The sequence below is a fragment of the Chroicocephalus ridibundus genome, chromosome 1 (genome assembly GCF_963924245.1).
Source record: "Chroicocephalus ridibundus chromosome 1, bChrRid1.1, whole genome shotgun sequence".
Taxonomy (NCBI): Eukaryota; Metazoa; Chordata; class Aves; order Charadriiformes; family Laridae; genus Chroicocephalus; species Chroicocephalus ridibundus.
The window spans coordinates 34,251,684-34,540,041 of NC_086284.1; the positions used below are offsets into that span (position 1 = coordinate 34,251,684).

Here is a 288,358-nt window from a genome sequence, read left to right on the forward strand (position 1 = left end):
CCAGGGAAAGAAAACCATAAGCCTAAACAAATAGCATTTATATCTCCACCTCTCCTCGGGGCTCCCATAAATAAGGCAAGACCTGATGTTCTACTAAATTATTTATTGGCTGAAATGGAATTTAAATTTGTTCTTTGGTGTTCTTTAAGTCACACCTTAACTATTACATTACTGTCAGCCAATATCTTGGCTGCAATTATACCTTGAATTTTACTTGGATATCTGAATTCAAAATACCAGCTTCAAAGGCTTGGTAAATCCAACATGAGGAATTTAAAACTGTATGTGGAAAAATTTCTCAAACAAGCAGAGTCTTTGTAAGTTCAAAATTAATCTGTACTAGAAAGAAATAGAAAACAAAATACATAATACAAATAAGTGCAGTCAATTTATTATAAAAAAGCATATTTAATTGTAAAGCATTAAGAGGAAACTACTTTCTATCAGAATTATCAGACACATGTACCTCACTGGATTTGGTATCAGTTGTAACACATGCTTAATTTTGCATTTTCCTGAAATGATAAGAAAATATTACTAATATTTCTTATTCACAATACTGTAATAAAAAAGCATGTTTGTTTTTTTCCCATGGAAAAGTTTTCAGTGCTTTAATTACTCTGGAGACAAAGATTTTTTTTTCAAAAAACGCTACCTTTTTCTAATCTCTTATCATAAATGCCTTATTTCGGCAACTGCAAATCTTCTGTGTATAAACTTCCCGCAGTCTCTCCGCAAAGAGGATTCATGAATGTGCCCGACCTCATAGCAGCTCAGAGCTATTGAGGCCGTTCCAGATCATAAGTGCAGTGCTGCAGAAACACCAATACAAGATATGGATGGCCAAATTAAAGAGAAGCCGGGGGAGCCATACTGATAATCAGAATGATGAAAGACAACTGGTGATCTGGAAATCATCTCTGGGCGCAAAAGAGATTGTGTAACTTGACCAAAGACAAATTCACAAAGCTTCTCAGGGAAATTTTTCCATTTGCTAATCTGTTTAATCAAATTAGGTTCTTATTACAGACTGGATATTTTTTCCTATAGAATTAAAAAAACCTGTAAAGAACACAAAAAGAGGAGACAGCTAGCATTGACAACACTGCGACTTGCTTTCCAGTGCAACCAAGACCAAAGGACAATACTGTTTCCCAAAAGGACCTACAGACTCAAATGACACCCTAAGTCTCTAACAAACAAAAAGGAAATAATGAAAGCAAAAAATGGAGTAAAGAACAAAAAAACTCAATGCAGGCAGATAAAATAAGTGAGAGTGTGTAGTCTCCAGCCTCTGCCATTGGTTTTGTTGGCTAAGAAGCACCTTGGGCAAGTTGCAGAAAAAGTAAAGAACTGCCTTGAAGGGATAGCAGCTAATGACATGACAAGTTGCACCCAGGTGAAATCTTGACAGTATGGAAGGAAAGAAAAGAAACTTTGGAAGATCTAACTTCCATCTGAGACAAAAGGTAAGATAGATGGATGTGGTAAAGAAGGGGAAATAGAAAAATAAATCAATAACAATGAAGTGGCAGAAAATTCTCCTTCTTCCTGTGTAAAGCTTCGCCCTTGAAAAGCTAAAGACTTGAAGCAGATTGTGCCAATACAGTCAGCATGAAATATACTGAGGGATAATAATGTTACCAGCCGTATATGTTGCTTGGAAATGACCAATAGCATGGTATAAGACAATTTAAGACAATTTAGACAAATATGACATTAGAATCATAAATGACTAAATCATGAACAATTACTGTAAAGAACACTGGAAAAGTTGTTTACAGAAAAGAATGACATACAAATAATCTCCTGGCAAAGTAGACACTGAAGTGTGAATTCAGTGCTCTGAATAACCAAAGTGAAGATGAGATCACATATAAAAAGTTGAGAAAAAATTACTGAAAAGCACTAGTTATTAGGTAAAAGAGGTTAGCAACTACCATCCTTAACGTAGATTACCACCATAAAAACATTGGAAAAGCATGTACCCAGGTACACAGCTGAGGGAAGGACTGTACTTACTGAAAAGAAACCGGGAAAGGAAGAATTTGGTACTCTAAGCTTAAGACATACAGGTTGCTTGCCTACAACGTGAAAGTTTCTTGCTGGAAGCTTTACAGCAAATGTGTTTCAGTGGGTTGAAGCTAACGGTATGTTTCCGCAAGTACAGAAAGGCTGCTGAAAATGTGCTGAAAAGGCAAAAACCCTTCTGACAGAATACAGAGCCATCCTTATAAATGCCAGAAGAAATGTTAGATAGATGATCTGAAATTGTATCCCACCACTGGATTTGATCTGTGGTAAAGTGGTTGAAAGTAGTGTCTGTGTAAGGTGAACGTACAGAGAATATGTTGGAGAAGTATGTATGGTACTTGGAGTACAATGATAAAATAATAGGTAAGGCAACAGTACATAAGCCTTGAGATTTTCCAAAGTCAGTACCTACCATTCTTTTCTTTTTAATATCCTCGTTTCTACTGTTTGCCATGCTGCACCATATAAGGAGAAGCCACTTAATGACGACGGACAGGAAGCCCTTTGCACATCTGTTTTTTTACAGATAATCTGAAATGATATGGTGAATGATACCAAAATGAATTCACTGGTGACAGCTGTGGACACTGTGTCAAAGGATACAGAAATGGCAGTATGGCTAAACAAATGTGCATAACCAAAGGTACTAAAAATATCCATACCACAGCACAGAAAAGACTGCACCAGCTCGGCTCCCTCTACCTTACACTGTCCTCAACACTGTCCTGGCATGTTTTCCTCTTCACACGTTCTTAAACACAACACACAAAGTGTTGTGCCATGAGAACAGCTGCAACACAGCTCCCACATTATTTACCTATGCATTTGCTTCAGTCATTTTTGACTGAAAAGACATACAAAATAATGCTTTTATTTTGATGTTGTGGAGATGTGAGGAGAACAGGTAAACTCATCAGCAGGCTGCCAGCTGGATCCTTCTGAATACGTCATTCTGAAATGGGAGCAAATTGGACAGAGGTTATCCAGGAGAGTTGGAAAGGAAGCCCAGGCTGTGTACTGACAAGAGAAATAGCTAAAAACAATTGCAGATACCATGAAAACTGAGATGTGCGTAATGACAGCTGACCATATATACAAGAAAGAAAACAGACTGGATACAGTTTAGATCAAATAACAAACTAACCAGGCAATATCTTGCTAGGGAGGGTAGGACATTAAGAGCGCTACAAAACGCACACAGAGATGGAAGGAACAACCTGAAGAGTGTTTGAAAAATACTAGTGTAGAAACACACTTTAATTTCACAGAATCACAGAATCATAGAATCATAGAATGGTTTGGTTTGGAAGGGACCTTAAAGATCATCTAGTTCCAACCCCCCTGCCATGGGCAGGGACACCTCCCACTAGACCAGGCTGCTCAAAGCCCCATCCAGCCTGGCCTTGAACACTTCCAGGGATGGGGCATCCACAACTTCCCTGGGCAACCTGTTCCAGTGCCTCACCACCTTCACAGTAAAGAATTTCTTCCCAATATCTAATCTAAACCTACCCTCTTTCAGTTTAAAACTGTTACCCCTCCTCCTATTGCTCCACTCCCTGATAAAGAGTCCCTCCCCATCTCTCCTGTAGGCCCCCTTTAGCTACTGGAAGGTTGCAGTAAATTCTCCCTGGAGCCTGCTCTTCTCCGGGCTGTGGAACTCCAGATCTCAGCCTGTCCATTTGCTTAATGGCAAATTAAACCTTCCAAAAGAAAAACCGAGAGAAGAAAGTTTAAACCGCTCAGAGACAGACTATTTGTACCAGCTACATCCAAGTAGAGAGACAGGATAGGGAAAGCAGCTCTGGAAGGCAGGATGGGTGGCCCAGGTCCAGGGTCCAGCAGCTGCAGTCCAAATGGATCTGCTGGTGAAGGGTAGGAAGTAGCAGAGGGCAAAGTTGTTGGTACTGCGCCTTGTAGCATTAGGGATTAAAAATAGAAACAAATTATTGTCACACCGGCAAAGTAACAAATGATCAGACTGCAAAATGTTATGGCCAAAAATAGTTACTACTAATGCAGTACATGCTATGAGACTAAAAAGAGGGAGAGAGCTTTGCTGAGGACACTTTTTTGGCAACTGATGTGCATGTTAAATTGCAAATTAAAAAAAAAAAAAAAGAGAACCCTTTAACAGCAGGAAGTGAGAAGAACTTGGGTTATGAATAAGATGAAAGCCCTGCCAAGTATCTTCTTTCCTTTGTGATCTCGCAAGTGTTATGATAAAAAACACCTGAACTAGAATTTGGTTTTACTATAAAATCAGAAGTCCATCAGGCGACAGCTGCTATGAAGAACGCTGAAATGCAGAGGCGAGGTAAAACATTTAAAATTTAATGACGCGGCTGTCCAAGTTCGGGCTGCTTCAGCCTTTTTCCCCCTTGAGGGCTTGGTGGTGGAGGGAAAATTAACAGAAATGCTTGCTGCTTTGAATAGTTCGCTATTATCAGATTCTCTGAATTAACCTTTTATGTCTTTCTTCACTTTACAGTTCAAGATTTTCTCCTTCAGAAGAGGGAAGACGGCCCCTGTGGCACCAGGGCACGAAGGTGCCCAGGCCACATGCAGCTGCTCCCCTCTGGCCCTGAGTGGGAGAGCTGGTGAAGCACCTGAGGTGGAGGAGGTGGAGGAAGAAGAGAGCAGCCCCCACAGACACAACAATCCCCACCATCCCACCCCCGGGGACATGCATTCGAGCCCGACGGAAGCCGCGGCCTAGCAGGCGCCATGGCGGGCTGGAAGCCGCCGCCTGAGGGCCCCGCCGCGGGCGGGGCTGGGGGAGGCCGCGCCCGCCGAGGGGCCGCCCCTCGCCCGCGCCGTCCGCCGCTTCGGCCCCGGCGCTCCTCCGCGGTAAGGCAGCGGGGGGAAGGGGTGACGCCGAGCCGGCGCCGAGGCGGGGAGCGCGGCCGGGCCGGGGCCTCGCTGCGGGGAGAGCGGGGTGGCGGCAGGCCGGTGCGGGTCCTCGGGCCCAGCCGGCCGGCGGCTGAGGGGGAGGGATGGCCGCCTTGCGGGTATGCCCTAGGGCGGGAATGGAGGTGCAGGAGAGCGCTTTGGTGCGGCGGGCGGGAGTGATTGCGTGGAAATTTAGTGCAGGGACGGAAATGGGAGCGAAGCCGAGGTGGGGCCGGGTCCGGGTCCGGGGGTGGGCGGCCGGCCGGCGGGCCCTGCCTGCTGCTCGGCGGGCCCTGGCTTGGTGCTGCCGCCGGAGTGGGCCTAACGCGCTTCTGAGTGGCCGCCCCTCGGCTCCAGCCCCGCGGGGGTGGTGGAAGGCAACGAGCAGGCCCTGAGGGCTGTCAGTGGTGCGTGGTTTTTTGTTGCCCGATGCACCAGAGGAGAGCACAGGTATGAGGGAGGGAACGTTTGCATTTTGACATGTGTTACCCTGCTCTGGTATTGCCTGGTTTCTCTTCAGAGTTTGGTTCTGTGCGGACCCTTCAGGCTTCTTCCCCTTTCACCTGCCTAGTTGGCCTTAGTCTCCGTGAAAACTGACAGCAGCTCTATTTGTGTCAGCTTTCCCAGTTTTCTTAGCAAGTTTGCTACAAGTGTGCTACCGGCTGTTTTAAAACTCCCATGACTGTTGTATTTTTGATACTGTTTCTTTCCCACGGAAGGAAGCCTCCTGCTTCTCTGTGAGGCCCGTGTTTCTAAAGTCCCCCAGACTTTTAGAACACGGTAGTTAATTTCCATCAAGGCTGATTACAGTCAGCAGTATTGTGGTGATTAGTGGCTGGATGCTGGCGCACACGGCGAAGGGAAGGTTTCTTTCCTGCACTAACATTGTGGAGGAATCAGCCTGGCCACTCATCACGGGCAGCTCCAGGCTAACCACAGCACGTGAGATTTCTTGTCCGGTAGCAGCATTGGTAGACAAAGAGCAAGCTATGGTTACTGCAGAGGTAAAGGTGATTGGAGATGTGGGTCTGTAGGAAGGCTTTGTCAGCCCTGCTTACTAGAGTTCAGCTCCCCCTCCTCTCCATTTCTGTGGGGAAATAGAAAGTTAATGAATGATCAGAAAGTGTTTCCAGGAGATTCTTTCTTCTGAAAAACTGTGACATGAAACAAAGAAGCTTTGAGTTGTATTCAACTCTTCTGTTGTCATAATTCACTATAAGTCCAGGAATGTTTTACTTTCAAATTTAACTTGCTTCTTTTTTATGCAGGTAAAGCCATGTCACTGAAACAGGTTTCCAGCAACAAATGCTTTGACGGTTTCCAGAAGGTGTTTGAACATGACAGGTAAACACTACAAAAGCAACCTAGATGTTTAGCATGAAGCAGTGAATCCATACTATCCATACTATCATTGCTGTCAGTGTTCTCAGTCTGCAGGAAGATAGCGTGTTCTCACTAATATCCGTATTTCAGTAAGGAATACTGTCTACAGCTGCTTTGTCTGTGTTCTTGTATTTCTGTGTTAATGTTTAACATGCCTAGTATACTTAGTGCTGCGGATCAGAGGTGGGAAGCCAGTATTTTTACCTTTGAAAATGAAGCTCTGTTACTTTGGGTTGTCCCGTTTGCAGCACAGAGAACTGCTGTGTTTACAGTCCACTCTACTGGATATTTCACTTCCGTGCACTCTTAAAAAATGCTGTGAGGAGACAGACACAGTAGGTTCGTGTTTGATGAAGGTGAACAGAAAAACATTCAGGTTTTTTTCATTTCTGGTCCAAAGAAAAAAATCATTAGTTATGCTTAGATAAGCTTTTATTGACAATTGCATTCTTTAGTATTAATTGGGCAATCTGTTAGTTTGTAGATTTAGCAGATTGAAAGCCTCTCTTGCTGGAGCAAGCAGTGCAGTTCATGTTCTGCAAGTCATGTGGATATGTTCTTCAGTAAAAATACTTTCCAATTTAATAGACAAAGCTCAAGTTAAATATTGCTGGGGTTCAAAATTCAATTTTCAAACTGTTCCCGGTTAGCTGTGTTTTCCCACTGCAAAAATGTGGCTTATTTGTAAGTCTCTGTTGTAAGTATATTCAGAACAAGGTAGGAGGGTTAGCTGTTGTCAATACAAGAGGCTGAGGCTGGGTTTTAAAATTGCTTTTCACTTTATTTAACTTAGTTGTTATAATTCACTGACCAAATCTCTCTTTGAACAAAATGCATGGATACAACTTTATTTTTTTAATGTTAGTGACCTTGTTAATTAAGTAGTGGTAATAACAAGAGGTATTTTATTCATATAGTGCAGAGCTAAAATGCAAAATGAAATTTGGAATCTACTTGCCTCCAAAAGCAGAAACTGGAAAGTGTCCTGTGCTGTATTGGCTCTCGGGTAAGTAACATGAATTTTAGTAACTTAAAAAAGATAAGCATGTTTAAGCTAGTGTGCTACAGTTACTGTAAACCCTGAAAATCTGATGTAGAGGTACTACAGTGGCAGCTCTTGCATTCTATGAAAGATTGTCTTCTGGAACATGCGTTTACTTTGAGTGTATTGTGATAAAGTTGGATGTAGCCAGCCTTAGCCAGCCTAACAGGTTGTTTTCTAAAATGCTCAGTGTGAAAAATGTTCTACACTTTTGTTCTGAAATGTACATGCTTTTTGTTCTAAAACATACATATTTAAAGGTTCTTCTCAAAGGCCTTCCTGTTGGGACACCTCCTGCCTCTTTTTTCTATGACAGACTGCTTCAGCTAACAGGACAGGGGGCAAAATCTAGTCCATGGGAGCCAGCAAATTTGTCGTCTGTATCCCACCTTATTCTGAGTGCTATTATGCAGGGAACAACTGGTGAACTTGGAAAGGGAGGTGCTGCTAGCTGCCTTAGCGCCAGCACATCTAGAGTGAGGTAACACTGAGGGATCAGAAAGGGCCAGGGGCTGAAGAAGGCTGTGTGGCCAGAGTGAAGTTGCATCATCCACAGCATTGTTTCTTCATCTCTCCAGCTCCTGCCGTCTCCTATCCAGCTGCTGTCTTGCTGGATGTAAGGCAAGCTGGGATGTGACTGTATGGACAAACACGTGCTCCCCATTATCCTGACTTTGTTCCTCTGCCCTGTTCCTGTCATCTCCCACAGACCTGGGTCTTGCACCAAAAGTACATAAATAATGTTAAGGCATTGCTTTCAAAATTTATGTTGGTGATGGCTCTAGGATTAATTAATTACATCTTTCCTTTTTTTCCTGTTATTTGAAATGAAAAGCAGAAGCTCTGTCTGTTCTGTAATTTTAGGTATTGCTTTATTGACGCTTGTGTTTAGAAAGTTATATTTCATGTATGTATTCATTTCACAAAATAGCTAGTAGGTCTGATTTGTAGAATCACACAGTGGACTGTGTAAAAATGTTTACCCTTGAAATTGGAAGCATCAAAATTGTCTGAAGAGCTTCAAGTCATGCAGCACGTTTCTTTTTTGAATCTAAACCATGCTGTCTTGGCTGGTATATCAGTCAAATTAGGTTATTTGCAACTTGTCCTCAGAGAAAACTAGAATCATTAACGCCTCTCAAAAGGCACAGTAAAGAGAAATTGAAATACTGGTGTGCAGTATTATTTATTTGTAATTGGACTTCAGTTAGTAATTGGACTCCAGTTGGCCTGCTGCAGTGCAAAAAGCACGGATTGCTGTGGGGTTTGGAGCCGGGGTGCTTATGGGCCTTTATCCTGCCTAAAAGATAAAGGATGTGTCAGACCACTTGCAGAATTATGTAATGCAAACAGCTGAAATGGCAGTGGAGGGAAAAATGTAGTTGCAGGGTTAGATGTCAGAAGTTAATGTTAACCTTAGCAACAGTGTCTGTAGTCAATGGATTTAAATACACAGTACTTGACGAAACTGTATGTACCATACGAGTAGGCGCTCATAAAGTGTACACATTGGCCTGTTTTTGATCAAATATTAGTGTGACTAGATGTGAAAGTGCAACTGTGTCTGTTTCTGTGGATTACTAAGTGTTGTTGAATCTAGTGAAAAGACTTTTGCATGTTTGTGGAGACAGGAATTGCTCTTATTTTTCGAAACCTTTTCTGTCACAAAGGTTTTTGAAACTGGTATGCTCTGAGCAATGTGTAACCAATGATATTTTTATTTCTCTAGGGTTAACTTGCACAGAACAGAATTTTATAACGAAAGCTGGTTTTCATCAAGCTGCAGCTGAACATGGCCTTATTGTAGTTGCACCAGACACAAGCCCACGTAAGTTTTAACAAGAGATGTGAAAAGTCATCTTTATCCTCACAGAATGGAGTGCTGCAGTTTGCTGCAAAGCGTGTTGCCCACCTGAGTCAGGATATGACCTCATGTCTATATCTTGCATTGTTTGCTAGATTATATTGTCTATATTCTTAATAACATGGTAGTGAAGGCTTGATATTTGAAACTCTTTTATTGTCATGGCACTAAAACTAGAACAAAGGAACCATTGAGTTCAGCACAAAGGAGGAGAGGGAAGAAAAGGAAAACGAGAGGCATGTGCTATCAGAGACATTTGCCTGCACTTTGTGTCTTACTGAGACTTTAAAAAATCTGCAGAACTGTGTTGTCACGCAAAGATGTAATGTTTACTCTTTATTGTGTTCAGTCGTCTAAAGCCTATCATGTCTCCAGAGGATTCCAATACTTAGAAAAACAAATCAGAAACCCTTCCCCCCTGCAGCTGCAGTAAACTGATGAATGGCTTTTTAAAAATGATATGCTTTTATTTGTGTGAGGCTGAACTTATGTCTAGTATGGGAAACTTGAAAATGGTAGATATGCAGTTACTGGAAATACAGTCTTTTGGGGTTTCAGTGTATTTTGTTGAGTATTTGCTGGGTTCTGCTAAAGTCTCATGAATGCTGTGTACAAAGGTAGCAGTCTTCTAATATTTCCCGGGCTTTAGTGGGTCAAATCTAAACACAGGTAACAGGGGAATGAAGTTATGTTCTTTCCAGAAAATATTTTTCACATCTAGGTTTTGAAGTTGTGTCAGGTCAAAGAACAGAAATGCGTGTTTCTAATGAACAAGAGGGACAGAAGAGCAAGACTTGTTGCTGTCTGCTGCAGACTAGAGATGGGCAACTCGCCCATCACATTCACAACGTTCACATTATGTGAGGATTAGACTTACTCTTGGGTAATTTTACTGGCACTGGCTTTTAGTGTTGTCTGTGTAAGTTGTCGATCAATGTGAAACCGCGTTTGGCTAGTTCACTGCTTTGGCCATTTTCTTTTAAAACCCTCTTTGCAGCCTTTTAGTCCAATAACTGATCGGGATTGCTTCGCTCTTTAGATGAATTTCAGTACATGTTACACTCTTAGATTTTTAGCTCAGAGACCCCAAATGTTCTTAAATCTTTTTTGAGCTGTCTGGAGAAACAAGTGAAGAGCAGTTCAAATGTAATCATAAATTAAGAGGTCTGAGGTTATGTAGAGAAAAGGCTAATATGTGCTTTTTAACTGTGTTGTTACGACTACGTGAGAATTACCTTCCAGGAGCTAGGAGATGTATCTTGATGGGGAAAAAGACTGCATGAAAACCTGAAATATCTGTCATTACAGACCCTCTGTCAGGCCCTGATAGACTTTAGTTTTCCTTATTTGTAGGGGTTTACTTTTCCAGAGGGGTGTGTTGAGCAGCATTTTGCAGGTTGCTTTTCAAATTTCTTCTTTCAGGGTTTTCCTCAAGTTTCTTTTAGCAGAATCAGTGTTGCCTTCATTGCTTGGCAGCACTTTCTGAGTTTTTGTCCATCTCTGAGGGACAGAAGACAGCAGACTTTTTATACCCAACATGTTGTGTAAGCGCCCCTGTGCCTGTGACTGCTGGACTGTTAAGTTACAAAATCATTTGGTGTTCAAGGGCATGTCACTGGAGCAAACTCAACTTTGATCCTTGTAAAAATCTGATTTTACACTGTGCGGGGTGGCAGGTATCTCTGCACAAATGGTCAGGGATTGTCAAGTTGCATATAGGTTTGCAGTGTAATCTGACGGTGGTGCAAGCCCATGTAATTTTGGATTGCAGAAACTAGGAACATTTTGGAGAAAGGGAGGCCATTATACCTTGAAAGATATAGCTTGAAACGTTACAATCTGTTCTGCAAACCAGGCTGGTAAATCACAGGCTAATCAAAGGGAGAGTAAGAGAGGACTGGGAGGGATGTATTGACTTTCACGGAGACGTCTGCAAATTTTAGTTTGAAAGCGTAGCCTTGGAAAAGGCGATACGACCCTGCAGGTATTCACAGAAGAAATTACTTAAGTTTTATGGGGAGTTATAGGTGGGAGCAGTGAAATGAATTACAGAAAAGGTAGAGTTACATACTTTAAAAATGATAGGGACAGCAAGGTTTTATTATGGTGTTGAATAATAAAAGGGACTGTAGCAGACATTATTTGAAGCACATAAACTGGTCTGGACACACCATTTGGTGATACATGGTTCTGTCCTTCTAGGGAAAAGAAAATTTACTACAGGTTCTGTTTCTCACGTAATTTCTTGTACTTGATAGGATGAGGTCTAATAACTGAAATAAGCTGGTAGCAGCAATTAACAAGTGCCAGCTTTTGCATAAGTCCCTGGGTAAATTGGATGAAGCTTTACAGTATTATTTTAGGAGAGATCTGTATGATACGTTCATTGATGAAGGGATACTAAAACAAGTTAGAAGTCGGATGCATCTGTAGGTAATACGTAAGTGGCATTTTGAAAGTGTTGTTGAAATAACACTTGAAAACACTGTACTAAGGAATGAAAATCTGAATTGTATTATAGTTGGAAGCGTAGAGACATGTTGATTGAAAAACTTGTGTCCCAAGTCTCTGATTTGTATGGTAGGTTTTCCAATTCTGAACCTCTAGTAAAGGAAACACAGTAACTATAGGAAGGATTTTCGTGGTAGGTGGCTGCAATATTGAAGGAGAAGATGAAAGCTGGGATTTTGGCACCGGTGCTGGTTTTTATGTGGATGCCACTGAAGATCCATGGAAAACAAACTATAGGATGTATTCCTACATAAAGGATGAGGTAACTTTGCTGCTGGGTTCTCCTGGAGGGGGTGTGGTTCACTCATGCTCTTTGTTCCTAGCACCAAAGCTTGCTTGATAGCCTGTGCGTGGTTGGTTGTTTTCTTGCTCTCTCTTTTATAAAAATTATAATTACTTATAAAAATAACATCTGTCTGGGCCTGAGCAGGAGCTCCTTCAATCTGCTTTCCTACTGGAGATGCCACAGGGTTGACTTGTGCTTCTAATCTTGATTCATTAGTTGTTCAATCTCTGCTCTTATAAAATCTCTGCTCTGCTGCTTCTGGAGCAACCCACCGCATTTTGCTGCACCAGCACTTCAGTTGTATTGCTCATTTAGACTGTTTTCACCGTCTGTCTTGGGACAGTGGGGTAGTGATTTTGTTTGTTGGTTGGTTGCTTTTTTCCTTAACTGGGTGTAAAAGGAAATCCTCGAAATATATATCAGAAAGGTCAGTGTCCAATTTGCCATTCTGGTTGCTCACGGGAGCAGGTATTTATGTATCTATTAAAATGAGACTGTGTATTTGTTCCCAGATCTTATGTTACAGGGTTATGATAGATTTTTATAGAGATACTTTGAGTTACTTATTGTCAGATTGTTTCCGTGTGCTTTTACAGTCCTGTTCAGGTTGCTTTCTGGTTGCCCCCCCCCCTTCCCTTTTTTACCTACTCCCCCTGAGATTTGCATGTCAGCTTTCCTAAAGATTGATTTTTGGAGTATTCGAGGTACCTGAAGTTGTGTTCATTTGTATTCTACTTGAACCTAAATCAAGTTCAGGTCATGATTTCAAATGTCAGGCTAGAACCAAAGATATGCCTTTGGTTTCAGTGCCTTCGTGGCATTAAAACACACTCGTTATTTATGTCCTTCTTTGTCTAAACATACTCAAGTTGGTTTAATGTTTTTATTCCACTGTTGTTCCTTTACAGCTGCCTAAACTAATAAATGCCAATTTTCCAACTGATCCTGAACGAATGTCTATTTTTGGGCATTCCATGGGAGGCCATGGAGCTCTTATTCTTGCTCTGAAGAATCCTGGAAAGTACAAAGTAAGATATAATTTAGCTTATATGAGGTATACTAAGACTTATACAGATTTCTATAGAAGTGAAGAAAGAAAACACAATACCGAGTTCTGTTACAGCATTAAATATGTAAGTCGTTTTAGTTGTAGCGGTACATTGATACCTAGTATTAGAACATGGAAAACTGCCAGAAACAACACTGTGGAATGTGAGTATCACTGAAATTAAAAAATGTGTGAATTTTAAAAGTTAAGAAAAGTTTAGTTTCTTTTGGATGATGCTACAGCTCTTCCAAACCTATTGTTATATTTACATGTTAACAGGGTCCTTCTAGCTCTGGAATTGTGTGATTTTTCTGTATCTTTTCAAATCTTGTCTTGTTCATTTTGGAGCTTTTATTACCAGCAAACATCTTTGTCACCATTCTATTTGTGTTTGCTTACAATTTGCTATGGAGTCTATTACACTGATAGCAAGTGTAACTGTAAGAACCTGAACTTCATACAAATAGTATCTGGAGAACTTCTCCCACCCTCCCCCCCGTTCCCTTTTTTACCTGCTCCTCCTGAGATCTGCATGTCAGCTTTCCTAAAGATTGATTTTTGGAGTATTCGAGATACCTGAAGTTGTGTTCATTTGTATTCTACTTGAACCTAAATCAAACATGCTGGAACTGGTTTGCCTGTCCTTTATACTCATGAGGGCTGAGAGAGATTTCGTTATTCTCTTTGGAGATAGACTTGTGTAAAATGCCTTTCTGAGGCAGAATCAGGCATTGGTGTTTGAGAGGTGAGGGGCTCTGCCTTTGTGGATCAGTCCTTTCGTGGGCTCTCCTGGCCCTGCACTTTGTGGTCAGGTGCTGCAAAAGTGGAACTGCATTTATGAAAATAGCAGACCATTTGCTCAGTGTCATTAGCTTGGCGTTACAAGAGAGCTGAATGTAAGATAAAGCTTTATTTTTATCTCTCTTTTTTATCTTTTGGAGCCAGTAGTTCAGAACTTTCCGTTTTCACTGTTGGCGCTTACCTGTTACTTGTATTATCTAAAAGAATTAAACATTAAATTGAAAATGCCAAAATCCAGGGGAACTGGCAGTAGCTCAGATGGTATGTTGCTATTTCTGCAAGGCATAAGAGCGGTAATGTTGATGTCCCAAGGCCAAATCCAAAAGAAGAATGTAAGAATAGGACTTGGACTTCTGACACCAGTACCTGGAGTTGTGATCTGAAATGCGCTTTTCTTGACCCCTAACCCTGTACGTACCTGAATTCATGAAACACTGTTGCATGCTTAGACTGGCTGAGCAGCCCCGTGCCTTTGTTATGCTCTGCCAAAATCCAGTGGGAGGTGAAGTGGTCCCACACTCTGACCATGCTGGCCCAACAGCAGACTGGAAATCCTTCTCTGCTGCTTAAGGGAATTCAAACCAACATCTGCCAACAGGGAAAGGAATGGAGTATCTATCCCTTCCTTTTGCAGCTTGGCTGATGTGCGAAAAGGAAAGCAAAACTGTGGGGCTAGAGAGAACAAATAAGAGGGAAGCAGGATAACTGTTAGGGCACCTAGCTCAGAGTTTTGGTGCAAGAGTCATGGGTTCTGGCAATAACTTCAATACACTTTTTGAAAAGGCTTTTAGTTTGCTTGTTAGTTAGCAGAAATCACTTTTCTTAATTCATACTTTTTTTTTTTTTTCCACTTTCTTTCTGAACAGTCTGTGTCGGCATTCGCTCCTATCTGCAACCCTATTCAGTGTCAGTGGGGGAAGAAAGCCCTTGGTGGATATCTGGGATCAGATGTAAGCAAATGGGAGGTACGTGTTGCAACTCGCAGTCCTTTAATAACGCATGAATGAGTGATCTGTAGATATATCGCAGCAGGAGTCTGGAACAAAAGCCTGGGGTTCCCCTGAGCTCTGTTTTACTGCATCCCTAATTGTGGATAAGCCTATGTTCCTGGTGGGTATGACTTGCCATTGCCTGGTGGTTCTTACAACAAATGTAATGAGATAGAAGGCTCTCATCAAATTGACTAAATTCCTCCCTGTTTTATGAAGATCTTAAAATCTGGGCTAAGAAGAATTACGAGTCTGAGACTTTCTCTAACACATGAAAGCAGCAAGGAATTTAGAAGAGAGTTAGGCTATGGCCTGTCTCTCAAAAACTCGCATCTCAGTAGACAAAACAGCTTTTTTTTTTTTTTATAGTAGCCTGGCAAGAGAGACTGCTACAAACTGTTCAGAGACTGATGAGCATCTGCAGGGGCAGGCTGTTGGAGGCAGCTAGCAGAGGAGCCCCACTGGATACTTGGAAATTGGTATCCTCTAAAACAGGATTAAACCAGACAAAGTTAGGTTTTAGCTCCAGGGCCCTAATTTTGAAATATAAGTAGTCATTTATGAACGGCTAAGATACAAAAATGTTTGTGTGCATGTTGCTGTGTTGTTTGGGCAGTCCTTCAGTATTTTTATCTCACCATACACATTGCACTGTATCCCTAGAATTAAGTTAGAAGGGATCGTCGTGACCAGGTACTCTTATTTCCTTGTAAATAAACACAAGCTGCAGTTAAATCCCTTGTAAATTGGATTAAAGTATCTCTTAGGAAGACATCCAGGTCTGATTAAAACATTACAGGAATGGAAAGCGCTAGCTGCTTTCACATTTTTTAATAGAGTAGTTTGTATATTTAACAATCACCAACTAAATTTGCTTACACTTAATGTAATAAATTTATTTTGCGGAAAAAAAAATCAAGTATGTTTTCTGGCCCCCTAACTTGCTTTGGAGCTCTTCCGTAAACCCAGTCCAGTAGACCACCGGCAGGCATCAGGAATAGACTTAGGCCTGCCTTTGGCACAGATTTCACCAGCGATGTTCCTCAGGGTTCAGTCCTAGGGCCAGTCAATGTCTTTATCAACGATCTGGATGCAGGAGTTGAATGTGCCATTAGCAAATATGGGAGGTGCTGTTGACTTCCTTGAGGGACAAGAGGCCTTGCAGAGGGTTTAGATAGATGGGAGCATTGGGTTATGATTGAGGGGATGAAATTCAACAAATCGAAATGCCAGATTCTGCACCTGGGATGGAGTAATGTTAGGCACAAGTACAAGTTGGGAAACAAGTGGCTGGAGAGGAGCCCTGCAGAAACGGGTCTGGGGGTGCTGGTTGACATCAGGCTCAACAGGAGTCAGCAGTGGGCCCTGGCAGCCAAGAGGGCAAACTGCATCCTGGGGTGCATCAAACACAGCATAACCAGCTGGTCCAAAAGAGGTGATTACCTGCTGTATTCAGCATTGGTGCAGCCTCACCTTGAATACTGTGTGCTCTTCTGGGCCCCATGATTTAAGAAGGATGTGAAGGTCCTTGAATGCATCCAGAGAAGGGCAACAAAGCTGGTGAAAGGGCTGGAAGGAATGCCCTGTGGGGAGCAGCTATGGAATTTGGGCTTGTCTGGTTTAGAGAAAAGGAGGATGAGGGGCAACCTCGCTCTCTGCAGCTTCCTGAGGAGGGGAAGTGGAGAAGGGACATGCTGATCTCTTCTCCCTAGGTGATAGGGACACATCGGAATGGTTCAAGGCTGCACCATAGGACGTTTAGACTGGACATTAAGAAGCATTTCTTTACTGAGAGCATGGTCAAACACTGGAACAGGCTTCCTGGAGAGGTGGTCAATGCCCCAAGCCTGTCAGTGTTTAAGGGACAATTGGACAATGCCGTTAACAACATGCTTTAACTTTTGGTCAGCCCTGAATTGCTCAGGCAGTTGGCCTAGATGATCACTGTAGGTCCCTTCCAACTGCAATAGTCTGTTCTATTCTGTATACAATGCCTTATCTCCATATTTCTGCTTAAAATTGCCGTGTGTGACACCGGTGTTTTGACTTCTAGCTGCCAAAATAGTTACATCAAGATACCAAATTATTTTGGCAGGGTCTAGTTTCTGTACGAGCATGTGAATCGGTACTAGATTATGCTGCTGTTCTTCAACTCTGTATGAATTTAGCCCTGGGCTGGATGTTCCGTTTGGTCCAGAAATGATATCAAAGGCCAACTTGGTAATTACTTAGATCGTACCATTTGCCCTTTTTAAAAGACGGGTATAACTTGTCAGTTGTATGGAAATTCCACAGTTTTTTGTTTTTCCAAGGTGCAGTTTGGTGTCCTCATTAGTATCACCCAGTACTCTATATATGCCATTCTTTGGAAAATTTGGCAAATTTGACCCAGTCTAACGTATGTAGCTGAATGTTGTTTCTCTTTTATTCCTGCAGGCGTATGATGCTACACAACTTGTGAAGTCCTATCCAGACTCTCACCTGGACATCTTGATTGATCAAGGCAAAGATGACCAGTTCCTGTCAGCGGGCCAGTTATTGCCTGATAACTTCATCGCTGCCTGCACGGAGCGGAAAATCCCAGTGGTCTTTAGGCTGCAGCAGGCAAGTTGCTTCTACGATCTTTTATTGTTGGGTTGTTGCTTTGTGATTTTTTGGGTCTATGTGGCAGGTAGTGAAGAGAGTGTGTCTTAATGGGGCGTGCTCTCACTTACCTGTCCCTGGCCAAGTGAGGAAGAGGATGAGAAGCGACGTTTTCCTTGATGTCAGCCGTCAAGGAGTGCAATATCCATCAGATTCAGCTGCATTTCACCACTAGGTGGGGTCATTATTTCAGTTTCAACAAGCTGACGAGTTGATGGTAACTCGAGCTGCCAGCGGTCGGCTGAAGAAGCCTTTAAAGACGCAGGTGGAAGGATTGCTCTTTTCTTTAGTGCAGTGACCCAGCACAGCGCTGTCCTGAGAGTGCTGGAGTCTTTGTGAGCGACTGACAACTTCACGCCAGACCCAGTGAGGGGCCCGGCCATGGAGAATGAGGGATTGTCCTCTCTGATTCATTATAAGCCCTGCACCAGAAGTTAGTGCTGACAAAGTGGAGTAGCTCAGAGGTTTCCATGGCATTTTAGCGTAGTGCTGGAGCACTAATTCAGACCTGGGCTGTGCTCTCCTTACACCTGTGTTTTACCAGTAGGGCAACACCAGTAAGGTGAACTGGTCTCTCAAATCGCATCTCGCTCTGCAGCTGACGCTTGTTGTTGTCCATCTCTAATTTACATGCCCAGATTAGGGCAGGTTAAGGTATATTGTTTGTTTAGCTTCCTAGAGTTCATATATACTTAACCGGTTAGGTATCCTTCACAGTTTTTATATGTAATACAGGTATTTTTGATTTCTTAAAACAGATCAAACCAGAAGAGTCCTTAACTTTCCTAGAAGAGAGCTTAGCGTGATTGCTTTATCGGGAGTTATGTGTGTTTGCTGATTTCTTTGTTGTTGTTCTTTTCCAGGGTTACGATCACAGCTATTTTTTCATTGCTACATTTATTAACGACCACATCAAACACCATGCAAAATACCTCAACGCTTGAACCGTTTGGATGGGAGCGTTGTCTGTCCGGTATGAATCAAGGGGTAGAGGCAAACTAAACAGAAATCATTTGCTGAAGTAGCGTCTGTAAAATGGAGCTCTTCTGATCGTACTGCTAAGAAAAATAAAAGTGCCACTTAATTTCATGTGTGTGCATTAGAGTAAGTATTTTGAATGTTTTTGCGTGCTTCAAGAACTCTCTCAGCACGATAAACACCACGCTGCGTTCTGGGTCATAATGACAATCAGCAGATGAGTTAGTATCAGACTATGACCGTGGGTACGTACTTCGGCCCTCGAGACAGTTTCTAGCCCAACTACACAGGGACTATGAATAACAACAGCGTGCCTCTTCAGCTAATTAAATAGAGGGCTCACTTCATCACTTAATGCTGAAGGAAGGAAGTTGTTAGCGGCACAACCAATCAAGCTACTTAATTAATCTGAAGTGGTTGGTGCGTTTTTCCTTAGCTTGTCTAAATGCATTCCAAGGACAGTCTGGTGGAGAATACAGACAGAAGCGTGCTATGGGGAGTGCTTTACTGTCCTGTGCGTTATTAACAGCAAACAAATCATCTGAAGAGTATTTCATGGGTGATACTTAAAGAAAAGGCCTCTTACAAACCACGTGAAGGAAGCAGTCTGTAGTAAAGGAGGTTTTTTGGTTTTTTTCCTCTGCTTGCCTTTGATTGTCGCTGAGTGTGAAAGGCTTATGCTGTGTTTATGGGTTTCTTAGCTGTGACAGGACTGATGGGAAACAGATAAATAGACCTGAAGAAAGTAGTAACTATCTATAAATGATCTGATATCTCATCGTTGAAGAGGAGTGTGCTTGTTTTACAGAAGGTGGCAGAATTTAAGCCTGATTGATAGCTATAGGGCTAAAGTAGTTCCCAGTGGTATAATTCTGCCCGCTACCTTGTGTGGGGCAAGAACACAGGTCGTTCCAGTGAGCTGCTCGTCTTGTGTTCAAGCAGTCACTCCTAACCTCTGCCTTCCCGTGGGTCGGCTGAACCTGCAGCATTGCGCAAACTGTGACTCGCTCTTGCCAGAGGAAATATTGGGGTAGACGTAGGGAGTGGTTTGCTTTTCTAAGCAATGCTGAATGCTCTCTGGTTTCTCAGGCCCCTGCTAGATTCTGGATTGCAGGGAGGCCGATGCTGGGAATTTACGTTTCTGTTGGTGGTGACTGGGCTTAAATTATGTATTGATTTTTATCAGTCTTGCATCTACAACTGTGCGCATCGCAAGAGTTCTCTGAAATGCTGACCATAAGTAACAGGCGATAGGACAAGAAGAAATGGCCGCAAGTTGCACCAGGGGAGGTTTAGACTGGATATTAGGAAATATTTTTACCCTGAAAGGGTTATTAAGTGTTGGAACAGGCTGCCCAGGGGCATGGTTGAGGCACCATCCCTGGTATTTCAAAGACGGGTAGACATAGTGTTAGAGATAGATATGGTTTAGTGATGGTTTTCGTCAGTGTCAGGTTGATGGTTGGACTCGATGATCTGGAAGGTCCCTTCCAACCCAGGCAATTCCATGATTCTGTAAGTTTTCCACACTGTGGATTTACGACAGACACTATCTCCTCCTTTCTTATAAAGCAGGACACTGACATAAAAAAATAACTGATTTTTAAGCCAGAAGTCCTAAATGCTTAGATTTTTTTTTTTTCCTGCTCACACAACAGCAGAATTGGCTCAAAGGCTTGTTTAATATCTAGCAGCATCTTCTAGTTGTTCCTCCTCCCCCAGCAGCCAGGCACCTGCTCTCCCGTAGCCAGCAAAGGAATTACTGGGTTCTGTCGGATACTGGACTGGAGCAGCAGCGTGATCTGCCAAAGCTAATATTTTTTGCCTAATGCATTCTGATAATTGTATTTAAGGAAAAAGGGGATGCCAATTTTTTTATTTTTTTTTCATTCCCTAACTGCACCGTGTGCACCTGCATGTTCTATTAGAGGAGATTAAAAAGCAGGTTTAACCTTGTAATTGACTCTTAAGTGGTTTTAAACCACCATTTTAAAGCGGCTGAGTTAATGGTAGGAAACAGCTTGCCCTGTGTGGGGCGGGAAAAGCCCTCTTTCATACTTGATAAATTTATATGGCATAATTCTAAGTTTCCCATCATACTCTGGATAGTTGTAGGGAGCTTTATTTCTTATAGCCTTAATTTACAGTTCAGCAGGAGATCAATTACCATATCAGCTTCCCCAAAGAGCTACAGTTCTGGAGCTGAAAATACCTGTCATATTTTCCGCGTGGCGCCCCTAATAATTGACTGTGTCCCGCACTGTTTGCTTTCTCGATAAAAGGGAGCGTTTATGTATGTGCGCTGCTGCCTCCCTCCTTGAGAGGGACTTCCAGGTGCCTCCTCGCTTGTGAGCAGGAGCAGATTCAGGTAAGCGTCCCGTGCACTCCTGTGAGCCCAGGAGAACTTGCTTGGGAAGCCAGTCACCTCAAGGCTTTATAGAAACTGCCCTGAGCTCTTTCAGAACTGGTGCGAGAGGGCTGACGAGGCAGGGTCCTCAAACTGCCCTCGGCCGCAGGCTGCAAGTCCAGGACAGTGCAAACCTGTGAGACTCTTACAATCACAGAATGTTTTGGGTTGGAAAGGACCTTAAAGATCATCCAGTTCCAACCCCCCTGCCATGGGCAGGGACACCTCCCACTAGACCAGGCTGCTCAAAGCCCCATCCAGCCTGGCCTTGAACACTTCCAGGGATGGGGCAGCCACAGCTTCTCTGGGCAACCTGTTCCAGTGCCTCACCACCCTCACAGTAAAGAATTTCTTCCTAATGTCTAATCTAAACCTACCCTCTATTCAGTTTAAAACTGTTACCCCTTGTCCTATCACTACACTCCCTGATAAAGAGTCCCTCCCCATCTCTCCTGTAGCCCCCTTTAGGTACTGGAAGGCTGCTATAAGGTCTCCCTGGAGCCTTCTCTTCTCCAGGCTGAACAGCCCCAACTCTCTCAGCCTGTCCTCACAGGAGAGGTGCTCCAGCCCTCGGATCACCTTTGTGACACTCCTCTGGACCAGCTCCAACAGCTCCACATCCTGCTTGTGCTGAGGGCTCCAGAGCTGGACACAGTGCTCCAGGTGGGGTGTCTCGCCAGAGCAGCGCAGAGGGGCAGAATCCCCTCCCTCCACCTGCTGGCCACACCGCTTTCCATGGGGCCCAGGATACAGTTGGCCTTCTGGCTGTGAGTGCACAGTGTTGGCTCATGGTGAAGCTCATTTGCAGGAATCAACACCAAACCAAGACCCCAACAGTTACGGGCTGGATCCTATCCCTCGTTTAGCTGCAAAATTCCCGTACTTGAGTCACATCACCACCTTTCTCCATCCCCAAACCCTCATCCACCACCCCCAGCGTTAAACTCCGCAAACGCCATCTCTTCCACAGGAAACTCGTCAGGCAGAGGGGTAGTCATTAAAGGATTTCTACAAATAATATAGTTTAATTGTAACTACAGTAAAGATTTTCTATATACATTATGTTCACTGCTTAGGGTATTATAGATTTGCCATGCATGTTTTATTGCACATATAAATAGTATACAAAGAGTCATGAAGATTCTCTTTTTAGGCGTACAGGTTAAGACCGCATAAAAAAAGCTGTATTACAAAATATTTAGAGCTATTTATTTACAGCCAACTTCAAGCAAATACTGAAAGACACTATCGGGAGAAAAAACAAAATTTTAATTATGAAAAAAACCCAAGATTTGTCAAAATAATAATTACAAAGCTTCATGTTGCCATATATACATTGTAAAAAAATACTCAGGAAACCTGCATTTTATCCCTCAAGATGCAGAAATCAATATTCCTATTTTTATACTCGATCTTTGAATGCTTTTAAAATTTGATAAACTCTGACTTGAAAACTTACTTTCTTTACATTGCTCGTGCTTTTTTTGACAAAACAGATATTTGTGCAGCTCTGTAAAATATTAAAATACATTTTAATTTAGTGTTAAAGTGCACAGTACATTTTATAGGAAACGATATGCTAGCTGCCAATCAAAATTACAATTTAAGTCAATGTTCCCTCTAGAAAATAAACGCTTTTGCTTTGGTTGAAGTCACTGGCTATTCCATGCAAACCCTACGTCTCCCTGTCTGCGAGTCCACTTGCCTCCTCCTCACACGCTGCTGCTGTCGGTACGTACCGGCACCTTGGCAATTCGTGGTATTAAAATGTGTAGTCTGCATCCAAATACTGCATTTACCGTTAAAAATCTGCTGTTGGAATACCGGTGGGTTTAAACGCAGTGTCTGTGTGAGCGTGCGTGTAACCGTGCCTGGACACAGCGATGAGTATGCATCGTTCTTCCAAAAAAACCCTTTATTCCAATAGTCCTCTCCCCTTTTTCTCTTGCTTCGGTATTTCCTCCTCCCGCCCCACCTCGCCTCTTTTTTTGTCATTGTGCATTTCCAACTACCTGCCTGTGCGCGCCACCGACCCCTCCCAGCGAGCCTTTTCCCCACATGCGGCTTTTCCCATCCCGCTTGCCCAAGTTCCCACCACCAGCTTCTCCTAGGAAAGAAAAACGGATGTTCCAGGTACTGTGAGAATCGCTGTGCCGGAACTTTAAAACGTGCGATGTTTTAATAATAAATTCTGCTTTTAAAAAAAAAAATAATAAAAAAATCTAGTAGCGATAAGAAAAAAGAATTTATTCGTATTGCTGACGTGGGATTTCTGATCCCGCAAAGGTTCACTACAGAACGTTGTGCTTAATTCTGCGGGAAAAGGATGGCGACTCCAAGGGGAAGCACCGCACCCAGCAGGTCGTAGCAGGAGGATCAGGTCTTTGAGCCCACCTTTGGCCTAAAAGTTGTAATAATTTTTCTCTCCCCTGGAAGGAATCATTGAAGCAAACAATTAAAAATTAGTTGGCTACCTGGTAAATCTGCTCGCCGATGTTCTTGTGCTATTTGGTAATTATTTTTGTTCCGTAGTGCTGTAGTCTTTAGAAGAAATCAAGTTACAGTGCAAAATTATAGTTCAAGACACATGATCCTAATGCACATCATTCGTTTTGTTGTGGCAAAAGTTAAATGTCTTGTGCATAGTAAAATAAGCCATCAAAAATATTTGTTCACATTTATTTTTCAAGTTTACATCTTTCCTTTTTTTGATTTTTTTTTTCCTTTTTTCCTTTTTAAACATCTATATACAAATAAAACGGGTGTGCTCTCAGTTTCAGCCAATTTAGTCTATCGGGGGGAAAAGTGCTACTGGAATGTTGGAAACTCAATGGAATGCAGACAAATTCTTACCAATGTTCCACAAATTCAAGAAATAAAGAATGCCATTCCAGCTAGCTGTTCTTTTAATAAAAGCACCTATTTTGTTTGCTTTTTATCTTACATATTAGAAAATACAATTTACGGAGATCTAGCCCTACTGCACACCAAGTAGAATAAAAAATAACTAAATATTTATATTAAAATAAAGTGTTTAACCACAAAAAAGCAGTAATAAAATACAGTTTCCTAATTTACAGTTTGCATCCAAAGGATGAATAACAACTCACTAATAAATAATATTTATATAAATACTTTATGTCTGGATATTTTTTTTTTTAAAAGGCAATAGCCTGAAGCAACTGCAGAAAAACCTAACGTGGCAAAAATCTGATTTACTCTCCCTCCCCCCCCCCATGATTACAATGATTCTTAGTTTAATAATAGGAAGGTATAAGGTATCTTGCTGCAAGACAGCTGGGTACTCCACACGGTTTTAAGTGGCAGAGAGGTGGCTGTTTTCGTTACGTACTGTACAAAGTGAGCTATAAAAGCCGTGAAGCGCCGCTTTGCTCTAGAAAAACGTTTCTCCGTGGTTTCTGCTTTTGTAGGTCGCCGCACGCGTACGATCTGAAAGACGATTTTAAAATCGGAAGTATAAGAATACTCTCGGAGCACTGTGGTTTTGTTTGTTGTGGGTTTTTTTTTGTTTGTTTGTTTTTTTTTCAAAGCAGTTTGAAAAGCTGGGCAGTATTTTGATTCTTTGATGGCACAGTGGAGCTGGTAACAGCAGAGAGAGGAGGTTCACGTGAATAAAGCTTGTTTCACTGTGGTTACATCTAGCAATGCTTGAACTGTTATGCTCACTTTTACCAAGCCCTTTTCTTCTAGGATGTGATGTGGTAGGCAGAGCTTCTCCTAGAAAAAGACAAACAAAGGAGGAAAGATTAGGATATTCAATACCCACTGCAAAACCTTGCTTGAACACAAAGCCCAACAAGCAGGAACCGTTTCCTCTTTTTTTAATTAAAAAGAACTTCCTGTCATTTTGACAGAAAGTCTCTGATTTTGCTCTCATTATACCTATGAATTAGTGAGAGATCCATTAATATTCTGGGCCTGAGAAACCAACCTGTTCTGTGGTCATTCCAGTACGTAAACATCTCAACTAAGAGCGAGGGCCAGCAAGTACACGCTGAACTTTCACCTCCCAAGTGAGATAACGGGGCATTTGCCCATGATTACGTATGAGTGAATTTGGGGAGAGAAGGCTGGTTTTATCAATCAAAAGAAGTTCTACCACTGAGCTCTAGACAGGAAGGTCTTGGTCCCAGGATACGCACCTTCAAAGCCACCCATTAGCATTTACAGAAAAGCGTGTGTAATTTCGTGCATTCAACGGGCGAAGCGTTTCGTTCTGAATAATCGGCAGCTTATTTTGAAATATCCAGGAATCAACTTTATTCACCATAAGGGAACAGCAGTCGTGGCCAGGATGAAACCTACTGGCTGTCCACAGAGGCTGTTACACCAGAAATCAGGCAAACAATAAATACTGAATCTACTACAGGTAACAAAGAACCCCCCCCAACGAATAATTAAAGCCTTCTTAAGAGAGGCAGCCTCGTGTCATGATTTGCTCTCTCTTTAAAAATAAGTTTTTCTTAATGTAACTTGGTATTCCTATTTATGAAATCCATGAAATGATGAAATCAGGCAGCAGGTTTATAATAAATAAATGGAAAGGCTGGACTGCATCACGTCAACCATAATTACAACTGTGAGACTCGTTGCCACAACACGGAAGCCAAAAGTGTAAGCGGGATGACAAAAATATACAGATAGAAAAAACCCCAAACAACTCTATTAAACACAAACACGTGGATACATTGTCTGGCTCATGAAGTCCTTCAGCTGTGCACGTCAGATTGCTTAAAAGTTTGAAAAGGCACCATCTACGTGATCTAACCTTCTGTTCTTTCCCTAAGCGTCCGTACACGACCATCAGCAGACACGGGACACCGATTTGTTTTAGAAAGAGCAGGTTGTTTTGATGTTCTCAGTATTGAATCTCTTGGCTGTTCAATAAACTTTTAGCCTCTAAAACTACTGATGCATTTGAGATTACGTTTTAATTAATTGCCTGTCTTCTACTGAATATTCTTGCTTCTGTTATGTCAACTAAGGGTCTCTTATTTTAACTTCAGGCAATCCATGGTCCTTTGTCACGTCTCCTCATATTCATATTGATTATGTCTCTGCTTTAAACATCACTAATCTCTTCAACCTCTCTTCTCATGGTACGTTTTGTTCAGCTCTACTCCCTTCCCTGACCCCCCTGAGCCCTTAAAACTAAATATAATATTCAGGATGCTGGAACTGGAGCTGGTACATACAAGAACAATTAATACAGTTTCTATCATGTCATGCACCTCCGTTTAATTGCTTTCATCTGCTTCCACAGTTGTCCACTCTTTGCTCAGAAAATCTCCTCCAGTGGGCCACCGCTCCAGCAGAACAGAATCATAGAATCCTTTATGTTGGAAAAGACCCTTGGGACCATCGAGTCCAACCATCAACTCCACTCTACAAAGTTCTCCCTTACACCACATCCGCCAACACCACATCTAAACGACTCTTAAACACATTCAGGGATGGTGGCTCCACCACCTCCCTGGGCAGCCTATTCCAGTGTCTGACCACTCTTTCCGTGAAGAATTTTTTCCTAATGTCCAGCCTAAACCTACCCTGCTGCAGCTTGAACCCATTCCCTCTTGTTCTATCGCTAATTACCTGTGAGAAGAGACCAGCACCAACCTCTCTACAGTGTCCTTTCAAGTAGTTGTAGAGAGTGATGAGGTCTCCCCTCAGCCTCCTCTTCCTCAAACTAAACAGTCCCAGCTCCTTCAATCGCTCCTCATAAGATTTATTCTCCAGGCCCTTCACCAGCTTCGTTGCCCTCCTCTGCACTCACTCCAGCACCTTGAGATCTCTCTCATATTGAGGTGCCCAGAACTGGACACAATACTCAAGGTGTGGCCTCACCAGTGCTGAGTACAGGGGGACAATCACCTCCCTCCTTCTGCTGGTCCAGTATTAAACAGCTGCTCTGCTGCTTCGGATGTTTATGACTTCCTTTTGTTACTGAGGATTTCCTTTATGCGCAACCAAGAGTCAGCTTGCTTAAACTTTTTGTGAAGTTCCTCACACCCCACTCCAGCCTCAATGAGAGAAAACCTGCCAAACGTACCTATTATTAACTACCGCAGCTAAAAAGTGAGAGCCAAACTTTAGTCACAATTATGGCCTCCGCTACTGATAATTCTAATTTATCTATATTTTATGTTTACATTTTATATTTACTATTTGAGCTGTTTTAATATTTATTATTTTATGTTTAAAAGTTGTTTTTAAAAACTTAATTTGTAATTATTTTTTTTAAGGTTCGGGGTCATAGCCCAGAGCACCAAACAAATCCTGTGGATTCCTTTGGCGCATATAGACCCAAGAAACAATTCCGGAGAGGTCACTTTCAAGGAGCTTGGCTGAGCAGATCTTCGATAGGTGGACAACAGACATTTCTCCCCAGGGAAGATGCGGCAACATTCTGGCGACCTGCTAACGCCGGGTTCCCACTTCCATTGAGCTTGTGGATTCTGATTCACATTTGACCAAAGAGCTGCGACAACTGCATCCCATCCCTGCCCGCTGCTGTTCCCCTCTCCGCTGGAGCCATTTGCCCAGTCAGCACAGAGGAATATCCCCATCTTGCACCATTCCAGTTCATCACCCAGGTTTCCACTCCAAACCTACCCTGAATTGGTCATTTAAGTTAAGACTCGGGGTTCTGTGGTTCATTCTTGTTTGTTCTTCTGACTGAGATGCTGACCTGCAAGCTGTCAGAGACTGTTCTCCCCAACTTTTCTTCCTCTGGAAAAAAGTGTATTTTCCAGACAAATATATAAATATATTTTACAAAGCAAACCCCTAAACTGATACCTGATTAGCAGCGGAGTAGCTACAAAAGAAGGTAGAGAGAGTGATAGCAAATAAAAGGAGAAAAAAAAAACCAACCCAAACCATTTCTACTTCAAATGTATGATTTTTACAAAAAAATTTTGCCAGCCTAATGTCTTGGGACATGGTTCATATAAAAATCTACAGTACTCTGATTCCGATAATTTATTTTAAAAAAACGACATTGCAAATCAGACATCCAAAGTGAAATGCTATTTGCGCCACTCTCCCCTACTTCTTTCCAGCGCCCTTGCACAGTAGGCTCTCGTTTCACAGATTTGGTGGCCCACAACATGCCAATATTTCATTAGTCTTCCATGCTAGACAAAAGGAATTAAATAATAATGCTTCCTGAATCAATATCTGAAAACTAAGTGATTAATGTGATTAAGGGGTAAGGACTGAATCCAAAAACCCAGCCTCAAAACAACCTCCCTTGTTAGATATTTATGTTTGAGAAGATTCTGAATTTTTCTATTGAAGCCAAATTTGCTGGAAAAGCCACAGCTAAGGATCTTTCCTTTAGAAAAAACTTAAAATCTAAACTTATCGTTTTTGTGGCACCTTAGAGCATTCAGAGAACTATTCTGTCATGCTTTCTTCCTTGGAATTTTGCAATTGTTTATAAGCACATTTTTGCTAAAAGCATAACGGAGCGCGTGCCCCATTTCATATAAAACCCCCATCTAACATAACTTTTCTCCTTTTAAAGAGAATGCACTATCTAATTCTTTTAAATCCAGTACAGTAATCCAGTTTGTATAAAACCACCTCTCTCTCCCCCCGCTGTATTTAAAAGATGCATACTCAAATAAGGAAAGCTATTTAAGGAGGTCTACAAAAAAAAAATAGGACTGGACAACTGTGTTCTAGAAGTTTCACAGCATGGTACTTCTTTTTATGTTATACATCATTCTTTATTAATTCTTGAAACATATACAATTGACAGCCTTCTCTTACTAAGCAGAAGGTGGAACTTGGTTAATATTTTGCAATTTTGCAGTTAAACATGTGGCTACGATGAACTGTCCAAAACAGACGACGAGACCTACGTCACCATCTTCCAAAAATGGCAATGTTTATCTTCATGTGTCACGAATCAATTCTCTTATCAAAACCCTAATCACTATTTTAAAAGCTTTGGAAATGTCTTTCATCAACCCTGCCTCACATACTTCTCAAATCACAGCTTTATAATTATTATATTTATAACATTATAGTGTATATTTAACATTTCTCAGAATAAGAAAAAAGCAAATCCTGCCAAGGATGGAATCCAGAGCACGCTGATAACCAACTCGGCTTTCTGCAAAGCAGGAGTTACCTTGGGCCAAGACCCCAGGTGTCTCAGCCCTTAGGTCCAGCCGCTGTCCCCACAGCACAGTCCATTCTCCATGCTCCGCCTCACCCTCTGATCCACTACAACCGCTATCTGGAAACCACTGACAGTGGAGCTGTAAAGCTGCAAACCATCAAGATTTCAAAACTTTTCTTAAATCCTGGCATTTTGAAGCCATGTGCCTGACCAACTGAGACAAGAACGCACCCATGACTCTGAGGAGACTCATCGCTCACTTCTCCCCACCTTTGATAAGATTTCTGTCCCTTTTATGTTAGCATCCAACCCGTAACATTTCAGTATAGTAGCGTGAATCACCTCTCCAAAAATACACTCCTGTTGAAACCATCACTGAACAAAACCCAGACAGACAGAAGAACTGGCTACTAATTCTCAAGACCAGCCCACAAATCTTTAAAAACAATTATGGAGGGAAGAGCTGCCACTCCACTCATGGCAGCAGGAATCTCTCTTGTCTTGTCTACTACAGAAATGAAGGTCTCCATTTTTAATGTAGTTCTTCTCCCTAAGAACACAGAGGAACTTAATTACCTGTTGCAAGCAAACCATTTGCTACAGACACATAGCCATTTGGAATGGATAAAGATGTTTCCAAACTCAACCCGAAGCAAAAGAACAAACTCCTTTTGATGGGAAAAATAAAAAAGGCACAAAAAGGAGGCAGCAGCCAAGAGGCTGAGTCACAAAACAAGACAAAAAGACAGTACAGGAGGTGTACCCACAAACGTACACGTGTGCATGTGCTCGCCAGAGCAAGTTTCTAATCCTGGAACAAAACCATCCGATTTAGGTGGTGTAAAAGAAAACAGGAAGAGGCAAGGACAGTAATCCCACAAGGATACGTGACACGCTACACATACACATCTAGTTTCTTTGACATCAGATGACTTCAAAGTCAAGATAACGGTTTGAATTGGTTTATGCTGGGGCAAACAGCTTGACAATTCACATACAGTAATTCATTATCAAAACGTAATCGTTGCCATTATATCATATGGGCAAGCAGCGAAATGACCACATCATGGCATCAGGAGCCAACTACCTTCGTTACCAAAAATACAGAGAAACGGAATTCTGCAATTTGGCAAGAGCCTTTCTCTTTTTCCCTTGTATTTGTAGAATATGGGATTTTAGATCTACGAGGGGGAAAAACATTCAGAAAACAATGAAATACTGGAATGTATAGTTTCTCAAATTACAAATTAAAAAAAAAAAGAAGTCCATGTAATGGCCATGATTTAATTTTTGGAGCCAAGTACTCTGAAATGGAAAGTCACTAAAACACCAGGGCCTTACGTTGAAGCAGACTTACGTCAAATACATAAAACCTTGACATTTTCTTAGGTCAGGGCCAGGTTCTTTCTTACGAGACGAACAAACTATAGCAAATATTTATTGTTTCATATATTAAAGGCAATTTGAAATTATGTCTTTTTATATATATTTTTTCCTTATCCACTATTACCAATCATGCCTGTATGTGTCCAAATGCCTTGAATTTACCATCTGAAGTACAAAAGAAAAGAGCAGAAGATCAAAAAGCACAGGAATTCAGGCTATACGTATATTTCAGCTTTTTTTTTTCTTTTAATTTACAAGGAAAGAGTAGTATGTTTTGCGAAGTATACACTTATGGTCAGATTTGATAAAGCAAAAAAAGCCCCCAGTACCTCAATACTGCAGCTGCAATTCTGTATTGGGAATTATAGCCAGCTGGATATCTAAATATGTGCATCTTCAGAATATGTAATAAATTGCAAATATTTACAAAGCTGTATTTGCAGATGGTGGGCTTTGGAGCCCTTTACAGATTCTGGCCTTGAACCACAAAATTTTTCAAGTAGACCATGTATTTTGCCAAAACATCTCACAGTTTCATCCTAACATGCTACAGAAAACAGTGACCTGAAACTGGAGGGAACAGACAACTTAATGAAGACAGACACACACCGAACACTAAGAGAAAATGTATACTTACACTTGAAATATCAGTTATACCATAACCTTGTACATTAAATTCTGAGACATAAAATGAAGGAATGAGAGGGTTCTGTATCAAAGTAGAATGGGTCATTACTTTTTTTTTTTTTTAATACTGCTTTTTCTGCATAATGCAGCTAAAAATGAAGGAAATGGCCATGGTCCACAAAACCTTCTCTACCATTTTTTCTAAACCTGCATGTATGACTGCTTTTGGTTTTTTTTGCAACAGGAGTAAAATGCCAAGAATGCTTCTTTTTGTGAAAAACAATTACATGGCAATAACTTGGAAGCTTATTAATGTCTATAGAGTAGAAAACCGGACTGAATATTTGCTCAGGTCTAATTCAATCCTCATTCACAGTAAGTGCAGTCTTTCAGAAAACTTACTAGGAACACAATGGGATCCTTATACAGCTTTCAGTTGTAAAAGTTTTTAATATACATTTGAAGAAAGAGGCATTTGAAGGACGACTACACTGCACTACTCTGCATTTGAAAAATACGTATCAGTTTTCTGGCTCAAACAAAAAAGAAACCAAATCCTCACATCCGAATGCCCCTTGTAATCCAGTGCAAACACATTTTACCTCCGTGCATATTAAATTAATTAATCACAGTTTGTATTTATTACTTTAGTGCAGTGGGGATGACAGGACCTCCCCAGTACAGATTGGAGTAGACCGATTTATGAAGAAATCACAGTTTGGAAATCTCTGGTGACCATTGCAATGGAAAAAAAAAAATGAATGGAGAAACAAATGGTGGAGCAAATATAATATTATCAATGAGTATGTGGGTGAACTACAGCACACATTGCTTTTAAACCCAAGGTCATCAAATCAATCACTAGCTGTGAACACTTAAGTACCAACTGTATATAACTGAACATCTCAATATTGGGATCTCCTCAGAGCTGATGAAACACCAGTTGAGTTGAACCGTTGGTTTCCCATGTACAGGGAACAGCAGCACAGAAACAGGACTCTGAGTTTAGTAAAGAACCCATTACAGTAGATTAATGAGCTACATATATGTTTTAATTCCCACCTCCCCATTTAGTGGGAGAATTACTGGCTTCAGGGATGGGCAGACAGGTATTTTTCACATTTGCACTATGTTTGAAATATATTTTGAGAAACATTACTATATTCACACTTAGAGAAATGTAAGAGTATATTTTATTATTCCTTTCCCTGTAGAATTTATGTATATCTGAAGTGTTATCAGTAACAACCTGAGAAAATACAAAACTGGATAAGCTTCATGTATGGTAGTAGGGCTGTGCCTTGCCATGAAGCAAGTATGTTCGTCTTTCAGAGTCCGGTTCAAGATGGCTGCAACTCCCTAACTACGAGGAAGCGGCTGCAATGTTTCGTTTTAATTACTGTATATTGTCACAGTTGAGACTAGTGAGAAAATGTACTCTAATTAACTAAAAGACCACTCTGTTTGCATGGTAAGCATATGTAAAGTTCAAACTTTGGACAAGTTGGAGAGTTACATGTCATTATGACTGGGATGCGTTCAGTTGGTCTACATTGGCTCAACTCTAGCTCAGATTCTAACTCAGCATCTAGTCTGATAAACATTTAAAAACACTGACGACATGAACTTCCATTTCTGCACACCAGAAACGCAAACCACACTGATCTACTACTTCTCTTATCTCCCTCCCAAAGCTATTGGATACAGTGGATAATCAGACATAATACCAGACAAGGAGACAGACGCGTACTATAGGATGGTAGCAACAACTTTCACCATCTGATATTCTAATTTCAAAAAATGTTAATTAAAATATACACATACATGTAGATTGGTACTATATGAGGAGAGCACAATACACAGCATTGACAGGAAACCTGCTTAACACTTACAGGAGCAGGAGTGTAGTCCCAGCCCTAGAGAAGACATCACTTTTGTCTCAAATACCAACACTGGATTATAAAGAATCCTACAATTAATAGATTCTGAACTGACTCAAGCTTTATGTCACTCTCTCAGCTTCACTAGAAAAGCAACGTTGTTAAAACAAGACAACCAAAAATCAAGACAATGATCTGCTGAAAGCTGAAGCTTAAATGTCAAGCTCTGACCCCGAGTAAGTAAATGTCTAGTGTTGGAATCACTAAAATTAGGCACACACTTAGGAGACAGGCCTGTGCAGGATGAGGCCACAAGTCTACAGCTACACACCCAAATAACATTTTCCCCAAGTATAAAGAACCTAGAAGCACTCAGCGAACTCATGCCTGGTCACAGAAGCCGCTCTTTACAACAGAGTTGTTATATGTATACAATGGAAGCTGCTAGACACTAAACCCTCTAAAAAAACCTGGATTTATCCATCGTCTGAAATTAATTTTTCCATCTTAAAATATATACCTAATTATACATTTCATCCTTTTTATAAATGTATGTATTCAAGCCATGGAAACGAGGAATAGAACTGCATTTATAAGATTTTTAATAAAATTTCACAAGTATCTATGGAATGGGGATATTTATAGTATAGCACTAAATCATAACCATATGGCCAGAATAATCGGTAACGTACAAGTTCCTATGCTAGTTATCTTCTAAATTCTATAGGTAACTTTTTTAAATACTAGGCCATGAGAAATGAATGTATTTATTTCACAGCCCTGAAACTGAGGTCCTTTGGTTAGCTAGTCTCAGACTGAACTACAAATTTAAGTCAACAGCACCTAGGCCAATATTGCAACGTCAATTTGTGGGTTTATATTTTTCAATCAATTTTCATTTGTATATTTCATGTAGATAAGGGGTAAAGCAAAAAAAAAAAACAAACGTTATCTTATTCACGTTTTACAATAGATGAACGGAAGACAGAACCGGAAGGGGGATGGAGGTCATCAGTCCAGTGCACTAACCACAGGCAGACTTCAAATATACCAAAATGCCTCCTGGCTAACATTTGTCTGACCTGTTTTGTAAAGCTTCATAGGATGGAAGATCTAGAGTCTTCCTAGATTATCTATTTTCCTAGCTACATTGTCTTTGTTACAGTTGTCACACACACACACAAACAAACGTGACCTGCATTTTCACAGGTGATGAAACAGAGACAAGATAGTGACGTGACTTGCTTGACACATGCCGCACATAAGAATGGTGGATACAGGAATCCAACAGCTTATTCTCAGTCTATCCTACTGTACCACACTACTCCATGGTCTTCATCCTGAAACATTCTGAAGTTCATGGCATATACCCACTAACAATTTACAGTCACCTTTAGGGTGTAACATAGCAAGTGTTTAAAAGCAGTTCAACGCTGCTTTGTGCGACAGAAGAAAAAGAGTATTCTACGGAATCTGGAGGAAACCAAAATCTAAGTAGGAAAACAAAACTACTCCAGTACGGAATTTAATTGTAACAGTAGAGATGACCAACAATCTTTAAAGTTACAGTACTCTTGTTGAACTAAAAGATTAAAAAATAACAGTAATTTGAAATAAATTTCTGTAAGTGCTCTTAACACAATATATGTTGAGATAATTGGCACCAACTCAGAAAATACTATCACCTGTTGAAGTGCTACCTCAGTTGCTTCAATATCTGCAGCATTCTTGGATTTTCACAAAAAGTAAAAGGCTCAGTTCTGTTTAGCTTGTGATACACATCCAGCCTACACCCAAAAGTGGGATAAGAGCAGCTTCACTGCTTTAACACGTTTAGTGTGTAGTGTAGGCAACATAAAAGAAAACAAACTATAAATAAAGAGGCACATAAGTTCTTAAACTAGAGCTGGAGGGGGGAAAAGAGATGGGACTCGTCTTCAAGATGCTACTCCCCCTCTCCCCTATTGCAAGAGATTAATAAAGATATTACAAGGAAGGGAAGCGAGGGAAAGGGAGAAGTTTGTAAGACAAAGGAAGGAAATAAGTACCTGTAATTTGTCAGAGACAAAGCAGAAAGTTTGTGTGCACATGCGAACAGGTTATGCTGTTAGCACATTCCAGTGATAAGTTATATACATCAAGACTATAAAAAGTATGTGGAAAAGACAAAAGCCTATTAGATCCCAGGAGCGAAAGGTAGAAGTTGATTGTGGGGGTTTCTCCCCGAGGGCGAGCAGAGTGTCAACAGTCTTTCGAATGTGACGAATATCCGACTGCAGGATGTCATACGGAGAGCAGAGGTCAGCCTATCCCGAAGGGCAGCCATTAGAACAGAAAAAAACAGTGCATAAAATTAAAAATACAAAAATAGAAATATATTGATAAATAAATTATCACAATATTCTAGCATAAACATGTAGGAATAGTTTCTTCCTAGTATTGCCTTAGTCACTAGCACCCCAGCTTGCTTTATTTCCTCTAAATACTGAAGCTATCTTATAATATCAGAATATTAAGATAAAAGAACTCAGGCCTTCAAATCCTTCCAAAATTATGCCCAGATTCACAAGGGTGAGGACGTGCATGTGATCCACTTATTCCAATAAGATCTGCGCACCTTTGTCCATCTGGGCCTTACTCAAATGCTTCAGTGGAACCAGTTGTAAAATCTAACTTATATAATAGCAAACAGCGGGTTAGAAAGCTGTTAAAAGCACAAGCAGCAGCAATATAAAGTCTCAAGAAAAAGTACTTAAAGAAATTTTTATAAGTATGCAAAATTCTCTAACATAATAATGTAAAACATGGTATTCAAATATAATCTTAAATGATACCCTGGGACTGAAACGTAAAGTCAATGTAGCACTAACTATATGTAATTTTAATAAAGCTTCTACAGTGAAGAATTTGACACTGAATTCCTTAGGTAGCATTTTAAAAGTTATTAGCAAATTAGATTCCCATACTTTTTTTGGAAAGTATCAGTGACTTCATGTAGCAATTCACTCTAGACTAGCTATACAAAATGAAGTGTAATAGGCAATAATATCAATACGCATACACAATATTTAACATTAAAATCAAACCCAGCAACAACTAGTACTTTCAAAATGCAAATGGAGATATACCATTTTACACTGCAAATGAGGCCTTACTATCAACAAAAATGGTAAATACTTATGGAATAAAATTATAGGAAGTAGGAAAATGATCCCCAGTTTTAGATAAACACTGTGTTTCTTTAGTAGTTTTTCAGTTTCACTTGCTTAAAGAACTGACAGCGCACCCAATAAATGAAGACATGGAAGTTCAGATGTCTCTTTTCTGTCAGTGTAAAGTTTCAAGGTATAGTTGGCAATAAATTAAACTTTAATATATTTAAAAGGCCCTTCTGTCCTGAAAAGGGACTAGTGAAACTAGAAGTCAGAACTGTCATTCATACACAAAGAAAAAAATGACACACTTCATTTTTTTTTTTCCTTCCTTTTTCTTTTTTCCTTTTTGCTTGCCATGCCTGGTTCTAGCTTCAACAGGAGTCAAATGCTGCAAAATTTTAATTTTGTTGCTTAGGCCAGCAGATATACAGAGTAGGAAAAAAACCCTGCCTAGCAACAACATTGCCATTTTTACAGTCATTTTTTGGATTTTTTCAACTCAAAATTCTAGTGCAGTAATAAACTTCAATGCCATTTTATTTGGCTTTTTCTAAAGGATGAAAGCTCACAGACAGAACAAAATATGCTGTTCTTGTTTAAAAATGGGACTAGTACTGCATTCAGGAACATCTACATCCACAAGCTGCTTACAGAGAGCCTAATTTTAGGGCAAAGAAACATCACGACTATCAACTATACAATATATTGCACTTTTACCAATGACACCAATAAACCCAGCAAATGCTGGATTAATTTTAAAATAGCATACAAGACTCAATTCCTACTTGTTGCAAATATATCCCAAAAATAAATATCTGAGATACACTGAACTTAAATTTATATTAAAAAAAAAAAGGGATAGAACTTTAAAACAAGGACTTTTTAAAAAGATTTTTGGCCAACCCCCCCCCCACCTAACAGTCCCTACTGCAGCCAAACGGAGAAGGAAGCAATTCCAGAGTTAAGAGAATGAGAGCTGGTAATTGGTTGAATTTTTACAGAGACTGAAGAACTTGCTAACCAGAGATTAAGATACTAAACAGTGTACAGGAGAAGCCAAAGCGTACAAAAACAGCCAACACATGCAGAAGAAACTTCCTATGGGAACCACCATGCTGTGCTTTATTGAAATTCAGTGAAACCTGGGGAAACCTAAGAAATGTCTGATCGCTTTGCTTATTTTTGTGTCTTCTGTGACAGTAGATAATTTGGTGTTACATGCACACCTTATTAAGTAAAATGTTTATATTGTATGCGTTTTAAACTCCTGTAATGTAACTTTTCAGTAACGGTGAATGTATTTCCACTTAAGTTACCAGCATTTTACAGCAGCTGTGAAATGAAAATACCAAACTAAAACATGACATCGTGAAATAGTAAAAAGTATACGACCTTCACCCAAAGCCTCAAAGACAACCACCCATCCACCCATCACCAGCACTGCCCTTCTCATTTAGGAGACTGAAATTATTAACTAGTAAGAACTAGAGAGATACACATAGGTAAGCATTCCATTCATGGACTGATTTGTTGTATCTATGAAGCTACACGATTAAATCATACAGCTGCCAAAATCATGCACGCAGAATACACACGGTAAGACAGAAGTGGAAGGACAGAAGCACAACCAGCTCTTTGTGTGCACAAACCACCCTCATTTGACATGCTCCTGCAGTGACTGTGAGAGCAGAGAGCATTTCACAACCAACCTCCTCAAATTTTGACCCTGGCAAAAAAAAAGGCAAGGGTCAGTTTGCAGAAGTGCATTAAAGAATGACTATGCCCAAAACACAAACGAAAGGAATCTCAGAATTATGCTTTCAGCACTCTAATTGGCAACGCACTGAAGCGCTTAACTCCATACTGTAGGCCACATCGTGTCCATTACCAAGCACAGAGCAAAAGTGAGGGGAAAGGAGTCATACCTGATAAAACTTACTGCAACTTCATGGATGTCTCATGATGAAACTATGGAGAAGTAACTGATTACGTGAACTGATCAGAAAACAAGTGTAAGTGGCAATGAAAATATACCTTGCATTAAACTGAGAAACATGATTACCCATTGAACAACTGGGTGGACAGAAGATAAAGCACTTGACATTCTCTGCTTGGTTGCTTCTTTTACTTTGCTCTGTCAGGTTGAGCACACAAAAGCCTCCAGTTTTTTTCTGTTTGTTTTACTTAATTAGCAATTCCTATACTAACACAAATCATACTGATTTTTAGAATAATTTTGGCTGATGTTGCAACATAGTGGAATTAGTTTACAAAAGGAGGAGACAAGATGCAGTAACAGCTCCCCGTTTGCAGGACTCAGAAGTCACAGGAAGGGCCACATTTTGTAATCCGAATCTTGATATGATGACTTGAGATCAAAAAAGCCACTTCTTAGAATCACTCCTGTCTGTCCAGTATGTGTACACCAAGTAGCTGACTGAAAATCTGAGAGACACGGCCGAAGTCTTTCATTCCCACCTGAGAAATAACTTGTCCCACTAAACCCTGCTGCACCACTCCTGACATGCTGGAACACAGAAGCTCCGTAAACCTGCTGCAACAACTGGCTGTGAGAGATTTCATTTTATCACTATCTTATATCAACAGAAATTACCACTCTAGTATTAATTATGATAAATTACGTCTATCTTTTTTTCAAGCTATATGAAGATTGTGAAGGTCTATCTGTGTATGTGGGGAAAGTATTTCTTTCCTTTTTTAAAATAACTCTATACAATTTCTCTGACCTGAAGAGGCCCCATAAAGGGCCAAAAGATGCTCAAGTGTCCAAACTGTTAAGATACTATACTAGTGTAAGTTGCAGATTATACAAACTAATTTGTGTCTTTGTAAAAATAGAACTTCTGCATTTTGGCTCACAAACATTGAAAATACTTTGTTGAATTTCTTTTTTGACAAAATGCTTAGAAGGTCCTACTTCCAATGTGTCATATTTGTTCATAATTGAGAACTAGAAGAAACGCAGACCAAAACTTGGAACTTTTGCCTTTCACATAACACATTGCACTCATTTTGCTTTGTTTTGGTCTAAATCTCACGATGAAGTATCATTCGACCCACCACAAATCAGTTTCACAGGAATATTTGTTAACATTACTGAACGTGCATAAGAAAAAAAATGCGCTGTAATACGAATTAGTAAGAGTAACAACTACCAAGAATGAAAGCTAAAGTTTTAAGTTATTGATTTGCAGATTAAAATAGCAAAGTCGTCTACTTTGTTGCTAGTATGAATACTGATTCATGTGGTAACTGACAAGTTGAACAAATGTAGTGAATATTTTTGTTTTTATTTACATGTATTGTTACTGGTTTCATGAAAGACCAGTTGAAACCAAAATACTTCCATAACTTTACATACATACTCATGTGATAATAAATCAGACTCTCCTGATCATTTTTAACACCTCTGGGATGAGATGCCAATAAGAAGAGTAAAACTCCGTTAGAACTGGTACATTTGACACTTTGGAGGCCACACAAACACAAAGAGAAATAAATCCAAACAATATCTTTATGTTTTTAAACTCAGAAAGTGTGAAAGGGCGGGTGTGCTATAGGTGGACAAGCATTACAGGTGGCGTCGGTAGTGGCTTCATGTGACATTAACGATCTACTCCAGTGAATGGCACCACTGAAGTACTTCGCGTAATTCTGAAAAAATGCAGTAGGACAGGCATCTCCTACTTATCACAGATCTACTGCCACTTGCTTACTCAATCTGTATCAGCCAAAAATTAGGAGTGTTTGTCATTCTATAGCTTTTAGAGAGGAGATCAGGCAATCTGACAATTTTTAGTTAACAGCATAAAATAAAGTCATCTTTTGTACTTTTCTAGGAGACAAAGATTTTACGTTTTCTGTCATCTATCTCCTGAGGGGCACAACAAAGACATTTTCTGAATTGTCAGGCTTTCAGATGCTTACCCTGCCACCATCCCTTTCTCACGCCAAACAAAAATTTAGTTTTGTCTAAAAAAAAAAAAAAAGTGTCATTTACAAAGATCTCTGATACCTTGTAATAAAAAAAGGCTCTACAGGAAAAGTTAGCGGCAAAACTGGACACAAGTTGTTTGTCTGACAATCCTCACACTTTTGATAGCCTCCCGGTGCAATGAGAGCCTTGCTATTTAGTTTCTCATTTAAGGGTCAGAACTACACACTTAAAACATCCCTTCTGCACATGATCAAGAGCATCATATGGCCATTAAAAGAAAATTATTTCAACATGGCACCCATTGTACTGGAATTCTTATCTGGCAGGTAACGGATTTCTGACGTCAAGAGGCACGCAATTCCAGAATCATCTACGTACCAGGTCATTCTAAAGAGATGCTCATGTTCCTGAATTTTCTATTTGCGATTCTTTGGTCAAGGCACCAACTCCTGATGCTTATCGTGACACATTTGGATATGGATACCAACTGCATTTTTCTACACTTGGATGAAGTTTCCCAGGATCATTCTGGGGAAAGCAAATTTGACTGAAGAACTGAATGCTGAAAGCCACAGAAGTAAGAGACCCTGCACATCAGCACAACACAGTAATTACTTAGCTATTTTCTTGTTTTCATTTTACATGATTTGACAGGATATTATTCTAAACCTCTGGAGCTCAGGGAGTAGCATGTACTCTATTCTATTCCATAAATAACTGAAACCAAACCTATGGGAACTATGACAATTTAAAAATCCTTAAAAAAAACCCCATGCAGCAGAATTTCAAGTTAATTCTCAAGAACTAAACATGGACATAAGTATCACAGAAAAGCCTAATACTTGTGGGTATTAGGATCCATAAGTGTAACCTATCACTTACCCATGAAACGCTTGTTTTAAAAAAAGGAAATAATTCACTGTATTTATTTTACTGGTTTGTCCAGAGGTGGTTGGGTAATGTACAACTCATCAACCTGAAGCAGCATTAAACACACCATCTGTAGTTCTTTAAAAACTTTGACAGTTAACTGTCATACTTGCTATCATACAACTTTGTATTCTTAATACACATCCCTCCGACGTGCAGCAAAGTTCTATTATAGTTCTGCAACACAATGGATTTTCACAATATATAGCAAATATATACATTTGCAAATTACCGGCAGCTAACCAAAAGAATATCCTCAGAGTACTTAAAGTTATCATAAATTTACAATTGGAAGCCATTCATTTAGTGTTTAAGTGAATAAGCTTTTCCCCCCTCAAGAGAAGTTAACACTTATTTATGTTCATAAGGATGGTTAGTTTATAAATCAGACTGGTAAAATCTGGCCTTGTGGTTGATGCTCTGTGCAACTCTGCAACAAATATACTCTAATAAAATTTTTAAAAAGCATAAAAAAAACTTAGAAAGAGTCTACGCTAATTTCAGTGGAAGCATTAAAGAATAAATATAATAATAATAAATATGTAAAAACATCTATTCCTAGAAAACAAAAAGGTATTCTTACAGAAATCCAAAATAAAAAAAACCCTCAGAGCAAAGGCTTAGCTTACCCATCTGTAATATGGCACTGCACGGATCTTTGTAAATTTTTCTCGTTTATTTCCATTTCTGAAAGATCTCTTGACAACAATGAAAAAAGCTCTTGGCCTTTCCTTTCCCAATAGGCCACATCCAGAAAAACCTGACTTGCATTCTAATTCACTGCATAATTTATGATGCATCAGAAGACAATGAATTTTGGGGCAGCCTAAGAAACACCCCATGTCTACAAGCCCACAGCACTGAGATTTTGCTCTTCTCTGAAGTGAAATGTTACCTTTAATATGAAATCATTCTAACATAATAAACCACATAATTACAAGAACTAAATCAAGCATTACAACTTAGAGGCCCAGCCCATAACACTAAATTCTCAAATTACATTTACGATTGGAGTTGTAAGGTAAGTGTCTCCCCCTCAAAATTCCTACAAGTAGCAAAAATGAACTGTTACTTTTGCTGTCCTCCAAATCAAGTCCTAAAATGTAGATAAAATATAAAGAATTCAAACTGGAATTCTTTCCCAGTGTGAAATCTTAGCATTACCATCAGCTTCCCAAGGGGGTGGTGAGGGAAATACACACAAAACATCCTCTTGTTTCAGCATTCTTGAAACACATACTAAAAAGAACTCAAGTCTTAATTATATTGTCATATGTAGGCAACAACACAGGGAAAGTACATCGTGCAATTTTCATGTCAGGTTAAAAAGACCTTGTATAACATTTTTACCTTCTTTTGAGGGTCATGCATTTGAAATGAACTTTCTCTGAATAGGTACTTCTAGACCCTAAGGGAGTCTTTGAAATATTCCCAATGAAGGTCCAGAATTCATTACATTAGTTATAAAGATATTTTTCCACATTAATACGAGAATAAATTACATGATGAGTGCTGCCATTCTTAAATGAGAAACAGGAAACACCAAGCACTGCAATTTCCCTATTTCCAACTGCTGAAACACTTACATCTACATTATAGAACAACTTCACTCATATGTACATTCCATACTTTACGCACGATGGTTTTCTTCACATCACAGCAGAAGTGTTCCAGTACAAGAGATGAGCGTGTTATTATTCATTTTTATAATGCATACTATAGAGTACTTAATATTGTATAAAAAGGAAAATTAATAATTACAAAGAATGACGTCCATATTCTTAAAGCACTAGGTAAAAATTCAGTTATGTTATATAACAAAAAACCTGCAAACTTTTGCTCAATTACGTATTACCTAATTACCATATTCCTTATTTATTTTCCACGGCAAAGATAAGGAGGTATTGAGAATAATAACGAATTACTAATTTAAGACAAAAGTTGCAATTCTTAAGTGTTATGACTTAAATGCACTAAAGCAGTACTAAATAACATCATTTAAATAATTTTTTTTAATGATATCTCCTTATAGCTGAAAAACTGTAGTTCATAAAGTCATCCTTCAGCTTTCAAGTAATTAATGTGTTTTGCATTTCTGATCATCTCTAAATGACAGACTTAATTAAATTACCTCTGGTATCCCCAGTTTTCTACATGCATCCAGAAAGTTTTCCACGTTTCTCCTGCACTTGGCCATGCTAAGTTTAGGCTGTAGAAACAAGAAAAAAATAGTTTATGGCAAAAGAAGTCAATAACATTAATTCAGTTAATAAATTCAGCTACTGCATTGTTCTTGTACTGATGCACTATTTCCATATTTCTCCTGAAAACAATGCATAAAGTTCTGCTCAAATTCTTTTCCTACCGCTCTAAAAACATCATGCCTACAAACACGACCCGAGTATCTAAGTTGTGGATGCCATGTGCTTTTACTTAGTTATTAAGGTCAACACCACATTTAGATCTCTACTTGCTCAAATCCAGCTCATGAGGTACTAAAACCTGCCTCTTCCAAATGATTCATGATAGACAACATTGATTTTCTGGACAGCAAGTAAATTGATGAAGGATTTCAACATACATCCTGGGGAACAGACTTAACTGTAATTAACAGGCCCTTACTTTTTAAATATTTTATGTACTTACAAATGTATAGCAACTACACACAATTTCAATGTCTCTGAAGAAGCAATTTCCTATTACTGTAGAATTTCAAATACTTCCACTATTTGTCTCACTCAGGACTATTCCCCAAATAGTTACAAAAACATCATCTTATAAAAAAGCCCCCAACAACTCACTATTTTACTTTTTCAATGCAAGATTTGAAACAATGGTAATTCCTGAATATCCACCTAAACCAAGAATTCACTATAGTAGCAGGGACTTTAAAGAAATAATTTTCTAGGCTAAAGTAATTTGAAGGCTGTTTCAAGTGAGAGAACATCATAAATATAAAGTTGAAACAAAATGAAAATCGATTTTAAATATTTGCTTTCTGTTATAGAAAACACCATAAGACTTCTACCCTTTTAAACAAAAACCCACAAAACAACAAAACAGGACAGCAATGTCATATTTTTACCAAAGACAGAAGAAATTTAAAACCAAGCAACTGTAAAATAAACTCCACTAGACCATCTGAGAAATTGTCTTTTTCTTAATACCTGTCGTCTTGGAATTTTTTATAGGTTGGTTCTGAAATCCACGTGCTATTCTCAGAACCAAGTATCAGGCTGTACGTGGAAAATATTTACCAATACGGACATTACAGTAACAACAACAAAAAAAAGGCAGAATCTAAAACCATACAAAACCACTTCAGAACCAGCAGACTGGTATCAAAAATCTGGAACAAAGATCTGATCAAGAAAAGGACATCAATTAATAGAGAAAATATTAAGAAAATTATGATTCAAGAAGTGCACACATGCAAGTTACATAGATTTTATGTCCCAAAGTCTTCAGGTCCTTAGGTTCAGCAAGCCAATATCAAACCACTACAGTGCACGTTTTTATTCCACTCTGTCTGCAGGTAAAAGGAATAATTTCTACATTTAACCCAACAAGAAGAATATGCTAATCAGCGCTGCAAGTGCTTTAGTGACATGACATCTGCTAAGCCAGACATTGCTAAAGTTAACCTCATATTTCTTCAACCAACAAACAAGGGGCTAATTTTCTTTTCAAAAGGGTCTCCTACAATAACATCTTGTAAACATATTATTTCATAGCGTACTGAATAAAAAGGCCACTATGAAAAATATTTGATCTTTTGCTAGATCAGAGGAGGAGGATAATTATATATATATACACACACACAAATATACACTATATATATATTACATAGAAATTAGTGATCATTTGAATTTATAATAATGTAAATGTTGCCCCTGACAGCAAAGAACATTAATTGAACAGCAACCTGGCTGATGTAACCAAATATCATTTGGCAATAAACCAGTAATTTTTTAAACCTTTCCTTTAACATTATACATTTTAACATTATAACATGATACATTTTAAACATTTCCTTAACATTTTCCTTTTTAACATTCCCTGCCACCCCAACGTAGCAAGAAACATTCAACTTACTACTGCTGGTGAAGGTACATGAATACTTCCTACAGACCGAGGACGAACGTGATTTACTAAATGGCAGAGAACCACACCATCCATCAGAGCAGATCCCAAGTCTTCAGGCAAGCAAATCTTTAGTCTTGTTTCAATGTTCTGCAAATGAAGAACACATACACACTTTAACATGGAAATGGATGAAGGGGAAAAGAAGGGAATATATATCCTCATCTTCTCCCATGTTGTAGACACAGCCAGTTTTGGAGTTCTGTTTTATCAAGAAACATGCTACCTTTATACAACTAATTCTTTAAAAACTAAAACCGAACCCACTCTACTCTATGTTGGTCACTGAATTATGTAAACTCCTTTAAAAGAACTCAACACTTCAAATGCTGCTGTCATAATACACATTTATTTTTATATATACACATAAAACCACATATGCATGCAATTAGCCATGGGATAGCACTACATGTGGCTCCTTCTTTTCACCATTCCCTCAAGTCTTCAACTTGCACATCTCAAATTTTCTTTATCATCAGCACTTTGAATCAGAGCCACATTGTGTTAATAACTGTACAAGTGGACAATAAAAGGCAATCTTTCTTTAGTAGCCTAAAAATTACTTAGGAAGTATTAGAGCGATCAGAAAGGCATGGCAAAACATTGAGATTTAGAAGAGAATTTTTGCATACTTGTAAAGTAAAATCAAAGTCTCACTGAAAAGAATTTGATATTGCAAAATAAAATACTTTGAAAACATTTGAGAATTTTCCAGAAAAAAACTCCTACAATAAAATTGTTGCATATGATGAGTTTCCTAAATTGTGCTCCAATCTTGAAAACATTCCGACACTATACTTTGAGATAACTCTTAGATTAACCCTCAGAGATTATTTCCATTACCTTAAAATAGATATTTCCTATTCCTAGGTGAAGCTCCTTAAAGTCATTATTCTCTATTAATACATTACCTCAATCTATGCTGGGTGTTCTAGATGAAAATAGGTTATTCTCTTTAGAATCAAAGGAGAGTGTAAGTTGGAAGGGATTTCTAAAGGTCACCTCGTCTAACAAATTTGAAATGAGATCAGAGCCTTGGTTAGTTAAGCTCTGGATATCTGCAAGGAAGGAGATCCCAGGCAACCTTGTTCAGTGTTTCACTATCCTTATTACAAAGAATTTTCTCCGTATAGCTACTTCAAATGTCTTTCTCTGCAATTTGTGCCATGTCCCCTTGTTCTTTATGCATCTTTAAAAAGCCTGGCTTCATCTTCTCTATTACCACCCTCCAGGCAGCTGAGGACAGTCACGTGGTATTCTCAGCACTCTTCTCCAAGCAAAAGAAATCCAGCTCTTAGCTGCTTCTTCATACAACCTTTGTTTGGGTGCCCTCACCATGAAATATCTTCCACTGAACTCACTCTGGGGTTTCATTATATTTCCCCCGTTTTCCTTCTCCTAGACATGCTACTTTAGTACTCACATGTACGGTCCCACAAGTGCCAAACAGGGAGTGCATCATGCGTACTAATGTTTTGCTTTCACCTTGGATTAATTCATACATTAGAAAACATTTTTGGTATATGAGATATGTACAGAAAGTTATACGTTAAGAATACATTTGAGACTTTTTTCCAAATCTGTTACAAACAGGTTTATATACGTTAATGAATTAAAAATTCCTTCTCCTATGATTTGCCTGTTGGGAGACTACTCAGTATAGATCGGGGTGCTTTTTATTTTTTATGAGCACAGCACACCTACAACACTATTTCAATGTCAGTTCATGGTTTGAGACTCGATTTAATTAAAACTGAAGACTTCAAGAAGTGTATAAATTCTCTGTCAATGCTGTCGCCATTGAAGAACTACTCACTTTTTCAAAATCACCCATACTAGAGCAGCAGACAATTTGTTCCACTTAGCATGTCAAAACTATTGAATATTTAGCCCTTGAGTGGCAAAAATCAATCGGTATTTCTTGCTAGACTCTGTAGCTCAAAAGTAAGCAGCGAATCACTCTCGAAATGACAACTGTCTGAAGCAACCATGGATGTATACAAAATCAAATGGCCCACATGGAGGAAAAAAAGTGTATCTTTGAAGAAAAAGTTTTAAGAAATGGAACAATTGCTGTAAAAACACACCATTCTAAAGAGAACGGGGGAATGTATGGAAGAAACACCAATGTTCTCACAATACATGGTCCAGGTGAAGTGGTTGAACTATAAGTAACTGTGCATTTAGATTTCTAAATATGGAACTTTAATAGTTGTTCCTTGCTGTTTAGTGCCCAACTTGATTAGAGCTTCAGGTTCTGTGGAGTCTCACTAAATTCTAACATACCATGAAACAATTAAAAAGCAAAATATACTAACAGATATGTTTATTCAGTAAGCATGAACTTAATGACCTATATGTTCTGGGCTATTTTCTTGTACGGTACATAATGAGATGGTCTGGAGGTTGCTTCTCTCACTAAAGGACACCGTATACCAGAGTAAACTTTACTAATTCAAAAAAAATCTCACTATGAGCTTACAAACGGGGCCAGTCTTCCAGCTTCTGTCACCACTCTTTGGCTTGTAATCAAACTTCTCGCAAGAGACAACAGAACTTTCATTACAAGACACAATGCTTCAGGGTGAGGGCAAAGATAGTGCATGGAGCTGAAGGTCAATAACATATTAAACCAGTATTACTGGTAATACCTAATAATAATACAGCGTAGGGGGAGCCTCACTAAGTCTCCTTGCCTGATATGGTGAGTAACCTTGTTCTACTTTTCACTGTGAGAATTAGCTGAAATAATGCACAAGGCACAAACCTTGAGGACATTATTTTTATGAACAATTACTTGGGGACTTGCTACATACTTGTGGCAACTCTTAAAAGAAACATAAAAAGCTGCATCGATGCTGCTGACTAGACTATGCTCAGAAGAACTACATTCTACTGCAGTTTATGACTGCTAATTCTGGTTTTTTTTCCTCTATTACCAATAAGTCTATCTCATCTAATTCCTGCATCTTATCCTTTTGGCACCACCCAAATTTAGAATTGGTAGTATACAACATTCAATCAACTACACTGAATCTTCAACAAGATCTGTTCTGTTCAGAAATTCAGCAAGACAAAGTAAGATTTATCCAGACTTAAAGCAGGTGAGGGCCTAAGGTAAGAGAATGAAGATGTAAAAGTCCTCATAGTTCTACATTAAACAACCCGCCTTTTAAACACTACTTGGTAAGGAGAAAAAAAGTGAATCCTCTTGCTTTAAAATTAAATATTAAAAGACACGTTATTTAAAATAAATGAATAATTTTGGCATTAGTCATTCCATGAAGCTAATGACATAAGAACAAATGATCTTGTAATTCAGTTGTGGTATCAGAGTCACTTACCACACTTCCAGGACTTTCACTGCATTTAGGAGTGCAACGATACCATCCCTTCTGTTGGTAACACAATATAACTGGAAACCTTGACAGGTTCAGGCTCACAACATTCCTTGCAGCAAAGGCTGTCATCTTTTTTTTTTTTTTTTGACACAAATAGGTGTCACACAAATAGCACTACCTAGGTATTAGATGTGTGACACAGACACTATGCAACCACGTGCAGCAATTTTTGCATCAGGCTCTACCTTCTATATTCAAGACAATATACAAGGACACCATTTTGTATATTCAGATCTTCAAGTGATGAAATACTCACTTCATCTCTAAGAAAGTTGTTTCAAGCATTAGTTATCTGCTTTTAAAAAAAAATTTCTAACTTCAGCTTTAACTAATTGATTTCATTATGCCTTTTACTTGCTAGACTGAAGTCTTCTCCAGCTGTAAAGTAATAGTTTCTAAACCTCTCTACCTCTTAAGCGATCACTTCATCCTTTCTGATGAAATTAAAGAAATTCTTAATTCCACCGGTGCAAGGCATGTTGCTTAACTGTATGTCAATTCAGGTAACGCCCATTAAAACTTTTTCTGAAGTACAGGCATCTGACCGTGATAAAGCACTTCAGGAATAGTCTCATCAATGCAATTTGCAGAAGTAATATTGCCTCATTTAACCTTTTTAATATTCTCCTACTTAGACAACTTTCCCAAAGAAAAGTGAAAAAGTACATTCCAGCAGCACAAGTCAATTCTACTAACACATACCTCACGCAGCTGTTCCACAAGCTCTCTCTCTTCTCTCATCTGCTCCATTTTCCTTCGAATTGTGAATTGTGGGTCTATGGACTCCAGATTTCTTTGTGGTCTTAAGAACACTATGATTTTAAAAAAGACAGATTTTAGTTTAAAAAAGAACACCTTGATTTATTAATTTCTAAATGAAGCTAAATCCTTAGGCACTGCTTCCAGCAAAAACTATTAGAAAATTTCTCTGTCCTCAGGTGGACAGAAAAAACATGGATCTTGGATTACAATCACAAATGGATATTTTCTGGATATTGCTCTGAACAGCATCATGTGCCATCAGTGGAGTGCATAATTTTTCAACCAAATCCTAATCTCAACAGGCAAGGTTTCTCTGATTATTAAGCATCGACAATGTCCCTTAGAGACTCTGATCTGTATAAAACTTTGCATCTAAACTGTCAGGAAACACTTCTTATTCCTTTACGTAGAACCCTCTCCTAAAAGATGCTGAATTGTGTAACAAGCTGTGACAAGCATCTTCCTACACAGGACAAACTGCTTACGAGATAAGGTTATACTGAAAAAAAACAACCACCCACCAAACAAAGACCAACGTAGGCAGACTTAGCCATTCAATAAGTCTGCCTACATTAAAGTCGTGTTGCAAATGCAGCATTGCACAAACTCTTTGCAGTACTCCTGCCCACCAACCCTAGTTCTGTCGACTGGATCACTTTGCCCACATACAGTTCCCTGAAATAATTACATGAAATCTCTGCATATATGCACCTCTACGCTTCCTTTTTTTTGTGATCAATGACTGTTGTGACTGGTTCTGAAGAACAAGAAGGTGTACGCTCAAAACACAACCGTCACCTCTTTGCCACTCAAATGATGGGCCAACTTGATTATTATGGAAAATGATACTGCTTAAAAGAAAGAAGCATTTTTTATTATTATTTTCCCGCCTTTCTCCTTCTGAATGCAACATGACACCCTCAGTCTCAATCAACTGGGTGGAAAGTACAAAGCCTAGAAACCTCAGTTTTTACATAGAGCTATGCTCAGTGTCAATTTTGTTAATTTAAGGCCATTAAAGAAAGAGAGATTAATTTCTGGGTCGATAAGTAACAGTACAGGAAGAGGAGAAAATCTGAAGCATATGAATTGCCAATAGCACCTCCAGAGGAGTGAAAAATGTTGAATTATTCTTATAAACTTAGAAAGGTACGTATGGGTGTTATCATAGTAATTCTGACGTTCCATTAAAAATTGTGGCACGTCAGTCATTTTATTTTTGTTGGGTATTTTTGTTGGGTAATGATTTGGGTAACAGGCTGAACTTTAAAAATCTGTCCTCAAAATATGTAACAAAAAATTGAACTCCTGGTAGAATGAAATTTCATCTACATTCTGACTAAAAGTAAACTGTTTAATGAAGCCCTCAAATCAGTTCAGGGCCAACATACAAAATTGTACCCTATGACACCTAGGGCTCAGATAAACAAGACAAAGGCTTTGTAGGAGAAATACTTTGAAATATCAGACAAATCTAGTCACCAGGAATCTCACCTAACTGTACGCAGGTTGGTTAAGTAGCAAAATTAATAATCTAAGCTACTTCTCTATCCAAAGGGACAGACAGACCACCACCTAAAGCAGTTCGGCCAACAGGCAGCAGTTCTTTCCCTTATTTACTAAAAAAGGAGCTTAAGGCAACAAATTTCTTACATATCCTTAGGTTACTTATCTGAGGCATCAAGACAGAACAAACCATGGCCAGTTACTAAGCTTGCTTCCTTCCACTACTTGACTCACGTAGTCATAGTTTTAACTTTTCACAGGCAACTGAAATTTGCTACACTCCTGTTAAATCAGTAGTATTGGGAAATGCCATATTAAAGGCTATTTGTTAAACAAAATTGATTTTAAATAGAACAGCTAAGTATTACAGTTTTCAGTTAGCAAACTTTATCCTTTTTAATGTCATCAGAAATCCCACTGGCAGACTGGGACAGTGTCCCGGAGAGAACACGCAGGACAACAAAAAAAGCTTTTATAAATACATCAACAAAAAGAAAGCCAGGGAGAATCTCCATCCCTTACTGGATGCAGGGGGGAAAGTTGCAACCAATGATGAGGAGAAGGCTGAGATACTTAATGCCGCCTTTGCCTCCGTCTTCAATAGTCAGACCAGCTATCCCCAGGGTGCTCAGCCTCCTGAGCTGGAAGATAAGGCTGGAGAGCAGAACAACCCACCCATAATCCAGGAGGAAGTAGTCAATGATCTGCTTCTGCACCTAGACACACATAAGTCTATGGGGCTGGATGGGATTCACCCAAGAGTACTCAGGGAGCTGGCGGGAGAGCTCACCAAGCCTCTCTCCATCATTTGTCAACAATCCTGGTCAACAGGGCAGGTGCCAGATGACTGGAGGGTGGCTAATGTGACACCCACCTACAAGAAGGGTCAGAAGGAGGATCCAGGGAACTACAGGCCTGTCAGCCTGACCTCGGTACCAGGAAAGATCATGGAGAGGATCATCTTGAGTGAGCTCTCACGGCAAGTGCAGGGCAGCCAAGGGATCAGGGCCAGCCAGCATGGGTTTAGGAAGGGGAGGTCCTGCTTAACCAACCTGATCTCTTTCTGTGACCATGTGACACGCCTTCTGGATGCAGGGAAGGCTGTGGACGTTGTCTATGTGGACTTTGGTAAGGCCTTTGACACCGTCCCCCACAGCATTCTCCTGGAGAAGCTGGCAAATCATGGCATAGACAAGTGCACTCTTCACTGGGTTAAAAACTGGCTGGATGGCCATGCCCAGAGAGTTGTGATTAATGGGGTGAAATCCTCTTGTAGGCCCGTCACCAGTGGTGTCCCTCAGGGCTCAGTTTTGGGGCCAGTTTTGTTTTAATATCTTTATCAATGATCTGGATGAGGGGATTGAGCGCACCCTCAGTAAATTTGCAGATGACACCAAACTAGGGGGGAGTGTTGATCTGCTTGAGGGTAGGAAGGCTCTACAGAGGGACCTGGACAGGCTGGATCGATGGGCCAAGGCCAACTCTATGAGGTTTAATAAGGCCAAGTGCCGGGTCCTGCATTTCAGTCACAACAACCCCAAGCAATGCTTCAGGCTTGGGGAAGAGTGGCTGGAAAGCTGCCCAGCAGAAAAGGACCTGGGGGTGCTGGTGGCCAGCCAGCTTAACATGAGCCAGCAGTGTGCCCAGGTGGCCAGGAAGGCCAACAGCATCCTGGCTTGTATCAGGAATAGTGTGGCCAGCGGGAGCAGGGAAGTGATGGTGTCTCTGTACTCAGCACTGGGGAGGCCTCACCTCGAGTCCTGTGTTCAGTTCTGGGCCCCTCTGTACAAGAGGGACATTGAGGTGCTGGCGCGTGGCCAGAGGAGAGCTACCAGGCTGGTGAGGGGTCTGGAGACCAGGTCATATGAGGAGAGGCTGAGGGAGCTGGGCGTGTTTAGCTTGCAGAAGAGGAGGCTGAGGGGAGACCTCATTGCCCTCTACAACTACCTGAAAGGAGGTTGGAGAGAGGTGGGTGTTGGCCTCTTCTCCCAAGTGAATAATGACAGGACCAGAGGAAATGGTCTGAAGTTGCGGCAGGGGAGGTTTAGATTAGATATTAGGACGAATTACTTTACTGAAAGCGTGGTCAGGCACTGGAACAGCCTGCCCAGGGAGGTGGTTGAGTCACCATCCCTAGAGGTATTTAAGAAATGTCTAGATGTGGCACTTCAGGGCATGCTCTAGTGGCAGAGATTGTAGGTTGTTTGGTTGGACTCTATGATCTCAAAGGTCCCTTCCAACCATGAAGATTCTATGATTCTATGACAGAAGTACAGATACCAACTGCAGCTCAGTTCCCTTCTCCAGGCAGACTTCATAGCTTCGCTGGTGTCACCATTCAGAAGGATCAACACAGAGGTGCACACATCGTAACTAAAAACATTCATTATGCTGACCTCCCACACTTAACATAAGAGTAGCAGAGCCATGCCTTCAGATGCACAGTTGTATTGACATTTAATCTTTGCCTTTGTAGAAGACAAACTGCAAGCTAGGAACAGAACTCTATTTCGAGAGCACGGCGTATCAGTAGATATGTGCTTCTTAATATTTTGTAGAGAGGAATATGTATAAATATGACTGCACATAACCAAACACACAAAGGCTGTTAACAGCTGTAACTACTGTTGTTATGAAGTGTTACAATCCATATAACTGATTTAACTACGCCATTTCAAAAGCATTATCTACTGATACAGATAATTTAAAATTACTTCATACATTGGTAAATTTCTGATGAAAGCACTTATATATGGTGAAAATTAAACAATCATAAATATCTAAAACATTATTTAATAAATCATATAATTTAGGACAGCTACAATAATAACAAAATCAACTCCCAAGTTTTCAAAGTGCAGAAACTCTTACCCAGGACTTCTATTACAATTGTACTGCTTTAAAATTTCTGCATTAGCAACTCTGTAACAATTTATTGGAGACTGCTCCTAAAGTTTTAAGAGGTGAAATAAAAATCTCTTATCACATTTCTTAAAAACAGTAGTTGCGATTTCTAAGATTTTTATTTTAGAAATAGTTCACTGTACAACTCTAACAATTGAGCTTTGCTGCCTCTCACAGCTGAAACACATAGTAAAACCATGTTTGAAGAGTAATACCATATTTAAATGGTATTTAAATGCTACTGGAGCTTTATTAGTAGCAGCAACATTTCAAAAATTTCTCTACGGAAGCATTAGCTCATATTTATGTTCAATTTTGCAAGTATCAGCGTATTCTCATGGACTTCATTCAGTTTGGCCACAGCTATCTTTGTTTAGGCCTTTGCTAAGTCAATATGAACGTCCCAAGCACGCCTTCTTCCAATTTCAGACTATCAACATCTGTTAATGAAAAGTAAATATCAACATTACGGATTCAATTCTATTCACGAGGCATATTCCACCATGAGGAAAAAGGCAGGCTAATCTCAAGGCAGTGGGAAACTACAATTAAAAGTTTCTAAATAAAATACGTTTAATTGCTTAAACTAACAAAACAAAAAAACCCCACACACTCAGAAGCATTAGTTATAAAAGCTTCAGTTATATACTGAGTTTAAAGAAAAATGTTCTAATACAGAAAGTTTTGCCAGTCCCATGTATTGCTTGCTTCTCTGCATTACACATGTTTTCCAGCAAGGGGAGCCCACACCTCACACACACCTGAAGGTCTGGTTTTCACTCTTTCCAATAGTGAGTTCCTGCTTTCTGAACCCATGGCTGAAGTTATTAGGTAATGCTTGTTCCAATAGTTTGTTTTTTGTTTGGTTGTTTGGTTTTGTTTTTTTTTTAATGGTACTTTGTACACTTCTCAACAAGTTAAATGGCTAATAGTTAATAACAGGATATGTATTCAACATACCACAGTCAAGGACAAACTTCCTTGTGAAAATTTTCATTTTTGTACTGAGTTACAATGCACACAGGTGCAGTATTTATAGCACATCAAGGTATTTAGTGCCCCAAGTACTTATTTTGACAACATTATCCCTCAGCTAAACAACAAAATTATTTAACCTGACTCTAAAAACAATAGACAAAGAGAAGGTTGGACTAATGACAGGGAAAGATGAAGTCAGGCTAGAAGTTTATAATTAGATTTCTCTTTGATTGATTTATTCAGTCCAAATTTAAGTAACAGTGAAGTTATTTGCTAAACCAAAGCCTCCATAATGGCATGGCCATTGGTCTTGGGAGACCTGTCTGTTCCAAGCCTTATAACATCCCATAAATTCTGGACTTAGCCTCCTCTATTACAGAGCTGTTGCCACATAATTGCATTAAAGATGATATGAAATATTAACATATTACATTGATGCATGACATTTCTATATCAAAGGTGACACCTATACCAGCAAACTACACAGGACTGGTGCATGGATCCTAAGCACTGGCCAGAACACGTCGATTCTGTTAACGTTGTGGCTTCCTGGTAAAATTTTGGTCTGTGCAAACCCATCTCTCTTCTATACAATGTCTTGGTATAGCTCAAGGAATAGCACAGGCAAATGATATTCCCCAAAGGCAGCTTAAATGCAGCCATCCAGTTTTGGAAAGTAAGAGTGCTTATGTATAGATTTGGATGATGCTGTGCCAACTAACCTCAGTGACAGAGAATGGTCTCTGCTTTGCTTCTTAGCATAGGACGATAAACCTTAGATAAACTCTAAACATAAAGGCAACAGTCGTGATTTAAAAAAAAAATAGTTGTAAAAGCAGTTTTCTATTGTTACAGCCCAAGGTAACAAACACTAATATGTGCATTTGCCTTAAGCTCTAATGACATGAGACATCTGTTCCAAATGCAGAAGCACAGGCCAGTCTACACTGCTCATTTCATTTAGAAGACTAAAACACCAACAAATCTAGATTAACAGACATCAAATTTGGCACTGCTAGAAGTACCTCTAGCTTTCCCTTTCCTCTGTTAGAATATTCATCAGTGAAATGTCAAGCTAGTTTCATACCATCATGAACTAAATACAGTTTTTCAACTTACCGTTATCACAATTCTTACATTCCATACTCATATCCTTTATGGAGCTGATTTCTTACATATGCTGTTTTCTATGGTTTTATAATCAAGAAGACGGTAGCAATAGCGAGTATTGTCAACTAATGACCTGAACTAAGAATGTAGGCATTCTAAACTAAATGTTGGCATTTATCAAATACACAAGATTTTTGGTCTTGGTTTCAATCTGATGCTTTTGACAGTTTCATTGCCTTCCAGTACTTAAACATCCTTCTAATATAGGGCATCTGGAAGAACAACATCCTATTTTAGTCCTACTGCCTATCAAATATTTTGTTTAATTGTCTAGGTTGTGTTTCTTCCATCTGACATTTAACTATTAAGACAGTAGATGACTCTGATAGCCCAACCACGGCCGGCTTTGCATATTAGTGCCAAGACTCAATGTACTACGACAGTAACACCCTGGAGAAAAACCAAACAAAAGAAGCAGTAACAACATCTACTAATGCACCCGACCTTCACTATGCACAGAGAAGTTCGACAGCTTAATAACAGTTTCTGTTGGACAGAAATCACTGTTTTTGCTTAGCTGATTGTTTCAGCTTTGTTTCTTCATGGATTCCTCTTCTAATTAAGTTAGTTATGCACCTGCATCAATAACTGCAGATTGGAGGGTATTTTTATTAACAGTCAGTGTCTATCAAAAAATATAATAAACAAAAAATGCAGAAAAGATAGCAGCAAAATTAATTTCTGTTGGAGTACAACTTTTATAAACCCTTGAAAGTAAAGCAAGTAAATAAACCTATGTTGGAAACAGTTCCTGGAGTGGATATCATGGGAAAAGCTGTTTTGCCAGACTTGAAAACAGTGACACTCTTCACTCATTTACTTTTGATAGCACATATTCTACAGTAAATTACTGTGCACCCTCTGAGGTATTTAGTCTTCTAAACATCCCCTCAAGAGTACTGTTTTCATCCTTAGCCACAAGGGGCATTTGCCATATATTCAAGGTTTCTGAAAACACAAAATTAAGTAAATTATATATGGAACACCTACCATTGTCACTGTCTCCTTCAGATGGGATACTGTAGCTAAAGTTGTCCCATGTTTGTGCCTGTGTAAGTGTGTTGAAGGAGATAGGAGGAAGACTGAGGGATGGGTCTGCTGGAGGGGAGTGACAGCCAGTCCAACCACGGTGGTGTAAGGACCAGCGAGGGGATAAAAGGGGGCAGCAGCAGTTCAGATATGGCATTAGGATTGTATGGTAATGACAAAGATGTAATTCAAAGGTGATTAATACAAAATGTGTAATTTTTGAAAAAAGAATGAAAGATGGCGCAGAATAAAAAGAACGAGAAGTTATATGTTAGTACTTGCATATCACACATTATATGCGCAGTTAAGGCTGTTAAGCTTAGCAAGATCATTGTAACCATAGCACTTCACACAACTTGTTTACAATCAAGTTTTAAGAAAAAGTACCCATAGATTTCATATTATAGCCTGATGAGTACCTTGAGCCTCTGTGAATCAGAAGGTAATATCAGTTGTGAAGCTTCAGCAAGGAAAAGTTCAGAGAATAAGCATTTTGGTATTTTTTGTAACTACGTAATAAGAACACCTTCTCCCCCAAAGAAAATTTACACACCCATATAAAAACAGTATTACATTACAACTTCCTAACTGATTTTGTTAAGTAGCAACTACATTAATCCCTTGGATTCTCATTCTGTTGAAATGCGTTCTGTATGTACTACAGATGTTTTCCCTTTGTTTTAATTCACTCAATAGTACATGCAGCACTGCTTTTATTTCTTGTTGACTTCCCCCCCCCCCAGCAATAAGTCCAAACCTACAATGGGGCCACCACCCTAGGAAAGTTTTGGTTCTCCACAACTTTTACAGACTTTCCAGGGACAAGAACAGACATACAATACCTCTACAGGGTGATCCTGAGTCTGCACCACAGGCCTTGGCAAACCTGCACTGTAGACAGTCTTCTAATAGGCATAAATTCAGTAATGATCCAACTGGGCTCCCTAAAGCATGCAAAATTGCAAATGTCTACAGAAGCTGCAACAGAGCGTGGAGACTGTTCACCAGATGACTGTAAAAAGCATGTCACGCATACAGTTCATGACCACCCATCAATTCACTACAGAGCTAAACTTGGACAGCAATACAGTCCCTGTTTTCCAACCATTCTGCCTTCTCTCCTTCAAGTAGTCATGACAACACCTCTTATTTGTTCCTCAAATCCTTCAGCAGACTTTTTTATTCCTTCTTCACCACATCTACTCTGCACTTCTGTCTCCTGTCGAGTGTGGCAAGGCTTTCCGCCCAAGCTTTCCTCAAACCTCCATTCTGCAGTGTTTCAGAACTGGACACTGACATCCTTAAAATATCTCCTCCTTGCTTCTCTTCAGCATGTCATCCCTCCTTTCAAAGCTTCCCACTGGTTTCCTATTTTCTGACACAAAATTTAAATCTCTCCTTCTCTGCCCTTCACAATGATGTCACTAATTAATGAGTTTTTCCTGTATCTCATCACAATGTTCCTTACCACTTCTGATGCAACAATTACGAACTCACTCATTTCTCGGTTTTCTACATATATTTCCGTGTTTTAACTACTGAATCCAACACACAAGCAACATTCATGAACCTCAAACTAAGCTGGAGATTATAAACTCTACTCTAAATGCTATACCATAACCCTAAATCAATTTAAAATTACTATGTAGATCAAAAAGCAGCTAAAACCATTTAATATTAGAAGAAAGTCAAAGGTAAAGTTTCAGTAAGCACAGAAAGTCCCTATTTTATACCACTCCAAATAAATAATCATAAGGAACTTTATCACATAGACTTCCTCCTTCCCACAATTCTGGAATCTGTATTAACATGATGATAATTCAGACAGTGTCATATAAAACTTCACCTTAAACTTTTCTCTACACTCAACCATTCAAGAGCTCGCTCCCTTTAGTCATGTCTTTTTCCAAAGCCAGTTTACTGCTTCTGGCTGTTGGGCCACCAGATCGGCTGAACCTGAGAGTCAGCACAACTTAAGTTCCAAGCAGAGTCAACACTGGGTAAGAGAACGTAGATTTATGGCAAATGGTAAACAGTCTTTAATTATGCTGGCAATTAGGATTCTCATCATTTTCCAAAGAAAACAGATAGTGCTGTTAGGTAAGAACACAAATGGAAATAATAAATATCCAGAGATCAGAAAAACAGTAAGTAGCACTCAAAGGAGGGAAAAATGTCAGGTTCTAATGATCATTATGTGTTTCAACAAACTTGAAAGACGGTGAGGCGAGCACGTCTACAGATACTAATGCTGGGCTTCAAATCAGAACCATAGAATGGGTTGGGTTGGAAGGGACCTTAAAGATAGATCATCTAGTTCCAACCCCCTGCCATGGGCAGGGACACCTCCCACTAGACCAGGTTGCTCAAAGCCCCATCCAACCTGGCCTTGAACACTTCCAGGTAGCGGAAATCCTCTACAAGTTATTGAAATAAATACACTGGATTCACAAGTAAGATATGCTATGTAAACACCTGCGTAAGGGAACAACTCTTCACAAGACAAACTGTTTTGTGATTGAGATTTGTCAGTGCTTCTTTTAGCTTCTGAAGGTACAATTTATTTTTTTTTTACCTTGTTCAGCAGAAACTATGAAACACAGTGACCTCAAAATGTCACAGAACAAAAGCAAAAAATATTCTTGAGTACTGCAAGATGTATTAGTGGATGCTCAGGTTTCAAGGTTTGGCACATTAAAGATACTGTGGCAAGAAACTGCAAGAAACACTCAGTTTCAACAATTAGCACCACTCTGAACATTTTAATCAATTCATGATCAAAGAGTTTAAATTTATTAACTACTTTGACTGATCCCTTTTACGAGATAAAAAGCACCTCCCAAGAGCAAAACTATGGTTCTAAGAAAACTTGTAACTGTTGGGTTTTTTCGATGGTAATATTGTAAAGTTTTCAAAATTAATGTGAATTTGAGAAGCCCATACTCTATGAAAGTATTTAAAATACAGGAGGAAATATTCTGAAAAATTAAAAAAACCCTCTGTCTTTTTACCTCCTATGTAGCATCTGACCCTTGAAAAGAATCTGTCAAGAAGTCAAAACACGTTCATTACCTTTCAAAACATTTTCTTTGGGTACCATGTCAGCCATCAGATATGAATTTTCCCAATGTTTTGCCTAGCTTTAAAATGAAAGAATAAAAGGACCTTCAGTCCTGAACATATATCAGTATGTACTAACACAGAAGTTTAAGCCACTGCGGTTTATCCTCTGGAAGCACTTCCATTTGTGCATGTACTTCAAAAAACTGGAATCCTTACCAGAAGTCTAGAACAGTTTACTTTCACCTTTCCAAGAGACATAAATCATTATGAAACAATGAGGGGGAAAAACAGTCAAATAGAAAGCAACATTCATTTAAAATAGATGAAAATAAACACAGTGAAAATAAACTCTCAAATTTCAGAAAAGTACGTTTGCACATATTTTCCTTGAAAATTTGCCACTATGTTTTCCACAGAGAACGATGTACACATTTCAGTTAGGACATTTTAATATTCTCTTAATCTTGCACTCAGATTTAAAAGATTTATAGAAGCAAGTAATTCAAATGTAAGCTCTAATAAAGTTAAATAGCTAAAACTCATTTCTAATGAGTTTTAAGGTTTCCCCTAAGGTCATGAAGAACTTAAATGTAAAAAGCTATTAAAATAAACTACAAACTGAGCTGAAAAAACTTTCCCGGATCACAGAATTGCTAGACCCCTAGACTAGCTCAGCGCTAGGACAATAAGGCAGTATATAATTAACAAACACAAATTCAAACAGTGATAGGATGGGTCAAACTCATACAAAACTTGCACAGAGTTTTAAAGGAAATACACTGAAGAAACTAGAGACATGGCAAGGTAACCAGCTTTAATGGGAGAAACATGCCAGTATTTTCAGTCATCTGCTACTTCTATCTGTAAATTATTCTTATGTGTTAGCATAAGTTCTAGGGTGGGAGCAGGAGAGGAAACAATATGCAGCTTCCCTACTCTTTGCAGGGTTGCATTTTGTTACATTGTGCTAGGCAGCTAATATACTTTCTTTTTATCTGAAGTTGGACCTAAAGTTTTACTATTGCCAAATGCCCCTGTCTTCCCATGGCATAAATTCCCACGACTGAAACTGGATGTGATGAGGTGAAAGACTGTGCAGTAATGGCTCTCGGTTGGTGACTCTGTAGTGTATGATCTGGCAAGGAAAACTACATCAGGTTATCAAGTTTTCTGCAACTCATAGCTGTGACCAAAAGACACTATAGCATCGGCATACTCAAAGTGATTCAAATATATTAATTTGAATTTGTACAGTGCAGAAAATCAACAGATTAGAACCAACAGACTTTGGTATTTAATGAGGCTGTACACAGCTGCAATATAGACGGGGGAAGAACTGTAGGAGCTGTGCACATCTGGTCTTCCATCATGCGACTTGAAGGATTTGTTGCAAAGGACTGCAACCATTGCAATCCAGTCTTCCTAGAAACCCTCTAAAAAATGATTCACTGGGCTATTTTGCTCTGACCTATTACAGTCATTAAGTACAGGATGTCTTGGCACACTGATACACCAAGATTCACAGGCGTACGTTAAACTAACCCTCAAACAAAAAGTTCGAGAACTACTCAGAACTAAGAAATGCAACTGAACGGGTCCGTCAAACTGCATATCATAACTAACACACATGAGAAATTTAAAGTATCATCTTTATGAAACAATGTTGGTTCAATACCATTTTCTTTGCTTTTTAAACCTTTTTTTTTTTTTTTTAGAAAAAACCACAAATCTATGGGTACAATTTCTAAAACATGCAAATGTGAAACTGCTGCCATTATTGCCAAGATATTTTGTTATGGAAACTACAAGCTTGTAGTGGTTTACCAGCACTTGATTAAAAGCATCTATGGTGAATGTGAGAAACCAGGATTAGTCTTAGGATGCTGAAACATACTGAAAAAACTACAGTTATTCTGTAGAGGTGATGTGAGATGACTTAACAACATGACTACCTCAGCACAGAGAAGATAAAAACTGAGTTTAATCCTGTAGCTAATCCTGTTTTTAAAGGAAGCTGTTATCCAAGCCCTCGAATGCATCAATGGTTTGGGGGTTGGGTTTTTTCTTTCTGTTTTGTTTGTTTTCATAAATTGTTGCTTGTTAAAGGATTGACGATTATGCAGATTTAGTGCATTTCAAATTCATTAAACTCAGCGCTGGCTGAAGTAAACATCTAATCTTCCTATAATGCTTGATCCTTACACAAGCATAACTACTGAAAGACTCATTACAATGAGCAATTTTCAGAGCAAAGCGTTTTCCAAACAAGCCTAACTATTCACATATATTATTCAGCCAAATCTAAACTGTATCACTACATGCCAATTAAGCAAAAATCATATTTCACTGATTATGCTAGCACAGATTATATATATGTATACATGTATAAAATGTGTATTTATATAAACACACATATATTTTTAAAACATATATATAATTTGATAAAACACCTGATTTACTAGGAAGGGATGAAAATTTGATCCATATATAATGCGCCAAATACATATTTGTTACAAATTCAATCTTGATTCAAACCTATAACCTTAAAGTGTTCTAATCTTATTCTAACTGTTGTATAGAAAATGTTTCATCACTGCCTTCTTAAGGGAAAAAAAGTACAGACAACTATTAATAACACAGACGTGAAAAAAGAAAAAAAAAGTACCCACAAATTGGTTAATTTTCTTTCCCACAGTACCTGATCGTGGCTTCAGGCCAAAAGGGATTGTAGTGTTTGTCGTAGGAGACATTGTCGGACTTTTATCTTTGTTCTGTGTAATTAAAGAACATATATGTAAGTCAGAGTAACATCCAGAATATCTCAGCACAACTGATTCTATAAAACGCAAAAGTTAATGCTGCGCACTGCAACTATTCCACCATAATCTGATGACAACGTAGCCTCCCTTTTTTATTCCGTCCTATTCCTTTGCTGGAAAAGATGAGTTTCTGACCAAAGACTTGAAGATATTCCTCCTAGCTATAAGCGAGCTCGATTATTTCTCAGTTTTTTCTCATGTAATCACTTGGTTCCATCCAACATAGATTTTTGTGTCTTAGTACATTTAGAAAAACAAAGAAAAACCACTTTTTTTTTTTCTTACATACATTTGTTTCTTTCACAGAAAGAAACCATTCTGCACGGTATTTTCTACGCAACACAATTTCTGTATAAAAAGCAGAAAAGAGGAAGTTATGCATACACCTCAGAGCACGACTGTGCTTGACCTTGAACTATGCGAACAGTTGCAGCAGGAAGAATGGAGTAGCAGGGTACAGGAGGTGAGGTATAATCATCATAACACCAATGGTAATATAGAAAGAGTTCTATAACCAAACTCTGTAATGGGAATCCTATTTAAAAAGTGATTCCTCAGGGAGCCAGGAACTATAGGAGTCCCCTCACCAACACTGGTGGAAAGTGTTGGTGGTCCTCATGAATTGAGGGTTGGGTCCTCATGAATTTTCAAGATGCTCATATACACTGCAACGCAGAGGGAGAAGCCCTGTTTCTGCACAGAAAAAAGGAAGGGGAAAAAATCTCCATCAGGAGCTCCCTACTGTTTCCCTTTTTGACTTTCTGCTGAGATTCGCACTGTGAAAGTGATAAGATCAATAAAAATCAGACTCTTCTCTGAAAATTAACCAAGGACATGACAACTGTGCAAAAACAAATTGCAGTGAAATCAATAGAAACTCTTGTGGAACAAGAACAGTCAAAAAAAGAAAATCTAGCAGAATGAACAAAATGTAAAAAAAAAAATATGTTTTATACTAAACTACATAACTCACTCAAACAGCCTTATCAGAAAGTATATTTTTATACCCTAGTAAATCCTTATGACGACAAGAATAAACCACAGGCCAAATAAGCCACATAGCCATTACTAATGAACTCAGTCATATTTTCTGTGATATTCAATTACATGTTTCATTTAGGTGTCCTGGTTTGAGGTAAAACAGAACCAATTTTCTGTTTTGTAATTTTACTTTTTAGCTGGGCCTCTTCTAACTGACTAAACTCTGAAATTAACAGCACATTGTTCAGAAGCTGTTCACTCTCAGAGTGATAAGACCTGGTTATACCGAGGAACGGTATGCACAGAGGCTCTTGCTTATACTTATTGCTGTAACAACCAAGGTCAGCTAACCTCGCTCTTTGCCCCGTTAGAGGGTCAGAAGTGGAAAAGCATTGAGGGGTCCCACCTGCAGGGAGGAGCAGACAGGACAGGTGACCCAAAACTAACCAACAGGGTATTCCATCCCATCTGCATCACACTCAGCTGAGGGATCAAAAGGTCAAGTCTCTTTCTTTAATGGCCAACGTCCAAGGAGGACCCTGTCTGTTTGTCTGCCTTTTGATCCCAATCCAAGCATTCCTAACTCCAGATCCGGAATTCAGCTCCTGTCTGTCGCTGACTCCAGTCTGGGACTTTCCCTGTGCCTGCTGGTGACTCAATCGTCATCCTGGGAGCTGGATACGGTTTTGTACATATTGTGTATTTTTTTTAATTATTATTTATTATTTCTTTATTTATTATTTCTTTATTTATTATTATTTTCATTAAAGTACTTTAGTTCTTTTTCTAAACTCATAAATCTCTTTCTCTCTTCCTCTCCTCTCTTTGAAGGGGGGGCGGGGAGGGCCATCTGTCATTCTGATTGGCCAATCCGGCCAAAACCACAACATTAGTATACGAACCATTCATATAAAACATATAAGAGACAAACAAATGGCACTAGCATCTTACCTCATTGTGAGAGGCTTGCCCACTTGTATTCCAAACAATTAGATCATTCTGCGTGTTTGGAAAAAAAGAAAAGATCATTTCATCAACTACATTAGTGATACACCACAACAGGATATTTTACTCGTGATACTCAGATACACATTGATACGTAATTCATTTTTTTCACTGAAACAATTAATTTTCATGAATACTTGTATTGCTAGTTGAACGTCATTGAAAAAACCTTGTGGAAATTATTTGCACAGATTTGTCATACATTTTTTAGTTTCAATCCTAAGTGATTACAACTGCATTTATAAGCTTTTAATATTTGTTAGTTCAAATGCAGTATCCAATTTTGCCTTACAGATTCTGTAATTAAACTGTCACCAAGAGTTTAACCTGAAAATATAGATTTTTAATATAGATTTGAAGATAAGTATTCTGTAACCAACTAATTTTATAATTGCAATATAACATACCTTTTGTTACCACTTCTGCAATAGTTAAATTGGAAACATGTAAGCCATGTTAATAAATATGAAATGCAACCAATAATTCTGCATCAGTAACAACTCAGTCAGCAGAGACACAGCTGGCATAACTAAAACCACATTATAATTCAATTCAAAAATCATTTCCGTAGGGCCAATTCTTTTTTTTTTTTTTAATAAATAAAAAACGGGAGAAAAAAAAAAAGACAGAAGTTGGAACACTTGGTCCCAACAGTCACAGAGCTTTCCAAAAGCTAGCAAGATGGGAAAGAAGATCACACACCCATCTTCATGATCTTTCATGGCTACTTTCGAAGCCTAAAAAAAATAAATTCTTCAACTTTAGACATCTTTCAGAATATTACCGCAACCACTGTATTAGCTAGAATAAACACAAAGAAATCTTACTCATCTGGTCCCAGCCAGTTCTCCCCGTGACTCGCACACGTGGGCACTCCTGTGCTCAGGGACTACGTGCTTGCCACAGGCCCGCTAGTTATGCCTACGTTGCAGGTCTAATCTCTCTCACAGCATGCAGGTCACTAGTCAGAATTCTGAATTTATGCTAAATTGAATTAATTTAGTAACACAGGTAGTAACATAAGCCCTTAGTGTACTACACAGAATGCAGCACGATTAAATACTTGCTTCTGAAAAATGTGTTTCCATTTCATGGAACGTGTCTAGTGCTTTCAGCTGCATAACACAGTCCAGGTCAGGCCCCCTACAAGTGCTTAGGAAGATTTACTTCTTCTTTTTAAAAGGTTCTTAAAAGTGAATCAGCAGCATCCTTGTTATACAGAGACCACAGACATTTTGACACTGAATTAACCGTATCTGTTCATCTCAGCAACATAGTAAGAACTGTTCCAAATAAAGCGTGGTAACCCCAACATACAACCATATAACAAGAGAGATGAACCAACTCTTTTTTTTTTTTTTTAAATGAGATATTTTGAAGAAAAAAAGACAAATTTAAGACTAACAAAATCACAAGGATATCATAGGAATATTTGACATTAATGATGATTATACATGAGTATGTGAAGAGCATCAAGATAAACCAGATTCAATCTATGTCTGGATAAGACAGACCGTAACATATAATATATCTCATATATATAATCTATATTTTTATATATTATATAAAAATATTTTAAAATATATACTTTTGTATATCATGTAATATATAAAAATATGTAATATGTAATATTTTAGAATATATATATATTTTTGTATATATACCAATATATACAGAACATTATGTAATTATGTTTGCAGAATCTTCTTGCAAAAGCAGTCACAAAAATCCCTACACAAACAAGTTCTGAAGTAGTAACGTGTGCACCAAATATTTAAATTAATTTTTTCCATAGTTTTTCATTTCTGGATCATTGCAACGTACACAAAACTTAAAATACTTCTGAAACTTTAAAACAATTACCTCAATCTGTTTGTAATGTTAAACAGTCTGTTTGTAATATAAACAAATTAAAAATACTGCTGTTAATAAAAACTTAGTAGCTACAAGAGTATTTGGGGTGACAGGGAAGAGGAATCAGGTGTTTCATTTTATTGAAGATCTAACTTCAAGCGACTTACTTTTTCCAGGGAAAAGCAACCACTGCAACTACTACAGTGTTTACTGGAAGAAAAGGCTTCTATTAATTTAATTACATCCTTCTTTTAAGGTCTTAATCAACTTCCCATTCACAGCCAAATCTTCAGATTCATGCTAAGGCAAAAAAAAAAAACCCACCAAAACCAACCAAAACAAACAACAGGCCTAAACCCACTATTATCTCTACACAGAAAGTGACAGAATGCAACAATCCATTCCAAATGTTTCTGCATTTATTGCATCCAGACACCTCCATACCTGACTCAATGACCATTTTTCACCCTGTTCACATGTTCTCACTTCAGGCTTTGCTTTCTCCATAATCAATTCCCTCCTCCTCTGAAATTCTAGTTCCTCTTCAGCATTTTCTCTCTGTAAGATTAAAAATTCTTTAGACCGCCTATCACTGGAAATAGAACTGTATCTTTTTTTTGCATAAAATTACATCAGAAGTATTTATTACAGATACCGCATCCTTGCAGTTCCAGTGCTAAAAGGTAGATCATTTAAATCTAACCAAAGTACGTCATAGAGAACACGGGTTCACCAGTCAGGCTACAGATCAAATAACAAGCAGCACATATCACACCGTACAACTCCAAATCACACTTTATATACTGTCTGTAACTATGGTGACAGTGCTCTGGCAAAACACTAATTTTTAGTTAAAGTATTTTTAGGGTTATCCTTAGTGAATGTACTGTTTTCCTATACCAGAACAGGCAGATAGGGGGGGTGGGATGGTAGACAAGTATGCACAGCTGAGCTATGAACTGCCATACATCAAAGCTGCACATGGGGCGGGGGGGGAAGGTGGGGGAACCTAAGATGAAAAACTAACTGAAAAACTCAGAAAAATTTTAAGTATACACATGCAAAAAAATAAAAGCAATTCCATAAAAATGTTAAAGAAGAACTAGTTTTGTCCTCCATCCTACTAAATTTTTTCCTTCCCTACTTGGTAGATTAATAGTTGATGAAGTTGTTGGCCCATTTCCTGTCTTCCCCCCCCAAACATTTTGTCATAATACACTCATAAACGTACCTGACCAAGGGAAGACATCTCCATCTGCATTTGACCACTATGTATAAAGATAAACAAATGCAAATATGTAATTCATTGTGTAGAAACTTGAATATGGTTAATCTAGCAAATGCATTATTTTTATCTAAAAAAGGTAGATAAACACACTTTACTGTAGACTCCTGAAATTCTAAAGCTGTTGCTGGTTCCATGGGATACAGATTCACAGCACTGCTCTCTGAAATATCCATGCTTAATCTGCAAGGTTTGAAATAAAAACATTGCACTGGGGTATAGCTTTGGTAACCATTCTGTTCAGTATTTAATTTCAAACAAATGGATATACGAAATACCTCTGTAGTCATGGTTTTAACCTGCTCAGTGTTCTCTCAACTTTTTGAAATGCCTCCTGATGCTTCACTGTCACCAGTTCAATCATTATTCTATTTATTTTATTGTTTTGTTTATTATTAAATATTTTTATTCATTATTGATCACCAGATTAATCATTATTAATCATGAATTAATGTTAATGCTTTCATCTGCAAAACGTCACCCTGAGCAATGGCTTGTATCAAAACAAAAGGACCTGTTTACTATCAAAAACCATGCCATTATCTAGAAGATGGTAGATTTCTATATCCAACCTCTAGCGCCCTGTGTTCAAATAGAAGCCACAGTCCCGATTAGATATTAAAATTTAATTTACAGCGTATGAAAATAAAGCAGCACAACAATAAATTCACAACAGACGACGATCCGAAAGAAAGCAGTGAATACAAGAATCTGAAGCAAACATCTGGAAATACTGAAAAAGGTTGAGTCTGAAATCTTTTTCCTTTCCAGAACTGAAATGCTGCTTCTGCAGGTTTGAAACTCTGCAGAACACGAGGACAACAATAACTGGACAGGAGTTTTACAAGTTTAATAGTCATATCCATGAATGAAAATATCTCCAATTGCTGTGCTCTACACACTGAACTCTAGTCAGTGCACGTTAGGCACGTCAGCATCACCTACTGTTTCAGCCCCTACAGGGATTTCCCATTCTAACTCCTAAACTGCCTTCAGCGTGAGATAAGGATAATTCTGGCTAGAGCTAGTTATTTCAACTAGGTTACCCTGACTAGGTGATTAGAGTTATACTGATGCACAAAGGAAACATCTTTGGGGAAAGTTATAATTTTTGACATGCTCTAGGTTTACATTAAAAGTACGTGGAAGCTTTTGTGCATCTTAAACTAAGGAGCAATGGAAGCATTTAAATTCCTTTGTGGATCTGGATAAAGACACAAAAACTATTCAGTATGAAAACCAAAGTTTTCTCACACTGCTTTATGTGATGCAAGTATATAACAAACTACCATGTAATCCAGTAATTATAAAAGAAATTATGAGGAACGCATGGCCCAGAGGATTGAAAGTCTGCAGCATCATTCGGCAAATATTAAGTACCCCGGTGTATCTTGCTGGGTAAGCCTGGACGTTCACATACAGGAGACATATATTGAAACACCTATATAATGCTCAGTAAATTAAAAAGAAATACTCATAGTTTAAGGTTAGAAAAAGAAAGAGCAGCCACAGAAAAGCCTAAACCCACTATGTAAAAAACTAGAAGAAAAATACAGACATGCATGACACCATTAGCTATTTTTAAAAGCCCCATTTCAAATTTCCTATAGTGTTACTAACGAAAGCACATCTGAATATGCATAGAGAAACAGATTCATTTTCGGTATTTTCTTGTCATTTTTAATTTAACAAGAAAAGCTAAGTATGTAGGAATTATTCGGGCAATATTTGACAAAACGCAAAATGACAAAGTAATAAGCCCCATACGAGGTGCAGGAGCAATGGTATACTATCACACACAAACCACAGGAACTAAAAAGCTTTCCTAATTTGTATGACTTTTTATGAAGCAAAAATACTTGTGATTCAAGTATTTAGTATATTATTCCAGAATTCAAGTATTCCCTATATGATTCAAAATAATCCAGATGATTGTCACTAGAAATACTAACAGGAGTGCATTTCTGTCGTAAAAAGTAGGAAGGTCTGCTAGGTGAAAAAATGGTATCAACGTAGGCATTTAAACTAAAGAACAGTGTAGTCACAAGAACAAACAGCCAAGGGAAGAAGGAGAAACAAGGATACTTTAGGCTGGAAGCGACAAGGAGGTTTCTAGTCTTCAGACAAATAAAGCTCTAAACCAGCTACCTCATAGAATAGAAGTAGTGAAGAAAAATGAGTTACCTTGTTTTGAAGTGAACTTAATCAAATTTTGAAGAAAAGCAATAGCAAGCATCTGGACAGAACTACCTACATCGCTCTTTTCAGTAGGACAGGTGTTTATTTTCTTGTAAATACTTATTCCTTTGTTTATTCACAGTTCCAGAGTCATTCCACCTGACTTTAGCCACTTGAAATAAGCACCTAAATTATAAAACCTCGCCTTCTTGTAGTCAGGGAAAATCTAAATAACTTTCTCTAGCTGCCTCTTCCTCTTTCCCCTTTTGATTTCAGAGGAAAGCTACAGAAACTTCACCACTAATTCAGGCACCTCCTTTATATGCTCCATTGAGGTAGGATGAAGCTGGGCCAGAAAACCTTCTCCAATCTCCATAAAATACACCAAGCATGATTAAGTAGAGGAGAGTTTATAGTCCCCTAGAAGAAATGTAACTATCCTAGACAAAACTTCAGAAAATCACAGTAGTGTACACGAGATGAATGGTTAAGATGTGTCTCCACCTCTAAATTTAGGTTTCTTTTATACCTGAAATCCTTCTTAATTTAATGGTAATCTTGTCTAGATACTCAGAGCACATTTCCTGCTTAATTGTCTAAGCGTCCCCTGAAAAACATTGATATGCTAAAAAAGCACTTCATAACTCCAAAGAACTTTCAATTATCAGTTCAAAAAGAACTCTAAAGTCATTCACAAAAATTGTAAATACATTACATGAACACAGCAGCTATTGTAAGCGTACCTGTTGGGATCTTGTAATAAATCTACTGCTTCTCTTAGTTGTTCTATCATTGCTATATCAATAGTTTGTTCTTCTGATAAATTTATTCTATAACAGAAAACAAAAGCATTCTAAAAAAGAGGTACAACAGCAATTATCAAGGGTAGTCTGAATTTTAGTTTGTGAGCTGTATCTTCCAACTGGCATGCAAACTCTACAGAGGAGAAAAAACAGCCTCTGTACACACAGTATGTGCACAGTATGTCCTGAATTTATGGAAAGAGTTTCTTTTGAAAAAATTCTCCAGCACCTTGTCTTTAACAAAGCCCCCGACCCAATACATACACAAACAAATGCAATGAACTAAAACTTTTAGCATTCAATTAAACAGACTGACTTCTAAAATTGAAAAGTTTTTTACCAATATTTGACTCTTATCAACTGCCCTCACCACACGTATTGTTTTAACATAAGTTCTAAATACAATGACTCTTTTAATGGACCAGCATGCTTTCTTTTGCTTTTCAAGATCAGTAATTCTTTTTGGGGTTAGACACACAAACACCTGATAGTTCTGCCAATAAGGCTCTTTCAGAAAGTACTTATTCTTCCCTTCCTTCAGTTTTTGGTTTTAAATCATATAGGACTCCACTGTTCTACTTAGTGACAACTTCACTGTCATGCTAAAGACCCTCTTCTTATGCGCTCTCCTCAGCAATTGATGTTCACTTGCTCTGTTCTTGAATTGATGTCTATGAATTAATGATTGCTTTAGGGTTAAAATTATGACAAAAGACGAAAAAAGACTGAGGGATTTTTTCCAATTAAATTACTTTTTTTTAAATGTACATTAAATTTAGATCTTATAAGTTTTGATAAAATCTTTTTTTTAACAGTGCCATTAACAGACTAAATATCAAAATACCTGGTTAAAAAGCTTGCATTCTACATAGGTAAAAATACTGCAGCATTATTGGTGCATACAAATTAGTTGTCATATAACATTCACTCTATTCGGCAAGAATGTGTAAAACATTGAGCACACACAAAATGCAAGGCTGTGCTTCTGTCATGCCTCCAAGTCTACAAAATGATTAACTGATAAGGAAATGCCAGTTCCGGTCAATCTAATGAAATGAGACAGCTAATTACTAATAGATAACATTAAAAATACTTACATTTCGTCTGTTTGCCATTGTGTGTCCTCTTCTATTCTCAATAATTCATCACACTCAGCTGCTCTGCTCTGTAAGCAGACAAAGCGATATTGAGAACTGAACTTTGCAATTAAGTAGGCAGATAAATTTTGCTTTTAGACTCAGCCCTGACCTAATTTATACAACAGTTTAAGGTGGCTAGTTGAAGCAATCCAACCCTGCTGCTCCACTCCTCACTCTACCCCCTTTTAAGATACCGATTACAAGATCTTCTATTCACTATGCAGATTTTATTGAGGTCAACAGCCCTTACCCTCCTTTAACTGTAGAAAGAAAGTCAAGCAGCATGAGAATTCTTCACTCTATGTCCCAGATTTCATTTGTGCCTTTCTGGTGTATGCAAACAATGCTTCCATTAAGCACAATCCTAACTCTCCTCTTACTTGCTCTCCTTCTGCAGCTAGATTTGTTTACAGAGCAAGGAAACTCCAAATATGCAAACAGTAGCAATTATGCACTTCATCCATGATTATTAACAGGATTCTTACTCGACAGTTTTAACAGTCACGAATGCATTTTTTTAAAAAACAAATCAGAACAAAACCTGCACGAAACAATTCATATCAGTCAGCCAGTTGTTTTGGGTTCAGTGTAGGCACAAATTAGAGCCCCCACTGTCCTACCTATAACTATGAAGCGCTGCTTCATAGAAAATATGACTTTCTTTTATGCTTCTATTCGGTGCTTTGCAAGTTTCTTTTCTCTTTCATCTCAGATGGGCAGGAACACCGAAGTAGTTCAGCTGCCAGTAAAGACAGAAGCTTTCTGAATGGATGTGCATTTGTACTAGCAGGGAATGAACAACAGAAAACAGAGAGGCTTATCCTCTTTTGTGTCATGTTTGGCACATCAGTCGCATCACCCTGTACCAATAAACGCTATCCAACTCTGCCAGATGTGTCACTGAAGAGTATACCAGCTTCTCTAACATTCCCCAAAGATGGCCTATTCCCCAGTAGAATAAATAAAGCCATTGTTTTTTCTTTTTCTTCTCCTCACAGGAATGAAGTACGTGATGTTTCCCGTAAAAAGGACACATATCGTAAGATGAAAAAAATGCAGTACTTATTCTAGAAGGTGATCCTCAGTCTCTGGGCATAATTATAAAGATAAGGTAAATAAAGCCATATAAATTAGGACTAAAATTTGAAAAACTACAAAATCCTCCAAGCCTAATCTCCTCTTTTGCACTGCAAGTTGTACTGATTTTACGTATTGTTTGGTTAACCAGTATCTCAACTTTAGAAGGCCCCCACTGTCCCAAAAGCATTCTAGTACATGGCTAAACATAAACCAAAGAACACAGACTCAGAAATCCACGCAAGAAGAAAAATGCCCTGAGTTCAAAATCCTCAGAATAAAATGCATGTACTACCTGTCCAAGTCACCAACCTGCCAATCTCAAAAATCATGATGTTAAGAAGATATCAAAATTAAAAAGAAATGAAATGGCTCACTCTATTGAATTTCAATTTAAGAATATCGCTAAAGTAACCTGCATTTTACCGAAGCACTGTCTGCAACACATTTTTTCAGATAATACTATCTCATTATGATAGAAGACATTCCCAATGGAACAGTCTTCAAGTGGTACACTACTGAAAATCAAGATGATGAAGTGAAAAGAATAAGGAAAGGAAATACAAACTATATATATATATATAATATAATGTACAGTCAACTTCAGATGCGTTTACCCGTTTGTCAGGAGAAGACGAAAGTATTCTATGCTGTTCTATCTAGTCCATTCACCTCAAATGTGTGCACATTCTGAAAATCTGTATGCAGGAAACCTGTGATCATTTAACATTTTAATTACCTAAACCCACTACTTCTACTAACTTTTTAACTATCTAAAAAAGAAAAAAATAATCCCTCAATCTTTTTTTAGTATAAAAGTCGCAAAAGAACAAGCCAATATAAGATAAAGTTGGTTGGTTGGGGTTTCCCCCCCCCAACACTTTGTTTTTAAATGCTAGTCTGCTGTAGCTGCCACTTCAGATTCTGCAGCTAGCTGCAGAAGATCTGCAAGAGTTTTGTTACCCGAAAAAAACCAAAAAAGGTTGCTCAAAGAGATGTTTCACAGAACCAGCACTCTGTTTACAAGAAACTGGAAGGCCACATCCTTTCTCTTTCCACTATTATTTCCCAGAACATCCTATAAGGGATGGAAGATGGAAGTGAAACATTGCCTCTTTGAACCTCTTAAGACTTTCCAAAGAAGAAAAAAATTAGTCTAAAAATATGCATACTAGATAATCCCTTCTGGCCTGTAAATTAAGAAGAGAGATCACATCCACAGAAACACTACAAACCCCTACTATTTCTCAAATATCTTTCCATTACAAAGGATCTAGCAAAAGTATCCAGCAAATAAATTTTCACAGAAAAATACCCACTTGCTCAAAATTTCCCTAGAATCTTTCAAAAGCCCCTCAGTCTACCTAACTACATATAATTTATAAATTCATCAGGCAGTTCTTGCTATATAATATAGCAAGTGAATTTCATGAGTTGCCACACAACACCAACCACTAATGATTCATAATACATTTCTATGGATTCTCTTGCAGCTTTCTCAAGACGCGTATGTCCAGACATATTCCACTAAACCTAATGCCACAAATGGAAAAAAATGAGTAAATCACAATACGAATTGTGAAAATACAGCTTAAAACAGACAAAAAGGCACAACAGAACAATTTCTAAGAGGTCATTCATTATGAAAAACAGTTCAAAAAGAAAACACGTTTGGTAGTTCCCCGACAACAAGCCATATGCCAGTAAGATGCCACATGACTGATAAGCAAGTACTCATTAACCATGACAGAAAGACAAGAGTAATACTTTCAAAAGGATTAAGCAACTACCTATGACGTGTAACTAGCAATGCAGAGCACCACTGTTCAGTAATGAACATCTTAAGGAAACTACAGTGGCACCCTCACATACAAAAGAGACTGATGGGTATAATCTCAAAGTTTCTTGTGGATAACCTGTGTTTTCTTACATCCTTTATTATAAACACACACACGCATTTTGTTATATGCACAAAGATACACACAATTATTCAAATGCACTTTCCTATCATCTATAGCACCTAAAATGTTCATAACGGGGTCAGAGTATACTCCCAAAATGTATCAAGAAAGGAAGATGCCAAATTTTGTAAGAGGTAGATTCCTAGAATAACAGATTTTATTTTAGATTTGATATAATTTGTCTTTATAGATCTCTCAATTTCTCCTATAATTTTAAAATATTTAAGAATATATATTTTACTACCGTAACATTATTTCATAACTTTAGCCACCACAGCTAACACTGAAAGTCGTCTTGCATTTTACTAACGTAACAAATGCAAAAATTGCTCAATTCAAAATATAAAGCAAATCATACAGAACATACTTGCCACTTTTTCTTAAAGCCTTAAACATAGCTAAAGGATAACCCTCATGTATACTAGAGAGTTATGGATAAACTGACCTCCTGCATTAATTATAATCACTTTAAACCTACCTGCTTAATTTTGCATTCTGTATGTTTTATGACAATGAATATCAATTGCAGTCTCTCATTCACTAAGATGTCTACAGTTTGTCATTCCTTTTTGATCTACACTTATGAAAGTAGTGAAGATATTTCCCCCCATTGAAAACTGTCACAAGCTTACCTTAATGTAACTCATAAATTCAGTAGTAAGAGTATCCGATTCATCAAACTGGTTTCCTGTTTCTCTTGACTTATCATTGACAATCAAGTGAGAAGATCCCTGATGGAATTCCACTAATAACAACAAAAAGAGATTGAAGAATGATTTCTGATTCAGCTCAACATTTGTTACGCAACATAATTTAAGTGCATTAAATTATAGAGCTCAAAAGCAAACCAAGTTTAAATTTGAAGCATATTAAAAACTTCCAAATAAGTTAAGACTTTTGCATTTTAATGAATTATGCCAATGCATTTCAAAGATCTAATAAACCAATAACCTGGGCTCACACAGCTGTAGATCAGAAGCATCACAGCAGACATTGATGGAGTCAGTTTTGAACTACAGCAAGTATGTCTTGCCAGTACTGGTACAAGAATACAGCTAGACAGCTGCAGAGTATTTAAGACACTCAGGCATCTCAGTCAGTGACTTGCAGTTTAATGCAACTTCAGAGTTTCTATGCTGCAACAAACACTCAAACTCTTAGCAGAATTTACAAAAATAAAATGATTCAGAGCCTTCAGAGCCTATGTCAGTCCCCTGCTTACATATAATACTTCCAGGGGTATGAGGCAGTAATAATTTTCTCTGTTTAAAGTGGTCTGATCCTATAACATACCTGCTCCAGTGTACTAATAAACACTATAGGATGTAATGTTCTTACTATCTCACTTCATATTCTACTAAATTCTGATGAGTATCTCAACTGAAGTTCATTTAATCTAGTATGTAACACTGGGGAAAGGCTGATCTCCTATTTATGTGGCTTCCATATGCAACTCACTGACTCCATCCTGCCACTTATCATTAGTATGTGCAGACCTTGGAGACACACTGTTTATCAGTATGTAGATATAATTTAAAAACATACAAGTTACTTTAATAACATTTAAATAAAATTACACCATCTCGCAAAATCTGAAGAGGCTTACTTCTTTCCAGAGGTAATTCTAACTTTGATTAACAAAGCTTTATATACGCATTAAGTGCAACTACAGAAATGGACTCTGCTTTGTACATTACTAACTCAGAATCTGAGTTAGCATTTGATAAAAGTTATTACACATTGATATTACTGGTTGGGAAGCATGGTTTAAACCAAGTCTCACTTTTCTGCCCCAGTCAGAACCAGAATTTATTAACTCTTGAGACAGGATGGAAGAAGGTTGTTGGAATTGCTACAGAAAATTACTATAAGGACCTCAATTCAGTATAATTAAAAATGATCTAAATAGCACGCTTTTTTTTTTTCTTTATTACATGACTGCATATGTATGCTCAAAGCCTTTTGGGTACGTAGGCAGGCATTTATTACAAAAAATTAAAATGCACAGGGTAGTGAAAATACCTATTGTTCAACTACAGTATAAGCAAGAAAAATCAATTTAATAAGGCATTTATCCAGTGCAAAATTAAAAACTGAAAATTCCAAGGAAAATCAGCAGTAAATAAAATGTATCTAATTTAAAGATGATGTTTGTAGACTCTTGAAAGATTGATGCTTGTTGGGCCATGACTTTTGCAAACAGAATTTACAGTCTTATACAGAGAATTATCAACAGAATATCCTTGTATTTAACTTCCACTTTTTTTACATTCCAACCTTTTCTTGAATTAGCGTGGTGACCTGAGTCTTCCTTTATAACCTGGTCTTCTTCCACGATGTCCGACATTGGAACATTAAAGCTGACAGTATCTTCATCAGATGGCTAAGAAGAAATAAGAGAACCACTGGTTTCAGCTTAAACTAAGACTGATAAAAATGTACTATTAAGAAGCATGGTCACTAGAGACTGGGAAACTACTAAGGGAGAGGATAGCAGAGCATCTAGAATGACTAAATCGTGTTGTAGGAAGCTGTAGTCATGCTGAATGCATCCTCACAGCAGGCTTTCCAAGCAGCACAATTCATCTGTCCTCTTTTCCTATCGTCCTCACTGCACTAGTCCTCTCCTTCCAGTGACACCGTTGCACTGCGCTTTCCCGGGACAACTGAAAATAGGGGCTCCTTGTAGCCACCAAAGCTTGCAGAAAAGCTGAGCCTGACATCACATTTCTTTCTTCTTTCCCTCCAAGACACTTCTCCCCCGCACTACCATGCAGCTTGTTAGTTTAGTGCCTAAAGCAAGCAAGATGAACTTTGTAGGCTGAGGCAGTATCTTTTATTAGATTAACCGGTACAGCTGAAACAAAAAAAGCATATCAAGTATACTAGTTTTTCTTCATGGACTTAAAAGCTTATTCATTTTTTTCAGCTATATTAGTTAGTATACTAAAACATATCGCTTTTATCTACAAGCTTATCCTGTCTATGACTTTACAGATAGCGGCTACACAACGAAGCGCTGACACACTAGCCTTCATCTCTGTCCCATGCCACTACCGCTCCGCTATTCCCCCAGGACCAGCAGTGACCTGCTCACAGTGGGACCTGCTCACATTCTCTCCTGAGGTGAACCACAGCAAAAAACACAGTGTGCAGAAGAGGCCAAGTTTTTATTCTTGCTCTCTTAAGATAGAGAGCTTACCATTACAGTAGCCTCTCAGAGCTTTGCGAGTGTATTTCCCAACAAACCCACTGGCATTGCTTATCCTTTAGGTGCTTTGTTTCGCTAACTCACTACCCCGTGCACATACATTCCATACATGTAATTCTGTAATTAAAACTGCTATAATACACGTATAGTAGTTTGTTACATATCTTTTAAGAATATATATAATTTAAGGAAATGGTATTTCCCCGTTTATCAGTTCAGCCCATTGTAACACAAGATCTGCAATGGAATGACAGATTGTTACATACAACCAGTTATTCAGTTGCACCATTGCTAGCTTCTACAAGAATTACGCCATTCCTAGTACCTTTATATGTTCACATTCCATGTAGGAAACATTTTTTTAAATCCTGAAGCTAAGACTTTTGATAAGGGATGAAGCAAACCACTTTCCTCTTAAAATACTGTATCAAAGATACATGTGGTTATTCCTATTTGCCAAGAATACCCTGGCCTGAACACATTTTGTAAATGTGGACCAACATAACTCTTCTTTATGAATAAACTGCATGTTACTAACTCTGAATTCACTGGCTGCATTCTTCTGCTTAAAGAGAAAAAATTCAAAGGATGTTCAAGGACTTGAAAAAGCCTTATCAAAAGGATGAAGCTTTACAATGAAGTGAACTAACATTGCAGTACTGTTCCTATTTGTCAACTTTAAAAATAAGTTTTAAATTTAAAAGAAAATATTTTAAAATAAAACAAATCAGTATCTCAAATGGAAAATAAACTAATCACACTCCAAGTATTCTAAGCACAAAAGTCACTAGTTCTTTTAGACCTGAAACAATAAACAAATAGCTTTTTTAAAAAAAAAAAAAAAACAACAAGAGACATGCACAGTATAAATTCATTCAGACAACCAAGGTTACAGTGAAGTTCCTTCTCTTTCTTTCAGGCTGTATCTCATGTGACATTTAAGCACTAAATCTAGTTATTCTAGACCAAAGATTCATGATTTGTTAATTTCACAACTATCATTTGAAAATATTATAGTAAAGCGTTATTATATGCATTATTCAAAGTTCTGATTACTAAAACAGGCAAGATTTTTTTCTCAGCAGAGTAACACATACAGCTTTTAGAAAAATATTTTGGAGCACTGGTGTAAAAAAAGCTACAGGTCATTCAATTTGGAAACAGAAAATCATTCCTTTAACAGGCTATGTCTCTTTCAGGGCCTACGGAATTCTGCAACTGATTTTCCAGGTGCTTCCTGCCAGTGTACTACAAAACAGAAACTATCCAAAGTAGCTTGCAATAATACAAAAGTATTGCTCTTTCATAGGTGAGACACTGTATGTCACTTCCTTTGTCCACAGTTTTATTTTTATTCAGCTAGCAAGAGAAGACAACAATAGAAATACAAGAAACAAAAACAAAGGATGAGGAGTCCAATTTTCATCTTAAATACCTAATATTATTCCAACACTGAATTCAGATCATGCATTTTGAAAGAATCTTCATATACATTCTTGCTGGTTCTAAAGCGTCTCTCTTATGGGTAACAAAGCAGGGATACCACCTGGATCTTAAAAAGTACCCTGTTCTAATGAATTTTCACTAAGGAAAAAAAAAAAAGGTCAAAGGGAGGTAGAAAATGAATGCAAATGCTACACTGTTCCTAAAAGAGGAGGTACATGAGTGCACTACCTTAAAGCAGAAAACGCCTTCAAGTTGCCATGATAAGTTTTACAGCAACATTACAAGATATCTTTCACTTAAAATGCCCAAGATGACTATAGCTCTGAAGAATTGACCCTGTAATGACCCTACCAACAAGCCAGACAAATACGTAAAATGTTCATTTTGTCAAGCACTCCCTCCTAAGTGTATGGATCCAAAGCTAATTAGCAAGCTTCCTAAAAAATGCATTAGTATTCAAACAAGTGATGCATTTAAGTTACTATTTTCAGGTTACACAAATGCAAAATGACTTTGTAGTGTTTTCTGTAAAAGAGATGAAACTCAAGAGCCACTAGCCTTCAGACTAAACTGTAGCTTGCCTTATATACCTGTTGTATTTATAAAAACCCTCCAAAAAATGTGTTTTAATGATCACTTTATGACTGGTCATTTAATGTTTATCTCATGTTTGGTATGTAGATTTGTGATTGAAATTAACAATGTCCATCAATCTGTATTTGCAACATGCTACTATTTCTTGCACAATTCTCATGTATTAAAGTACACAAGTATTAAAGATTGCCTCAGAAGGAAAAGTGAGTGGTGAATTTACTATCAAACACATTTTGGATTACTGATCTCAGCATCTATTTTGTCCGTAACAGTAGAGCAGTAGTCAGGTGGGGATGGAATGAGTACATAGTTCTCATATACAAAGTCTTTGTGCTAATAAAAATGTATTGGTTTTCTGTTGGTTGTCTTTAAAATAATTTTTTGCTTTACAATTGCTATGTTTTGATTAGAGGAAAGATGATCTATTTTTCTAAAGGTGTTATTTATAGCTAAAGAGGAAATTCCAGAATAACAGTTTCATTAACAAGCTAACTCAGCTTCAGGAAGTGTAAGAATGACAAAACAGTTTGTAAGCCGCTCTGAATGGACCGCATGCTCTAAGAACTAGAGGTAAACCATTAGAAGTCTGTCTAGAATTCATGATTAATTCTGCTTCATTTCCATCTAGCAAGAAACTTGCCCAAATACTTGGAAAGCCTTGCCAGTTTTCTTAAGTGCTTTTGTATTTAAAAGACCAATCAGTGTGTAAGTGGACTCATTTTCAATTTGCTTTTTAGCAACTACAAATTCAGTACCTAAGCTTGGTTCTTCATACATTTGTTTAAAAAGCAACAGAATCTCTTTTCCTCAAAGGAGGAGAGAAGCACTAAAGAATCAGAGTAAAATTATTTTAAGTAGCAAGGAGCTACTTAATTCACATTGTTACGCAAAATATAGTCAGAATACGGGTGCAGAGGGAAAGTGAGCAGGACACAAAATGCAGGCAACTTACCTCTGTTGCTGACAAACGTTTATCTCCATTATCACTACCAACACCTGAATCTGAGTCCTTTTTACTTGGGTAGATGTCATCAATGCTACATGTGAATAAAAATAGAAATAACTTAAAAACCCAAACAATAAAATTTGTCATAGCATTTACCATTAGAATTCTGTCCTGGACTTAAATCAAAGCAAAATTTCAGTCTTAATGGAAGAGGGCGAAATAGCATAGTATGGTTAAAAATACATTTGAAATCTGTTGACAGTAAAATAGATCAGGTGGGACAGCTGGTTAGTCTAATGATTAACGAAAGTAACAGAAATAATCTGCTGTAAAGCTTGCTTTTGCCTATGCACTAGGTTAAAACACTTAGTTACTAGCTAAGTAGCACAGGAGTCCAACTGAAGTCATTTAGCCATGAGATCAGCAACTAAACTAGTTGAACTCAAACCGGAGTCAACGGATTTAATTGTAACCATTGATGCATTAAAAACGAACTGATATTTCCCTGCGGCTTGAAGTAATTATTAACACAGAAACCTCCTTTTGGTGCTCTAAAATAGACTTTGAAATTTAGGTTTATTAAGAAAACGACCATAATAATGGCAACTGCTCTCTCTTCTGGTTTCATTACCTGGTATGACCTCTACTCACTTTAAAGTACACTATTAGATGCAATACACTCGTCGACTAACTTTTTTTTTTAAATATGCTTTATTATCCTATCATTTGCAAACCTGAAAGCAGTAATCCTGAATTCAGATTGACACAGCAATTTAAAAAATAACTTTATCAGGCTTCACATGAATAAGGCATCTGATTAATGCTAATATTAAATTATGTCCTATCAGTAAACACTAAGGACTTCGTGCAGAAAATGCATAAGGAAATCCTAGCCAGGTTATGTTTTTTTCTTTAGAAGTGTGAAATTATTCTCTAAAATGAAAATTTGGTAATTATTATTTGATAGAGCATTAGGCTCTTAGTTGGCAACTGGTACCTACTCTGTACTGTCCCCTTACCCTACCCTGTATGCTCCTGTATGAGCAAAATGTCACACAGGACATCAGATATTCCTGTCAATTTTCTTGTACACTAAAAGGGCAAAACAGAAAACCAACCACCAGGTGTTTCCTAAATGGAAACTCTTTATACTGTATTCTTCCCACCTTTGGCATTTATCTGACAGAAATCCACAAAGGTGCCTCCAAACCTACATGGAGGAAAGGAATTTGCTTGAAACCTTATCTAGATGACTAACAGTTCTTTTTTTTTTTCCCAGGAGGTTAGCAGCAACATGTCTGTTTTTATTTACATGAAGACTTTGTATTTATGGAGTACTTCTCTCCAAAAATAAGGCATGATCGTACTTTCTCTGATTGGTTATATTATACGTCCCACAGTAGCGAAGAAAGAGCTGGCTAAAAGCTGGTTTCCAATTAGCTATGGAGATTCTCATAAAAAGGAGCTGCTTTGTATCTAGTTCCCATCCTTAAACCACCATACAAGATGACATTTCCTAGAAGTTTGATAGAAGACATTAAAGATTTTGTCTTTCATTTTGCTAACAATTATCACATTTCATTTAAAAGGGTCTCAGTACTCTTTGCTGGATGAATTAAAAAAAGCTTAAAACAACTATGCAATGAATTTATAACAACATGTAAATCACAAAACAACACAAGAAATTGAAACTTATTTTATGTGTTGATAGATTTACAAGACAGTTCCAACAGTTAATGATACTACCACATCAATTATTTTCAATATATTCCAGTAATCTACTAGTAAGAGGTTAGATTTAAATTAAGGTTCACTTCTAAGCTATTTCCTAACATGCTGCTAACTTTAATCAGAACTGATTATTAAAAATATTTTGTTCTAAACTCTTACAGGGATTTCAGTAGAATAAAATATATTAAAGTAAAACAAACCTCTGTTCAAAAGAGTACACTGTAAATAGTGTCTAAACAAAAGAAACTCTGGAAGCTAAAGATATGAAGTGAAATAAATATAAGTGTCACATAAAAAAAACTAAGTGAGATTTTCACACATACCTCTCTTCCACAGGTTGTGGCAAATGCTGTTGTTCTATGGCATTAAGATACAGTGAGTCTGCTGTTTTAATCTGACAGGCCTGTACAGTCAGATATTTGAATATATGCACCTTACCCTTTGTACAAATCTGTTAGACAAGATAAGATGTTAGCTTTATAAATAGAATGAAAGAAATGATTTATTCAAAATGTCACTTAGCATAAAGCTCCCTGAAAACCAACTATCGTCACAATAGATATCACAAAGGAAAATGGATTTTATTAACTTTTAAAAAAATTACTACGAACTTCTTCAATTACCCAAGCAATTATTTGTGTGTACTAGTATAAAATATCTTCAGAGTAAGACAGAAAACAAGAAAAGAATGTATCCTACTTAAAAAAAATTGAAGTGAGCTTTTTACTCAAAAAGAATTACGATAAAATATACCATATGGTCTATTACTAACCATAAATTGAATTTCCAATATTAATCAATACTGACATTTAATTAATCAGCACGCCCTTTGTACTCTTAGTCACACTGTTCTTATTAGTGTCCAAGCATCTTTACGATGCATTTCATCTCCATTCTAGAATTTTTTTCTTTGACTTTACACTTCTAGCTCAAGTGCTTGCTGAAACTTGTTCTGTATTTTTTTGAGTGTAGTAACAGCATCACCATTGGGTATGAAAAACATTTCTCTGGTGTAATAAAATCTCTCAAGTATTTCAGCAGCTGTTGTTCTAGAACGATTGTAGCTTTCAGAGAGGTAGTTTGAACCTACTGTCCACTAAGTCAACAACAAAGTTGTCCTCAAGCAGCAAGCACGGGTTCTATTCATTTATTGTCATCATTTCTCAGCATGGCCTACAGTTCACAACAGGAGTTTGATTTCTTGGTGTATCACAATCTATAAATTTACACTATAAAGTAAAATAAATTTCACATGGATTACATTCTAGATCGTGTTCCTATTTTTTAAGTTAATAGTAAATCACTGTAGAACCTTCTAGAACTGGGCTCGTATTAACAGAGAGAAAATTCATCCAGGAAGTTTCTCAATTCTCTTTTTCAAAATTATATACATATTCCAACATTAAGTTTCATATGCATATAGAATGACAAAAATAAACAGGCAGCTAACAGAATGGAAATCTTCTAGACTCATTTTGGTTCAAGGAGTGCACAGACTCATACACTCAACTTAGGATATTTTCTATGTCTTATTTATATATCAACAACTAATGTCTGTGATGACTGAAGTCTGGAAGGTGACATTTTATAGGCTATAATTTGTTATCATCCACCCAATATTAAGGCACAATTTAAGTTACAGACGTTACTTACTTGTGCTGGTGGAGACTGCAAAGGATTATTCTCAAGCAGTAATACTTGTAACTGCACCATCTTTCGAAAACAAATTGGAATCACAAGCACTTTATTGCAGGAAAAGTCGAACTTTACCAAGGGAAGCTGTACTAGTTCTAAAAGTAACAAAAAAAAGAGAGAAGGTGTTATATCTGTATTTCATTTTGCCATAAAATTATCAAATATTTATGAATAAACTATCTGTTGCATTCAAGAAAAATACAAAAGTGAGGCAGGAATACAATCAACATTTACTCCATTCTATAGTGGGAAATGAACAGTGTTATTGTTATACAAGTGACAAATTTTAAAATAAATACTTTGAAATTTTTTTTTCCTGAAACTCGGATGACAGTTCCCATACTGCATTCACAGGAAAGCATTTGTGCAACTTAAAAGATGCATAGAATCATAAAGACAATTTTCATTTTAAAAACCTCACACTGTTATTTAGTGAGTACCACCAAATGTTCTATTCTGCAAGCTCAAACGGAATAAATTCAAACACAAGGTAATTACTTGATTTAAAAAAATACTGTCAAAATGCTAATAAAAAGCGCTACCATAAAGGTGTTTTACCTTGGGGTAAAACTTCGAGGTAATTTCTTCTGACATTCAGTTCTTTTAAAGATTTCAGCTGGCCTATCTGCTGTGGCAATGCTGTGATTTCATTACAGCTGACATCCTACAGCAAAAGTTAACAGAAACAATGAACTTTCATCTCCTAAATATTAAATAAACCAGATGTGAAATTGTAGCTAATTTGCTATTACTGTTGTAACATTTTATTAGCCTGAAAACATGCAAACATGTTCTGTCTACACAGTGCAAAACTAGATACATGGTAAAACGTTTACACATTACTTAAAACCCAGAGCAAATACTTACTTGGCGAACAATTTAATTTTGAAAGTTAATTTAATTTCTACAGAACACTGAAAACCATTTGCTTATGATGTTCTAACTTTTCACTCTTAACTTTTGTTCATACAAAGAACTCAGTACCATGACTATATAACCAATATGTTTGGGTGAAGTGTAAAACTGCTACTATGTGGATCTGATTTTTTTAAAAGGTTCTGTTCTTCTTGAGGGAATATGTAAGCAGGAGTGTTTTAAAAAGAAAAAACAACAGCAACAAAAAAACGCCACGCAACGAAAAAAACCCACCCAACCAAAACACACCAAAACACAACTAAAACCAAAACCCACATCAAATAAAGACAGGACTTGCTTAGTATTTTATACATATTCAACATATTGTTGTAAAAGGTACTCCTTAAGAGCCTACACCAGTTCTAAGCAAGTCTGATTTTGATGGCTAAATTCAACTGGTGTTATAATCTGGATGAAATTGGAAACCATCCTCATTTCAGCATTCCCAAAACAGTGTAACTGCTGTAAAGCTGAGTTGAAAGCACACAGTCTGCCTATACCGAGCATAATTTCAAGCAACAAGTTTATATACAGTAGTATTACTGTAATAAATATTTAACATTCTTGCTACATGAAACTGCTACAAAGGGGTACTAAAGATCAACTTCTTGAATTAAGTCAGTCTAAAACGAGATATTTTTCAGACACTAGCTATCATTTTTGCTGCCAAACGATCTATGCTCAATGTGAAACCAAAAGGACATTGTAGACAGCAAATTATCCATGAGCCAGCAGTGTGCCCTTGTCGCCAAGAAGGCCAATGGCATCCTGGGCTGCACAGGGAAGACTGTGGCCAGTAGGTCGAGGGAGGTCATTCTCCCCCTCTACTCTGCACTGGTGAGGCCACAACTGGAGTACTGTGTCCAGTTTTGGGCTCCCCAGTTCAAGAGGGACAGGGAACTACTGGAGCGAGTCCAGCGACGGGCAACCAAGATGATTATGGGACTGGAGCACCTCCCTTATGAGGAAAGGCTGAGAGAGCTGGGACTCTTTAGCCTGGAGAAGAGAAGGTTGAGGGGGGACCTGATTAATGTTTACAAGTATCTAAAGGGTGGGTTTAAGGAGGACGGAGCCAGGCTCTTTTCAATGGTTCCCAGCGACAGGACAAGGGGCAATGGGCACAAGCTAGAACATAGGAAGTTCCGTTCAAATACACGGAAAAACTTCTTTACGGTGAGGGTGACAGAGCACTGGAACAGGCTGCCCAGGGAGGTTGTGGAGTCCCCTTCTCTGGAGACTTTCAAGACCCGCCTGAATGCAGCCCTGAGGGATGTGCTTTAGGCAATCCTGCTCTAGCAGGGGAGTTGGACAAGATGATCTCTAGAGGTCCCTTCCAACTCTGAAGATTCCGTGATTCCGTGAAATCTCTGCTTACATCCCAGGCAACCTGTAAATCTGAGTCATGTCCTGATTATGCTTCCATTTCTGCATTATAAAAAGGAAATGGTATTTCATAGTATGAGCGCTAAGTGTGGTAATGCCAAATTTTCCTGAGTAATGAACGGAATACTTTCAGGACATTCACTCCTACCCTCTTGATTGTTTCAAAATGAATTTATACAGTATCTGGGAGCCCTTAGACTACAAAATTTCTAAAGTCAGTCAGATTTCCGAGTCATCTCTTTGAAGATAGTTGCTGTAATACTAGTCAAAAGCACTACATTAATTCTCTGTCTTCAAGTCTAAAAACTAGTTAAGAAAAAATGACAGTAAAAGCAAAATGTGATCTGGCAATGCGGCTCACTGTTTCAGACAAGTTTCTTCTCATAACAGAATCTCACTGCTGCCAAAGCTTCCTTCCCTTGTCAAAACAGAGTCAGGAAATCATTTTAGCTTTTAGATGAGGAAATTAAAAATCCCAGTTAGTGAGTGCATCTTTTGCCCAAGTTGCCACAAAGTATTGTTAATTGCACTGTTCCCAGACCATTTATTTTTAAAGCTTTACTGTCCTATTTTTAATTTACAGACTTTAAACAACTTCATAATTGGATACTCATTTTTTAGAGCACAGAATTTAAATTTAAAGTCACCTTGTGGTAGCGAAACTCTAAACCAAGTGTACTTATGCACACGCATCAGAACAAGTCAGAGAGAGAATTTTAAAGGGAAGTGGGGGAAAAAATAAAAAAAGCCTGGCAGCGTGTAGCCTCAAAAACAAAGTTCACTTACAAGCTTTCAAAACATCCTCAATAAGACCGATCTGTTATGACAGCATGTCAGCATTCACGAGATCTCCAGAGACAGTAGTATCCTTTATCCTACTAAACACTGTAATCCAACTTTTTTTTTTTTATTACTTTGTTTGACTGGCTGTGGAAAACAAAGACCTATAGAACTATTTCTAGTTAATACTTATGCTCTTGACTATTACTCACACCATGAGGGTGGTGAGGCACGGGAGCAGGTTGCCCAGAGAAGCTGTGGATGCCCCATCCCTGGAAGTGTTCAAGGCCAGGCTGGATGGGGCTTTGAGCAGCCTGGTCTAGTGGGAGGTGTCCCTGCCCATGGCAGGGGGGTTGGAACTAGATGATCTTTAAGGTCCCTTCCAACCCGAACCATTCTATGATTCTATGATTATTAGACTTCATGAGCGTGTATGTGACAAACACAGTGTTTCTCTTTCCCATTACTTCAGTAGTAATGGAAGAAATACTATCAAAGTCAAATGTCTACTGTTTTCAGGCTAATAACTTTTTAAAGGAACTAGATAACCAGCAGTTTGGAACTACACTTCATGGATACCTGCAGACAACTGACATGAAGGTCAAACACCTACTCAAGTTCCAGGGGCTAGCATTTGCTGAAGGTCAGACTGTTTCCATTAATTCTATTTCATCCTGCCACGACAACACAGAGGCAATTTCTCAAGACTAGAGAAATGTAAGGCGCATTTAAATTTAACATTAATTTCTGTAGCATGAAGCTCAATGGCGTGAAAACAAGTAAAAACCTTCAACATTTTTCTTTTGTTTATGGTAAAGTTTAAATGGTCTTAAACCAATAAAATTCAGCTTAATATAAACATAAATGCAAATACAGTACTCTGGCTCCATATTAACGTATTTATTGACACACATAAGTTTATCCAAACCATCCAAATTAAGGTAAAATTCCTCCTTACATCCATTTTAAAACTTGCGAATCCTGACTAAGCTGCTGTTCGTAAAGGGGCCTGGATTCTGTCAGAGCTTGCAACATACAAGCTGTACTGAATGCTAAAAAAGTTACACCGTGCACGAGCAGAGGGATCCTTAGGTAAACAGAAGAGAGGAGCTCCCACTTGGTCAGGCTGCTGGCCCAGATTAGATGAACGAGGTGAAGGACCTAAATCCCTGCTCAGAGATTTAAAGACTTCCAACATGAGACAGGAGTGTCCCAGAGATGGAGAAAGCTATTCTCTGGAGAAGGCAGAAGTGCAATACTGCCTGATAGGATGAAGAACAGAATTTTACTGTATATCTGATAGTTTTGGGTACAATTGAGTCATCTCTGCCCAGTTACTTTTCTTTGATAGAAGATGGCCCAGTTCTGGGCTCCCCAGTTCAAGACAGACAAGGAACTACTGCAGAGAGTCCAACAGAGGGCTACAAAGATGATCAAGGAACTGGAGCACCTCTTTTAGGAGGAAAGGCTGAGAGACCTGGTTCTGTTCAGCCTGGAGAAGAGAAGATGGAGAGGGGAACTCATCAATGCTTATCAATATCTAAAGGGCGGGTGTCAAGAGGATGGGGCCAGATTCTTCTCAGTGGTGCCCAGTGACAGGACAAGGGGCAACGGGCACTAACTGGAACACAGGAAGTTCCATCTCAACATGAGGAAAACCTTCTTTACTTTGAGGGTGGCAGAGCACTGGAACAGGCTGCCCAGAGAGGTTGTGGAGTCTTCTTCTCTGGAGATATTCAAACCCTGCCTAGATGCGTTCCTGTCCAACCTGCTCTAGGTGACCCTGCTCTGGCAGCGGGGTTGAGGTGACCCTGCTCTGTCAGGGGGGTTGGACTAGATGATCTCCAAAGATCTCTTCCAACCCCTACCATCTGTGATTCTGTGAAAGTAAGGTTCAGATTATCTTCACAACAGTTTTGCACTTGTCCTCCTGGCTGACAGTAGAGGTATGATCGAGCTATGCAGCTGCAAATAAAAAGTAAGTTTCCCAATGATATTTTGCAAATAATTTTAATATATCCTACAGGGAGAGTAATTTATATATTATTTTGATACTTCTAAGACAGCTGTCAGATCCATATAACCCAGATCCCTAAAATATATAGGAATGCCTGAAAATGTACTGCATGTAATATATAAGCCATTCTATGTCACAGGTATGACATTTATATAAATATATACATGCAAAAGAAAAAGAATTGCCTACCCCATTTTGGAGGAGAGAGGGGGGGAAAAAAGTAGTTAGTTGGAAAGATCTGACCTCATTTGCAGCAGCTATGCTTGTATCATTCAAGAGTGACTATAGAGGTAAAGTTTGTTTCAAAAAGTTAGGTAACAACCAAAAAAAAAAATAAAATCCATTTCCTACGTACACATAGATTTTACTGCCTGCAGACTGTGAAAAGCTGTAAAACACTTGTGTTTGGCAAAGTCCTAGTAAGACAAGAACTAAATGCAGTCAAGGTGGCATCTGTCACTTCTCTGGACCTATTCCCCGGGCCAGCTCAGCACCAGCACTGTCACTTCTCAGGACCAATTCCCTGGGATCAGCACCAGCATTGTGTATGTCCCAGAACAAGTGTGCCCTGTCAGAGGGCTGGGTGGTGGTGTTGCTTGAAGGCCACATGCTGTTCAGGCTGCTCTCACACAGCTGAATGTTTTGTGCAACAACTGCAGCATGACTTAATTTTTTTATTTTTTTTTTTTTACTTGTTTTAGAACAATGATCACCTTATTATCTAAACTGTATGATATTATGTATGCCAATACAGATAATGCCTCTCAATCCTACCACTATTTGCTTCTCCCAATACATCACAGTTTAGTCATTTCAAGTTAAATAATGCAGCTCATTTCACTGGAAATGTACCAAACACTTATGGTGGCATCAAGCTAAGTAAACAGGTCCATGCCGAATTTAACAAAAACTTGTTATTCACTTACCCTCCTCCTTCTAATCACAAAGAACTAGCATCAGACCTTCTTCAGCTTTCATAATGCTTCTAGGCTACCAAAATTACATGTTGCTATAGCCTCTCATTTGAACTATTTTTAGAGCAGGAATGGTTGTGTCCTTCATGACAAAGAGTAACACTGAAATTATACTGTAACTGGAAACCAGTATGAAAAATCTAGTATTCCAGAAGTTAAACATATGATTTGTTTAAAAAAAACAAACAAACAAACCCTATCTCCTTTGAGCATAACCTACTTTGATATTCAAACTTTTTGGTTTTAACTTTTCAAAATTCTAAAATAAGAATAATAAATAGCTGTTAAGCTACGTACAAACTCTTACTAAGAAATTAAACACTTCCAGCATCAGCAATGCTAGTTCACCTTACTAGGAGGGTTCAGACTTGAAATTGAGGGAAAATCAGATATGAAAGCACTTCAGCAGCTCTTTACCGAAGATATTATCACAGATCTCAGTTAATACAAATAAAATGGGTGATTATGACCAGAGAGAATCAGGCCAAGTCTTTCAGTTATTTCACATGAGCCCCACCACCACTCAGCTAGGCTACATTTAAAGTAGAAGCAATCAGGAGCTAACAGGTTCCAATTTTTGTTTATTATCTATTCAGTCACCCTATCCCCTAAATCAGGATGTGTTTAATACTGTTCAACTTCAGTTATATATAAAACTGGAACCATAATCTTTTACTGAATCTATTTTAAGCACAAATGAAACAATGCTATAGCCTAAGACTTTTTTTTTCGAAGATTAATGAAATCAAAACCTTTTCAGTAACCTAGTCAAACCAATCACATACACAAAAAAAACCCCAAACATATTTGATAAGATAAATTAAGAATGCTCAAACAAAACAAAACAAACCTGGTAGTCTTTAGCTCACGTATAACCCAGAAGGGAAAAGGTAACTAGCCCTAATCCTCACCAACAGCCAGATCAGTTGTAATAAATAATGGAAGCCTGACACAACAGGATGTTGTAAAAAAGAAGACTAGAAAGAAAAAAGCCCCACAGTTGCAATTTTGCTCCACAAATGAAGCACCAGTAGGAAGACAGGGGCCTAATGCAAGGTGAGCTCAATTTCTGTAACATAATTTAATAGAGAAACTACTGTTATAAAATAATAATATGACAAGTAGTCATTTTCAGATACCGAAAAGATGTGCCATATAAATGCAGTCTATCAAGATGTCAGCAGTTGGAAAAAAGTTAAAATATCATTGTTTTACTATGCAAAAATTAGCAGTGTCAGAATGTAGTTTATTTGTCAATTTGTATCTTAAGAGGTCAAGGTGAACAGAAATAACCAGAAGACATAACACTATGCCATAGAGAATTGCCACAGTCTCAGCCTACAATACACAAAAGAGGAAGATAAAGGGAAGCATTCTCTTATATACATTTTCCACATACAAACTTTAAAAAAAAAAACGTGCAATTAAATTCATTTTAAGTTAAGGTACCAAACAATTTTTGCCTTTTCAGATTCTCATTTATTAGACAATATATTACAGATTCTGCTTGCAGAAACAGTAGTCATGTGGACAGCTTTGAAAACAAAAGGAATATAATCATTTTGTAAATCTGTTTAGATGGATGTTCCAGGAAAGGAAGGTTGCATGACAAAAATAGTGAAATAACATGAAAACAGATTGAAAAGAACACTATCACTAGTGGAATGCAATGTGGTAAGCGGATAGTAATAACAGAGAGAAAGACAGAAGAAGGAGAAGGTGCTACAGCAGGGGATAAAGTTTTGTAGAACCTGAAGCCAGAACTAGTGACTGAAGACAGCAAAAGACGGATCCAGTGCAGGCAGTGAGCAAAACTGGTAAAGATGATGAACTTCAAAGCTGAGTTTTGAATGAACCATGGGCAGTGGTGTTGTTTAGAAAATGTCTGAAGAACATGAAGGAAACCTATTATTGTGTTACTACCCAACGCAGTTGAGAAGTTCAAAAGTTAATTTTTTAACCTGCATTATAGTATTAGGCATTTGTTCAAATGTATTTGCAAAGTGAATTTTACTGTTTCTAGTTAAATACAAAGTCAAAATAAAAAATAAAAAGAGATCAGTAACATACCAGCTCCATTAACTGTTTTAGCTGACCTATTTCTTCTGGAAGGGTACCTAGCTTATTGTTACTTGCAATTAAGACTTTTAGAGGAAGACCACACAGGCAAGCTGGCAAAGAAGAAAGCTGATTTCGACTGCAACAAAACAAAACAAAAAAAAAAAAACAACAATTAAAAACACCAGTGATGTTCTACTGTATACTCACATAAAGTCTGAGTTGTAAAATTCCTTCATTTTGATGGGTCAGATTTTATGCAGATAAAATTTAAATTTTCCAATGGCAATCATTAAGAAAACACTTGCACATCAAAAATATTGCATTACTGACTACACAGTATTGTGGAATGCTCTGGAAAAAAGGCATTATATCAGTTTAATGATACTGTAACAGGTCTAGTTGTCACCTAGAGCAGCTGTTTCCCTTCCTAATGAATACAAGAAAGTCAACTGAGACAGTATTTTGCAAGTATTTAAACATTCCTATGGTTTTACATGGCAGTATAGCAGATGTCTTTTGTTCCAACTGAATGACAAATAAATAAATTACAGGTAAAATGGCTGTTTTCCTAATTACTTTAAAGCACACTTATAGTTGAAGATTATTTGGTACTTGTTGTTATATGATTCTATAATACTAATCCAGGTAAACACAGCAAAAAAAAAAAAATCTGTGATCATCAATGGTTCATTTCTTTTCAAGACTCATATTGAGCCATTTTATCTCTGCATCTTACTTTTTCCTAAAATTGATAAAACAATTTAAGTAACTGACATGTGCCATTTTATTCTTCATACCATATTTCTCGAAAAAAAAAAAACAAAACAAAACAAAGGCCAAAAAAAGTGAGAACACTTTAATGAAGAGGAGTTGCAAGGAAAGGCAAAATTCGGTAAAGAACTTCTGCAAGACTAGGTTCTCATTCTAGTACGAATTATTCAAGAAGCTAGAACTTAAAGATGACAAATGCCATGACCCCTTGTGATCTCAGGATGATTAAAAACATTAATTTGTTGTGATCTGTGCATCAATTCCCAGAAGAAACTTTAAGCTCAGAGTAACATATTAACTACTGTCTTTCCTAGAATATTTGAAGGTTTTCTTAAAATATAACTTTTTCATGGATATTAACCTGTAGAAAACCACGAACAGTAACTTAAAAGCGGCATCCCCATAAGATAACTATGTTAGTAGGCTTCTGCACAACTGTTAAGGCTCCAGAGAACAAATATGCATGGCTGAACTCTGAAAACAGATGGCAAAAATTGTCCTGTGTGGTTTCAGTAAGAGTTGCAACATTGTTTTGAAACAAAAGGAAATAAAAATCAAAATTCCACAAGTCTCAAAACTTTTCTTCTTCAACTGACAATCCAGTGGTCTGCTGCAAAACTGAATATAAAGATGTATATTCATGCTCCACGTAACAGTCTCAAAATGTTTTACAAAGCAAACTACCATCATATCTCTGTTATCCAGGCTGGAAGACAAGCAGGTATTAGATATCAAATGCAAGGACATTAAAAAAAAAAGAGAAATCCAACTCCTAAACAGCAGTAGCTGAAAAAAAAAGAATCGGTGCTTATTGTGGAATCACAATTCTTAATTCTAATGTCTTTACAGAAGACCAAGACATAACTTATTCTAAAAAGTAAGTAGAAATAATTTTTTAAATTCTAAAGAAGTCAAATCAGGGAAGCCTAGAATCTAAAAAAGTTACACTACGCAGCAGATCAGACACCAAAAAAAATTAAGTAAAAATCATTTTTAAGTTCTATAGAACTCAGAAGCAACCCACTAAAAGACAAGCAACAGCACATAACCAGGGCAAGTGAGTAATAAATCATCATTAGTGTAAAAGGAATTTCTTTAAATAAAACATGAACAGTATCCACCAAGGCCCAAAGGCTACGTATATCTCTTGGCTTTACTTTCTAATTCTATTTAGCATATGGACTCTGCTAGTAACAGGCAGGAAAATATTAATCTTAAATCTATAATATTTTTCTTGCCAAGAAGCAACATGGTTAGCTAGTCAAGGATATCTTTCCTTCTTCTACAGGCTGCTTACTATGTTCCACTAACATGGGGGAAGGGCACATTCAAGTGAAGAGGAGATTTTAAACTGAGGGAAATGACCTTATTTAGTAAAACTTGAAAATTTTCCTTTTGTTTTGATTGTCTAATTTATGTAATATACGATATTAACTCCGTAACTATTCTGGGTTTGTTATGATTCACACAAATTCCATCACTATATTGAGTTCTAATTCACTATATCTACACTGAGTTCTGATGGAGTTCATTCTAATTCCTAAATTTACTAAGATGTTTTAGGTAAATTTAATAATTTCATCCAGTCTTAATTTCTTTACTTATCTCTACCAAACACTATTGCAAAATTTCAAGTCCTATTCCTCACATGTGTGCAGACATTCAGGGCACGTTATTCTGTTTCAATTTTTAGAGCCCAAATTAGTGTTCCACAGTGGCCAAATGCAGTACGCTAACAGCACAGGAGGGCTTGAGAAACATCTTCAAGTGCTTACAAAACTCGTGATCGATCCTTCATATCTAGAATTTAAAAGCCCAAGAGCCACTCTGCCCCCAGCCTAAACTTTATTCTCACAACGACTGGATTATTATATCATCACTATTACAGTTTTTACATACTCAACTGCAAATAAACCTCCACACCTTGTCCCAACTGGAAAAGCGCTGACATTCCCCCTCTCAAAAGCAAACATGCATTCATCTGCACTTTAACCAGTAGCAATTCTCTATACTGATTAGTATTCACACACATTTTTCACGGCAAAGAGACAAAAGTGCCTCATTCTTTGCCCCTTCATCCTAAAAAAGGCAGTAACTGTACTTCTGCATAGTAAGAAATAGTAGTGAAAAAGTATCATGCCTTTCCTCTCCAATCCCCATGAAAAAAAAACCACCACACATTAATCCTCTGTCTCTGTCCCTCCAGCTTTTTAACTACAAAAAGTAAGTCAAGTTTCACAAAATTTATCATCAGAAGGGAATTAGAAGAATTAAAAGCATTTTGAATTTGCTAGAGGAATAAGGCAAAGAAAGGGATTAATATTACTTGGTCTTTAAATAATTAGTTTTACGTTTTGGCCTTTACAATGCCTTCATACAGAGCTGTATCTACAGCCAATGAGTTTTTGCATTACAGCTTCCAATAAAATGAAAAATGTACCCAGTTGTTCCAGAAACACATAAAGTGCAGACAAAAAAAGCTTTACACATTTGCAAATAAACAAAAAATGTGGCAAAGTTAAACTTACCTCAAATTTAAGTAAGTTAGCATTTGCAAGTTTACTATGGCATCTGGTATAATTTTAATACAATTGTGGTATAGATTTAGTGTTTCCAGTGACACAAAATGGCACAATTCCGTAGGAACCTCAGTTAATCTGTTCTTGGATAAATCTGAGAAGAGAAAAAGAAAAGGTACATTTTTTTGAATGATCAGAAATATATACTTTGAACACCTATGCTTCTTTTATTGAAATAAATTAATTAATGTAATCCTACAGTGAGACAGCAAATTAAGCCAATATTTTTATTATGCAAAATAAAACTAGTGCTAACCTTCACATTGTTGAAATGGAACAGACTGCATATAAAAGAGCAAACATCCAATTAAAATTTACTCGGTCTAATAAAAAGTAATTATTTGCAGGACTCAATATGCTGAAGAAATACTTGCAAACAGAACCAAGTATAGATTCCAAACCTCATATAATACACCCAAAGATCTAGCCGATACACAGCTAGACATCTGCAAATAATAAAAATGTTTAGAGAAAACACAAAAGGATTACATCTTTAATTTCTTTAAATTAAAAAAAAAAAAAATTCTTTGGGTAACTCTTCAAACTGACCTGTATTTCCTAGATCTCATCAATTATAAAAGAATGTTTCCCATAAAAATGGTGAAGTGCTTCAGGAATGAATTTATTCTATGGTATAAGTACATACAAGACAACACTGATGGATTCCAATCCCCCCAGGTGAGCGCTTGTACCAGCAGAACAAAAGCTTTTGATTTTTGACCAGTTATTCATTCTTTGTGTCTCCTTTTAAGAACACAGACACAAGAGAAAATCAGTAGGAAGAACTGTTACTGAGCTTTGTTCCTTAACTACCACCGTATGAAAAATGAGGTACCATAATAAAAATGAGGTACCAGGTTCCTGCTTTAGCAGGGCAGTTGGACTAGATTATCTCTAGAGGTCCCTTCCAACTCTGAAAAAATTCCGTGATAATACTGATGTGAGCTCAAGTCATAAAATAATAATGCATGTCAGTGTCCAATTGAATTAATTGGTTTCAAAGAAATGTTTAGACAGTGTTGCAGAGCAAACATCTCTTATCATCAGAAACCATACAAATGCTACCTACCCATACCACCAGATGGGTAACCTGGCCTGAAGAATGGTCTAATGGGAAGGAAACAAGGAAAAAAAAAAAAATAATGGAACTTAATGATCCCCTCACTTCTTCCCTGCTGCTATTTTAAGCCTCCTCCCCTGATCCTACAAAGCATATTTCGAAGCTTACTTCCTCAAACTACGTAAAGGGAAAAGCAGCTGAAGGATAGCAGAAACAATTCCAGCATGCTGATGATCTGACTCCTGTCGTTAGGGCCATAAAGCAATTTCTTGCTTTTGTGAACAAACAGGCAGAAGCCTGAAGATCTTTTTGAATTCCCTTGCAGTGCCAGACTCATCAGTTTGCTGCACAGAGGCACAGCTTGAGTTCAAAACTATCGTCAGTAGGAAGGTTTTATCATTTTTATTTTTGTTCCTGTCTCCTGCAACGCAAACTGAAATTCAGTACACTCTATTCCCCTTGTCAGATTCCACTTTGCCTCACTTCATTGCTTCCAACAAAAAGTTGGTTTCATTATTCCGCCCTCTACCAAGACAGCAGCAATGGCCTACGAGGGCAGTAACTGAGAGTAGCCTCGCTGACCCAAATGGCCGGGTGGTTGAATTGAGCACCTCAACCAAAATTATTCACTTTTAAGTTACTATACAACAACATCGCTTGAACTGCTCTGCTGTGTCTTACCAGGCTTTGATGGCAGTTAGCGCAGCATTACGGCAGCTTGTCCTTTCCTTCACTTCTGCCATCAAATGAAAACATTCCCTATTTGAGTGAATATTATTACTGTTTCCAAGGGGAAGAAAGCTCTTCAGTGTTCCTCTGTTTTAGTGCTTTAATCCTCTACTGTTTTCTGTTTGTCATGAGAGTACTTGTTTACACTGGTTCCCTCTCCTGCTGCGTCCCTAGCTACATCTATTATCAGATATTAACAGAGGACTGCCATGCTGTAACTTTTTGAATCATGCAGGGGATTTTCACATGTTACAACTGGATTTCAAAGAAAACCCTCCCCCTTTTTTTTTTGAATCACACTTTTCTGCAGTGACATTGCCCTGTATATATTGCTCGTTTCCTCCTTTAAAGGGGACGGAGCAGTAAGATCCAAAAGAATGAACTGAACTTTAGGCCTAGGCTGAAGAGAACCTGCACGACACCGGATGGTCATGAAGAGTGACCTCTCAACCTTCATCTGATCCTTCTCAAGGAAAACATGGGTCAAAAACTGCAAACATAAAAATGTTACTTCTTCTCAGGTTACTAAAACTGCAGCCTACTACCCTAAACCCCACCTTCACGGCTGTTACCATTTACCTTCAAATGTTGCCACAATGCTTGATTTACCCTTGAAAAATTCTAGTAACACAAAAAAGTGGAACAGCTGCTAGATTGAGCCTGCTCCTATAATAGACATAACCATGACACTAAAATGCTTTTTCTTTTTCATTTTATTACTATCCTTTGTTCTCAAGGGCTTTAACTCTGTTAATCTGAAGAAGGTCAAAACAAAAACCTTACAGATAACAAATTCCTTCCTGTCATCCTCAGGACCATGGGTGATAGGACACGCTACATACACAACACAGGAATTCAAGAATTAACTTACAACAAAGGAAGTCCAGTATTTGTTATTGTCTAGTTATCGCAGGTTAAGATTAAGATAATTTCAACACTTGTATCTATTGTTGCTTCCTAAATAATAAAAACTCAGTTCTATTCACAGCATAAGGAAGAAGAATAAAACCCATAAATTTCATTTAATACCGTTGTAATGTAACAGAAAAAGCAGAAGTTTGCCACTATAATTTACTGATAAGAACTATCATTAATACCAAATCTGAATGTCTTTGAGAAACAGAGTACTGGAATGGAATCTGACATACAGAATGCTTATCACGTTTTTGAACTACTTGCAATAATTTTTGCCAAAAACCCAGAATTCCCTGATCAAATGGAAGCAAAAGAGGAGAAGAGATTGATTTTATTCAATCCTAGAATGAATGTGAGCCTCTGAATATGATGCAGCTGTGAAGAAAGCCTAGCAGCTTTCAGATATCTCTGAAAATGCCATACAGAAAATCGTATGTCTTCAGAAATGAAAGCAGGCTGCGTTAACAGTTTTATGCTGTACCTTAAAAGCATACGTAAACATGTACAGAAACCTCTGAAATTTACATAATTATTTTGCTATTACTTTATACAAAGGTACTTTTTCCCTCAAATTACTGCATCTTGTAATTTGTATATATTTCAGATTTACTCTGATATTTAATTCTAGAATAAAATACACTGGTTAAGCCTTAACGAAACTGCAGAACCTTTTGAATATACTGAGAAAAACAGTCTACATGTTATCTTGTTTGTGTCACAATTAATAAACTTTCTGAAAAATACTTTGCAAGGGCTTTCTTGGGTTCATTGTTTATGGAAAAAAAAGAATGCAGAAACTAAAATATTAAACAACATCTGAAAATATTTTTAAAATACAGAAACATTTAGTTGGCAGACCTTTACTTTCTTACTGCTTCCCAAATCACTAAGCTACACATCCCCCTTGCTTCACTAATTTCAAGAATAATGCTTCAGGGTAATTAAAAATAATGAAGTTACTGTACAGCCTAGCTTTTGCTATAGAAATGAAAATGAACAGAGGGATGTAATTTGCCAGTGTTGAAAGGAATTTTGATTAATTTGCTTATACTATATACTATACAAAAGAGACCTAACAAATTAATGAAGCTATGATGGCAGAAGTACATTTCATGGTTGCCAAGACAGTATGGGTAGGTTTGACCTGAGGTCACTATTTCCTGTAACTTCCATTATGAAGTAGGTGACACAAAAATAAACAAATATGGGGAGGGAGGCTATGCACTGGACTGAGCTTTTTGTTTTAAATGAAATACACTATTCATTCATTATTTGTGACATCAAGACGTTTTCAAACTACATCTGGCTTCACTTCATCTTTTCCTGCCAAGAACAAGTTTTGGAGTTGTTAAAACTCCAAAATAAAGTAACAGAACACAAAAAAATAAGCAAGCCAGTTTAGAAAAATATTAGATGGAATACTGATCTTTAAACAAGTCAACACAATTCTGGCGCAATGACATGGCTTTTGCATGGGAAATGTTACTATGTTGGAAGCAAGACAGGAACTACACAAAATAAGCACTTCCTTAGCTGGCAGCGAACAATAAAAAGCAAGAATTTCAGCCTGGTAAATAAGCATTTAACAGAAGACTCCAAGCCTTGTTTGGTGACTGGCACCCTGCACGGTCAGGGTCCGTGCTGCCATCGCACCAGTGATAACCAACCCCATCCTCGGGGCAAAACCTTTCAATGCCTGTAGCTCTGAATACATCTACCACAATGAAGTACCACCACTGACTAGGACCTCTCTGACTTCATGCTTTACAGGCAGATTACCAACTGCCACTACACATATGTAAGTGGTATAAAACACTGCCACTGCAGAAACCAAAATGGCATTGTCAAAATAACCAGAATAATACTAGAAGTCACATAGTTACATTTCTATCAGTAAGGTTACCAAAGTGCTGCAATTTTCCTACCTTCCAGTAAGCAATACATTATTAAATAACTGTTATTAATACATCAATAAATAAAAATTGCAGACTATTCATGTGAGAGCTAAACAATTTAAGCCTTTAAAGTCAGAACAGCAATTCATTAAGTAAATACGCACATGCATTACTACATCACAAATCTTAGCCAAAAATTTTAATGAAAGCAGTATTATCAAAAAGCAGTGATTTTACATTTTCAGATTATAGAAAAATTCACTATAAATTTATACTTCTAACAAACAAACCTACAATAAACAAAAGTTGGAATTATGCAAGTAAGCACCTATCCACCACTGAGCAGGAAATTTTTGAGATAGCTACAGAGAGAATGATCTGAAACAGAAGAAATATCTGCATTTCATACGGAGATTTGAAATCAAGAAATTGCAAGGTAAAAGAGTCACCCAAACAACCTAAACTCCAGCCCACCAAGTTCCTATTTTTGTACTCTTCAGCATTCACTGAATAAAAGGCAGGAATTATTTTGCAGAATGTATTTGCATTTGTACTAAGACACCATTCAAGGTATTCAAATGAGATGTCTGAATTGGATTTAATGGAATTCAAGCAAATCACTGTAAGAGCCTAAAAGAAATGAGTTCAATCCAAATTTCATGGCAAAATTATGCAAATAAGAATGCTCGGAAATACAGAAAGAAGTCTGTATATGATATGACACAACTGTATGGAGCTTCACCTTTTACACCATAAGTTACCTGTATCTTTATTAAGCTTTTCGGAAGCCTGTATTTCCATATTAGTTACCTATACCTTCATTGATAATTGAAGCCACAAATTGATGGCACTGTATCTCAGACAACTTTTGAAATATCTGCTTAATATCTGCTTAACTGCACTTCAGACCTTCAGCAACACTGCATCCCACCCATACTTGGCTTGGCAAAGGTGGCAAGTGATTATCACTGTAATTGTGCTTATCAAATAGTCAATTTGATAGTCAAGCAATAGTCAAATTGCTTCATTCTAGCTTTTCCCCCTAAATGGTAGAAAAATGCATTAACCCGTAGAGAAATGCTACACACTAGCCACAAAACCACCGTAACACAACTATAAAATGCTATCTAGTTCTAAGACATGCCCTACAACTTGTCATTATCCAACCTAGTGGCATACCTTGACTCAACTACTCGCCATCTCTATCTGCCAGTAAGCATCAATGAATAATGTCCTGGGTGTACAGTCAGCTTTCACTGTAGTTGGCAACTTCTACAGACAGTGATGCTACATGAACAAAAAAAAGAGGCAGCAAAGACCTCCACTGACTCTGGCCTCTAATGCATTCTGGTTTTCCACAACAATTATGCCACAAAGAATGCATGGCATTTCTTCACTAAGGAACATTTCTATTTAAGTTATTTAACAGAGAGAAGAACAAATAACAGAAGACAAAGGCTGCCCAACACAGTAAAAACAATTCTGCTTCCCATGTAAGAAAAAAATATACAGTAGTACATGGACGCAAAATTTTCCATTCTGAAATTACAACTTGTAAAAGATTGAGAAAAAAGTGCCAATTCCTGAGAAAGCCATTGTTACTGATGCAATAACATATAACAGTGACATTTAGACACCGCTTAACACCACTGAGTCTAGATGCATGACTGCTGGCTCAAAACATGTAGAAAGTGTCTCTATCCCAGGCAATTGGATGTAAAAGTGTAGAGACATTGCAAAAAATATATTTCGAACGGTTCGGAAGTTACTCTGCTGTTTCACACACACTTCCTAAGCACTACTTTTTGGAGCACTGTCACCACATTTTTCTTTTCCACCTCTCTCCCACTGTTAATTTAAGGATTAACATTGTAAATTTCCACCTCAAAGCCACAGACAAATTAAGATTACACTACAGGTGTAGCAAATTTCAGCTAACACTAGTGATACACAACACAGCACTGTTTTCAGTGTCACTGATGGTCAGAATGACCTCAATTTATTACTTGTCAAAGTAACAACTGCAGGAGTAATTTACCACAGATATCACAGGGGATCTAAATGGGGGGTTTAGAGGGAGAAAAAAAAAATCTTGACTGAAGGAAACCAAGACTCAGAGAAGGCGTCTCGTACAGTCTAGCAGAGGTGTCACCACTAGAGGGGGTTCTGAGCTCACAGACTTGGACAACACCCTGTAACGAGGTTTCTCAAGTGATTCCTTCTTTTAGAGTCCATCCACACCATATGACAAGGACAGAAATAGGAAGGCACACCTTACAGACCTCTCCCCATCACTCCTATGAACCTATTGCCCACTACAGTTTTCAATGTATGACAAATGAGGCCACTCATTTGCAATCATTACTGCAGGAAACAAATATATAAATGGATTTCTACTGAAGTCAAGCCCTTACAAAAAAAAAGGCTATTCTGAAATAGTCACATTCAAGTGTTTTTCCCCAACCTTCCCTCAGGTGATGCAAGAATCTGAGGTATCATTGAGCTCTCTGTAGTTATAGCAACATTTGGCCTATATTTCAGACACAAGTGGCATTAAAAGTTAGAATATACATTTGACAAAGACCCTGCTTACAAACTTACTCCTCCTCGATGACCCTCATCTACCATTCTGCTCTATTTCATCCACCATTCCATTATGAAATATATATCTTGCTTTTCCACAGTGCCCTGTAACCCCCCAGTAAAGCACATCCAAGTATAAGAAACATGGATCCTACATTTCATCTCAGGCAGTGTGCTAACTAGCCTTGAAGCAATCAAACAATATAAGCTCTCTCTCCCAGACACCAAAACTTTGACCAAACGTCACTTCAGGGTCTTCTGCTTCCTCTGCGTGAAAGAACGGTGGGGGTAAGGCGGGAGCAAAAGGGTAGCAATAACCAAGTAAATTGAAGTATATTCTTATTATTAGCTCCGTGGTATGCTCCAATTCCAAAGAGACAAAGGAAATTTCTCTGCAAGAAACATGCTCAAACCCGTATCACAAGCCTGGAAGAATAAAGAGAAGGTTAATACAGCAATCTGACTCATTATTGCATCTGCCTTTAGGTGGCAAAATAAAACATTTAAATTTGTCCTTTATCTTCTATTTCTTCCTCTTTAGGACAACTGTTCAGCGTTAAGATTGGCACATAAAATGGTTCCTGAGGGGACTCTGTTTACATATTGAAGACAAACCTGGTGTGTAAGTGCATAAGACTCCCTAAAAACATACTGTAAAACAACTGGATTCTTCCTGCAGATGTCCATGTAGGTATGAACAGCTATAGGACCGTGATGGGTTGATCTTGGCTACACACCAGGTGCCCACTCAACCCCTCTATCACTCCCGCTCCTCAGCGGAACAGGGGAAGAAAACGCAATGAAAAAGCTCATGGGTCAAGGTAAGGACAGGGGATCCCTCGCCAATTACTGTCACAGGCAATACAGACTCAACTTGGGGAAATTAATTAATTGCCGATTAATAACAGAGTAGGATAGTGAGAAATAATAACAAAACTAAAACCATCTTCCCTTCATCCCCCTTTTCCCAGGCTCAACGTCACTCATGACTCTCCTACTTCCTCCTCTTGGCCCCCGCCTCCCCCAGTGGCGCCGGGGGATGGGGAATGGGAGTTGTGGTCAGTCTATAAACATTTCATCTCTGCTACTCCTTCCTCCTCACACTCTTCCCCTGCTCCAACATGGGTCACTCCCACGGGTTACAGTCCTTCTTGAACTTCACCAACATGGGTCCAGTTTTTGCAGTCCTTTCTCACACAGCTGCCATGCGAGAAAGCAGTCTTACCTTTTCTTAGCTATGTTATTACAGAGGTGTGACCAGCATTGCTGATGGGCTCAGCTCTGGCCAGCAGCAGCTCTGTCTCGGAGACAGCTGGAACTGGCTCTTTCTTACATGGGGGCAGCTTCTGGTGTCTTCTCACAGAAGGCACCCCTGCAGTCCCCCTGTTACTAAAATCTTGCCACGTAAACCGAGCACTTGTATCATGAGATGGAAAAAAACACCAGACAGCAAACACCCTCCATCAACAGAATGACCTTTAATAACATGTGGTATGAAACCCAGTTCATGGGCCATGAAGCATTCCTCCTTCTCCCATGCCTTCCGTACAAGAGGAGGATACAAGTCATTAATTTTCACTCCTTAATAACCAACCAACCCTAAGAAGGATCAGTGGATTGTATCATTCCAGTATTGTACTAGTCAGCCTCAGCAGGACTTAAATATTTCAGGTGTTTTCTCAAACACAGTAGCAGTAAGAAGAAATGTTCACTCAACTCTAAAATCTTTAAAAACTGTTCTTCATCATTTTCAGCCCTTACAGTAGGTTGATGGAGAGTACTGGGGGAACAAAAACTGAAGTGTCCACGTCATACACTACCCAGCAGAACATCTTTACTGCATCAAACTATATTTCAGTCATCTGCCTGAACTGTTCATATTGGCACATTAAAGTAAATTTGATAGTGAACACCCACCCGTATGAAAAGACGACCTTTCCTGGCTCCTCTGTGGAAACAAAAACTAAAAGTATACCTTGATACTGAAAAGTCCTCAAGATTAGCTTCAGTCTTCACAGACACACTTTAATTATTAGGAGGGAATGCTGTGAGATCAGGCAAACTGTGGGCTGTAAGGGGACTTCCAGGTATTCCAGAGACTTCTCACAGGACTAAGACTTGGACGGATTATGAAATTCTTTTTTGAAAGAAGAATAGTGACCACAGCTCTCACCAAATTCAAAACAAGAGTTCAAAAATGTAAATTGCGTACATATGTATATAAACACACAGGCACACAACCTTATTTCAGTCAAGCAACTTACTTCCACCTATTGGAGAACAGGGAAAGATGTGAAACAAAAATGTGAATTACATTCTGTCCCAAAGATGGTGGTGGATCCCTGCATGGACATACTCTAGCATCTTCTATTGTGAATCTCTTGTTTTGGCCACAGAGATCTCCCTTCTTGAAGCTGTCTACTTTTGAAACCAACACCTTCCACTTCCACAAGAGAATTCCACACGACATGCTCAAAACCAGCAGGATGTAATCTAGTGATCTAAAACCTTTTGCAGCCCACAAACAGTACTACTGGAAGGAACAAGCTGAATGCAATGCTAAGTTTTGTTTTTCACTTCATTCTCTATTTTAATGGCTATTATTATTATTATTTTTCCTCAGGCTGCCAAGAGAGGACACTATTTATGCTATGCATTATCTGCCTCAGTGACCTGCTCAAAGAGAAGTTACCTCACATTTACCATCTGGTAGAAATAGCACATAAACCCATTTCTGTGAAGTAGCTCACTTGCCTGCAACTCTGAAGATGATTATTTTTCACACCTGACAGACTAACATACTAGATTTGTTTAGTTTAAATTCATTTTTACACATGAACTGTCTCACATTCTCTAAGAAAATTTGCTATGAACCGGGTAATAACAAAAGTCATTTGATCTTTGGGTATATCAAAGGCATGTGGGCAAAGACATGAAAAAGCTACCTGATGCTAATCTACAGTGACATGGAAAGCAGAGTATTGCTCATCTAATCACGTCCCTTTCTGCCTGCCCAACTCACACAGATGCCAGGGTTAATCTACCTTATCTACATTATTCATGTACTTCTCCCGCAATGGTTCTTGAAGTCAGCAGAACATAATTGTAACAGTTTATCAACACAAATCTGCTTTGTACCATAAAAGCTGGCTTAGACTATTGAGCACATCCTTAAACAATGAACTAATTATATGGCTATTACACAGGAAAAATGTGGAAAGAATTATTTGAAATTATATTTGAAATTATTATTAAATTTGAAAGAAATGGCTAAGAAATACTTCAGACTCCTAAACAAAATATGAACTTGTGAAAACATTACCAGAGGTACCAAGAAAGAAAATCCTGGAATAAGCAAATAAATTAATTGCAATAAATAACCAAAAATCAGATTGCTGTTTCTAGATAAGGCGGGGGGGGAGAGGGAGTGGAGCAGAGAAAATAGAAATATTTCCTTGAACTGAACTGAAAGCAAAATAAGCACAGTTTATACTGTCTCTATCCTTAAAAAACCCAAACAATCTAAAAACCACCTAGCTGGAACCACTAGAACTACAGACATGTAAAATTTACATCAAGATCTCTTTCCTATACAACTGTTCCCATGGCTCTTTTTTAAGTCTAAGACCATGTTTCTCAACCTTCTAATTTTTCTTTCCTTCAGAATCAAAGAACCTTGCCGCCTTTGTGGGAAACAAAACCAAAAACAGCTATCTCATCCAGCACGCTGCTGTCGGTCAGGGGAGGAGCTGGCATTGATGGATAACACATGCAACTTTTCCCCTCCCCGCCCCCCACTTGTTTTAACAAGTCATAGTTTACATCAGGATTTTAATCTAACATGAGAGAGATCAGATAAATAGACTGCAAAAAGACTGTGGGGAGGAAGTAAAACACACACACCCCCTGTACTTATAAGCAATCCAGCGCCAGTGACTGGGGAGACAGAAACCTCTTACGTTTGCCATAATACTTTCTGGGGGACACAGGTGGGAATAAGGCAGCAGGCATTGATGGCACTTGAGGGTCAGTCTGCAACCACAAGTTATCATCAGTGCTGTTGGTATGTAAAAAGTGCACCGCAATGTGCATTTTGAAGGGACAAAATAATGTTTCCTTCTGGTTTATTTCCTTCATATTGGTTTGGTTGCTGTGGTTTTTTCGGGCCAGGGGAGGATCACTTCAGAATCTTCTGGAACACACAAAATGACTAATCATAGAATGGTTCGGGTTGGAAGGGACCTTAAAGATCATCCAGTTCCAACCCCCCTGCCATGGGCAGGGACACCTCCCACTAGACCAGGCTGCTCAAAGCCCCATCCAGCCTGGCCTTGAACACTTCCAGGGATGGGGCATCCACAGCTTCTCTGGGCAACCTGTTCCAGTGCCTCACCACCCTCACAGTAAAGCATTTCTTCCCAATATCTAATGTAAATCTACCCTCTTTCAGTTAAAACAATTGCCCCTCATCCTATCATTACACTCCCTGATAAAGAGCCCCTCCCCATCTCTCCTGTAGCCCCCTTTAGGTACTGGAAGGCCGCTATAAGGTCTCCCTGGAGCCTTCTCTTCTCCAGGCTGAACAGCCCCAACTCTCTCAGCCTGTCCTCATAGGAGAGGTGCTCCAGCCCCCTGATCATCTTCGTGTCCCTCCTCTGGACCTGTTCCAACAGGTCCATGTCCTTCTTGTGCTGAGGACTCCAAAGCTGGATACAGTATACTCCAAGTAGGGTCTCATGAGAGCAGAGGGGCAGAATTACCTCCCTCAACCTATATGCTCACCTATGTAGCCTACTGAGCCTGGCCTACAATTTCTGCTTCTGGTGCATATTCATTTCTACTTCCCTATTTATTTTCTTTCCAAAATACCTTTCAGGAGATCCAATTTCCATCTTACATGCTAAGCATCACAGTGATATTTTTTTCTATAAGAATCACTTTGGACTGAGTTCTCTTTCTGAAGGAATTCTGGTCTGCTTTTATGTGCATCTTACCTTGCATCTTGGCTAATGTGTTCTCAGTGTAATAACAATGGGTTATCACAGACATAGAACAGGCTGCATATAAAGTAGGAAAGGGACAGGAAAGCATTAATTCACTATGCCCTCCTAATGGACAATTAAAACAAAATGTAAAAAAATAGCTACTCTGAGGTCTAATCCTGAAGAGGCTACAACAGCTAGTTTATTCAGGCCCAAGTGGGAGACCTACAGGTGGATAAACAAGAAGTCCTGTAAAGAGCAGATGGACAGCATTATTTCCCTTTCGTTATCATAGCATGATGGGTTGAAGGAAGTAAGTGCAGTGTACACTATTGTTATATTTAAAAAAAATAAAAAAAATTTACTCAATCTGCTGATATCCTGCTGATAAAATTCAATAATGCTTTAACAAAACAGTTGTTAAATTATCATGGTCAAGAGGAAGAGAAAGTCTCTGCTGCACAAGCTGCAAACCTGCTCAAATCAGTGACAAATAACTGCTTGATAGACATGCTGCTGCAACCCGGGTCAGGTTTTCCGAAAAGAGGAATCAAGGACTAGAACCTGGGGATTTGGGCAGTTCACCTTCAACCATGTCAGCAGAAACTCCAAAAGATTTTATAAAGCACTTAACTTCTTGGCTTGGTTTGCTTATCCAGCATATATATTTCAAAGTTTTTACTATGAGATGAACTGTTCATTTTCAACAGTTTTCAACCAGTGGGGATGCTGAACCTGCTAATCTTACACTACCACTATTACTCAGTGGCTAAACTTCCACCGATACTGTGAACTCCAAGTCTGCAATTTAAAGTCACTTCAATTTTGAAGTCATTAATGCACTGCAAAACTCACTGATTCAATAACTGATGCTTTTAATGGTACACCCTAAATGTTATGACACACTAACTGATATTTTTTAACTGTACCCTCAACAAGTTCATTAATATACAGGTAAAGCGATCGATTGGTGATTTAGCCCATTTTATCACCTTTCAGACACTATTAAAATTCCTCCTAGCAGGACTTTGACTCTTACCAAATGCATTCTCATGACTCAGTATTTGAGTGTCAAGTAGCAGTAAGGTTATTCTTAATGAGAGAACTGTGGTTTTAATCGAAAAACTGCATGGCATTCTGCTCAGATTACAATTTATTTTCTGCATAAGAAAAGCAACAGTCTGGCATTCTTATCTAACTCACTCTCAAATTCAGCCTCTTTTTACTCAAAAAAAAATGCCCAGGAGTTCGCAAGAACCTCTAAAATTTTCATGTGGACTTCTTCCAAAACTGGGTACTCTTTGTGACTCACACATATACTTCTCAGTTCTCATCTCTTCTCTCTCCCCCTGCCTTTTCAAAAATTTGGATAGAAAATTCATTCTTTTGAGAAGAACTCTAAAGAGATACACTAATAAATATACAATTATAAATACATTTTACTTCTGAAAAAAAAAAGTGAAAAAAGAAAAAAGAGCTCCGATTATCCAGAAATGATGAATCATTTCAACCAGCAATTCTCTGATGGCGTTACCACATATCCCCATGTGTTTCCTATGCTTACTTAATGAAAGTCTCATCTCTGAAGTTTGTTTATTCAAGATTGACACAGATAACAGAAAATCAACTCTAACACAAAAAGCTTCTAATGTGGCTCGTGCTGAGCTCTCTGCCAGCACACCTGCAGATACACTGAAGGTGTTATTCAAAAGACTACATTATCACAAAGTTACATACACTGTGCAGGATACTACACAACTGTTGTGCTATAAATTATCTGTTGATCTGTTTTCCATATACTACAGTATTTGATTTCACAGAAAGCTAATTTTAACTCTTGACTGAGAACAGAAATACCTATTATATACCATGCTCTTCTACCAAATGAAAAGGTTGAAAGGTGGGTAAAACTTTGTTGAAAGGTTATTTTATGCTTTTAAATCAAGCATCTCAAGAACTTAAAATGCAAGCAAGCTTAAGATATATTCTATCTAGCTATATATCATCTTGAAGTCTTTTGCCAGAAACATTTGTAGATAACAAATTCTCCTATATCTCTCTCCAATGCCTTACACGCAAGAGGGTTTTTTTCTTACTCTGCAGCCCACCTTCTATATAACCAACCACATAAATATGTAAGGCTAAGGACCAAGGTCGTGCTTTTAATAGTTCTTCCTCCCACCTTTTTTCCTGTGATCTATTCGTGAGAACAACATCTTCTCCCTGTCATTCTTCTGCAAGGCTAATAAACTAGATTCTTCTAGTTTCTTCTTGTGACAGTTTTCCTGACCATCCAAGTAGACCTCTTCTGCACCTGTTCCAGTCTCAAGTCATCTTCCTTGAACACAAATGGGACATAATCCTCCATAGGAGGATCACATTACACCACTGCCATGTGTAACGTTATTAAGAATTCCTAATCCCTATTGAAATACATCTTCTAATACAGCCTCAGGACAAAATCAGGTGTTTAAGATTTGTCATACTGGCAGCTTGTGACCACCTTTACAAGTGTCATATCCAGGTCTTCTTCCTTCATGAATTACAAGTGCTGAACTCATGACTTACATCAGACACTTCACTTATTCACACTTTAAATTTTCAGCTTCCTGTCTTCTGGACCATTCTTCACAGAGGAATGAATATTTCCAATGCTAAAAATACCCTGACTGTTATCATAACCCTGTGTTCTCACCATAAAGAAATAAGAGTGCTTAAGAAACAACATTGAGTGAAAAAAAACTGACACTAGAAAATACTTTGTTTCTAAAACTGTTTCCCGTCTCAGAAATTAATTTCAACTGAAGTAGATAACTTAAGAAAAAATTAGAAAAACAATACTAACCACCAAAAAAATTTCAAGTTTTTGCTCACAAACAAAACTGTAAGCCACAGCAATTTCTATTATAGGTTCGTAACACTAAAATGTCACACAAGCTTAAGCGTATCTGGCATTACAACTCTCAATTGTAATTCCAAAGATAAAAGCGATGATGCATTAGTAAATTAAGCCAATAGCCAGACCACCTTTACCAATGGATTATTTGGAAACCTATGCTTATGGCCATTTACCAAGTTTTCCAAGGTCTGCTTTTGCCAAGTATCTAAAGAGAATCTTGCCCACACCCTTCCTTCCCACTAACGCACCAGTTATATCTTAAGCACAAACATAAAAAGCAGTTCTGCACATTTTCCACTAGCAAAGCTCTTCTTAGAGGTTAAATAAACCTCTAAAAAGAGAGGTCATTTAGGCTTATTTTAACGTTTATTTTAGAGGTTAAAAAACCTGTAAAAGAACAGTTTAATTTAAATCGCTTTTACACCGTAAAAACTCTTGAGCCAAGTATGGACACGTTAAACTCGCATTAATAAAATATGTGGGCGCTACACTTGTGGGACAATCTTCTGATGTGAAGTGACATCAGTCATTTGTCAACATATCCCAGTCAATGTCAACAACTCAGGGGTACACGCTAACATTTCTATCTCGTGTTGTGCCTTTCACAATGCAACAGAAGCCATGCATACAACTTCAGCAACTTCCATCAGAGAAGACTCATTTGCTATCCCACTATTTGTTTTTCACTAAGGGACAAAAAAAAAAAAAAAAAACCAAACCACTGCAAGGAGGCAAGGAAAGTTACAAGTCTGAACATTGTAGCCAAGCTCCAAGAACATTATTTCTTAACAATATATAGAGACTGGATTTATATGCAAATATTTTTCAAAGAGGGGAACAAATACAAGCATGCACAGAGGAAGAAGAGAACTTTGTCTTTCCTTAAGACATGATGAGTGGAGCCACTTTAGAGACTGTGGCAGAGAAACTAGGCAATGTGGGCAAGCTAGAGATTCACTGAACATACTGACTGTCAAAGAGGACATCGGTAGGAGCAGAAAAAGGTGGACACAGACCTGACCAGCATCCCCTTCATCATGCAGCTCCAGGACTTATGGGGTTTCTTCTAACCATTTTAATTATTATACTTCTTCTAAACATTACCGTAGTCTAAATGCACCCAAACGGCTTTAGTTTTCTTTAAAAGAAAGTAAATTTCAATTCAGATATTACATGACTGTTACAAAAACAGTTCTTCACTAACCAGAAGAAGAAAACAGAGGGGAGGAAATCTCAATCCTTGCATATGCTATGCTTATAAACAAACATGGGTAAAAAATTCTTCTCAAAAGCACCAGTGTCACTAACATACTAATTCTTTAGACTATAATATTCTAAATATTATTATTACACATGTAATATTATATCTAAGTGATCGTATAAAAAAAAATCTCCTTAAACACAGAAATAATTACTTGAAGTCTCTGGTTATAGATTTAATTTCTTTTGGCATATGAACACAAAGCAACTGATAAAAAGCATATCACTGAGTTGCCTCAAGCTGCTTCTAGTTGTAGACAAGGGAATTTATTGCCAGCAGGAGCAGTCTACATTTTTTAAATTGTTTCTGCATTCTTTGTATACAGATTGTGGAATTATTTGCATGTGGTAGACTCATGTCATTTCCACCTGCTCTTTGGTCCTTACTGTTTTGCACCAACATATAACAACTTTCAGTATAGCTTACTGAAACTTGGCCATTGAGCAACAGTATCTTACAAAACCACAACTAAATAAGCAAAACCACTCTCCTCGTCATTAGAAGGTATAACAAATAACAAATATAGCTTTTCTTTGACAGCCAATGAAGCAAACTGCTCAGTAGCTTTCATTGACTGTTCTTCAGCAGCTGTCACAGCCCAATTCTGACAGGCTAAAAGTCTCTTGTAAGCCTTTAAGTTCACTTAAAACAAATTAAGCAGTACTGCAAACTGTCCTTTGTATATTTTAAGCAAGTCATATACTGATTTTAAAAACTTGTAACTGATAAATGAACTCCAATGCCTAAAATTTCTATGCATAAGACTGCATTACAAAGGCAGCTGGTGAAAAGTCTGAGAGATCCCTTCAAAATTTATTTCCAGATGTTAATGTAAACTTTTTAGGTGTTTCTATACACTTTCTGGTCTTTAGTACTTCCAAGAAAATCCACCTGAACAAGGAACTACATCCTTTGCTTTCACATGGGTTTCCAACATTGATTTTGCACCGTGACTAATCTTGCACTGAATTGTGAAAATGGTGTTCAAGTAACTTAAATATTGATTACAAATCATAAATATAACTTTCAGTGTCCAAAGTTTAGTGAACTATAAAGTTCCCTGACTTCACTGTAATGCTCAGCGAACTGGAAAGTTCACTAAAAAATTAACCAAATCACTATCTGGGTAACATGAACATGAAAAGGATCACACAGATTGACAGGTAACCTACACAGTACTCAAATCAAGAGTTCAATCAAAAAAACTTGTGAAACAAGGGGAAAAATACTCCTGATTTTTGACTGGGCTCTAAATTATTACTCTTTTTGCACGATATGGATAAGGTGGTGGTTATCCTCTTTGCAGGATATGGATGAGGTAGAAAACATTTTTATTAGCAATCTAGAACACTTTTCATAAGTCAGAAGAAGTGCTGTGACTTCACATTGCATTTCAGAATTAAAAAAGGTTTCTTCTCTAATTCAGTCCACAGCATCTGCTCCTCCAAATTTCTACACAAATCCTCTTCAGTTTGCTTTGGCTGGATTCCTTGGCTGCACCCTCTTGACCGAGGTTATGTGATCCCTAGTACTATCCCCGCCATAGCAACTTCCCAAATATGCCAAACCAGAAACTTTTGTTCCCTAGGTTCTCCTACCAGCCACCTGAACTGTTATTAATACAGTGAATTAATTCTATTTTAAATTTTTCACAATGAGAACAATCAGCCATTGGAATAATCTCCCCAGGGAAGTGATGGATTCCCCAATATTGGGCACTTTTAAGATTCAGCTGCCAGGGTGCTGGGCCATCCTGACTGTGCTTTTGCCAAGAAAGGCTGAACCAGGTGAGGTCCTTTCCAACCTGGTATTCTGTGTTTCTATGAATTCCCATACAACTTTTGGCCTATTTTCTACTGAGAGAGAATTAGCCCTCTTACCAGTAATGAAAGTAGTATTTTAAAGTTTTGCTTTATTGAATTTAAGATTTAGAAGAATTATTTATTTTTTAATTTCTTAACAGGAGTTTTAGACATGTGCATTAACTAAAAGAAACGCAAATGACTAAAGCAGTTTGGAAAGGCCAGGGAATTGTAGATTAATGTATCTTCTCCAAGCCCAATGTGTAGGGCTCACAGGATTTACTTTTCATACTTACTTTGTAATTTGTCCTGGAACTCTGATATCCCCCTGTCATGCAGGGACACACATGCCAGGGCAAGAGGTCAAAGAACTTTCATTCCACTCTTGGCCTAAGCCAAGTCTGCATTTTGATATATACGTGACTACAGATTACATCGCTCTGTTTTCTGTTTCATACCAGCACTATACTGACCGATTCTTCTCCAAGACAATATTCTAACTCACCAGTGAATATGCAAACATTTTCAAAAGAGCAACATGGTCCATTAATATTTTCCTAGAACATCACAATAATCTAAGTCTGAAGACCAGAGAAGTTGCCTAAAATTTTTAAAAAAATAAGTTAATTCAGACTTTTTTCTTCTACCTTTTATCAGTAAAAATAAAATTTCAAAAACATGCTATTTTATGGCTATGAGAACACTAAATCGTATGCAGATGAAAGTGACTGCCTATACGAACACAATGTACAAAGTTTGGAAGGAGTTTAAATGCCTTCACTTTAGCTCACAATCAGTAGGTGATCTGCAAGATTAAAAACAAGACTGTTGTGATACAAGAGTTTTCAACTATAGAACTTCTGAACTTCAAAGTGGTGAGTTTATGAGGGAAAAATGTTAACTGTGCTATTATTAGTAATATTGTAAATACATTTGTTCACAGACCATTGCTTTTGCCAAGAAAGGTTGGACCAGATGATCCTTGAAGTCTCTTCCAACCCGGTATTCTATGATTCTATGAATTGAACTGTCTCAGCTGTTGCTTTGAATGCTTAAGCACATAATCTATGCCAAACACCTACAGCAAATCAACAACTCAAGAGAAGCAAAGAAGATAGAAGTTCTTGATACTGCTTAAATTCAGTACAGGCAAAGTAATAACAAAACAAGACATCTGGAACTTAATAATATGCAACAGAAGTTTAGCTTTACTTTTATACCAGTTTCCACAGTACTGCAATATCATTTAGTAAAGTTTACTGTGTATATCCAAAATATACTGCTTTTTATTTTACACTGAATGAGTAACTTCATAACTAAAAACTGTAATGTACTACTTATTCCCTATAGAAAACAAACTTTGGTGTCCCTATCCTTGCTGGCAGAAGGTGTGAAGCTGTTTAGACATAGTCCCTATTACAGCTGAACCCAGCAGAATGAATTCAAACTATATTGGCATCAAATGTGCCCAACCATCTAAACTGCTTCAACTGGGCATCCCAAAAAGAATGTTTGGGTTACTGTATTGCCTATGTAAAACTGAAATTTTACTTACACAGTACCAAAATTAAAAATAATATCACAGAAATCTGATCAAATTGTTCTGCAGAGGTTTAAGAATCTAAATTAAGGAATAAAACAAACTTTAAAAAGTTATGAGAAGAAACTCCACAATATATTGCCTCTTCGTATCATTCCAGCTCAGCCTAATCTTACATTTGCACCTACATTGTTTCCAGCAATGTTTTTACCAACTATATTAAAAAGAGTTTTGATTTATCCACCATGAATATAGTTCCAAAACAGTGAAAGACTGCCTCAACATTCCCCTTATCTGAAATCGTTCAAATTGGTGAGAGGATTTTGTGTGTGCATGCATGAAAGTCAATAAAAGAGCAGATCACTAGGCCTCCGGCTTTATTCATCTGGAACTACAAGATGGAAAAAAAGACTTTAGTTTAATGAGAAGAAGGTATCAAAGTTATCAGGGTCAGATTAGAAAACTTTTAGAAGCTTTTATCTTTCTAAATGAGCTCAGCTTTTACTGTTTCTTTTGCAAGCTGTAAAGTAATTCTACTCCAATCAAAGGGAGAACTTAAGAACAGCTGTTCAACCATACATACACACACACAAATAAATATATATATATATATTTTCTTGGTAAGTCAATACTGCTGTTTGCATTCTTTAAGTCAAATAGGGGCCTGATAGATCGTGACCTAGTTAAGCATTACAACTCCACAGTTGTAAATACTACACTTCTCGCGGCTGTAAAGACAAAGGCCATTTAAAGTGTTGTCAAACAACTTTATGACACTGAGCAACCAGTGCTACACAGGAAAATAAATTAAGCATAAAAATTGATGCATATGGTGGGTGAGAATCTAATTTAACATATCAAATAGTGGGTTTTAAGGCATGGGAATATAAAACCCTCACCCAACAATGCAGGATATAATAGTGGAATATAAAGTTCCCGGAAGAATGGAAAGTATTATTAGAATGTTTGCACTGTTTGCAGTATGCTTAATGCTTTTATGCACTGTAAAGAGGCATTCAGTAAGCAAAGTTAGATTACATTTTTTCCTCCCTTCTTCTGAACTGTATGTCACTTCAGAGGATAGAGATTTTGAGTTATAATTGGTTTATGAAAGAGCAGCACATTGCTCAGTATCGATTGTAAAAGTAACTGAAAAATACTCAGAAGAGCAAGCAAGGAAGGAAGCATAAACAAACTAAATAGCAAACAGCAATTCCACCACGTTTATCCATGAAACGTTCTATTTTGAAGAGTGCACGTGGTTCTAGTGGCTCTTTTATCAAAAGAATATGGCCAGAACTAAAAATGCTAAAGAAGAGTGAAAAATAATAATAAACGCTTTGGAACAATTTCCATAAAAAGCAAGACTGAGTTGTTAAGGATTATTCAGGTTGGAGATAAGCTGCTGGAAGAGATATGAGAGTCAAAGTCTGGACTGGAACCAATATAGTAAGTAGCAAACGATAATTCAACTGTCCCCATAATACATGGAAAACAAACAAACAAAAAAAATGACCATGGAACTCCTTACAAGAGTATTTTTGCCATTTCACTGTGCCATCTGCACAGCAATCATGGTACACAGCACTTTTTAATTCAACATCAAAATTATTTTAAGGTTAAAGTAGACATTTAATATGCCTCGATATACTTCATGACTTTTAACACAGTAAGTTTTGTATGAATGACAGCTTGATATTTTAAGATGACAGATAAATGAAAAGAAATAGAACTTCTAATGGAAAATGGTGGCAGCCACTCTATCAACGTAATGATAGCTTTTAGCTTGAATGGAATATATATGCAGTCCCCTAAAAATAGGCTGGAAAAAGAGCTTCTTCATATTCCAGCAATATGCTCATTTAATAAGATAATAAACAGTATTGCTTTAGGGCTACATCAGTATAAAAAAACTACATCTACTTACAGAAGAATTGTTAACTTTATATGAGTAACTAACGTGTTACACAAAGAAAAAAATAATCTCTTCTCTGAAAAGTTCTTAAATCTAGAGGTAGACAATTACACATAGCAGATGTGTAACATGCAGAAGTTCAGGGGCTCAGTTCTCTAGCAGACCTTTCTAAATTCTACATGATCAATGGTTTTCAATAATAAGTCATCATCATCATCTACTGATCCATTCAGAGTCTCATTAAGTTACAAAATATTGGATTTACAAGCAGACAACTAGAAACGCACCAGAAGGAGAAAATGCAACCCACCTGCCTTTCCTTACAAAGCTGGCAGATCCCAGTTAGAAATATTTTTTTCGCCAGATAACGAAGGGCAGGCAACAAAAAGTGCTAAATAAGACACCTTTCTGACAGGACTTCTGTTCAAAACATCTGACAATATATGAAGTCATATGCTAAAACTCCCAGTTTTGTGGGATTTCAGCATAGGACTGCAGTTCAGACATCGCTTGAACCTCTGGCTGAGCAGCTGAGGTGCTTTCTTCAAAATTCTCCTTAAATTATATATGCTAAATAAAAACCACTTTTAATTCAATTAATCCAGAAATCGCACCTATGAAGAGGATGAATCTGCATATAACACCTTGGGGGGGCACTCTTTTTCAAGCACAAACGCTGACAGTGAATTTAACAGACGAAATCTGAGCTCCTATGAAGGAAAGGTGCATTGATTTCATTATGTCTGAGATTTGACTCTCAATGACTATATTTCACTGCAACCACTTTAGTAGATATATTCACCATTCTGCAAACATGAGAGCTCTCAAGTGTAACTACTGCCATTTGCTTCCTCCTTTGGCTTGAACTTTATAATTACTCACACGATGCTCTTCTGTCTGAGGGAATCATGACCTAGATAGAAGAAATTGCTTTGACAGAAGACTACTTGCTTGGTAATTTTGGGCATAGTCAATCAATCCCCTGCAGTAATTTTTTCAGCAACAAGTGACAAAAACATAAACTCCACAATAGCCCTACGAAGGTTGATGAATTTTTTTTTAAAGCTTTTCAAGAGAAAGGCGTTGGTAAAAATTTAAAGCATTAAAGTCAGGAACTGTTTTCAGCAAGGTCACCTACTGACAAGCTCTGAAATCATTTAAATGCAATTGTTGCCAAATCTATTTTTAGGTAAAATGTTACTGTGTATCTATATTTATTTTTATATATAATGACTTCATTGCAGATTGACAGAAGAAAACGCTTTAACAGAGTAAAACTAAGTCTACCTGGCATGCAACTTGAACAATCTGGAAAAAATAATTCCAAACCAGATGTCAATTGTCTTTTTATTCACAAAACACATGGTGTTGCCTAAGAGATGTAAAAAGAAAGTATATCACATATAAAGACCACATGAATAAAGTGTTTTATAGAAGTAAGTAAACCATGAGTTTAGGTGAAATACAGCATTTTCAAACCCACTTACAAATGTGGCATGATATTAAACAAAGACAGGATTTCGTATCTATTACACCCATGTGTTGCACAAAATCAGTAATCAATTTAGATTGGAAAGGACCTCTGGAGTCACTTGGTCCAACCTCCAACTTAAAGCAAGACCAACTGTATCATATTGTACAGGGGAATTACAAAGGGGCTTTTCAAACAAAGGAAGAGTCAGCCTGAAAGGAAGGACAAACATCACGCTTCATTTATAATGGAGGAGAGGAACCTCATAACAGCAACAGAGCAATCACCAAAGCCTGACCACAGACAACTGAGAAACCACCCCACCGGCACCACAGCCTCCTCCATGCCTTGAGGAACAGCCTCCCCACTGGGTGACAGGGGCAGCCATGCTCCCACCAGCCCAGTGCCAATTCGGGGTGCAGCAGGTGCAGGGGGGTAGTCCACGGCTCAGGTGGGCTATATGACTCAGTGGGGGGGACTCTGCCTCTGGCGTGCAGGTTGGAAGATTGTAGGGAGTGGCCCTGGTATAAAGGTGGAACACCCACATCTCCAGGAAGAGGTGTGTGCGATTAGGTGAACTCACAGCCCTGAAAGAGCAAGCGCTGCTTGGAGCACACACTGCCCATGGAGCTTGTGTGTCAGTGACTGTGTGTGGGGGAAGAAGGGAATTAGAACTTTTCATGACTAGTTATGAAAAGTCTTTAGATATTTGTAGGCTTTTACTAACGCTTTTAATTCTCTGACTCTGTTTTTTCTGCTGTATTGCTGGTATCGATCCTAAGTATACGATTCCCCAATTGCTGCTTAATTACATCACGTTAATAAATGGATTTCTTTTTGTGGTATAAAACTACATGATCTGAGCAACAGTCAAAAATATATCAATCTTTACATTAATTTCTAATGTTCCTTAGCAGTTGTGCATACGTAATAAAGAACAAACATGATTTGCAGGGGGGGATAAAAAGCATTTTCTTGGAGAAGATTCAGATTCAGTATTCAGCTGCATCCAGTTAACTCAAAACATACACCTTTTAGATAAGTAGAACCCTAAAGAGGCTCCAGTACCTGTATGAACTTTCTAAATTCCTTCACCTCTGATCAAAGTGGGACTCTCCATCATTTAAGTCGTTTAAAATTTATGCTAGCCTGCTTCCAGCGTTCTGACATTATATCCAGCATAATTAGAAATCCCACACATACGCATGTTAATTAAAAACAGACCTAAGAGAAAGGAAAAAATACATTGAAAATTACTAGACAACAGCCATGTATTTTTTGCTTCACACTGCAGAATAGCAGCTCGTAGATACAAATGAAGAAACAGGCAAGGTTAAAGACAGTTGCATTTTAACAAGTTAGTTCCAAGCTGGATTTACAATTGCAAGTTTTCAGGTTTGCTTGGCACTGCCGAGTAAGATAAAAAATTTTTTACCTCTAGGGAAACTAAACATAAGGTCAGTCTCAGAGATACAGGTCTTGCCTCAGCAAGCCTACCTCAGCAAAACAGAAATACCTTGCCCTCACTATTTTGCCAGCGCTGCCCACGCACAGTTACCATGGTTTAAAAAAATGCAAACCCGTGCCACTCCCGCTACTATTTTTCTCTTTAATTGTGAAAACAAAGCCTCAGTCTGGCCAGATGGCTTCAGGTCTCCTGACTCAAAACGTCTCTCCCCTGAAGAACTACTTCATTATACACATAATATCAGATGAGAATTAAGCATGACAAAATTTCAATTATGTAGAAGAATGATATATGATCCCTAACATCACCTTTACCCATTTAGCACCTTCATAAATGGAAAGTTGGCAATGCGAGCAAGGCAGACTGTTGCACAATCCACACCTCCCAGATCACACAAGGCTTTGTTTCTCACAGTCACCTACCTCAGAAGTGTCTGGCAGTAACAGAGACAGTTCAGAATTATACCAAAGTTATATGCAAAAAAAAAATCATGGCTCACACACAGGAAGTAAAAGTCATCTGAAGAAAGAGATAGCAGGTGACCATGTTATTACAGAAGTTGTCAATATTCTCTGCACTTCATACTGTGTGATCCATCTTAAAAACAAAACTAAAGCAGCAGAAGAATAAATAAGCCCAGGTTTACTCTTGGCTTTGTATCTTCTGGTTCCAGTACAGTGCTCAACCCCGCCTCATATTCCTATCATGGCAGCGTCTTTAATACAGAAAATTTTTTCTAAACTCAGAGTCAAAAGCCATACTCCCATTAACAAGAAGCTCTCTAACCATTTCCCCCGTGCCAAAATTTTAAATGCATGAGACTTGAGTAACAGCCCAGCTCCCTTCTGAAATCCTTCTTAGTGCTTCTAATGTTACAATCCTACAAGCTCAGCTGTTTCAAAATCCTTTCAGAAAAGGCTATACCTGAATGTCTAACATGAAGACTGAAGGGCAGGGGAATGAAATCATTCAAGGCAGAAGTTTAACATTAGATTGGTTAAACTACAGAAACAAAAGAAAGTGAGCAGCCGCTGTAAACTATTAAGAGTTTACAAATTTGCATTTTGAAGTAATTACTGGAGTAAGTTGAGAGAAAACACAGACAGTAGTTTACATTGCACAAAAAGTGTAGCATTTAATTTGACAACATATAACCACTTTGCAAATCTGCAAGCACATAAAATCTAGGTGTATAATCCATTAAAATATATATGCAGTATTATATGTTTTACAGTTGGGGTATGACTTGCACACCTAAAAATCTTCAACTCTTCCCAACTAGTGCAAGTGGCTCCCTGCAAACTTTGTCTGAACTTAAACCAAACCGCCTCAGTGCCAGCGCTAGTTAAAAAATCCCAAACAAACCCCATTTCTTCATGCTCAAATATAGCTAGCTGTACAACAAACATAATTAAGGCTTTGGAATTCTAAGATTTGTGCGAGGTAAAAGAAGTAGTTGATGAAAGTCATAATTTAGTTCTTTTGTATTTTGACCTCACTGCAAGTATAAGATTCTCATTTCCTGAGGAGAAATGTAATTAAGTCATGGAATTCTTGTACCACAGCAGAATGACTTGAGTTAACAGGACCATAAACAAAACTGAATAAATGATTTAAAAAAAAAGTTATAGTACTGCAAAGATTCACAAGCATTTTTGAAACTATGTTAAAAATAGCTGCATGCCAAATATTAAAGAGGAATCTAATTCAATAGTGATTTCCATTTTCAGCCCTGGATGTTAGAGACAAATTGCTCTTGCCAGTTGCAGAAGATACAGTATCCTGGAGTTTCCATAGGGAAAAAATAAACAGTGAAAAGCAGAAACAAACCCCCTAAGATTTACTGTACAAGGAGCTCTTCACAATCATTACGCATTGCAAAACAGTCCTACAGACTGAGACATCTATTACTGTCATCAAACTTCTTTGAAATTAATTCCTTAAAAATCTGAGATGATCTGTAGCTATTCTGAAGACTATTTTTTGCAATTCCTTAGAAATTCACTGTTTAATCTCCCCATTAGAGAGAAAGGTCACAGAGAACCTGTGGTATGCCATAGAAATGTATCATTTACACAGCACAAAATGATCAAGCCAGTAGTTTCTAGGGTGCCCTATGGGCTGTGGCTGTTGGGGTTTTTTTTTATATTTCTAATGAAAAAGACAATGGCTTTGTTGAAAAACTAATGGCTTTGTTTTGATCAAATTAAAATACACTTTTAAGATTCTGTGGCATACAAAAGTAAAATGAGCTATATTCTAGCAAAATAAAATTTAGATTTTTGTGACGGTGAATTTTGACTCTGACATTCCAACTGAGTCAACAGTCTTCTATTTTGCTAAGTAAAAAGGATAATATGATAACAATATGTCTATTCTAAAAACATGGGGAATATTACACAAAGGATCACTGTGGCAGGAAAACTGGAGTCACTCATTCATCAGAATTTTAAGTATTTTCAGAATACAAGTGAACAAGCTACAATACACCCACAAAATTTATTTTTAAGAGGTCAATAGGGTTGCTTGTTCTATTACTGATTGTCTTTGCTAACTATTCAATAAAGAAAATATGTTGAAGACATTAAATGTATAATGTAGACAATAAAATGCAATGTATGCAACATACCCACAGGAAATGCCAATGGGAAACAAATTGCCTAATTCTTGGTATTTTGCAACTGTCTCTGCAAACATAATATTAAGTCATTAAGACAGATAAGTAAAACCACCAATCACACTCCCTCAGTTGCACTAACAGGCTTGCCTCTCTATACTACTTCATACTCACTGCATCCATAATTCATTTGCATTAAGATATTCAGTAACCTCATAGCACAAGCAACATGCTTACCTCAGAGGATACACAAATCTTACATCCCATGTTCATTTTCTATGGACTCCTAAATTTGCTTCCATCTGATGAAATACAACACTTTACACTTTGGACACGTGCTTCTTTTTCTCCTGTTTTACAATTACGGAAAACTTTGGAAGATCTGACAGAGTCTTAAGGCAATGCTGGTATTGCAATGCTGCGGACTTAAAAAAAATCCAAGTAAAAACCGAAAGCACATTAAAAAATAACCTATTATTTTCAAACATGTTTGCTCATGAACACACAAGCATAATTTGAGTTTCCCCATTTACCTGTAGTATACAATGGCAGCATTCCTTTCTCCATCTCAAAATACAGCATTAATGGGAGAAAACTTAAGTTTTGGAAAAATTGCAGCCTTTAAGTCAGAAGTGGCATAGCATAATGAATAAAAACAGTGTCTTTCTTCAAAGCAAGAGCACACATTGTGCTTCTGATGTGCCTATGTTATTTTATTTTTGTTGGCTGCAGTTCCAACAAACAACCGAAAATGAAGATTACCTAATATCTGGAAAAGAATGACCAAATATAGCACCTGAGTCGTACTGTTCTGAAACCACCAGAGAACACACAGAACATGTAAAAGCATTACAAAAAAGCAGTTTCATTGCAAACTACTATAATGAATTTACTTTGGGCAAATGCATTTAGTTGGATTCTCAACTCATTTTCAAGCTAATGGGAGGGAATATTTCCTATATTTTCTTGTTTACCCTAAATCCACAAATGCCCCACAGTGGCAGCTCAGAAAGACTGGGATGCCACAGGGAGAAGTTAAGAACAAACACACGTGCAGCACAATATGCACAATGGAACTAATGGTGGTCTTTGAACTGGATCCAGAAAAGACCCTTCCAGAGCTCTTGCAAAAGATTATGGTATTGAGAAACAATTTGTGGAACAGACTGGGAACTAAAACCCTTCCCTCTAAAAAGAGTCCAGCGTCAAAAGAAATAATACAGAATTAAAACATCTAGTCACCACACATTTTCTCATAGACTGCAGATTTAGTGATCTCTGGTCTGTTTTCTCCTTCAAAAACTATCTACTCAAAGCATCCATCCAAAACTATATTTAGGTTTGTTTGATAAGAAATGTTACTGCTAGACATGTAGCAGCCCTACAGTAAATAAAGGTTTAAACCAAATAATCAAGTACAAGTTTGTGTAGCATGGTTAACATTTATTAATAGGCAACTACTAAAAAAGCATAGTTCTGTCATTATTAACAATAAATTTGATTATTAATAAAATAGTTTTTAATACTTTAATAACAGCCTCTTCATTCAAAGCACACCATATTCAAGATAGTTTAGGTAGATGCAATTATCACAAACCAAGGGTTGGATTTATGTTCCCATGCGATTTCCTCTTCTACCAATCTGCCATTCTTTTTAGCAAAAATAGTTTAGATAAAAACTGCACAGTCACCATTTCAACCCTCCTAAAAGTTTGTCCTTTGACATTATTAAAAAGTCAGGAACTACTATAGACTTGAATACTACATGACCTTTACTGTTCTTTGCTGAACAGAAGATCCATCAAACCATAAAACATATATGCACTTGTCAAAAAAGCGCACATACATATAGTGAAAACTAAAAGATGACCTCCTAATCCTTTTCTAGTTTTCCTAAAAAACAATTTCTATTTTAAACTTATCAAAAAGAGGAAAAAATAAATATGTTCCTTTAACTGACATGGATTCTCCTCACCTGGCTGAACTGAAAACTTAATATTGTCTTTGAATAAACCAGCAGCACATTATTGTCACGGAATGAAGTGCCTTACACCTCGCAAATGCTACAAAAAGGGTGGCCAGTACTAGTCAGAAATAAGATCAAACTCTGGGCTTACATACGTGCTACAAGATGAGAAATTCCAGAGGGAAAAGCCTAAGGCGAGGCTGAAACTCACGAACTACATGCTAATGAAGTGGAGTTCATGAAGTACCGTGTGACTGTACGAATTACAGGAAGGCTAAATTGCAGTCTGGATAAAAGCATTCTCTGCTGAGCACATCCTTTAGGAACAGAAAAGGAACAACTGGAATTGTCCATTGCTGTGAGTGCCAACAACTAAGACAGCTGTGTGAGAACCTGGTCAGAAGTCATGTTCATTTTTGTTAATATTTTTGTTTAAATATGGCAACAAATGTCAGCTTGACTTAAATTTTCATTTTTCCTCATTGTCTTTTTTTGGGGGCCCTCTTTTTTTCAGCCAGCTGGCCGGATAGCAGTCACTTCCAGAGTAACTGAACCACCACAGTTTGTCTTCCATCATCTGTTTCCTAACACAGGGATTACATTTTGTGGCCTATAAACACCGCTGCATCTACTACTTTATTGCTGAGCTTATGGCTTATAAGTCATCCTTTTAAGACCTAATAATTTTGTATCTTTTTCTATTAGTAAATTTTCACACTCTCTATAAAGCAAGTTAAGAGAAACTGATTGAACTTAAACCTAACAACTTCAAATGGTCCAGTTGTCACACAACAGAAATATTTTAAAAACTACAGAAGTGAGGGGTTTGGTTGTGGTTTTTTTTAACCTACAGTCACACAGAGAGTCTTTCAAAGTCATTATTAGCACTAGGTAATACATCCTTTTCTTCATCATGCTGGAATGAGGACAGCATGCAATACAAGCCTAGGTAAATGACCATGCTTATTACTGGTAAAATCATAGAATCATAGAATGTGTTGGGTTGGAAGGGACCTTTAAAGGTCATCTAGGCCAACCCCCCTGCAGTAAGCAGGGACATCTTCAACTAGATCAGGTTGCTCAGAGCCTCATCAAGCCTGGCCTTGAACGTCTCCAGGGATGGGGCCTCCACCACCTCTCTGGGCAACCTGTTCCAGTGTCTCACCACCCTCATTGTAAAGAACTTCTCCCTAATGTCTCATCTAAAGCTACCCTGCTCTAGTTTAAAACCATTGCCCCTAGTCCTATCGCTACATGCCCTTGCAAACAGCCCCTCCCCAGCTTTCCTGTAGGCCCCCTTCAGGTACTGGAAGGGCGCTATAAGGTCTCCCTGGAGCCTTCTCTTCTCCAGGCTGAACAACCCCAACTCTCTCAGCCTGTCCTCATAGGAGAGGTGCTCCAGCCCTTTGATCAATTTCATGGCCCTCCTCTGGGCCCGCTCCAACAGATCCATGTCCTTCTTAAAATGGACCCAAACAATGAAGTTACGTCTCATACAGAACTGTAGGAATAATTTCAACCTACTTGATACCAACACCAAGATTTTTATTGCTTTTTTTTTCCTTTTTTATTTTCACAAACCCCTTAAAATTGCTTCAAGACTACAGAAGGATCCTCCCGTAGATACGGATGGTTGTGTTCTATTTCATCAAGAGTGGTTCCAAACAAGTTATTTGAAAATCTTCGCTTTGAGCTGTAAGCAGCAAATTATTGTAAAATATGCCATCGCTCTTAGGAGTTGCCTTAAATCAGTAAGGTGCATGGAAGAGGCTATCTGTCTTAGCAGTCAGATACTTCTACAACATTTACAAATCATGTTTACTCTCTCTGTCAAATCCATAACAAACAATGTTTTATGTCTTAACTAGAGCTGGTAAAATTCATATGTCTTGCAATAGTACTTGGCAAAGTTGTATCACTTTGTTTATTAAGGAGCATCTAAGACGAGAGCAAGCAACCTGGTGCCACGCATACTATCCAGTCACTGTATACAACAGAAGTGTTACTTAATGAATCTGGAGATGACAAATGAGTCAGTCTTTCTTCGTTACTGCATGATAATCCAACACTCAGTCAACAAAGAGAAAGCAAACAGTAAAATGGAGCAGGAGAGCATTATGCTTTAAGCTAGCGAAGGAGCAGATGACTAAGTATTCTAAGAATTCAGAACCAGCTTTCTAAGAATACTGGTTTGCATAAAGCTGCTATAAAACAAACTCTCTGGGTGTCTGAGATAAAAATCACATTATAGAAGCTCTCTATTTGTAACCATTGTGTTTATTAACAAAACTAACCATGACTGTAAATTTACCAGGTAAGTTTTGTTAAAAATACCAGAACATAATAAGCAGCAATGGCTTCTGAAATTCGTACACTACTTCTAATCACATCCTGTAGCGTGGAGGCAAGCTATTCTCACGCAAAGAGTTTCTCCTATTTTTAGAAATGTTTACAATCAAATAAACGTAAGAATATAAAATGATCACTGCTTCAGAGAAAACTGATTTTCAAAGTTGCCCCTGAAGAATCCAACTACAAAACCATGAAAACCATAAAAAAACCCCTCATACCCAATAACACCTTGTGGATTTTCTTTCCCCTGACATACGTGGTGCTTCATAAATCAGCTGTACAATAGGTTAGTCCCTTTGGATGGCTGAGTTCATAAGATGGCCTCCTTATAGTAAAAGGAAACTGAACTGGGATTGCAAGGAAGACACACATACGCAACAGAAGACTTATTTCCTGCATCTTTCATCAGAAAACAAGCTTAATATTAACAGCACTTCTGGAAACAGCCAGGAAATAAGGGCTATGAATCGGAGTAATCCTAAGACACACTTCTTACCAACTAATGTTTACACATTTACCAGAGTTTGTGTTATAGCAGTTTTGCAATAGTTTCTCATATGCTTTTGACTAAAAAATCACTCAACTTCTCTACCCCTCATTACCACTTTTTGCTTCTATTAAGTAATTTAATGGCCATCACAGAGGACTACTAAAAAAACCCCAACAAACAGAATACTTAGCTGTTGTGTTTAAAGATACAGTGTACACATAAATCAGTAACACTGTTATGGAGAGAAAGTTATTAGGACTCTGCAGGCATTAAACTCCAAAAGTGAAAGTACCCCAACTTGCAGAGGTGATAATCACCAAAGGGCGTATCAAATTCCAACAGAGTTCAGGGTGTTAACCATTTTTTGAATACCAGGCCTCCAACATGGAAAATTTTGTTCTGCACTGTTGGGTATAATCCTGATACAGAAAACTTGCCTTGAGAGCAGCATCAAACACTACAAAGGATCCCTCACCAGCAACTAAAAACTGAAGCAGCAAAAAGCTGATTTCTTACGGGTAGCCAAATACGGCATACTGAGGGACTCACGGATTCCCTCCTCTCCCGGCCTGGTTAATAAGACCTGCTGCTCCCTAACACCTTCCCAAGTCCCAAAGAAGCAAGGTGGAGCAATAATTCCAAAGGGACAGAGACACACGTTGTAGATAACACAGCTCATCACAAACACATAGATGAACAGAAGACAGTACTGCATTGAACACCCACACAAACACAGACAGCACACGTAGGTCCATCCTGTTCCTAAGGATCGATGCTCAGAGATAAAAGAGCCTTCGCTTGTGCCTCTATAATAGCTACCTCCCAGAACCCTCTGCCGTGTATTTCTCGGACTCTCATCCTGCTTGCTGGGTAGTCCAGCTTGAAGTCTGCTAGCAGATATCACACACATCACGCATCACAATGCACAGAAAGGCATTCACAGAAGAAAAAAAAAAAAAGAAAAAAAAAGGAGTTCAATAGGATAGGATAAGCCATGGTGATCAGGCAACAGAACTTCGCCAGGAAAATGTACTAACCAGCTGCCTGTGTAAGTGTAACTGCTTTTTTTTATCCCTTCCTTCTCCTTTTTCCCATACTCATTCCTCCCCACTTCACTTCGATCCTTCAGTCCCTAATTCCACCCCTTCAGCACTCTTCAATACATCCTACATGCCTTTATTCAATAGCTCCCCCTCCCCAGTGTGCCTGGCATTCCAGAGAGTTTCTTCCAGTGAATCACTTCAGCAGGTTTTGCAACAGGGATAATGGCTTCATCGGTCACCTTCGCTGGTTTTAGGAGCAGCTGATTCAGACAGGTCAAGTTGGATCAGTTCTCCATCTTGTCACTGTTCCTCTGGTTATTATCTGCTTATCTGAATAGCCATTAGCCAGATATCCTTACACAGAGGATCTCAAAAAGAAACGAGCTTTTGAGACAGCTTAGTTCTTATTTCATTGACATTTTAGCATTTTTAGTGTATTATTTAGTTCTATTTTTTATTTAAAAGCATTTAAGCATGATTTAAAAATACATTTTCGGTATACTGTAGTCATTTAAAAAAATCAAAAATAAGAGGCAAGAAGAAAAACTTAATGACAGCTTAGCATAGCTGCAAATCATACTAAACTATTAAAACAGCTGGTGGTGAAGGGCAATGCTACTCATTCCTACTATTATACAACCCATCTTTCCCCTACTCCTAGTTCCAGCCTTTCTTCCATCTTTCCCTATTCATTCCAGCACTTGTTCTTGTATCTTGCTGATAGATTTTCATGAGTCCTGAAATATCAGTGCATCTCCCTTTATCACACTTGCTTTTACCATACTTCTACCAGGTAAAAATTACTGTTATGTCTGTCTTATATGACAGGGACTGGAGACACAGCAACTATGGGACTCACTTGAAATTAGCTTTTCAAAGATGCCACACATTATTTGCTTCAAGTGCTGGGGGAGTTGTATTATCCATATTTAATAAGTAACACAAGTCAGCAACACCAGGGCAAATAACAGGGCAAAGCCAGATTTGTCTTTCTTACCCCAGATGTATGTTAGAATCATAGAATAGTTTGGGTTGGAAGGGACCTTTAAAGGTCATCTAATCCCAAGCCCCCTGCAATGAGCAGGGACATCTGCAACTAGATCAGTTTACTCAGTGCCCCGTACAACTTGACCTCGAATGTTACCAGGGATGGCGCATCTACCACCTCACTGGGCAACTTATGCCAGTGTTTCACCACCCTCATGGTAAAAAATTTCTTCCTTCTATCTAGTCTAAATCTTCCTTATTTTAGTTTAAAGTCATTACCCTTTGTCCTACCACAACAGGCCCTGCTAAAAAGTTTGTCCCCTTCTTTCCTGTGGGCCCTCTAAGTACTGAAAGGTTCTCTTCTCCAGGCTGAACAAGCCCAACTCTCTCAGCCTGTCCTCATAGGAGAGGTGCTCCAGCCCTCCGACCATTTTTGTGGTCCTCCTCTGGACCCACTCCAACAGGTCCATGTCTTTCCTGTGCTGAGGGATCCAGAACTGGACGCAATACTCCAGGTGGGGTCTAACCAGAGCAGAGCAGAGGGGCAGAATCACCTCCCTCTACCTCATGGCTGTACTTCTTGTCATGCAACCCAAGGTACAGTTGGCTTTCTGGGCTGCAAGCACACATTGCTCAGTCATATCTGTCAGAGTGATTTAAATCCTCCAGCAGGATGACAGCCTGTGAGTGTGATGCCTCCTGTAGCTGAAGTAAGAAGGCTTCGTCAATAGGCTCCCCTTAATCGGGTGGCCTGCAGCAGACACCAACCACAAGGTTCCCTTTGTTGCCTCGGTCTCTAATTTTTACCCATTGGCTTTCAACCTGCTCATGGCTATTCTTCGGGGGCAGCTCTTCACACTCTACCCATTTCTTCATGTAGAGGGCAACTACTCCACCTCCCCTTCCTTGCCTGCCCCTTCTGAACAGCCTGTAGCCATCGATCGCCACACTCCAGTCATGGGATTCATCCCACCAAATTCCAGTGATGGCAACTACATTCTGAGATGACATCTTATTTTCCTAAGGGAAAATTTTTAGGCAGAGAGGCTGTAAAAGGATTCAGAGGAAAAAAAACAGCACAGTAATGCTGCTGAAAGTGTCAGGGGTGAAAAAGAGAGACAGAGAATCTCCCTGTCTTTACCATATAGAAACACTGTTATAAACACCAGGATAGGAAGCCAGCTTTTGCCTGAAGAATCAAAGACACTTTCAGTTTATTTTTGGTTTTGCTGCAGGCTGAAGAGTTACATTGCCCAGCATTTGCTAAATGTAAATGTTAAGATTCAGAAAATATGCCTACATCAGCAAAGTTCAGATTTCTAGTTTGTACTGGTGTAGGTCCATGAACAATAGCAAGTGCAGACCATAAACTAGTGCCAATACAGGTACTTTTGCTACATCTAATGATATACAAAGTTAGGGAATAAACAACAACCTTGCTTAGCTTTCACTGTTAGTAGTTCCAACGGAGAATTTTCGTTCCATTTTTAAATAAGGCTAAAAAATGTTAAGGTAATTATATTTTAGCCACTATTTTTTTCAGAATTAAAAACTGATTTGCACTGCTTTATGTATAAGCAAAGGCTTATAAGACATTCATTTAACTAGTAAAAATGCTTTTTTCTCTGCTTTTCTGTTGTGCTCTTAAATAGCAACTTTATTCAATAATAAAAAAGGCTCAGTTCTACTTAGAATTTAGGTATCCCACAGAATAATGCACGTCCAAAAAATGGGCTTATTTTAGCCTTGGCTATCAACATCAACCAGAAACTGTTTCTATACTGTGGTTAGTCTATTCATTATGGCTAGCCACAGGATACTAGTTTGCTATGTTATTTGAAGGTTTTGTTGTCTTTTTTAATGTATGTCCTTATTTGCTGTTTCCTGTTCCCCAGTGGTCCCATCTTCATTCACATTCATTTCAGACAATTCCGCAAGGAAGCCACAAGCCCTGCCAGTCAGGGACCTCAGCATAACCCTTAAGAACCTACCTTCTTTCCTACCTTCCTTTTGTTCAAAACCGTGCAAACTAAGCATCTCAACTATCAAGGCACAGAAGCAGTCCTGAGAAGCCACAACCAAAAAAAAAAGCAAGAAAAGGATTTTAAATCTGTTTCCAGTTCTCAAATAAAAAGACCAGCTGAAATAATTCCAAACATATTGTAAAAATACATTCTACTTCTAAATTAACACAGAGTAATTCTGAACTCGAATATAAACCAGATATTTAAATAAAGTATCTTTTTGGAGTCTAGGATATTCATATAAAGAGCAAAAAATTACCCAGGCAGATAAAGCTGTTACATTAATGACGCTGTGGTATCAAGACACTCCTCTCTTTCTACAGTCAAATGATAGCACTTTCACTATAAATAAAATGCCTTTAGTAAAACAAACTAACTAAGCCTTTGAGGTTAATACCTACTCTGCTCAGTATGCTTCAATTATTATCACCAGCCATAAAACATCTTACACAGTTTTGAAATCGAGCATATTTATCTAAGCTTTGCCACCTCAAAAATAAAGATACTTTAAAAAATACCGCAGTTCACTACTAAATTTATGGAACACTAATGAAAAATTCCCTGGTGACAACAAGATGACTGGATTTTTAAAACCACTTTAAAACTTAAATTAACTAAGGAGGTGCCAAGGACGTTTTAATATGCTTAGATCACGAAGTCAAGCCAATAGTAAAATCACTTATTCATCTGGTTTAACCATGAGAAGATTCTGTAGGATATTACTCCAGACAAACATCCTAAAAAATATTCTGTATTTTATGCAGTGAAAAAATAAACTGAAATTAATGATCTGAAAACACATTTAAACAGTGTAAGATTTATAATGATTAGTTACTTTTACACATGTGCAGAGAATTTGAGTGGACAAGACTCCATGACAGGAGAAAAACCCAAATGTATAACATTTAGTCACACTAATAAAAATGCTTATGAGCCGCGAAAAGAAAATATTCAGAATTACGAAAGAAAAATATGTTGCTCTTTTCTTAAAAAAACCCTAAGTGCCACATGGCGTAAGATAAAACTGCTTCCAATATATATAAATACACATATGTAAAAGATCACTTATACAATTCAAAAGCTAGTCACTACTCAGTACTCCATCTCACAGTCTTGGATAGCAAGTTTCTTAAGTTCCTTCCAACACAGAAGAGTTGGACCAATCTATTTCATTTGCTTATCTCCACTTCAGAAACATAATGTATTTACCCCTATTTAAAAAACTAGCCTTGGTTAAATCAATCTGGTTACATTATGCCTCCCAAGTTCCTCCTGCTTCTCTCACAAAAGCCACATGCATGCCTCAATTTTCTTTGTTCCCTCAAGCGCGCTTACTGCAGTATAAACAATTCTGAGAAAGTCACTGCTGAAATTATCCTCTTCTGTTACTAGGAATAATAATAATAAACAGGTCACATGAGTTCTGAGGTTAATGAAAAGTTCTCTAAATTCTGAGGTCCAGCTAAGATACAACTGTAATTTTCAAACTGTCAACATACACGAAAGGCAGCTGTATTTACTGATTCTTAGCTATTAGGAACTTAAAGGAAGCAATAACATTCTATCAGGGACAAACTCTATCATCAGTATTCCAGACAAAATTCATGTAACTTCATCATTTACACACAAATTATGTTCAGTTATTGGTAGGGTAACAGACCACAAAGACAGCCACTGCAGCAAAAGATATTCCAAATTTTTTAAAGCTGACACTACCAGGGGCTTGAGGCATTTTTAGGAAAGTTCAACCCACCACTGCAGAGACAATCATTCTCAGAAACAACCCTTGACAGGAATTGTCTTTTTGTGAGAGAGACTTGCTTTCAACAGATACGAAAAATAGGCAATTCCGTGTCATGCTTCTCATCTGAGGACCATAGTGAGTCTATATTACCATCTCCCACCTTTAAATTGATATAAGTCTTTCACTTCTTCCAAAAATGATTTGCTTGCTTACTACCTTTCTCTTGCACATGCTTTCCACAAGTTTATCTGGTTGGAAGTTCAGCTGCAATTCTGCAAGTAAGCCTTGCAAAATTATCAGCCTTGTATATACGAAGGGAAAACTGCAATTCTAGATGAGTACAGAGAATTACTCCTGCTCAGCTGGTTTAAACCAAACATAAGGAGGAATAAAGGTGTATACAGTCAACGTGCTCAAAGTTTTTCAGTCCCTCCAAAAAGAGCACAGATTTTCTGAACAAAAGTTTATTCTTTCAGTAGCAGTCTGCCAAGCTTCTATGAAGTCTAACTTTTCTTAAAGAACTGGAGAGTTGACATTTTTACTATTTGCTCATGTAACTTGCATAAAAACTTCATTCTTCTACGCTTCTTCAATTCTACCTGGATAAACTTAATCCTCCTGTACCCAGGGTTCATCTCCTGCTTTTACATTCATCTGTGAAGATCATCTGAAATAGGCAAGACTGAGAAAGAAGTCCTGTTCTTAAAACAAAAATTTTAATTACACAATCTCTGTATCGGGCAGTCTAACTCTCCTTTGGAAAACTGCTCAACACCCAGAGTTTGGTTTCAATTCTGGCTATTGCTTGTTTTTTTTAGTAGTCATAAAAGAAAGGGGATGTTCTTTCAGGAAATCCTCAGGTTTCATGTCAAGGATCTGTAAACAGAGTGTAATAGCACTTTCAAGCTTTTATGTAATGAGTATTTTTCACTTGGAAACTACTGTTGCAGAGAAACTGTCCCAAGTTAAATTCAGTACTAGATCTCTTCTGCCTCCCATTCCAACAGATCCAAACACTTACAAATAGTCTCTCTGACTTGGAAGGTTCAGCAACACAAGTTCAGAGGGAAAGGTTTTCCATACCTTTGTTTCAGTAAGAATTTATAAGGAATACCTGAGTGAACTTTTACACACGCTTGGATGTTATGTATCTGATAAGACTGTTTCATGTTTTGCATACCTTACACTACACCAAAGGTTTTTCTTTGAAGTTGCACAGTCTACCTACATCTTGATTTTACAAAGCCATGGGGATACCCTGGTTATTGGGGCAGTCCCCATTCCTGTGCCTCCAAAACATCAGGACTGTCTAAAGAGACTTCAAGCATATACAGCCACCATAGTTGGGGACACACCTGTATCGACACTGTGTTACCCTAATTTTCAGTAACCCGTGTCATACTTTGTTAAATGACATTTAAAAAACAAGAGACTGAAAGTTACATAGGTAGAGGACAGACCTGGAAAGGCAGAATTTCTCTCTGATACATTCTGTTGCAAATATACAATCTGGTTTTAAAGCACTGTAGTGATGGTGAAAAGGATGTCACATATTCAAATGACATTGTTTTTCTCATGCTTTAAACACAACAGTGAATTCACGCTCATGCTTCCTGCTTACGAAATGAAAACAGTACTGTACTACTGAAGACTCAATGTCATTTTTTTTTAATAAAATGAATCACTTCAAAGTGAATGGGTAACAGAAGTTAGCAAAATCAAAGTCTCTTCACACTGAGTAATTTCCCTTGTCAAGACATTCACCTATTCCTGAACTTTTATATTACAAGTGTGCTTGGTGTTTATGGAAGACTGTTTTCACTCAACGATTCCCAAAGACGACTTGTTTTTTTCAAGTAAAAGCTAATATAGAAAAGGATCCATCAAATACTTGGTATCAGTAATAACATATATTCTTCAATTTCTGTATTAAGGTACTTTAAAAAGCACCAATATTGAAACATCAAAATCAGTATATCATAACAAAAAGATATTAGGGGAAAATATCAGGTCAGATTGGAAAACCTGAGAGAAGAGAAGCTACTGCAGCTCCATGGCCCCAGGTCCAACCTGTAGCCGAGTGAAAAATGTATTCCCAGTAGGCAGACACACACAAAGAACACGTATGCATCACATATGCATATATACAGAACTGGCCACATAGATAACAATGAAATACACACAGAGCACTCATACAAATACAGGCAGCACAAACAGAATACATATACACACTGACATACACCCACACGCATGATGTGGATCCATCCTGCAGCAAGGTTCAGACACTCAGTCTCCCCAGCTGCTGGCATCTGGAGATAAGAGCCCCTGAGGCTGTAAACACACAGCTGGCCAGGACTCTCCTGGTCCTCCAACAGCCAACCCCACCGCGGTTTCGCCCTTAGAGAGCCACACACATACACAGATCTCATCCCTAGAGGTCCCCCAGACCCTACAGTCTCTTCAGCAAGCTGTCCAGGACTTCCTTGATCCTTCCAACCGCCAGACGCTCCCGTGGTCTTTCCCTTAGAGACACACACATGACTCCCTGACCAGTTCATCTACTCACCAGCTAGTCAGGGTTCATCTCTGCCAGTACTCGTATGCTTGCACATCCCATACTCCCTCCAGGCACTGCCACCACAGACACACCAGCCTCTGAACACTGGTCACACTCCAGTGGACAGTACTTGGTTTCACTCACCACCGTCTCTCCAGTAACTGGCACCATAGACCGTGTAACCTGCAATCCCACTCCAGTTGCTGGCACTTAAGTCCATTCAGTCCAGTCTCTCCATTTGCTGGCACCACAGACAGACAGGGCCTCCGACTCATGGTCCAACTCCGGTTGCTGGCACTCAGGCCCCCTGCACACACCCTGTGTACAGAATAGGGAGTCCTTCACCCAGAAAAGGAGTTAAAAAAGGAATTTAGTAAGATAATACAGACTGGACTGATAAGGTGTAAGGCACGGTCAGACAAGTATACTGACCAGCAAATTACTTACAAGTGACTGGTCTTCTTTATCCATTAAATACCCCTATCTTCCCATAAACATTCCTCCTCAAATCACTCCCTTTCACCATCTTTGTTTCATCTCCAAAGCATGCCATAATAAATTCTGTGCAATCCCAAAATGCTCTACCCCTGCAGCCCCTAATGTGCCCTATACCCCAAGGCAGGAACCCTATCAGTGTAAAAGGTGCTCCAGCCTTGACTCATCCTGATGGGTCTCACACCTGAATAAATGGGGCTGAGGCTTCCTGGGAGAGCATCTTTTCCTCCAAGTCCTTAATCTGTGTTCCTTGCCTGCCTTTGAGCCTCTGTGCACCTCTGGGCTTGTGGAGAATGGCCTTTGATGAGCTGATGGACCTGTAGTAGCCGGGGCAGGGTATTATTTGGGCTTCCCCCTCTCGCACTGTTTCTCTGTGCTCCTCTGTGGGGCTGCAGCTGAGCTTTAGTTACATCACCTAAATAAAGGAGGCACAGCTGCACCAAAAGATGTTAATTAAAACATTCTTTCAACATATCAACTCATAACACAAATTTCCACATAGCATCAGACCAAATATTCATCCCTCCAAAATTACAAGAATTAGAAGTATGTCTGTCTTTTTAATGCAACAGCTATGCTCCAAATATTACCTTTAAAAAAGGTAGTGATAATAATACAGTTTAATTTTGTATGATGGTTTCATTAACCGATGTAAAGCTAATGTAAATTAGCTTTTTGCCTAGGTCCAATTTATATATATAAAAAACCAACACCACCACCACCTCACCAAAAAAAAAAAAATCTAAGTCTCTGTTCTAGCTAATACAGTATTTTGGGAATCATTAAGTAATCAAATGTTAATTTATCTTACCCTGTCAACTTAACTTTGAAAACAATCTTAGCCTTATTTAAAGTCTTCTGAACTGGACAAACCTGATTTCATTACCTCCTTATGAATTCATGTACAACAAGGAGATAAAGTCACCCCAAACAATACGAGTTATTAAAACAAAATCTGGGCAATGGTCAGATGTAAGCCACTTCAGTGCAGCTCTAAAAGCATTAGATCCAGTCGTCTTTCAAAGTTCAATATACAATCAGAATTACTCTAGGCATTCTGTTCCTCAAAGCAGCAAGAGAGATACTAATTTCCTGTTCCAGCATAATAGGAAGTGGGTTGGTTTTTTTTTGCATGCTTGACACAATACTTTGAACACAGTATTTTTATAGGCATCCTCCTGTTATTCTAAATAGAGTGCCAGAAAAAAAAATATACACTGAGTGTGTCTACAGTAGCATTTTAGTTCAGATCAGGAATCCAGAAGATCAAGCCTCCTTACCATCACCACTTACTGGACTACAAATACATTGCAGAGAGCACATCAACTTTTAGAGGCAACTAAACTTGAAAATACACTCCTAAAAGGTCAGACAGTCTAAAAGATCAGAACAAGTAAAAAATAAAAACCCTTTAAAATTGTAACAATAAGGTGACTGGGGCCTCAGCACCAACTATTTTGCTTTCAAGTTCCACTCTTACTAATTGTGCTAATTGCTAATGTATACGTAGACAAATCTCTTTAATTGATACAGTTCTATCCAAATGAAAAATCACTAATTGTACTACAGACACAACTTTCACTGGTAATTTCAATTACACCTGCCTCAAGGTTTAATGCTTAAGAAAACCAAACAAAACAAAACACAAAAACCCTCATTAAAAACTACCTCTGTTAGACCTAAAATTTAACAGATTACAAAATTACTTCAGCTTTGAAGCAGTTTTTCTATAGGATTCACAGATTTAAACCCTGAATAAGGGATTAACGCATCTTGCTTGAAGTAACATAGTGACACTAATCCACTGACATTTAAGAGGAAGAGTTAGTGGCTGGAGACTGATTTTTAAGGAATGCGATTATGATACAGAAACAGCCTAGAGAAGGCACAAAATATTTTCATCAGTGTTTATATGCATTAAAAACACTCAACTGTATTAAATCCACTTAAAATACTGTCATTTAGTATTCCCCATCACACAGAGGAACCGAAGCAATCAAGTATCTGAAACAGATATTTCCTTTGCCTAAGAAAGGCAAAACATTATGACAATATCAAAAAGGAATCAGAAGACAGATAACAAGACAGTCATAAATATCTCGGCACATATGTTTAAGACAGGCAACTCTCAGACCACAAGCAATCTTGGAAACAATGATAAACACAACATTAAAACTTACATGGAAAAATTTACAGAAATCATAAGCGAACAGAAAAGCAAAATATATTTTTACTACAGCCAGACAGACTTAGAAAAACAATTGCACAAGGACACAAACAAAATAAAGATTAGGTTAGAATTTTGAGGTACTCGTACTCTGCTGGTATTTACTTTTTCTGTAAAAACAGAATAGGATTTCAAATCAGTAATCAGCTGCATACTTTACATAAGATTACTACGTAACATATAAGAATATATAAGAAAATAGCTAATGCTACGTTATTACGTCAACTCATAAAAGTGTGACCGGGCAGTATTACTGTAAAAAGTAACATACTTCCGTAAGTACGTACTGTGAGTAGCAACCAAGTTCATAATGAAATATATACACAACTTCTTTGAAAAAGTTCTGTGTAAATAGCAAACTTTGTTCTTAAAACTGATCCTGAAAAGCTCCCATGACTACACTAGAAAGACCTCTAATTTTCAAGTTATGGACATAAAAACATGCCTTTCTTTCCTCCCAGCTACAAGAAAATAAAAATCCAAGTTTTAAGTCCATACGCTTGAAGTGTATATATGTGCACACATAATTTTCTCACATGTCTATGAACACACACTTGCACATTTGCAAATGAAAGAATACAATGCACAATGACTGAGGCAGTTCTTTACTCAAGTACATCCTTGTTTGAGAAACTGCTTTACACAAAACTCTGGTAAGCAGTAATTTCAATAGCCAGTATAATTTGAAATATTTTGCCTGCATATAATTATGAGAATAAAAACAAATGTGTTTTCATGTGACTAGTTACCCCAGGGAACAGCCTGGTAAGGAAATACATTCTCATGGCTTAACTGTGGCTTTATCCGGCAAATAAGTACCCCACCTCCCCTACAAAGGCCTCGAGAGGCCTATACTTGAGCACCATGTATATACACACACAACTCAAACAAGAATAAAAAGTAACTGTGATCTATAAATTACATTTTCCTCAAAGTCTTACAAGTAAATGTGAAACACACACATTACTCAGATAGTCTCACCAAAACAGGGAAGACTGATCTGGTAACCTTCAGAAATTTTGACTCAACTAGACCTCACAAAGTAAGTTTTTGCTATAATAAAAAAAAAAAAAAAACACCCACACAAAACCCCACCAAACAAGCACAAACAGGCCAATTAATTTATTCTCAAATGAAAATTAGCAGTCTGGAAAATATGATTACACAACGACTCTTGCCATTTGCTAAAAGTCATTGGACAGAGAAATATCTGGGCTACAGTATCCCCCATAAGCCTATTTGTATTTATTTTCTTTACTTGAATTAGTTCATAATTAATTTTCATCACTTGAAGCAAGATACTGGGTAGGCAATTACACATTATTTGGCTTTCTCCATACAAAAAAGGTACATATAAGTAACAGGTACATATAACACAGTCATAAATTAATAGATTCAGTTACAGGGCATAAGGTATTTAAGTATACAATCCAGCATCCTTCTGTTAGAAGCTGAAAGTTACTGTTTGGTAGTAAAAACTGGTTTTTATTTTCATAAAATTTCCTTCATTAAATAAACATTCTGAATTATGGATCCACTTTCTTGCACAACTAAAAAAGAAAGCAAAGTACTTGAAGACACCCTTTTCAAGGGGTTACACCTCACAATTTGTTTTTTCTGCAAAAAGAGAAGGTGGGCTCAATCTTCTTCTCCCTTCATTTTTCCTACATGTCAGAGGGAGGCCTTTAAGACTCAACTCTTCTGTGAATTAACTAGTTTCATTACTGGAAAATGGAGATCAAGGCAAAAGAGAGGAGGAGCACATTTCCAAAAGCTGTCTTTAGATTTAGCCTTGCCATCTAACTCTCCTTTCACATACAGTACCAATGTATTCATTGTGCCGTTCTAAGTTAACTACTAAAATCGTTACTTACAAATTTTGCTTCAAATTAGTAAACTGCAGTAAAGTTGGCTAACTCAGGCTATATCTGTAGGTCAGTGTTTACGTAGTAGTTTTATGAAAGACCAAGAGCCAAAGCTTCTTTTTTATCTAAAAAAACTACCTATTACTGCAGTGGAAATCCAGTGGAAAGTCCCTAAAAACATTTCAGATGATGCAGTCGAATGATATTATTTAAACACTGACTTCCTCCAGGTAATTTACTGCCAGGTATGCTGACTGACAAACATTTTAAATGAAAATTAAGGAACACAGAGCAAACCCCCAAGGAAGATACTTCCATGCTACTAAACTGTATAAATGCAGTACAGTAGGTTATAAACTAAATTACCGTTCTCACTGTATTTCCTTCTTCTTTAAAACTTATAGTTTACTATAGTTATGAGGACAATACAAGAGACAGTTAAAGGACATCTGATAATATCCATGTTCAAAACCATTCAATGCAGCTAAGACAGTAAAACCATAACTCTGCTACTATTTTTCCAGTGGCCTAATGTACTGCAGTTATTCCTTGCTTCTAATCCTTTAGCCATAAATACTAAAAGAAAGCATAAGCATTCTCAGGGCTTGTATTATTGAAACATTATTTAGAAATCTGTCACGTCCCAACATACCTGTTGCCTGTTCTGTTCCTCATCAAATTCTACAGTTATAACATGAAGGTTCTCACTAGTTCAAATCTATCACTCAGAAAGTCTATAGCCTTTGATGGGTAAATATTATGGGGATAAATAAAAAAAAAATTAGAAAGATTGTTAAATGTTGCATTACTATTTTGTGAGGTAGAAAAAATATTGGTAAACACATTTTAGAATGGAAAATTCAATTTACGAAAGACAGTTTTGCGAGAATTACATTCTAAGATGTTACTTGATTAAACATGTTACTGGTCTTCAAGTTAATAATATTGTACACACACAAAAAAATAAATCAAAGAAACAAAATCCCACATAACAACAATGATACCGAATAGAACAACCCTCAACGTATTTCATTACCTAACCCATTTTACACTAACATATGACTGAATCATAAAAGTAGTCTGGTATCATCTTGCCACAGATGAGTTCTCTTGCAGATTTTAATCTGATTAAATTCAGAAAACAGGTTTAAACTGTCTTGCTTTTAACAACTACAGTTTCTGGTATTTGCTAAAGAAACTAAAGAGAAGAAACACAAAGAAAATAAGTATCTGTCCTCCATTTGTCATCTTCTAATTGGGGGAAGAACTTTCACATATTAAAACCATATATAATGAAGTTACATAGCAGCAATACTGGAGACAACAAAAATATAGTGCAGTTAATAAAAATATCAGAAGACAATTTTCTAACATTCAGATACTGGAATAGAAGAACAAACTCTTCCAATATTTTATTATTTACATTACTGCTGGTATGGCACTACAGTTTCCCCAAGATAGTCCGGAAGTAAGAATTAAAACCAAGGCACAACATGTAAAACCAAGCTAGTGAGCAAGAATAACTATCTTTCAACAGCTATAATTGCAAAGTCACATTGTATACAGACATCTATACTACTGCTCTCACAGTGACACAGACACACTGAAACTCATTTGGAACTAATCAAACTCAGATGGTGACAGCAGGCCAGCAGGCTCAATACAGCACCAGTGACAGGAGAGTTTGCCAAGAAAATAGGCTGAATAAACCTGTGCTGAGGTTTATGTAGATAAAAGATGACAATAAGCTATCTTCCACTGCTATAACTACCATACAGCCCTCATTAAAAGGAAGCTTTAGGCAGTGTATCCGTATTACATTTTTGTACCAAAGCAAATTTCTGCATGCATTACGATACATATTTTTGCTCTAGCCAAGTCACCGAGAGTGAAGTCCCATAAAGTATCATTTGTTTTAGAAACTGGGAAAATCCTACATACATCAGTCAGAAGGGATTTTGCCAATAACTGCAGTTATGCCTACCTTTCACACTACCTGCATTTGGATGTACCAAATTGGCAGGAAAAAAAAAAAAAGACAACTTATTTTGCTTTGCTTGGGCGCACAGCTTTTCCTTAAACTGTCTTTAACTCAACTCAAGAGTTTTCACACTTTTACCCTTCTGATTCTCCTCTCCATTCCACTGAGGTGAAACGAGTGAGCAGCTGTTTTGGGCTTAGCTGCCTATCAGCGTTAACCCAGAACAAATAAGTAAAATTTACAGCCACGCCACTTACAGTTTAGTAATTACAGTTTAGTAAATTTTAAACAAATTATAGTTTAGTAATTTTAAACACAGGCATTCCACAGCTGCCATCAGAACTTAAAAGGAAAAAAAAAAAACAAAAGCACAACAACAAAAACTAATCTCAGACAAAACTGTGTTTCCTAGTATTCTTACTAAGCATTTCAGTCTTGAGTGCTAGAAGTTCCTCATGAACATCTTGTAAATGGAGAACTACCAACGTACCCAGAATAGGGTTTAAAATCATAGAATCATAGAACCATAGAACCTTCATGGTTGGAAAGGCCCTTTGAGATCATCAAGTCCAACCATACACAAAAAAAAACCCCACAACAACAACAAAAAACCCTACAATCTCTGCCACTAGACCATGCCCTGAAGTGCCACATCTAGAGGTTTCTTAAATACCTCTAGGGATGGCAACTCAACCACTGCCCTGGGCAGGCTGTTCCAGTGCCTGACCACGCTTTCAGTAAAGTAATTCTCCCTAATATCTAATCTAAACCTCCCCTGCCGCAGCTTCAGACCATTTCCTCTGGTCCTGTCATTATTCACTTGGGAGAAGAGGCCAACACCCACCTCTCTACAACCCCCTTTCAGGTAGTTGTAAAGGGCAATGAGCTCTCCCCTCAGCCTCCTCTTCTCCAAATGATAACCAAGAACACCACATTCTCTTTTAAAGTGTTGTAAAGGCACTTCCAAAATGCTTTAACCCACATCCTTCCTTCATTATTCCCTAGACAGACTAACAATGAAAGTCTGCATTTGGTAACAAAGTATGTCAGAATTGATGTCAATACACAACTGGAGCAAAACTCTACAAGTAGGTTTATGGGCAAGTATGTCAGCAGATAAAAGGCACAAATGCAAAGCAAGGTCGTAAACAGAATTTAATCACCTCAAGTATTCTTCCACCAGGAAAATGCTGGGAATTCACAACAGGAGGAATACCTCACACCTGTCCCACACTAACAGTGGTCTGGCAAAGTTCAGCTACTGTGTTCAAAATCTCATCTTGAAGGGCTTTGAAAGATATAAAATAGAAAAGCTATGATTTAAAGAGGAATAAAGATGCTGAAAAGGAAGCCTCCAGACGATGACGACTACACGCCGCTTGCAAAATGATATCTTGGGAATTCAAGATACTTGGGAATGCCTCAGCTAAACGGAATATGCTTCAGCTGGCAAGAACAGGTAAAATGGGTTCATACCTGAGCCTGCTTTGTACAGGTGGTTGGGCCAGATGACCTCCAGGGGTCTCTTCCAACCCAAGTTATCCTGTGATCCCATAAAATTTAGATACAAAGTTGGAATAAGCTTGCAGGCTTTTATTTAATTAACTGCATGTTTTAACTGATACTTGTCTTTTGATTTACAAATATCCTGTTTAAAGAAGCTGGTTTTGTGAAGTTTTAATTAGATCTTAACCAAAAGTTTCAAAAGGGAAAAGTTACCTCCAAAATCAAATGCCAGTTGAACCAAAATTATTACAAGTGAGAGAAAACACCGATAAGAAACCCAAAAGAAGTGAACAAACCAGCTTTGCCATCCAAGAAAGGCAACTGAAGGGAAATGTTTCAGAAAGACCACAAAGGGATCTAAAGTGGAACCCACACTTCAATCATTTAGAATATTGAAAATGGTATAGGTAAAAATCCAAACCACTTACTGTACTGAGTGAGCAATGTTTCTTTGTTAATTCCAAGACAGGTTAAAGTAGCTTTTAATCAAATCATTTAAGAAGTCCAAAATAAGTCAGTTAAGCATGTTCTCGTATAAAAACTTAATATAAAATGACCATCAGCATCTTTCACTCATTTATTAATTTCAGTATGTCCTGAAACTTGCCATTAAAACTTTGCCTAATTTATGGACAGTTATCAACACCTCTTTCACCACTTGGGGAAAAAAAAAAAGCTGACATTAGCTCACCTTCTCTGTCCCTTTTCCAAGTCATCACTGCCTGAAACAGAAGCTTAGATAACACTACCAACAAGACACTCCTTATGAGAGTAAAAGGCCAACATAAGACTTGGAAAAACAAAGAGGTACAGGTACACCTCTTGCAGTACAACCATACAAAGTTCTTTCAAAATAAAATCCAAGCTGAGTCCAGCATAAATCTGCAGAAGGAAGGAAAGACAAAATATGGAAGAGGAGAAGAGAGGAGAGGGGAGAGTGGAAAGAGAACACTCGAGTTCTAGGCAGGGGCCACACGTTAGCATGGTTTCTCGGTGAAACACCCAATACATTATGGTCTTGTGTGAATCTTTGGAGCACAGTTGCTGAGGTACTACCAGAGCTAAAACTAGGAACAAAGTGTGGAAGGAGTGAACGAGTCCTTTCTCCTTTTTCACCTACATTTTCCTTTTCTCCAGTTCACTCAACCTTTCTTTTCATCCTTTAAAAAAAGTACTTATTTTGTTAAAATACCTAAAAAATGTTTAGTGCATCCACCACGTTCTACTGAATACTGGCATCTGCATTTAACCCAAAGTTTGTGCTCTAGTAAGCCAAGCCAGCTTTCATCACCAATATGCTTTTCTGACATAGATGCTTGAATCCTTTTCTCTTTGTTCCCAAGCCTTCCTGAACGTAATCCACTAACTCTATTTTTATTGTCTTAGATATGGTTACCTGGACATCAATACCACCAATTCACCTTAAATAGTAAGACTGCTTAGCATGCAATTCCTTTTATGTCACTGACACTTCTAAAGCTGGTCTTTATGCACTGGCTGTAGCACCAGTACATAAAAAAATCTGATGTCATCTGCATTCCACCAAGGGTGGAGGCAGACAAACACTTTCTCAAAATGAGTTCCCAAGAAATCCACATTTCATAAAACCAAAACATCCTGTTTCTATAAACAGAATTGTCAAGCAATCCGTTCTAGAATGGATATTCAAGGAGGGGTTCTTAATTGCAAAGCAACTTTTCCTGTATTTGATTTAAAACCTTCTTCAACATTAGAAATAACCTTCATTTTTATGTTCTTAATTCATGTAGCAAAACATCAAAGGAGACACAAGTGTAAAATTATGGCAAGGAAAAAAATACTTGAATATCTTTAAAAAACAGCGTTAGGAGCTAAAACTTCTACACTACTGAAATAAGTCGTATTCTATAATCTCATATGAACATACTGTCTACTAGAAGAGCCTTTTTGATTTCTTCATACCACAACAGTCACTTTGATTTGGCTGTGGAGCATTAACCTGACACCTACTCAGAGAAACTAAACAACTTCCTCAAGAAAGTCATTAAGCATATCACATCAGAAAATTTTGAGATTAATTTCTTTACAACCCAATATCATTCAATATTTTCTAGACTTCCCCCCCTATAATTCAAAGCCATTGCTGATAAAATCTGCAAGTGACTGATGTTAAAGTTGCTATAAGTAACAGCAAGGCCAAGAGGGCCTGGAGCACTTAGTAGATTAGACACAATCAAGCTTATATTTAACCCTGTCATACCCTGTCATACGAGAACTTGGTAGGTTAGGTTATTTAACCCTGTCATATGAGAACTTAATGACACAACATCAAAGAATGCAATCATCGTCTTGGAAAGTGACGGTGTAAGCTTGGAGTGACGACAACCATGAGCTCCCACCAACTCTAAGGTGCAAATTACTATCATGAAAGTCAGGTACATTAACAGCAACTATTGATAAGCAAGACACGCATTACCCCACTGACAGGATTTGGAAAACACCTCACAAATTGCTGCGCCCAGTTGTTAAGTTAATAACTAAGTGAAAGACAATAAAAAGGTTAAAGCACCCAAAAACCTATGAGGATTCACAAATTTACAAGATTTGGTATCTGAAATCATATTTCACAGCAGAAGATCAAAGGTTTGTCTGTTCAGACTGACTCACAAGCCCTTGCAACATTCACTTCAGCAATGTAAGATATTAGCAGCCTCAACTCTGCCCCTGCCAGCTCTGGTGGCAATTACCCTCCCTAGAAAAGGGGCAGCAGGGGGAATCATGTGCCAGCTCCTCAACACCACAATTCAGAGCCAATCCTGATAGTTTAAATCCACTTTCATCACCATTTAGCCCTGTCACCCTCATTAGATGGGCAGTACCTACCAACAGGAAGCTACATGGACAACTGCCGTAGCATCTCTAATTAGAGTAATAGGAATTACCCCTCGTTAATCATAGCTCTTAGTTTATTAAGGACATAGGTAAAAAATAATTTCTAAACAACTGCAGACGAGTGAATGTCTGATATAGTGGATTAGCTGATCTAGTAGTTAAAGAAAAAAGAACAAATGACCAGAAGTTGAATCTAAAATACAAAATAGCGTGTGTAATTTCTTTTATTTGTTTCTGAAGGAAATATATAATTCGTCATTCTATTATCACCAGCATACTTTAAAATCGAGACAGTACATATGAGCCATACATTTCTTACCTAGATACAAAGTCAGGGAAATTTCCTAGATACAGTCAGGGAAATTTATGGCCAGTATCAGGCAGAGGGTCAAACCGTATCAACATAAAAGTCTCTTTTAGTATTAAGACATATCAATTATTCCATGCTTCAGCAAGCATAGTCCACTAGCCCCAGAATGAAAACAACAGCTTGAAATAAAGTGAGATACATCTGGTAAAGAGCAACAGAAGTGACTAAATATTCTTGAAGTATTAGAGAAATTCCTCTAAAAGAGAGCAGCTTGGTTAATAAAGCAAAAAGCCTTAACAGCTTATTGCTCTCTAAAATTTTCTTTTTTGTAACACTGCTTCCCATGGATTTAATTACACTATTCCACAGGAAAGACATATAGCGGTTATGCTCACATAACATTAATTTAATAACTTAATCGTAGTAATTACCAATAAAGTAATATATTCCTCCCTATGTCCCAACTTCTTTCACACATCTTGACTGGCCTGTCCTTAGGCTGTACCTATTTCATGCATCAAGGAAGGATTTAGAAACACACAAAAAAGCAGAACTGTAACATGCATAAAGTAGAGCAGGTGAAACATTTTATATAATGCATTTCATATATTTAATACACAGAAAATGACATAATGTAAATGCACTAAGACTGAGCACAAAAGATACCTGCGGTTTTTACAAGCTGAATCAATTACAAGCAGAAAAGTACCTTCTAACTTCAAATACTTTTATTTTTCTATGATGAGAACATTGAAAAATAAGATGGTTTTGTTAGAGACAAAGAAGGAAAATTTTTAAAGACAGTCTAATTCCTTCAAATATTGTTAACTGAGAAGGTGATTTACCCTCAATAAGTCCCATATAAAAAATAATTTTTAAAAATAGAAAATATTCTATATAACTATTTGGCTAGAGTTTGTAAGCAAGAAATGTAAACAGCTTAGAATACTTAGCCATCAAAACATGAAACAAGAGATTCTGTTTCAGAGGGCCAGCTGTATTTAGGACAACTGACAAGGTTTCTGGTTAGCCCGGGTAAGCAGAATTCAACTTTTCTGCAGATGGAGCATAAGTATCCTACAGAAGCTGATCTGGAACGATTCTTTTTCATAACTGGTTTAGAACAAAAGCATTTGTATTTTACAAACAGTAATTTTGTAGGTAGATAGGTCTCAAACTTTAGCACTGACACAGAATTAATAGTCGTTGAAGAGTCACTCGCTAGTCTGGCCATCTCAAATTTCTGTGATCACGAAGTTGATCAGAACTCAATTTATTTTGGCTGTATTTCCAGACTACTGTGTTAACAAAGCCTTACACTGCAAATTTAGAACACAAAAAACCAATACTGATTTCTCAGGAGATTTCAGAACAAGTGTTTTATGGATGTTTATGAGCTACATCTAGAGCAACACTGATTCTCATGCAGAATTTGTCCATGCTGATTTCACTCACACAAAAAAAAACAATATAATTGTATCTTTATACAAATTCTAGTCAGAAAAGCTTTACTTGTATTATTCCCACTGGTTCCAATAAAATTTTGGGGAAGAAGCTAAAAGATTTGGGAGGGATGTAGAGGGAAGCAATATCCAGCCATTTCATAAATCTTGTCCTTTTCAGACCTTTTACTGGTGTAAGATTTTTCAGATTTAAATAGTGAGCCTCTCATTGTTCTCCTGACTATTCCAAACTCCTGGTTATGTAATCATCCAAACTATTCAAAAATCAATCAGAAGCCTGTATTTATTATAAGCACACATTCACATATAGTAACTGGTGTACTTGTTTCACAGGGGGCAGTGTTTGGTGGGGTTTTTTTTCCACTTTTAAAGGTAAATCCTACTATACTGGATAGAAGCATAAGGGAACTTCACCGACTCATTCTATTCCCCACACATATAGTCTCAACTGCAACGCTCGTGCTTCAGTATTCCCATAGCAAAGCCATGATTTATTTCTTCATTTTAGAGCCTTTCCCTGTAGAGGCTAAGCCTTATATTCATTCTTACTCCCCTTTAACAAGAACTTGTAGAAAAGCCTCTTTTTTTTTTTCAGGCTACCATTGCTTCATAGATAAACACAGCTTAAATTTTTCTGATAAACTGGATGTTGGAAGGCCCACATGGCCACATCTCCCACAGCTTAACATTTAAGTGCATAACTAAAATGCTTCAGTGAGACTACCAATTACTGCAGTTATGTTACTACCGCACCGAACTGTTCAAGATTCCAGAGCCATTTTTAGCCTTGGGCACTAGGCCAAAAATAATCTTTTCAGTTCTCTAAGAAGCCAAATGTACAAAGATATGAAAACTGACAGAGGGAGTACAGCACTTCTTGCCAAAATACTGATTTTTTGTTAAAGTTAATACTATTTCATATTACTTGATTCTTAACTGATTGCAAATCTATAGTGATATTCTTTTACAGACTGAATACTTCTGAATCATACTACTGTGCTTCTGTGCCAGATGCTACTATAAAGTGAGCTCTTCATTTCTGCATTGTGCTAATACATTTAAAATTGCTCCCAGGACTTAAGACCATAATGAAAGTATCAAGGTTTATTTCTTTACTACTATCCCAATATCTGCCAGAATAAAGCTTCAATTCAAATGCCTCAACCCCCATTCTTCTACGTATCTTACAATGTCTTGATTGAGACGTAAAATAAAAGACAGAGAACTGAAGCTGGATTCCTTTCAGTTTTGTCCTTGATCTGTTCTGAAATCTGGATTAAGCCATTCAAAGTTTCTGTTCCTCAGTTTTTCCAACCTGTGAAATCAGAGGTAACTTGCTTCCTTATAGAACAATGAAATAACTCACTGAGAAGAGCAAGGTTTGCAAGGTAATTTTTAACAGAACAAGGTCTATGCTAGAATCAACTAAAACTAGAGATCAGCTCTTAAAGTTATTATGTTAACACTCAATATAATTGCATAAAAGGCTTTTACATTAATCAAAATACAAGAAATTCCAAAGACTACTTTCTCCACCCTTAGAAGTTCCTGACTGGTTGGCTGAATGTCAGAGTTACACACGGCACACTTTAACATAGCAGTAATAGCTGCAATACCATGATACAAAAGAATATACTGAGAGAGTGGCTGTCGTGCCTCTAAATTACCTTACAAAAATTTGAGCAAATTGAAGTTATTGGATGTTTTATATTAGCTTATCTTTTCATTCAAATCATAAGACCCATACCACTTGCATCAAAGATTTTCTTTGAAGAGCTTGCCATATATCACCTTTACTTTTCATGTTGAATTTGAATAAGGACATGGGAAAAAGAAGCCAAAAGATGGGGAAGAAATGTGCCAATTTTTTAAAGGAAAACACGCAATTTCACACTCAGCAGCCTCTTTCATCCCCCCCAAAAGACCTCAGAAAAATAAGGGATTAAACTACACATTGTCAAACTAACATGACAGTTTTGAAAGTTCAGATGATGAATGGAAACATCCATTATAATACAGCTATAATTCAGTAAAGCACTCTATTAGTTTCTGCACATTTTGACTAAAAAACTACATCATTACTCATGAGAGACATAAAAAAATAATCAACAGCTACACACAATGACGAAGTATGTTGATGTTGTATACATCTAGGTACTGATTCTGATAGGTCTTAAAATAAGACAAAGTATGGGAATATAAAACATTTTAGGTGGACCCAACAAATTCTTGGTCATACATCTTACTTCAAAAATACTACTAAGGAGGGAAAAATGCCACCTCTGATAAAACTTGCAAATGACAAGACCTGTGTGAGTGAGGGAAAAAACAAGTCACTAACACAAAACAATCTGAACTGGCTGGTAAGTAAAACACAGGCAAAGAGTAGGCATTCAGCCAGACTGAAATTCAAATCTTGGAACAGGGATAGCAGGCAAAACTTACCGAGTAGGGAAACAGCACTGTACATAGTGGAAGGCAAGAAGACGGTTTTGTTGAACCGGGATGAACTCAAAATAAAATTTAAAAATAAACCCTAGCAACACAACATACAACAAACATGTGAAACCTCAGTTTAAGCTTCTCCCCTTAACCTATCACAGCTGCTGTTTAATAACCAGGGCATCTTCCCCCCGCCCCACTGACTGCTGAGAAAGCTCTTTTCATCTTTGACCAGAAATCCCATCCCAGAAATCGTCATATCACTGTCCGTATTTTTTAATTATATAACATATGAATGACACTATGTTCTTCCTCTTTCCCCATCACATAAACAGACAGCTTTGCTGTTACTACACTTGTCGTGCCTGAAAAAGACTGAACTGAGTAAATTCAGCTAGGCCTCAATATTCTCAAAATACAGTCATATAATAATGACGATGGTACAACCTGTCAAGTATTCAATAGTCTTACCCCCTACTTCTCCTGTTACTAAATTTATAAACAGTTAAAAAAGTAATTTTAGTAATAATTTCACTTACCATGATAGCAATTTATTTCACTATCTTTAAATTATGATACAAGCTTCTTACTATACATGAACTGTTGTATTTATATTTTAGTATCTTGCTGTAGTTCCTGTAAGCCTAATCCAAGGGTGTATTCTGCTCCACTTATTTCCTTGGATTAGTCTCTGATCCAATCTTCTTTTTCCATCCCAATTCTTTCCCATTTTCCAAAACTTCTCAATCCATTTCAGAGATCACCAATTTATCTTTGCGCACACATTTTACGAACCTGTTTCTTTCTATTCACCAACCAAAAGATGCAACTTGTCATTCATGCTTTTCTCTTCATATTTAAATATGGGGGGGGGGGGGTGTTTCTCATCTGATTTTTTTCATTTTTACTTTTTGCCTGTCTAATGTAGTGCTACACAGGAGTGATGCCACTGCCACCAAAGATGCAAGCTTTAGATGTTAAAAAAGCCTGACATGTCTGTGTATACACAATAAATCAAAGTGAAATTGTCATTAGTAGTTACTTTGCTACTTTTGAAACATACTACATCATATTATAATCTACAGTATAAAGAAACCAAGGCACATGCCACATTTAAATATACTTCTAAGCGGTTTTTTTGCTGAATTTAGTTTCTTTAATTCAAAAATTTATTTACCTTATCTCCTCCACCCACATATTAATGCTAGCTGTCCCAGCAGTGTCTCCTCCTACCAGAAATAAGTATTTATAGGGCTGCATTAGTAGAAAAAACCTAATTGGCCTACCTAGTTAAATCAAAAAGCTAGAAATTAAATCTGTTACCAATCTTGCATTTTATAGCACTGCAGTTTTGGAAGGAAATAAAGTTCTGTTAAAGCAGGTGTTTCACATCTACCTTGATATTGGCAACATCCACTTCAAAAAGGAAGGGTTATCAAGAAAAGTACAGAAACAATCATGGGGAGACAGAAAACATTTGTAGTCTTTATAACATTTGCAATTTATATATGGAAGCAGTCAGGGTATTTCAATAAATTAATCTATTGAGAAACAGAAGAGGTAACAGACAACAAGTATCTTCTAACATATTTTTCTATTTGTTCAGTACAAATAATTCCCTCCATTCTACGACGAGTATTTTGAAACCAAAACCACTTGTGCAGGTTCACATCCTGCAAACTCAGTATTACCACAACTCACACCAAGGAATAAAATCACCGAGCTACAGAAAACCAACATTAAAACCTTATTCATCTGGTAGCACAGGTCACTGTCAACATGGTGCTCAGCTATTTCATTCTGGGTCTGCTTCTCATAAAGATCAACTCAAGAACTCTCTTCCGATATTCAAAACCCCCAGCTACTTCCAGTAACTTCTCTAACCATACCTAGAACAGCTACCTCACAATGGCATCATGAAATTATCAACTAGCTTTCAACTAAAGGAGCCAGAATTCCCACAAGCTCAGCTGAACATGAAATATTTCATGCAGCTTCAAAACTGAGTGCAAACCTCAGGCTCCAAATCAAATGCAAAACTAACCCTCATTTGGCTCTGCCAAGATCCTCGTCTCACTCACAAGTTTTGACTTTTTTTTCTTCTCCTTTAAAAATATTTCTCCTACAGACTGGGACAGAAGGATGAAAGACTGTTATTGTTATTTCTATTTTTAAATAGTTAGGAGGTTTACAGATATTATGGTGTTCTGCACCATACAAGGAAAGAAAGGGATAAAAAGGCAAGCTGGCCAGCAAGACACCCTTAGGGGAAAGAGGCTAGGGAGAAGCGTTAGAATTTTATAACTGAACTCCTCCCACAAGGACACATCTACCCACAAATTTAGCAGAAAGTAATTATTCCTCCTGAAGCTCAACTCCTCAGTAGCCTTCCAAAGAACCACTCTGATCTGTGTATTATACCTTGCAAAATACGCTCAGCAGAGAGCAGTCAGAAGTCAGGAGACATAACACCCATTTCCACTTTTGACAGTGATCTACACGTTGAATACGGGTGATATAGTTTCTGGCTCTTTCAGTTTTACACATGGGAGAACACTAAATGGGTATGCTACTTTCATAATTCTGGTCTCAACAGAACACATTAAGGATAGCTTTCTGGTTTCAGAAGTGCCATTTAAATTATTTAAATCATATTGATCTTAATTGTGAATTAGAGATCTAACCAGCTTGGGAACGTTCACAAATGTAGCATATGCTTACTAACAGAGTCAGCAAGAACACAGCAGGCAGAATGAGCAGTCTCTGGCTTGGGGAAGTTGCTCATCCTTCCTAGAATGGTCATTCTGATCTGCAAAACATCAGTCCCTCCGTCCTGGTTGCTTTTGCAACTCTGTAAGCAGCAAAAATGTCACTGGCTTTTCCTTCTGCAGGCAAATGGATGCTAAGCTTCCCAAACTTAAATTTAATAGTTAATCTTTTAAAGTATGAATTTTAAACTATTTTTGTAGGATAAAACCTGTAAATGTCATACATATGAGTCAAATAATTTTCTCTATGTTTATCTAATTCTCTGTTCATAAAATTCTAATCATCATTATTAATGGAATTGCTCAAGAAATACACCTTCCTCAGTTGTACAGATATCAGAAGAGTATCCCAAGCCATTACACTCAACCAAGAATATATAGCTCACCGCTCACTTGCTTATAACCCTTTCCCTTCTTTCACTTCCACTATTTCATATATTTTTCACTAAGTACTTCATAAACTTTCACTCACTTTGTATGACACTTCCACCTTTAAACAGTATCTTCTTCTATCCATTTTCTTGTTCAAACCTATATTACATTGGCGTTTGCTACCGTTCTCTTCCAAGTCACTGCTCTACTGGGCAAATAGTCATTCTACTTTGTCATAGACAATTCTCCCCTGATCTCTTCCCCTCACAAAAGTATTTAGTGTTCTCAAAACTCTACTATAGTAACTGTATTAAGATTCACATTGTCTCTCCTGCTTTACAGATGTCTAAACCAAAATGTCTTTTGTGCCAAGGACACAAAAGCAGCAGACCAGGGGAAGGAAGAAAAGGAGGCTCACAAACCACGTACAGATATTTGGCTTCTACCTCCCACAAGGCCTGTGACCACATGCAAGTAGATCTTCAAAAACAAAGTTGTTCAGCTAGAAGCATTTGAAAAGGAACCTGTAACACCTTTACTACCATAGTAGGGCTTTTGGAGCTCTGAGTCAGTCTTTTCCAAGGCAAATGGGCCAAGGGCACACAAAGTGACAACATTTCTACAAAAGAATCAGTTTTCATCCATTTACACGCACAGCATAACCAAACATGGCTTTGGCAATTCTAGATAGAGCTGTTTTTCAAACAGCCACCTTAAATTGGAAGTTAACTGTAAGGGTAAAGGTTCAATAAACAGCTGAGCTTACTCCTCCTGAAATTGAGAGGTTTCACTCTTCCTCCTACCATGTGTTTTCTTCTGCCTCTCAGCCCTCGCACTAGTTTTGAAGTTTCTCTACAAAGCAAGTTAGCCAAAAAAGAAATAAAACAAAAAAAACCCACACTGGGGAAGGAGATGGACGGACACACACTCACACGCAGAGTCAGTGCTAGAAAGCCATTAATCTGCTCAAGCCACATTCTGAAACAGTAACCAGGCACTTGAGTACTCCTAATTTGTTTCATGCAACAAAAGGCACTCTGAGCTAATTCACTTTATTTCATGCTGAGAAGAGCCCAACAGCACCTGCAAAGTCACTGACTGCATTTCAGCTATGGGGGTATAAATCTCCAGACAAAAGAGGTAACTTTCAAAAGCACAACTGACAAGACTCTATACAGCATAAGAACTAATAGACTCTTTTCAACAGGAGTCAATAGCCCTGATGTTTATATGATCCACAAGCAAGGACATACTCAGACTTGGGGAAGAAAAAAAAGGACCAAAGGGCTTTAAAGGGTATTCTGCAGTTATAAGTTGCTAAGCATGTCTATGCTTCTAAAAAAATCATTTAGTTTGATAAAGCTCTTTCACAAAGCATTGATTATCAGGAAACAAAAAAAAAAAAAAAAAAAAGAAACTATAATGAGTTAATACAGAGATGTCCAGAGACACCACAGTATGAAGTTACCATCTGAAATTGCATTTTTACTGTTGGATACATAATAATGAATACCGAATGGATTTATCTTCATTGTTTAGCCTTGATATAAAGGCAGATTATATAGTAATCTCAAAAACCAGTTACATCCCATAAATTTTGGCTGCAGGGCAATATTCAATTCATTTGTGAGAATAAACAAACATACTTCCTCCTCTCTTCCTCTCCTAGCACACTTAGGATGTTATTTGTGTAAGAGACAGAATAAGTAAGGTTAGAAATCTTCAAATAAACACAGGAAGGGACTGACTATTGAACATAAAGAAGAAACAGAGGTGGTGTTTTTTTCAGATTTGTAATTAAAGATGTTGGTTTTATTGATATGAGTTTGGATAAAATTAGCAAAATGAAAGGTCCTCAAGAAGCCTCATCCAAAAAAACCACAATGTGATCAAAATATGAATTCAAGATGATGAATTATAACCTATTCAAAGCAGTAATTATCAGAGAGAATTCTTAAAAGGAGAGGGACACGTCAAATCTCCTTTCTTGCCTAGTGACTAAATAATAACCAAATTCTAAAGAAGAGCCCATTCAGTGGTCATTTATGGTTTATGAAAGCGTGCGGTATCACAAACAAACTAATCTGTATCTGTAACATCCTTCCCAGTACAACCTGCATTTATAATAAGTGGAACCAACTGCACATCTACTGCTATAATTAGAAGAATTCCCAGAAGTGAAGGAAAAATTATGTTAATAAAAGAGATGAAGAATATCCATTGAGGATGAATTATGGCAATCTAATAAACACAGTTGCTTATTTAAAAAAAAACTAGGAAATAAGAATTCTATACTTTTTTATTAGCAAAGAGGACTGAAAGGAACCTATTTCATCTGAACCGGTATCAGTCTTCAAAACAAGAAATAAGTATTTCAGAAAGACAAGCAGAAAGAGCTTACAGCTGTTGGATACAAACAAACACATTCCTGGACTTAACTGTGATGGAAGACAACTTGTAAATTTGTTTGTGTGGTTTTTTTCCCCTTTACATGATCCCAGAGGAAGCACTTAGATGTCAAAATTCAAGATAAAGCATCCCAAAAACTAGAATTAAAACTCTACAGGTTCTCAGATAGCTGCTCAGGTGCGACTGTGATTTTTTGGGCCATCTTGGAAACAAATCCATAGTTATACAGTCCAAACAACTATTTTGAAGATGCTGCCGGGCTGGCTAATATGTCTTCAGCACCGCATTGTCAGAAGAGTACAGTCCATTTATAAACATTTAAAAAAAACAGCAGGTAGGAGTTATTTTGTCTAGTGACCATTGTAACGTACAAAAAATAAGTACACAATCTTTCCAGAATTTCATACTGTCCAAACAAGCATTCAAAGACTTTAATTTGTATTTATTTTCAAACAACCTAACACTTGATTAAAAAAAAAATATTTGCTTCTCTCCCACATCATCACAAAAAGTAGCAAGTAATCCTTCCTCATGTGCCTAAGCTACACAATAGAAATGCATGGAACAGGTATTCACCAGAAAAGGTTCGGAGGATCTATCTTCAGAAATATAGCCAAAGCCTACAGAAAGAGGCTGAAGTGATACAGGCAGACATGGTTACACATTTAAGTAACAGCTTTGGGCCTTTTTCTTCCTCTTTTATAAAACAACATGCTTCCAGCATTCCCAGTGGTTTTGAGGAATATAATTGCACACTATTACTTAAGAACTATGTGATTACTGTGCCACTGTCTTCTGCATAACCCAGCCTGTAATAAAAGTGATAAGAATAGCATTTATTATTTTTGAAATGGTTTTTGCAATGCATCCACACTGATGTGGTTTAAAACATCTGACTAAACTCAAGATGCTTTACATAGAGGTTTTATTTTCTTCTAACAGTACTGCACACCACACAAACTCCCTTCTGTGTACAAAGATACTGCCTGAAAGTTCATCTGACCGGGTCACTCAGCTCTTGAGCAAAACTCTCAAAGACTGAGGAAGAAATGTCCTGTCATGTCTCTATAAGCAAGATGTATTCAATGCAAATACAAATCACAGAAGAAAAAGCATACCAAGAAGCTGCACAAATAGAAACTGACAAGTATAGTTAAGTCTCTACAGTTACTATGGAATGTAACTGCAGTAAGAACTAGAAAAGCCAAGCAATTCAGTCCCAGCTATTAAAGGCAACCAGGCTACATCCCTTTCGTGAGTTTATCAATTGCTATATAAAATCCAACTTCTAACTTCAGGAAAAAAATAAATGCATGAACAGAGAATTTAAAATTTAACACTTCTGTCTTCCTCAGACTTACCTAAAGCACTCAGAACTTTTCTACAAACCAAGCTTGGTAATATTTTATTTGAGAGTATCCATATATCATTATTTTCTCAATCCAAAAATACTGTCAGTATCTAATTTTAAAACACTATCAAGATGCAGCCATGGTTTCAGTTTTCTGGAAATCCCCTGATCCTCAGATCTTTAAACTCAGTCCCCCAGCCGAGTCTTCTCTAAATCAACGACTGTCCTTATTTTTCATTAAGATTGGCCCTCTTTAGCAAAACAGCTTTAACAGTGAAAGGCTACCCCTAACCCAAACACCAAAGTTTCAGGGCTTCAGAGACATGTCAGCACATCAAATCCAAAAGTCAAAGTCATTCATTGTGAGGACATATTCCAAGTAGCACAAGAAAGAACTGGTTTTATGCTATGCACATTTATGGAGAGGAAACGAGAGAAAATTCCACCAAGAGTTTGCCCCAAGAGCTTCAGAAATCTGGGCTCAAGCCAAGTGTCTCTTCTGTTTATATATTCTACTTATGTAATGTAACAAGTGAAAAGGAACACAGATTTTTCAGAAGTTTATCAACATACAACTTAACTCACAAGGCCAACAATTCCCATTAAGCAGTTACAACATGTTGTTACAAACAAAACTATAAAGTAACTATAGATTAACACACGGTTCTCCTAAAAGGGGACAATGAAAAAAGGGCTGCCGTTGTTACAAGACTGAGACATGGGCTACTCTACACTGCTGTTTATATCAAACTAAAACAGAATGAAAATCCCATTCTACATTTAATTTCATATTGCATGTCTTCCACGTAAACTCTGACAAAAGTACATTAATGCTTGAAGACAAAGGCTACCTTTTTCCACAGCTCTCCTCTGAACAGAAAACTTACTAGAACAAGTAAGCATGTAACAAGCAGGTACTTACCTATACATACAACACACAGGTCATGCTTGCACAGAACACACTTACACTATATACAAATACTAACATGTAATCACTGCCAATCAAAGAATTTTTTTCAGTACATAATTTTGTTTTCCAACAGTTTGGATCAATATTAGGTCAAACCAAACAAGCTAACTTTCTGGATTTCCAAACTACTTATATTTCATGCCTTCATTAAACTACAACTTTAAAAAAGAAAGAAGATAAAACATCTTGCTTGGGGAGACAAGCTGAAAGTCATTCTTCTAACTGCATACAGTTCCACTATCACATCGTATCCCTTTCGCTATCACATCTGTTACCAAGTTAGTTAATGGTTAGCATGGCAATTCATGCTACCAATTCATGGTAGTTTCATTCATCAAGTTTCCTTCATATTTCTCTGATACTGATATAGGTGTTCATACGGACCGCTATGAAATCCATTCAGCAACAGCAAACAAGCGAGAGCGCTAAACAACAATTACCACACATCTGAGACATTACTCTGTTCCTTATAGCTGGGATAGATACAAGTATACAGTCGGCACATATGTTTCCATACACAGGAAGGCATAAATACCCTCATGTACAGCAGTAGTGAGAATTCAGGTTCGTGTTATCACATGTTTGCATGCAGGTATAGCACCTGCTGTTTTGTGGGACAAAAGCAAGTGAATACTTGTCTGCTCTTTTGCTGTTACAACACAACCATCTTCAGCAGGCAAATGGGGACATAAAAGGGCATGCGGAGGCGGTACACTAAAGATCTTAGGAATACACTAATATATTTTTCTAGTGCCAGTTTCTGCTGTTCTACATAGTGACACTGTGTAAAGAATGGATTAGGTTGCAACCTCCAGCACAAATAGGGGTAGGAAAACAGGTATGATCCTTTGTGGGGGTCTGCCGCCTTAGGTGAGAAACAAGTGTGCCTTTTTTCATGTTGGAAGGAGGATGTGAGGGCAAGAGAAGCACACACTGGATGCACCTCCCCTCATCACTCCTGCCTGCAGGGTTGTGAGGCCTGTCCCCTCTGCAGATTTATGTAATGATGGTGTCCCCCACTGTAGAATATGTACAGTGCCCGTGAAGACAGGGATTTCTCTCCACATTCATCTTGGAAGATAGCATTGCATACAGAGCTGGAACTATGGCTACGTGACTGTAAGGATACAAGGGTGGATATCAACCTGTGTTGAACAGGTGGCATCTGTGAAAGGTAGGACGCTCCCTGAGGTAGCTACAGAGCAAAAGTGTTCTTATGGACATGTCTCCACTTCTGGCGTGCAAACAGGTCACATTTCAGAGGCACACGAGTGTCTTAATGTGATTACATACAGACTTGCGTCCACTCCGTGCCAGGTGCATCCACCTACAAGCAGTGGGACAGAAGGAGCAGGTCTCCACCCTGGCACGCGTCTGCATTCCTCCCACAACCGATTCAAAGGTGGGCTGGCCGCCACCTCAAACCTCAGCGGTCAGGGAAGGGTGGCACAGAGATGCACATTCCCCAGAGGGAGAAGAAGACAGGTGCGAGCAAGAATTTCCCCCCACACACAAACACCACACACACATTCCCCCAGATGAGAGAGCCAGCTCTTGTCTCACCAAACGCGGGGCGGGGGGGATGGAATGGAGGGGAGTGTGCAGCGATCCAGCCATATGGGAGCAAACACCTACCTCATACACCAAGCCGTGGGGGGTGGGAAGGAATAAAGAAAGCATAGGGTCCACGGAGAGCTGGGAGCGGGCTCTGTTTCCCTGTGGGGCCAGGCTCAGGGGAGAGCGAACGCCTCACGCCACGGAGCGAACAGGGTCGGGAGTGGATGTTCTCCTCATACGGAGCTTGAGGGGCACTAGGATGCCTGACCGGGCGTCGCCGGGGGACCCACCTTCCCCCCCCACCTTCCCCGCCCCCTCAGGCAGATACCGGCGCCGGCCGCCCCCTCCCCTCCACCGGTTCCCCCGGTTCCTCGCCCGGCCTCACCTGCCCGCACCGTATCGGAGAGGTCGTGGCTGAGGGCGGCGGCGCTGCGCGGGAACTCCTTCAGCTTCCTGCCGCTCAGGTTGAGACCCCCGGAGTGCGCCGCCTCTTCCAACGCCCGCTCCAGACCCCGGTTCAGCGGCGCCTGCAAACCTAGCGACCCGCCGCCGCCGCCACCGCCGCCGCCGCCCACCCCGGCCGTCGCCGCCACAGCAGCGGCGGGGAAGGGCTGCGACTCGCCTCCCAGCGTCGCCATCTTTTCCCCTCGCCCGCCTGACCGCTGGGGGTACCCGAGAGGGCCGCCGGACCTGCCTCCCTCTCTCCCTTCCTCCTCCTCCCGCTCGCTGTAGTGGTGGTGGCGGCGCCGCCGCCGCCGTGAGGGGGAGGGGGAGCGGCAGCGCAGCCAGGAGGCGGAGGCCAACGGCCGGGCGAGGCGCGCCCACTGCGCATGCTCCGCCTCACGGCCGCCTCCTTACCCCCCCGACACCACCGTGCGGGGCACTGCGGCGCCCCCTAGCGGCGACGCGCCTCCGACCTTGCCGCCGCTGCTGGTGCTGCCGCCGCTGCTGGTGCTGCCGCCGCTGCTGGTGCTGCCGCCGCTGCTGCAAAGGACATGGACCTGTTGGAGTGGGTCCAGAGGAGGGACACGAAGGTGATCCGAGGGCTGGAGCACCTCTCCTGTGAGGACAGGCTGAGAGAGTTGGGGTTGTTCAGCCTGGAGAAGAGAAGGCTCCAGGGAGACCTTTTAGCCCCTTCCAGTACCTAAAGGGGGCCTACAGGAGAGATGGGGAGGGACTTCTTACAAGGGCATGTAGTGATAGGATGAGGGGTAACAGTCTTAAACTGAAAGAGGGGAGATTTAGATTAGATATTAGGAAGAAATTCTTTACTGTGAGGGTGGTGAGACACTGGTACAGGTTGCCCAGGGAAGCTGTGGATGCCCCATCCCTGGAAGTGTTCAAGGCCAGGCTGGATGGGGCTTTGAGCAGCCTGGTCTACCGGGAGGTGTCCCTGCCCATGGCAGGGGGGTTGGAATTAGGTGATCACCGTTCTGTGATTCTATGACTGGTTTTTGTTACAACATTCCCCGCCACCTTCCCTTTTTAAGGCTAGCCCACGAGGTCTGCCCACCACCGGCTTTGGCCCCTTCTCCCAGCGTCCACCGCAGTTGTTCACCACTCTAACCACGCCGGCAGGCTCGGGGGCTGGATGCGCGGCAATTTGTGGTCAGGTGGTGTGCAACCACTGTGCACGGGTGCAGGCAGGCATGCCTGTGCTCCGGCCGCAGGCCTCATTTGAAAATTAGAAGCTGCAGTGGCTGTTGCCACTGAACAAGGCCCTGGGGAGCATCCGCCCTGCAGAAAGCTTTTCTGTGACTTGCTTCTCCCACAGGGAGAAGTTCACACGTGTGCATGGGCCCCCGGGGACAGCCTGCCAAAGAGACACCTTCGAAGGTGTGATTTGGAGTGACAAACCAAGCACAGGAGCCATGATCAGTTCGGTTTTCAATGGAATAACCTTTCCGAGAGGGCAAGGGTGTTGGTTTGGATTTATTTCTCCCCTCCCCTCCTTTTCTGCAGCTTTGCAAAGCTGAGCCCAGGAGTGGGAGCGGAGCGAGGCCTCATGTTTCCTCAGGGTTTACAGAGTTCAAAGCTAAAAAAGGACTTGTACGTCATCACCCATGACCTGTATTTTACAGGCAGTTACATTTCACTCAGTTACCCTGTGTTGTGATCAATGTCTGACATTAAACCAAAGCCTTCCTGGCTCCAGGAAGTTCAACCACTGAGTGCTACAGGGACAAGGAAGACAGAATTACCACAAGAAAATAACTCTCAGTTTCTGAAAAACAGGAGAGATCGTAGAGAGTTTAGCAGTCACAACAAGCAACAGCACTGGTTAAAAGGGAGAAAGAGTGTTAGAGGTAGATCTTTTCACATAACACTATCATACTATCCATTAAAAACTTGTTGTTTATAATTAAGTTATGCTCTCAATATCAGCATTTTTCAATTAGGTTTTATATGCGTTGCATCACTGCAGAAGTGTCGCAGGCAGCACAGCAGAGTTTTTAAAAGAGGGTGCCTTACATTAAGGAAAGAGCTGTAAAGTTAGACGAGTAGGATGGTGATTATTTTCCTTTAAGTATATTTATACTGCACGTAAAATACAGACCCTGAGCTTAAACTCCAGTCCAAACTCCCCTCACGCCTACAATTGCCAGTTCTTCATGTTTCATGCAGACATCTTGGGTTTCGGCATGACAAATTCAGTGTCCTACCAGTTCAAGAAAATTTTGCGTGCACCAGAGAGCAATTCTTGACACCATTCCTTGGAACAGTCCCTAGCCGAAGAGGAAATCAACAGTTACCACAACAACAGTTGTGCCCAGATAGCACATTACTTTTGACAAAGCTTGTTGGTGGGTTATTAAGATAGAATTTCCCACAAAATTCCACTAGTCACAGCATGTTTTGGATTTGTTAAAAGGCTTAATTCCAGCTTGCGTGCAATCTTTGCATTGCTGCTGGAAAGCATAAAGAAACAAACAGATGAATAGCTACTTCTTAGCAATTTAAAGAAAAGTGTTGATCAACAGTAGTTCAAGTTGAGTAAACTATGAATAAGGGCAACTGCTAGGCTTCCCCTATAATGGAATTTTTTTTAAAAAGCAAATTTAATGCAGTAGATACTATATTCTTTTACACTTAGAAGAGTCTGAAGTATCGTAGGTTTTATAACTCAGTAAATGACTTTGCACAGGAGATTTCCTATGTATGAAATTACCTAACATCATGGAAGTTTATTTTGAAACTCGTAATATAGAACTAAACATTCAGGCAGCATATCTTCAGAATTCATCTTCCAGCATCAGCCCTTTACAGTCAGGTAGCAGGCTTTTCGTTTGGTGAGTTTTGGTAAACTTTCTCACCAGTGGGACACCATGTTACTTCCTCCCCACCTTCTGGTAAGACAAAGTTATTCCTAGTGCTGATTTTGATAAAAACAAAAAGTTGAGGTTTTTTTGCTCTTCGTTGTCTTCACACCATACCGCTAATCCTGGGATTTGCTTCACAGCATCTCGCATAAGGGAGGCTAGCAATACCTTTCCCAGACTCACTTGAAGGACAATTCATCCTTCTTAGCACCTAAGGTGCTAAGGAGCCATGAGGCTCCCCTGCTCGCAGGCAGGGACAGCGTGCCCACCTTGGCTGCCCCATTGGGCTCGCACAAAGGGCCCATGGCTAACAGAGGCAGACAAGTCAGCACAGTGTTCCCCCTTAAGACACCCAACATTGGGACAGGTAGGATATAGAGAGGCCGGGGCTGTGCTGGTACATGGTCTAGCAGGGGTTAAAGATGTTGGTTCCCCCTTGTAGCGATGCAAGGCCGAACACCAATAATCAGGGAGATTATTCACATTCTTTTCAATGAGACCTGTTTTAAACTGCTTTTTGATCTGAGCGGCTGAGGTACAGTGCGGGCATGACCCGTGTTTATCAGATACTGCGTAGAAACTCCTGGAAGTAGCGTTTTGAATGCCGCTAACGTTATCAAGATTGTGGAGAAAAAAAAATATAGCATTGAAGCTTTACTGCCTTGATTTTCTCTCTTCTTTGCCTGAGTGCTGTGCCAGATCTAGCTCCGTTCCTATAGATACAAAGGATTAGAAACTGGAAACACTACAGAAAAAAGAAAAGATCAATCAGAGCAGTACCGGTTTCCTATCCATGCAGATGTACATAAAAGGTCACACTCTGTATATTGACTTCAGTCAGATCACAAAGGGGGCACAGCCTGGCACAGCAGCTAAGCTGAGCTAATGGCAAGCTGTCATTGCAAACAGCCCTTCCATTCCTTGCCCCCGGCTATGTGATCTCCCCCGTTCCTATGTGACGGTATTTGCATTTGTCTGATTCTTCAGGGAGACCTAGAGCAGCTTAAAAATTAATTCTAGAAGGAAAAGAAAACAGTGGATGCTCTTCAGTGAGCAGACAGGAGTGTAGCAGAGGAGAGAAGGAATGCAGAAGGAAGACTTATGAGTGTAGCAGAAGGAAAAGATTGCAGAGGTGACCGTTCTGCAAATTGGGTCACAAAGAATGTTTGTGACAAGAAAAATCCTATCATCAGAGATGTACAGAAAGCACCATAGCTGAGGGAGACCCTGAGCCTTAGAGCCTCAGAGTGAATTTCTATGACTCTAAATTGGCAGAAAAGAAGCAAATAACAAGGCCCACGTGGCTTGTGAAGATCAGAGTTGGGCAAGGGTTTATGTGCAAGGAGGTGGTATCTCACGAGGTAGTGCATGAGCTCAGTGTGGAGTACCTGTCCTGTACCAGACATGGGACTTTCGTAGCGTGGAGCAGGAGAGCCCCACTTTACTTCAACATACAGACATTTACCTCATGTTCCGTGTTCTCTAAGACAATCCTGAAAAGGCAATAGCATGGAGTAGCTCACACACAGTCAGGGTATGCCAAGGTTTTCTTCACATGAATATCCCAGCTGGACAAGCTGTCTGGTGCAAAGATAGAGCCAACACACAAACACTAAGTCAAATGCAAACAGAAAGTCGGCATCACTCAACTTGCCAGGCTGCCTCCGTTTGGTGCCACGCAAAACAGCAGTCACAACACAGGAAGGCCACATTATACATTCTTGGTAGCGTGACCATAACGGCACCAGGACAAGAAAAATTATTAGATGAGTATCAAGAGAAAAAGCAGGCAGACTAAAGCATCAGGCGGCAAAGATTAAAAGATGCTCTTTTCGATTAAAGCACGGACTCCTGAACCTGCTCACAGCATGCCTAAGACAAGCGGTTCGTAGCAGACACACCAGCAGAATGAGTAGCCTACGCAGAGCAGACCATGCGCTGCAGCTTCCTTGCAGCAAAGCTGGTGAAGAGAGTTTGAAGGGGGGGGAAGCTATATCAGGAAATAGCTCAGAAAAATCCATCTATATAGCACCTGCCTCACAGAATACTCAGGGAAAAAAAAAAAAAAGAAAGGGAAAAAGAAGAGAGCAATTAATTGGAAGGTAGATAAGCAGCATGGTCACTGCTCGTAAGACACACAAGGTTCATCCTTGCGTAGATCCGAACAAGTTCACTACATAAGGGGGCAGAATTATTTAATTGCTACAAAGAAAAACTTCTTGGTCCTGGTGACTGATCATGGCAAGCATTGAGAGCTCAGGAAAGCATCACCCTCGCTGTGTCCTGAGACCCAGCAGGTGGGCGGGCTCAAAACATGCACTGAGTGATAGTTGGTGGGGGTCAACTGCTTCAAGATCAATCCGGAACACCACCACATACACTAGACATGCTGGCAAGGTTCACTGTCATGGTAGCGACGCTGCTGTACAGACACGGATGCAACAGGACAAAAGCTGTGAGAGATCATGACCAAAACTCAGCTCTCAGCTAAGAGGTCATGAAAATAGACCTAAGGGTAAACTAAAAGCAAAACGAAGTTTAGTATCCCTGAAACGCTTGACCTGACTAAACATTTAAAGGTAACATAGTAACATGCCCATACCTGAAATATTAATTTAGTTCAAAGGCTTTTAGTAGTTGTAAACTGGCAGAGTTTCTTCCAAGTTTCTCAGATGACCTTGAAACATGCAATGTGATAGAGCAGTAACTACGTCCACGCTTGCCTTGAATCTACTGCTGAAATACAACTTCAGCAGAGATTCAGGGGATTGTAACTGGGATGGGAGCCATCCTCTTGAAACAGAAGGAGCTGATAGGTGTTTGCACCGCAGTCAGTAGAACAAAGACATACCTAAGCTGGGAAAGAAATGTCTTGCAGGAGTTTGCCTTTATGAAAATTTGAAACAACATCTGGTAGGGGAAGAAGCCATCAGAGTAAGAAATAACCTGTCTTCTAATATAAATAGAGGAGACAATTGGTTACCGTCACTAGCAATGAAACAGCACTTACAGAGAGACACTGTTGGCAGTCCCACAATGCCTCCACTGTATCCTGTTGAAATACTACAATTTATATGTCTGTTGCAAAAAAAAACAACTATGCAAACCTGATTTCCTACCCACAGCAGACTGTTAGGACAGATGCATGGAATTGAAACAGAGAGTCCTCGGTCTATTGCAAAATCCAGAAAATGCAAGAAGATAGAAGACATCAGCCAACCAGTTGAACTCTGGTTTCTAGGTGGAGCACACAAGGCAAAGGTTTTGTAAGACCCATGCTTATGATTATGGGAAAGACAGCAGGTAAAATGCTTCATATCCCTGTTAAGAACAGCAAAAACACTGGGACCAAAGAGAACTGCTGCCTGGTAAGCTGTTGTGATATATATGGAGAAAGTGAAGGCCTAAAAGCCAAAAGCAGCAGTGGAAATGAAAGAACAGCTCTGCCTGAATGCAAGCACAAATATTTTCCCTGCAAACCACCCAAACCACATCTCTGGTATAAACAAGTTCTTGAGACACCTGGGAACCCAGGAAAAGCTGTGAACCAGCACCAGCCTGGTGGTTGGAAACCACTCACCTGACTTGAGTCAGGTAACTAATTTTAGTTGACCAGCGCTGCCTTTTCCCCACTCAGTCCAACCATGTTGCTGATACCAGTTGACTGGCAGCAATAAGCGTGAAGGTAAGTAAAATTGCAAAGAGGGCGTTCGGATACTGGCCCCAGGAAAAATAAGCATGCATGTGATTCCTGAATGGGGAATTGTGTCCAAGAACATGATAACAGCCAGATATAATGCTTTGATAATGGACATGAATATGGATCCCTGCAACCACCAACAACTCTTCACCAAGAAAGTATTTCACCCCTAAGGGGTATCCTTGCTTTCCAACAGGCTTCCAGGCCCACTGAAGCAATGGTTAGTTGCAATTGTCAGCACCAGCAGAATAAGGCTTTTACTGGAAAAGGGTAACCTTCTCCTTGGTCATCCTAACAGCCCCCAAACATCAGCAAGGATGCCAGTATACAACATTTTGTTGAAAAGCAAGTCACATGGACCCTCGGTTTTAATCACCTACTTTCAAACACTTTGCATGGAAGTGAAGCTGTGTGTATCACAGATAAACAAGTTTTGGTCTGTGGGGGAATGTTGCCTTGGTACGCAGCCAAGAGAAGTGCTGGACTAGGAAGGGGATGCCCAGTATGCTCAGTATTTCAAGAAATATGGGCTTGTATGACTTACAAAGAAAATGCATGTCTAAGAGCAGCCTTTGATTCTTTTCTAGTTCATACATGATGCTAGAGCAGCTGATAGTGTCTTGCAGGTCCTGGGGTGCTCAAAAATAACTTAAATCCACATTTGCCCTTTGTCTGTTGTGCTGCAACTACTATGGGACAGCTCTTGAAAAAGAGCAGCAGAGAGTCAAGATCAAAGTTTGCAATTTAAGTGTCCTCACCTCTTCCCTAAAGATCAAGGCATTCAGCATTTCATATTAAACATCCCAACAATAATAATTTTGACGTAACTACCAAGAAACATAGCACTTGCTGGATTATTTGTGAGAAAAACAAAGACTCAGCATATTTCATCATAAGCCATTAACACATCTACAGTAACTATAATAACTCTGTACCAATTAAGCTTATAAGCAGTGTTTTAGAGGCATTTTACTCCCAGTTAGCTACAGAATACAGCACTTGGTTTAGAGCAGTCTTTTCTTCCTCCAGCACATAACAAAGCCTCCATCCTGTGAACAGTCACTTAACATTAGTTCCCAGCTTGTGAACCGGATCACTGGAGACCAGCACGGGGCAGGCTGGGATGCAGACAGTGTGCTGAGGGGGCCACCTGAGAAGAGGAGATGAGAACTGCTCTTCCAGATGTAGCTTTACAGGCTTGCAGCATCTGGGAGTTGAGCAGGATCTTCACACAGCAGGGTCTGCTTCTTTCCATGGAGGTCTGGGTCCTGCAATCACAATATGGGGCTGTGAACCTTCCACCACTCCAAAACCTCATGTGCTAGGTACCACTAACCAGACACGACAGGAGCTGGGTGGGAGCCGCCAGCAGTACATATGCCCAGCTGAACCCTCCTAGAAAGGTAGCACCTCCCTCCAAACCCCATCATGCAGCTTGTTCTTTGTCCCTGTCCCTTTCCAAACCACGCCCTCATAAGAGACCATCTCAGTCTTTGCCAAAGAAGATACTTATAAGAACCAAAGTAACTGATTGTTGTTATAGGGCAAGTTCCTCTTGTTTTTATTAAAGCAAAAAATGCTGGAGATCTCCATCAAACAATGACCTCATTGCACTACACTGTGCAAGAAGACAGCTACTGGCCAGAATCTTTTGCATTATAAATATCAAATCATATTTCATACACACTGGCTTGCATGTTTGGCGACTGAGTGCATAGGGTGAAGTAAGAGGCATAACATCAAGGAGCACAATGGAAATAATAGATTCCTCTTGGGAAGAAATAGTATGCAGTGTTCCTAGTAAAACTGACTGCAAAAGACAGCTCAAAAATTGTCGATACGGCGTAAGTCCAGGTTCTTGCAGCGCTGGGCAGGCAGCAGTCTTCCCTTTATCGCCTCCTCTTCCTCCAGATAAACGCTGTCAGACTGGGCAATGCACACCCAGCAGGATGGCTTTCCTTCTCACTGGTAGGTGGAATTACAGCCTGGTCTTGAGCATGGTGAAATAAAGGTGATCCAGTAAGCAGCAGAGTTTCACGTCCTGCATGCAGTGGAGGCCAGGAAGGTACCCGGGGACGGGTGGTGCTCTGACCAATTTCTCACAAGAGTTTGGCTCCTGGGAGATGCCGGGAGGTCCTCCCTTGCTGCAGAAGCTGGTGGGAGTGGAGGGTGCTCACCTTTATGCAGAATCCATATAAGGGCACACGTCCTTATATTCTCAATGTGCAGCCATTTAAGGACATCTACCTGAATGTCCTTTTCTCTTCTCCCCCAGTTTTTTTTGAGCCATCTCCCTCACCTTGTGCCTTCAGGTGCTTTCTTAGAATTAATGCCTCACACTCTATTTTTAACAATAGGAGCTGAACACTGAAATGGCAGAGCTAAGTGAAACGTCTGTGGAGACAAGAGGAAGGAAAAGCAATTTTCCACCCATCCCCCTCATCTGTGATCTGTGCATCTCTGTTAATATGTAAAACACAGAGCTGCCTGTACAGCCTACATTACATGTAGCCATTAGAACAGGGATGTTTTTTCCATGTGTTTCTTATAGCACTGAATACTAAAACACCCAAGCAGTAATGCAGATTACTAGTCCTCAGTGGCTCTAATAAATGAAAGGGAAACAGCAGAAGTCCCCAAGAAAAACCTTTCAGGGATCTGGCTACCTTTCCCTGAATTCATTTGGGTATATAGATGGCAAGGGTATATCCTTTATCTGTTTCATGGGAGCCTAGAGAGCTGTTTAGAAAGGATGAAAACAGCTGGCAAACAAAGTGAAACGCATGTTCTAAGTACTCTGAGGAAAATAAAAAGTAAGAAGGAAAGTGCTGGTCAGGGAAAACATTCAAGCCCTTGCATGACAGATACACAAGGGATAGAGGTTATTTTTACAGAAAAAAAAAAGGAAATAGAAATTAGAGATTGCAACCAGCGCTTTACTGACTTTTTTCCCCAAAACAATCTGCATTCTCTGTGCTTGCAAAGAAGCAATTGATTTTTCCAACATATTAAGCTGGGAAATTTTTAGGGCGATTGCAACCGTAATGCAAATACCTTCTGCTCTGACGAGATTCCCCTCTCTGTAATTACAGTCCGCATCAACAAGGCATGTTTCATAAACATGTTTCAGAAGTTCTGTTCTGAAGTCATAAATCACTTTTTTTTGTGTATAAACAGCACAGCTCAAGCTCACGCAAACAAGGAGCAAGCTCCTCACCTCTTTCAGCTGTGGCCACCTAGCTGTGCTTCAGGCCAGCAAGTCCTACTGCAGCAGCATCTCTTCTGTGACAAGCCACGTGGCTCCACATCTCTCTCAGCAAGCACTGCCCGTCAGCGTGCCTGATTGCAGTCAGTGCAGTTTGTTAAAATTGGGATGCAGGGAGGGGAAAAAATACGCAGAAAACTTATAAAATGCCTTTCCCGAGCTGTGCTGGAGGTACTTATTTACATACGCTAAGCACTTATGCACACCAGCACTGCATCTTTCACTCACAGCATCTCTAAATTACGTGGTGCTTCACGTACATACCGACTTTGGTCAGGCCATGGATGTTTAACCAGGTACGTGACGATGATTGACTTCAAGACAAGCATATATTTAAAGGCTAATTACCAGGTGCGCCTCACATTTGCAACATATCTGCAGTAAAAACTCTGAAGATTGGCTAGCGCTCGTCTCGTGTTTTTAACAGAACGCCATGCAGTATAAAGTCAAAAGTCTTAATAAATCTAAATATATTATAGGACTTGTATCAGCCAACTATATAAATTCCTCAAGCGTGGAATCAGGCTTGCTTTACAATAACTCATTTTCATTAATCTATATTGATGGGTAATAATTATGTTTGTAGATGTCAGTTCCTTTGAAGCCCCGTGTCATTTTTCTGTCGTTTTGCCTACAACTGATGTCAGACTAACAAGCCTATAATTAGTGGCTTGTCACACCCTCTGAATTCTGGCACGGACTCCATATTTTCCCAGTCTTCTGGAATTTATTTCCAATTCCAAGGTGTTTTCAGAACATCTTCAATTGCTGATGTGTTGAAAGTTGTGTATGACTCTGCCAGGATGCAAGCACAAATCCTGCTCTGCTCTGAGTAAAAAAAATATATTTTTTTAATATTTCTGCCTATTTACATCACTGATATCAGTTTTGCCTGTTTCTACTGATGGGCCTAAAACATTGTAATTGTTCCTAATAATTGAATGCTTTCATATTATCCTTGGCTGTTATTTGCAGATTTTTTTTTTCTGAAATCTTTAGTTACCTGTTTTCAACACTTAATAATTTATTACTTATATGGATTGTTCTTTTTTGTTGCTTGTGGAAATTATGTCTTTTCAACAGCTGATTTCCTTCTGCCACTGAATCATGACTGATGTTTAGTCCCTCCTCTGACAAAGGGGGAAATTTCACATTTTCCGTCTAAATAAACTCCTCTGAAATATATCGCCATATTTATTTTCATTTTTCTACTTATATTTTACCTCCCATACACTTTTCTCATAATTTACCCCTGCTTCAGGGATTTAATTTTCAGGATAACCAATACATATACACTATTGGTGGCCAGTGTGCCGTGCTTGCCCATATTGAATGTAATCAGATCATGATCATTGGCCCTGAGGCAACTGAAGCTTTCCAGTGTAGCCATTAATTCTTTTTTTATGAACAGGGACTGTAACATAAAGCCTGAGCCAACAGCTAAATCAAAGTCACAGAGATTGTATTAACTCCAGAAATTCCTACCTTTTGAATACCTGATTTTGCAACAAAAAAACCTTGTACTTCTAAAATAATGCTTAGTGGAGGAAGTAGGAGAACAGAGAAATTGTTCTTCTATTTTTCCTTTTTAAAAAAACCCTGAAAATACTGATTCCCAGCCCTCTGATTTTGCCTTCACCAGGCAAGGTCAGCACCAGGGCTGGAGCTGACTGGCCCACCAAGTGGCAAAGGTCTGTAGGACATTGCAGAGTGTTTGGCAGGTGGCTGTCTTCTCAGTGGCCCTGTTCTAGAGAGGACAAGCAAGAGTCAAAACTCTCTGCAGATTGTACGAAGTCTACGGCCCCTCTGATGGATTTCCCCTGAGCTTTGCAGGGGATCGCATGTGAGTGGCCACACATTTTCCTCCCCAGCCCTTCTCAAATTTGAGCTCTTTTGCTCCCAGCCCTCCCAGCCTCATCTCTTCCCATTCCTGGCTCCTTGTCCAGTCCCAGCCTCCTACATTTTTTCACCCAGCCCAAATCTCCCCTCATTTCCCCATTTTCTCCTTCCTCTATCCTTGCCCAAAATTGCTCATGTCTCCAAGCTCTAGCTCTGACCTTTCCTATATTCAAACCAAACAACTTCTCTCTCCTCACTACCACCAGCCAGGAAAAGAGGGACATTGAGAGGCCAGGATAAACAGGACCCAAGGCCATGGTAGCCCGGAGTTGCAATTACACAGTCCAGAAGGAATGGTGTCCAGCTCAGACAGACTCTCCAAGGTATTTAGCTCACAGCTGCAGCAGAGATCTACAAAGCATGTGCTAACTGCATTTTTTTTCCCTAAAAGGTCTATAACTTGGCCATATTTGCGTTCATTTTTCTGGAGACACAAAATATACAAAAGTTTTCTGCGGCTAGTTTCATGTCCCTCCTATAAAGCGTGGGGGCCAACTAGAGTTTCCAAATGAAAGACAGAAATTAACATCACCAAAACAATACATATTTTCTAGCCACATTCTTGGAAGTGACTGAACTGTTTTATTTATGCACTTAAATTTCAGCTAAACGAGCAGATGCCCAGCAGAGAAATTTTTATTCCCAATTGTTACCATTTGGCAAAGTTACAAGCAACAGAGAACAGGAGCTCATCATGGAAAGCATTGGAGAAGCAACAATAAGACAGTGCCACTATTAGTACAAACCTTTTTATTTTTAGATTTCCTATAAAATCTTTATTAAGTATGCAAAGGATTTGTTTTACTTCTATTTTCCGCTGCATTTACATGGACATTTCACTGAAAGCTCTGGGGAATCGATGAGAGATAATAGCACCAATAAAGTGCAAACCAAGCGCTGAGATAAATACAAGCTGAGGAGCTTTTGGAGGCAGCTTTATAATAATAGATAGGGTGTTATGAAATGGGACTTACTCATTAAAAAATATTTAAAGAAAAGTTAAAATGCACCAGAAAGCTAAGGGAAGTAAAACCTCAATACCTTTTATTTGAGTTTATATATCACTCCCCACTAAGGTAACTGAGAATCTATTTTTCATGCATATAAGAAAATGAAGAGCAGTGAGACTACTATAAGGTTATGAACAAAAAGAGTAAACAGGGAATAGGAAAGAAGAGAAACTTGCAGAAATTGTCAACTTGGGACAAAGCATTGTACCCTAAGATTTATATTAAAGTAATTACACAGATGGACAGAAATCCAGCAGTGAGAAGAAAAGAAGGGATGGGACGTTCACTTTCTATGTTCCAGTAATCACTAAATAATAAGAGCATTAAGTTGCAGCAGATGTGCACCAATACAGTTCTTTTATGTGCTCAAGTGCATCAGAGCAGGGCTCCTGCAGCCAACTGAGAATTGCACCAGTCATGGCCAAGTGCAGCCCTGGCTCCATTTTGTGCAAGCTGAGCACAAGTGGCTTTTTATTATTTTTTTTTTTTCAGTTGCAGATCCCCTCTTTCCCAAATCCTAAACAACAGCAGTAACAAAAAACTCATACAATGTCACCGATTCTTCTGTTTGTCTCTTTGGAAACACTTTTACTTCTTTTAAACCTTTTCTCCTCTTAGAAGCTGTTATTCTTACAGAAGGGCAAAGGTACTTTTAGCAGACTCTTTCAGTATGAAAAGCTGAAAGTGGGCTATTGATTAAGCTCTCTGTTGTATTTTTTCTCTGGAAATGGCTGGATATATTTGTGGAAGAGAAATCCACCAACAGTTAGGAAATATATATATATTTTTAAAGGTTATTATGCATATAATACATAAAACCCTCTCTCTTAGGAAGTCTCTGAGTTGGAAATAGCCAGAAGATAATTGACAAGAAATATCATTTATGTTTGCCCTGTTCTTATGTTCTCTCCCAGGCATCTACTGCCAGACATTGATGGGGATGCGACCGTGACCTACATGGCCTGAGGTCTAACCTAGTAAGGCCAGTTTTATGTTCTGATAAGACCTGGAAATCAAGAATCTACCGCTAAACAGCGACCTTGCAGCAAGGGTCTCTCTGCTCACCAGATATCAGCAGTAAATGGTGAGCCTCCTGATTCAGCTTTGTTGTTGCATGTCCAAAGCACCTTGGTCTCCTAAGCAAGGAATCATAAAGGTTACGGGGATATTTGCCAGCGTGCACAGTAGTATTTCCATTATAGTTTACTGGAGATTGGAGCAAAAGTTGCTTCCACTGTTTGTGTTTGTTGTTGTTTCCTAACACCCTATCCAACAGGGTTCTCTGCGTGCTCCCATAGTCTGAACCACCCATTAATATAGATCTAGACTGGCTATTCAAGAGTATCAGATTCTGTGCATGTTATTGTGCCTCCCTTGTAAAATTACTTCCTAAATGAAATACAAATCCAGGACTAGAGCTGAAGCGTCTTCTCAGGCAGCCACGATCTCCAGAATACTTACCATGTTACTCTTGTCCTGATTTTACTTACTATATTTATCTACCTTAGGAATTCAGCTACCTTTTTCCCTTTACCCCACACCATAATATTTGAGTTCTTGATAGCAGCCCAGTGAGGATGAGAAGTCTCATTTTATAGACAGGAAACTAAAAGAGCAAGACCAAGATACTGTAGTAGGAGGCCTTAAGCATGAATTAGACAACCATTTCTGTATTTTGTTCCCTCTGTCTTTAAATGACTTGCCCGAAGACACAGAATAAGTGGCAGAACCCAGCTCTGGGATGTCCCGCCCTAATGTTGTAGTGACCAGCTTAAAAAAAGTGACCCTTAAAGTGACCCTTAAAGCATATGCAGTTGGTGGTGTCCTGATATTGCATTTCCACATAAACTGTCAGCGTTTGAGAGTGCTCAGCTTCAGGAACGTTTGGGAAGAAACCTCTTGTGAAAGACTGCCGATTTGTTAAAACCAAAATCTTTTCCTCAGGAAAGAAAAAAAGGAGTATGGCAAGAAGAAAATTTACAGTTCTGACTGCTTCAGAACAGCTGGACCAAAGTGGTTGAGTAACTCATCTTGGGACAACAGTCGGGGCTCTACTTTGCTTGAGTCAGAAGCAAGAGATTGAGCCCTATCTCCCACATCACCAGTGAGAAGATGCACTGGGTTGATGAGCATCTTATATTGAGGTAGATGTGCTAGAAAGTAAATTCTCTCCTTCATGGAAGGAGAAAGCTGTTCCCTGCCCAACTCTATTGTGGCCACTCAGTAGGATCCGCAAATCCCACTCAAGGATCAAAGTCATTTTGCTTGGGCCGGCTGCTGCTGTGGCCGGGTGATTGCAGGCACCTAAGCTATTCTTAGCACTTCAGCACTTCTATTCAAGGTCAATTCAGTGCATCTGCATTGCACTTATGGCTCTGAATGCAGTGCAGGCATATGGTCCAAAAGTGGGTCATAGCAAGATGATGAAAGCTAAAATCATACAGCAATTATGCTCAGGTTCTAATCTCTTGCACTGAGATGCTCTGTGCACTTTGACCCTTAAAAAGAGAATCCTTAAGCACAAATAGGAGGTATTCAAGTATAATAGCAAAGACTGTGCAAAGAGATTTGTGCTTTATGTAGTCTCGGAGCAATTATTTTTAGGTAAAACTTTAGGAAACCATTCAATCTGCAGCTATTAGCAAAGGGCAGGTGTCTATTTAAAAAAAAAAAATAATAATTGGGGCCAAGTCTGTAGCCATACCCTGTTTTGACAAACACGTCTACACGGATCAGCCACCTTGCAGAGCTGCTGCTTCCCAGGACTGCAAGACAACCCCTCATATCAGGTACTGCTCTTCCATAGAATCATAGAAAGGTTTAGGTTGGAAGGGACCTTACAGATCATGTAGTTCCAACCCCTCCTGCCATGGGCAGGGACACCTCCCGCTAGACCAGGCTGCTCAAAGCCCCATCCAGCCTGGCCTTCTACTATTTGGCCATCCCAGTGTCACAAGGACATGATAGTCCACAACATCCCTCCCTGCAGTAACAACTCCTTTCTCCTCACATTTCCACCTCTGGAGGTCCCAAGGCAGGCGATGTCCCACCCATCCCAGCAGCATGGACATCCATCAGCTGAACACCTTCTGCAGAAGAGAGAGGTCGGAGAGCTGGGCTTTTAACACAGCAAGAACTGCAGGGCACAGTTTATAGCATATGAGCAGGGAGACGTCTAGAGATAGCAGTTTAGCTCTGAGTCATTACTGCCAAAACACATGGAAACAATGTTTAATATTTGTATTTCCATAATATTTAATTCCACTGTCTGGGCCTTTTATCAGTAATGTAGATTATGATACGGATAGATTCAGAACAATAGAAATGTGAGCCTGGGTACTGATAATTTCTTGTTAATTTTTAACAGAGACCACAACATAGCATTTAATTCCTCAATGAAAATGACTCAGAACTCATTTGTTTCCAGCGAGGCAATTTAAAAGATATAATAGAAATAGATGTTCCAACGTTCAGCAGCTTGCACAAGCTGGATTATGTGCGTGCTTGGTTATAGCTGAATGCACTGGAATTTGAAAATTACGGCAGAAATTTGGCAATTTAAAAGCAATCATCTTCTATCATCCTTTGAATGCCTGGATCTATGTATTTTTAATTACTGCTGTTATTGCAAAGTTATGAAGTGCGACTGATTAGGCTCTTTACACATTGCCACTGATAAAAATTTCCTTAAAGTCCTAGCTGTTAGGTGCTTTGAGGTAAAGCACCTGGTTTGAGGTAAAACAGAACCAATTTTCTGTTCAGTAATTTACTTTTTAGCTAAGCCTCTTCGCGATAGAAAACCACCCAATTTTGTTTGCCTCCAGTGGAATTGTGGGGTAGACACAAGCAAGAAATAGACAGAGAAAATAATGTCGATGCTATTGTTGGCCAGAACCAACAAGATTGCTTCCAGCTCTGAAACCTAGAACATCATTTCCATATTCCTGTCTGTACAAAAGATAACAGTGGTTCAATAACCCTCATTAATAAAGAATGTAATTCCTTTATTTTTTGTACAGCAGCCTGTAGGATGGGAAGAGGCCATAAAAGGGTTATTTTTATTATTGCTCAGCACATTTTTCAAGGTCCAAGACAGCCATAAACTTGCTTTTTGTGATGATCTCCATATTGCACAAGAAGATTAGCTTGAAACTTAAGCTAAAGGCATTCCGGAAGAGGTAGTTTCAGTAGTTCATGGATCTTTGAAACCTTAAGTGTAGCAAACATGCAAGGCACATAAAATACCTCCACAACAGGATCAGATGCAAGCAGTAAAGAGCTTTAAGGAAGGAAATGATAAATTTAAAGAGATCTAAAGGGCTTAGTCATGAAGTAGAAATTTTGGTGAGATTCCACTACAATACAATGCATCTGTGGAAAATGTGCCACGCACCACATGAATCAAGCACTGCCAGAAAGGAGCAGAGCAGCAGCTTCGAGTCCTTCTGCCTCCCTACACCTTGGAGTTGCATGCAGCTCTCTAACTCTTCATCTTTCTTACATCGGTACCGCATGCCAACCTCGCATGTCTCCAATGCGCGGCGACAGGTTGGTGCTTTATTGCCTTTTGAGTGTTGTAATGCAAGTGAGCTGTAAGAAAAGCAGGATGCTTTGCCCTCTGTGGAGCTGGGCCCGAGCCGTGGTGCACCCCCTGTCCTCTGGGGATTCAGGTGCTCAGAGCAGCTCTCAAACAGGAGCTACGGGACTGAGAAATACTGCGTTCAGCTCTGGAGCCCCCAACATAAGAAGGACACGGACCTGTCAGAGCTGGTCCACGGAAGGGCCACGAAGACGATCAGAGGGTTAGAGCATCCTATGAGGACAGGCTGAGAGAGTTGGGGTTGTTCAGCCTGGAGAATAGAAGGCTCCGGGAAGACCTTATAATGGCCTTCCAGTACCTGAAGGGGGCCTACAAGAAAGCTGGAGAGGGACTTTTTACAAGGACATGTGAAAGCACGAGCGGTAATGGCTTCAAACTGGAAGAGGGCAGATTTAGATTAGGTACTAGGAAGAAATTCTTTACTGTGAGGGTGGTGAGGCACTGGAACAGGTTGCCCAGAGAAGCTGTGGATGCCCCATCCCTGGAAGTGTTCAAGGCCAGGCTGGATGGGGCTTTGAGCAGCCTGGTCTAGTGGGAGGTGTCCCTGCCCATGGCAGGGGGGCTGGAACTGGATGATCTTTAAGATCCCTTCCAACCTGAACCATTCTATGATTCTATGATTCTAAGATGTTCTTGTGAGGAAGGGTCCTCTCCACATTCAGATTTACAGCAACTATTGTAGGGCTCTAGCAATACTAGGGGTGGCTGGAGTTTAAATGATGTTTTCCCAAACCATTCCCCCAGGTATTCCTCATCTACAGCCTCTCAAGGTTCATTTGATAGCTCATGAGGAGGAAAAGCAGCAAAATTCAACCCTCAGGTAGTCATACAGCAAGGCTGCAGCCACGCAATGTGATCTGCTCCTGTATTTAATTCAAGGCACAGGAAGCATCACCAAGAGACAGGGGAATTCCAGTTACTTTGCAGCCTTAAAAGCCTGTAATGGTTGCTTTTAGCTGCGGTGCTGAACAGAGCCATTACAGTGACAGAGTGACTTGAAGGGCAGCTCCTTCCAGTGTCAGTGACAGCTCACTCAGTCCTATTTATCCTGCCTTCCCCCCGGAGTTATCTGTGCAGCCATGCAGTGAGCCACACAAGGAAATGGATTGAAGTTTACAGTAATCTTTTTTTTTTTTCCCTTTCCTTTCATTTTTGAGGCTGGAGAGTCAGTCTGGGTGTTTGGACTGGAGGAGAAGATGATAGAAAAAATGGTTTAGGGAAGAACAAAGAGCTAGCAGGCTGGGTGAGAAAGCTGCCGCCGGCTTAGCAGCTCCACACATGCCGATGCCATGCGAGAGACTGACATTGCTGGCTGGAATACCTTGTAGCCCCCCTAACAGATTCATTTTATCAGCAGAGTTTGGGATTTCTTTTAATCTGGATTTTTCTAACACATTAAAATCTCCAAATGAGTACTTTTAACTGCCTTAGCTTAGCATTGTACATACAGGACACAAAGAGAGGAACAGTCTGTTTTCATTAACAACTAGTTTAATGTTTCTTGGACCAAAGGCATTGATCTGTAGAAAACACTGCCGCATTTATAATTCATAAGCACAGGGAGTGCCAAGTCCCACTAAGAGGACAGAGGTTAGATTGATTAGGTGCCTTTGCTGTAAAATTCCATACGGTACCATGTTTTGTTTAGGCTGTTTTCTGGTAAGTTGATTCTTTACTCTGAATTTTCTTGGTTTGCTGTGTACACTTGTGCCGTAAGGAAATTATTTCCGTTTCATTTTAACCCTTGGTAACCTATTTGCATTCCCGACTATCACCTCAAATGTATCTAATCCTTAGTTTCCTGTTTGGCTTCAGTTTTCCAAGCATTTTTCAGGTTTTATGGTCAAATAAAAACGACTGTGCTTAGAATAGCTTCAGCTGGCTGAATTTTGGCTAAGGACTGCCTCTGGCTGAATGCTGCCCTGTAAACGTTTGCTAGGACACAGGAGGAAGCATCACCTCCCCTGCAATAAGGATGCCCAGGCAGGCTGTGAAAAGCTTTCTGAGCCCTGTTCACCCTTCCTATTTAAAAAAAAAAAAAATTGCAGAAAGTAACAAAAGAGAACCAATTGCTTTGTTTTACTGAAGCATTTCTGAACTCTAGGAGGTTTACAATTACACATGGGAGCTACTGCCAGCCGGCGGCTCTAGCTTTTCCCCAGGGCTTCGTGCCTGCAGCAGAAGCGACCCCACAAGATCTCCCGCAGCGCGCAGTGGGGCTGGAGGGGGTAAGCGGTGATGGATGGGGGCAGGGCTACAATTCAGCCTCTGGGATTTCCCACCAGAAGATTTCTTGCCAGGCTCCAGGATGTTTCCAGCTCTGAGCATCGAGACCACTTCCAGCAGCAAGTTGTCCCTTGGAGGCAATGCGTTAGCTGGGAAAACAAAGAGGGTTCCTTGTAATGTGTTGGCACTGACAAAAAGAGGGTACTTTTGCACTGTGTGTTTGGCATACATCAATGTAAATTTCTATATTATAATATTATACATAGATAATCTATATATTGCATAGGAATAAAATCTCAGAAGTGAGAAACTTGAGCTGTAGCTAGATCAAAAAAAAAAAAAGCTTGAACTTTTCTCAAGCTGCCTTTGAACCTGATTTATTCTTTTTTTCCTTAAGTCTTTTTTCAACCAGAACTGAAACCAGGACTAAAAACTCACATCTAGATACTGGTTCCAAGCAGTGGTTCAGTGAAGAATGATGTGGTATGACAGATAATTTTGCCTTTTCCTTGCCCTTTGCCCTGTCTCTCTAAAGCCAACCACAAGTTAATTCAACACGCTGAGATGTACTGATCTGCTTATTAAATCATTATATACCCATGTCGAAACAACTTCAGTCGCAGCTGAAGCTGAATCAAGGGTTCATACCTAAATTTTGCAGGCTGCTATGGGAACGTATTATCATCTGCTCAACAAACACATAAAAAGTGAGAATGTGCCATGATATTATTATGCCTCCATCAGAAAAAAGGACTATCTAGATGCAGGGTACTTAAAGGGCACAGTTCTCCCTTCAGTTCCACTAACTGAACTCCACTGATCTCCATGCATTTACATTGCTACAGATGTAAATTAAACTGGATCTATAATCATTTTAGCAGAGGGGTCTATTGGTTACAACAGGTCATGTCCCAGCTCATCCACCGAAAGCCACCTTTCTGACAGCCTGCATTGCTCATCATTATTTCTTCACCCTCAAAAGCTCCACCATCAAAGCACGCGAGTTTAGAGGCCACTGAAAACATACTCCAGTCTGTGAAATACAGTGAAAAACAATATAAAAAAAAATGCCAGATCATAAATGGTAAAGCTAATTATTGTCCAGTCCCTTCTTTTAAATCCTGGTGCTTTTGGCTGTTTTACTTAGATACTGGCTAAAATATTCCTGCAGTTCACTCATCAAAAGCTTCCATTTTTTTCCTAGTGTTAGCTGCATATGGGCTAAAGCTCATGAATTTGGGTCTTTATTTACATTCGTTACGTGGCAAAACAGCACAGATCTTATCTTACCTAATCTTAGCTCAGTACAAATTGAGATTTGCTTGTTGAAACCCCCTAAATTTTGCAAGCTACTGCAGAAACATATTCTCATCTGCTTAGCAAACACACAGAAATTGATGGAGAATAGGAGCAGAATGCAAAGGTCAGGCTCCCTCATATCACATCATTATCTGTCCACCAATTGAGGAGGACACCACCATCCAGAGGAGACACTGATGTCTTAAAACTGGCCTTTATCACCCAAATCCAGAGCGGCAATGCTGGAAACAACTGGTCAGTCCCCACTCCTTCTGGGAGGATCCCGGCCTATAGAGGCTGTCTGCAATTTCAAAACTTCCTTGGCTGACTGGAGTGTTGCACCTGTATGTGAGCAGCAGCAGTGCAACTTGGTCGTGCTGAACATGTGCCGGAGAACACCCACCATCCTGGAGCAGGGACTTCCCCCGAGCCTCATGAGCAACTGGGGCTGGCAGCCCTCCTTGCCCTGGTGCTGCATGAGCTTGTGGGGTGGCCTTCCCCTCTAAACATAATGGAGATGCCACTTTCTTTAAAACCTGACCAAGAATTTCAGGTCCCTTATTGAACTGAACCCCAAGTGACCACCCCCTTCATTGCATTTGCTCCCCACTTTCCCTGCCTGGTGCATTCTCCAGATAGATGAGTTGCCCATGAGATCGTTCCCTAGCATAATTCAGCCAAAATTAGGTGCATTAGCTTAAAAAATAGCATAAATAGGCCTTTCCTATTAAAGCCTGACACACTTCACCTGAAAGGGAATTGGGAGGGAATGCACAAGCAACCAAATCGTTGGTCCAGCAATGGCAGGGACATGGCAGGGACAGAGCAGCAGCCAGAAGTCTCTATCTGTGTCCAAAGCAAGGCAGAAGCTTTTGATGGGTCCCTGTTGCAAGACCAGGGCCACATCTACCTGTGTGCCTGGGAGCGTGCGAGAGACTGTGAACAAATTCATGTCACCTGATTTGACATCTTCATGGAGAGATGTCTATATCTGAAGTGGCACCTCTATAAGCAAAGGAGAAAATAAGGCACTTCTAAGACACAGATGATCTCATTTTATATGCTGCCATCTGCTTCGTCCCAATTATCTCTCTCTCTTTAGCTTTCACCATCCCTTTAACTCTGCCTAGCTGGGTAGCCAGAACTTCAAGGTTCCCCTGCTTGCATATAGGGCCCAATGTTGATCATGGTAAGAAGATGAAATACATCCTGAAACAACCTCCTTATACCTGCTGCCCATTAGAAAGGTCCAGGTATTTATTGATAGCTTCCAGTGCCACCTGTCACACCCCACCATTCTTGTCGTCCTACATCCCTTCACCCTTTGCTGGATTTTGTCCTTTCTGCAGCTGCCAATGTCTAGTGAGAGCCAGCTGTGCTTTGAGCAGTTGCTGACAACCTGTTTTTTGTCTTGTGAGGATGTCTTTTGTCACTCCCTTCCCAGATTATCCCTCCCCACTTTACATTTATATTGCCTATATCGAGCAGTGTATTGGATGAAATTGCAAGAAAAGCTCTTGCCTTTGCCTGTTCAGCCCACCACATCTATTGAGGGTCACTTGTAAATGAGAAATGGGAGATGAGAGGGTTTGGTGCTCTCTGAAGACCAAGGTACTGCCAGGCTGTTCCTAAAGCGGCCTGGAAAAAAGCCTGTGCGCACGTGTATGAAGCGCTTGGCACGTCTCACTCTTCCACCTGGTAATTAATTTTAAGAGCCCCGTAAGGAATTGACGGAAAGCCTGAAAGGAGCCTGTTTTCCCAGTCACCTAATACACTTGCCCCAGTATCTGCTCTGCTCTCCGAACCCTCCCCATTCCACCCTCCCACTGCCCTGCGCTGTGCACCCACCTCGTCCACCCCAGCCCCAGTGGTGGCTCCCACACAGCCAGCAACTCTGCAATGTTTTTGTCCCCACATGAACTCTAGGTTCTGTTGAGCCCACACCACCCAGCTCATCCCCATGGCTCCTGGGGCTCTGCACTGTCCACCCCAGGGCTGGCGAAGGGAGAAGAGGGCAACCACGGTGTCAGAGCCAGCTGTTCCCCCTTCCAAGCTGAAGAAAGCTATGAGGTGTTTTCAGTTCCTCTCCTTCTACCCAAATGAGATGATGAAGGGGAAAGGGAGTAGCAAGGACCACCTATGACAGGACAGGGAGGAAGATTGCTTTGGGCTTCTGGTAGGTCTCTGCTCTCCCTTCTCACAGCAGTGCCTAGGGGGGCAGCACTCATCCCCCACCATAGCCAGCCCAGAAGGAGAGCAGGGTGGTGGAAAGCTGTGGGAAGGGTCTTTCCTCCAACAGGGCCAAAAATGTATTGACACTAAGTGATCCTCAGAGCTATTTAAATATTTTATCTTCCACTTCATTGAGCACTGGCACCATATGGTCTTGGATCAGGTAGAAAAGGTGGCTTCTACAGAAATGACTGTGAATTGATGGGGAGAGCTGTGGTGTTCACTGAGGCAATGGTGAGGGGCTGGTATGTAGTCGGACACCGCAGACGTCTCATGGCAAGGAGTGGGGGATGTGGCCTTTCCCAGGCGCCTTTCAGAGCCAGCCCTTTGGCCGTGCCCCATCCTCTACTGGCAGGGTCCTGACTTCAGTGGAGTGAGTCCAGAGGAGGGCCATGAAGATGATCCAAGGGCTGGAGCACCTCTCCTATGAAGACAGGTTGAGAGAGTTGGGGTTGTTCAGCCTGGAGAAGAGAAGGCTCCAGGGAGACCTTATTTCATCCTTCCAGTGTATGAAGGGGGCCTACAAGAAAGCTGGAGAGGGACTTTTTACAAGGACATATAGTGATAGGACAAAGGGTAATGGCTTCAAACTAGAAGAGAGTAGATTTAGATTAGATATAATGAAGAAATTCTTTACTGTGAGGGTGGTGAGACATTGGAACAGGTTGCCCAGAGAAGCTGTGGACGCCCCATCCCTGGAAGTGTTCAAGGCCAGGCTGGATGGGGCTTTGAGCAGCCTGGTCTAGTGGGAGGTGTCCCTGCCCATGGCAGGGGGTTGGAACTAGATGATCTTTAAGGTCCCTTCCAACCCGAACCACTCTGTGATTCTATGCCAGGGGCTAGAGCACCCCATCAATACTTCACCACAATGAACACCTCCACACAGCCATCCTGAGCTCATGCAGCTCAGAGCTGACATATCGAGCACCACAGAGGCCAGGTTTGCCCTCAGAGTAGGCACTGAAATCATGGCACGTCCCTGCTCCCCCTGCCCTTATCCTCCATCAGCTGTACACTCCCTCCTGAGCTGCTTCTCCCTCTGCTGCTGGCTCGCAGAGGCTCACAGATCTCTCAGGCTGGCAGATTTTGATCTGGCTCTTCCAGTTTTGTTACATTCCCATCAGAAGCGCAATAATCACAGCAGACGTTTTGGCATGATCTGTCACATAGGTCGGCGAACCATGGGTCTTTGCGTCCTGCTGGGCAGCTGCTGCATCCGTCACAGGGTTGGAGAAAGCCACTCTGGGTCTCACGGCTGCTATGCAATTCATTTGCAGACAGCTTTCATCTTCTTTAGACCATATCCTGGTGGCTACATTTAAGCAAAACTCTGTCTGAAGCTGATGGGAGTTTTCCCTGTAGAAAGAGAGATTTTTCCACAGTTTTCCAAGACATTTCAAAGCAAACCTTTATCTACCCCAGGCTGAACCAGACTGGTCTGGTTAGGGAAATCCTGCGTGTCCCTCTAAAGAACATTCCTGCCTACCTTATCCCAGAAAAAAAGGTACTTGTTTCATCCCTGGGAGCATGGGAGCAACCTTACGGAACTCACACAGGGGGCGGGTGGCGGGGGGGAAGTTGTCTTTCTCGCCCTCTTTTTTTTTTTTCCCCCAAATAAAGAAGTATGGACTCGTTAGCAGTCATGGGGTTTCCTGGACAAGAGCACAAGCACTCCAAGCATGTCCTCGCTGCCCCATAGTTGCAGAACCTGCTTCCCTGATCAGATTAGGGCTGTGCTGACTGCTGGGATGGAGGGCAGGATTAGGAGATACGGGAAGGCTTCCAGGCAATTTTCTCGGAGGCAGGCCACTGTGACTGCAGCACTGCTCGTTTGTCAGAAAGGATCAGCTCTGCAGGTGTCATCCCACAGCAGTCACAGTGTAGGTCCTCCACCAAAAGAGATGAAGGTAAAATGGCCTACTTAATCAACCATAGAGAAACATGCATTGCAAATAGCTGTGGCTGTATTACCATGACTCCTCCATCTCAGGGAAGGACATGACGTCTCAAAAATAGCTTGGGTATACCCAGGCTGCATCTGAGCCATGGGGTGGTGATTCTCCATGGTGTAACCTTCAGACCTGCCCGTGGTTCAGCCTGTTGGCCCAGCTGGAGCCCATCTTCACGTGCACACGTGCCTGGCAGAAACCACCACGTGGGAGAGATGGGGCAATAGGGACAGCAGATGTCCACCCTCACTGCAGCTCACCGCGCAGCCCACCGGGAAGGGCTGCTGGATTTCAAGGGTGAAGTCTGAGAGATGGTGATGCACAGAGAGAGAAAATGACCCCGTGGCAATCTGCTGCAAGAACAAACATAATTCCTCCTCCCCCCACCCGGCACACACGCTGACGAGGGCTCAGGAATAACAGCCTTGCTCCTTCCAGCTGAGGGTGAGAGAGGAGGCCAGGATTGCCATTTAAGGGAGGGTTTTTGGTGCTCTCCGCTAATGCACCTACCAGAACACCTCTTATCATCTTTTGCTAAGGCTGACACAGAGCCCATCTGCATTTCACGCAGAACAGTTTGCTTCAACGTGTCAGAGGTGTTCGGCAGCCGGTGATGGCAGAGCTGCCCCCAGGAACCCATCGGTGCCCCGAAGGCCCTTCCTCCAGTGCAGCTCAGGGGTCCCCAAAGCAGTCCCTACACGGCACGCCGGCACGGCCGCTTCCCTGCCCCCCTCGCACACAGCTCCGGATCCACTTGCTCACAAGCGGATTCATGTTTTCCTGCTATTTTTACACACAACAGTCATGCCGGTTGTGTGCAGGGGTGCGTGATGCACACGATCATGACCTGACATCTTTCCCCATATATATGTGGGCACTTGGCTAGGCCATGAGTCAGCGCGAGCAAAATCACGTGGGATGCTCTTCTGAGCGTCAGGCGTGCATTCAAAACTCTCATCTGTTGGGACCTTCTATTAGGATAAGCTTCTGTGTGTATTCACAAGCCATTATATTATGATCTATTATATCTGGATGAACCAGACATTCAAATGAATTTAAATGAACTCATCCATATGGTACTGCAAACCCTGTCACGGGAAGAAAACGATGCATAGAAAGATCGCATGCAAAGTTTTCAGTGGTGACCCCTGATTTTGGGTGCCTTGAAAACACAAGTTTTTCCTCTTGTGTTTGGTATTTCTTTGTTTCCCTCTTCTGCTTGCATTGAGGACTCTGGTATTTACTGTATTTTGCATATAAAGCTCCAATTAATGTCTGTCAGTAGAAGTTCTGCTTGCAGATAAGGGAGGAATATTAAATAGATCTGCAGTGCAGAGAGAGATGGTATTTTAGTTCCTTTCATGCATTTTAGTCAGAAAATAACACTGAAGTTGGTTGGTGCCTTTAACTTCCAGAGATTTCAAAGTGCTCTGCTCAATACCCAGGCAGAAAACTTCCCACCACTGAAGTGAAGCTCCTCCTGGTGTAGTGATCAGCAGCTAAACAACAACCTGCCTTTCAGGAAAAGACACTGGAAAGAAAAATTAGCGCAATACAGAGCTAAAGTCTTACCCAAATATACAAGATCTTCCACGTCTGGAAGAAACGGGCAGGGTTGCTCGGAGCCAGCACCCCTGAGCGGAGCCAGAGTGGGGGGCTGAGCTGAGGGCACAGGAGGAGAGGACAACAGTTCATCTCAGGTAGAGGTTTGTAGAGATGATCGGATGTTTTTTTGCCATTATGGGCAATGAGCATGGAAGATTTATCAAATGTCTGTCTTTAGATCTCCAGTGTCCTGCACTGAATACACCAGGGAGTAACTCAGGTGTTTTTCAAGCGCTGAAATGGAAATAGCAGTGGACTTCCATTCAAATAGAAGAGGAAAGTGCGTTTCCAACCTCCTTTACTGCTGACTGCTGCGTTAGTGCAATTTATTTGAACTGGACTTTTTCTGGAGCAGTGGGGATGTGCTTTTAAACAGTATCGCCCTTAAGACTGCCTTCACCTTGGCCTTCCAAAGCGCACTTCGTATGCTTAGTTGTGGAAATTTTGTGCTAAGAAGCCAGCTCCACTGTAAAGGGTAGTCAGGTCTGGTTTTGTCCTCGGACCTAATTTCAGAAAGTAATGTGGGGTTTTTCATGCCTGCTCCCACTCACAGTGGGACATTCTTGCCCTCTTTTGAAAAGCAGAAAATCAGAGGAAAGCAGTGCTTTGGTGATAAGCGTATGCTGTCAGGAACACTGCTGTAAAACTTGCAACAAAGGCTTTAAGAAGGCAGTGCAGTGCCATGGCAATTAGTTTCACAGCATCTATCAAATTATAATTCTGGCATCACTGAGGGCGAGAGAACTTGTCGCACAGGGCCAGCACCTCTTCCCACCTCTCTCAACGCTTTTTTCCCGGTACAGTTTGGCTGGTTACAGAAAGGGACCTTGATATGGCCAAAGCCACTCCCTTAGAAAGCAAAGATAAATATTTGCAGGTGTGTTGCTTTAGTTGCCTGCATCTGTCCCTTTGTCCATCTAAGGATTTGCTTTTACTACTGTCATCCTGTCATCGAAAAAGAATCGGACACAAAAGCTTAGGAGCCAGGGAGAGGAGAGGTGTCAGTGCCTGCTGGAGGGTGGGCAGCGGGAAGGAACCGTGGCTGTGCAGGAGGAGATGTGACGGATGCTATAACCAGCGTGGATGCAGAAATAGCAACACGAGAAGGACAGCTGCCCCAGCACTGCTTCACGGGGGGGTCCTCAATGCCCTAGCCCTTCTCCCTGACACACTGACCCCTCCATCAGCCTGATGGAGCCAGGAAGGGGCTGCCCACCTTGTCCCTGAGGCCCAACGGGGCAGGTAACAGTGCAAAAAGCTGAAGAAGAGCAGGAGGCGGCGGCTGTGGCAGGGAAGAAGCTGGTAAAGGCACTGGGGATTGCCTGCAATGCCACAGCCACTCCCCAGGGTCTCTGGGCCGGTGGCATCCCTTCCCTTTTTGGTCTGCCTTAGCATCATTCTGCAACTGGCTGTTTCTTTGCAGCTACGTCCTAGGGAGAAGTCCAAGCAAACAACAGTGGAAACGAAAAAGCAAGTTCAAAGCAAATGGGAAGGAGTTAGAAGCAGTGTGAGAGCTCAGCACCTCACACTGCCAGGAAAGAGAAGGGAGCAAGAGGAGAGGAACTGAGAAGAGCATGATGCTGTCACGGGGAGTTGGGGCACTTCTGGAAACAATACATTAACCAGCATGCAGCAAGCAGGGGCTCGATGAAGGAGTACGTCAGAAGATTTCTACTTCTGAGGAGTGTTTTGAGTTTAGCAACATTGTCAGGCTCAGGATTTTAAACGACATGTATCAGATCCTTGAGTGGTAGGAAGCCAGCTTGAAAACCATGACAGGTTTTTTTTGTTTGGTTTTTGTTTTTGTAATAAATGGTAGTTTCTTTCAATTTGCCTTCTGATTTCTGAGCCTTTAGGGCCTATTTAATTCACATTTTCAAGTCTTCTTGCATAATGGCTTAAGCCTTTTAAAATGGTCTTCTTTAAATAAAAGCTCTGATTTTCTCAGGATCAAATAATGCCAATAGTGGCAAAACGCCAACATTCTGATGGTAGTGACAAATTAGCAAGCTTAAACTTAATAAGAATTTTCTGATAAAGAACAAGTAATTAACAGGGTGATAACATCCGTCGTTTTTACATACTATTGACCAGGGTGCTATTGTATGTGCTGCATGTGCGCTGTACAGTGCAGCCTTTTAATGTTGCAGATATGGCAGTACGCTATCAAGAAAAGTGACTGCATTAATGTATGCATAGATCCCTAGTATTCTGAAATTTGGGTAAGGGAGGGCAAGCTCCCTCCTACACCGCCCTGGGGATGAGAGAGGGCTGGTGACACCCAAAAGAAAGGAGGAACCGGGACTGTGATGCGCATTTTCAGAAGGATGCCTGGGGGTTAGCAGTGAACAGGACCGAATGTCACACCAGGAAGTGTGACGGTCTGCCTGCCCTTCTTGAAATCTGGGTTGGCAGGAAAGGAGGTGGCCGAGTTACATGGTCTGTTCGCAAAATGAGTGAGATGAATGAGTTTGGGCAGGACTGGAAAAGGAGATTTAAATGATTTGTGGTAGGATGGAAGTTTTTCCTCCCAGAAGCTCAGGAAATAAAGGTAAAACAGGGTCTGGTGCCAAGAGGCACTGGGAAAGGCGGCCGTCCATCTGAGCTGTGCCCGACAGGGAGTCTTCAACATCAGCAGGAAGAACCTTTCTCTGCTGGGTTTTTGTTGTTGTTCTTGTTCTTGGTTGCTTGTTTGTTTAAAAATAGGGAAAATTTTAGGGATTTTATTCTTCACTGATGTCTTTCAGTATCACACAGGAACATATGTAGAATCTAATCCATGGATGCTATAGATCAAAGTGCTGCCTCACCTGCTGCATCATATCGGATGTGGCTTTTATAGCGGGACTCCCTTTGGTTTTCCCTTTTTAGATAATTCTGCTTCAATAAAAAACAGATCAAGAAAAACAAAAAGTGGAGAGAAGTACTGTTATTAAAATAAAAACTTCCTCTGTGAGCTCACGTGCCAAGAGATACCCAGCAATCAGCATGGGAGAGTGGAACATCTCTTTACCTTCAGAGAAACAGAAGCGGCGCCATCTCTCCCTGTTAGCTGCTCACATGCCCTCCCTCTGACTTTGAGAGCTACCTGTGTAACCATGGTATAGCGTCTCTACCAATTAGCATAACATCAAAGGGGATTTTAGGGATCTGAAAACGTGACCGTAAGAAATGGTCCATACCTCGTTTGATCCTGTCGCTGGTAAGATGCGGCTTTGGGCCACTGAGGTGTTTGAAACTTCGCTGAGAGCCGCTGTCATTAAACAGATGACAGCAAACGTCTGATATCTTGAACATTCCTGCAGCTTCCCTGTTTCACTGCAGTTAGTTTAATTCTGGTGTTGCTAGGATATATCATCTTAGGGAACATAAACCCCACAAAGCCCTCGCTGACAAGAGGATTAGAAAAGCCTGTCTACCAGTGGATTATGTATATGAGTGAAGAATAAAATTAAACATAAAATGCTTCATGTCTGGTTAAAATGATGTAGTTCCGTGGATGCAGAGATGAAACGGTCAGGCTGGCTTTATCTGTTGTGCACCCCCAAATGATAATGCTCTGCTCCAGCTGCTCTCTCAAGGCCCATCTCCGCGGAGAGCCAGTGGCTGTTTAGGGAACACCACAGACTTCTCCGTCATCTGATTAAACATAGACAAATCCAAAGCAAATGTAAGTAGTCATTGCTTGAGCTAGTCACTCTTCTAGACAAATCCAAAGTAAATGTAAGTAGTCACCCCTGGAGCTAGTCACACTCAATTCCCATTTATTCAGCGGTGAGAAACACATGCTTTTAGCGAGTGAGTCATCTCACCCTAAGACAGATCAGAAATTGTGCTGTCGGAGTGCCCATTGTTCTCCACCAGCTGGAAAGGACGCCTGGGAGGCCTAACTCCGATGGAGACACCTGGGTTTTGCCCCATGAGCTTGTTAGAAACAGAGATCACTGGTCCCTTCAGCTGCTGCAGCTCAGGGCATGCCTCGGAGGCTGAATCAAAGAGACGGGGCTCGACCCGCTTGCGCTCACAGCTGGCCAGCTGCAGGCTGGAGCCACGCCGCAGCCGTCCAGCTTCCTCGGCGGGGCACTCGGCCAACCCCTCCCTGTCCCGCGGGGTGGGATGCTGCAGAACCTGTGCTCCCTCACCAACCCCTACCCAACAGCATCAGCAGAACAAACACGTAGATGCTCCCCAATACGTACACATACACACCTATAGACATATACATATGTACCTACATATAAGCCCCCAACGACATAGGATCTGTATGTGTATGTGTGTCTACATAGGTATGCCTGTGTATAAACTGTCCTGTATTGTTTTATTCATCAGTTTCAGGTATCTCCAATTTTATGAGAATTTCCCCTCTAAGCATTAAATATGTCATTAGAGGAAACCTGCCTATCCATTGGGCCTTTTTCAGTTTCCTTATACCACCCAACTGCTCAAACATTAAAATGTTGGATTCCAGCAGCTAGTTTTGGACTTGGAATCTGTATACGGATTGATGTAACTCAAGCAACGAGGGTCCAGCAGGAGTTGAAGCCACTACTCAAGGCTGAGGGGAGACCTTATCGCTCTCTGCAACTACCTGAAAGAAGGTTGTAGAGAGGTGGGGGTCAGTCTCTTCTCCTAAGTAACAGGCAATAGGACAAGAGGAAATGGCCTCAAGTTGTGCCAGGGGAGGTTTAGACTGGATATTAGGAAAAATTTTTACACTAAAAGGGTAACTAAGCATTGGCACAGGCTGGTGGTACCACAGGGGAGTGGTTGAGTCACCATCCCTGGAGGTATTTAAAAGATGGGTAGATGTAGTGTTTAGAGATATGGTTTAGTGATGGGTTTTGTCAGTGTTAGGTTGATGGTTGGACTCGATGGTCTGAAAGGTCCCTTCCAACCCAGGCAATTCTATGATTCTATGATACGGTGATTCTACTCAGCGGAGTATAAATGCACACACACAGATATGCACATACCAAAATGAATAGGATTAAATTAATGGATTACCACACAGATTGGTCAAAAACATCGTATTTAATCCATGAAAGAGTCAAGTAAATTGCTTGTAAACCTAGCAGGAATACTGTGCATATCCAAGTCATATGTTTAGCCTGGGCTTAACTCCAAGTTTTCCTTCCCACTAAAACTCTTCCATCTGTGGCACCCCTAACATTTGGGGGCAAAGTCAGAAAGTGATGTAAACTTTAGTGAGGGAGCCTGATAATATGCTACAGATATTTGTGCCTAAATGCTACACATGCTTGTGTCTAAAACGCTACTCCCTGGTACTGAGCAAACCTCAGACACAGGGAGCGAAGAACTGGAAACCCATGAGATTTGGTGACTGAGCCCTAACTGAATCTCTGGTTGTTTGATTTGCAGACAGGCACTGCAATACCTGTCTCTCTGGTGTTTGATTTTGACTTTGACTTTGGCCTTTGACCTCGATCTTTTCTTTTCCATTTACTGTCTTGACCGTGATCTGTTTGGGAATGCCAGGAATCGTGGAATATGCCTGTTACTCACCTCTTTATGTGACATATGTGCCCTACTAATTTGTTGCCACTCTGATGGCCACATGCCTGTGCATGGGCACTCTTCCATAAAACCATGCGTTTGCTCCCTATGAATGTTCAGGATATTTCAGAGTCTCTAAGATCCCAGATGGCACTTTTTTTTAGCCTGTGCACCAAAAAAAACAAATTATAGACACAGAATTCTACTTCGTGTTTTCTTCTGAGCTTCACTTCTATTTCCTAATTCAGGTTCTCAAACTCATTAATGTTGCAAGTTTGGGAACTTGCCAGTCATACAATTCTCCATCCCTCTGCTCTTACCCTACACAGCTACACCAGGAGTCTGCTTATTACTTACAGCATTAAATAGTGTGAGAATTGCACATAGTTTGGGTTCTTTCCTTCACCCAGTCATTTCTATAGAGCAACCCTTGACTCTGACAAGCCCCCAGTTCAGTTTTTCTGAGGACCATGTACTCTTCAGGCCATCACAGGGTGATTCTAGACGGGTGACAGGTTGCAGCAAAGCCCAGAAGTTTTTGGCAAACCTAAGCCCAAGTTGATCTGGCCAAGCCAGAAAAACCTGGTGTGCTTCCACACACCTAGTCCATGCACACTGACAGCGTGCATCAGGCTTAGCAGAAAGGACCCACATGTAAAGGAGAGCTCAGATTAAGGTATCTACAAATCCTAGTTATCCCTGGCAAGCAATGTCAGGATGCTTCCCAGAAAGACCATGTCTTTCCCATCACTGTGTGACAGGCTACCAGGACAGCGATAGGAGCAGCTAAAGCAGAATATTCCCAGAGCATCCGTACATGCAGGGCTATACCCTGGTCCATGTTAAAGGTTTGCTGAAGTCCAAGCTTTCTCTGCCAGAACAAGCTGAAGATTAGCAGAAATCAATGCCTGCGTACTATCAAGGTCTCTCTTGGGAAAGAGAAGAGTCTGAGGTGAGTCTGGCCCTAATTAAGATGGTTTTCCAAGATTTGCTGGACAGAGATGTTCCCTATCACAGTAAATGGAGTTTTCAGTCAGGACTGAACTGAAGACAGCTGATGAAACCCTGGGACAAACGGTTCTCTTGCAGATAGGCCAGGTTGAAGACAAGATGTCTTGCGACACCTGAGAACACTCACGGTGGTTAAGGCAAATGAAAAACTGTCCGGTGTGCTACTGCACAAACTGGCTTGAGGGTTTCTTGTTCTTGTCCATCTAGCTCTGCTCAGCACAGCAAAGGGCAGACTCATTTCAGGCTCATTAGCAGATGTCCTTGAGGTGTTTGAGGCTGCTGCCTCAAGGCAAAGGAAGAAGTTGGCAGATCAAAGTAGAGCTTTGATCATCCAGGACATTATTTTTATGAGCTGGGCTAAAAAAACACGAATTCCACAGATTCAAGCATAATGAATAGGGCATGGAGCAATAGGTGGCACAGCTCAAGACTGAATTTCTAAATTCAGAGGTGGCTTTCTCAACTTGGCGGCTGCTGGGCGGCATGATTTATAACTTTGCCTGTAGGAGGTAGCCCTACTGTCAATAGGAAGTGACCTACTGGTTAAACAGAAGAGCAGGGTGCCTGTGTCCCATGGTCCTGCTTCCCACATTCTGGCTTTTGCTGCCAGCATTATGTTTCAGATCATGACGTCAAAGGTTTATAGGGAGCTCTGTGTCTGCCTGAAGGGCTAGGAACCCAATACTGGCACAAGAGCAGTGTGTTGTATTGGGGAGCAATGGGAATCTGACTTTCCCCTGTATATGAAGCCAATGGCACACACAAGATAAGGGACTGGTCCTCCATGTGGGCTGCTAGAGTTGGGAAAAGGCCATGGGGGAGGTTGTAAAAAGGAAAATGTTTTTTGTCTTTCCAAGGCTGTTTCATGTTACAGAAGTTATAATATGGGTGCACCGTCTTTTGGAGTGACCTCATTGAATGAGCCAGAACAGAAGGCACATGGTGGGATGACGTATCACTGATGGAAGAACCGATCCAAATGATACTGGTTTTGTCAGGGGAAATGCTTACAAAGTTCAGCTGTATAGGCCATGATCCATCTGCTGTTATCCTCCAACGGTGTTAAAAGTTAAAGATATCTCTTTATTAGACAGATACATACATACACGTAAACACACACACCCTTATGGCTTGTTTTTACAATGCTGTTGCTGGGCTGACTTTGTCCTTTGGAGAGTGGTTTTTCTTGTGAATGTTGCCCATCTTTCCTGTAATGGGGTGTAATGAGCCCAAAGAGTTTTAACAGGAATTTCACAACCTCAGCTGGCAACAAGTATGACCGCTATTGGGTAGAAAAGCTATTCTTTGTCTTCAGAGAAATATTATCAAAATGCCGCCGAACCGCAGTGGAGTGTACTGCTGTAGAAGCCTCAAAATATTTCATCAATGCACTCCAAGGTCATTGAGTGACAAGATCTGTCAGCATAAAGGGACATCAGCATTTTGTTCTGATCGTTCGCTGAGTTCTGTAAGTACCCATCATTCAGCATTCATAGCTTTGACTATATACATTTTTAAATCACCCTGGCAGACGGTGAAAATCGGAGGCCAAGTTTTCAGCCATGTCTCGGCAGCTGTCGATCAGTAAAAACTGTTTGAGTAGTAGCTGAGACAGTTGTGTTTGCAGCGTGACTGCTGCTGGGAGTGACGGGGCTACAGAGGTCTCATTTGCCACAGTTCTTCCACTTGAAGGCAATGGGGGATGTTGAAAAGTTTGGCAGATATCCAGTAGCAGCAAACATGGCTTGGAAAGGGTGGGAACCACTGACCCAGTTTTATGTATGTCCAGAAAATTCACACTGAGAACAAGATCTTTTTTTTTTTTTTTTTTAAAGCTTGAGTTACTCTGGAAAACAATTTAAAAAAAAAAAAAAAAGTTGAGCGGAGCAGGATTTCTTTTCCTGACACTCTCAAAAACAATCATTGTTTTCCCTCTTCCTGCACTGCTAAATCACGTTGCGAGTCTTATCACGCTTTGGCTTGGTCGGACAGGTCACATGTCAACATCAAGACAAAGTCATACCGAAAACAGCACAGCCCTCGCCTGTAGACAGACCTGTGCTTGCGGCAATGCCAACAACGCACAGCCTCTGCTGAAATACTTGCAGTAGTTTCTTCCTGCCCCTGCAGCCCAAAGTATACTTCCTAAGTCAGGAAAATCATGTAAATATTCTCCTGTGAATCACAGAATCGTCTTTCAAGTGGTAAAATAGAAGTACTCGGTGCTGGAAATCTCCCTTCTTGTCCCCAAATAAAGGAAAAAAGAAGGATGTTTTGGTTGTTCCTACGGAGCCAATAAATGTGCTTTAGGGGTCATTAATTTCAAATCCATTCTTTTGGAAAAAAGATTAAGTGCGGCACTGTACCTTATCCTGAATCCCCTGCCAAGCTTTGTTTAGAAATAGCACTTTACTGATAGCTTTTTCTCCTCCCCATGAGAAAAATCTGCTCGCACAGAGCGGAAGCTGACTGCACGCAGCGGAGAACCCGGCTGCATACCAAGTGCCACCCTACACTCGCATAAGCGCATGGAAAAAGCCTCACTTCTCTTTTTATTTTAGGATCTGCTCCAGCAGCGGCAAGCAGTTGAATGGCTGCAGCTCAGCCAGCAGCACGGCATAGGAAGCGAGCCGGCACTCCTGCCAGCCACTTTGAGGTCCCACATCAGCGTCCGGTGGCTTTGGGCCACCCGCATCCTGCCAGAGAGGTTCACCCAACCCTGGCTGCAACCCTTCTCCTCCTTTAACCCTTTCCGATGAGAAACTGCCGTGAGCAGAGAGCAGGGATTAGGGCTTTGCAGGAGGTTTTGGGGTTGGGTGGGTTTGGCGGGAGGCAGGAGAGAGGAACGGGGCCATGGTGGGACAGGACATCTGGGGTCCCATTTGGGACTGGGCTCACCAAGAGGGTGGGTGAGTGCAGGTCTTTCATGGCACAGATGGCCACTTCTTGTGAGCAAACCGTGCCTGATATGGGATGCTTTAGGGAGATGAAATTTTCCCTTTAATCATGGATGTGTCTCTCATGTTCACTTCAAATACCAATAACCAACTAAATTACCATAAGCTTCAGGGCATCATTTACTTCGTCATTGTTGACAACAACCCATTTTGAGATACTTCAACTTATCCTCTCTATCTTGAAATCAGTTAATGCAATTCTTCCCGGAAAAACTGAAATTACTTTAGTTTGAAGCCTTATATTAATATAGTTTTTAACAGGTTCGCTTGTGAAAAATATTCAGCGTGGCTCTGTGTCTGAAGTAGGAATGGCATCATGAGTTCTGAGAGGTTTAAGATCATGAGAGGAGCCGGATTTAGCCTGTTTCTTAATACAAGACTCTTGAAACACATTCGAGCAGCTGTGATGAGACTCTCAGTATACAATAAGCCTTATGCAAATATGCCATATCCAGCTTTACGTCAGATTGGAGCCACTTAGAAGAACTTACAGTGCCCTAAAAGTCAGTGTTTTTTTCAGAGGAAGCATCTTAGTTAGACCAAGGACTGAAATTATAATGCGAAGTCAAGTATTTGGGTATATGACAAAATACTTTTTTTTTTTTCCTTCACTAAGAAGTGTTTTACATAAAAGCTATACTTATGACTGAGGAACTACCAATTCTATCTTGTGACTTACCTCTCAATGAATGCATGATATAATTAACTTCAGCACACGCATCATAAGGTCATTTAATTTTAAGGTCATCATTAAAAAAAATCTTGTGGCAGGTTGTGAAAGAAATGTTAAACTTTCGATAATACCCCTCTCTCAACCGCATCTAAGTGATCCTTCAAGAATTTAAAAGTGCAACTGGGAGATTGTCACCTAACATTCAAAGAGATAAAGAAATAATTTCTTTATTTGTTTAAAGAGATAGAAAAATATTCTTAAAATTATTTTAATGCAACTGTATGGGGATAACCATCATCTGGAGAGATACGTTGATATTTCTGTGTGTCTAAAGTTAGCAAAAAATGAAATCTCCTGCAGTTCTAAAACTCTCAGAACTAAGAAAAGGTCTTCGTAAATGTTGTTCAACTGCTTTTAAAATCAAATGACTTTGCTGTATATTATATGAGAGGTTTGATCAGTTAGAAGAAAATACCAATTTCTTTACTACTAATCTGTAACTAGAGAGGCATCTTCCAAAGTTAATATCTGCATTATCAGAAGCTATTGATGATGCTGTCAAAGTTCAAATCATCTGAATTTAGTTAGCTTTTTACATTTTCAGATATTCTTTGTGCAGTTTTATCGCCACCTTGAAAATAATAAAAAACATGAGGAGCTACTCCCTTTTCATATCTGTGCAATAGTGATCTAATATGGAAAGATATTTTAAACTTTTAGTTGAAAGCATAGAGAAAAGTGAGCTGGATTCAACTACATCTCCACTGTTTTCTAAGTTGTAAGGGAAGCTCAAATCTGTGGACAACACAGAAAACTTTCATCCCACCAAAATGTATCATATTAGCCCCTGGCCAACCTTGGAACCAATATTACTGAAGCTGCAGTCGTGACAGATGGATCTGCGTGGCCAACTGCAGCTCATGCTGCTGTAGTAGCAGTGGCAGCCACCCCACTGTTAGCAACAAAAAGATTTCAAGGATTTTGCCCATTAATAATTCCTCTTGAGATCAGCTCTCCTTGCCCTCAGTCTTCTTTTTGTCTGTGGCAGGTTATAACCGCTACCTGCTCTATACCCTATGTATATCGGATCAATACCATGTACCTGCCTTATGCAGCCCGGTATTTATCCTCTAATAACCGCACAGGATAAATGAACTTTATATACTGGAAGGCAGGGTATGGAGGATAATCCTAGCTGTTCTTTCAAGTAAGCTAAAGCTTTCCTCGAAATGCATTTCAAACTGACCTTTTCACATGTTTACATTGTTTTCACATGTTTACATGTTCACATGTTTACATTGCTTTACAATCATTTCTGTGCGAAGATTAGAAAGAAACCTAGAACTCTCTGGTTTTATATGTACTGCTTAAATGTGAACATATGTGTGAGTTAAAATGCACAGAGCTACAACGGGAGAGTTTGGGGGCAGTGAGGTGGCCTCCAGCAAAGACAAGTCAGGGTCGTTCCCTCGGAAGTCCTGCTGAAGGAGTGAGTACACTTGGTTCTTCGGTTCATTTTTCCCAGGAGGTTACTTATCCAGGCCAGGTTTTTCAATCTGCAAACCATAGGAACTGCAGGCATCCCCACTTCAGTTTTTCAGAAGGGTTTCTCCATCACAGTTCTCTGGTAAAATCCTTACCCAAGCCTTGCCGTAAACTCAGAGGGAAACATTTGCTTCCCCATGCTGGGATCATCTGGGAGCTTTATTCTTCCACTGACCACCTTGGCACCACAGAGCCCACAGCACACTGCGCTCAGTCCCCTGCCTGCTGAAGCTGGATGAGTATTTCCAGAACCTCTGCTGAGACATCATCTTGGGCCATGCTAGAAAAAGTATCTTGACATCATGGTTTAAAGCTCTTCCCTGCGCACTGTGCTCACCAAGGAGCATGTGCTGCTTCTACAGCTCACAGTGACCCATCCAAAGCCTTCCCCCTCGCAGGCCATTTCTTTCCCAGGTTACAGATGAAAAGAAGAGGAGCATTTCATCTTAAAAGGCAACGTCTCTAGCAGGCAGCCTCAGCCATGGTTTCCATTTCACATGTTTCATCCTGTACTGCCTCAGGATAACATGACATAACCACTTCAGTGGTTGTTTTTGTATGACTAACTTTCATCAGGGGAGATCCCACCCTGTAATATGGCTCCAACAGCAAAGACAATGAGATAGAAATATATATTTATATATTTACAAAATATATAACTGAATGTTAAGCTCTGTTAAGGCTCGGTGGATGCACTGAGCGTCCTCCTTTTGCAGGCAGCAGAGGAATGAAATCTGGTGTGGTCTCTTGCTGGGTGGATGCTCGCCTGGGACGTCCGCAGCTGCTCAGCCTCCCCCAGAGGTGCCAGGGTGTGCTCTGCTGGCTACAAACACAAAGAAGTGCCATTGGCCAGGTGTGTGGGCTCCGGCCAGATGTGCACCTCCAGCCAGATGTGTGCTGCCTCTGGAGAAGGTGTCTGGCAGACACCCAGGGTGGAGAAGGGAGACCCTTCGCAGCCAGGGGTGATACAGCTGAAAGGGGCAGGAGGACTGGGTCCATTCTGTGAGCAAACTAGGCACCTGCCTGGGACAGACAAACGAGAGGAAAGCTTTTCCAGAGCTGCAACGTGACTTGGCTATCTGCCAACCGCACGGATTTCCACCCCGCCCCCCCGCAACCTCCCCCCCAAAAATCAGCAGTGACATTTTTTGCTCACCAGTGACACAGACTTGCATGCAAGGCTTGCTGGCCAAGCGGTGTGCTGCCTTCCTGGGACTGTAGCTAAGCGTTTAGCCCCACAGAGGCTGCCTTGGACCACGGAGGAGCTAAAGTCAGCCCTGGCTTCGGGCTAGATCTGTTGTGCTCAGAGCCAGAGCAGCAGTAGCAAGGAAATGTTGGATTACACCTAACCTGACCTTAGGAGAGAAGACACAAGTCTGTGACGCCGGAAGGGAAAAGAAAGTGGCAATAAGAATGGAGGGCAATTTCTTATTGCAGGGACACTCTCGTTAGAGTGATGGTCCTTTCTTAAAGGCTGTGAGAAAGAGGAAGCTGTGCCTGCTTTCGGCTGCCTCGAATGGCTCTGCAGAGCAGGCGATCTCACCAGGTCATTTTTATAACGAGATGATGACCTGTGGTCTGTCCTCAAGGTACATTTATGCATTCGCGTTTCCTTCAGCAGAGTTAGTTCTGACTATATAAACTGAGGGCTGAAATCAGCCCATCTGAAGTGAGTCAAAGCAGAAGAAATTAGTTCCCCCTTTGGGCATGATGTTGAATAGATCTGTCATCCTGACGTTTATGCTGGTGCCGTACAGGGAAAAATATTCCTCCACCTCATGGCTAATGCCTGCCTATATATTTATAAATGCCCTTTGCCTTGGGCAGCTTAAACGCTCAGATTCCAAACCTAATAAAAGTCCGCATCTCACCGATACAATAAACCCACCCGCCCCCATCTCATTCCATTTATAATCATGATATTCCTTGCTGTAACTCTGGTATGTCAGGATGTGGATTTTCTTGCATTTTTTCTCAGTTTTGCTTATATGACACGATCTATACATAACCAGGGTGCTATGAAAATCAGAGGAGATGTAGATCATTGTAATGCCGGCATGCCTGCTTTAGTATCGCAAGCTACCAGTAAAATACCTGAGAAACAATGAGAAATTAAAGTCCAGTGGAAATCCAGTTCCTGTGAGAATCTTACATTAATCAGGATGATGCTGACACCTTTGACAGCCTTTTTTGTGGTTGTGGATGTGGACCTAGAACATCCACAATCTTGCTTGTGACTGTGTGTTGGCGCCAATATAATTAGCAATACATACAGCTCAGGCACAGAACATACACAAGTTGTACCTCTTATAAATTATAAACACCCCTAGCTAAAATGGTTTTACGTTACTCAGTTAAAATGAGTCACGTTACTCAATTTTATATTTCAATCCAGTGAAAGGGCTGGAGAAGCCTCAAAAAAAGCTATTTGCATAGATAGTGATTACACTACTATAAACAGGAGAAATACCAGATTTTGTGCACTGAAGTGATCACAGCTCTGGAAACTGCTGCAATTGTAAAATACAGTGAGAAAATATGCAGAGCACGTATGAGGTGTCCTTGCTTAGTTAAGCTAGCCTGGTCACAGAGTCACAGAATGGTAGGGGTTGGAAGGGACCTCTGGAGATCATCTAGTCCAACCCCTCTGCCAGAGCAGGGTCACCTAGCGCAGGCTGGACAGGAACGCATCCAGGCAGGGTTTGAATGTCTCCAGAGAAGGAGACTCCACCACCTCTCTGGGCAGCCTGTTCCAGGGCTCTGCCACTCTCAAAGTAAAGAAGGTTTTCCCCATGTTGAGATGGAATTTCCTGTGTTCCAGTTTGTGCCCGTTGCCCCTTGTCCTGTCACCAGGCACCACTGAGAAGAGTCTGGCCCCATCCTCTTGACACTCGCCCTTTAGATATTGATAAGCATTGATGAGTTCCCCTCTCCATCTTCTCTTCTCCAGGCTGAACAGACCCAGGTCTCTCAGCCTTTCCTCCTAAGAGAGGTGCTTCAGTCCCTTGATCATCTTTGTAGCCCTCCGCTGGACTCTTTCCAGTAATTCCTTGTCTGTCTTGAACTGGGGAGCCCAGAACTGGACACAGTACTCCAGGTGCGGCCTCACCAAGGCAGAGTAGAGGGGGAGGATGACCTCCCTCGACCTGCTGGCCACACTCTTCTGAATGCACCCCAGGAGACCATTGGCCTTCTTGGTCACAAGGGCACGTTGCTGGCTCATGGTCAACTTGTTGTCCAGCAGGACTCACAGGTCTCTGATATACACTAGGCTGACATATAAAACATGCATTCTGATTTGGTTTCAGAGTTGTCCTGCCTTCAGCGCAAGCTCTTGCAGCAGTGGGTGCATTACTCTGGGTGGTGGAAGATGCTCTGGTTGTTTCGGTTGAGGCACCTTCCTCAGAAGAAAGGGAACATTCTTTCCCCAAGAGAATCTCCACCAGCCAGCTGGGCTCACCAGCGCCAAAAGGGCTGGTCCTGCTCTTCCTCCCCATTCACCTTGCACACCCGTGTGCCTACACGCACCAACACGTGCCTACACATGCTGCACACACGATGCTTACACAGACCACAAGCATCGCACACTCCCATCCCCACTCCCACCTCACACCTAGTCCGGACAGTTCAGCTCCCCAACGCAGCGGAAAACTAAGCCAGAAGGAAACAGGAAAAGCCAGCAAAAAGCAGGAATCACTTTGGAAACAGCTTGTCTGGACTTCCCCCACCCCACGTATGCAGGAAATTTAGGTACATTTATATGGGTGTAAGGTATAGCTTTGCAGCCACCTCGTCCAGAACCCTGCCAGGCTCCGGCTCGGGGGAGGCATTTCCAAGAGCATTGCTGGGAACCAGAACAAAATGTTGATGGAGGAGCCAAGTGCTTCTTATTCTTCACCTGGCTCCAACCTGCAGCAGCGTCCTCCAGCCTGAGAGAAACCCGAAAGAGGTTTTTAAGTTCATTAAAGTGCAAAGATATTTTGTATATTCTCAGAAAAAAGAAATGAACCCACACTCCCTTCTTTCAGTTAGAAAAATGAGAGGACTGTTTTCTTTTAATTGTTTTCAGAATGAAGGAGAGACCTGTGGAGGGGTTGCCTGGGGAGATCTTCCTGATTATAGATAAACCCTATCAACATGTCTGTCAAAAAGCCTGAGCAGCCCACCAGATATGATTTATATCTAAGATTTATATCTGTCAAGCCACATATTACACATATTATACGTGAGTTGCCTCCCCTTAGTCAGGGAGGATAATTATAACATGCTTCTGACATCATCCTCATAATTTTTTTCCACTTGCTAAAATTATTGGAAGTGATTTAAGCAGAACTGGTATGATGTAAAATTTCCTTTTTTTCCTTTTCCTTTCCTTTCCTTTTTTTTTTCTTTTTTTGTTTTTTTTTAATAGCCCTCAGGATTTGTAACCCACTGCTATACCTCTTAGTACTGTGTGCACGGCAACATGCTTTGGACTTTTCTTAGCCATGCAGACTTAGATGGCTCCACCATAGGGATGAGAGTGGGCTCCTGGTTTTGGAAGATGCCTGCACAGGGTATGGTTGTGCCGCAGCACCACTTTTCCCCAAAGAAACACCACAGATGTGCAGGAAGAGGCATTACGGTAACACCCACAGAAAACACAGGTTATCAACACCCGGCAGCAATGACATTTAAGACCACTGAGACCATTTCTTCTGAATGACGTGGTGTTCCCTGCACCAGTTCTTGTTTCATATCCCCAGACCTGTGACTGTGCATCTGGAGCTGCCCTGCTCCAAACTCTCTTGGATCAAAGTGCACCGCACAAGCATGTAAAATAGAATCATAGAATCATAGAATTGTTTGGGTTGGAAGGGACCTTAAAGATCATCTAGTTCCAACCCCCCTGCCATGGGCAGGGACACCTCCCACTAGACCAGGCTGCTCAAAGCCCCATCCAGCCTGGCCTTGAACACTTCCAGGGATGGGGCATCCACAGCTTCTCTGGGCAACCTGTTCCAGTGTCTCACCACCCTCATGGTGAAGAACTTCTTCCTAACGTCCAGTCTGAATTGACCCATCTCTAGTTTTAATCCATTCCCTCTAGTACTACCATTACCCGACATCCTAAAAAGTCCCTCACCAGCTTTCAATACAAACCCTCCTTGTCAGCACAGTAAGTCAGGAGAGCCCAAAAGCTGCCTTCAGTTAGACTGACATTTACTAGCTATTAAAATCAGCAAGGGACTTGTTGTTTCTCAAAATGGGAACTTTTTTACGACTTAGTGCCAACTTGCCTTATACCTGCTGGGCCAAACCGAGCACAGTAATGGTCGTAGCAGGATCAGTCCAAGGGAAACAGCCTCCCTGCTCCTACACAATGTTGCCCTAAGTATATGTACTACATACACATATCAGGTTTTTTTTCTTCACAGCATCGCACTTCAGTTCGGCTGCTTATTCCCCGTGGTTCCTAGTGTATTTTTAGTTGGATGTTTTCCTATGGACTCCTTGCTCTGTGATCGCTGGAGCTTGGCCCCTGCATGACTGTAGAGGTCAGGGGCTGGTGGGAATCCTTGTTTATCTCTGCAGACAAGCTTTAGAGAGGGGCTGATCAGTTGGGTCCTGTGGGAAATGGCCTTTCTGTGAAACCAAAAGCTGATGGATTACTGTAATTTGAGTCATCTCCCAGCTGTACAGTTTGTGTAGCCTTGTCATTGCGGCTGCCAGAAAGCAACGTTCCTCTTGAAGGCATTGCTCGAGACCTCTTCCAGCAAAATTCATCACCTTTCTGACCCATAACATCCTCCTTCCACACAGTCTTCCATACTGAAGAGAAGGAATTTTTTCTGTCTCAGAAAGGTAATCAAAATACTGCATATTCTTCCTGATTGAAATTGTACGTGAAGGAAAGCAGAGACCTTCATCTGATGTTCTACATTCGTGCACTGGAGAATTAGCAGAAACTTCAAACTTTCATCAAGGAAGTTAGAAAAGTCAAGCTGTTGAGTATAACTCAGAGACCCAACATGATACATCAAGATGTCATTTAGTACACAAATAATAGTTTATGGTAGTGGAAAAAACACATAAAACATAGATTATGATAAAATCTGCTTCATTGTGCTTCTTGACTGAAAATCCAGGATGTTGAGATAGGATTATTTCATTGGAGCTGGTTGCGAATATTTCAATGAAGGCTTTGGTTTTGTTTTGTTTTGTCATGGTTTAATCCCAGCCAGCAACTAGGACCATGCAGCTGCTCGCTCACTCCCCTCATGGCAGGATGGGGAAGAGAAGCAGAAAAGTGAGAAAACTCATGGGTTGAGATAAAGACAGTTTAATAATAGGTAAAGAAAAAGCCGCACACGCAAGCAAAGCAAAACAAGGAATTCATTTATTGCGTCCCATCGCAGGCAGGTGTTCAGCCATCTCCAGGAAAGCAGGGCTCCATCACACGTAATGGTTACTCGGGAAGACAAACTCCATAATTCTGAACATCCATCCCTTCCTTCTTTTTTCCCCCCGCTTTATATACTGACGATGACATCCCATGGTACGGAACAGCCCTTTGGTCAGCTGGGGTCAGCTGTCTTGGCTGTGTCTCCTCCCAACTTTTTGTGCACTCCCACTTACTGGCGTGATGGTATGAGGAGAAGAAAAGGCCTTGACTCCTCAGCAACAACCAAAACCATCAGTGTTTTACCAATGCTATTTTCATCCCAGATTCAAAACGCAGTATTATACCAGCCGCTACTAAAGGAGTCAACTCTATCCCAGATGAAACCATGACATGTTTTTAAATTAAAAAAAAAAATCAATTTGTCTACCATTTTCATGAAAATTTTCTGTTTCGATGAATCTTCGGTCAGGAAGACCCTTATTTCTGGAAAGGTCTTTGTGGGTAAAACAAGAAAGAGCTGCCACTGTAAAATAACTCACGGATCTGTGTGTTAGTGCACATAAGACGCCAAAACACAAAAGACCCCTTGTTTGAATCCATTTCAAACTTTATGTCTGGAATCCTGGAAAGCATTTTGTGTATCATAAAAGACAAGCAATTCACACTTCAGACTTCCCTTCAAGACCCCAGCAAAGAGGCATCCATCTCTTTCCTTTGTGTCTTGTTGCAATAGTGAGAGACCCTCATGTAAAAATCCCCGCCTCATTTTTAAACTTTATTTATTGGTTTAAATGAGTTAAATTACAGCCATTTATTTCTGTTAAGCCTTCCTGAAGAGTTCCGCATTTTCTCTCAATCAAGGTACTTACGCAGTGCAACGCTCTCATCTCTTAATTTTATTTTTGAGACTCTAAAAAAAAAAGGAGTCTTCTGTTTGCCTTATTTCAGGTATCTTTTTCAGTTCTTTAAAATTTCTCTGGCTCTTCTCTCTGCAGTTTTTAACAGTGTTTTTCGAATGAGACATGCAGATCAGATGCCGGACTGGTTTACTGGGGCCCTTAGCTCTTGTCCCCAGATGCTCCTAACTAGCTGACTCTGTGCCTGGCCATGGTGTGTGCTCTTTGTTCTTACTTGGATGTCCTTTCATGTGGCTGGGCCAAAGCAAATCAAAGACTACAATAAGACCTTTCAACAAAATTGTTATTAATATGTATTACAGCAGTGCCCGGAGTTGCCAGTTGAGATGGAGACTGTATGTGCTGTCGAGTTAAACATTGTCTCTGTCCTCAAGCGGAGACAATCCCTGGGCAAAATCTGCCACACTCCCCTGGAGTATCTTGTTGCTCAAAATCACTAGTTCCATTGAATTCAGTGGCACCGTCCATGCATCAAAGTACTATTTTTTTTTCATGAATGACAGCAGCAGCAAACAGCCAAAGAGATCTGGTTAAGTTTAGAATTACCCTGTTCCCTGGATGTGTGATATTTCTTGAATTCATTGTGAAAGACAAGGTGAAAGAGAAATAACCCGAAAATCTGTCGAGCTGCTTGCAAATCCTTTGTGAGAACCCTATTTCTTCTACAAGGGAAGTAAGAGACATTTTAAAACCAGGATTTCGGAATGACGATTCATTAAACTGGTAGACGAGGACATATTGTATGTCCATATGCATTTGTGTCTAGTCAGGCTTCAAAGGATTCAACTGATAATGTATAAATTATCTGGTTAAAAATTTTCCTGGAAGATTAGTAAGTCAGAATGAGACTTGGCTATTCCATTTCTGCATTACTAAACTCCATTATTAATATGTTCTGGCTATTATTGGGGTCGTATCACTGCGGAGAGGCTTGCTGACCTAGCAAAGCCTGTAGAGTTTAATTAACGACAATAAACTGCTGCACAGAAGTCTTTCAGATCAGGTAGCAAATTGCATTTGAAACTATAGCCTGTGCTTGGGCATGAATAAATTATGGATTTTTTCCTCATTGGTGATACGTGCTCCTCAACAGGGCAAGCCCTTGGTCCATGGTCCTAGGCTGGGCCTTCCAAGCACTTCTGTTCTGCTTCAGAAATGTGGATGGAGGCACATGGGCCTGGAAGCTAACTTGCAAAATGAAAGAAAGATCATGGAGCGTCCTGTGTAACCGTCTAGTTTATAGTTCCATTGTCTCCGCATTAAGTCTCATTTAAAACGGGTAGATAATTCTGAGGATAAATGAGCTGTTAAGTTTAATTTGTGCTCATTTTCAGAAGGGGTTGAGGGCTTCTGTGAACATTGCAGAGTTCCAAACTTCTAGTTAATCCAGAGCTTTATAAAATTAATTTGTACATGAATGTTAAATATAGACAGAAAAATAAATATAGAACAGTATTGTTCGTCTGTTTTAAGACACTGGCACATTAAATCTTCTTCTTACAGACTTGCTCAGCTGCAGATAAGGTTGGAACATCCAGATTTCTTAGCCTAAAAAAATTCAGTTGCTTTTTGCTTTGTCTTCTTTTTTTTTTATTTGCAGAAATGCTCAATTCTGATGCAGATTTTTTGGAACTACAGTTTCAAGTAGAAATCAACTTGATTCTTTATCAGATGACATGGACTCCTGTGTTGCTGTGTGCTTTGGGGATCAATTCAGAGAAGACAGAGGATGGGGATGCCAAAGACCCTATGAAATTGGAGCGAGAACCGCAATGGCCTTCAGGCACCCTGATTTTCAGTGCTTCAATGGCTTGTCTGTAGGAACCTGGGCCTCAGAGAAGAAAGCTCAGTCCTGAATCTGGAGCCCAACTGCCTTCCAACAGGAGCAGAGCCAGGGGGTTCAGACCCACATCTCCCCACCCACCTGGTGGGAAGACCCTGCTTTGTCCTACTTTGCAGCAAAGACTGGAAGCGTGAAGGGGACAGCAACAGAGGGCATACAATAACGAGCGTAGCTGCAGTTAATCCTTTAAGGGCCTCACCCAGGAGGGAAGAAAACTGGTTTAATCCCTACTTCAAGGACTTTTTATGCAAATGAATGCAAAACAGGTAAGCCGCCTGTGGAACAAGGACTGGCATACAAGTACCACACTTCTTTCAGGCAGTGAGCTCTGGTGGGGCTGGGGGAGGAGAGCGAGGATCCCTGAAGGGAGGTCCCCTGAGCAATGCTGGGCAGCATGAGGTCTCTCTGCAAGGCTGATGGACAGCCAGCCATAATTTCAGCACCGATTGCAATAGCAACAAGCCGGAGCCCAGGGATTTTGAAGTGTTTTAGGATGAAAGCTGCCACGCACGGTCAAACCACTGTGCATGGCATCACTTTAATCCATTAACTCTCCATTATGGGCTAAGTATGTTCCTTAATTACCGAGGGTGACTTTGGAGAGTGGCTTAACCACATGATTCTCACTAACATGAAAGAAAAGTTTATTGTTGCATCCTAGACTTTGCCTAATATCTTAATTTCACCCTCAGAGCTGTGCCAGCAGGCAGCAAAGTCAGATAAGATCCATTTAAGGAAAAATGTGTTTAGCATCAGCATTCAGGATTCGGTGCACATAGCCTGATCCTCTCTTTATTTGTAATTCCCTGTTCAGCCATTTCCCTTCTACGCTGTGAGAGCATCTTGTAGTGCTCTGAAAAGGTCGGGCTGAGGTGGTGCAATTACAGCAGAGTCGTTTTTCCTGAAGTTAAGGAATGTGAACACGAGGATTCCTGGGCCTGCCCGGTTTTTAAAATCAGTTGTGTCAAGTATGGAACAGGAGGCAAGGAACAGACAGGGCTTTACGGCCTTTTTCTCCGCCCTTGGGCTGCCTCCAGTGTCACCAGTGCACGAGCTGCAATCTCAGCTCTCTGATGACTTGTGTTCAGCTGCAGGGAGCTGCCGCTCCCCCGCCCCCCCGCTCCCCTGCAGCCCCCATCAAGGGCACTGCAACAGCTGAGAATAACAGGAATGCAGCAGCTCAGGTCACCTTTCTCTCGAACCCCCTTCAAAATGCTCCTCTTTCAGAAAGGAAAGCAACGGCTTGCTCTGGTAGCGCTGCTCTATTCAGCAAGTCTCCTCAAATTCATAATAATCAAGGTTGTGGGGGGAGAGTTTAGAGGCGTCAATGCAGAGCAGACAGCTGACCCCTTAGAAGCTGAGGGTCTTGGTCTGGAAAGGCATCTCTGACAGTGGGAAACTGGTTTAAAAAGTTGCTCCTCTCTCCATTTCAGCCCCTTCCCTCCCACCCACACGCTGCAGCTCACACTCCCCTCAGTTATGCCAAGGCAGCTGCTTTGGGAACTGTGCCGCAAACAGGATCAGTTCAATGATCTCGGTTTAAAAATAAACCATTTTTTTATTATTCTTTAGCTTAAATCATTTCAATAATCCACTTTGCAGCCCAGCCGCACAAGCTGTTGCATTGCTCAACGGAGGGGGGCAGAGACACAAAGCTGAGAAGGAAAATTGTGGCTGAGGAACTGTTTCGTTGAAATATAGCCCTGTTCTCCCCTCAGATTCCTGTAGTACGACCTGGATATTCCAACGTGTACGGGGCTCCTTGGTCATTAATACTGAGCTGTACACTGCTTGGTCAGGCAGCAGTATGAATTTATGCCCAGTGAAACACGGACACACCATTGTACGTCTGCTGAATTTGCAAGATAATGTACCACGGACTGTGTCATCGTTAAATATTTATGGTGACCTTATCTTATGGGAAGCAAAGCAATACCTTTCCACATGTAAAGACTGCAAGGACAAAGTTACCTTATCCACACTCACACTTCTCTGGAATTAAGTTCAATAAGCAAAATTAAGCACCTAAATCAAGCCCACATTTTAAAAAACATGCCTACTGTTTTTGAAAGAGACCCTACTGGAAGACTCATGGCTATTCGGCACTGGTGGCTTCTATTTTGGTACCTCTATAAGGGAGGAGGACTTCATGCTTGATTATGCCAGTCTTAGGCTCAAGCGCCTGAGTGTCAGGGCCAGAGGTGCCAGTTAGACTTTTTGCTGTATCTGAGGCAGCCTATGGAAATGGCAAGGAGAAAGAGGAGAAGGAGAAGGAGGAGGAGGAGGAGAAGGAGAAGGAGAAGAAGGAGGAAGTGGTGAAGGTGAAATAGAAGGAGAAGGAGAAGGAGAAGGAGAAGGAGGAGGAGGAGGAGGAGGAGGAGGAGGAGGAGGAGGAGGAGGAGGAAGTGGAGAAGGAGAAGGAGAAGGAGAAGGAGAAGGAGAAGGAGAAGGAGAAGGAGAAGGAGAAGGAGAAGGAGAAGGAGCTCTCATCCAGACCTCCTCTATGTAATACCACACTCAGAAGCACTAAAAAAGGATTGGTCTCAGATGTTGGGAGATGGACAGGAAGAGCAGGGAGAGGCAGGACCTGCTTGACAACTGAAAGAAGAGAACAGTTCATTTAGGCCACAGCTGGAAGGAAATGGTCTGGGGCCCGCTGAATGCACTGGTTGAATAGTGTGTGGTGCATAAGGTACTGGTGGAGATGAAACCTTGCATATGAAAACAAGCTTGAACTGAAGAAGAGCATATTTAGCTGTTAGCCTTAATATTAGAACCTCAGCTGTTGTGCACCCCTGGTGATTTATCTGGTTGAAGGACTAACTATGCTTGATTGAATGCATCAACATCTCAGGTATAGTCAGTTTTACCGGTTTAGATGCAGACCAGTGCCTGCAAATGTAGCTGTTCTTGGATCTGGAAGACGTGGAGCTGCTTTAGTGTAAAGCTGAGTTGATAAACCATGTTGCATCCAAGCTAGCTCTGTGAGAAATGAGCTTGGGCATCTTGGTACAGCTCAGTCATGCTCATAAACCTCGGTGCATTGTATGGATCCACCACTCCTGCTCTCCCCAGCTCCCATACGATCAGAGACTTTTTGCTGCTCAGCTTCAGCTGTGAAAACCAGGCCAAATGTACCTCAATTTAGATTTCTCACACAACTCAGCATTTCCACAGATGCCAGCTAAACCATCCAAAGGTTCATCACTAGAAGGATACGTGAACATGTAAATAAATGTACTATATGCACACATGCACCATCCCATGGAAGCACAGGATGGTTTGGGGTTTCTCAGTGGTGGAAACAGGTGTAACTCGAGGCAATGAGGTGAAACTAAAGAATGAAAAATTCACATTAACTAAGAGCAGTAACATGTTCTGGATTATGCACTATCTTGCATAAGAAATAGCCTGCATTTCTTATATTCAACAAAGATTGGATTAAATATTCAAAGCAGCACAGGGAATAATTTTTCAGAGAAGGTGAGATAGACACAGAGATAAACTTACTGGCCTTTTTCCCTGTCTACTTTCCAGGAATCTGAGAATGATTAATTATTTGCAACAGAATATGTAAAAAAGTGCCTTTTTACCAGCCAAAACACAACTGAGCTTGTTAAATATTTTATTGAACTCAGCTAACTCTGTTCAAATGAACAAGGCAACAAAAATTAACCAAACGATGACCATTTCCTGATTTGCATGAAGATGTCATTGTAGCCATTGCCTTTGCACCTAAGTCTGAGCCAAGGCAAATTTATAAGCTGGATCTACAGCACAGCCTGCTCCACACACAGTTTTTATACTGATTTTAACTATTTTTGACTGAAGGTGTGGCTTACCCTGAGGAAGTTAAGCGTCGCTGCCCTGGGGCAGGTGCTTAAACTGTATTTCTACTGGAACTTGTGGCTACCTTAAGGAGGGTGGGCTATTTTAACCATGGCCCCACCCAACCCAAGCAAGGGGCTCAGCGTGTAAGCAGCCCTTAAATCATTAGTGGCCTGAAGCCAAACTTTCTCTGCCTTTTTTCAGCTGAAGGACCTGAGCTTGGTGGCTTTGCCTTGTTGAGCGGGACAGCAGCATTAACATGAACATTAGCAGATATCCCTGGGCACCGCATTTAAGCAGGAGGGGAACTTGTTAAAATGGATATTTGCTCTTTGACTAGTCGGACAACATCCTCAGACACCACCTGCATATCTCTCTCTGTTTATCTTGCCTTTTTTTTTTTTTTTTTTTTAATAGGAAATCCTTCCTCAAAGGTACACCGAAACTTAGATTCTTACATTGCGGAAGGGGGGTGTGAGGTTTCCTACCAGCTATTCTTTTCCTTTGGGTTCTCCCGCACATGGACCTTCTAGATATTGCTTCAGAGGCACCTATTATCCTCCATTAACAGTAAAAGGGACACTACAAATCTAAATAAGGAGTTCTGGATCTCCCTGCTGAGACTAGGTGCATTATTTTTAAGCTTAATGCAGGCACCACACTTGGGAGATCTCAATGTTGCTTATTGAGTTTGTCCTTATAACTCCCTATGAGACAGGGAAATACTCTCCTTATTTGACAAAATCTTTTATTACACCACAGTCAGCATAGAAAAGTATCTACCTGCTGTTTACCTCTGGATGTTCTCATTTACTCCATATCCATTCTGCCTGATTTTTCCCCCCCGCCTGAAATTCAGTATTGGTAAGGCTGACATCATTCTGTGACTGAAAGAAAATCTCCTACACATTTTGGTAAGTTACACAGTCTAAATCTGGAGGGAGTAACATTTTCAGCAAACATCCCAGCTGTAAACGTGAACGACAACTTTAAGTGAGGACGGGCAACGATGCCAGCAAGCTGTGCCAGGGCAGGTGAGGTAAGAGAAACAGCTGACCTCATTTCTTTCCTACCTGCCAGTAATATCAGCACAATGGCTCATTAGTCCTCTGCTTACTTATGGGCTTTTGTATATTCACCCTTGCAGTATCAGACCATATTATTACTCAATCTCAATCTTCGTACCTCCTCCTCTTCTCTAAAGTGGAAAAAGGCTATTGGCTGGCCTTTAAAAAGCCCAGGTATGATGAGGTTCCCTTTTCTTATCTTGCAGATGACAGTACTTGGATTCAAAACTTCTGAAGACGAGTGGCCTCACGCAGATCTTTGTGTATAATGAAATGAGCTAAACTGGCATGAGACAACGTGGTTTAAGTACGATACTGGCTGGCAAAAATGAGGTTAGGCAAACATATCCCTCTCTCTCACTGACCAGAAAAGGTCTCCACAGTGGTTTTAAACAGACCTGAGGGTCTTGGCCCACGGCAGGAGATGAGTTCAAGCCCTATGTTTTAAGGACAGGCTGGTTTGTATGGTTTGTAGCATGCGATGGAGCATCACTAACACCGGCATTGCCGCGCACCTCCCTTTCCCGGGTCTTAGGGGGAAGGACCTGCCTCAAAGCGCTGGAGCTGATGCAGACCGCCACTGATCCGGAGAGCTTTGAGGGAATGAAGCTCTTCATCGGCGAAGTGAACTCACCGAAGTGAACTCCTGCCCTGCCGAGCCAGGCAGAGGGACCCGACGGGCTCTGCCTCCCTCTGCTGGGCGCTCTCCCGCCGCCAGCCAAACCCGCCTTGCGCCATCCCTTGCCTACCGTTTTGTGGCGTAGGAACTACGTCATGGTCGTTGGTGCGAGCACCCGCTGGCAGCGTGCGTCTTCAGGAACTTGCTAAAGCCTTTAGGTTGCCTCCTACAGCCACCCAATGTGGGGAAGGGGGTGGTTACGCTCCGGTTGTGCCTATTTCAAGGTGTCGGGAAAGCACAGTGCAAATCTACTCATTTCTAACACATGCAGTGATGCCGTAAGCACCTGAGAGCAACACGAACTAGTTGGGTTTTTTTCAATGGCACAGGTCCCTGCACTGCCTCTGATCCTTCCGTCGCTAACTGTGGTGTAAATCTAACGCAAGAACTGCAGCCTCCGGCATCTCACCCAGCACAGGTTCATCCACGCGCTCGCCAGCCATGGGTGGCTATGTAATACCAACACGAGCACCATCAGGATCTTAATTCCAGTAGCTGCTCCGGGGAAAATTAATATCCAATGTCTGTTTTTGAAAAAGCAGAGACCAATATTTTTGATCAAAACGGAAGTTGTCCTCCTAAAATGTAAGGTATGAAATCCAGTACAACAAATAAAATACTGTGAAGTATCAGAGAGCAGTATTTCCAGACTCTGCTTGTGCTGCTGGAATTGAAAGCATTTACCGTTGTTTAATAACCTATAAGAAAGGATGTCTGTATGAGGATTCCTCCATAGAAGTTTCCCCTTTCTCAACCTTGAAACTCCACTTTCGGGAAGTCTGTGCGCAGACATGGCATGGGGCCAGATCCCATAACCATCTGCTCCCAGGCACGCACCCACCAAAGCAAGAGGATACAGGGTGAAATAAAAAGTGATGATTCTGTGATGGCTTAAACCCATCTCATCTGAGCCTACCATGGTGATCTCCCTCTTTTCCTTCCCTCCCCAAAGCTGGCATCGCTGGCTTCAAAAGAGGACATCTGTCCCCCAGCTGAGTCCAAGGAGGATATCAGTTTAGTTTAGAGATGTCCAGCTTTTGGGCATACTAATATTATGCTACTACTGTGTCCCCTGCCTTCCAACAACAGACTGAAGATATTTCAGACAGTCTGTTAAATAGGGAGACTGTAGCAAAAAGCAGAGGCTTCCTATGAAATACAGCGATTATACTTTTAGCATGAATTAACTGTTTTTTCAGGAGCTAGAATCTGTTTTTCGTGTTAACGCTGAAAGAAATCAGATTGCACTGGGAGCTACCCACTGGTTCTCCAAAAATAAACACCATCCCCTCCTTGAGACCACAAAAAACCCCAAGGAAAATCTCTGTGATGTTTTGACAGTACTTTTGTACAATTTGGTTTTATGCTTTTTTACATGGACGGTCTAATGATCTCACGTTAATCCCATGGACACCAGGTATCTGCACCTACAACCAACTTACCTGCAACTATGGGTAAAGCGCTGAACAACACTCCCTTTATGTGCTTTCTGATTATGTTAGTACTTTTCCTAAATAAAATTAGAAACACTGGCATACCTTCTGTTCTCAGGGTCCCAGTGCATTTTATTGCACAGACTGATTAGATCACCCAAGTCAATTGACCTGTACAAAGTGGGTCTTGTCAAAAATAGAACAGGGAGGCATTTGAAGAACTCATTACCCTTTTTCTGGGAAAGCAGTAATTGGAAATCCTATTTTAAATAGTTATCTAGTTCGTTTTAATAGTCAAAGATTAATTCCCTCTTTCACTGCTATAAATGCCTAAACCACATTAATTATCAGCTCCTTAAATCTAGCACATTCTTTCTCAGCTATTAACATATATCTCACTGCTGCTAAGCAATGCTGAGAATTGATGGCGGGACTCTGCACTCATTTACCTCCACAACAAGAAGAAGCCCACGTTGCTGCCAGCGCCTCCATGGTTAATTATTCCCAGTGATTTCCTTCATTCAGGGTCTCAGCTGATAATCGAACCATTCGCAGGATGGCTTTTGTTCCCATGGAGCCTATAAGCCTTTCTGTCTCTGGCCATCAGTGACAACTGATGTGGGTGCAGAGGAGATCAGAGAAGCCAGCAGGTCTCGAGCTGGCCCGAGGTAGCTCTTATGGACCCACAAGAGTGGTGTATTTCCATGGGGTACAAGCCAGGGGTGAGGGGTGACATTTTCACAGGCTGGGCAGCCACAAGATTGGTGTCTTTTATCTCAAAGTACTTCAGCTTCATTTCCCGAAATATTGGTCTGCTGTGGCTGGTTCAACACTGCAGAAGTACCAACATAGCAGGAAGCCTTGGCTAAGCGTGGGGTTACCAAACCGCCCCACAAGGTTGGCCTTGGCAGCACTCTGCAGAATAGTCACTTCATTCAGTACGGCAAGATTCATAACCCAGGGCTCAGATCCCATAAAGTCAGAGGGACTCTTTTGTATGCTCCCGTATGTCATTATCTTTTATAAAAAGGAATCCAAATGTCAAGCAAAGGGAAGAAAGAAAACAAATATAAATCATTTAAATAGAGAATAGAAAGGGAATAGGAAAAAAACAGGCAAAAGAGGATGTAACGAACACTGTATGCCTGAAGCAAAAGAACAAACCCTGCATTTACTTGTGGTATTCAAATAGAGAAAAAACTTCCACTGATTTCATTGAGAGCAGAATCGTACCTTGGCTTGATGCCTGTGAGACTGCAAGAAAGGATATCTATGTTTTCCATCTGAAATAATCCCTCCATACTGAAAACTCACTTTCGTAGCTCCTACCTACTGACAAGTTTTCTGTCATATGGGGGGTCTGTGGTTCCTGAATTGTACTTCAGGGATGTTTGGTGACTTCCCAATGTTTCTGGGAGGTCACCAAAATCCTCCCATGTTTCTGACACTACCATAACGCCAGTCTCTTCAAAGCAACATAGCCTTCTGCCAGGCCTTCATCAAGCTTCCAGGACTTCAATGGTGACTGAAGTCATCACAAAACCCAGCTTCACAGCTGGGCCAAGGCTCATTTATGACTGTCAAAATCTCTGCATTCAAAGTGGATCACTAATTTCCTTTGAGGGGTCAGTGGACTATTTTAGCCTTGAAAGATAATTAAGAAAAGCAAAGGTATGGACAGCAGGCTTCTATCCACCACGTAAATTTACTCCTCCTTTGAAAAACACGTAGGATGCCTGCAGATCAGAACGGTTCAAAAGCACTGCAGACATAAGCAGGAATAAAAACAAAACAAAACTGTAACGAAACAGAGAAAGAAAGATGTATGAGGAGAGGTAGCTGTCCTAACAGGTCAGCATTATAAAAAAGACAGAGCAGTGGGATATGCCCAAATGGATCCTATCACTGGATTTCACCAAATTCAATGTTGAACGTTGGATCCTTCGTTGTCAGATTAACACCCCCTCAGGTCACCGAGGATGTCTGTTGTCTCTCCTCTGTTCAGTCATTACAGACAGCAGAGGCCACCGCAACCCTGACAGAGGATTTCTTGGCAAACGTACTTTACACTGCATACAGTTCGAAGTAAAGGCTGGCTCCCAATATCCCCTCCCTTCTGTGAATGCCCTGACAGCTGAGCTACAGCCTCAACTTATTGTATTTTGGGGTTTTCCATGAATTTTTGTTCCACATTACATCTTCATTTAGAAGGAGAGCGAGCACACGCAGGTCACAGCAACCCACACCCTGGTGCTGGAGGCCCTCCACTGCAAGCTAAGCGCAGTGAGCGTGTGAGACCTCTCACAAGGAGGAACTGCAGACGCCAAACCCGCAGACTTCTCAGTAAGAACCGTACCCAAGAACACGGTCTCTTTCAAAAAGCCTAGATCTTTGCTTCCCTGCAACTGAAAGGTAGCATTTTCTCCATGGAAGGGGAAAAAAAAAAAAAAAAAGAAGCAAAGCAAACCTGAATTATTAACATTTAAGGTTTTGACAAAAACGGTAGGATGGTTGCTTTTGCTTTTTCAGCTGTTCAGATGGGCAGCCAAATGAAAATATGACTTTTTCAAATAGTCCCACCCAGGTGTCAATTAGCTATGAATTTGTAGATTCAAAGGTTTCAGTTGTTGACACAAAACTGCTTGTGGTTAATGTCTTCAGTACATGTTGCAGTATATTTCTAAGAACTGATAAAAGATTGCAAATGCCAAAGGTTGCCTGTTTTCTCTCCAGCTAATGCCAGTTGTCCTAACGGTCCAGGAAACTTGCCTCTCCCTTCAGCCTTGCCTCTTCCAAAATTTGGAGCTTCTTAGTAGCTGCTAACAGCTCTTTTCTGAGAATACACTGTTAAGTGACACATATAACCACACCCTGCATGGTGAGGTAGTGTCCCCTCTCTCCCCAGTAAATAGATCCCTTCCGTTATCTAGTGCAGTAATTTACCTTCATTGTGAGCTAATTTTTAATAATTATGTGAAAACCTCACTAAACTTGATGGAAGACAAGGGTAGGGGCAAGGAGTGGGTCTGTGTGAACCTTGTGAAGTTCAACAAGGCCAAATGCAAGGTCCTGAACCTGCATCAGGGCAATCTCCAGTATCAGTAGAGGCTGGGGGATGGATGGAGAGATGGATGGATGGATGGATGGATGGATGGATGGATGGAGAGCAGCCCTGTGGAGATGGACTTGGAGGTGCTGGTGGATGAAAAATCAGACGTGACTAAGCATGAAAGCTTGGGCTGCATAACAAGAAGCAAGGCCACTGGGTCGAGGGAGGTGATTTTCCTCGTCTACTCTGCTCTCATGGGACTCCACCTGGAGTATTGCATCCAGCTCTGGGATCCCCAGAACAAGAAAGACATGGACCTGTTGGAGCAGGTCCAGAGGAGGCCACAAAAATGATCAGAGGCTGGAGCATCATCTTTCTATGAAGATGATCATCTTTCTATGAAGCTGAGACAGCTGTGGTTGTTCAGTCTGGAGAAGAGAAGGCTCCGGGGAGACCTTATTGCAGCCTTTCAATATATGAAGGGGGTTTATAAGAAAGACATACTTTTCCCCAGGGCCTGTAGTGACCGGACAAGGGGCAAACAAGGGTAGGTTTAGATTGGCCACAGGAAAGACATTTTTTACGATGAGGGTGGTGAGACATTGGCACGGGTGGCCCAAAGAAGTTGTGGACGCCCCATCCCTGGAAGTGTTCATGGTCAGGCTGGATGGGGCTTTGAGCAACCTGACATAATGAAAGTTGTCCCTGCCCAAAGCAGGGTGGTTGGACAAGATGATCTTTAAAGGTGCCTTCTGACCCACACCATTCTGTGATTCTGTGATTCTACAAATTCCTACCAGGAGCCCAAGCTCCCACATAATTCACACTCTAAATTTTAAATGCTCTGCAAGTAACAAACCACAAGCTCTCCTTCACAAAGCTTTCTTCCCTATTTAACGGTGTCACTTTGCAGTACTACAACGCCTACAGGCCTAGCTTTCTCAGTGAACCCATACATGCATCAAGCTAGCATAACTAAGCAGAGAACCAGACTGCAAGAGACATATTTTGAATGAAGTTTCCCCCCGAAGACCTATCAGCTGCTCCTTACCCATTCTTATTTGCATGTGTTCCCCAGCCCCCATAAGATGAAACTCAACACAAGCCTGACTGCTGGTTGACACTGTAAAATGAAGAGCAGATTTGGTTTGGCTTTTGGCCATTTGCATAGATCTTATTAATGAGAGTTTGGATCTGTTTTAAGCTCTGTTTCCAGCAGACTCCAGAGCCAGGATAAACTCTGTAGTTGTGTGCACACAGTGAAGCTCAGTGACAAGTCTGTACTTGAAAACAACTTCAAACCCAAACTCATCTGGCAACCTGGGCACACCCGGTATTTTACCCTTCCAACTTCTGCCACCCACCGCCCACTGCGGCTTTACAAATTGGTGTCTAATTAACAAATAACTCAGCAGGCACCTGGACTCTCTTTTCTGCCTTGTGAAAGAAATTGCCTTTCTCATAACCGGCTGCCCTACATCTTACAGGCACTTTAGATTTTATCTGGACTAAAGGATTTTACCAGCTGAAGTCCTGTTAGCACAGGTTTCTGCTCGTGGTTTTGAAAAGCTGCCCAGAAAAGTACCTTGAAGCAGCCGTGGAGAGTGGTAGGAGCTATTGCAGTCATATCTAGCAAGACTCACACTATTTAACACACAGAGTGAAAATACACACTAGGGTGGGCTAGTCCAAAACCTTATTTCTTAAATACTTAAATTTAGTCTGTCCCAGGTCAGTATGCAAATGATTCTGTTATTTCTATGGTCTGAAATAGGTGGTGTGTGCTAGGATTTGGTTTCTCTGGTATAAGCTGTGTTCACAGTGGGAATTTTTTTTTCAGTTTAACTGTACCCATCTAATATTTCAGCAAAATTTTTCAGCTACAGACCTGGCCTGAAAACCAGATGGTTTTAATATCTTGGAAAAGTAATGTTGCCTCATGCAACGGCATTAGAAACAGCTGATATTCTCATTTATGCAGTAAAAGAGAAAATAATTTGATGTGGTACTATGTACAGCGGTACCTATCGGTACTATTAAATGGAAATTTTGACATTCCTTGTCATTCTTTTTCTTTCAACAAAAAAGGCAACTAATTTGCTAGCAAAATTGCCATGATTTCACAGAAGTGTTTTTGTTTCGACAGAAGGTATTTTTGAAAGAAAACAGTACATACAGAAAATCAGTCTGACCTCAAATTAGCAAGAAAATGGTATCGATATTTAAGGGAGGATGATATACATATTTAAAGGAGGAAAGCAGAAGGCTGCTGCTGCTAGAAATTTATCCACTGGCATTTAGCTCTGAATGTAAGAGAAAGTGTCAGTAATATATAAAAAAAAGTAATCTACCTTTTACAGGGCATATGACAATTTGGAGTTACAGCTCAGCTCTCCAGTGGATTTAATGGAGTTAAACAAGAGTAAATACTGAGGCAACAGTTATAAACTATGTCTTGGAGGAGGCAGTTGAAACAATAAAGGCTCAGGAACTGGGTTGCTTACGCAAGTGTGTGGCTGCTGCAAAGTCGTTTGCTATATACCACTACATCCCCTTTTTCCAGAGCACATTAATTGGGTTTGCAGCGCGTTACCCAGTGGCTGTGCACTCCCAGGATTTAGTTTAGCATCTGATCGCTGAGAAGACAGTCACCATCCGTCAAGTACCGCAAAATCTCAGCTCTTCCTGAAAGCAGGGGGACTGAGAAGCTCAAGAGCTGTGCGGGGCCAGACCTCGCCAGTGGCCCTTCCAAATGTTTGGGAGTTGAAAAATGTCGTGCAGTTCATCCTGCAGGCACGGCTGGAGCTTCAATAACAGGTGTGCAGCACCTGAGAGATCTCCCTAGCAAGATTTGCTCACTCATTTATTTACGGCCTCGGAGGACATGGTTAGGCAGACATTGTTTTGAATGGCAACAGTGCCTTATAGAGCTCCCATTCCCCTTGCAAATTCTCACGCCTGTGTTATTATCCCTTTACCGAGCCAAATCAGGTGTGCGCGTGTGCAGATGTGTGGTAAACTGATCTGGCTGGAAAACAACCTCTTTTTTCTGAATCATTCCAGGCTGTCCCCATTCCACCACTTGGTTCACCACCTAGCTGTGCAAGCTGCTGCAAGGGTGGTTCAGGGAGGTGTTGGGAACAAGTAGTGATGAGCAGGGAGGCGAGAATCAAGCTGCCGAAGCAGCTTAGGCAGCACCACCACTAAATGTGAAGGTAGGGTCTGATGCTGGACGTGTTGCAAGGAAATGAAGGGAGCCACAATAGCATGCGAACAAGCTCTGGCTTACAAACCTCTGGCACAGACTCAACCATGTGCAGGACACTTTAAGGCCAGCCCCCAGATTCCCTCACATAGCTGTTACAGAAGTCCTTGGGCCGCACAAAGAAAAGGGGGTGGAAATCAGAGCTGTAACTAGATTCAGTGAAGCCAGGTCAACATATAAGTGACTTCAGGAAGAGACGTTCTCATGATGTGTCTTGGTAAAGGAGAGACAGCATAAAGCCTGCAGCTCACACGCTTCTTGCAATTAGCTTTATCCATGCATGACAAGCCAGGCCAGCCTCATTTCTGCTTTCCCATTTAATAAAATGCTTTAAACAAAGTATTCATTCTTTAAAGGCTGGAGCTGGGACCCTAATTTAGGTGTCTGCTGTGTAGGTTTCTGATCTCTTTTAGCTGTTTCCTCTTAGGAGGAACTGAATCACATCCTAGATGTGCAGGAGCGCCAGCCTGGCTGATGATGCGGGGATGGGGGTGTTGGGTGAAACGTGTGGGTCCTCATCTGGGAGATGGGGTCAATGTGCATGGCCCCCATCTCGGTGCTGTGGGGTGGGTAACAGAGCCGCTGATGTGACATGATGTGAGTGGGAAAAGTGTGAGTGAACAGAGTCCCCAAAACCACCTGTGAGGGCGTTTGCCCCAAAGCATGTCACGCTGAAAAGGAAAATAACAATAACGAAGTTTGCTTAAGAGATGGCCATCAGCTGGATTAAATAGTAACCAGGAAATTACCAAGAGGCTTCTGGGGGGGAAAAAAAAAAAAAAAAAAAGAAAAGAAAAAGGGAATCAGCTTCAAAAAAAGTCTAAACAAAGCATACAAGTTCATGGTAAGGGAAGAGAAACCTTGCCTGACAACATGAGACGTCACCCCATCGGCACGGAGTACGTTAATTACGGGTGCCTGCAGCACTCTGCATGTGGTAGGGGGTTGAAATTTGGGGGATTATTCACAGATGGTTGTTCAGGCATTTGTAGGTGTTTGTTAACATCCTGGGTTATCTGTTGTATTGCTGATACTGATCATAGATCCCGGCTGTGTAGCACACTGATCATCAGGTGATTAGGTGACGTTAATAGATCAATGACCAGTTATTAGTGAATCCCTGTGATAGGAACCACGTGGGTGGAGCAGTTTTTCCCTGTGACGGGAACTAGCAAATTCCACCCTTCTCCCACTGGCAAAAATACAGACTGGAATGGAAGTAAGACTGAAAAACCTTAAATGCGGGTGTATTCATACAGTTCCTCCCTGAGACAACTCTCCTGAAATTCAGAATTCCTTGATAATTTTGGATTTTTCTTTTTTTTCTCCTCCAGCAGCATTCCATTGTCATTCAAGGCAGACAGGAGCACATTCACTAGCCTAGATCACATGAATGTGTCTATGTGGGAGGAAGTTAGCTCCATAACAATGCTGATAATACTATTCTACTGCATTTTCCCCTCTATATTTGTAGTAATAGGCCAGTTTGGATGTTCCGACAAATTTTCCCATGTAGGAAAGTATCAATATCAGACGTGAATTTCACTAAATGTGTTTTTTTTATTTCATGCCAAAGAAGTCTTTCTCCATCATTACTAAATTCAGTGATGGTCACAAGGCTGTTTTTCCATTTCCAGTTAGAACTACAAAGTTTCAGTAGTTCAGTATTACTGACAGATTATTTTTTTTAAACCAGCACTTCACTGAGAAGAATCATAGGATTTCGGTCTCTGTGTATGCACATTTCGTCTCTGTTTAGAATGGAAAAACCTTTCATAAATAGTAGGTAGTTTAAAACTAGCAAGCACTTTTGGTTTAGACCGTGTTTTCTCAATTCATTGGTACTGGATTTGTGCTACAGCATCACCTAAGAGTATAAATTTCATCCATATGAAGTGCAAGCACACAGCATCACTTGCATCATGTCAGAGGACAGGAGATGGTGTTTACACTAGTGTTGTGGTCCCTCGGGGCTGGCAGATGATATCAGTTGGGACAGTCTGGAAAAAAATTGCCTCTGCAAAATATGTATTACACTTCAGCTGGCACTATGAGTTTGTACCACTTTGTGTCAAGTAACTGCTGGGGTTTGGATCCAGTGCTTTGTGCTCTAGGACCCAGTTTCTCATCTCATGGAACTGCAGCCTTGGGTGGAATTCAGGCTCCATGAACTGGGCCACCACCCTCAATAAGATGAAGGGCTTCTTGTCTTCATGAAAGCCAGCCTTCTTCATCACTGCATCATCTGGTCTAATAAAAGATATTACCTCTCACTCTAGGCATTGCCTCTCTTTTAAGCACTTGACAGTTCAAAAGTTCCCCTTTCTGAAAGAGCATCTTGACATTTATATATTCTCTTATCACCAGAATAGTGTGTGAGCAGAATATGTCCATTATATGAACACAACTGTTCTGTCACAACAAGAAAATTATCCGGGAAAAACCTTTTGACTGGATTGCTCCCACCAGGTTTGCCTGGGTGGACGGCCATGCCTCCGTACACTCCCCACAATTTTCTCGGAACTCTGTGTGCATGAACATTATTCCAAAAAATGAGACTTTTGGCTGTGCCTGCAATACAAACACCACACCAGCTTGTAAGTCAGTCTAATTAAACAAATGCAAGACTGTCGCGGAGATAAAGCTCAACTGCTTTTGCAAGATTTGATTAGTTAAACAATTTAGTGTTGCAAATACTGAAAAGCAGAAGTCAATAAAATAACCTCAGCACACGGATTGGTTCATGTTAGAGTTGAAAGGACAGTGGGTGTCTAAATAGCAGAACTCCTGTTTAAAAATGGAAGGCAGAAGTAAGTGAATGACTCGTCATCTGTTTCAAAGATGCTGAACTGCGAACATCCGCATTTCCATCAACATTGTTAACCGTGATGAAATGTACCGACTGTAATTGCTTTACCATCTACTGTGAAGACAAAATGCTTGGAGGAAAAAAGAACTTCTTTTTGTTGAACTGGTACACGTTTTATGTACTTTTCCATGTAGATAATGACCTAGAAGCTTGATGACACAGGCAACAGCACGTATCTTGAAGCAACTGAAAATATTTTATAATCTGATGTCACTTTTCTTGCTTCTGCTGCTCAATCATTCAGCAGTTGTTTTTTTTTCATGACGCTTTTGTGCATTTTATTTTTGTTTCATAACACACAGCAGATGTCACCAGGACTTATCTTAGAAATTGATCTTTTAAGTAGCGGCCCCGCAGGCTCAGGAAATGGCATGAGAAGACACTACAGAATGCTCTCCAGCATTATGACATGGAAGCTTTTGAGCGTCTGCCTCTGACAAATGGACCTCTCTCAGCAGCCGCTCTAACATTTTGCAGGGCAAGACATCCTGTGAAAATACTCAGTTCTTCCAACACATTACCCGGGGAACTGCTTTTCACCAGAATAGATGAAGCGCCGCTTCCTCATCGTGCAGCTCCCCAGTGCAGCAGTTACACAGTTCAGACGTCAAAAATCAAACTTGTGATTCTGGGAATAAAACATCTATCACTTACCAGTTGGGTGCTGAACACTTGAAAGAAAAGAGCCCTTTTGTTCTGTTTAAACGAAGGCAAAATCTTAATGTAAATTTGGTGCACCAACTTCACGTGTTCATTTGACATGTCCCAGCAAGGACTGGAGGAAAAGAAGCTGTGTCTATCAATCAGGCTCACCTGCTTTAATGACTTAGAGTAACTAATCCCACTGGTTCTTTTACTTTCTCTATTTGCAACTATGGTACTCAGCATTTTTATTTTGGGTGCCTTCCTGCATTATTTACTGCAGGCGAAATAATTTGATTCGCTACTGAAGTTTCGTCGGAAGAACAAATTCTTTCCTAGTCGTAAGTTATTCGGCATCTGCGATGGGCAAAACAAAAAAGGAAAAAACAGTCTTTCTACAAGTGTCTAGTCCAGTGACATAGGTGTAGCTCCTTGATCCATTTTCTTATGTGACAAAGCTGGTTTAACAAGCAACCAGCCCCGTATGTTGCCCCCATCTGCTTTTTCTTTTCACATACGCACATACCTCCTCATCTGTATCAGTCTTGTGGAGCTTGTGCTGTATATTGGATTGCCAAATAATGAAATTTAATAGCAAGCTATAATACATCTTTTTTTTTTTTTTTTCCTTTTAATGTATAGTCTGAATCGCAGTGGCACTGGCAACTCAAGGAGCAATAAACTGCAGGGTAGATAAGGGAACACGTCGCTATGAGACGAGATAGGTGGCAGCAAGGACAAGAGCTTCTAAAGGCAGTTTTGCCACATGAGAAAATGTATGATGTATCTCCCCAGATGGGATATGGAGTACCGTCCACATTAATAGCATCTGTTCTCTCTCTGTCACATATTCGTGACAAGTAACTCCATTGTCATTGGCAAGTGTGTGAGCTCAAGTCTCTACCCTACGTAAGAGGACTTAATGCAGTCGAGAGTGAGTTCTTAAATGTCTCCGTTTCCTGTGTCTTTAACGTCCTGTGTGAGTCACCCGTCTCCCTTTTTCTACTTAATCCACCCTTCCCCACACGCTTCACTACAGAAATTGCTATGCAAATCATGTTTCTAAATTACTGGAGTTTTTTTTTAGTCATACTCATAAGGAATAGTTGCATCCTGAGCTACGCAACAGGCCAAAACCAGAAGTTACATAAATATGCATATGCATACAGTATTTTACTGACTTTAAAGACACTGTATAGTCCTTGTCTCAGCAGTTGTATTGGTACAGAGTTTACTATTGAAAACATCCAAAACATGATGTTTTTTCAACTGTTTCTGATGTTCAGTTCATAGCTACAAGTATTAGCCTTTTCCCAAGATGCCAAGTTTTCCCATCTGCCTTGAAATGGACAATACTGGAAAGCCTTTACAGCCTGATTTTAATGGCAAACTGCTAGGTCTTTTTGTTTTTCTTTCCTTGACCTCTGGAGTCCAGCTCTACTCCTCCTGATACCAGTTCTGCTCTGGCCTTTTCTCCACTCTATGATTTCCACTGGTTAAAGGATGTGCGGGCATGCACTTGATCCTGTCTTCTAATGACGATCATTTCACTTGTTGGAGGATCTTTAAAAAGGGCTTAATATCATCAAAACCAGGACGTGTGTTAATTATGGCAGTTGCACAGTACCAGTAATGCACAGAATCAGAGTTTCTGAGCAGGAATGGCTAAGGTGCCTTCAGTCTCCTTGCCCTTCCAACTTGGGTGGCTGAGCAACTCGTAAAACAGCTGTCAAACTACTAGGATTAAAGGATGTTGTCACAGAAATTATGGTCTTTGGCTGTAATGGCACTGACTGCATATTCGTAAAGAAATATCCACCAGAACAAAGCAGGATGCGCACTGATCTGATCGAGATGCGCCACAGCACCCTAAGGTCTACCAGCAAACCAAGGAGGTTATGGTGGCTCGCTGAGGAGCAGCGTGGCCAGTCCCCCAGCATCTGGGTGGAAAGCTGAGGACACTGTCACAAGCTGTTGTCCTCTGCCAGTGTACCAGCACCCTCAGACATATTTTGTATTTTGACCGGACGCCTGTAAATCAGCATGTCTGGAATTCTTTAGAGGGTCAGCTGACCACCAGTTTCCTGGATGTCTGTTTGGCTTGGGATAGTTATCCTATCCTTGTAATTATTTTGGTTTTACATGCGATTATTTTTGCACTTCCTTCGTTTAGCGTATTGCTGGTATTTTTAACTTTAAGCCTATTCCAGGTAGGTCTTTCCTGGAGAACTGGGAATAGTGATTCTTTACAAAAGGTAGAATTCATTCATTCTGAAACATTAGCCTTTAAACATAAAAAAACCCAAAACAAAACAAAAAAAACCCCAGCTTTGGGGCTTCTCTGTAAAAGTCTTTCAAAGAATTGCCAAGGTTGAGCTATTTCAGTTGTGTGATTAAAAATACTCCTTTCCCTGATTTAAAAAGTGGTCCTGTATCTTTCACACAATTTGAAAGGAGAAAGATTCATCTACAGAAGCCCACTGATGTGATCTCTTAATCCACTGTTTCTGCTCCCAATATCACTCTTCTGTTTTTCAACATTCTGCTGGAAGGTTTTGGTCGGATTTTTGCTGATGTTTTTCATTTTGGCGCAGACATTAGACATAGTTGCTTGGGCTTTTTCCTTTTCCTAAACCAATGTGGGTCATGCTGGTATTAGGGCAAGATGCTAGTTTGGTGCACTCTGGTCTTGTTGAGTTTCCACTTTGTCAACTTTAAAAACAGGTGGGCAGTTCCTTCCTTTTTTTCGTTGTGATTCTGCATCTGTCCAGTTTTCTAATATTACCGTTGGTGACATCTGCAAAAAGTAGAGAGACTTTTAATCGCACCCCACGCAAAGGGTCTGACACAGTACAGGGATTCCTGACAATACACATCTATGCAGAGAGCGCAGCATGGAGAGAAAAAAAAAGCACCAAATGGTATGAAAATCTTTGAAATGCTACCACACTCTTCTTGCTCAGTATTGCTTTCAGACATATTTAGTATTTTGCATCTGTATAATGCTTTTCATGCAAGAATTTTGGAAAACTTTATGGGGATGAAGCACAAATTCCCTAGCTGATTTTTGCCAGATTTTAGTAAGGAATCCAGCAGAACTATCAATAAATCTCCAGCCTTTCCCACCTTACTACCTGTTCTTCCCCACCTGAACACGTAAGTTTCTCAAAAGCAGGATTTATTTTATAGCTGGGAATTTGAAACACACACCACAGGATAACATCCAGACCAAGTTCAGACAACTGTGCAGCTTGGCCAGCGTCTACCTCTAAGTTTCCACAGCCCAAATCCACTGCCCTATTTATTGGCCAAGTCATCATCTGTGCTTGAAAAGGGAGGCAATTAATCCAGAGCATCTGAAAGCCACATTTTCAGCTGCAGCTCTGTTTAGCATTCTGTTTACTGCTTCTACTTCTTTCTGCATGGTACCATCTGGATTCTACCTCCTTTCTACTTCCTCATGGTTTGCAATTTCCTAAGTTCCTGTGCATATTTTTTTGCGTTTTATGGACAATCAGCAATTTTTTCAGCTCCACGAATATGGCTCAGCATTCCTTCACTTTATTTTTAGCCCAAACTGGCTACTAGGAACTGCAGTCTGCTAGCTTTGAGCACGCTAAGGCAGCTGACTCAGAGACTGGTCTGGCAGATGGCTGGACCCCTTTCTAAAGCTAAGTGAAAATGGGTCTTTGTCATTTCTAATGTGCCAGCTGGTTGAAAATCCTGGGATACAGCCGATCCTCGAGGTGTGTCCATGTGTTGCTTGCGGGCCTCAGCATCCCACACCCCACCCCAACTGAGAAAACACCCTCCATTCGCTCCCAATTGACTTATCTTGGTTTTGTTTGGTTTTAGAATAGGATAGAATAGACTATTTCAGTTGGAAGGGACCTACAACCATCATCTAGTCCATTCAGGGTTGACCAAAAGCAATTCAGGGCTGACCAAAAGTTAAAGCATGTCTTTAAGGGTATTGTCCAAATGCCTCTTAAACATTGACAGGCTTGGGGCATCCACCACCTCTCCAGGAAGCTTGTTGTAGTGTTTGACCATGCTCTCAGTAAAGAAATGCTTCCTAATATCCAGTCTAAACCTCCCCTGGTGCAGCTTTGAACCATTGCCATGCATCCCGTCACTGAATCCCAGGCAGAAGTGCTCAGCACCTCCCTCTCTGTTTGGAGACACCACCAAATAATTATTTGCAGCTTCCTGAGGAGGGGAAGGGGAGATGGTGTCCCAAAGCAAGAGACAAAGAAAGACTCTCAAAGGCAGAGACTCTCTCTTTGGAGAAAACTCTTTTTTGGGGACTCTCTTAATCACATCCCAAGCAAAGAGTCTGACGCAATACAGGGATTCCTGGCTATACATATATACATAAAGAGAGCAGCATAGGGAGAAAAAAAAAAACACCAAATGGATATGGAAATCTTCGAAATGCTACTACACTCTTCTTGCGCAGCAATGCTTTCAGACGTATTTCATGTTTTGCAACTGTATAATGCTCCAACATCTCCCCTTCCCCTTCTCAGGAGGCTGCGGGGAGCGGTAAGTTCGCTCCTCTGCCTCCTTTTCTCCAAACCCAGAGTCCCCAGCCGCTCCTCATGGCTGGGTTTTGTTGTTGTTTGTGTTTGTTTTGGCCTTGTTTTGTTTTCCCCAAGTTGTGCTGCCGCACCCCGGGCTGCCCTTCAGTTACTAAAAGACCGACTCCCTTCACGCCGCTCGGCGGTCCCGCCACCGACCCCGAGGCCGCCCCCAGCACCACCTCCGGGCCTGCGGGCGGCACCCGGCGCCGCCGCCAGCCCCCGCCCTCCCGGGGCGGAGCTCCGCAACCTCCCTGCCCCGGCTGCGGGAGGGCCCCGCCGGCCGCCGCTGTTCCAGGGCGGGAGGCGGCGGGACCGGCGCTGAGCCCCGGCGGGTGGGAGCTGGGACCCGCGGCCGCAGGTGGGGACCGGGGACCCCGGAGGGGAGGCACCTTGCGGGGCTCAGGGTGCGCGTTGCCGGGGCGGGAGGCGCTGAGTCGGCGGGATGTTTCGTTGTTTCTCCGCGGGTTGAAGGCTTTCCGAAGCTGTCCGGCGGGCTGGGAGCTTCCGTGGGAAGGGCTACCAGGCTTTGCAGCGCCCTTGCCGGGTTTTATTCCTCGTCGGTGCCATCCCCCGCCCGGCACCGGTTTAAGGGGGGAGAGCGGCCGCGGAGACGGGGCTGGGGGGCTTCGTCCATCCCTTCCTCCTCTGCCGTCAGGCTGCGGGGTACGGCGGATCGATGAACTCCTCTTGTGCCCGCGGTGGGGCGGGGGAGCGGGGGGGAGCACTGCATGTCGTCGTGTTGTTTTTGTTTTTAAATTTCCTAATTGAGGCTCTTACTAACACAGCTTCCCATTGTTGCTGAGCGCTGCTTTTCGTTGAGCTTTGTAAGACCGAAAACAGTTCGGAATGTTAAGTCTGCCAAACACACGGAGACTCGCGGGGTTCACGTAGGGGCGACTGTAATTCCTTCTCTCTCCCTTCCAGGTGCTTTACAGCAAGAAAAAAAAATAGTAAATAAAATGAATGTTTCCCCACCATGTCTCTCCATGCAGTAGCTCTCGCCAGCTACAGCGCAACAGAAGTCTTCAAACCCCCCCGCTCTAAAAAGGTAAGGGAGGCATCTAAATGTTAGCTGGGAGGGGGCTTCTCTCCCCTCCTCCCCCCCCCAAAAAAATTAGCTTTTAAGTGCCAGTGTTTGTGGTAAATACTTTATTTTTAACTGCTGACGGTTTCGTTACAGAGTTAATTTTGGAAATAACAGCCCTAGTATTGAGGGGGGGGTGGTGGTGTAAAAGGCTGACTCATTTACGCTATGAAAGATACCAAACTGACAGTGGTTTGTGTTGGTTGTGGCAGTGTGTTGTGGTACTCTTCATATACCTCTGATGTCATATTTCCTTATAAGTGGTCTTTAACTGCGGCTTTTTTTCCTTCCACGGGTGATAGTTGGATACTACAGGAGTCTTTTCCCAATCAGCGATCTAATTGAAATTGTAATGTCTTTAAAGTAAACGTAAATCTTTTTTCGAATTCTCAGAAGGCCGGTATCTTCTGATAAGATCTAAGAGGTGGGAGGGTTGTTTAGAAAAAGATAAAATCTTAAAACTTTGAACTCTTTATGCTTACTGATGAAGTACGTGCGTTCACCCTGGCGTCAGGCACTTGTGATGCTTGCATCCTAAGAGGCAGAGTCTGTTAATTGTGATATTAAAACCATTTTTAAAAAAATAAATGTAACAAATAATGAGTCCTGTAAGAACTACTTTATCCAGTAATATTGACAATATGTTATTTAATGTGTAGAAAATCTGCCTACATGACAGTTTCTATAAATTAAAGCAAAGGGAGGGGGGAAAAAAAGCACTATCAGATACTGAAAAGAATATTTTTCGAAGCACTGGCATAATCAAACACTAAATATTTGAAATTCAGCATACTGTTTTTGGCCCGAAATGCTATTCTTCAGTTAAAAGCGAAATTCTTTGTGGGCTTTAATTTCTTCTGCTTTCCATGAGTCTGAAGGGTATCTGGGCTAGATCTGCTCTCTGAGTCACCTTCCTCTCCCACGGGACCGTGTGGGGAACGTAGAGGTCAACGCAGGGTGGCAGAGGACAGCATGCCTTTGAACTCCCCCCTCTTTGTATGGGCTCACAGGGTGCCGGGGAAGGCGAGAGGCATCCTGGGGATGCTGCTGTGTGGAGACACCTCGCTGATGCCTGTGAGTGGGGAGAAGCCACGAGGTGCACCTTGATTAAGTGCCTTTTAACAATGTGCCCATCAGAGCAGTGCACCCCTCTGCTTTCCTTGGTTTCTGTGATGTGCTCTGCAGGTCCGTGGCATACTTGAGGCAGTGGAGAGGGGAGCAGGAGGCGAATGTGTGTGATCCGCACGAGTAATTTGTGAGCTTGGGGAGGAGACCCGTTGTTTTGCGGTCCCGAGTGCATCGTACTCCCTTGTTGGAATTAGCCCATTGGTATCTGCCCTAAACTGCTTGCCCTGGCTTGACAATATGGTGAATCCGGCTTTGGGGTTCGAAATGCCAAATCGGAAGCGTCATGACCACACAAAGCGAAATGCTGGTCTGGTATAAACCTGCTCAGTCAGTTCAAATGTGTTCCAAATTTTTGTCAGCTTGTACCGGCAGGCTGTATGCCAGGTCAAGTATTATCTATTTGTGTCACTTCTTGCTTTATGCTGGGCCTGCCACGTTGCTGATGTGAACCACATGTACTGTGTTCTATCAAATTAGGCAAATTAGGTGATTATGTGACCACGCTTGTTCCCAGTTGATATGGCTGGGAGATGAAGCAGCAGGTGCATCAGGTGCTTGTGGAGTTGGGGCCTCGTAGATTTAACTCATACATCTAAACAGGTCTGTGCCTCCAGCTGTATTGATGGTTTCTTGAATTCTTTTCTGCTTCATTGCTGTTGTTTTGCAGATATATAGACATTCAGCATTTTGTCTCCCATGTGCCTTGTGCACATGTTTAATTCTCTGTTTAATTAAAAGAGTTTCTTTTGGTCACCTGCCTTCTGGAGTGAAATGCAAGGTGCAGAGTCGAGATGCCAGTGCTTTTCAGATGGCGCATGCTTCTGGGGACGTTTTCAGACAACCAGAAGAAATATAGGCAGTGGTTAGGTGACTGTCGGTAGGCCTTAGCATGCTGTTCTTCCTGCTGGGATGCCTGTGAGACTGGGGGTATCATTACCAGAGTACTGTTGTCTTATAACGAAATTGTCTGCCTGTGTGTTCTTGTTCTCTAGTTAAGCCATGAAAGCCTAAAGGTGGCTTTCACTGAGTCAGCGTATTCTTCAAATCCCTCAGCGAGGATTAGCTGCCTTGCTCCGACACCTCAAATCTCCGTTCTCTCAGGTATGCCAATTTGTTCTGAACCGCCTCCCTCTGGGGCGCTTTGCTGGTGCTTGTAGTGCTCGCAAAAGCTATCGATGTTTGTGTGTGCTAAGCAAGTATAGTCTGGTTGGAGGAGGACCCTTGCTTATTGGCTTTGAAGATGGGACAACATCAAAGTGTATTATCCAACTTGAAAGTACGGGGGGTTTTTGCCTTTTAAATGGTGGTTCGGCCATTTTAATTATGCTGGCATTTTGAGTGCTCGAGAGTAAAAATCTTGGAAGTGTTCAGATGATTCTTGGCAGGTTAACTCCTTGTTCATTCAAGAAATAGTTTCTCGGATTTTAACACATTACCAGAATTACTCACATGAGTATCAGTTGCAAAACTAAACTTGAGATTTTTTTTTTATTTTATTTTATTTTATTGGAACTAACCTGTTTCTGGTAGGTGCTTAAAATGTGGGTGTTGGTTTGTTTGGTTTTTTTTATTTGGTTGTTTTCTTTTTTTTTTTTAACTTGGCAGAGCAGAAGCATGAGTTAAGTTTTTAAAACTTCTCCTTTTTTCTCTTACAATCCACTAAGAACAAGTATTTAGCAGAGTAAGTCAGTATGGTTGTATGATTAGTGCTAGAGATGCTCCGTGGTGGCGGCGTAGTGGAGATGACGAAGGATGAGAGGGGATGGAAGGAGCATCGGGATGGGCTTTGCAATAGGAGAGCAGAACAGAATTGTTGAAGACAGGAAGGCTAAATGTTCTGCCTTCCACAGAAAAGCTGCTGTTTTCAGTCCAGGTTAAGCTATTCCTGTGCAATTAAAATGTCAGTAGTTGCCAAAATTGCCTTTTTTTTTTTTTCCTTGAAAAGATTGAAATATGTTTGTTTGAAAGTCAGATAGCTTTTATTTTCCCATTCCTGCCCTTACACTGCCATAGCTGGACAAGTTGGCAAGGTAGTTTTTTTTCAAGTGCAGCCAGTAAAACGTTCGGTTTTGCTGCTAGGTCTGCAAGAGCTTTTTCCTGGCAGATAGCCGGTCCCGATCAGTGATCAACTTTTCAGCTAATTTTGACCTGGCTTTACTAGGACAGCATTGCTAGCAGCTCTTGCTGCATAGCACATATATGTGGTGTTCTTAATTTTTTCAGCTTTCTCTTGGTGCGGACTGCTCTTTGTATAGACTTGCTTTTCCAAAGTACGTAGGAGTTTTTGTTTTTGTTTTGATCCCTTCATTAGTAAGCTTTCTTATCTTGCAGTTTGAGTGCATTCTGGCTTCCAGGTGAGTGGCTTGTGGAGAGGTTTACTGTTTTCTGTTGAGATACGTCCAAGGAGAGCAACCTCTGGGCAAAGTCTGCAAGACTTGCTGCTTTTTTCACCAGCTGTGTTTAACATTCCTCGTGGTCCTAACTAAATGTTCTTTGCCCTGGAAATGAATCTTCTTGATTGTATCTATTCTTAGAATTTTACGACTGACTTATCTTCCCCAAAGGAGACAGTTGTTAACTTCATTGTCGTGATGTGGTTGATAGTTTCTTCTTGAACACAGACTTTGTGTCTAGTCTCGCCGTGGCTTGGGTGATGGCAGTTCCTGTGAGGCTTTTTGTTCAAGGTACAGGATTTCAGTTTAGCCTCAAATAGCTACTGGTTGGAGCGCACGCTTCTACATCCCGCTGATGTTGCCATATTTACCACTAAGGGCAGTTTTTCCATTTTCTATTGAACTTCAGTCTTGCAGTAAATCACATAGGACCTTGGCAGGTAGTGCTTTTGATTCCTTCAGAGGCATTATAATGAACTCGCTGTGACGGAGTTAATTTCCTTTACGGGTTCACATAAATGTTGCCACCCTATGAATAATGGATTGAAGGTTACTTTAGCCTCTTCCACATGAGGAGGAGTGTCTGACTGAACTGAAACACGCAAACATGTGACCTTTTGTTACTAAGTGTATATATTTTTTTTTTTTTCTTCCTGCTGTATTGATGCTCCACGTGACCTTCTGTTTTACTGGCAATAGAACCAGTACCTGGTAACCGTACCTCATCCAGTTTTATAGAACAATGATGTTTTCAAGCACGCTGACAATCAGTTACCATTAAAGTTTTAACTAATTGTGTTTGGGTAGCAGCAGCATACTTTACTGTTGGTTTATCACCTAGCCTTATCAACGGCAGAAATGCTTCCTGACTGCAGAAAGCAAGAGCTTCCTTGCAGGAAGAGGCAGCAGAGCGCAGTGTGTGAATTCACTTCTTCCCTTTCTTCTCGCACTGGTTAAAAATAATGTGCATTTTATTCATGTTGTAAATTAAAACTTTAAATTTTTTTTTTTTAGGATTGTTTCCTAACCTCTTGGTTTCTTCCCTTTTCTGAACAGACGAATACTCAAGGCCAGCAGTGATTGGACATGCCAGAAGTTTTGGATCGTACCCGGACAGTGCTGAAGCTATCAAAGACATTCTCATGTCTGTTTTAAATGCATCTGGTTTGAAGCCCTCTTCGGTGCCTGAGCAGACCACAATGCAGGGAGCTGAGCATCTGGACAGTGACATGGAACGGTGGGAAGAAAGCAGCGACCCCGGGGATAGCCATGATGACAGTGACAGCGATTCTTCACATCACAACGCTGCCTGTACACAGACAGACATTCGGTTTACAAGGCACCGGGCGTGTTGGGACAACACACGCTGTGATTTCTCTAAACCTTCGTCGGATACTTTCTTTTGTCCCCATTACTCTGATGGGGATCCTGCTGCTTCTTCCTTGAATGGTTTCACTCTTTCGGACGTGTCCCCTCTGAAGCGGGACTGCTTTACCCAGGTGACATTAACAGGAGGCACCATCACATCAGCTGTTGTGCATTCTGGAAAAGAACGCTGTACCTCCCCCGAACGAGACTTGACTTTCGCAAGGTTTCTTCCTGATTCAGCTGTTGGTAAGCCAGCAGATCTCTTGAAATACCCTGATGCTTTGGAGCCTGCGCCCATCGGCAACAGCGACAGCAATTCTCCCAGTAGACTTTCCCAGTCAGAGCCAGTCAATCAAACAGGTAACTTTGCAGGTCTGGTTTGTTGTTTTTTTTGTTTGTTTGTTTTGGTTTTTGTTTGTTTTTTTGTTTGTTTATTTTTTTTTTAAGATTTTGGTGCTAGGAAAGACAACTGCAATTCAACTGGGCCTTCTTTATAGTGATTGTGAATCAGACAAATGCTGTCATTCAAAATAGGAGAGAGGGGAGGAAGAGAAAGCTTAAAAACGAAGGGGAACCAGAGGGTTGAACTTGTGAAACGGGAGACACTCGTACTTGCAGTAGTCATCTGTCTCGTGATGCAGAAATGCTTCTGTAATATGCAGCCACTGGTAAAATGTAAAAATCGCTGAGCTGTGAGCAGTGTAGAACATCCACTAGATGAGGCTTCTACCATCTTTCTCTTGTCTTCAGCATTACCCTTCTCCTGAAAGTGGATAGCGTGGATCTGGGCGTTTGGTAGTGATTCATTGGTGCGTGTGGGCTCCCTGGGGTGACAGCTTGTGTTTGACGTGAGCTGGAGTAGAGGGAGCCCTTTGATTCCAGGAATTTGGAGGTGCAGCATTAATATCCACTCTCGTTATGACTTGAACTGGCTTGTGTCAGAGCCAGGACTATTCTTCCTCTTCCCCTTTCCAAGTGCACCCGCAGTCTCAGAGACACATAGATCCCAATCTGCATCAGATGGGGCTTTTTACCCCTTGGCAGTTTCTGACTGTATGGATGCCTGACATGTTGTCACCCCCAAGGTGGCTATTGGAGCAGCTGACCTTGGGCCTGCCCATGCCTCCACGAGGTGCACTGGCCTCCCTGAACAGCCCCCTCATGTTTAATACCCAACATTGATACGAACAGCCTTTGCTATGGCGAGATTAAGCATGTTTATTTTACTTATAAAGGGTGTTAGCAGTATCTAGAGGTTTATTCTTACTAGATACTGAGCCCTGGAAAGATGGTCCGACTGAGGCCTGATTTTTCTACTGGAAAGGCAGCAAACGTCAGGGAGCACTCAGTCTGCCTTTGTATTATAAATAACAATGACAAAGGCTAATTTTTTTAAAAAATATTTTTTTTTTTTTTTTCTTCTTCCTTTGGTCAATAGTAGTCCTAGTGGTGACACTCTTGAGCTCCACTTCTAAGCTCTGGTCCTTCACCCAGAGCTCCTCCAAGGCCTCAAGCCAGCAGAGGGATCTCAAATGGGCACGTGTTATTGAAGGACTGAGAGCTTTTAAACAGTAATAACTCTGTCATCTGGGGTAGGATGTTGTCAACAGTTAGTATGGCGACAATTATGGTTGTTTCCTTCTGCTGGGTGTTTTGTTTTGTTTTAAGAGGTGCCCGTCATGGAGAAGGAAACCACACCTGGCGGCTGGGGCTGGTCACGCAGGTTGGGTAGCCGGGTCTGGAAAACACAGTCCAGGCTCTGGCTGTCAGCAGGGACCACGAGGCACGTGTCTTAAGAACAAATAAATCGTGTGTGACTCAATCTTCTGGCATGAGTGGGATGCGCCACAAGTTTGCGTTGGGTCAGTAACGCTTGATGGATCTCCAGAAAGCAAACGGAGGAACAGGGCAGCCAGGGGGCTGAAGATCATCCTTGATTTTACTAACACATACCCCACATGGCAGCCAGGATCCTGTTAGACGCTGTGCAACGTGGTGGGCTCTGTCTGCATTAGACTTTGGTCTGTTCTGTACATAGTGAAAATTCCTGTGTTTATTTCATTGTTCCTTGTGGCTCGTTCCATTTAACTCGCCACTGGGTAGAGGCTGGGGCAGGGGGAGTGAGGTCGCATTCTCCCCTGCCTTGTGCAGGACTGCGAGGATGGGAAAAGCAAATGGCAAACTGGAAAGAAAAAAAAAAAAAAGCCCAATTTGAAGGCAGGAATTACAGCAGAGCATCTCCTGACTTGCCGTCCTGTCCATTGCTATCTCAGAGGTGGTGGTGGTTTCTCACTTTTGTTTCTCACAGGAGAATTGGTAAGGGACGCACAAGGTGAAAGAAAAATGACGAAAGGTGTCTTAAATCAGAATAACCAAACTTTTTCAATTGGATTTTCTGCTGGTCCTCCTGTTAGGTCTTCTTCATTCTTTTAACAGCCTCCTGCAACCTTCTGAAAAGGCTGGGTCATTGCTAATGAAGAGCCTGTGACTGAATTTGGTGTTTTCTGGGGACTTTGTTGTGGCTGGTGTGTCACTGGCAGTCCAGAGGGCTTGTTCTTTTTTTTTTTTTTTTTTTTTAACCTATATGTGCATCAAGGTCACTTCCTTCTGTGGCACTTGAGGGCTCTTTCCCTAGCCCCAACAGCCTCCAGGCAACAGTGCTCAGGAGCAGAAGGGCAACCAGATTATTTTTTTGTGTCAGCCTCAGAGTTGCGTCCCATTGCTGGGTGCTCCCTGTGCTTCCTTCCCCATACTCCTTCCCACATTTCATTCTTTTTGCTTAAAAATGCAAGTGCGATGCAAGAGGTAAGCAAAAGAGAAAGCTCCCATTAGACTTCAAAATTATATTTAAGGGGAATTGCATCTTATATTGTAACGGAATAATTTTCCCATTTCCTTACTTCTGCTTATTATTTTTAGTTGAGAATAATGTTTGTTATCTTAACTGATGAGAATGTAGGCTTTTATCAAGCTGTAGAGCCTTTAGCACTTACCTGTACTCCCCACACACTGCTTTTCCAGTAAAATGAATCATCAAATAGGCATGAAAATAACCTAATTAGGTGATTAAATCTGTTTTGAAAGGTCAGATTGTCAGCCTTTTCATTTGTCCTCCATGGTATACACAATGGAGGTATTATTAATTCCTGTACAAAACCACTACATCTGTGTCACTATGCTTGAGCACAGGATTGACTTCGCAGCCTGGTATCACCAATGCTCAGGGCAGTGTAACATAGTTTCTATAAATAAGGCAACTTATTTATAGATAATAAATAATCTAAATAAATAATCTAAACCAGGCCTGAGAGTCAGTGCCCTTCAGTTGGAGAAAAAGTTTTCATAAATTATATTTTGTGGGACCTCTTTATCCTTTCTGCGACTTTTAAACAAATTTAGTAGTAGTGCCAATTTATTTTTTTTTTTTTCCACAAAGAGCCTTTGATTAAGCCGTGTTATCTGCAGCAACTTTAAATGGCATGTGTGGTGGTAGCATTTAGATATGGTCTAGTTTATCCTGTAAACATCAGCACTGTAAAACAGAAATTGCCTGTTTGTAAGGTCAAAGAAGAGGTAGTAAACAAACACCAGTCAGTGTTAGAAAACCAGGAGTTGTTTCCTTTCATATCTCGTTAGTGTGTACATCCATAGACATTATATATAATCTTTGTCATCCTTGCAGCAAACTTCTTGTAGCGGTGGTTGTGGATGCTTTGAAAACAAAACATAAGGGCACGATCTCACATGTTCAATTCTCTGGGGAAGAAAATTGTGACACTCTCTCTCTATATATATTTATTTATGTATAAAAAGCAATCCAGGGTACGTCCATAGACAAAACCAGATGTGTGCTCTGCTGCTTACTGTAAAGTTCTTAATGGGAAAAAGAGATGAATTTTTGTTTCGCGTGCTCATCATACTCAGCAGCGAATGCCAGGAAAACAAAACTGCAATTGTGGGAAGCAGGGAGTACTGTGGCCAATGTGTCTGCCCCAGATGTACATATCACCATGCAGCAGGGATTGTATTTGGAAACAGGAGGGAGATTTCCTCGAGATATGGAACCATAATGGCAACGTTCTTTTTCCAAACTTGCTGTAGTCACACAATATCAGCAGTGATTCAGGAAATCTTTTATGGCTGTTGCATCTCTCTGCGTGCCCAGACAGCAGTGAGATTTCTTCTTCCAGCTATCATGACTGAGCAGAGAGCAGTGTTAGCCGGCTGTGTTGCGAACTGCAGAGCATCGCTTGAATGCCGGCCTGAGGTCCTCACCACGGTTGTCCCCAGCGGCTCAGGCTGTAGCTGGGAGAGGGCTAGTGTTGGGAGCACACAAGTGCTGTCACCAGGTGGCATTTTAAACTCTGTTTCCCTGGTAGTCGATACTTATGCTTCAGGTAGTTCAAATACCATCCTGTTCCTCATTTATCTCCCCTTAACTTCTACCACAACCTTCAGCCTCAATGGTGGTCGGTTTTAGGAAAGAAAGTTTGCTTTCCTTTCTGGAAATCACCCTGCACACATCCCAGGCGCTGCAGAGAAAGAAATAACTAATAAAAGTTCTTGTTATACCCGTAGGTTCTACTTCTCCTTTGAACATAAGTGCTATACCCTTGAATCGTTCATTGCAGGACATCTGCATACTTCCAGAAGATGTGGAGAAGGTGAGGACAACAAAGACTACTGTCGTAATGTCTTTTCCATTTTATAGTGCAGAAACCAAATGACAGGAGGTGTTTCTCAATAACAGAACTTTCTGACAGATGGACTAATCTTTACAAATACTGTATTTTCCCTCTTCTTCCCCTTTCTGCATGAACCTACAAACCTAAAATGCCTATTTGTTAATTTATTTTTACTCTTAATCCATTAACTATTTAAATTCTTTTAAAATAATGGGAACATTTTAGAACACTATACACTTCCGCTTTTTATTCCATCATTTTTTTCCACACATTCCTCGAGAGCAAACTTTATGATTATTATAGTCACTTTAAAGTTCTGTTAGAATATGTTACATAGAATTTGGTGCAGCCACATGCATATGGGTGGTATTTACCTCATTTTTTTACTATCAGGAGATAGGGAGAGGTTGGGTTTTTTTGTGTGTGCTTATGATAAGCGCGTGAGACTGCTGTAAAAGAATTACAGTATGAATGACAAGCACAGTAGCTGTGACATCTGCAGTAATTTAAGCAGTTTCTTGTGGTTTCTAATTTGTATAAGGTGCCCAAATGGTCTTAGATGTTTTGCCAGATAGGCAGCCCGTTTGAGCTTATAAACAGAGATAAAGATAAGAAGATAATGCTGTCATACATAACTCTGTTTGCTAAATGTTAATCTTCTCTAACAATTGGAAAAGAGGGGTTAATGTTATAATTAGTTATTGCAATGGATAGGATTTAATACAAAAGAGCTTTAAAAATGTGCCTAGAAAAGGAGAGGATTTTTTTTGCTGCACCGTGGATATGCACGTGGTCCCATGTCCTGGGCCCAAGAGGTGATCATCTTTGTGCACAGCACTGGTTTTACTGGAGTGGCAAGTTCTGCATTTGATTTGAAGCTCTCAGTGGCTCTAAGGTGCATTTAAAAAAAACAAACAAACAAAAAACCAAACCAAACAACAAACAAACAAACAAAAAACACAACACAACAAAATAAAACCAAAAAACCCTCCCCCCAACAAACTCCACGCAGTGAATCTCACACCAAAACCCAACAAACTTGTCAACTAGCTTTTCATGTTGCTTTTTGTGAAAGGTGTTTCAGAAAGCAGATGATGTTTCTCCGTCTGTAATGTGGGAACCAAACCCAAAGTAATTTGCTTTCAATCACCAGGAGACCAGCGAGTAGAGACCTGGATTAGAAACCAGAGTCTGAGAAACCACAGCCTGAGAACTGTTGAGTGAGACTAGATCGCATCAGCTGCTACTTCTGTGCAGATGATTGGGGGCTGATGTTGATTACAGGTTAAAAGATATCAAGAGCTCAGTCCATTATGAGTGAGGCTGCCTTTAAAAAAACAAACAAAAAAACCCAGACAAAAATACCCCACAAATAAACAAAACCTCCAAATCCAACACGCGTTTAGGTTGTGAAATAATCTTTTTGAAATTTAGGAGACTGAAAACTAAGGTGCGTGTAGTGTCAGCAAGTCTGAGAGTTGTAGTTGTGTGCCAGGAAGGAGACACGGGCCAGATGATCTGGAGGGACTTTCCACTGCTGTGAGTGGGAGGGGAAATGAGAAAGTTGGTGTGTCACAGCTGAGTTGGGACTGCTTCTTAGGGTGATGGACCAGAGCTGAAAGTTGATAGTCGTGCTGAGTACAGGAGCGTCTATATCCTGTTCCATCTTTTTGCAGTGCAGCTCTCCAATACGCTCATAACTGCTTTTATCAGCAGGATATGCCGATATGCTGAGCTCTGCCACTACCTTGGAGTTAAGCAATGCCCCGCAGATTTTTCGAATCTTCAAAGTAGGAGATGTCCTCTTTATCTTCCAAAAGGAAAAAGGCTGTTTAATTCTTTCCTTTGCTGATGGTGTGTCTTGAAGTTCACTGAAAGTTGTCTCTGGAGAAACGGTGCAGCAAGCAAGTGATGCTAATCAGCGTTAGAAAAGAGATAAAAGTCTCTTTAAACACCCACAGGGACTTGTGGGTTCTCTCTAATGTTGAGATTAATCTCTTCTAAATGCATTTGGCTGTAGACAATAGGAAGGCAGTGATGTCTGTTGTGGTCCTTAAGATTTAGCTATTTCTAAACGCTGATGTCTGTCTTCATGCTTCCCATACAGGTTGTAGGGGATGTCATGAATACTGACGTTGAGTGGTACAGTTTTCTGAGCATAAGCCACTTCTTATAAAGCATTACGTATTCTGCACTCAGAAACTCTAGCCTTGGGTGTTTTTTTTTTAGACGGAGTTTTAGTTAGCTTTGCACACTGTAAATGCGTGCAGTTGAGAGTATCCTGGGCATCTCTGGGTTTCCATCCACGCACCTATCTCTCCATGATGCATCCGCTTTTGAGCTGAGCCGGGTCTGGGAAGTTGTGCATGTGGGACTGGTGGGATGCTCTATTAGACCACAGGAAGCAAGGGATACAGCAGTGACATTGGGGCAGGGAGCCCCAGGTTTATCTGGATGTCTCAGTGGCTTTACAAATTCTCTTTTCCTGGAGGATGGGTGATCTGTGAAGGCAAGATGGTAAGGGACACCGTGGGGAGCGGTTGTCTGGCAGGGGAATGCTACAGTAAAGCTTTGAAATAGCTACCTTTTATTTAAGGCAATGTGAGCCCCAGGGGAGCTGAATTCCCACTTATCCTTATCACAGACTTCCTGTGCAGCCTTCAGTTGACCATGTAAGCTATCTCATTGGGTGTTCCCTACGTCTCTGCCTTAACTCTTAGCACATGAAAGCATTTTATCACCTTCTGTACCACCCACCACCAGTCCCTTCAAAACCTGCCTCTTCTGGCCCCATCCATGTTAGCATGTGTTCAAAACTGCTTGCAGACACTGATTTCAAATTAAATCCTGTTAAATAGGTTACATGGATTCACAGTTGCATGCTAAATAACGCAGTGTAACTAGAAGACTACATCCCTAAAATGCATACATATTCGTCAATTAGGCATGTAATAAACTTTCTTCTTATCTAATAGATGGGTAAGATAAAAGTAAATTGTATGTTTCAGTCAAGGGTGAGGCAATTATCTGGGCAGTTGCCTTTTGCGTGTTATTTCTAAATTGCCCTTGGGGTGGTTTTTTTGTGTTTAAACGAAAGATGAGATAGTCTTGCATTTTCATTTATTGAGTTGAAAAAGTACAGGGGAAAATTACATATTTCACTTCATTTTAAGTAAATGTCAAATATGCTGTGTACTAATGAGCGTTCCAATCTTGTGTGCAGGAAAACGCACACTTTTTTGTTGCAGATATGATTATAGCATCGTTAGAAAAAATGAAATGTAATATCCTAAGCCAACAGGCAGAGACCTGGGGTGCGGAGGAAGCAAGTGGATCAGATGGCAGCTATCACACTGATTCGGAGTTATCTTCTTACCCTGGAGTGAAGAAGTCTGATTCTTCCGTTGCCTCTTCAGACAGTGGTTATGAAGGCAAGTTACTTAGTCTATAATGCAAACTTTTCTGATAGCCTTTGCTCTTTATTTTTGTGCAGGAAAATACTAAATGAATTTGGGCATTGCTTGGAACGAAATCCTCTGTTACCTTCTTTGAGTCTTTCGAGAGCTGTGTTCCCTGAGGATCGTTATGCCACAAGTGTTCTCCTGGGTCAAGTTCTTCCTTTTGAATGTTCACATCTGTGTTTTATTTATTATAATTAATGGTTGGGGTTTTTTTAAATGAAAAAGAAAATGTAAGCTTGAAGTGCCATATGCCAAGCACAACTCTCCACAGTGCGTGCCTGTCGCTGGCTGTTCTCTGTGCTTAAATCCTTTTTTGCAAGATTTGAAGCCTGTCTCTTCCCTTCTGTGCTTACTTCTGCACTGTGCAGATCAGGCCACGTGATTGATTTGAGTGAAACTGCCTAAAGTATTAACGCACGTATAGTTTGAGGCAATAAATGCTCCTGGCACTATAATGCTCGAGTCAGCACATGCATTTTAAAGTAGATTTTAGTCTCTTGAGTAATAAGGTTCTTAGGGATGGAATATAAGTCTAAAGTCTAAATGACATAACATGTGGGGAAGAACGAATGGTGTGCTTGCAGGTGAGAAGGGGAGACCACTGATAATATTTTGTTTTAGCCTCTAGAAGCTTTTTCCTAAGCAACTGAGGGACATGCTGCATGACAAACTCACAGGAATTGGCTTTGTATGTGTGTGTATATAAGAATAAATAAATAAACTTGCTCTGTAAATACAAGCTGTGTGCTAAGGTTTTGGTAAGAAAATAAAAATATAAATATAACTGCAACTACTGTATAAATGCTGGAAAAGTTTAAGTGGTGCTGTCTTTGTTCTGGACAGGCTGTGCTCTGCTGCCTGTCAACTCCCCAATGCATCTACCATCCCATCACGAGGTTACCAGATTTCGTTGCCACAGTGACTCAGAGGATGAATATGTAATTATTGGTAAGACTTTGAAATTATAACTGCAGAAACAGCTCTAGCTATTCCAACAGCTGAATCTATTGCATTGTTGGGAAAATCTATTGACTTAGTAGATGTTATCGCAGGAGAAATAACACAAGAAAATGGGAGGAGCAATGTATGCATGACTTCTCATTAGAGCACATGCAGAAATACCAGAGTGATGCAGGATTCTACAACAAAATACGTTTTCTGGTTTGAGGGACTGAAATTATGTTTAAGGATTAAACCCAATGAATGCGGGTGTGCAAAGTGTGAAACTGGCACAGCCTTGGCCAACTGTAGCAGCATCGTTTGAGAGAATTTAGGAGATGATCATTTCCTAATTAAAGACATTGATTAGATTTTAGATAGCCCTCCCTCTAGTCTCAGGACTAGAGCAGACTGTCCCCTTAGACTCAGCAGTGCTCTGCTTCTCTTCAGGACATCCTTAGTTTCTTTGGTTACTTTCTGGTTTTCACATATACAGAAATAGAAACACATATAAGTAGCCTGAGCAACATTCAACGTCTATTTATCTCTTTTCCTGTTAACAAGTACTTTTTTATTGCTTCGTTTGGTTTTAGAGATTCGCTTATTTTTTCACCTCTTCTTTCCCTCATCTAAGAACGAAGAACTAGCTCCCAAAACTTAATTTCTAGTAGCAAGAGTTATTTTCACACGTATGAATGGGGAAGCATTTGTCTTCAGAACAATAGACATGTCCAAAACTAATGCTACCAACGTGAACACGTTGTCTACATAAACATATTTTGTCTATATAAACATAATGAAGAAATGTGTGCTTTAATTCCAGTCATCTCACCTGTTACTAACTTGTTTATGGCATTAGCTGGTGTGTTTGTGATCGATGTCTCCAAATATCAGCCAGTGTCCGGAAAAAAATAAGGTGCACTCTGTTGGTTCTGTATGTTAATGTTTATGTCTAGTTCCTTCTGGCTGGGCCTGGACTATCTCCTTATCCGTGAGCCCACCCTTGAAGGGAGGCCGATGGTGGTGGTAGGATGCACTGCTGTTAGGGAGTACTCTTCATCAGCGGATGTCCGAGATCTGTAGAGGAGATTTGTCTCCTTACGCCTGTTTTACAACCAGGGCTGAGACCATTTCCCACATCCAGCAAGGGTGTTGTAAAGGTGAATATGTTTGAAGCTGACACTGTGGTAGCACAGAAGGTAGATTTAAAACAGTGCTGAGTAACCGAAGCTTGGTTTCTTTGATGCCTTGATAAAATTTTCTCCTTTACCCACAGAACTTGAAGACCTTGAAAGTCTGTCTGTCATCCCAGATGAAAGGTAATTCTTTGTATCTTTACTAGAATAGCCTGGTGGCACTGCCTTTTCTGCTGGACCAGCTTTCTGATGACTCTTCCCGCTGGGGAAAGGTGTGGGAGTGGTAAATATGATCCTCCCAGAGAAGGGGAAGGAATGCTGCGTGACAGCAAATGTCTGTGGCACTTGGCTCGGCAGAACGTTTCATTGGTCCTGGAGTCTTGCTGGAGGGTGGCGGCTGTGGCTCTGCGAGGACCTGGGTGTATCAAAGCAAGGGGATAGGAACGAAGGGATGGGAGAAAACTTTTCAGGGATGCAGAAGAGACAGCGGAGCTGCTGATGACGTGCTGCTATTTTGTCACTGTCTGTATTGCTTAACTTTCAGATCATCATTTGAACCCAGCAGCAATTCTGCTGAAGCAACAGCCCAGGAGTTGTGCAGAGCTTTCAGAAAACACTGGTTGCCAACAGACTCTGCAGTCCAACTGTCTGGTTGCCTGAGCTCATCTAAGCAGAGAGTGAGTCTGAGCTGAAAACAGTGGGCTCTTTATTCAGTTCCCCAAATAATCATTGTCTCAGTGCAGCTGCTTCGCTCAGGGAAAAGAGGGAAGCTGCATTAAAAAAAAAAAAAAAGAAGAAATACAGACAAGTACTTATAGTTCATTAGTTCACTTTAGATAAATTTTTAGAAATTCTCTTCTCTTTAGCAATTTTCTGCACATTTAAGATGTGCAGTTGTGAACAATTAGGGTGTACCTTCCTCTGGGCCCGATATGAGGGAGTTTTAACTGAGGGGGGACTACATGCAAGTGAAAACTGAACTTTAAAATCCTGGACTATAAAGGGAGATATTTCATAGCATTTAACATATGTCCACCTGATGGACTGTTCATCTTCACGAGTTTGTCTTTCCCAATAGTTGGTGCTGAAAGAAGACATTCCAAGAGAGCTTGAGTCCAGTTTGAATCTGGCTGAAGAAATAAAGATCGTATCCAAATTAAGAGGATCTTCTGGCTGGGCCCCACCGAGATCGCAGATTATATTTAATATTCACCCTTCAGTCAAGTAAGTCTAAGGGATCTGAGTATTGTCGTTTAGCGCAGCGTGGGGATTTGTCTAAAACCTCCTGATGGAAGGAGCCTGGGTGATTTAACAGAACCCAAGGTTAGAGCTAGTGCATGGCGCAGCCTTCTGCAGCGTCTCACCAGCTTTGGTAGAAAGCAGATGGCATCCTTTTCCCTCTATTGGCACGTCCTGATTAACGTGGCACGTGCACTTTTACACGTGATAATACGCATACCGTTTGGTGTTACAGTGGCAGCGTGCTTAGCTGGGCTTCTAAAAAATTCATTTTGTGAGACTACCTGGAGAATATTCTTTAAAGTTTCCTCACTCCCTTGCTGATATCTTACGGGTCGTAGGTTTTGAGAAAGGGGGGAGAAAACAGGTCATGTTTGGGGAAACTACTGTCTCACTCTGCATAAAGTGCTGTTAAATGCACACTGGCTCATTCCCTGTGCTGCAGGTCCGGTTGCTTTTTCAGTTGCAGATGTGGATTTCCCCCTCTCCCCTCCCCCTTGATATTGATGCCACCTTAAGAAATGGAAAAGAATTTAATCCTTGCAACGAGCCATATGATGGCATATTCTCCACAGAATAGCTTAGAAGCTCCCACTAAAATAGTCACCCGCATCTCCTTCCAGAACTCCCTTCTTCATGTGGAGGAGCAGCAGTCAGCTTCTAATTTGGACATTTTCACTAGGGCCAGCGTAGCTCTCTGGCACTTTTGGAGAATGTTAACTAAACTGCGTTTTGGGTGCTGGAAGGTGTAACTCTTTGCCTCTGTATGCAGGAGAGATGCAGTGGTGGCTGCCCAAAACTTTACGTGTGTTGGTTGTGGAACCCCGATAGAAAGCAGTAAGTATTACCAAAAGGGGAAAGAACTTAATAAATCCATTACTAGGCTATAATCTTCACCAACACAGGTGTGCCACAATTGTAAAATTACCTGAGTTAGAAAGAAAATATCTTTGTTGGATGTGCCTGCAATAATAAAATGGGCAGTGGGATCTTACCACTGCCTGGAATTTCTCATTGCGGACAGAACACAATACTTGATAGATGTCCTTCTCGTACACAGTAAAAATTCATGACAGTCAACAACAAAACAGGAAAAGCTATTAAAAAATCAGGCTTCCAGGCTGGAAAGTTTTACATCTTCCAATGGTTTCTTTCAGTAATTCTTTCTCTGTGCCAATTTACACATTTCCAAAAGTCTCTTTTTAGAGACTTTATGGGAAGCTTTATGCAAGCTTATGGAATGTGTGGTTTTGCTTTTTTGGGGTGTCTTTTTAAAACTTTTTTTCTCTAAATCTTGATCACAAAATCCTGCATGTGTTTTATTTGTGATACCCTGTGAGAACTGCTTGAAAGCATGATGATTTACAGGTCTGACAACCAGACCTTATCAAAGAAATCTTTGAAGTGGCTTTCAGGACTTATTCAGGGTCTGCTCACAAAGGAGCAGCGTTTGTGATGGCCATAACAATCTGTGATGGCGCATCAACGTGAGCAAACCTGAGATGCTGAGATAGCTGGGAAAAACCCACAAACCTCTTCATATGAAAAAGTATACGAATGTGTCTCCAAGATGAGCTTGTCTTTCCGTTTGGTGGAAGTATTTTCTTGTGTGTTGTGTCTCTCTTTTTGCGAGGAAAGCAACAATAGTTTCTCGAGGATCTCACGGTGATAAATATAATCAGTTCAGTTTGACAGATGTGGAAAGCTTTCTATTCTAATGCAAAGGACAGACCTTGTGCATGCGTTTACCACAATAAAAAAACTCCCCACTTAAAAATAATAAAAAATACCTTGCCCTTACTCCAGTGGATTGCAGTTATTTAGACAGAACAGGCACACAGACAAGAGGTGTGTCCCATAAATATTAGAAATATTCACAATTTCATTGCTGTCTGCCTGCAGAATATATCAGGAGACTCCGCTACTGTGACTACCTGGGGAAGTACTTCTGTGACTGCTGCCACAGCTATGCCCAGTCTCCCATTCCTGCCCGAATACTTTTGAAGTGGGACTTCAAAAAATACTATGTATGCAACTTCTCCAAACACCTACTGGACAGCGTATGGCAGCACCCAATTTTCAATGTGTCGTGTATTAACAAAGCCCTCTACACAAAAAGTAAAGAAATGGACAGGGTGAGGGTAAGTGTGGCCTGTTTTTATTGGGAATTTGCGGGTTTGAGAAGAGCCCCTTAGGGCAGGTCGTCCATTGCCGTGTGCGTATGTGGGAAGGAGGCAGAGGTGGCTTCTCCGCACTTGGGCTTGTCCCATCCCTGCTGCTGGGACTGGCCCTCTCTCCCCTCAGGTGAAGGGGAGGAGGGAGAAGTCTCCAACCTATGCCAGAGGTCTCATTTCCCTCCTTGTCTTTGGGAGGAGTTTCCTTATCGGTTTCCAGTTTTAGTTCACGGGAGGGAGCTGGGCTCCCGCAGTAAATATTTACCTCTGCTTGGCAATTGGTGGTTGGAAAGCTCCGGAAGTTTTGAATGACTCCTTAATTTTGTGGGCCATTAGAGCAAACACCCTTGGCTCATGTAAGGGCTGCACCTCCTACAGCTTGAGGAAGGGTGCTCTGCCGGAGGTTACAAGTTGCCACGTGCTCCCTTCTCGGCCTGAGGAGACGCTTACTATTTCTTACACGGGTTTGGGTCTGGCATCTTGGTGTGCTGACCTGGAGCCGTTTGTAGCATTAGGAATTACTTCCCTTGTCAGTGAATAAAAGTAGCCTTTGCTTTCCTTGGCCTTCCATGCATTAGAAAATCCATTTGTTTAATTCTGTGCTGAGTGTGAAGTTCTTATTTATAGGTGTGGCTTGCTGTACTGACAAGGGTTGCTGACTCATAGTGGTGTTACTCACTTAAGATTATATAGATGCAATTGCTTTTCATTTAATAATTGTTTTGTTTTTCCCAATCATCTTCTAGGAGGTGCAAGAACAGCTTTTTCACTTAAAAAAGCTTTTGAAAACCTGCAGGTTTGGTGAAAGGTATGGGCCATGATAGTGCATGAAAAATAGCTTATTAAAATGTACCGAAGTTGCTTATAGAGCAGCCCTCTCTAGAGACATTTGAGTGCAGTTTTAAATGAGTTAATATGATCACTAGTGAAAATTCTGATAACAAAACTTTCTTCTATTGCGCTGCAAATGTTGATTTATGTGGTGGCTTTCTGTTTCTTGTAACATACTTAGACATCTGGTTTTAAATGTTGAATGATTCTTGTTGGGTGTATATTTTTTCTTACTCTGCCTCTCTTAGGTTCTCACTCATTCTTAAAAGATCAAAAATACTTACATATATCTCTGAGATGATTTGTCTTTGAAAAAAAAAATTAAAAAAATTCCGTGAGGGTTTAAAGATTTCATCCAGAAATCTGTTACAATGCTTTATTCAGTTTATTTTATAAATATATTCAGGTGAAAGTAGTAATCAAAACTGATAAATACCAAAATATGACCTTGCTTGTTGCTACAAATTACAGATTTTCGGTATTCGCCTCCCAAAACTATGGGCATAATTAGTACGTAGACATGTGACTGACAAAACCTTCACTGCAGAATTGCTGACCTTTTCAAAAACAGACATAAAGCAAAATAAATTTTAAAAGTAGGTTCTGTTCTCTCTTTGATGTGGACCTCTTATGCATCAGTTATGTGTTGTTCACCAAAATTAGATAGAAATGTATTTTAATGTCAGTCTTCTGGACAGCTACCTGTGATTTCATTATAGAAATAAGAATTAGGATCCTCACTGTACCTTCTACATCAGTGATAATTTAAAAGTAATAACTATATTTTCAGTGTTCATCCACTCAGTACAAGCATAGTTTCACCCAATGGCGACCTACGCAGGATAAAAATCCTCAAAGTTCTCTTTAAAAAAAAAATCAAAACAAAACCAAAAACAAACAAACAAAACCCCTAGCTTATTGCATTAGATACTGTGTGAGATTTTACTTACTGTTCCTGAGGTGGGAGGGAGCCCTTTACACATTTTTTTAAGAATTGATGGGGTAACCACGCGTAGCAATGCAAATGCCTGAGGAGTGCACATTTAAAGCAGACATTTTATTCTAAATCCTAAAACCTCCAGTTTTTGTTAATGTGATCTCAAATTGGGAGGGGAGGTAAGATTTAGCATGAACTTGCCTTGTATGATCCCTGGGTGACTAGAGGAGTGAAAGAGGCTTATTCTTCAAATATACTTGAAAAACAGCTTTTTATACCTTGGTTTGTTTTTTCTTTCTCTTTGCAGTGCACTGAAAGAATTTGAACAGGTGCCCAGCCATTTGACAGAGGAGCTGCATCTCTTCTCACTGGATGATCTGGTGAAGATCAAACGAGGGCAGTTACTGCCCCTGCTTAAAGATATTGTGAAGAGCTCCACCTCCCACGTGGATGGTTGTGAGGTAAGGAAAAGCAGGGATTTTAGTGTCCTTGCAGCTGCTAGTGTGAGGAACACCCCCGCTGAATTTCCCGAATAACTTTTTTTCTTAGATTAAAAGTAAATCAACTCTTTTGCTGTCCTTGTAGCTCTGTCAAGCGAAGGGGTTTATCTGTGAATTCTGTCAGAGCGCAGATCTGCTCTTTCCACATCAGATTGCCAAATGCAAAAGGTGCACAGGTATGTTCCAAACCAAACATTTTTCTTTCTTCCTTGGGGGGGGTGTTGGTGTGTAAAACCATGCAGGCTTATTTTAGGAAAATATTGAGAACTTGCTACATGGAAAGCCTGTGTATTTGAAAACCTGCATGTGTATTTGAAAACCATAGTTAGCATGTATCTTTGAAAAACAGGCTGTGGCAGCCATCTTTCATCAGTGAATTCAGAAAGCAAAGCCAGGGACTTATCTGAACATAATTATGGCTGTAGGGCGAGGCTATTTCTTGGGTCTACACATAAGAGAGAGCCTGGGACAGTGCTATACAGCTGCTGTATCAGATGTTGCTGACATTCATTGTAAATCCTGAAAATCTTACCAAAATGTTTAGTCACAGTTATTACAGCGGTGGTTGTTGTCCCAGCCTTGCGCTGCTTCTGTTTACTTTTATACTTGGGTGAACTGGATGGAACATCCTTCAAGGAACGCAGCTATTCATTCATTTTTTTTCATTTGTTTTTTTTCCCCGAATGCTAAACTGCTTGTATGTATAAACAGAGTGCAAAACATGCTTTCACAAAGCATGCTTCAAATCTGGAGGCTGCCCCAAATGTCTGCGGATCGCAGCTCGAAGGACACTTTCAGAAACTCCATCACTGGTGCCTCTGTGAAATTGGATTCCTCTGCTGATTTCAGAAGATGCTCAGTGCCAAATCTTCAGGTGCCTGCCTTAAGAACTAAATAATGTTGTTTTAGACATTACTATTTTTAATGCGTGTCTCCTTTATGGGGGGGGTTAAAAAAAAAAAAAAAGAAAAAAAAAAAAGAAAAAAGAACAAAAGAAAAAAAACAACTTTAATATCGTTGTTGAAAACCTCACCCTAAAGGAGTTTCATCTTGACTGGGGACAGAATGACTGAATGTTGATGCTGTGAGCAGCCTTTTGTTTTGTCCTTGTATGTAAGACTTTTAATATTATATTTTTCAATATAAAAATCTATCTTCTCTGTAATTCTGCAAATAATGTATAGATAGTAAATGACTGTTGGAAATCCTTGCCTGTGTGTCAGATTTTGTAGAACCATTTTTTGTTTTTATTTGTGCCACATGAAGCACCAATGAACAAAGAAAACCCAGAAGTTGAAAGCACATACCAAAGTTCTGATATCTCCAATGGGGTGCTCTTAATATTTTGGACTTGTTTGTTCTCATTTTGTGCTTTATTCTTCCTTTCCTCACCTGCTACCTCCAGCGTTCAGCAAGGAGAAAAGCTCAGCTGTGTTGCCAGGGCATCTGTAAGTTCACCACCGTGCTAGTGCCCACAGTACCAGCAAGCTCACTAACTCTTCCACTTAGCTCTTGTGTGTTTGTTTGTTTGGTTTTTTTTTTTTTTTCCTGTGGCCAAAAACAGCTTAGCTACTTACTGCTCAGAAGCAAGATTATCATCTCTTACTCAGGATCACCAAATGGATACTGACGTAGGGTAAGACGTGGTGAGAAAGAGCCTGCTTATGCAGCTGACTGTATTTAATGTTATGCAAGAGTAAACGCTCATCTGAGTTGGGTGCTCGACTAATTGAATCACGTGAAAGGCCTTGCTGTAGGGATTTTTCTGCTTAGGAAGGAACTCGCTTGAATAATCCTTCTGTGGGATAACCTGCAAGGCAACTGAATACATCTTTTTCATTATTCATGAATTTAAAAGAGCTGATTTGGTTCTTGGCTGTGCTTTTCCCCTGTGTTCAAGTCTCACTAACCAGTAGTGGTATGCAGGAGGGGGAGCGTCAGTGAGTTTCGTGCATCAAGTGTTGATACTTTACGTGCACTCAGTTCAGTCCAGGTCTCCATGGAGCCTGTACACCTTATCCTGAGTAATTATTGCGGTGTACCACAAGGTATGTTGCAGCAAGAGAAGATCCTCAGTGAGTTTGAGTAGCTGCTGGAAAGCAGAAGACTCGAGAAGATCAGCGTGCCTATAATCCAAGTGAAAACTAGTTAAAATGTTCTGCTGCTGAAGCTAAAGTAAGAAGGACCAAGTTGTGAGGTGGCAACAGGTTGATCACGAGTTGGAAGGAATAACAGAGGCTGTTATTTGCTGCTTTTGGCAGGGTGGTGCTCTTGACTGTTAGGTCTGGAGGAGGGTCATACCAAAAACCACATTTTTATATGCTGGTGTCAGCACAAGATACCACAGGAATAAGCTGAGGCCGTTCACCCTGAACCTCTTCTCTGGTGAGAAGCAAGCCATGGGTGACTAGACTTGTAGCCACAAGGTGGTGTCGGTATTGCTGAGGTGAGAGTTTCTTCTTATCAGCTGCTATCCTGGGATAGCATAAAGCAACCATGATAAAACTGAAAGCATGCGCTCTATCTTTCTGTATTTGATGATAAAGTGGCTTAGAAAGGAAGCCTCCTCTAGGTGTCTTTAGGGTGTAGCTGTACTCTTTGAATCAAGTTCTGAGACTCATTAAGCTTCTTAGATCAACACTATGCTTTTCCTGGGCATATCTCTATGCACAAGTACTGAGTTTGATCATTTCTGAGGTTAAACCAGGTAGGACAGACAGATGCAAGATGAGAATTTTTGAAGAAAGAGAAGCTATATGGCTACAGTGAACTTCTTTGCAGGAAATAAAATCCTACACGTGGAAGCTCTGAATTCTTTGAGGAGAAGACATAGAAGGGTCAGGCTGTCTTACCAAGGAGCTGGGCCACTTCGGAAGAAGCTGCCTCCTAGGTAGAAAGCTGAACATGTTTCACAGAGCACAATGACAAGAGGTATGACTGTTCAGCTGGGGAAAGAAAGGGAATTGTCACACCTTTCTGTTTGCCTGAGCAAGGAGGACCAATGCTCATTCTTAACCGTGGGTTGTCATGATGCCGTGTGGATGCAGCAGGAGCACTTCTGAGGACCCCGCTGGAGGAGCACTGTCAGGGACACAAGAGTTAACCGCCTGACTCGCTCCACAGGCAGGATTGAGGTCAAAACAGTTCTATTAGTAATTTCTATAGGAGCAGGTTTTCAAAGGAACACAGTACTAACATCTCACTCTTGCTGCTAACGATTTTACCTGCTTTTCTGCTAGTTATTTCTTTATACTGATGGTGTATTTTTCCTCCTGGTTTCAGTTGTGAGTTGGCTGGAGGTGGAGTGCTTTACTAAGCCTTTGCACAGTGCATTGCAGCCAGGATCTTTCGTGATACGTCATACAGCTGTTCCCGTAAATAATAGAATAATGCTAATTGCCAGGCGTAGTATGGACTCACAAATACAGGTCTTGTTGCAACTGTAAGCAAGTATGTCAAGTAATTAAGTAGTTTTATGGGCACACATAATTCCAGGGATATCTGTCACACCCATTCCGTTTAAGAGAAGAAGACATCTACATGTTTTATGAGAAATGATATTTTGTCTGGTTTGGCACACACAGTGCACAAGCTCCTTCAGCAGGAGTCTTTCACCTCTTGATATTCCTATTTTCATGTTTTTAATCTTTTTGAAAGGAAATTTTCCACCTTTCTCCACATTTGCTCTGTGACTGCTGCTTGATACAGTTTTCTTTTAGGCCAGCAATCTGAATACTCTGGAAAGCACATGAATTCTTCTCTCTAAGGTATCAGTTGTACTTACGTGGTTCAGTATTGACATGATCATTGGTATCCTTTGGTGTAGGGTATTTGCTCTCCCTCACGATTCTGAACAAAGCGACATGTCCCTTTCATTTTGTACATGTAAGCTTCGTGTTTCTTCACACCTTGTCTATCTGTCTGACCACAGACTGAAAAGTCTTCTGAAGATTGCAAATCCAGGAGGTCATTAAAGCAAATCTAATCAGGAAAGGAGAGGTAGGGAATAGATTTACAGGAAAGGCTTGGGCAGCTTTTCTGGCAGCAGTAAAAGCAGCTCTGCGCCAAATCATCCATCCTGTCTACAAAGGATGGTGATATTTTACATTTGACTAGATTAAAAATGCGGGTTAAATCTGTTATTGGTAAATTGAACTTGCCCAGAACTGCTCTGCTCTCTGGTACTGAGGGCAGATGGTGCAAGATGGGCCAAGTTCAAATACTCCATACTTTTGTTCACTGTGGGGTCACTAAATCCAATGTGCCTGTTGTGAATGGCCCCGTGTCGACGCCAACCCCTGGTCTATACTTGCTGTCATGGGCCAGAATTGTGCCACGTTTAGTCTTAACAGTTTGACAATGTAGATGTCCGTTATTTAATTAGAAAAAACCTCTGTGGCTGTCATTGGTTGGTGTAAAGACTTGTATGTTCAGGAAGGTTTACAGCTTGGTAGCTGCCAGCTGCTCACCTTCCACAAAATGATGGCGTCTCTCTAAATTTATTTTTCCCCACCAGATTGCTGAAGACTTGTTATTTTGGGGCTTTTGATGGAGCACGTCTTAAGGCAAAAGGAAGTATTTTTTTTTCTTTCTCCCCAGGATGCAGATTTCCCCTCAGTGTATCGTTTAAGGTTCATTTATTTGCAGTCAAACTCAGTGCCAGCCTAATAACAACTGCTCCAAGGGTGGGTCTGGACAGCAGGGAGATTTGGGGGCCACATACATTCCCTGAGTGTGCTGGATATACAGGGGAAAGGGTACCAAAGCACCTGAAAAAACAGCTGATTTATGCAGAAGAATCATAAGCAGTTGAGGAATTGCCCAGCTGGTTCTGGAGAGCAAGAGCCAGGTTCTCTATGACCTTCATGGACCTAAGGGCGAGCATCTGTAGAAATACCACACGGTACCTGTGTAGGTGCAGGCACAGATGGTGTGAGCAGATCAGCACATAGACAGGGAACTCTGACACAAGAAAGCAGCAAGAGTTAGACACCAAAGTAACCGAGTGTCCGGTTATAGGGCCTGTATCCATGGCATGGAATTTTGCGGTGACAGTGCCCATTCCATGCACCTGGGGTGGGCACCTGCCTCCTGGTGCAGTGCAAAAGAAACCAGACACCAATGGCTTGGATCCCATAAAAAATGCTGAAATCAGGATTAAGAAGGAACTGAGTAAAAAAATCTGTCTCATGAAGGCCTTAATTCAATGGTTCTTTCCAGTAAAAACTTTGCTTATTGCCTGGAGGTCTCCTCCTCCTCCTCAGGCCCAGAATTGCCCTACTCTGAGCAGCTTGATTCTGGTTTTCTGCCTGCGCCTGCCTGGATTTGGAAATGGGGAATTCCGTCTGAATGATGGACAGATGCTCGCTGTAAGAGAGAGCTCAGGGAACGGGACGAAATGCTTGTGGAGCATCTTTCAATGTCAGCTTTTAGCTGGAAACAATTTTATTCAAGTGCCTGTCTTGTGCCCCAGCACTGTGTTGCTGATGCTGCGGACGGTGCAGGGTCTGGACGCGCCCAGAGCTGTTTGGAAAACGGACATTTGAAGGAGATCAGCTGGACTGATTTTTGACAGCTGCTTCCGCTGTCCCTATGTCACTTATCTGAAACAATCTGACTCGCCTTGCTTCCCCAAGCAGCAGCAGCAGTTCCTCTTGGATTCCTTTCTCTGCTATTTTATTCAAGACCTTTCCAGTTGTCCAAAGAGGCAAAATGAAACTGTAGAGGTGAGCCTCCAATGTTACCAGCTCTTCTTCTCCTAGGCCTGTTTTATTCACTTTCTACACCATTTTTACCTCTTTGCAGCCGAGATGAATTTCTTTCTGAGATGTGCTCCTTACGATAAATCAGATAATATAATAAAATAGTTTGTGGAGGGACTGGTTTCTATGTGTGAGAATGCTATTCCATAACCCAAGGATGACACCGAGGAAGAAGTTAGCAAAGAAAATGAAAGCAAATTCATTGAGGTGTTGTCAGCCTGAAGAAAAGGGCTGTAGAGTAGCAGAGACCTCTCCTTGGAAAGACCTGCCTGCTGCCTGAGGAGACACCACCAAGAAGCATTCCCTGGAAGAAATCACAGTGCCTTGCATAAAGCAGAAGGAATGCGGTGTTGTGGTCACTTCAAAGCAAGTCAGTGACTCTGCTGAAACACTGCTGCTGCGCGTCAAGGAGCGTGGTGTGGGAAAGGAGAATTTATTTGCCTCCCCTGGAACTGGAACCATTTTACTGTGCTCTCATCTCACTCCAGCAGTTACTGTAAGTCAACTAAACTGTAAACCCTCCCTGGGCTCTCAGAAGGTGAAACTAAATCAAAGCAGGAATGGTTTTACTGGAACAGGGTACGTTTTCAGGCCTCCTACACGTTTCGTGGATGAGACAAAAGAATGTGAGTAGTAGCTTATGTGCTAACACAGCATAGAGGATATATCCATGCTTCTCCTGTAACAGAGGATTTCCTAAGCAACTCAGACCCTAGTAACATCTGGCTGCAATAGCAGTGTTCCCCTCACAGGCTACTCAGCACAGCACAAATGTGGCCAGGTTGCTTCTCAGCTGGGAATCATGCTAGAAGGAAGTTTGTGGGTCTACGACTGAAGCAAAACCCCAGGGCTACTTAGAAGCATAACAAAAGATTGAGAAGTCACTGAAGAAGGAAAATCTGATAAGATGAGCAGTTGGAGAGAACCTTTTTGTATTGTTGTGCAGATAGCAAAATGGAAGCAGAGAGGAGCTGAGGCTGAGACAGCCCTGAGGAAGTTGATGGTACAGCTGGAAGCACACCCCAGATCTAGGCATCCTGAGCAGAGGAGCATCTTTCTTCTCTAACCTTAAAAGACACAACAGTGACAGAGACAGACTTTCTCAGGAAGGATGAAATGCATAGAGGAGGCTGAAGAGACCCTGTCTGTTCCCCGTGGTAAAGAGAAATTTCATTGTCTTATGTTTCATCAATTTATTAGTCGAGATATTAACAGCACCGCTCACCAAACACCTCTCTCAGAGTCTTCTTAACATGGGGGATCTGGGTGTCCCAGACTCCCTTCTAAATGCCTTCAAAGACACCTAGCGCTCTCTCCTTGTGTAGCACTGTGTTCACTGTAACAGGGGCTCCTTCAGTAGGTACCAGTGGTGAGGCGCAAGATCTGCAGCAGAGTTAGACAGCCTGGACCCTCCTGACACCGATCCCCAGGATTTCTGTATTTGCCAGACTGATGGGAAAGCGGAAATAACTACCAGCATATCCTACACGCTTCCTGTTTCAAAACTCTCTTCTGGCTAGTTAACACATGTGCTTCCCCTTTTACAGAGCAAATGTGCACAACCGCTGCTCCAGCAGGTGCTGGCTGGAGATGGCCTTGCCACTTTCCCAAGTCAACCTTCCAGTTGCTTGTGCCAGGAGATGGGGAAATCCACAAACAGCCCACCTACTGGTTCTGGATCTGACCTCTGGTGCTGGGTCCAGGGCCTGTCTCCATGACAGTCTTGTCTCAGCACTGTGCTGAGTGCTTACCAAAGGAATATGATGATCTTACTCTCATATTTTCCCAGCAATTTTCCTCACATTTTTGTCTTCCCAGATCTCCTTTCCATGGGGAAGCTCTTCAGGCCATCCTACCCAATCATTTCCTGAGTTCCTGCGGACGCATCATTCACTGCTACCTTCACAGGGTTCCTGGCTTCCACAGCCACGCCTTTTTCCTCTAGCATTTCCTCCCCTCTTCCTCTAGCATCTACCACTAATGGTTGTGCAGAGCCTTCAGCGTTTCTTCTTTCACACCTTACCTGCCAAGAAGGTGCATCTTGGTGCCTGCAGCTTATTGCCTTCATCCACCATCTCTCCTGGGCACTCATCTCAAGCCCGAGTACTCCCCTGCTCTCTATGCCTGTTCCTCCTCCAGAGGAACAACCCAAAGAATCTAATTTTCAAGTGCATATCACATTAATTAGCCTTTGACTATTACTAAGAGACTTCTATCTCCGTGACTGAAATCCCCAGCGCTATCTGCCAGGTACCTTTTCACCACATATCTTTTCTTCCAACTTGACGTGACTGAACACCTTTCAACAACGTAACTATGACTTTTGTTTCCCATTGACCCTTGGTCACCAACATAACTTCACAGTCCAAGGAATTCAGAATTCCGGTCAAGCTTACAGGAAAAAAACTCTTTCTGATGGTGTAAGACTGAGATAGCTCACGCTTTTGCTTCCCACATCCTATTGAGAACAGAACACAAGCACATATTTTATTTCTCAGGAAAAGGAATTGATGGTAAATCCTCAGGTTTTATAATCCAGGGAGTCACACCTGCTCTAGATCTAGAAATTCCATTTACCATGAGTCATGACGAAATGACACTTCTTTGTCTTCAAAGGTGGGCTGTGACCACATGTGTTGTACTATCGGACTGTCCTTAGGGCACTATTTGTCAAGTCAACAGGTCCGTAGGTGGTTCCAGTCTTTTATATGCACTGGGCCTTACCAGGAAAACAAATGCTGAAACCGTGCCAGTGCCCCAGGGCAGATTTCTCAAACAAAACCTATCATCCAACTTGGACAGCAGATGGCATAAAACTTACCTGCTGGTCCCGCCACTCTGCTGTGTCATAGATCATTTCAAGCACTGCTCATGCAGGGACGGGGGGCAGCTGGTGTTTACTGTTTGCCGCTAACTCATCCTGACTGACCAAGGATGTTGTACAAAACCCTGTCTCATGAAGCGATGGCTTGTGGCTACAGAGGACTTCTCTCCAGAGTTCTGCCTGAGTCGCGGGACAGAGGAACAAGAGGAAAGTTGCTGACACTGAGTCATTTCTCTTTCTACCCCAGTGAACTAAAAGCTGAGTCAGGAATTTCCTGCTTTTTTGCAAAAAAAATCTGTGTCCCCTCCCTTCTCTCTGCTAAGCAGACATTAGAATGGGTGGGGGGTGGGGGGGTGGAGGTGCGATCCCTGCCTTTACGCTATGACATGCAGCGCTACAGCATTTGGCACCTGGGAGTCACAGAGTCAGAAGGAGGTCCCAGGGTGGCGCTGAGGCTGAGCGGTGAGGGTGCCACTCAAGCAAGAACCTCTGGCATGGCGTATGACCCACCATGTGGCAGTTCATGTACTGGGGCTGCAGGAAATCGTGAGGTTTATACATAATCTTGAGCTTCTAGTTCTGTGTGATGGTTGTAAGCCGCTTGTGGAAACCCCAGGTGGCCAGTCTGGTATTTAATGGTCAGCTGTGTGCCTGCACAAGTAGTTATGTAGGACAAGAAGCCTGGTCCTGGGCTTCTCAGCCACAGGCAATTGGACACCACAAAATAAGACATCACTTAAATTTTGCCCTGTGCGCTGCCTGAGGTCTTTGCCCTTAGCCAAGATGAGCGGCAAGAAAGGAATGAAGAGGGGTGTGTTTCACACGATGATCGGAAAGACATGCCTTGACCCCCAAAGGGATTTGGCACAGTTCACAAGCAGGAAGATGGAGGAGAGCAGTAACTTGTATCTGTATCTGAGGCTTCTCCCCAGCCTCAACCATTAAAGCAGAAACCTGCATTTTCCTCTCGTCGTGGGAGGTGTGAGATGCTTGCTCAGCTGGACTCCAAGAGAGGGCTCAGTGTCAATGGCATAGAAGATGGGGCTGTTGCAGGTGACAGGAATAGCTGAGAAAGTATGTAAGTGAGCTGAGCTCACCGAGAGGACAAAACGAGGAGCAGATAAGAGTGAAAAGCAAAAGTGCGGAAGAGCAGGAGCGCGTCTGTTGGGAGTTTTGCAAATCGGATGGGGCAACAGTGTGGTGCTGTTAAGCACAGATCGTTGCAGTTTTTCCTGTTGTAAGCTTCACTTCGTTCCCCTTGCACACACATCTTTCCTGTGCTGGCTTAATGCACAACTGGGTTGCGGCAAGTGGTGGCTTCCCTGGAGGAGGACACCTCCAGATGATGTGGTGTTAAGGGATATAGATGTGGTGTTAAGGGATATAGATGTGGTGTTAAGGGATATGGTGTAAGGGAGAACTTTGTAGAATGGAGTTGATGGTTGGACTCGATGATCCCAAGGGTCTTTTCCAACCTAAATGATTCTATGATTCTGTGATTCTATGACACACTCCAGAACGGACCAGGCGACTGCACCGCACGCTCCTGCTGGTCCAACACCCAGCCCTGTACGTTGGCCAAGAAACCTGTCTGTATTTCACGGGTACAGAATGCCAGGGGTGTAGCCACACAAACCAAGGAATGCAGTACACAGTCCTCAGTCATTGGCTTTTCCTCCGTAAGCAATAGGAGAGGACATGCCTGTCGGTTATTATCCGTGGCCCAGATCCTCCCCACTGGCTGTGCAAAATCAGTGCATGGGTGTGTGTCGCTCACAGCTACCTTCTCCTCTGGGTGCAAAGGGAAGAGCTCTCAGTGTGTCTCGCTACCACCACCTGTATTACCTGCACCCTTAAGCCACCGTCCAGCTAAACGGACCAGTGAGTTGACAAAGGACTTGCAATAAAAAGGTTCCTTCCCGTGTAACCCCACCTGCCTGTACAGGTACACACAGACACACACACACACGCGCACATATGTGTTTAAAGGAGCAGGGCCCAATGCAAAACCATCAAGAAATGCCTAGTTCAACTTTGGCTGAATTACGTCGTCTTGTCTCCAGATCGGACCGTGTCTGAGAAGCAGGAATGCCATGTATTGATCACCCACTAATAAGCCATTGCTGCGCGATCTAAACACGACGTGAAAGTCCAAGCTATATTTTTAATGATCTTTTGATAAAACAAGGTAATGATTTTTCTTCTAACCTCACGGAAGCTTTATCCCCTGCCCCCAGGGTACACAATTTCAAAATCCCGAGTTAATGGGTAGATCAAACTGAGGCCCCCTGCACAAGCTGGCTGTAATTTTCAGCTTTTCCAGTCCTCTCTGAGGAGCCGTGTAAGCATGAGCTCTGTATGTAGGCCGTCACATGTCAAATATGATGCCTGTGCTCCAGCATGTGGGACAGATGCCTTAAGTTACCCTGCAATAAATACTGCTAGTAAAATGCTCAAGTATAGTTTCAGGGGGTGGATCTCCTCTAACACTGACTTTACATTTTAAGGTGTGTTTGGAAGTGCCCTGGTGTATTCGGTTTGCATGGCAAGGTTTTGGTAGCAGGAGGGCTCCAGGGGTGGCCTCTGTGTGAAGCTGACAGAAGCTTCCCCCATGTCCGATAGCGCCAATGCCAGCGTCTCCAAGACAGATCCATCGCTGGCCAAGGCCAAGCCCATCAGCAACGGTGGTAGCGCCTCTGGGATAACACATTTAAGAAGGGGAAAAAAAACAACTGCGCAATTACAGCCGAAGAGTGGAGTGAGAGTATGTGGGAGCAACAGCTCTGCGGACACCAAGGTCAGTGAAGAAGGAGGGGGAGGAGGTGCTCGACGCACTGGAGCAGATTCCCCTGCAGCCCGTGGTGAAGACCATGGTGAGGCAGGCTGTCCCCCTGCAGCCCATGGAGGTTAACGCTGGAGCAGATATCCACCTGCAGTCTGGGGAGGACCCCACGCCAGAGCAGGTGGATGCCTGAAGGAGGCTGTGACCCTGTGGGAAGCCCACGCTGGGGCAGGCTCCTGGCAGGACCTGTGACCCGTGGAGAGAGGAGCCCACGCTGGAGCAGGTTTGCTGGCAGGACTTGTGACCCTGTAGGGGACCCACGCTGGAGCAGTCTGTTCCTGAAGGACTGCACCCTGTGGAAGGGACACACGCTGGGGCAGATAATGAAGAACTGCAGCCTGTGGGAAGGACTAACATTAGAGAAGGTTGTGGAGGACTGTCTCCTGTGGGAGGGACCCCAGGCTGGAGCAGAGGAAGAGCGTGAGGAGTCCTCCCCCTGAGGAGGAAGGAGCTGCAGAGACAACGTGTGATGAACTGACCACAACCCCCATTCCCCGTCCCCCTGCGCCGCTCAGGGGGAGGAGGTAGAGAAACTGGGAGTGAAGTTAAGCCTGGGAAGAAGGCAGGGGTGGGGGGAAGGTGTTTTAAGATTTGGGGTTTATTTCTCATTACCCTCCTCTGACTTCTAATTGGCAATTAATTAAACTAATTTCCCCAAGTCAAGTCTGTTTTGCCTATGACGGTACTTGGTGAGTCTCCTTGTCCTTATCTTGACCCATGAGCCTTTCGTTATATTTTCTCTCCCCTGTCCAGCTGAGGAGGGGAGTGACAAAGTGGCTTTTGGTGGGTACCTGGTGTCCAGCCAGGATCAACCCAGCACACCAGGGTGGAGAGGAAGGCAAATGAGGCTTGAAGACTTTCACAGAGGAGATGAGAGAAGCATTAGTGTTGAACTGAAAAGCTGTGTATTCCCAAGCAGCAGCTTTGTTCGTGTTTGAACGGTTTGATCATAATTTTCATTTGACTCCATCACAGAAACTTCAGAAGGTGGCTTGCTCTGCAGGGTAAGAGAGACTGTAAGCGAGTCAAACAGTTTAAACCTCGATCGTGTCTCTCTCTTGTCACACTGTGCTATAGGTATAAAATAAATTAAGAAACCAAGCCCCAGTTTCACAAGGCATTAAAACTTCACGGGAAAAGTACCACTAGAGGGGGCTGGTTGTACATAACTCTAGGTTTCTGCTCTGGAGGGTAAGGTCCAACCATCGCTGTCCTGGTGCCTCAATACCACCGCAGGTATGTGGCCGATGCAGCCCCAATGGCCACCACCAGGCTGTGCAAACCCGCCTCACTGTGGCTGTGGCCACATAAACTGCAAAAACCTGCCCAGAACCTGGGGCAGAACCCAGAGGGCTAACCTCAGCAGTGTCGCATTCCCGTGTCCGTGCCGCTCTCCACTCCAAAGGTGGGTCTGCAGAGCCACCCCAAGCTGGAGATGAGGCTGGATGGGGCTTTGAGCAGCCTGGTCTAGTGGGAGGTGTCCCTGCCCATGGCAGTGGGGTTGGAACTAGGTGATCTTTAAGGTCCCTTCCAACCCGAACCATTCTGTGATTCTATGATTCTATGAGATGAGCAAAGGTTCATCCCAAGGAAGCAATGCCCACACACACCATCAGTTCTAGTGTCTGCGGAACACAGCTGCACCACACGTTCACTTCAAGCTCTGGCTCCTCATTCTCACACCTCCAACCTTGCCCACCTCTATTCCTATATTCCCTTAGCTCCTTTTACTATTCATGCTCTGTGAAAGGCATACTGAGTGCCAAGTCTCTCTGCTGCTGCCAAGTTAGCAATGCAGAGAGTACAGCCCTCTGCCCCTGGAGCCTGGCTGTGGGTCTGGTCCAGCAATCCTGAATGCATTTGGAGCTCTTTCAGACTGGAGACACTTTCTATTAATTATCTCTGGGAAGCTTTACAGCCATTCCTAAAATAATGGAAGAAATTGCTTAAAGGTATTCCTAGAGCGGCTCAATGTTAGCGAATGTTTTTTCTTTGGAAGACACAGGACTACTGTTCCTTAAAGATGTATCTATTCAGGTGGGAACTGACACGTACCACCTCCTCCATGCTAGCCCGGCACAGCCAGCTCTCACTTGGAAGCCAGAGAGTGAAGCAGTGCTGCACTTGAGAGAATAATAATAATAATAATAATAACAAAAACAACAACAACAACAATGGTTCGGGTTGGAAGGGACCTTAAAGATCATCTAGTTCCAACCCCCTGCCCTGAGCAGGGACACCTCCCACTAGACCAGGCTGCTCAAGGCCCCATCCAGCCTGGCCTTGAACACTTCCAGGGATGTGGATCCACAACTTCTCTGGGCAACCAGAGATATAATAATAATAATAATAATATCAATATGCATGGAAGACAACGTAACTGAAGCTCACAGCTCCTCCTCTGCCAGACAACTCCAAGCCCAGAGCACAGGAGATCATGTGTGTCCGTGTTCCCTCCTTGCAGAAGCACCTACCGTACTCTGCAGTGCCAGAGATTGTTTTCCTTGCCATAAGCAGCCAGGAAAACAGGTGAGAGAAACCCAAAGGCTGCTGGTAAGTTTACTGGAGATCTTGCTAGTTCCTGGATTTGGTGATGCTTTGAAATTATTTTGAATTTCAGCCACGGGCTCTTCAGCATGCACAAATCCTCTGGACTACATCAGTCCCAAACAACTTTAAAGAGAAATAAAAATCTCCCTTCCTTCTGTATCATGGAGCTGTTCCCTTCCTGCTCCTCTCAAAATCACGGGATGGTTGTTCAGACCACTTGCTCTACGGTAGGCATTGAAACTGCTGTGGAGTCTAAATCAATTTTCTACTCTATATGTGAAGATTTAAAACTTAGCAAACGTCAATCTGTATGCAAGTGACACATTTCCCTATTTTCTGTGTTTGAATAATGCTTATCATCATTTGCATAAACTCCTTCAGATGTTCCCCCTTCACTGTAATGCCCATGAGTTCTACCAAACCTCTGAATTCCCTCTTTCGGTTCTCTTTCTCCTACATCCATTTCTGCTTCTGCATTTAAATTTCTCTAGCTTCGCTCCCCTTCCACACCGCGGCTGATCCCCATTTCTGGCAGCCTGTCACTGGGTACTTGGATGGAGAGAACGTTCAGCTGAACTGAATCCTGTGAAAATCCCAGCAGAGACAAAGCGGTTTGAGTTTTTTTTACAATAATTAGTATAGCAAGTCGAGAAAGAGGCACTTTCATCCCTCATTTGCACAGAAACCAGGCTTCAGGTGCGTTGAGCAAACAGAGTGAAGCCTCGCTGCGTCCTTGGTTTGGCCTTTGTCCGCAGGCACCTCAGTTCTCCTTGCGGCTCCTGGAGGCACTCGAAGACTCATAGCTGCACAGCCTTGGATGGGTTACCGTTCTGTGGGAACCACACAAAGACAACACCGAGTTCGCTTGACCTTGCTAAGGAGGAGGAGGGGAGAAGGGAAACTGTGCACAGCTGTGCAGAGGTTGGAGCGCTTACCAGGAGGTGAAAAGCATTCCTCCTTTGGCTGAGGTCGTTTCAACTCCTTTGTAGCCATATTGCAGCAGAGCTCACTGGCCACAAGTCAATAGGAATAAAGCGATGTGCGGTGGAAAGCAGAAGGGGTGATGGTGAGGGAAACAGGGACTACTACAGCTACATAGCTGCCATCAGGCATGCAAGATTCATGGGGTCAGAGTGAGAAGTCAGCAGAAGGCGTCTACCTCTGTGGCCAAGCGCTCATACGAGCAGAAGGCCCATGTGTTGGGCTCTGCCCTTGATGTTACTGATGCAATTTATCCAGCAATTATTTTGGGACAAATAATAATTGGACAAATTCTGTGTTCTCATCACTGGAAAGGTGTCCATCTCTGCACAGGAGTGCTTGGGTACAAAGAAGGCCTGTGTCATCAGATTTTCATCTCTCCATTAGCTTTTCCCTCTTAAGTCTGTGTCCCGACTGTCTTTATGGTGGTGTGTGTACAACTTCTATGAAAAGCCATTACCAGGCTTTCCAAACTCAAGTCACGCAATATTGAATGGCTCTTAAGACACTCAAAAAATCCAAGGCACTTCCAGCTGAAGGTCGTGAAAAACACAAGTTTTGGGCAAGTCCCATGGGGCCACACTAGCAAGATAAAGCAACAGTCCCTTTCCCCTCTTTGGTCCAGGTTGTAGCGGTGGGTGTTCCAAAGTCAAGGAATACTCAGGCATTGAATTCAGCGCATCAGGGTCTAAAGTCCATTACAGATCTGTGATAAAAATCCTTGAACTTAAAAAATGCTCGCCTTGGAGCAGGCACAAGTACAATGGTTATTACAGAGATGAGAACAAACCCCTTGAAGTGTAGCCATGAAAAAATGCTGGATTTTTGTCATTTAATCAAAAGATATGAAAAATCTGTTGCACTTCTGCATCTGTCTTGTTAAGTGAATGATAATAAAATCAGGGGGTTGGGGTTTTGAGTTTTGTTTTTTAAAATGGTAGTTGAGTTTTGCTATTTTTTTGTATTGTACCACTTGCACCGATACAATGTGGGAAACGACACAAAGCATCAACTAAGCCCTTACTGAACAGTACTGTGGTCGGAAGAAGTTGGAGCTCTGATCCCAGTTCTGCTGCAGGCTGTCTTCATCATCAAGTCACTTAGGCAAGGGATTTTTGGTTTGGTTTTTTTTATGTTTAGAAAAACATCAGACATTTCAGATTTGGAGACTGGAGCTCATTAAAAAATATTATTTTTTTTCCTACAGTAAAAAAAAATGTATTTAAAAGAAATACCAAAATGTATTTACAAGACCTCCTATAGCTTGCAAAAATGTTGCAGTTTTGACAAATCTGTCCTAGATGTAATTTGCAGTCCAGGAATAAAGTTATCTGTTTTTTTAAAGCATTATGATGTAAAATGACATATTGCTAGCAGTGGGGAAGAACCTGATCCCTTGCCAGGTATCACTGGAGGAAACACAGGGTCAGCATGTAACTTCATTGATTTTTACATAGGGCTGAGTCTGCCTTTCATTTTGATTCAAATATATATTCATTGGTGTGAAACAGATGATTCAGAGCTGAGAGCACCTTAAGAAAGATATGGCAACAGTACACAGTAAGTGATCCCATCACTCCAGCTGAGTTCCACGTTGTCCAACAGAATAACATGACATGAGATCTTGTATTTCCGAACTCTTTTATCCCATTTGCGGTTCCTCTGCTGTAATCCAGATCACTTTCCACGCAGTACGGGAGTCAAGCCTCCATCTGAGACATGGCATGGTTCTATGGCATGAGGATGCGCAGGCATGGAAGTAAAAGGGAAGCCTTCCAAATCTAAATATGCTCGTGTAAAGTTGGGTGAGACAGAGTCGTCTACCATCCCCAGGTCCACTGCAGCAATCACAGACGGTAAAACAACAACAGAGAAGAAACTGCGTCAAAACCTGTGTGTCATCCTTCTCAGACTATATACACACTCACAGCAGCTCAACTTCCTCACTCCGAAATGCAAATTAAAGAAATTAGATGGCCTCCAAATGACTATGGTTCATCGCCGGAGAAGGTGTTTAAGCTCCCGCCGCTCCATTTTAGCAAAGGCTCACGCTATTGCAAAGAAGTAATTACTCTAGCCTTAATGCACAATCTGCATGGCTCCCATGGGCAAGGAGGAGGCAGCCACGTCAAAACCAGAAAGATATACTGTACAGTGGAGTGGGGTGGAGAGGGAGGGAAGAAAATGGTTCTGCGATTCCCAGAAATGGAGCTGACATCATTTTTGTCTCAGCTGTAAGCTTCAGGTCCATCTCCCTTCTGAACAGACCGGCTTGACACACAACCACAATATGAAGCTGCAACACACATTTTGTCTGGAGGACAAGTGGCAGTGTGAAATCCTAGGAACATTAAATAGAAGAAAGTATTTGCATGCCTAATAAATCTTCTGTAAATATAGTTTCACATTCACTCAACTATAATCAAAATTTGAATTGAGCATACCTGCATGGAAAGCATTCTATACCCCGCATTATATAATCGGATACCTTTGATCAACATTAATTTCATGTGAAAGAGTGGACCAAGTATGAACTTCCACTTTCCTAATGCTTGTAGAATTATTGATTAGGGGGCAACTATGTGTATTTCTTGCACACAATACTCCTCTGGGGGGCAAGGGAACAGGACATATTTTTGTATTACTTGTGCATCCAGTATTTTTTAATATCTTCTGTGATGTCTGTGTATTTTTCCTTTAGGTTTTTTCTGGAGAAGCAAAGGGCAGCCAGATGAGTGAGCTTCTGAATCTTTTCATTCCATACCAAGGGCTGTATGGAGTTATTTTCTATTCTGAGGGGTTTTAGTGGAAGATTCAAAACCCCAGATGATAGCAAAGCAGAGAGCTGTTTCCCTTCAATGTTCAAACGTTCGAGCTTTCTGTAATTTTACGGATGACCAGGCATTTATAGGCTCTTCACACCATATCCTACCTTGAGCATGGTTATATAATGTCCTAATTCCCATTTGACTAATTAGTAAACCAGGATAGCATGTATGCAAAAAATTCTGTGTGTTTCTTACAGTGCACTTTACGTACTAGGCACAACTTTACATACAATACTTTTCTAATTATAATTTAAATACCTGGGCTGTCTTGAAAGACAAGGACGGGTGTATCCAAATGCATTCGACATGTAAGCAGAGAACATCAACATTAAGGGCAACAAAGAGCAACACAGTCTCATGTATGAATAATTCCTCTTCTACAGTTTCTACTGGGTGGGTTCCGCAGAGCTGCATTTTAATAATTATCTCACCAGCGCTCCACACTGCTTGAAAACAACTACACATGGTTTAGAAATACATTTTCTCTTTCCTCATGATGCAAATCAAGTGTATGTGCACTTACATGGGCCAAATGAGAGAATGATTGTATTTTGCATGGGGATATTCGACTTACAGCTATCATCAAGACGCTTGCAAATAGCGGCTGGCTCTACCCACAGCTATTTCAGGTATACAGTTGTCATTCACTGGTTTTGTTTAAATGAGCCTCTCATATAGGACAGGATTAAGAAGGGTGCAGTGCATCTTCCCGATGTATTCGCTGACACAATTAATAACTAAGTATGGCCCACACCATCTGTGGTTTTATTTTATGTTGCTTATATACCCGAGGTTCTTGATGTCATTAGGAATAAAGCTAGTATCATTATAGACACGGCCCAGATACCGGAGAACTTCTAATGAAAACAACCTACAATAAAAGAAAACAGAATGATGAATTAGAAACACAAATGACAGAAAATCACGGAGTCAGAATAATTCAGGCTAAGGGGAACCTCTGGAGGTTACCTAGTCTGACCCTGCAGCTTAGACCATTCCTAAGTGCTGCACAGTGTGTAGACCTCTTTTTTTACCTAGTATGAAAACATAGGATTGCTTAGCCTCTTTTCAGTATTCAAAACTATGTTTCAGCTCTTAAATGAGCTGAGATGACCTCTAGAGGTATTCTCTGCACTCAAGTGTGGATGTTGAGATGGGTACCTCAATTAAAGATCTAAAGCCAGGGGATGAAGGTGGGTCTTAGCATTCCAAAACACTCTATAAAGGGACTTTTGTTTCCGTACACTAGAATCTCCACTGGACAGTTGTATTTTAATCATAGAAGTATAGAAGGACAGAAGCATAGAAGCATAGAGTCATAGAATAGTTTGAGTGGGAAGGGATCTTTAAAGGTCATCTAGTCCAACCCCCCTGCAATGAGCAGGGACATCTTCAACCAGATCAGGTTGCTCAGAGTCCCTTCCAACTTGACCTTGAATGTTTCCAGGGATGGGGCATCTATCACCTCCCTGGGCAACCTGTGCCAATGTCTCACCACCCTTACTGTAAAAAATTTCTTCCTTGTATCTAGTCTAAATCTATCCTCTTCTAGTTTACTGCTTGTCCTATCGCAATAGGCCCTGCTAAAAAGTTTGTCCCTATCTTTCCTGTAGGTCCCCTTTAAGTACTGAAAGGCTGCAATAAGGTCTCCCCAGAGCCTTCTCTTCTCCAGGCTGAACAACCCAACTCTCTCAGACTGTCCTCATAGCACAGGTGCTCCAGCCCTCGGATCACTTTTGTGACCCTCCTCTGGACCCGCTCCAACAGATCCATGTCTCTCCTGTGCTGAAGGCTCCAGAGGTGGATGCAGTACTCCAGGTGGGGTTTCACTCTAGTGAGAGTGTCTGCTCTCCCTGCAGAGTGGCGGGGCAGAATCACCTCCCTCGACCTGTAGGCCACCCTTCTTTTAATGCAGCCCAGGATACGGTTGGCCTTCTGGGCTGCGAGCGCACATTGTCAGCTCACGTCCAGCTTTTCATCCACCAGTACCCCCAAGTCCTTCTTGGCAGGGCTGATCTCAATCCCTTCATTCACAGCCTCTATTGATACCGAGGGTTGCTCCACCCCAGATGCAGGACCCTGCATTTAACCTTGTTGAACCTCATGAGGTTCACACAGGCCCACTTGTTGAGCTTGTCCAGGTCCCTCTGGATGGTATTCCATCACTCAGGTGTGTCAACTGCACCACTCAGCTTGTTGTTGTCCGCAAAATTGCTGAGGGTGTACTCGATCCTACTGTCTGTGTCATTGATGAAGATTTTGAACAGTACTGGTCCAATATGGACCCCTGACGGACACCGCTTGTCACCGATCTCCATCTGGACATTGAGCTGTTGACCACTCCCCTCTGGATGTGACCATCCAACCAATTCCTTATCCACCAAACAGTCCATCCATCAAATCCATCTCTCTCCAATTTAGAGAGAAGGATGTTGTGGGGGACCATGTCAAAAGCTTTACAGAAGTCCAGATAGATGACATCCATAGCTCTTCCCTTGTCCACTGACGTAGTCACTCCACCATAGAAGGCCACTAGGTTGTTCAGGCAGGACTTGCCCTTGGTGAAGCCATGCTGGCTGTCTCAAATCACCTCCCTGTCCTCCATGTGCCTTAGCATAGCTTCAAGGAGGATCTGTTCCATGATCTTCCCAGGCACAGAGGTGAGGCTGACAAGGTGGTAGTTTCCAGAGTCCTCTTTTCTAGCCTTTTTAAAAATGGGTGCAAGTTTTCCCTTTTTCCAGTCACCGGGGACTTCACCTGACTGCCATGACTTTTCAAATATTGTGGCAAGTGGCTTGGCAATAACATCAGCCAATTCCCTCAGGACTCTGGGATGCATCTCGTCAGGTCCATAGACTTTTGTATGATCAGGTTTCTCAGGTGGTCATGAAACTGATAAAGTCATCTTCTCTTACAGCAGAAGGGACTTTGCTCCCCCAGTCCCAGCCTTGCAGTCCATCCATTAGAGAGGTATGGGGAGAGAGGTTGCCAGTGAAGACTGAGGCAAAAAAGTTGCTGAGTACCTCAGCCTTCTCCTCATCCATTATTACCAGTTTGCCAGTCTTGCTTAACGGGGGAAGTAAGCTTTCTTTGACCTTTCTTTTCTGGCTGATGTAGCCGTAAAAGCCCTTCTTATTATTCTTTGCATCCCTTGCCAAGTTCAGCTCCAGCTGCACCTTGGCCTTCCTGACCCCATCTCTACACAACTGGGCAGTGTCCCTGTACTCTTCCCGGGATACCTGTCCTTGACTCCACTGCCTGTGCATCTCTTTCTTGCCTTTTGGTTTGACCAGCAGGTCTCGACTCAGCCATGCTGGTCTCTTGCCCTTCTTTCCTGATTTCTTACACCTGGGGATTGAGAGCTCCTGCACTCTAAGGAAAGTGTCCTTAAAGATCTGCCAGCTCTGTTCTGCTCCCTTGTCCCTGAGGGCAGTTTCCCAGGGGGTCCTATTGACTAACTCCTTGAACAGCTGGAAGTTTGCTTTCCTAAAATTCAGAGTCCTGACTTTACTCTTCGCCTGCCCCATACTCCTCAGGACTCGACCAGTGCATGATCACTGCAGCCCAGGCTGCCTCTAGTCTTGACGTCATCAATTAGCTCACTTGCATTGGTGACTTCTGGTGGGGCTGTCTATTACCTGGATTAAGAGGCACTCCAGGAGTTTCCTGGATTGCCTACATCTCACCGTGCTGCTTTTCCAGCAGGTGTTGGGGTGGTTGAAGTCTCCGAGCAGGACGACAGCCTGTGAGCGTGATGCCTCCTGTAGCTGAAGTAAGAAGGCTTCATCAATAGGCTCCCCTTGATTGGTGGCCTGCAGTAGACACCAACTACAAGGTTCCCTTTGTGCTTCAGTATCTAATTCTTACCCGCTGGCTTTCAACCTGCTCTTCACACTCTTATCCATTTCTTGATGTAGAGGGCGATGCCTTTGCCCCTCCTTCCTGACCTGTCCCTTCTGTAGCCATAGCCTTTGTCTGTAGCTGCTGATAGCTGCACTCCAGTCATAGGATTCATCCCACCAGGTTTCAGCAATGGCAACTAGGTCATGGCTTTCTGGCAGCACGGTGGCTTCCAGCTCCTCCTGTTTGTTGTCGATGCTGCAGGCACTGGTGTAGAGGCACTTCAGCTGGGCTGTCGGCCGTGTCACCTTCTCAGAGGAACATACCTTAATTCCTCTGAGGTATTTCGCTGGTGTTTTCCTGTTGGCTCCTATTACCTCAAGAGCCCCTGGCTCATCTCCGTTAGACTCCAAGCATGCTGCAGCATAGTCAGCATGTCTCAGAGCAATGTATTGATTAAGTTTTAAAATGCTACCTATTTTTACTGCTACACAAAGGCAGATAGCAGAGCTAAGAATGGAAGCCACAAGACCATTCTTTCTCAAAATGTTTTCAGCTAGAGTGTCTGTTTCCTGAAAATGAGCCACAGCTGACTAATACATTCATGTAGTGAAGATTAAATATAGCAAGATATTTTAGCAAGCATTACAATTAACTTTCAGTACTTCTGTCTTCTACTACTGTGAGAAAGTCTTTTTTGTTTGGGTTAACTGCATGGCTAGAATGGAAATTAGTGAATTATTATAATGTAGGTCAAGATAGAAATCCTTGTTTGCGCTCATAAATGCTGCAAGCCTCTCAGTTAATAAAAAAATATCGTACCCAGACGGAAGATGTGATAGGATTGAAGGAAACTGCAAATTGAAGGAAACTGTAAATTTCTTCAGTAACTTCACTGTGTGAATGCCATTAGGGATTTCTCTGATGGGGTTGCTCCAGAACACCAGGACGTAAACTACACTGGAAGAACTGAGAAATAAATATTGTAATATTAGCTAGTACAAGTACTGTATACACAGATAATAGCTAACTACTGTAAGCATTACTGCAGATCCAGTGTGAGACACAATTGCCAATCACTTACTGTATCACAACACTGCGACTGGGAACTGCAAAGCAGAGCTGCTAGTGCCGTTGGCTGGAAAGACTGTCCAGCATTTCCCTTTATAAGCCTTGGTTTTTTTCCTGGTGTTGGATCCTAACTCTCTGAGATTAAGTTCTCCATTTCTGTAATGTCTGCTTAAAGAGTGTTGTTGCTAAAGTCATACAAAAGGAAATCAGAAAAATATTTTGTTTGGTCAGCATTTAAAAAAGACCCCCCCAAAAGCCAACCTGATAATATTACCTTCTTTTGAAAGAGCAGTGTTTTTCAAATCATGGATCAAAACCACAAGAGGAGTAGTGAAAGTTTTCAAAAGGGGGGGTTGACTATTAGGAGCACCTTCATTTAAATTACTCATCTGACTTCTTAAAGTCTTATACAGTTGGCTGCGTACAGATGGTGAGTCAGAAAGGCAGGGAGGGGGAGGATCACATTTTAGAAAAGTTTGAAAAATACTGTTTTAGCTCCTTAGCTCAAGAGCCCTGTGCTCCCGAGGGAGACATCTGAAGGTCTAAACTGGTGCTGCTCTGAGTGGGGCTTTGGACTAGAGGACCTTAGAGATATATATATCTGCTTAGAGATATAGTTTAGATTAGTGATGGTTTTTGTCAGTGGTAGGTTGATGGTTGGACTAGATGATCGGAAAGGTCCCTTCCAACCTAGGCAATTCTATGATTCTATGACCTCCAGAGCTCCCTTCCAGCCTGCATCTACAACTGTAAGTTGTCCAAGGACACCCTTTGCAAGGCATAGACACAGCCCTGGGCCTGAACAGGGGAGAGACCATGGAACGGTGGAGCTACCACTGTATCAGGTAGTACGGCAGTGTGTGTGCTGTCATGGGCAGTGCTTTCAAAAACAAGGAGCAGGGAAATGTCCACAGTGCCCTAAGATGAACACATCTGCTGGAATTTGCTCAAAGTGCAAGTGTTTCCAATGTGTATAGTCTACGTGTGTTCACTAAAGCTCTTCTAGATTTTAGTACTTACTCATTCCTAGTAATTTTTTTCACATTAAGCCTGCTCTAATTTAGGTTTTCCCAGTAACTGCAGGTTTTTAGCTGCTGCAGATCATTTCTGGATACCTTAAGTGAGTCGGGCACACCGAGACCACTGGGAGTCGTAGCTATGGGTTGCTCAGTTCTGGGGGATGATGGTGGATAAGGGGCAGGAACACCCGTGTGAGCAGACAGGACCCTGGGAGGGCAGCCCTGAAGACTTCTCTGATTCTTCCCATGATTCTTACTAAATTCCAAATAACAAAAAGGGAAAATAAGTTGAATATTGCAAATTACTATTTTTCATTTCTTTTAAGTATCTATGCTATGCCGTTTGCTTGACTGATCAAATCATGACTCCGTGAAAGTTATTTTTTATATCTAAACCATAAAATTTCAGCCTTATGTCATTTTAGTGAAGTCATGGAAAATAAGCAGCACATACCTTTGTAGGAAAGAAGAGTAAATTATTGAATCACAAGTTAAGGTAGACCAAGGTATCCTTTAAAGGGGTCAGGTCTGGAAGCTGAAACAAAAAGTAGGCCTAAAAGATACATAAAAAATGGATCAGCTGCATAAAGAAATCCCTCAGCTTTTTGATTTAAATGCCAAAAAGTAACATCCTTAAGAACAATTCCTCAGGGTTCACAGATTTATCATGAAACAAAACCAGAAATACACAGTTTGATTCCCCTGTGAGTGGCGTCAGTTCAGGCAGTGCCAAAGACATGCCTGAAGGCCATATTAGCATCTCAAAGCCCAGCCCACCTTGCCCCTTGCCCCCGAATCCTTTACTGTCATTCTTACTCCCTTCCATCAAATCCAAATAACCTGTTTTCTTTTTTTCAAAGGTGGACACAGTCCAGAACTGGACTTTCTGCTAAATTTATCCACTCAAGGAACAATCCCCGGACACAGCTCGTGTGATACCGAGTGGCATATGCACACTGACTGCTTACCTGCCTGAGAGCAGACTGCACCCACACTGCATAGCACTGAGCCATGAGTGTCCTCTCTGCTTTCATACGTAATTATTATTTTGCAAGGTTTGTTGGTTTTTTTGTTTTTTTTTTTTTCAGATTGCAGATTCGGAAATAAAGTGAGGACACTTCTTGAAGCCTACCATACAGGTGTCTTTGTAGTGTGTACAATAGCATACAGGAGGGTAGAGGCTGACAAGCCCTAAAGCATTCAATTAATATTGAAGAGAGGGACAAATCATGTGCAATTTTGTCCATGCTGCTTACTAAGTTGGGCCCCTGCAATGAAGCAGCCACAGCACTACAGCGGAGTTCTGTTGTAGAGGAAGCTGTTTGCTCACACCAAGAAAAACTGGGGATGAATGAACATTTTTTGCAATGTAGATGATCAGGGAACCAACATGTAACAGAGCACAGACACCGACACACAAGCTCTACATCTGCAATCATTGAGAGCAGCAAGGTCTTCTCTCTTCTCAGTGCTCTGGTCCAGGCTGCTTTCCTAATTGTGTGATGAAATAAGCGGCCCAGTTCTGTGGCTGCCTCCAAGCTCTGTCATTTTGGGCTTGCATTCTCTTTTTATCCCACCCTCCCATGTTGTTCAAACTGTGTTAGACTTCCCTTTTTAACCTTCCTAATGCATACTGGATATACTAGCTCAGGCAGCCTAGTCAAGTTCTGGACTATGCTTATCCTCTAGAGAGGATCCAAACCATCCAAAGGTGTAATCCAAACCACCTCCGGAGCCCAGGTGGTGAAATTCTTTTAAATTTTGTTTCTCGTTTATTAAACTCTTTCTTTCATTTCTAACCTAGGAAATTTTATACATACTCTGCTAGGAGAACACTGCTTCTGCATTATCATGGCTCCTCTGGAAAGTATGCAGTTATTGTTACACACACCACCTCAAACTACATAGACGCTGAGGTAATATTTAACTAATGTTGCATATAATCTCAAATACACATTAATATATATAATCTAGCATCTAGTTCCTTGTATGCCAGACTTGGCTTATGACAAATACACAGTAAAGTATATTTACATAACATGCACTACCTATTAAATTGCCTGCAGTCATATAAAATCTAAATCTAAGGGCTACAATACAATACAGTAAATTCTAAGCCATAATAAATAGGTACATGAATGTAAATAATGAAGACTATTATCATGAAGCAGGATTTATGTACTGCACCAGAGTTCAGAATTTTCTTAGATTCCTGGAATCTTTTTTGCAAGAAAAACAATGCTTCAGTGCTAAGTATTTCCCAGGGCAGTAGTAAATGACTGTAGTCAAAGAGCATCATCTATATTTCATTAAAATTAAAAACCAAAATGAAAATTCTTCTGGATGTAAAGAAAAATCTAAAAAATGCAGTTATAAAGATGAAAAATATTTCCAGCAAAAATGAAAATCCATTGCAGATGTTCTCGTTGGTATTTGTGAAACATTCAAGAGATGCAGTATGAAGAGGACAATCTTAGATACTTGAGGGATTTTGTCATGGAGTTCAAATTTGTTGTGCCGATTAATTGTTTCAAACTGTGTAATTCATGAACAACAGATAAGAGCTCTCAAGTATCTGTTCCTCATATGAACATAGTTCACTAATTTGGCAAACAGCTGCAACAATTCCTTCTGATTTTAAATAACTGCTTTTGAGGATTTAGAAGCAAAACCAGAAGCACTTTGTCTTGTAAGCAATATGATAACCCTGAGAAGAAATATCTTGACAAAACATTTACCGAGCTGTGTAAATTGTGGTGACTCTGCTTCACGTGCAAGCCCTTCCCTTTTTCAATTCACAGCACTTCTGTTTCTAGGAGTATCATCTGAAGCAGGAGCTGAACCCTGGAAATTTGTCCTGTTTTGGCTTAAGTGAGATGATGGCATTGGTAGTCCTTGGTGGGCCTAGACAGGAGGCTGGCAGGCAGTGCCTCTGGAGAAGGTGTGCATCTCTGGCCTTCCTCCCCTCTCCAGAGAGTGCTCTGGAAGCTGCAGCTCCTGGGCCCTTTGTACAAGGGGGAGTTTGGCTATTCGGTCACATTCCCCATTCCGACGGATAGCTGTCTTGGACTCCTCCAAGGACAAGACAGTTGACGGGCTGCTTTGGTTCTAATCTGCTGATGGGATCATAAAATCTTAAAAGCAGGGCAAATTTAGGGTGGTGTTTCTCTAACAACAACAAACTATGGCTGCTCATGGCTTGGACAGGAGTACTCTTCACTGGGTAGAAAACTGGCTGGATGGCCTGGCCCAAAAAGTGGTGGTGAATGGAGTTAAATCCAGTTGGTGGCCGGTCACAAGTGGTATTCCCCAGGGCTGAGTATTGGGGACGGTTCTGTTTAATGTCTTTATCAATGACCTGGAGGAGGGGATCAAGTGCGCCCTCAGTAAGTTTGCAGACGACACCAGGTTGGGTGGGAGTTTCGACCTCCTTGAGGGTAGGAAGGGATCAGGACAGGCTGGATCGACAGGCCAAGGCCAATGGTATGAGGTTCAACATGACCAAATGCCAGGTCCTGCACTTGGGTCACAACAACCCCATGCAGCGCTACAGGCTTGAGGAAGCATGGCTGGAGAGCTGCCCGTCAGAAAAGGACCTGGGTGTCTTGGTCTGAATATGAGCCAGCAGTGTGCCCAGGTGGCCAAGAAGGCCAATACCATTCTGGCCTGTATCAAAAATAGCATGGCCAGCAGGACTAGGGAAGTGATTGTCCCCCTGTACTCAGCACTGGTGAGGCTGCACCTCAAATACTGTGTTCAGTTTTGGGCCCCTCACTACAAGACATTGAGGTGCTGGAGTGAGTCCAGAGAAGGGCAACGAAGCTGGTGAGGGGTCTGGAGAACAAGTCTCATGAAGAGCGTCTGAGGGAACTGGGGTTGTTTAGTCTGGAGAAAAGGAGGCTGAGGGGAGACCTTATCGCACTCTACAACTACCTGAAAGGAGGTTGTAGCGAGGTGGAGGTCAGTCTCTTCTCCTAAGTAACAAGCAATAGGATGAGAGGAAACAGCCTCAAGTTGCACCAGGGGAGGTTCAGATTGGACATTAGGAAAATTTCTTCCCTGAAAGGGTTGTCAAGCATTGGAACGGGCTGTCCAGGAAAGTGGTTGAGTCACCATCCCTGGAGGTATTTAAAAGACGTGTAGATGTAGTGCTTACGGACATGGTGGTGGACTTGGCAGCATTACGTTTACGGTTGGACTCCATGATCTTCAAGGTCTTTTCCAACCTATATGCTTCTATGATTCTATATAACAGTTAAATAGTGCTTTTGCTGGAGTTTGCAATTACATCTTTAAGAACAAAAGCAAGACACCGTAGAGTTGCATGAAAACTTGTTTTCATATCTCACACGGTTCTAAGATGCTGAAAAATATTTCTTGTTTCCGAAAGAAAGCAATGATGTCAATAACATTTAGGTTTGTTTTGTATTGAGCAAATGGAAACGTCTCGATGACTTAGGAAGATATTATTATTTAATTCTTTTATGAATCTGCTTTAATAAATAAGCTGACATTTCATAGGAAATGAGCCTTAGATAAGTTAAAAAATTATTTTGCAAAATAAAAGTTAAGACATTTAAAAGAAAATTGAAAGTGTTGACTACTTTTGTAATTCAATTTCATTGGAAAATTTCAGACTAATTTTTAATGGTGGCCAAGAAATATCTGGAACACCAGAATACTTATGCTGAAATGAGGCCACTCCCCAGTTCCCATTTTGCTATTGACGTTTGCCATGATTCTGCATATTGATCTTGCAATTTCTTTACACCCAGATCTTCACTGCTGCACAGCAGACCAACACACAGTGACCCACAATTCTAGAGTTTCTGAACATGGTGGATTTTCAGGAACAGAACCCCAACCTCAGCAAAGCATCAGGTCTTTCAGTTCTCCTATAAACAAAAAAAAAAATTGCAATACGACAAATCTTTATTTCCCTTATTGGAACCCTTAGCAAAGCTGCAGAGATCATTGTGTTTAGATGCTATATAAACTTAGAAGACGGTTATACTGTGTAATAAGGCGTTTCAGACCTCAGGCAGCAGTGGAGAGACTCTAGGAATAACTAAAGTCAGCCTGCTCCAGCAGCACAACCACGTCAGTGCATTATTGTACATGAGCTGAGAGGCAGAGCTGCGTGGACTTGGCCACCCTGCAGACCCGGACCGTGTCCCTGCACGTAGCTGCATCTTACTGCGTGGATGTATCAGCCCACCCAAGGCTAGCATGGAGCTCTCTGCAACATGCAAAAACTGAACAGGCCCTCATAAGGTTGGGACAATGCTGTGGTATTTAAGTACTTTTAAGTAATTCAAAATAATTTGGGTAGCTCGCCTCAAAAGAAGAACAGATGCAGCACAGCAAAGGTGATTTCACCAATGGTGACCAGGAACCAAGAATCTTTTTAGTATGTGGCAAGGCCTGATTGTCTACTAAAAACAACCTGACAAGACTACACTTTTCCCTCTCAAAAAGTCAGCAAAATCAGAACAGTGTTAGCAAATAGTTCTCTTAATAAGCCCTAGGCAAAGTGTAGATAAGTTGACTACAACAAGGGGGGGGCGTGTGGTGTCATTTGAGGATCTCACTCTCAGCTGGTAAAGTGGGGAGTAGCTCCATTGATTTGGATGCTTTGGAGATGATTTATATAGCTGAGGAATTTACATACTGTAAACTTTTCAGCTAAAAGAAAAAAAATAATCTATAAATACTTTTCTCTACACCTACATAAGGGTATTGCTGGCAAGAACATGAAAAATCAGTAATTGTTTTTTTATAGTACCAAGAAAGAGAACTCCCAGCACTGTTTGCTTGTGATGATGGTTCCAGTATTTCCATCTCTGTCATTGACAGTTTCTATCTTGGTCACACTTGCAGCAATGGATAATTAAGTGACATAATCTGTTTGATTTGATAATTAAACTTCTTCCACATATGGTAACAAAGAACCTCAAAATGTAACAAAGTATCAGACAAAATTTGTACCTCATTGCTACAACAACATGGGATACTTCTTATCACATCTTCTAAATGCAGCCACATCACAGCATAACATTTTCAGGTACCAAGCAAGTTCACTGTGAATACTGACATTCAACAGGTTTTCTAGATGACAGAACAGGAAAGGGAACAATAATACCAATTCTTTCAAGGTCATGGAAAAAGGAATGGAATATTTAGTTGATTTACACAGAGCATTTGCTTAAGATTAAGGTTCATTTAAAGCAGAATGTATCTAGCTAGAATTACTCCCAAATCTCTAATCAATTATTCCTGGTCCACCCTCTCGCTAAATATATTTATTCTGAGATGTTAAAGTCCATACCTGAAATCTACTATCTATCTCCACGGAGGAGCTTGCTTATCCAGATAGCACCTCTCCAATGGAAGCCTGCAGCAGGCAGTTGGGTGAAGCCTACAAACCATTTATATAAATGCAGCTTAGAAAACCGTTTCCTCATGCCAGCTGCCAGGGATTTGTTCTCCATGAAGGCAGAAACATAAATCCTGTCAGAGGACCCCACATGGGAGTTTGGGTGAAGCTTCTTCTGGCTTGTTCAGCCAGGAGACTAAACTGCTGGTTCAGGCCCACCAAGGGACAAAGTTTAGATCAGCAGGCAAATTCCCAGAAACCATGAAATACTAAATCTCCAGTTCCTTACCAAAAGCAAGAGGCACCTTCTCCCATTTTCCGCATCTGACAACTACTTTGTATGGTGCTGACATAACTTGGGTTGAATTACACTTTGGCAATAGGTACAGTGCTGAGCAAGTGCCATGAAAATTATGCAGGATGCATCAGAAAGAAAATGAGACACAGGAAAAGTACAGAGGAAATGGCAAAAGAAGGTGAGACAAAAGAAAAGAAGAAATAAACAACGGAGAATGGAACTATAGAAGAAAAGCATGTAGATCAGTTATAGCTACAGCTACTCTAATGGTAACAAAAGAGTTTTAAATCATTCTATGCACTTCTTTTTCATGCAGTGGTACAGTAAGAAAATTAAGATCATTTTTCTGTGGATAAGGTTACAAAGCCAAAAGATGCTTAGAATGAAAGCTGCTGTTGACTATTAAACACAGCAAAATGAGTAACGCATCTTTAAGGGATACACCTGAAGGCTAAGAGCAATCTTCTGGTACACAAAGCAACATAATACTTCCACTTGGGACCTAGACATCGGTTTTTCCTCTTCATCTTGCTTGCTTGCTATAAAATGGAAATTAGCTTCCCAAACATCCTCTACACTATTGCCATCAGAGGCACCATTAGAGTCTGTGATATATAAAAAGGATGTCAGGTATTACAGAACTTCTTGGGGGAAAGCAAACATTAGAAAATAAAGACAGAATGAGAAGTGTTTTCCAGACCTCCTACATCTAATCCTTGAGATCCTCTGTCGCCATACTTAGACAAAGCTCTCACACAGTAATCAATTAACTCATGAATACATGCACAAAGATATAAAGATTGCAGGTTCTTTACAAACACTTCCTTTCTTTCCTTTGATGGGAGAAGAGTTAAGTCTTCATGTACAGAAAAAACGGGGCATGCAAGCAGAACCGGATTATGGCCTACAGTAACGGCAGGAGTTTGCCTTCCTCCACAGCTACCATTCCCAGTTACAGACACTACAGGCTTCTCATTGTGCTGGCGCGTGCGCAACCCGAAACAGTTCAGAAGTGGCATCCTGAGTGCTTTAGGTCTTGTACCTTCAACCTGACTGTCATTTCAATGCCAAACCAAGACTGCAGATTAATTTGTTATTAGCTTGTAATTACACTATTTCGCTAATGCAACAGGATGGAGCAGTTGTAGTCCTCCAGAGTCTACAAGTGGCATGCTGCGTTCCTGAGAATCTTGTTTCCCATAATGGCATTTTATGACCGTCAACCCATGACAGTCAACCGGTTTCTCTCTCAAAAGTGGCATATACTTCTTGATCCTACCTGTAAAGGGTCCTTCTTCTCTTTCAGGTTCAGGTAGCTTTAAGTAATGTATAGTACATGCTTTTTCTTTATTTTCCTCTTGCAAAAGTTGTAAGCAAAAGTATGATTCTGCTACTGAAGAGCCACATTACTCTATAGAGCAAATACTACTGATCTGCAGTCTGGGAATCATCTTAGGGTACTGGTGTGGCCAAAAGACTAGTCTCAGCCTGTTCTAATTTCTTACAAAGAGGGAAAAAAGATACACAATGATCTAACAAGGGGGCAAGAGAACAAGGAGTTTTTTGGGGTTTGTTTGTTGGTTGGGTTTTTTTTGGTAAAGGACCATCATTATTTTATCTGTATGGATACACTTTTTATGGAACATTACCAAAAATTAAGTAGTATCTCAACCTTATATTCTATGTTTAAACTTTTGACATCTTATTAGTTTTTTTAATAAACAGAAGTTCCTATCAAAATTGAAATACAGAACACAGTCCTATCTGCTGGGTCACATTTCTAAAAACACACATTTACATACCTAAGTGAAAAAAAAAAGGGTAAAATACGATTCAGTGGTGTCTGTGTGCCTGAGAGCTCATGAATTTGACTGAAGGGCACTTGCCTTGAAGGAAAAAAGGAATAGCCAGGATCACTTACACTACAGGGCTGGCACTGAGCCCTAGTGTCCCACACTACTGAGGCAGAGGTTCATTTCATGCACCTCACGCAATAGATGGACTTTGATGCCAGGACTATCCCCAAAGATCTCATTCTGGAGGTCCACTGGTTCCCCAGCTAGTCCCCAATTTCCAAATAGTACTGCAACCAGTGGACATTTAGTCCTGAATTTTTTTATCAAGAAATAAATACTTAGTAAATTCATCCAGCCTATGTATATAATAAATATCTATAGGGCAGGCGTGAAGAGGACGGGGTGAAACTCTTTTCAGTGGTGCCTGGTGACAGGACAAGGGGCAATGGACACAAGCTGGAATACAGGAAGTTCCATCTCAACGTGGGGAAAAAATTGTTTACTTTGAGGGTGGCAGAGCACTGGAACAGGCTGCCCAGAGAGGTGTTGGAGTCTCCTTCTCTGGAGATATTCAAAACCTGCCTGGATGCATTCCTGTCAAGCCTGCTCTAGGTGACCCTGGTTTGGCAGGGGATTTGGACTAGACGATCTCCAAAGGTCCCTTCCAACCCCTACCATTCTGTGATTCTGTGTGTATTTCCACAAGCTTGATGCTCTGTTCCCTTTGCTAGGAAGACTCATTTCCAGGGACGTGCTGAGGGAGAAGTTACTCTTTATAGCTTTCTGCTACAACTCAGCTCTCAAAGAAAGCTGGGACCATTGGCTTATCTCCCTGGCTTTCTTGCCCTCCACCACAGCTGACAGCTTCCAGCCCTCTGCTGGCCACAGTTCCCCCCGCCATGACATATCTGCTGCCTTTTCAGCCAACTGATTTGTTGTGTTACATCCTCACTTTCTATACTCCCCTGCAGGGGAAAAGACACCTATGCCACACCACACTACCTTTTCTTCCTAGCCCAGGGCTCCCGCTCTCAGGTCTCAGCCTCACACTTCATGAAGCACAAAATGATTCCATACACCAAGATGATCGAATTACCATTGCTGAAGAGTTGCTCGCTGATCAATGGGCATGCCACTATATAAATATCTTTCAGGTGTAATGGTTACATTTGGAGAAATGATCCTTGAACAGACTTTACTGCGCAGCTCTTAGATTCTTGTCAGGTTTACTATATAAATACATAATCTATAAATAGCATCCATCACTACTGTGTACTACTACAAGGAGAGCCATCACAACAGAACTTTGTTTCACGATAAAAGGTTCATCTATCACTTTTAAAATGGTTTAAATCATTGAAGCACAGCTCTGGTAGTCAGCCAGAAGTATTTACATCTGTTTGGATAGCGCCAGACTGGAAATGTATTGTACAGAAATAGATTTCACCAGCCTTTCAAAACAATATTCAGAAGAGCTTAATAATATGAAGGGGCCAGTAATTATATCATCTGACTTTTCAACCTTACTTCTCTAACTGAATTTTCTTTACCATTTTTAATACTGTTATAAAGGTATTATTTTTCATATATTACTGTTGTTTCTTTTAAATTAATATTACATAATGATAATACCAAACATAGTATGACAGTATTCTAACAAAACAAAAGTCAGATTACTTACCATTTATTTCAAGCATCATAAAAATTATTTTGATTTATTTTCTTTCTGTTTGCCAGCTTTATTGACTATGTGAAAATTGAGGAGTTTTAGCTACTTAGGTACTCCTGCAGAATTATGGAAGCTAGATGGAAAAAAATAAAAATCTTGCTTTCGTCTCTTTAACCCGGTTTGTAGGGACAGCATTGTTTTTTTCATGCAATCACTTTATTCTACTGTGCTGATGTGTGAAAAAAAAAACCCAACCAAAACATTGTAAAATTTCTGTGTGCTATACTTCTACAGCAGATCCTGTGGCCTGACATTTTTGACAGAAGCCAGTGAACCTGTTCAGATGCCAGGGCCCTTCTCTACAGATCTGTTTTCAGGATTGGTGCCTAGTTTCCAGCTTATTTTTTTTATTACTTAGGTTAAAAATGTTTTTGATTAGAAAAAAGGGCATTTGTTATTGTTTTTCACTTTTATTTTTAAAGGGTAATCCTTAAACATTTAATTAGTAGCTAATTTATATAAACTGGAAAGAGCTTTTCATTCACTTATACAGGCACACAAAATGTCAAGTTATTTCTGAACCATACTGCACTGCAAGTCCTTTGTTTTAATTAGAAATCCCTTATGCCTTTAAAATACCATAAACCAAGATATGTCTTTTTACATGGATGTATATTCTGAAAAGAGCAGGACTGACCCTCAAACACTCATATTTCCATTTTGCCTGAAACAAAGTTTTGTATCTCACTTCCCCTATGGTCTGACTCCATGTGATCTAACTTAATTTTTCTTCACGCCAGCAGTTTTTCATGCTATCTCTCATCTTTTTAGATGAACTAGGGGGAAGGCCTCTATTATCTGGTGGGTAGTGTTCAAATCTGACAGGTGGAAGACCCAAGTTCCAGGACCTGCCCCAATGATTCTTCCACTATTTACATCAAGAGCCTCCCAAAGAGATGCAGGTCATAGAGGTAAGACTGCCGTCTTATTCACGCTGCTTTGCACTAGTAGCTTCACTTCCAATCTATCTTCTTCTATATGAACTTTAGAGAATACACGGAATTTGAAACTATGCACTACAGGAACTGTCTTCGTACAATTTACCTTTACCAACATTCTCCCTTGGTGTAGACAGTTTAGACGGCAGCTTAGGAGGCAGAGGTCTACGAAGCAGTTTTGGCTGCTCAACCATTTTCTGCTTTGCCTTTGTTCCTGCTGGGTGACCAAAATTTTTCCAAAAATTCAGAAAAATCTGACAAGCCAAACCAAAAGAAATAGTCATCTCTAGTTTAAGGTGCCGAACTATAAATGTCAGCTCAGATTAACTAGGTAATAGAAGAATCATAAAACAGGAGAAGTGTCCAAAAAGGGCATTTGTCCTCTTAGTGACTGATTCAACAGTTTTTCTAGTCATCATTAGTGTTTCAGGAAATAAAGCAGCGATATTATTAAAAAAAAGTATGAGCTATTCTATTAACTTTTGAATGCTTGCATTAAAGAATGTTTTTCAGCACCTCTGTCACAAAAGGTGGGGCAATTGGAGTACTTAACCTCTGAGTCGAAGGAGGAACAGTAAAATAGAGAAACGCCCTATGTCAAGCATTCTGAAAGCTTCCAGAAACAGTTTTCTGCTGGATAAACAGATTTAATAAAAGCAACAGTTAACCCCAGTAAAAGGACGAGTCTGCAAGTAGCAATTTTATGCTTCTTTCTGGCTTCCTATTAGTTTATGAATGCATACAATGGTACTGATTTCAAGCAAAGAACCCTTGATTCGGTTTCAGAAATCCTGTTATTAGTTGCCAAGTTTAGCAAACCTCTGATGCACAGTAATTTTCAAGATTATCTACATTGTAAATTGCAGAGTTTGGGCTTTTGTTTTGGTGTAGGGCTAAAAACATCTAAGACATCACGCAGTATAAAGACTTGGTCCTAAAGAACTGGAAATCAGAAGGAAAACACAGAAGGGAAAGTACTGAAGTACTGATGAAGGTGACTTTGCAGAAAAACTGGAAGTGCCATCAGGAAACTAATGGCTCACGGGAAAATTTACAAAGATTAAGAAAATTGTCACATACAGCTAGAAGCAAGGACATCTCTGGGCAAAAAATATTTCAATAATTTAATTTGAAGGTAGATAAACTTAAGACTTCAGTGCAATTTTGCATGTGGACAAGATTAATTCAAATGAAGTGCAGCATTATATAAAACTGTGATGAACAGAACAAACACAGTCCTGAAGCACATA

General features: G+C 40.8%; 3 protein-coding genes across 11 annotated transcripts; 2 read left to right on the forward strand and 1 right to left on the reverse strand.

Annotated features, from left to right (window-relative positions):
* The first annotated feature begins 4,740 nt into the window (after positions 1-4,740).
* On the forward strand, positions 4,741-18,582 carry ESD (esterase D). Of its 3 annotated transcripts, none has more exons than XM_063334555.1 (9): positions 4,741-4,884; positions 6,195-6,270; positions 7,227-7,315; positions 9,081-9,179; positions 11,864-11,988; positions 12,921-13,040; positions 14,728-14,826; positions 17,287-17,454; positions 18,357-18,582. In XM_063334555.1, exons 2-9 carry the CDS (start codon positions 6,203-6,205, stop codon positions 18,435-18,437), a joined length of 849 nt encoding a protein of 282 aa, XP_063190625.1. In that variant the 5' UTR covers positions 4,741-4,884; positions 6,195-6,202; the 3' UTR covers positions 18,438-18,582. The 3 variants fall into 3 exon arrangements, with proteins under 3 accessions (XP_063190625.1, XP_063190643.1, XP_063190633.1); XM_063334573.1 differs by lacking the exon at positions 4,741-4,884 and adding an exon at positions 4,992-5,045; XM_063334563.1 differs by lacking the exon at positions 4,741-4,884 and adding an exon at positions 5,097-5,376.
* Positions 18,583-21,777: 3,195 nt separating this feature from the next.
* LRCH1 (leucine rich repeats and calponin homology domain containing 1) lies at positions 21,778-161,821 on the reverse strand. Of its 7 annotated transcripts, XM_063334543.1 has the most exons (22): positions 161,400-161,821; positions 96,077-96,221; positions 92,787-92,913; positions 85,206-85,311; positions 84,606-84,742; positions 83,276-83,403; positions 81,228-81,312; positions 77,302-77,407; positions 75,657-75,769; positions 71,945-72,012; positions 70,788-70,874; positions 67,960-68,049; positions 67,813-67,849; positions 67,026-67,139; positions 64,674-64,721; positions 62,621-62,693; positions 56,821-56,925; positions 49,213-49,322; positions 45,062-45,199; positions 43,098-43,175; positions 34,972-35,229; positions 21,778-24,616 (listed from the first exon to the last, which is right to left on the reverse strand). In XM_063334543.1, the coding sequence occupies exons 1-21, from the start codon at positions 161,650-161,652 to the stop codon at positions 35,023-35,025; spliced, it is 2,355 nt and encodes a 784-aa protein (XP_063190613.1). In that variant the 5' UTR covers positions 161,653-161,821; the 3' UTR covers positions 21,778-24,616; positions 34,972-35,022. The 7 variants fall into 7 exon arrangements, with proteins under 7 accessions (XP_063190613.1, XP_063190572.1, XP_063190563.1 ...); XM_063334502.1 differs by lacking the exon at positions 67,960-68,049 and having other exon boundaries at positions 21,779-24,616; positions 161,400-161,819; XM_063334493.1 differs by lacking the exon at positions 67,960-68,049 and having other exon boundaries at positions 21,779-24,616; positions 56,821-56,928; positions 161,400-161,819.
* A 68,790-nt stretch (positions 161,822-230,611) lies between these two features.
* Positions 230,612-253,366, forward strand: RUBCNL (rubicon like autophagy enhancer). Its single transcript, XM_063334585.1, has 16 exons — positions 230,612-230,737; positions 231,304-231,427; positions 233,584-233,692; positions 236,041-236,712; positions 240,931-241,016; positions 244,261-244,468; positions 245,342-245,446; positions 246,714-246,756; positions 247,118-247,250; positions 247,652-247,797; positions 248,585-248,649; positions 249,715-249,953; positions 250,733-250,794; positions 252,062-252,215; positions 252,340-252,430; positions 252,966-253,366. Exons 2-16 carry the CDS (start codon positions 231,356-231,358, stop codon positions 253,076-253,078), a joined length of 2,298 nt encoding a protein of 765 aa, XP_063190655.1. The 5' UTR covers positions 230,612-230,737; positions 231,304-231,355; the 3' UTR covers positions 253,079-253,366.
* Positions 253,367-288,358: the final 34,992 nt, after the last annotated feature.

Bases quoted from the DNA above. Each gene is read 5' to 3' on its own strand.
- RUBCNL (XM_063334585.1), top strand. From the start codon at position 231,356: ATGTCTCTCCATGCAGTAGCTCTCGCCAGCTACAGCGCAACAGAAGTC. The intron at 246,757-247,117 runs GTAATTCTTTGT...CTTAACTTTCAG, and splicing joins TCTGTCATCCCAGATGAAAG to ATCATCATTTGAACCCAGCA. The intron at 247,251-247,651 runs GTGAGTCTGAGC...CTTTCCCAATAG, and splicing joins TGAGCTCATCTAAGCAGAGA to TTGGTGCTGAAAGAAGACAT.
- LRCH1 (XM_063334543.1), bottom strand. From the start codon at position 161,652: ATGGCGACGCTGGGAGGCGAGTCGCAGCCCTTCCCCGCCGCTGCTGTG. The intron at 85,312-92,786 runs GTATGTTACTGA...CTTTTGCTGTAG, and splicing joins TAAAACAGTTAATGGAGCTG to GATGTCAGCTGTAATGAAAT. The intron at 68,050-70,787 runs GTACGCTTACAA...CAAACCTTGCAG, and splicing joins TTATTACAAGATCCCAACAG to ATTAAGCATGGATATTTCAG.
- ESD (XM_063334555.1), top strand. From the start codon at position 6,203: ATGTCACTGAAACAGGTTTCCAGCAACAAATGCTTTGACGGTTTCCAG. The intron at 6,271-7,226 runs GTAAACACTACA...TTATTCATATAG, and splicing joins AAGGTGTTTGAACATGACAG to TGCAGAGCTAAAATGCAAAA. The intron at 11,989-12,920 runs GTAACTTTGCTG...GTTCCTTTACAG, and splicing joins ATTCCTACATAAAGGATGAG to CTGCCTAAACTAATAAATGC.